Here is a 243,793-nt window from a genome sequence, read left to right as displayed (position 1 = left end):
ATTTCAGGCTCCTGCAAGGGGAGGAGAGACAGGAGAATTTATTTTTAGCTAAAAAAATTTTTTTTGGTGCTCACTTTGGCAGCACATATACTAAAAAAATTTTTTTGTATTCTAGATATCAAGTTTCAGAAAACCTTTCCAGGGTGTCTTCTCTAATTCTCTGGCTGGAGAGAGGGAGTGTGTCCTAGCCTGAGAAGGAGGGGAACATAAGCTGCTCTCACTGGGTGGATTACAGGCTGCTTCCAGGGCTAATCGGCTGTCTGCAGGACACCGGGGTGCCCGAGCTCTTCCGAGAAGGAGCAGGTAGATTGACGGCTCTTGGGGTTGCTGCTTCTTGGGGGGCAAGCTCTGTTCTTTCTGCACAACTGTCAAGAAAGAACTCCTGGGTCTGATCTAGCTCCTTTCTCTCGGATTCCCAAGCCAGCCTGCTCCCCCAAGGAATAGTGATGCAGAAGCCTTCAAGGAACTGGAGAAATGTAAATTACTACTCACATCAGACCATCCTGGGGGGGCCACACAAATTGAGGGTCGCCTGCTGCAAAAACGGCTTCAAAATACACAGCTGATCCAGGACAAACCAGGACAGAGCACCACTCAGGACCTGGCCGAAACTTCAGAGCTATCCTGATGTGCATATGGGTCGGGGAGGGTGGTGCCCCCTTTTGGGACACCTGTTGCCCCTCCAAGTCTAGGCTCCACCGCTCTGCCTGCTCCTTGGCTGTGGCTCAGTGCACAGGGGCTCCGAGGAGATGGGACGGAGGGAAGGATGAAGGGAGTACACCTCCTGTGGTTCACAGCAGGCTGGAGATGCCCCCTGCCCCCAGCCCTGGGTAAGGGTACCAGGGCCTTACTATTTCTGGGATATAAGGCACAACTCCATAGGATTCCTATACCCTGTCTTCAAATATCCTCACATCATCCAGTTGGAGGATGCCGTTTCTGGCCGCCACCCTGACTAATCCAGACACCAGTCAGGCTCTCATTAAATATCCAGGTATTCATTATGCCTTTGAACCAAGGTGCTTGACATCTTGTAAACATGGACGTGAAAAGACCCCTACCCTAGAGCAAGCCACAGACCACGTGGAGGATCCCTGTCAGAACTCCCAGGCCTGACCCCCTCAGTCTCTAGGATGGGGGAGCCTTCTAGAGCACAAGTTTAGGGAATGGAGGATTCCTAGAAGGCCTGTCTTTCTGGGCTCCCCTGTCCAGTGGGCGAGTACTCTCTTGCCCACAGAAAGCAGGGGTCTGCACAGCCTTGGGTCTTGGGCGCGAGAATTGGCTATTCCAGTGGACTTTTTTTTTTTTTTTTAAGTAGGCTCCACATGCCCAGTGTGGAGCCCAGCGCAGGGCCTGAACTCACTAGAGGACCCTGAGATCAAGACCTGAGCTGAAAATCAAGAGTCCGACACTTAACCCACTGAGCCGGTAGGTGTCCCTCCAGGGGATTTCCATTCTAGGGGAACCCCCTGGAGAGGGAGGGCTGGGAATTGCTACGTCCAGCTGTCCCCAGGAGGGAGCAAGACTGGGAGAGTCAAAGGGCCTGTGGTTGGGTTTTGGCACTGGCCTTGTAACAGTTTGGAGTCAACACTGGCGACGGAGTTCACAAGAGGCTGTAAAACGAGATGGAATGTAACCAGAAAGGCTATGGGCATGTCCACTGTCCTCTGAGTAACTGTGGTCATGGGGCCCCACTCACATGTCTTTTGGTCTCATTCAGAGGTCTCAGGAGAGCTCTTGAAAGTGTCTGGAATGTGTGCCTGGCACGGCTGCCAGCTCCCCAGGGAGACAGGAGGCCCAGGCATGCTCGGTTCTGCACCAGGCCCAGCTGCCGCTCTCTTCTGCACGCTGACCCAGCCCTCCCGACACTCGCTCGCCACCCACCGGGGCTCCTAAAAAGTGTCTGTTGCAGGGCTCCAAGGTTCCTGCCATCACGCCTCTTCTAGATGAGATGCACGAGCAGGGCGGAACAGGCTGAGCCCAGGACCAAGCCCAAGCACAAATAGAAGGACATCACCACCCCTGTGGCCTCGGCCAGCTCGCGAGGCACGATCTTTGGCCCGTACATGAGCGCCAGCGTGCTGAGGTAGCCGTTGCTGAGCCCGAGCAGGGAGGTGAAGAGCACCGGGTAGAGGTCGGACTGGAAGAGCACCGTGTGCAGGTGGATGCGGGGCTGATAGTTGCAGAACATGAAGAGGGGGAGGAGGCAGGTCCGGAGGAGCACCAGCCCGGGGAGCACCTTGCTCCTGGGCCCCGGCACCTGAATCCAGGCTGTGACCTGCCGGCCACACAGGTCGGCGAAGTTATACAGGAGGAAGGTGGTGAGGGGGACGAAGAACCTGGTGGTCCACGGCGAGCCCGAGCCCTTGTCGAGGGACTCGATGTTGGTGGAGATGGCAGGGAAGACGAGGCTGGTGATGAAGAAGAGGTAGACGACACAGAAGCCCAGGCCGGCGGTCTTCTTTAGGATGGGGCGAAGGGGTGGTATAGAGGAGTCACGGGATCTGAAGGCTGCCAAGGGGGCGCTGGGGGAGTCCTGGGGTGGCTGCTCTTCCCCAGAAAACACATGGGCTGGCCAAACAGGTCTCAGGTAGAACCTGCAGAGGGAGAGGGCTCATGGTCAGAGGGCCCCAGAAAGCAGGGTCACTTTGGAGTTCTGGGGACATGGGCAAGGGACCCATAGGCCTGGTGCATGAAGCCTCAGGAAGCCCTCAGACATACGTGTGCCCAGGCAGCCACAGGGAGACCCGCACAGTCCTTGGTCTGCCCATCCTGGTACTGCCTGAAAGGTTGGCCATGAGCAGGGACAGAGGGAAGCAGCACTAATGGCCACGTAGTTAGCCATTGTTTTCATTTTGCTTTGGGGAAGACATGGAGATAAAATAGCACTTTAAATATAATTTTTAAAATTATAAAAATAGCACAAGCTTGATGCAATGAACTCAAAATACAGAAAGAAAATGGTTGACTAGAATGAGGACGGCCACCTGTCTGGTCTCACTCCTTGGAGGTCCGGATGGTTAAAAATCTGGTGTGTATGGCTCCGTGGATGGGCAAACGTCCCCTCTCCCCCCACCACGTGTCCTTCCTAATTCTGTTTCTTAAGCAAAAGGGGTCAAACTTATACACATTGCAAAACTTCCCGCAACAGGGCAATTCCTAAATCAATTATATAAATAATGTATACAAATGTGTTACATAACAGCCCAAATAACATGCATAACTATGATATACACATGCATGCCCATAATTGCATCTAGAACAGTATCTCGTGGCCAACTGTTAATATGGAGACACGTGACTCAATGCCTCTCTGCTGGGTGGCATACTTCATTGTATGCATATGCAATGTAACCGCTCCCCCGCTGACGGACATTAAGGTTAGCTCCAATCTCTCTCTACTATGAATAATGGTGCAATGAAGAGTCCCACACAGCCTTGCGCCTGTATGCTAGGACTTCAGTAGACCAGATTTCTAGAGAAGGAACTTCTGGATCAAAACGTTTGTTTGTGTCTTTCAATGGAATATTATGCAGCCATCAAAGATCCAGAAGTCTTGCCATTTGCGATGACGTGGATGGAACTAGAGGGTATTATGCTGAGCGAAATAAGTCAATCAGAGAAAGACAATTATATCATCTCACTGATATGTGGAATTTGAGAAACAAGACAGAGGGTCACAGGGAAAGAGAGCAAAAAAATGAAAACAAAATGAAACCAGAGAGGGAGACAAACCATAAGAGACTCTTAATCTCGGGAAACAAGCTGAGGGCTGCTGGAGGGGAGGGGGTGGGAGGGATGGGGTGGCTTGGGGATGGACAACGGGGAGGGTATGTGCTATGGTGAGTGCCGTGAATTGTGTAAGACTGATGAATCACAGACCTGTACCCCTGAAACAAATAATACATTATATGTTTTTTTTTTTAAAAAAAGCTTTTCTTTAAAATTTTGGTAGCTGTCAGTAAATTACTCTCCAAATAGGTAAAACCAATCTGTCTCTGCTCTGTACCACTCCCCTGCCCCATCTCCAGTCACCAGCCCTGTTAATCTTTATGCGGTCATTGGTTTCTTCAAAAACACTGACCACAAATTATAACCATTGGGTTAGTTTATGTTTTATCATTTGGCTCCTTTGTTAAAAGACAGCTCCCTGGGGCAAGTACCATGTTTGCCTATTTCCAGCTAGATCACCACACACAGAGTAACTCTTTGAAATAGAATTATAACTAATAAGTCTATAAAGGTATCTTCCTTCCATATCCTCAACACTGATATAATCAATATTTTCAATTTCTGCTACTTTCACCAGAGTAGAAGACACTTAGGTGGCTGGGCCTTGCCATCTTGCTGTGTGACCTTGCCTGAGTCACTCAACCTCTCTGGGCCTCAGATGCTGAAAGCCAGGAGACATAGGCTGACCACAGGACCACATCCTAAACAGAAAGCTTGGTGTGGGGTTGGGAGAACAGTAGCTCAGTGATGGCTGGGTTCTGGTATCAGCCCCCCCCTGTTTCCCCATGTGACATTAGGCCAGGCATGCCCCTCTCTGAGCTCAGTTTCCTCCTCTGTAAGATAGAGGGGTCCTGCAGCCGTGAGCTTCTGAGGCCCCCACCAGACCGCCCATCCTAAGTGCTAACAGGTAATAATCGAGTCGGTAGGAGGGCTCCTCCTCCAAACCACTTTCACGTGTGATGCTGAGCCGGGGAATGCAGACTTGAACTCTGTCTTGTTCCACAACCGCTATTTAGGGGAAGGAGTAGTCTTACTTCCCCTTCTACTCAGCGGCAGATCCCGGCCTGAAGTCAGCTCTCAGAGGGCTCCACGCCAAGTTCCCCTGGTCAAACCTCTTCCTCATCAAGCTCTTCCACCTCTGTCTCCCATCACCCTCCCCGATCAGCAGCCCCTGGCACTGCCTGGGGGTCCGTTCCTCCTGGGGGCAGCACCCATGGGCTCCCTTTTAACTAGGATTTAGTCTGAGCAGCCCCAGGAGCATGGCTGCCTCCAAAGCTCCTTCCTCTGATGTGTTTCTGTAAACCAGGAGTCTTGACCAAAGTTTTAATCAGCAGAGAAGAAGCTTCCATGGGACAAGCATAGCCCATGGGTGTTCTCTGTCTCACAGGCTCAGCTAGAAAGGGTTTTGTGAGGATTTCAGCTGGAAAGTGAGATTAGAAACTAAGGTGACCAACTGTCCCATTTGCTGAGACTTTCCCGGGTTTAGCACTGAAAGCCCCTCATCCTCAGAATCCCTCAGTCCCAGGCGAATAGGGAAGGTTGGCCACCCCACTGGAGACACACCCGTGTGAAGCACCATGAAACAGGACACAGAGACACAGCAGGAGTGCTGGGACCCTCCTGCCTTCTGCCCATTCCGTGACTCAAAAATGGTGCAAAAATGGTGCACAGCTCTGGAAACAAATCCAGTTCAAACCCGGGTCTGCGACTTACTAGGTGAGCAACCTGGGCACGTCTATTAGCTGACAAAGCCTCGGTTTCCTCATCTGTAAAATGGGGAAGGGCGGTAACAACTGCACACAGAAAAAGTGAAGAAAAGACACACAGGCGTAAGGCTGAGCTCAGCACCTCCAGACAACATGGGTCCCCAAGGGAAAGGGCAGAGCTAGGACCTGGGCCTCCCCAGCTCTGCCAGCTTGCCCACTGTGCGGTCACAGGCTGGCCCCCTGGCCTTCTCAGGCTCTGTTTCTTCACCTGCAGAACAGGGCAAATGATTCCTGCCTCTCCTACATAAAATATGATAATGAATCAGGAAATGCCTTGACAAGAATAAAATGAGAGAAAAAGTTGAGGGCTGTTGTTAAAAGAGCAGCAAGAAACACGAAAGAAGTGCGAGAAGAGGTGGGGAGAGAGGCCTGGGAAGACAGTGGGTACAAAGAAGCAGAGCGGGGGGAACATCCCGACGGTGAGGGGGGCCTCACCTGGCGTACTCCAGCCTCGGCAGCAGCAGGTAGAGCACGACGCAGAGCCCGAGGAAGACGTCTGCCGTCAGGAAGAAGGCCAGGGTGCTGTCCGTGACGTCGCTGGATGCCGCCAGGTCTACCAGCAGGGCCACGGCACTGATGGTGCCCCCCATGGCTCCTCCTGCAGGGAGCACAGGAGGCCGTGGAGATGGAGGGGGGGGGGTGGGCCCACCTCCCTGCGACTCGGGCATGCCCCTGTCCGCTCAGCCTTACTCTCCCTGCTTGACAGAGATGCTGTAGTCCTTAGGGGGCCCTGACGCCCAGCAGACACAGGGGGCTGGGCAGCCGTGAGCTCTGAGTCTAAGAGGGTATCAGAGGTCATGTCCCCACCCCAGGTTCCCATTGATGGGCCTGTGGGAGCTGCAGCCTGAGGGGGCAAACACCCTCCAGAGTTTCACCTTCACCTCCATCTCATTTACCACCCTTCTTCTAGGGTCAGCAGTTTTCCACTGAGGGGTGGGACTTCTCAGAGAGCTCCTCTCTAGTGCCCTCAGCCCAAGCCACCACCAAGCAAACTAGGTCAGAGGTTCAGGGAATGTTCTGGCACAGGCCCACCTGTGGCTCTGAGCAACACCACCCCATCCCGGGAGTCCTCATCGGTTACAGAAACCCTGTGTCACCCGCCTGAGAGCTCACGGAGCTGACCTTGTACCCTGTGGGAAGTGTGGCACACATGCACGTGAATGTGGTTGCACATACAGCACACACACGTGCTCACACTTTCTCATACACACTCACACACACACACACTGCTGTGCTATAACACTCTTCCACACAAACAAACTCACAGTCACATGGAGTCACCCTCCCACATGGAATGTTCTCTCTGGCCAAGGGCTTTGCCATGTGACCCATGTGAAAACATGTCACCACCATTGACCACTACCAACAGAGGAGGTGACACAACTTAGTGGACCCACAGCTTCGGGAGCCAAACAGGTGTACCTCTCTCTGACCCTTGACCCTGCGGCTTGTTCACTGCGACTGCGGAGGCTAACATGACGCCCTGGAACCCTAGTTTGCTGGTCTGTAAATTGGGACTAACAAGCCCTGCCTTGAACAGCTGCTGTGAGGCCTGAGCTCATGTCTGAAAAGGGCCCATACATAGTCGGTTTTCGACAAGTGTCGGTCCCCTTCTTGGCTGCAATCACACTGTCACTTCTGGGAGGCGGGGTGGGGAGATGGGGGGATGGACCTTACTTCCCTGTTGAACCCTCACAACTGTGGGTAGTCAACCTGTGCTAGGCAAGACTCAGAGGTTAGACACGGCTGTGCGTGCCCCCAAGTCATTTACTCCTCTCTGCCTCTGTTTCATTGGCTGGAAAATGGAGCTAATACTCGTCCTCCATCCCCCGAGGTCTGGTGAGTACATTGCACTGCCTGGCTGAATGAATGAGTCTGCCTGCATTGACAGCCAGGAGGCCAGGATACCGATTCTCAGGGAGACAAGGAGGTGGGTGATTGCAGACAGCAACAACAAAGCTTTCTGTGCAGGCAGGGACAGCCCTGTCATTGTCACGCAGATGTGACCAGGTGGCACTCTCTGCTGGGTGCTGCCCAGAGCAGGAGCCAAGAGCAATGGTTGAGGGCCTCATCCACACTCTGCCTGACCCTTCTGTGGCTTTGCTGGGAACAGCCCACCGCCTCCCACCACAGATCCTTCCTCCCTAACCTCCCTGTGAGCTTTATTCGCCCAGGCAGGGCCAGAGATCGGGATCTGAAAGGACAGCAAAGAGATCAAGGTTAGCACAACGAAGACAAAGAGCAGACTCTGGAACACCTGAGTCCCATCCTGATTCTACCTCTTCTGGCTGTGTGGCCTTCAGCAAGTCACTGAACCTCTCTGTGCTTCCGTGTCCTCAGCTGTAAGATGGGGATGTTACTAATGCCCACATCAAAGGCCTCTTATGAAGATAAAAAGGATCCTGAGCCCGAAAGCCTTGAGAATGGTGCCCGGCACAGAGAAGTGCTTATGAACCTCTCAGATTCCTGATTAGGTGTTTGGCTATTTCTGTCCTTCCTACATCAAAGCAGCAACAACAGGGTAAACCCCTCGCCAAGAGGGTGCCAGCTTCAGAGAAGCTGTAATCCCCACCTGGATGTTTAGTAAGAACTGGAGCTCAATTTGAGTAAGACACTTGCCGGCTGCCTGAGGAAGAGATCTTAACATCACCGCCTATTGATTTCCCTCTCTCTCCCCAACTTGTAGGGAATTTACAATATTATCATCAACAACAAACCAGGCCTCCGGGAGCTCATCTTTCATGACTCCCTACTTTTATCTCATCAGTTATGGAAATACATGCAAATGAGGGGTTTAAAAAAACACCAGTACAAAACAAATGAATTGTTCCTCGGATGCCTACACACGCAGAATTCACAGATGGGTTCCTCTGGTCCAGAAATAACGAGGGCTGGGGAGATGGCGTTGGGGCCTCTGGGAGCTGGGGCCACCTTGGATTTTCCAGGGTGAGGGGTGCCTGCCTGATGGCTCCTCCCAACCCCCTGCAGAGTGATGACACTGGTTTAGGGCCTGGGGTAATCAGTACCGAAGTGTGAGAGCCGGACTTCTCCACTTTTTCAAACATGGAATTTCTGAAAAATTCACAAGAGAGTCCCCTTTTTGAGAAGATTCCCCAGGTGGCCCGATGAACCCAAAGGACCCCCTGCTAGCATAAATGGTGGGTTTGGTCACTGTAGACAGGTAGCCAGCAAGGTGGTTGTAAGGAAAAATACATCTGTCGGCAAGATGGAGGGAGATGAGGGGTTTCTCTCTGAGACTCAGGTGACAGATGAGATCACATCCAGTGCTTGGAGGCCATTTCCCTCAGGCTAGGCATGTCCTTCTCAAAGCTCTGCTACAGGCATATTGACTGTACTCAAGAAACTTAGCCACGGGCCCACTTTCATTTTACTTTAGACCCAAGGATTTCCCCGGACAGAGCCAAAAGCCTAAACTTCTGTCCAAAATGGCAAACTGACTTGAGCTTACAACTGAACTCTGATCTGCAGGTAGGAACACCTCCAGTGCTGAGCTGAGAAGGGATGGGAGGCTCGGGGGAGAGATATGGATCTACTAGTGATGTTCATGGACACAGAAGAGATTCTGTGTGAAATTCTTTTCAAGTGGGCAAATGCTTATAACCCTCCTTCACACAACAGGGACATGCTCGGACGCTGAACACAGCCGCTGAGTTCCCAGTCTCGCGTTAAGGGACGGTGGTCTTCTGTGAAAGCACAGATTCTTACTGACCCTCCTCCTTTTTTTCTTGTTGGGACATCTGAGCGAGGGAACAGAGCTGCTAAAGGCCTGGACCATGGGCTTAGGATCAGCATCAAACTTCAGCCAAAGGAGCTGACCCAAGTGGTGCATCTGTGTTTCCAGAGACGGCCAAAGTTCAGGGTCATGCAGGTGCTTATTTGCTAGGCTATCGGCTCCCAAGAGGCTGGGTCTGTTCATCTCTGAATCCCTGGCACATAGTAGGTCTTCTATAAAATGAGAAAGGAAGAAAAGGGGGAGAAGCTAAGAGGAAGGCAAAGGAAAGAGAAGGCAGGGGACAGGAGAAGGCGAGGGAACGAGGAGGAAGGGAAGAAAGGAATGCTGTTGCAGGAGATGCACTTGGTAGACGGATGTGTTTGCCGTAAGGGACTACAACTGGCTTCCCTCCCAGCTGCTCTTCTCACAGGATGATTTTCATGCTCTCCCGCTGATGCATGTGGGTCTGTGTTCTCTCCCCTGAAAGGCCCGTGGGCTTATGGCTAAGGTGGGCGTTGGCCATAAATGGCTTCCACATCTAAGCTATGAAAGGAAATAATGTTTCTGCCTGGGACTCCTGGGATGCTCACTCTGGTGACCCAGGCACCATGACCTGGGGAAGCCCAACAGGCCGTGCCAAGACCCCGGTAGAGAGGAGCCCCCAAGCCCCAGGCCCCAGTTCCTCAGAGTGGGCCCTCCAGCCGGGCTCTGCTCTATCGGCTAATGCCGTGCAGGGCAGAGGAGAGCTCAGCTGTCCCTGCCTACTCCTGCCCAGGTTGCAGATCTGTGAGCCAAAGACATGACTCCTATCGTTCGAAGCCACTAAGTTTTGGGGTGCTTTGTTACCCAATAATAGTGCAAATAGAGCTAACACTTATTGCCTTTTCTGGAAGGGTCACTGCATGTCCCTCTGCATGACCCCCCAGGTAGACTAACCTGGTCGGCTGTCTGGAGGCCGGCTCTTACCTGATATCAGTGCCTGGGAATTCCTCATGGGGAAGGAACCTGTCATGCCGAAGACACTGCTATTGAAGATGGTGGAGGTCCCGCTGAGGATCGCCATGCAGATGATGGTGACAGCAAAGAAGCCATAGGTCCAGGAGGAGGTGTCCACCTTCACTAGTGCAGTCATCACCAAGAAGATGGCCAGCATGATAGTCAGCGAGGCCAGCACACGGACTTGAATCGGAACCCTGGACGGGGTGGAGGGATGCCAGAAGCGGTCACAGATCCCCTTGGGCTGGTGGGGAAGGTTCTTAAGGGACACTCTGCAGCCGGGTGGCCTGGGCCTGAATCCTGCCTTCCTGGCTCACTAGCTGTGTGGCCTTGGGTCAGTGACTCAGTCTCTCTGGTTTTAGTTCCTGTGTCTGTACAGCAGGAAGGAGGATGGATCCACCTGTAGGGGTGGTGGTGAGGGTCTCTGGAAGGGAGCATGTGGAGTGCAGGGGACAGCATCAGCTCAGGGCAAATGCTCAGTGGATATTGCTTCTTTTCATCTTGCTGTGAGGTTCAAGGACAGGTCTCAAGGCAAGCCCGTGCTCTCAAGCTGAGCTCCCACTGGCTTTGGCTAGTGTTTCAACAAAGTCACCACCCTCTGGGCTTCCTTCTCCCAAAACTTAGCAGTGGCGGGAGGAGGGAGACGAGCAGTAAACCAACACCATCGTCATCACAGAGCAATCGCCCAGATAGTACTAAATTCGTGCCAAGTACCCTTCGGAAAGTTTCTACATGCTGACTTGTTGCCTTCTCACGCCAGCCCTGCAAGACAGGCCCTCTGACCGTCCTGCAGGTAACAAGGAAGGAAACTGAGGTCAGAGATGCTAAAGAAGTTGCTCAAGGTCACTCACTGTGACCCCGAGACGACTGGCTCCAGGTCTGTACTCTCAGAAGGACACTCTATGGCCTCCCTGGAAGGAAGGGAATCTGGGTGATCCAGAACAGGCAAGGGCAGAAGGATTCTCCTGCGACGGTTTCAGCTGTCACGGGCAGCCGCTGACGCCAAGCCAGAGCAGCCCTGGGCCAGCCCCACACCCACAATGCAAACCACACGCTCCTCTGGGCCCCCCACCGCCCAGATGCTTCCCTTAGGGGAGAAGCGGGGAAGGTTGGCTCTCCAGGAAACTGCACATTCTTATTCCAGGGAGAGAGAATATCATGGAAAGGGGCTGTTTAAATCATCAGATTAGACTAAGCTTTAAGCCGGATTGGATATTTGGTTAATTTTCCTGTGAGCCAGTGGGTGGGGGCTGGGAGAAAAGCCAGATTAGTTATACACACATAAAAAAAAATTTTTTTTATAAAAAAGAAAGACCTGAAAGGTTTAAAAAAAAAATGTATCTACCTATATATGTACATAAATAGGTGTGAAATGATGAGCATGAGAAGCAAGGATTTTTCAAAGTGTTTTTGCGGCTTCAGGGTAACTGGAGTTTTCTCTGATCTTAGTTCTGATCCTTGCTGGAGGGAGGGCAGGTGCCACCTCTGCTGCGTAAAGGGTAGAGGGAAGCCTGCGGGTGTAAAGGGGCAGTTCAAGGTCTCGGTGTGATTCCACGGGGAGCAGGGGAAGAGAACCCAGGTCGGCTGAGCCTCCGCCCAGAACCATCTGCCAACATGCATTCTCTCTGGTGCCTGTTACGCAAACATTTATCAGATAGTTCCGGTGTGTCAAGCCACCTGCTGTGTGACCCCGGCCCCGCACAGGCATTTTGCTTTAGTGTGCACAGTGCTCCATTGGGAGGGCCCCAGGGCATTCTGGGTGCATCCAAAGGGGTACAAAACCCAGCCTGAGGGTCACACAGTCTTTCTGGAGGAGGTACCCAAGCTGGAGTATAAGGAGTGTTGGGATGTGAGGGCATGTGTCTGGTGAGAAGGGACACGGCACATGCAGGGACCTGGCCTTGGACTGCAGGCGAGATCGAGAGCAGAGGCTGGAGGGAAGTGGAGCCCTATCCTGGAGGGCCAGGTCCAGCTTCTGAGTGCCAAGGCTTGACCCTCAGGGCAGGGTGTAGGATGCATGTGCAGGTTTCGTCTGCCAGCATTCTTTCCCTGAGGCACACTCTTTCTTCCACGCCAACTTGTTCTGGAGAGGTGGCTGGCCACCTTGTCCACCCTGGCCAAGCCACAGATGATGGACACATGATGACTTGGTCTGGGGTAACTGGAGTGTCTTATGCCACAGGGGCAGGTCACTGGTTTGGGTTTGGGATTAGCATGTGAGCCAGGCAGGGCCAGTGAGGGCCCTCCAGGACTGAAAGGTGGAGAGAAGTTCCTTCCCTGCCTGACCGTGTTGGGAGCTGCTGGTTGTCACCTGGCCAGCTGCATGGAGAGAGACCACATTTGGGATGAAGCCAGGCAGACATACACAGAGCCCAGGGACAGTGCAAGAGGACAGCCCTGGGCACATACACGATCTCCTAGATCCAGCAATGTGTGACTATGTGTGGCAGCAGCCCTGATTTTAATTTTCCAGGTCAAGAATGAGAAAACCCTTTTTGTGTCTCTGTTGTTTGTTACCAAGAATGTTAACTCACACAAAGAGGCACATCAAGGCTTCTAGCTGGTGGTTGACCTGCCCATGCACCACCCCTCTACCTCGCCTTCCACACTGGGTCCCAGAGTCCCCAGGCAAGTCAAGCTCGGTCTCTTCCTGTGGGAGCTGGTTTGGTAAGACATCCTTTATTGGCTGCCTTCCCCTCTCATCCCGCCCCTCCATTCTCCTACCTTCACCTCCCAAGTAAAGGGCTCACACTTCAAATCCCTGTTGCAGGGGCTGTTTCTGGGGAACTCCGCACCATGATGCATCTTCCCAGGGGCTGCAGGGGCCTCATCCTGGGCAGGAGCTGGGAGGCAACCAGGTAGAGTGCCTGGACCCCTGTGGGCCCAGAGTATCTAGTGTAAGTGCACACCAGCAGTCCTGGAGGCTGGTGGTTAGGCCTACCTCTGACGCTCGGGCTGGTTCTCCACACTCAGCCGGGTTGCACAGTGCCCTCCACTCTTTCCCAGCAGCTGAAGCTGCCCCATGCCCCAAAGATAAGAGCCAGCAAGAGCTCAGAACCTGGGTTAGCATAACGTTCCCATTTACAATTGTAAATATTAAGATAGTTACGGAGAGAGAGGGTGGCGACCGAGGCCGAAAAGCTTTACCAGATACCTGGGGCAAGAAGGAGGCCCAGGGCAAACTAGAGACAGGAGGAGTGCCACCAGGACAGTGCTCTGTCTTGTTTTCCCCTGCCCTTCCCAGGGTGGACAGAGGGCCTGGGAGGGACCTGGTGAGTCCCTGATAGACCACACAAACTGACAGGCAAGGCTTATTAACAGTGGAGGGAGACTTTCTGCTTCTTGACCTCCCAAGCATGGCAGGCAGACCACTGGAAATACTGAGTTTCCAGCCAGCCTCAGGTGTCGGCTCTGCCTCTAACCACCTCCTCCCAGTCCCGGTGAAGATGAATCCATGCCAGGAATGCTGATGGTGTCCCAGGAGCTCTCTGGCGCCTGTCCCAACAAGGTAATTAGTTGCCCCTACAGGAAGGTTGCTCTGGAGGGAGCTGGGGGACTGCTCGCCCAGCACCCCCAGGGCGGTGGGAGGTGAGGAGGTAAATGCCAAAGGCAGGCCAGGAGCAACAGAGTCCCTGCAGGTCCCTCCCCTGCATGGGCCTCCTCCTTGCCAGCAAATCACCTGCCACATGACCCATTCTGCCCCAAGTCCTCAGGGGTCCTCCATGGGGCTCTCTTCAATGCCCACGAAGCTTTATGAGATGTGCTACACCGAACCCACCCCACGTGCAATAACGGGGGCATGCTGGCCTCTCTCTGCTTCTTCCACCTGGGCCGAGAAAGTGGCCGGGGGGACAGGGACATCGTCAAGATGATAGAGACAGTCTAGACAAGGGCTGCCCTGGTGTCAAGGGTTTTGCTCTGGAACAGGGGATGGCCGAGATGACTGCTTCGGCCCCGGGACCCTGGGCAGGCCACAGGAATGTGAGATTCTGGGCAAGGGCCAGGGCTGCCAGCTCCCCTCCCCCTTGTTCAGGACCCCAGGGGACTGATTTCTTCATAAGTCTCTCAAATGTAAATTCTACTCATAAGTATTTATGATGCTACAGATTTAACATAATAAAACACTTGGAGATTATGGATGAGCCAGTCAGAGAAAGCCAGGGTTCTCCAGGAGGGGAGAAAAGGAGACGTTTCAATCTCGCACATTAAATAAAAAACAGCTTAGCCGCAAACCATCTTCCCACAGCCCAGAAACAGACGGAGGCCCGCAAGCGTTCCCCACATTGCCTTCATCCCTCTCTTACAGGGAGGAGGGCAAGGGCAGGCCCTGAGGTGGGCTGAAACTTCTGGAAGAAGCCCTATAGTGCTGAGCCTTCGCAGCCAGCTCCCTGCCTGACTTTGGGAGGGTGGCTACCTGGGCGGTCCCCTGTCCCCACTGCAGGCAGACCTAGACCTCCTTTACCACCTCCTTCCTTCCAGCTTCCTGAAGCCAGGGCAGAAGGCTCTGAGGTGTGGCTCTGGCCACAGGGAGGAGCTGGGGGACCCAGACGTTCCAAGTACAAGTGTGGGGCAAGGAGGGTCCCAGTTCCCACCTGGACTCACCCTGTGAATTTGACCTCTGTGTGCCTATCTTCCCATCTGTAAAGCAAGGTACTGAGTTTCCTGCTCTCCAGCTGTTGGGAGGGTTAAAGGAGACAAAGCTCTAAGGGGTAGGAGTGCTCTGAAGTGCTACCGAGTGTCCTGAGCGCCAACCTTCCCTATTGCTGACCACTGTCCCAGGCCGGCTTCTGGCCTGCTGGATCTCATGCCAGCCTGGGCCACCCCGCACTGGTCCTGTGGTCTTGGGTATAGCTCCTGACTCCTCCCTGGAAAGGCGCTCATGTTAGGGCCTCCCTCTCGGGTTATTGTGTGTCACCACGCATCACCCCTTGTTATAGTTCAGACACTGACACCCGATCTAGAAGGGGGTGGGGGCTCTCACTTACATGAGCCCGGGCTATCTCCGATGGACAAACCTGTGTCCCCAGGCTAGCCAGGCAAGTGGACAGAGAGGGTCATGAGAAAGTCTTAGAAAGGAGTGGGTGGTGAGAGACCAAGGGGCCCTCCACCACCTTGGCTGTCACTCCCTCTTCCTCATCCTTCTCCTTTCTGTTCCCTTCCCTTCTTCCTGCCTTCTCTCCTGCAGCTCTTCCCTCCAGGGACCAGGAGTGTGGAGGGAACACTGGGCCCTGCTCTGAGTTCCATTCTTCCACTCATTCCTCCTGGGGGATGGGTGCTCTGGAGATTGTGCCCCACCTTTGAGGACACGGAGGGTAGCCCCATGTGCCGGGGAAGGCAGGAGGAGGCAAGGTGAGGGTCAGCAGGCTTATCTCAAGGCCATCTGAGCCCCATTGTGCTCTTTGCCCTTACAGCCTGTACTTTGGTTTTAAAACGGGTGCAAATTCTTTGCCTCTCCTTCCATCGACAGGTGGGTCTACATCCCCTCGAAACCAAGAGACCTTGGGGAGTGCTTGCCCAGCCAAGTCCGGCTTAAGTGACACCGTGCGGCCACAGAGACTAGCTTACAGAAACCATGTAGCTTCTGCCTTGCTTGTTCAAGCACCTGCTCTTCAGCCACGAGACGGAAAGTCCTACTACCTGAGACCACCGTGCAAGAGACCATGGGGAGGGGAGACGAGAGAAGAAGGAGATGGGGGCCAGAGAAGGGCCAGCAGCTCCAGCCGCACTGTCTGCGACCACATGGGAGGCAGGAAGACAGAGCTGCCAACTAGTCCAATGACGCCCAGATCGTGAGACAGACTCATTACTGTTAGTGTTTAAACTGCGACCACGCTTGGGGATCACTTGAATGCCACGGCAGATAATTGCAATAGCCCCATTGCATAATATGTTTGGAAGGACCAGTCTATCCAGGCTTAGCCCACTTGCTGCTTCTCTCCTCCTGTGCTCAGAGCAGACCCCATCCATCAGTCCCAGCACACTGCCTGAGGCAAGACCTGCCTCGGAGACCTGTTCCACCAGACATCCAGGCCAGCACTGCAAAGTTAGCAGAGCTGGGTAAACCTGATTGGCCAGCAGGGATCTAAGGTTCCAGGCGGCTGGGCCCAGAGGAGCCCAGGTTCCTATTGGTAGCTTAGGGGAAATGTGGGCCAAGGAGCTAGGGCTAGTGCTCCTGCAAACCTCAATGGAGAAGAAGAGTCCCCCGGTGGAGTCTAAGGGCCATGCTAACTTGCCTGGCTGTCTCCTGCATCATTTCTTCTGCCACAGCGCAGCCATGGGGCTCTCTCCCAACCCCTACTCTAACACAGTGTCAGGAGGTCCCCACAGGGCCTCTATGAGTAGTCAGCACATTAGCTGGCAGCCCATTCCATGGAGCGAGAGCCAGAATCATGGGGAGCCAGGCTCTTGACACTCTCAGACTGCTTGCAGGTGGGTCCATCAGTTAAGTGTCTGACTGTTGATTTCAGCTCAGGTCATGATCTCAGGGTTGTGGGATCGAGTTCTGCGTTGGGCTCTATACTCAGTAGAGTCTGCTTGTCCGTCCCGCTCTGCTCCTCCCTGCCGGCTCTCCCCACCTCTATCTCTAAAATAAATACATTTTAAAAATCTTAAAAAAGATCAGCTTCCACAGGTCTTGCCCACCCCTCCCCCCGGGCCCACCCCCACCATCCATATGCTGGCCTCTGGCCACACTGTCTGCAACTCAGGCAGCTGGTAACAGACAGGCTCCCCAGATGGAAAAGGAGGAAGAGGAGGGTCCCCACATGCCTCCTGCTGGCTGCTGACACAGGGTCCTAGCATGTGGCTGGGAAGTGAAAGTCCAGCTTCCGGTCCTGGCTTCCCTCGACGGGGCCCTGGCTTGCCCATCTGACCTTTCGGTCTTTCCTGCCGGACTCCTGCTTGGGGACCTGCCCCTGCAGTGGCTGAAAACCAACAGCCCACACCAGCAACCATGAGCAAGAGGCACTGGGAGAGGGCTGGAGGCACAGGGCAGGGCTGGCAGAGGGAGGGACATGGCCTACCTGTTGACGAGCAGGAAGTTCGCCATGAGGCACAGCACATTGGAGACGGTGGAGGCAACGGTCAGGTAGCTCTCAAAGTAGTTCTGCAAGCACAGAAGTGAGGGGGCTGCTGATGTCACGGCGGATGGACGGGAGGGCTCCCTGAAGAGCAGAGACCACGCCCCTCCCCTCCCCACTGTCTTCAGAAACCAGCGCGTGATGGACAGGTCTGCTCCAAGATGGTGTGGCCCCGCCCCATGGTGACCTATGACCACTCACTAGGTCCCTAAACAGACACCAATACAAGCCATGCGAAGTGCTGAGGACGTAAGTCAGGATATGACATTGTCCCTGCCCTCAGAGAGGCTCCTAACGGTCTGCAGCCCATGCTCTCCCCTCCTTTACCTGTCCCACCCACGGACAGCCAGTGTGGAAAGGACCCAACTGTGAGCACGTGCACAAGGTCAGACTGCGTCCTGCCAGCCTGTTCTGCCTCTTGCCAGATTTCAGTGATCCAAATGCGCTTTGTTATGACCCAACCACATTCCAGTGTTCTTGCCACCAAGTGAGGCCTCTTAGAACTACACCAACCCTGAAGTCAGACACTTTGTTCTGACTCTGGATTTGCCCCCTGAGGAGAGATGCTCCCCTGAGGTCAAGTGGGAAATGGCTGCTAGACTGGCTGAGAGAAGAGAAAAGGGCATTTTTTTTCTGGAAGCAGGTGCCGAGTACTCCAGACGAAGCATGCAGGAGACCACACGATGAAGAGCTCCTGATCAGAACATGCGGGAATTTATGGCTAAAGAAACTATACGGCAATTGTGCCCGGTTCTCCAAACTCGGAACTGTCCACTCACTAGGACAGATGTTACTGCGTATCCATTATTCCTCAATATACCTGTCTTTAAAAAAAAAAAAAAAATCAGGAAGGGTTGACTTATCTTGGCTTGGGTCATTGTCAAGTCATGAACCCCAGGTTGGTACTGATTGCGGGTTCTAAGCCATGAGAACAGATCACACATATTAAGCATTTCCTGTGTGCCTTTTTATTAAATACACTGTTCACTCTGAAAAAGGCTTTTTATTAAATACACTGTTCACTCTGAAAAAGAAAAAAGCAGCTGTGAGCGTTCTCCTCTGGAAAGCTCACAAAATTGGACTTAACTGAGGCAGTGTTTTGAGTCACAAACGTGCCAAGTGCAAGAGACAGGCGTGCAAAAGCCTCACCAACGCACAGAGCACTGTGGCAGTTGTACGGATCACGACAAAGAATGAGACACGTCTCCCGGCCACTAAGAAGGAAGCATCCCACTGGGAGTGTAAGATAGAGTGTGAAGGTATTTTCATCTCAAAACACCACGGGGAGAGATGTCAGAATTTTGTGGGTTTTTTCTTTTGTTTGTTTGTTTGTTTTGTCAAATCAGAGGTAGGAGTGGTGAGTTTTAGAAGGGGTTCTGGGTCAGGGAGTGGGACCAGGATCACGTGAGAGAATGGGAAGGAGTACAGGTTTGGGGAAAAGTCCCAGAGGAGGTGGGATCTGAGTCAGACCTTGATACGGACAGTCAGATCTGTCCTTTCTGGGGGAGTCTGATTGCAATATGGAGCCCACAAGAGAAAGATATCATAATGAGCTCCTTCTGGTCTGAAACTGATTGTTCCAGGGTCCCTTTTTAAAGCCTGCAGAGTGCTTTGTGGTCTTTGAAATCTGCACCCTGAATATCAGGTAGTGGTGGCCGTGCAATTAAAATGGTAATCACAGCGACTGTGGGCCATCAACCATGAGCCTTGGAAATAGCCTCCCTCCTTTGAGGTGCCACCTCATTGTTCCCGCCCTGATGGGCTCAGTAGAGCCTGGACTGGCCCGAGGCACTCAGTCAATTACGTCTTGACACAGTGGCTGAGCCTACGTGAGGCCAGGCAGGCAGAAGCCATGGAGAAAGGCCCCCAGGAAGAAGCAGCCGCAGGTGGGGGCCAACCAAGACAGCCCCGAATCTGAGCCTCCCTCCCCACCCCGACGGGGGTCCCTTCAATTCAGTGGCTGCTCACTCGTTCCATGCAAGTCTACGAACAACCACTGCATGGGACGCAGAATCTCTGTCTTTGTTTTTTTTTGAGCAGGCTTGGGTTCCCTGAACATTTCAGGAATGGGGATTTTCTAGGTAATTGAATGTTCTGGTTTGTTGATATTTAAGCAGAGAATTGTCCTTTTAATGGTGGAAAGCTTTTTAAATATTGACAACGGAGTAAGGCTGGAGTAAGGCTCTGCCTCCCTTTCTGTTGACGGAGCCCATTTTCTTGGCTTTTCAAAGAACATGCAGGAGGGGCGGAATGGACTGGACCGTGGCCTGTTTCTCTGCTGGGGGCTGTAGACGGTTGCGTAGGCTGACTCAGCACACCCCATGGAGTTTTGGTTTTGTTTTTTTTTAAACTTAGTTCCTGATATAAACCTGTTGGGGGGCAGTGTGTAACTTATTTGATGTTTTTGCCTGTAAGCAGAGTTCTAACAAAATGTGGTGGGCAGACTCTCTAAGGGGCCCCCACAGTCCCAGCCTCCTGTGCTCACGCCCTTGTATGGGATGCCCTCTGCTAAGTGTGGGTGGGACCTGCGACTTGCTTCTAGCCAAGAGAATACGGCAAAGGGGCGGCCATACACAACGATGCATATGGGACAACGTTACCCGAGATGTAGCACCTGTCTTGTTGGACCCCCTTTTTTCCCTCCCTTAATGGCTCTGAGGATGCAAGTAGCCATCAGGGGAACCCCAAGTGGCAAGAACTACAGGTGACCCCTGGTTGCTCAGAGAGATTTCTGGCCAACATCCAGCAAGAAACCGAAGCTCTCAGTCCTACGACTGCAAGGAACTGGATTCTGCCGACAACTCAAGGAAGCCTGGACGTGGCCCTTCTCCAACTGAGCCTCCAGGGAGACTGCAGCCCCAGCTAAGCCCTTGATTGTGGCTGTGTACGACCCAGAGACGAGAACTCCATCCAGCCGTGCCTGGATTCCTGGCCCACAGACACTGTGAGATAGTAACTGTGTGTCATGTTAACCCTCTGGAGTGTGTAGCATTTTGTTACACGGCAATACATCCTTAATGAATGAGGGTTATGGGCAGCTGAGTTCCTATCTATCCTAAAAACTATCCAGAGTTTTTTTGCATGTTGCTGACTTCTTGTAGTTTACATTCAGTTTCTTGATGAAGACAGGGCTAGCTCACTGTGATCTTGCCAGATGTAAAGACCAATGTATCTGCCCATGAGGGAAACAAAGTTTATACCTGTGGACAGCAGTCCCCTTAGCCTTTCCTCATCGAATCCTTTGCTGAAATCAGGCTCATTTTGTGCCGATTCCAAGAAACAGGACTTAGCTTCTGTGCCACCCCAGATCTGCTCACTGCCTGTCCCTCGGGCCATGTGCCTTGCCACTCAGTCCCACGGTCATAAAGCCACTGCTGACCCTGCCCCCAGAAAAGGAGGTGACTCCTACGGAGAGACCCCTGTGCCGCGCACTGCCCGGGGTCAGGTGATACTCTCTGAAGTGGGGACAGGAAAAGCCCCAGGACATATGCTTTGACCAAAGAGAGGCAGGAAATGGGAAGGAGACAAGAGATAAACTTCTTGACTTTCTTCTCCCCCAGTCAACTGGTCTGTGATGCGGTGGCCCCATGTGGCTTCATGTGGCTTCTCCAGATGCATGCGGGGCACCCGAGCATCCAGCTGTGTTTTGTTGCAAAGCTGTGGCCAGCCTGCATCTGCTCTCTCCCATCCCTGCCTCACTTCTCTTTTCCCTCACTCTTGCTTCCCTAGGACGGTGCACATGAGATGGTATTCACAAATAATGGGTGGCCTTGGGCTCCTTTCTAAGAAGCATTCAGCAGTGAAGGCTCTAGTTTCCATCCTGGACTGTGCCCTTGGCAGACCAGTAGCTGGCCTTTCCTTCCTGGGTTTCTCATTTGCCTGCAAGGGATGTTGGGGCCCACTTCTCCCATTTTATTCCAGGCGATGCAAAAACATTTGAATATTGGTTCAAAGACATTGGTAACCATCCTGCCCCCTCCAAAGCAATCCGTCTTCACCATCCCATAGGGCGATCTCATGTCATGTAACGTGTGGGAAGGATTCATGCCACAATTTGCCTGCACTTGGGCCTGGTTCCTAGGAGCTCCCTTGAGAGGCTCTGTTGTTATTACCACACCATGTGCCCCACATGATTGATGAACATGGCCTCTACCTCCCGAGGGGGACCCAAAGACCCCAAAGGCCAGTGCCGGCCATGCAGGAGTGGAGGGACAAGGAGAGCCCCGGGGCAGGGGCACTGGGCCACCTCGCGTGAAGGTAGAGGCTACGCCTTGCACACCCACAGGGAGCGCCAATCCTGAAGCAATGAGATGAATGAAACCCCTCACGGCCGTGCCACAACGCAGCCCTGTTTCTTACAGTCCACGGAAAACCTACGTCCTGGGGGGTCCTTCCCACAGGTAGGAGACACTGTGATGCAACAAGCAGACAGGGCTGGAAGATGGGTGGGAGCTGCAGGGCAGGGCACGATGGGATGACGAGGCCTCTCGGAGTGGGGTTCTCTGCCTTGGCCGTCAGGAGCCTCAGAGGCTGGTCATCCTACGGCTGTCTGACTGGCCGGCAGCCGCTGCCCACCCAATCAGCAACCTGTCCCGTGGTTCCCTGAAGATGCGGCCACCCCCGTGTGCCCCGCACCATGCTGGTGGCTTGGTGTATGCTCTCTGGGAGCTCGTTGCCTGGCACCATCCTGCAGCTAGAGCGCAGGGGACACAAGGTATGGAGGAAGGAAGGAGGGGTCTGGGGGTGCTTCCCACAAGAGACCCTCTTGGACCGCTGCCTGAACAGTTGGGGGAAGTTTGCTAGATGGATATGGGGAGGCGGGGAGAAAGCCTGCACTCCGTTGGCGGGAGCAGCACATTCAAAGGCCCGGAGGGTTGCTTCCTTGCCAATTACGACTCAGACCCAAGCACCTTTGTTAGAACAGACTTCCCGAGGCCTTCCTTGGCATCGACAGGAATCAGATGTACTGTGCAGTGCATTCAACCCAGACATCCCAGGACAGGCGGCCACGGAGCCACGGCACTCACCCCTCCCTTTCAGGGTGCTGATGGGGAACAGCAGTCCCACCAGTCACTGTTCCGAATTCGCCAGCCTGATGGGAGGCGAGGCCCAGCTGAGGAAGAAAGAGGAAAACTTCTGCTCCTTGTGTGTCTCCTCCAAGCTCCCTGCCCTCCACCATCTCCCAGCAGGCTGCAATTCCCTGGGGCTTGGGCAGGGCTCAGCCCCCAGGTACCTGGTCATGCTGGTCCCACTAAAGTCATCCTTGGCATGGGGCAGGTAAGCCAAGTGGTGGCACAGAAGCCCCACAGAGTGCCAGGGAACTGCCACGGAACAAAATGGCCCCCAGAGACCCCAGTCCCTTTGCTCTTAACACAGCCTGTAAGGGAAGGCAGAGCTAGGTTTGCTCCCATTTTATAGATAAGAAGCCTGAGGCTAACAGGTGGATGAACCACACAGAAGTGCCTACCTGGCATGTGCTGGTGGCAGATCTTTTGATGCAGGGCAGGGTTGGGGGGACATTTAGCCACTCTAGCTGAGGGAGCCCACCCCACAGATGCACAGGCTCAAACACTGTCCCTGGGATTGCGCCATGACACTGAGGACCCAGTAGCCAGCACTGGCAGCCTACGGGCCTTCCCAGCTGTGAGTAGCTGTCAGCTGTAGACTCCAGGGTCCCATCAGGGCGGTGTCTTCCCTCTGCCCCAACCCTCATGCATGGGTGACCTGCCCACGCCAGCAAATGATGGGGTTTGATTTCTCTTCCCTCTGCAGTTCACTCTCTGCTCCTTAAACTCCACGGTCCATTCCCCAGGCCATTTCTACAGGGCGATGGTTCTGAGTAGAGTTAAAAGGAAAAAGATTTGGAGAAGAGCCCTTGCTTCTGTCAGCCACCCGAAATGGACAGACATGGTCCGCTGCGGAGCACAGAGCACGGTCCAGAGGACATGAGCATCGGGAAGATCCAGGCAGGCTTCCAGCTTACCCCTCACCCCTACCTGGGCTGACTCCCCACAGAGCCCTGCCCCACCCCCAGGCCCAGCGGAGGTGGGACTCAAAACCCAGACCCCCGGTAGGGCGGGGTGCCTGGCAGGTGTAGGGGAGCCCCACTCTGGCCTGGGTGCGGGACGCCTGATCCCCTGGTGATGGAGATGGGAAAGTCATGTTCATCTGTTCCACTCTGGCCTGGCTTAAGAACACAGCAAAGGGGAGAGCTGCTCTTCAAACACAATTTAAAAATCCACCAGAGCCAGCTGGCCAGATGTGAGGCCCATTTTATGAGAGGGGGAACATTTCCCCTCCTCCGCCACGCTGAGCGGCTTCATGCTAAGCATCTCTTCTGGAAGAATTTAATTCCGGGCTCAGCGTCCAGGTAAAGAGGTTTCTTCGGGCAGGGAGGCCCCGAAATGAGCCCGTTTATCTCTGGCAGGCCCCGGTTTAAGCTGCTTCTCCCCTGAATGCTATTTGGGCACTTTGAAATAAGTGCAGCAAATTAGTCACGAGCTGCGGCAGGCTAACCCGCAGCCCAGCGGCTCGGAGGCTGCCACGTACAGCCCCCACCTCGAGAGCTCGTGCGGCAGAGGCAGCTGGCTCCTGCGGGGCGAGAAAAAGCGATTCAGGCCCGGGGGTGGCAGCTCGAGGCAGCAAAGCGTTACCTGGATCACAGGGGCATGAAATTAGCAGCCGCGAGCAGGCTGGAGCCAAGAATAGTTTGCTGCTGCAAACTTGCTGCCTTCTGATCGCCGAGCTCTCTGGTCTGGGCTGTGGCAGGGAGGCGCCCTTCCCTGGCATTAGCCAGGAAGGGAGCAGAAGGCAGGTGTTCCCCAGGGGTGCAGCTGGAGCCCTGTCGTTAGGTTCCGAGGCCCTGTGTTCGGGGACACTGGCCCAGGAAAGCTAATTGGGTTGTTGATGAGCTGGAAGATGCCTGTTCCAGGGCCTGGACAGGTGAGGGACACGGGAGCCCCCATCTACCCAGGTATGATAGGTGGTGAGAAGCCCAAAGGCAGAGCAAAGCTGGGTCAGAATCAGACAGGTAAGGCCCTGAAAGATGCTAGCCAGACAGACCCAGCTATCAGACCTGTGCACACGGCTCCAGGCTCTAATAGCAGTCCACTAACTCTTGGCCTCGTGGACCATCTTCGGCCCCGGCTCCCTAGGGCCTCTATAAATCTTGGTCTTTAGTGGCCCGGAGGCCCTCATTAGCCTGCAATCCTTTTTTACACCTTCCTGGAATCCCTGCCAGAAGATACGCAGAGTTGCGAGATTGACTGGAATGAGCCTCCCTACGGGCCCTGCCTCTGTGTAGAACCCTGTGGAGGACACCTTTTCTCCCCCAGCCTTTGCTGACTTCCACGAGCACCATGAATGCTCACCCTCCATGCTTGCATTTTCTCTCTCTCCTTCACTGCTGAAGGAGCTATAATAGAGCCTGGTTGGGCGGGGGCGGGGGGGTGCTGATGTTGGTGACGGTGAAGGAGCTGATGTTTGGACCTGAGGATAGGCCAGGCGAGGGGCGAGGGGAAAAGCATTCTGGACAGAGGGAACAGCATGTGGTTGGCCCCAAAGCAGGAGTGAGTTTGGTGTGTTGGAGCACCGGGCAAACCAGGCTGATCCTGGAGTAAGGGGGAGAGTGGGGAGACTGGGCTGGAGGCAGGGGCAGGCTGGGGCGAACAGGCTGGGGTCGGAATTTGGATCTTATTCTAAGTGCGATGGGAAGCTACTGCTGGACCCTAAGCGGCTGGGAAACTTGGTACTGGTGCACAGTCACCGAGCCCTCCCCACGCTCTGCTGTTCTGAGGCCTGGTCATGTATTCACTCCCCTGATCCTTACAGCACCCTCCCAGGGACCAGTCCTGTTACAGATGAGGAAACTGAGGCTCAGAGAGGTCAGACACTTGCCCGAAGTTACACAGCTCAAACCCACCTGGCCCAGTAGACAGCCTTTCCATTTTATATCTTAGAGAGACCACCTCTGCAGCCTCTGTGGACCCTGGTTTGCAGGGGTGCCCTGGGAGCCAGTGGCCAGGAAGGCTAGGGCTGGGGAGCTGGCCATGGAGAAGGCAACCAGAGGTATCTGAGATGTTTGGGAAGGTGGAATCAACAAAACTTGCTGACAGACCGAGAGTGGGGGTGGAGGACTGAGGAACACAAAGGGGACCCCTGAAATTTCAAGCACGGCTGACCTGTTATCAGCAGCATGCACAACTAACTGGGCAGCAGAGGGCGTCTGCCCCAGTGTCACCTAGGTCTGCCCTAAAATAGTTCCATCACAATCCCGAACCCCTGAGTGTGAGACCCCGATGCCCAATCCCGGGAGCCCTGCTCCCGTTCCCCTCTCCTCGCTAGTCCAGTGCCAGAGAGGCCCTCCACAAACACAGATTAACTCACCAGTCTGCACGTTTTCGCTGAACTCAATAGATATTCTAGGCACATGGGATCCAGCCCAAGTTTCTGCTTCCAAGGAACGGATGGTCTGGTCAAGAGACGGTCGGTGAATGCATACACAAACACACAATGTCAGGCAGTGATCCACGTTCCAAATAGAAATTCAGCACAGTAGGTCCCTCTCTAACAGATCTTGGAACACTAGTCGGGAAAGACCTGCAAGGGAGTGTCTGGTCCAGGGGTGAGCAGTCAACTGCCCCCAGGGCCAAACCAGCCCACCTCCATTTTTATAAATACTAGAAACTGGTCAGGCCCATTTGCTTATGGATTATCCATGGTGCAGAGCAGAGTAGCTGCAACAGAGATCACATGCCATCTGGCCGTTTGCAGAGAAAGTTTGCCAACCTCCACCAAGTTTCTTAGTTAAGGAAATAGAGTCCTAAGTCACCCAGCAAATTTGAAACACGGTAAGAAACAGAACCAGCTCTCCCAAATCTCAGGTCTTTCCACTATGGGAGATGAATGTGGAAAACGGAAACAGGAATTCTGCCGACCCTCTGCCCCACCCCTCCACCAAACCCCACCCGAACAAGGCAAGCTGGTCTTTGATTTTCAGCCTTTCTATTCCCCTACCCAAACTTCAGGCTGTAACCTCAGCAGGCAGAGAAATGGCTCAGAACCAGTTCAAGGGAGGAGTCAGAGTCACAGGGAGCCTTGTCAGTCCACACGCAAGGGACACCAACCCCTGGGGGGTGGCCACTGATGCGGGACTCGGTCACTGCTGATGCTCGGGCCGGGCTGTCCTTCCTCTTCTGCAGCCTGACCACATGGCCAGGGCGAGGAGGAAGAGGAGGCCTTCCAAGAAGACTCCTCACTTACCCACACAGCCCTTGCCAGAAGGGGCGGCTTTTGCACCCCCCAGAGGGCCGACATGTTTTGGTGTCCCAGGGTGGAAAGCGGGAAACAGGGCCCAGGCAGACGACATGTGGGTAAAGAGGAGGTGGTCTGGGGGTGCGCCAGCTGCTCTCCATAGGAGGAAACCCAGGAAAACCACAGGAAGAGGGAGAAGAGGGAGTCCTGAGAAGACCCAACCAGCACTTGCTTACCCAACATACTTGCAGAGAGAGGCTGAAGCCCCAGGCTCCCAGGCTGCCGCAGGCCTCAAGTGAGTGCGGGTGTGCACACGCAGAGGACCCCCGAAAGGCCAGCTCGGACCCCTCCCCAGCCCTTGCCGCCACCGCATGATGACACCTGCAACGAAGGCACCTGGCGAAGACTGATCTGACTCTGCTCTCCGGATACACTCGATGATCAATCACGTTAAGGAGACACTCGAGCACTTAAGGCCCAGGCCATGTTCTAATTTGTCGAGGAAATCGCCTCTGGATTCCAAGGACGAGTGTGGAAGGAAGCAAAATCGAAGGGAGAGCGGGGTGGGGTGGGAGCGATCGATAGTCCGGGGGGCCAGCGAGCAAGGCACGGAGGGGCAGCGGAAGCCGTGAGCACACACAGAGAAAATAAAAAGAGAATTTGAGAAGTCGAGGGCACTGAAGGCATGACTGCAGCATTTCTAGTCGGGCTTTTTCTCTCCCTTTGCAAGACACAACAAGAGCTGAACACAGAAGAAAAAGCCATCACAGGTATATTTATTGGGAATGGCATGCTGGCTGGGTCTGCAGTTAGAATCAGAGGGTGGACAAGGGAATAAAAAAATGACTCACTTTTGGTTTTAATTTTTTAAAATGGTTTGAGAGCAGCCATCCCACTAGCCCAAACCACTGGGCAGCTGCAGGGTGGGACCAACCCTCTCTGCCCCTCGGCCACTCACCCATGCCCTGGGCAGGAAACCTGGAGACCCCTGGACTGCCTCTGCCATCTCCCCGTCCAGGAGGACAGGGCTCAGATCAAATCCTGCCTTGATTTGGGGTTAGCCCCAGGCTTTGGAATTCTGCTCTTAAAAAGTGGATTGCCAGATGAAGTGCACCGTGCATGTTTTCCATTTGGAGGAATCCGAGTGGCTCAAGGATTGGCCTGCAGGAGCACCATGATCCAGCCACACCCAGAATGGTGCAAGCTTCTCAAGTAACAGCAGGTGGCACGGGGGAGCGGTTCCCCAATTTATCAGGAGCACCTGTCAACAGCAGCAGAGGCCCATGGTGGGGAGACGGAGCCAGCGAGGCTGGATCTGGGAATCTGGGCATTTGCCAAGTGTGCCGAGAAACATGATGCAGACTCAGATACCCCTGGGTCACAGCCCCACTCTTGTCTTCACAGCTCTGTGCTGTCAGCAAAAGTTCCTTATTGTTTTCACTTTCCTCCCCTGTCGAATGAGGGCAGAAACACGTCCTTATGGCCAGCTGCCGGCAAACAGAGCGGGGGTTTTCAAATTACAGGTTGCAGCCTACTAAAGGATGTGAAATCTCCTGATGGGTCATGGCTACAATTTGTTTCCTTTCATCTCTGGCTGCCTTCTCTCCTATTCCTAAGGATGAATCACCTGCATTCTTTTTTTCTTTAAAGATTCTATTTATTTGAAACAGAGAGACAGAGAGAGAGGGAGAGTGCACACAAGCAGGGGGAAGGGGCAGAGGGAAAAGCAGGTTTCCTGCTGAGCAAGGAGCAGATCGGGGCTGGATCCCAAGGACCTGAGATTGCGACCTGAGCCGAAGCAGACGCCTAACCAACTGAGCCACGCACACGCCCCTCACTTGCATTCTTTTCTGGGCCCCCTCCACTGTGCCCCAGAGCCATGCCCTATGCTCATGGACCCCAGCACCTGCCTTCCCCTCTCTACTGGGCCACTCGCAGGAGCACACAAGCTGCCTCCTATTATTCCTGAAGAACAAAGAAAATCCATCCCCTTCTCAATCCCACTTCCCGGAACTCTTGCCTCACTCCTCTAGAATGAGTCTGAAAGCTGCCTCCAGCGTCCCTCCCCCGCACCCCATCCTCCAGCTGGGCTAGTAGCCTGTAGTCCAGCGTCTGTCCCTCCCCTTTGGCAGTGCTCCCCAGGGCCACCAAGGACCTACAGGAGGTGAAATCCAAAGGTAGCTCTCCATCCTCAGCCTCCCTAGCTTTTGCCACTTAAAAGGTCATCACGCATGATCACTGGTTCCTCCTTGAAAACTCTAACCAGAGACTGTTCCGGAGTGTGGACGCTGCTGTTTCTGTTACAGACATGGAAATCTTGCTGGGGAGACAGGCATGGGTCAGAAACAGTCTGGAAACACTCGGAAGCGCCGGCATGGGGCACAGGGTCTTGAGCACGGATGGCCTGGGTTCAGACTCTAGTAAGGAAATGGATAATGAAAAGAAAGCCTCTGGCACACAGCGGCTTGTTGAATAAATCCTGCCAGATTAAGGAATGAACCAGCACCCTTGGCACATGGTGAGAGAGCTGCCCTCCCAGTGATACCTGGGTCTGGAGTGGAGCTTTGACAACCTGTCTGGGGGAAGTTCTTCCAGAGAACTCTCACATGTAGCCCAAGTCCATAGGGTCGATGCTCTGGGGGTGGGGGGGGGCAGAAAACAACTCTGCATTACCCCCATGGGGTAACGTTTCACTTGGATCACGGACTGCATGTTGACCTCTCCTGGAGAACTTAAAAATGCTTGTGCCCAGGCCCCTCCTTCCACTGCGCCAGAATCAGCCTGGTGGTTGGGGGTGGGGGAGTGTGCTTTAAAATCTCCCCAGAGGATTCTAGTCTATTCTACAGGGTATCTCGAGAAGCCAAAGTGCATGCTGGCTAGCAGCACAGGCTCTGCTCACCTCCAGACTGCTCCCAGGCCTAGCTCTGTCACCCGCTAGCAAATGGCCATGGGTCAGTGAGCCTCGGTTTTTACATCAGGAAACTGGGGAGGACAATCCCTAATTCACCAGGCTATCCTGCTGATAAAGACGGTAGGTCTGAAGGTGTGTAGGCCTAGGCTTCATGGTAGGGGCTTTGTAAAGTCAGCAAGTCATTGCCAAGGCTTCTGAGAATCTGTCTTCCGGTTTTTTCTTCTCCAAAATAGTTCATCCTGGTTCCTTTTAACCCTACCTCTCTGAACTGGGATGTCTGCCCTTGTTCATAAGGATAGCTTCCAAGCCATGCTCTCCTGCTTTTTTGGGGGGTGCTGAGGAGTTGGGCCAGGACTAAGGTGCTATAATGAGGGGATGTCCTAGGACCCCCCTCCCTCATTCCACTGAACCAGGCCAGTCTGGGTCTATTTCCTAGAGAAGAAATATTACTTCGGGTGTGTGTGTGTGTGTGTAGGAATGGGGCAACTGGGGGATGGACATTAAGGAGGGCATGTGATATAATGAGCACTGGGTGTTATATAAAACTGATGAATCACAGACCTGTACCTCTGAAACCAGTAATATATGTTAATTAACTGAATTAAAATTTAAAAATATTTTTAAAAAGAAATCTCACTTCATGTCTGTGCCAATCCACATGAAAGAAATGCTTTGGTGGTGGCCACTATGACCCCAAGATCTTCTGCTTCTTTGCAGACCCATGCCATCCCTATCTTGGAGTGGGGTGATGGGGCTTTCCTCGCCAGCCATTCAGTAATTAATGAGACAGATTTCTCTTATTACTTTTATGTGCTGGGCACTGTGCAGGTTGTGCTAAGGACATTGGGACATATAGTAAGACAGCTCACAGTTTAGTGGGGGAAGCAGGCCCATCTGTGGACTGGGTCCTCTCATCACAGATAATAACACTCCTGCCTCAGAGAGGCTCTGTGCAGTGAAACAAGCTAGTGTCGGCAGAGTGTGGCACAGCAGCACCCCCCCCCCAATAGATACCCAATACCATGAATCGTGTGGCAAGCACCAGAGGAGGAAGTGGGTTCTGGGGACCCAGGATCCCCTACCCCAGATGGGTGGCAGCAGGAGAGGTTCCACTTCCTCAGACAGGGCCAGTGGGGCCCCCTCCAGTTGGGGGATGGACAGGGCAGCAGCAGACTGCCAGGCCTGGGTCCAGGTTTTACTGACACCAAGTCAGACTGTAGGTCCCACCCATGACCTGGTCATGTCCTGCAGTCCCCTCAGAGACAAGCCCTGGACAGGACAAGGCACATCAGAAGAATGTGTGAGGAGGAGGCTGTTGGGGGCTCATTGGCAGGGAATGACTAGGAGAAGGTGTGGTCCCCCTCCTCTCAGGGGGTAGAAAGAGGAGCAGGTCTGGCTTATACACCCTGGCCCAGGGGGAGCCCAGACAGGTTTGCAGGAGAGGCCAAGTGGAGGGTGAGGAGAGCCCCACAGGTTCAGGGACAGCATAGAGACCCCAGAGCCAAGGGGGCACCTGGGGGCAGGGGTAGGAAAGGGATCAGGGACGATGACAGTTGGAAGCTGGGTCCAGATCCAGGGGTAGAGCTGAGGCACTGTTCTCCCAGGGTGTAAAAGGAAGCCAGACCAAGGGCAGGCTCTGCATTTGGCAGAGTCAGGGGGATAGGGTGGGGTGGGGGCCCTCCCGTCTCCAGAACGGTCCCCTCTACACCACTCTCTGAGCTTGACCAACGTTGCAATCAGCTGTCCATCTGAATTCTCTGTGATATACTCTACCACCCTTGCCCACTATGTGACTTGAGGCAGACTACTGAACATTTCTGAGCGTTTTTTTTTCCTGAACAGTTGATGAGCGGCGAGTTTAACACCCCTGCCGGCACTGCAGGCCCAGCGCCGGGCTCAGAAGATGGCGGCCACCGTAGCACCCTGTGGCACCACCTCTTCAGAGAAATTCTTCCTTTTTTATGCTCTAATTTTCTGGGCTCTGGGCCCGAAGGCCTGTGGTGGGTTTATTCAAAGTTCTTATTCCTGGGACTACAGTCGAGGGGGCAGGTCAGCAGGACGCTTTCTAAACCATCCCCCAAACTGTCCACGGCAGAAGGAAATGAGCCTGGGATGGGAGGTGACCTTGAAAGTCACCTAAACTGGAGGGGAAGGGGATCTGTACCAACACACTTAACTCAGCCAACTCCCTAGCCCATGGTATCTGTCTCTGGGAAATATTAAAAGGAAAGTACAGGAAAAAACCAACACCCGGAGCTAACTGAGTTGCAGGTGGCCGTCTGGAGACAGACCTATCTGACTCCTCCCCTTCTTTCCCCAAAGTGGCCCTCAGGTGACAGGGCAGGCCCACCACCTCTTTCAGGGGAATCAGGAAGAGAGTGGGCACGAACTGGGGAGCTGGGTGGCAGGAATGAGGAATTAGGCAAAGAAAAATGACCTGCAAAATGCAGAAACGCCCCAGCATGCTTGCTTCCCAGACCCGGCCCATGAATCGAGGGGTGACAGGTCTCTCATCTCTGATGCCAAGAGCCAGGAGCTCCGCACAGCCCCAGGTACTACATCTGCACCTGCCAGCACTTGGAAAGAGGCAATAAAGCATCCTAGCAGGGCCTGGAATGCTAAGTGCCTGCAGCTGGGAAGGGACCGCCTTGCAGCTCAAGCAGCTCGCGGCAGACGTCCACTGCGCACGGCCACACTCCCAGGCACCGGCCTCGGCTTCCTTTCCTGCCCCACGGGGCTGAGGAGATGGACGGAGGAGAGGACAGGACAGGTGCATACTCAGTCCAGCCCCGAGGGCTGCCACGGCCGGGTGCTGGCCCAGACAGACAGGGATCTTCTGGAAGAAGCCCAAGTGGGCTGGGTAATTTACTGAGGCTGGCAGGAACTGGGATGCTTGAGTCACTGGTATAGAAAAGTGGATCATAAAGCACCCCGGCGAAGCCAGACGTCTGGAAATACACAGGGCCACATGCTGCTCGGCAGTGCCCCATCCCCCAAGTGGTCATAATGATAATAATGTTTGTACAGCATTTAGAGCTCAGTGCTGGTGCGCAGAATTCTTTACCGAATCCTCAAAACAACCCTAAGAAGTTGGTGGTAGTAGCAGCCTCCTGTTCCATGCCAGGAAGACAAGACTGCCCGGAGGCCAGAGAGCGAGGCACTGGCAAAGGCAGGTTGGAGCCCAAGCCGTAGGCTGGAAGCCACGCCCTGGCGAGTGTTTCTCAAACTCTAAAGGACCTGGCAGTCACCCGGGGGGGCTTGGTATCAGGCAGCTGCTGACTCAGCTGGTTTGCGGTGGGGCCCGTGTCATTAACAAGCTCCCAGGTGACGCTGGTCCAGGGAGCACACCTTGGGTAGGAGGCTCTGAAGTCCTGACCCCCTTTCCAGGACCCTTCTTTGGCCATGCACTGCTCTGGCCCTGGGAGGCGCCTGCGAATCCCTGAGTTGGCAGAAACAGGCCTTGGCAGGGTGTCAGAACAAAGGGCCTGAGGCCAAAGGAGGGAGTGCGAAGTCTTGGAATATCTCTGTCCCTCCACACCTCAGCCTAGTTCAATCACAAGCCCTGTGGTGGGGCTAAGACTGGGATTTTTTAAAACTCCCTGTGTGAGTGCAATGTGTGGCCGTGTATGGTCTCAGGGACCAGAAAAGGGGTGGTGGGCCACTGCCTGGGCCAGTCAAGGGGTATGGCTACGGTTGCTAGGGTTCCCTCTTCTTGTCCGGAGGAGAGGGCAGTTGGCAACACTCCAGCCTGGAGTGCCTTCAGAGATGCCCACGCTCTTCCCATCCATGAGCTTCCAAGAGAAAGGAGACACAGCCTGGATCAGCTGTGGACACTGAAGCTCCAGACAGAGATTACCCGAACCTCTGAGCCCTCTCCTGCACTAGGCCTTGACCACGGCCTCCATCCTGTCTTCTATCTGCCCAGCCCAGGCCTAGCAAGAATCCTGCTGAGTCCATTTATGGAGAAGCCCCCCGACCCTAGATATCCGACCACCCTCGGAATCGGGGCAAGATCCTCATCCCCTGCCCCTGGTGGGGATGCCCTTGATCTGCCTTTAGCAAGAAGCCCCCTGCTCTTGATGGCTCCTCTTTTTTCCATCCACTAATTCCTCTAATTCTCCATCCATGGAGCTCTCACTCTGCTCCACGGCTACAAACCCCCCATGTCCTTGTGGTATCTGGAGTTGAGCCGATCTCTCTTCCTTATTGCAACAGCCTCGAGTACAGCCTTCCTTATGTTTTAGCAAGCGGTAGAGTAATTTCTGTCTTTAACACTGCCCCCTCCCAAGGGAAAAGTCATGCCACAGAGGGAGCAGCTCTGGCGGCGGGAGCGGGGAGTGGTGCCACTGCCCACTGAACAGTTTCCATGCCTCACCTTGGCATTCAAGGCCCAAGCAATGACTTCAGCATCCAGGCAATGATCTCAAGCCTTATTTACATGCAGCCTTCATATAGGAAACCCAGTGCCTTATTGCCCCTCACACACCTGAGCGTCCCCCCATCCTGCCTCTGCTCAGGCTTTCCCTCCCACCTGGAAGATCCCCTCCTTTGTAGGCCACCTGCTCTGAGTCACAGTAATCTCTCCCCTGGTGACAAGACTACTTCTTTGTTCCCCCAGTCTCCCACAGCTTGTACAACCTCCCATTTTAGCTGGGCACACAGTTCTCTGGGATAATGACTACATCCAAAGGCTACATTCTGCCCCCTCTGCAGACCAGATGGTCACATGACCGAGTTCCGCCCAATGCCATGGAAGCAGAAGCAATCTGTGTTACTTCTCGGAATGTTCTCATGCCTCTCCTTCTCTTGCTGTGATGACTGGAGCACCAACAGCCATCTTGGACTGTGAAGTAACCTTGACCATGGAAGCCCTACATGGTGGAGCAATGAGGTTCCTGACCACATGGAACTTTATACCAGAGTTGGGCTGGCCCCTCCAGACTTGAACAGGAAAGAAAAATTAGCTTCCATCTCGTTTTACCACTGCTTTTGGGGGAGTTTTCCGGAAGAGCTGAACTTACTGCTATCAGAGCCACCTTTTCAAATCCCTGGAGTCATGAACTCTGGGTTCTTAGGTTCCCCACTTGCATCTGCTGCCCAAGTTAAACAGTAAGCAGGCCGCAGGCTGCACCGCATAAAACATGTGTCAGGACTGAGGTCTGTCTACTGCGCCCCACACAACGCACTGGTTTGCATCCACGTTCGCAGCAGGCTGCAAACCATCCTGGAACGGTACACCCAAGTTCAGTTGCCCCATCCAGCTGTTCCCCACTCTCAGGACACACGCACCCTTACCAGGATGTCCGAACCCGCAGGTTCCTCCCCCGAGGCTGGGCTGGAGCAGTTGCGTAGCTTGAATACCCAGTACTCCTTGGCAGTGATGAAGAAGTTCCACGGCAAGAGGCCGCCAATGCCCAAGCTGAAGAAGATGATGTAGGCCCCATGGAAGCGGTCCTTGGGCCTCTGCAGGCCGGGCGGGGGGCGGTCGAGCAGTTTCTCAAGCAGTGCTTCCTGGTCCGTGCGGAGGGAGCTGCTTGCTGTTCTGTAGGTGGAGTTCGAACTGTGATGGAAGTCATCCTCGGAGGCCATGGCCACGACTGGAGCAGAGAGACACAGAGACAGGGCAGGTGATCAGAAGCTTAGGCTGGGCCTAGCTAGGGACTCAGCTGGCCTCACAGAGCTGACTCTGCCCCCACCATGGGTCACCAAAGCAAGGTTAGAGGGCTTCAGGTTTAAGGATCGAGGAGAAAGACAGGATACCAGAACTGTAAGTGACCAGAGCAGCCCCCCCCCGTCCCTGGGCAGGGTGACATAAGTAGCAAACATGCTGTGGGGTGGCCGGCAGTTAGGCCACATGGCACAGTGGGACCTCTAGCTATCGATCCAGAGGGGTAAACCCGAGCTCAAGGCCTTCAAATGTCTATGGAGCCACAAAAAAAGGAATTAGGACCCTTGACAGGCAAAGCATGTTCTCCAAACTTTTCAAATTTATGTGAAAAAATTAAGGAGCAGGAAGGTGCGCAGAATATGTAATTATTTGCGCAAAAAAGCAGGCAGGGTTGGGGTGGATGGGGAGAAGAATATCCTCTGGAAGGACACACGGGGAAATTTCAGAGTTGTCGCCCCAGGGAGGGAGGATGGGGACAAGGAGAAAGGAGGCTGGGGATAACGGGGAGGGAGGAGTCTTCGCTGCCTCCTCTTCTGTGCCTTTTGAATTCTGAACTATATGAAGGTATTACGTGTTGAGAAATAAAATTATAAATAAAAATAAAGGCATTCAAATGAAATAACATTAAAAAAAAACCACTAAAACCATGGTGTCTAGAACTGCCTTCAGAAGCTGGTTTGAGAGATCCAAGAGTCCATTCCCCCATTTAATTTGTGGGAAGCAGAGGTCTGAAGAGCAGAAGGTCACAGACCAGGTCCATGGCCAAGCCTGGGTGTGTAGTTCCTGCCCAGGTCCCCACCTCTGTCCCTCACATCCCACCAGGAGACAGCCACTCCCAATCTGTGACAGCACCTTAAAACTAACTGAAATTTTAGGTTGCCAGGAACTATTGCCTACCTGACCTTGGGCAAGTCACCATGCTTCTGAGCCTCAATTTCCCCATCTGTAAACCTAGGGAGGCCTTTTTACGATGATTTCTAAGGAAACTGGCTGGCAGTGCTTGGCCCATGGTAGCAGCTGCTGCATGAACGTCAGCATCTTCCCTGCCATCCTGGGCTTGTCACCTGGCTGGCTGGCTGGCTGCTGAATTTGATTGCAAGTAGCATGTCTGTTTCCATGCTCTATATGGCACCTAGGACATGGCGACAGTGTGATAAATGGGCAGTACTTCCATAGAGCTGAGGAGGGGACATTGTAGTCTTTCCTACAACAGATATTCCCCAGTTCATCCAGAAATCAACATGGCTTCCATCGGAGGCTGACCCTTAACTCACAGTATCCAGCCAGGTAGAGCCGGGCCCTCCTTCCCTGCCTGGGGAGATGGGAACACCCCGTCACACAGGCACAGAGCCTTCTCTGTTATCTCGGGAGAGCCTCACAACATTCCCTGGAATTAAGCAGGACAGGAATTAGTGCCTCCTTTTTCAGAGGCAAAGAATGAAGCTTTGAAGGCAGTTGATTCACCCCACATTCAAACAGTTAAGAATTCCCAATAGCTAAAATGAAATCCGGTGTTCACGCAATGCCAAGGTCCGTGCCTCGCACTTGAGCCTGACAATAGCACAACATGATAGGTACTACTCTAAGACTCATTTCCTAGATGAAGAGTGAGGCTCCGAAGGGTTCAGTCATTGGGTCAAGGTCACACAGCAGCCAAATGGCAAGGACGAGGTTATACAGCCAAGCAGTCCAGGCCCACCCAGCAGAGGAGGCTGGCTGGCAATGGGAACCCATGTCTGCTGGCTCCAAGTATAGACCTCCTTCTAGAAGACCTCATGGACAGTGAGCTGTAAGCAGAGGTGAAGAGGATGCAGGGCACCCTCACCAGTATTTGCTGAATGAATGGACTCTGTCTGGGCGGTCAGCATATTCTCTCCCTCGGAGCATGTACCCCCGAGGGGGCAGGCAAGAGGCTGCTGGATGCCTAAACATCCCACCAGCAAGTCTATCTTCCAACTCCCCTGGCTGAGCAGCAGGCGGTCTTTCCTAGCCTTGCTGCACAGAAGTCCAGCTCTAACAAACTAACCAGTGTGGGCACACACACAGTGTGCCTGCCCAGGTGCAAACACACACACATTTCTCAATTAGTGTTTAGAAATGTAAAAACTACGACCCATGTAAGACAACAGACAGAGAACAAGTGGTTCTTTCCAGATGCTCCAGCCACAGGGGTGGGGGCAGGGGCCTGTAGCGGGGTCACTCCAGTCCACTCTCATCTCCAGGCATCTATTTGTCCAGGACCATTCAGCCTTGACTGAGCTTCAGAAGAAGGAGCCAGAAATTTTCTCTAACGTGGGTCACAGGCCAGGGCACTGAAGTGAGCAAAGTCTTATTACTCTTTATAAAAGCTAGCTGCTGGCTTTTGGATTAAAAAGAAAGAAAAGGAAAAAGAAAGCTAAGGAAGAGCCCTGGTGTCGCCAGCGTGGGCTGGCCACTGCCTGCTGTGTATCCCTCAGTCACCTGCAGGAGTTGGCCAGGCTTGGCGGAGCTCCCTTCCTGGGTGACTTGTGGGAAGGGGCAGCACCCCCACAAAGAAGCAGAAGTGTGTGGTGTCTCTGCTTCAGACCACCATCTGGAACTGGGGGCTGGTTCCCCGGAGGCTTCTGACTCTGGCTAAGTCGATCTCCCCACTGTGCCTCGATTTCCTCATCTGTGAAATGGGGACAGGGGAGCTGGTGATGCTAACCCACGGGAAAGCATTGCTGGAAAACACAGGGTGCCACCCAGACAGCATGGCAGTATGGCCTTTGGGGTTGGAGGTATACCCAGCCTCACACTCCCCCAATCTGAACTAGAAGTCAGCCACCTTCTGGACACTTTGGGCTAACTGGTCCATATCCAGGCCCCCACAACCAGGCAGTGAGGTCCCGTGTCAGGAAATCCATAAGGAGGAAGAGGATGGGAGAGAATCTGGAGGAGAAAGAGCATAGCGACCCAGAAAGGGAAAAATTAGCCAGGAGTGGTGAGGGGAGCCAGGAGTTGGGGGGGGGGCGATGGGGAGGGATACAGAGAGAGCTGAGAGGGGCCGCAGTGGGGGGGCTGAACTGCCCCCACCCCCGCCCGGACCCCCGCCCGGTTCCCGTGGAGCAGCCCTCAGAAGGGCTCTTCGGGGGAAGCCGCCAAAGTGCGAGACTAGGAGGCGGCCGGGAGCCTGAAGAGCCGGCCAGGCAGGGGTCAGGTCCGCGCCCGACCTCCGGCCCGCACTTACTGTCGCCGCCGCGCCGCCGCCGCCGCTGCCTCCCTGGCTGCCGCGGCCACTGCGAGTCCGGGCTCGGAGGGGCCGCAGGCCGAGCTCCGCCTCCCGGCCCGGCCCCGGCCCGGCCCCTCCCTGGCCCCGCCCCGCCCCGCCCCGCAGACGCTTCCGGGTTTGCAAACCCTTCCAGGCCGGCGTCCCCTCACTTACGCGGAGCACCTGCGGGCCCGCGTCCAATGCACAGGTAGATCGGGCGAGGCGTCCGCCGCCTGGTGCAACGTCCGCGCTGGCCTCCCGGCTGCTGCGCGCGTTCCTTCTCCCCCGGGGGGCCGGACCCTGTGGTCTCCAGTGCCTGCGCCCGGGGACCCAGAAGAGCTCCCCTCGCCCCTAGACCCCTGCAGAGTCCCCTCTAACTGCAGCCCACCACTCCTCCCCATCCTCCGGCCCAGCCACCAAGCTTTGGCGCTGGCCATGTGCCAGGCCAGCGCCATGACGCTTTTCCTTGCCAGTCCCTTCTGGAGGCACGTTGTCTGGCTGAGGCAGAGGGCCAGCCTGGCGGGCGGTGGTCGAGAGGGGAGCAGGTCCTCAGGACCATCCTGCCAGGTCCTCCCCCAGCCCCCAGACCTTCATGTCCCAGTGGTAGGCCAAGGCGGCCACCTTTACCCGACCCTCTTCCTTTCTCTGCCATGCGCTTTACCTCCCTCTGCCATGCTCTTTACCCTTCGCATGCCTGAGGCACAGGGGTGCAAGTCCGCCCCTTTCACAGAAGGGGGAAGACTGGGCTTACCCGAAACGACGATGGAGCTGGGGGTCTAAAACCCCTGCTCACGTGTGATGCCCACCTCCAAAGGGTGCTCAGTGCTAGGTGCCCTTGGGACAAGGTGAGGCAGGCTCAGAACACTGTGCTTTCTTCATTAAACAGACTTACTGCAATGAGGACCCGTGATATCGTGATATAAATATATATTTGGGGGGGGTGCCTGGGTGGCTCAGTTGGTTAATCTGGGACTCTTGGTTTCACCTCAGGTGTGATCTCAAGGTCCTGGGTTCCAGTCAGGCATCCACCTCTGCACTCAGCAGGAAGTCTGAGAGTCTTAACCCCTTCCTCCCCTCTGCTCCTCCCCCCTTCCCACATGCTCTCTCTTTAAAATAAATAAAAATCTTGAATACACACACATACACACGCATGCACACACACACACACACACACACACACACACACATATATATATATATATACACATATATACATTTGGTGTTAAAGAAAGAAAACTGCAGGCCCCAAATGAGTGAGTTCCCAAACAGGATTAATTCCCAAACTAAATGCAGTTTCAACCTCCCCCAGAAATGTGGCTTTAACTGATTGGTCAGGAAATATTTCTTTCCAGCAGCACCAATAAATCTGTCACCCGGGGTCCTGTCCCTCCCACCCTATGCCCAACGAAAAATAAGGCACTCCACATGATAAGATACCTTGTTTTTCCCCTAGCAAACAACCTTCATGGGAGAGATCCCTTTTTGTCCCCTAAAAATCTTCTTGCCCCCACCCTCCATCTATAAAAATCTCCTATTTTGTACAGTGCCTCGGAGTGCCGCTCTGCGGCTGTCCAGTCCGAAAATCATTTAATAAAGCCAATTAGATCCTCAAATTCACTTGGTTGAATTTTGTTATTAACATCGACCTGTGGCCAGTTCTGGACATGAGAGCTTCTGAAACTCTTGGAATTTTCTGGGTACTAGGGGTGATAGTGATGTGGTTTTGGAATATAGGTAAGGTTCGGTGGGGTGAAGTTCAGAGCCGATGACCAAGAAAGAATTCTTGAGACATCTTTGGTGCAAAATGGTTTATTAAAGCACCAGGACAGGACCCGTGGGCAGAAAGAGCTGCAGTGGGGTCATGAGGAGTGGCTGATTATAGACTCTGGGGTTGGGGGAAGTAAAGAAAATGTTTCAAAAGAACTTTCACATGCTAAAGAGGACCGACTTCAGGACACCAGATACCAGAAGTCATGCCTTTGTCAAGTTAATGTTGCCCCCCAACCCCAGCAAGGTATTAACATTAAGATAGTTGGGAAATCCCTGTACAAATGTCACACATGTCCCACCCAGGAGTGGAGGAAGGGGGGAGGTTAACAGAGTGTTGGTGTACACTTTGTCTTCAACTAGCCTTCTGCTCCCTCATCACTAGGAGCAGTTTGTTTGTTTGTTTGTTTGTTCATAACAAGCCCCTTTGGACCATGCCAGGGTTTATGCTAATCAGGTGACTCTTGCCAGGCCCCATGATAGCTTCTGGGTGGGGTCAGATTGTTCCAGAGGAAGCAACCATGGATCTAGAGGTTGGGATTTTTCAGCACCATGCCCCCGTCTAGGGAGAAGAGGACCTGAAGATTAATTTAATCACAATGACTACCGAGTTCATGAATCATGTCTCTGTGCCTCCATAGAAACCCCTAAATGATGGGGTTCAGAGAGCTTCTGAGTTGGGGAACACATCCACTTGTTTAGGGGATGGTGCACCCCAACTCCATGGGGACAGAAGCTCCTTTGCTGGGGACCTTGGACCCTGTTCATCTGTATCCTTTATAATAAACCAACTGTAGTACATTAGGTGTTTTTCTGAATTCTGTATGCCCTTCTAGAAAATTATTGAAACTGAAGATGGGGTGTCATAGTAGGAACCCCTGACTTTGTAGCCAAGTCAGACAGCAGTTTGGATACCCTGGGCAGCCCATGAGTGCAACTGGCGTCTGAAGTGGGGACAGTGTTATAGGACTAATGTCAGCTCCCTGTAGTTGTGTCAGAATTGAACTGAACTGCAGGACACCGGAGAGAGGGAGGATTGGTTGTTGGTGGGGAAAGACCCCACACGTTTGGTGTCAGAAGTGTTGAGAGTGAAGATTGTGCAGAGGTGCAAAGGTACGGAGGGCTGGGGTCTTGTTTTGGAGGAGTTTGGACCCTTCCTTGGGGAGGCAGGCCAGCGTGAGAATCCCAGCAGGGGTGTGCATGGTGCTGGGGCATCGGCGGGCAGGTGCTGGGAGTCAGCAGTGACTGGCCACCTGGCCACCCTCCCTGGGGCCTCACATCCTGGGTAGCCCTATTCCACAAGGTAGAAGTCCCAGGCTCATAAAGTGAAGTAGCTGGCCCAAGGTCATAGGATGATGGGGACTGTATTTGCCACCTCCCAACCCCAGTCTGTCTGACTCTGAAGGTAGTACCTGTTTCTTCCTCCTCCTCCTCCTCCCCCTCCTCCTCCTCCTCCTTCTCTTCCTCCTCCTTCTTCTTTTTTTTTAGATTTTAATCATTTATCTGACAGACAGAGATCATAAGTAGGCAGAGAGAAAGGCAGAGAGAGAGGTGGAGGCAGGCTCCCCGCTGAGCAGAGAGCCCGATGGATGTGGGGCTTGATCCCAGGACCCGATCCTAGGACCCTGAGACCATGACCTGAGCCCATTGAGCCACCCAGGGGCTCAGGCCCATTGAGCCACCCAGGCGACCCGGCGCCCATTTTCTGCTCCACCATCTGTGCCTCCTAAGGGCCTAGGACAGGGTAAGAAGTAGGATGAAAGGAAAAGGTTGTGAGGCATCCTGATCTGGTGGGGGCTGGTGGCATGGGTATTAAAGAACTCACCAAGGCAGGACGAAGGAGATAGAAGGTGACTGACTACCCTGCAAGGAAGCAGCAGGCAGGACAGTAGAGGAGAGACTGTCTGCTAGGGGGCAGTGGCAGTGGCAGTGGGAAGTGAGGAGGTGTGGGAACAATAGAATATCCCCCTTTATGGTACCTGTGCCTGGTTGTAAGTAGCCCGTCGGTCAGCTAGGGCCTCTGGCTTCTTTCAGGTGGGTCACGTTTGCAATCAACTGGGAGGTCACTGTAGGCCCTTCTACCCCACTCAGGTTTCCATTGCTCAAGTCTGTGGCCTAGGAGTGGCCTCTATAAAGGGTTTCTTGGGAGGGATGACCTTGGACCTGAATCTTCAGTATGCCTGTGGCCCCTGGAGGACAGCAGGGAGGACCTTCCAGAAGGAGCAGAAGGCTGAAGCGAAGGCAGAGGGGGAGAGCTGGTGCCATGTTGGTGGAGGGAGGGATGGGAGACTGTGAGAAAGGGCCAGGACTGGGATGGCCCTAAGAGCCCGGCTGGGGGTGTGGTCTTACCACCCTGCCGGCCAGGGCATTGTGTTCCATGGAACAGCATTCCACAAGGGTTTGCAGGAGAGGAGAACAGGCCCCACCGGGGGTAGAGAGGTGACCGCGGTGATCTCTGATCACAGGCAGGGCAATGGACTAGAGGCGGGGCCACCTGGCTTCAGTATCTGACTGGTTTGTCCAGCCTAAGAAAGAAAACAGATCCACATTTGCAAGGTTTGCATTTAGCCTCTTAACCTTTTAGGTTTTGAACCGTCCTGGCTCCCAGCCCTGCCTCCCTAACCCAGGTTCAGGCAGTTTGAAACACTCAGCCCAGGACACCTGGACTGTACCTGAAAGGTGGGGAACGGGTGGGTGGAAGGAGGGAGTTGTTGGGGGGCGGTGGCTGGAACACCATTTTGGAGGATTTGGAGCCCCTGTGTGGTTGCTGGGGGAAAGGCAGAAGACTTGTCTTGAATCTCCCTTTGCTGAGCAAGCTGGTGTGTGTGATGTGCAGATCGGGATGGGCAGCCAGATTTCCCTAGGATGCTCCGATCCTGTAGACTTTAAGTACAGCTGACAAAATAGGCACTGTCCATGGTGAAATGACAAAAAATAATGACAAAAAAGGCTGAAGACCTTCCCAGATGCTGTCCCTGATGGGGAGGGGAGTGGTTCAGTGTCCCTCTTGGAGCAATTCCAGCAAAGAGTGGGGTCCAATAAGCAGGACTGATGCCTGGCAAGGAAGGAGGGGCTCTTCACAGAGCTCTGCACTGGCTGCCCCACCGCCCCCTCTCTCCTGCAGGGACCACTTACTCTTACTCAAGTGTAATGTACAACTCCAGGGGGTAGGTACGCTAGTTAGCTTCATTTCGCCTAGGGGCTCAGAGAGGTTAGTATCTTGCCCAGAGTCACACAGCTACTAAGTGGCCAAGACTCAAATCGACACCTTACGGCCTCCAGAGCCCTGTCAGGGGACATCATCCAAGGGGGTGGTCACAGAAGCTCGTCGGCTTACCCAATGCCTGCTGACCTGTAGGCAGTCCAGCAGCAGAAGAACCTACCTATTCACATAGCTAGCTAGCTGCCAAGGAGGTCAGCCAGGCGGCTGCCAAGGCCTCCAGACACAGGGTTGGCAGGCCACCTTGCGACCACACTCTGTCACTGCAGTGCACACGGACTGGCTGGCTCAGTGAGGCTGCGCTTCCTGCCATCTGGGGCTTCCTGCGCCCCCAGAGCCCTCCAGCAGGGCACGTGGGTAGGGGAGGCAAGGACTCATCTGTAACAGCTGAGCTGAACCGTCTGCTCTCACCTCATCAGTTCAAATCCATCCTCCGACTCTAACCACCTCTCCTTCTGTGTCCCACAGTTGCCTTTGGGAAAGTTCCACACCTCCTGGAGATTCCTGCCCTTGACCCCTCCGTTTCCCCTCCATGCCTCAGGCATCTTGTCCTCCACCCTGACTCCGCTTAGCTCTCATGGCCCATTACTGCAGTAATGGGGTCTTAGCAGTGTCCCCAAACTCCCATGTCCCTCTCTCCTAGGGGCCCCGCTGGCTGACCCTGGAAGAACCCGCCTACATCTGAGCAGATGAGCCTCACCCGAGAAAGTCCCCAGCTGGCAAGCGAATTCATGGCTACCAGCCTGAGCTGGGCCTCCAGACTCCAGCAGGCCCACAGCACGTCTTAGCTCCTGCTCTCCCTAAGAACTATGGCCAGCTTCCTCCTCCGATCGCTTCAAACCCCTGGACACACCCCAACCCTAGACGGTCTTGCCTCCTGCCTCCTGGGAGGGACATCCTCACTTCTCAACACCAAATCTGCCTCCATGATTTTTTGGGGCTTTCTCTTTCCAGTTACAGCAGAGCAGGAGAGCAGGGCGATCCCCCTCCATCCTAGGGAGGGGATGGGATCTGGAGCCAGAAGGAGATCGGTCTCCCAATTATTCGCAGCTCTCTGCCTCCCCCAACCTGTGAGGTCAGTCCCCCATAATTCCCCCATGGGAGTCAAAGGGACAGAGGCAGGCCACCAGGACCTGGAAGGAGCACACAAGGGCTTGTGGGGGAAGCATGAGATCGGTTTCCCCAGTGATTGTGAGGGTAAAAATAGCCCCTACTGTGAAAATAAGTAAGCAGTTAATAAATTCCATTTATTATTATTCTCTTAGTAAGCAGTGTGTTCACCATCTATGGAGGTAGTCAAGGGCACCCAGAGGAGGGCTATTGTGGAGGGAAATCTGGCATCAGGTGAAACCCAGGAGATGGTGGCCGAGGACCCCCACCCTCTGATCCTAAGAGTCAGTGAAATAGATCCCAGTGAAGCCCTGCAGTTCTTGGGGACAGCCTCTGCCCACTGCAACCTCCTTGGTAATCCTGATATTTACTGGTCTGAACCCTGGGCATCTGTCCCCGGTGACCTGGGGGTAGGGGAATTGGGGGGACCCCAGGGCTCAGCTAAGCCCTGCCCTGGGATTCATCGGGCAGAGGGGAAGCTCCTGGGAAGAGGAGGGGCTGAGGCCACCACCCCGCCGAGGGACACAGGGGGGGTGCTGAGGCAGGCAACAGTGTCCCTCAGATGCTACCTGGCAAAGGGGCGTGCAGGCAGGGGTTTCTTGGTGGTTTTAGAGAGGGCCACAGACTCAGGACAATCCCACTGAGCAAACCCTGCACCCCCTGTGCTGTGCCCATCTGTGTATCAGATCAATAAATACTGATCGAATGTCCAGGTATCCCAGACCCTGTCCCTGAGGAAGCTTTCTAGACTGAGGAGCTGGGGTGGGCAAGTTCAAGCCACTTCAAGGAGGCTTGGGTGTGGTCAGGCCCTGACGGCTGCTGGAACAGGACAGACGCACCGGTGCCCCCTCCCCAGGATTACCCCCATCTCCTGGGTCAGGGTCGCTGGGACGTCACGAGCTCCCACTCCCACACGCACACACACACCCAGAGAGGGCCCTGAGACCATTTAGGCACCTGCAGCAGACAGCAGCCTTGACATCTGGCCCATTTCCTGCTAGCGGGACACCAGTGTCTTCTTAGCTAGAAGTTTCGTAAAAGAAAGTTGCTGCAAACTTTGGCCCAAAGCATCTCTCCCCCAAAATGCACAGCTGAGAAACTATGGCTCAGGGAAACCGACCCCTGTGTTTTAAAGTATCACTGTTCCAGGGGCGCTGCTGTGAAGCCTTTGCTTTGGCTCAGGTCATGATCCCGGTGTCCTGGGATCGAGTCCCGCATCGGGCTCCTTGCTCAGTGGGGAGTCTGCTTCTCCCTCTGCCTCTGCCCTCCACCCTGCTTGTGTTTTCTCTCTCTCTAATAAATAAATAAAATCTTTAAAATACCATTGTTCCAGAAAGTGTTTCTCAATGTCCAGTTCAGTCAGTGGCCTCTGTGAGCATCCACTGGTGGGCCAAGCCCCCTTGTCCACTGGTGTCTCTGTCTCCCAGTTAGGCCCCCAGCTCCGAGGGTAGTGTGTGCCACGTCGTCCCTGTGCCCAGGCAGTACTGACTGACAGACACAGCGTTTTGGGCGAGCCGTGGAACACCACCCTCTGCCCTGCCAGCTTGTGTCTAGAAAGATCAAGACTGGGGAACTCCTCATCTCGAGCTCCTCCTGTCCCTGGATTGCTTAATCCAGGGCAGGGATTGGGGTAGAAACGGCTTCCTGTTGAGGACAGTCACCCCGATTCTCCAGGACCAAGGGCTAGGAAGGCAGGGCTCTTGGTGTGGGATGCCTGTGCCCAGTGCTGAGTGACAGGTTGGATGGCAGCTTTTCCCATGTAGAGCTGAGGCAGGGGGCAGGGAGGGAAGAAGGTGCCTGGCTGCTGGCAGCAGAGAGAGGCGGGTGGAGGCTGTGAAGGGAAGGGGCAGGGAGAGCAGACAGCCGCAGCCCCCAGTGGCCTATACCAGTCCCACCAAAGGCTTTAGTTAAATGGGACGCTGGAGTTCCAAGAAGAATGGGTTGAGCCTTAGCAACCAAAATGAGAGAGAGAGAGACCATCTTAATGACAGCCAGGGAGGGAAAAGTTAGGGACCTCCACAGGGACATCATTAAGGGAGCCTGTTATCCTGTGGGAAACACAGTGTTGGCAAAATGAATTTCCAAACAGTTATTGGAAAAATAAAACTATTTCATGTTTATACCTCGAGGGGTTGAGACTCTTGGATCAGATCCATTATATTTAAATATTTACATGTACAAATATATGTTTGCATTTGCATAGATCTATCCTGAGAGGATATATGAAAAAAAATGAACTAATTGCGTCTGGGTTGGGGGGACTGGGGATAGGGAGGGAGCAGGGGAAGGGCATGAAGACAGGAGAAGGAGGAGCTTTGACTTCTCAACCTATTCTATTGTTCCTTAAACATTTTTTTTTTTTTTAAGCCATGGGCATGTATCCTATTTTGAATTAACAGGGGCAAGAGTTTTGACAAATTTGCTAAGTGGAACCGAATGAAGTCTTCCTGCATGTGATCTCCAACTGAGGCTGGGTTGGAAAGGGCATTTTTATGGGCCCCCCAGTGGTGGAGGGGGACAGCTGGTGGCCTGAAGCCCGTGGACTGTGCCAGCTTTGTCACATCACTGCCCTGCTCTAGGGCACCTCCTTGGGCCACCGCTTGGTTATAGGATGGGAACAAGCCCATCTTCAGCCAGCTTCTGGTTTTTCCTCAACCACCCCAGGTTCTGTGACAGAGGAGGGCGTACCAGGTAGAGCTCCCAGGCCCCTGCCTAGAAACAGGACCCCAAATTACAGAACTACAGCAGCCAGAGGGAACTCATAGACCAGCGGGTCTAAGGCCCATATTTCGTGGGTAGGGAAACTGAGGCCCAGAGAGGGACAGTGACCCGCATAGCTTCAGAACTAGAACCCAGGTCCCAGCTCCTCGGGCCAGAACACTTTACACCCAGCAAGGGGCAGGTGGCAAGAAGAGGCTCTTCTGCTCAGGCAGAGGGTGAGGGGTTTAAATAGGTACCCTTGTTTCCTGGGGGGAACCTAGAAGATCTGCCTGCTTGTGGGGGCTCCTTGTAGAAAATAACCATCCCCCACCTGACTCTGTCCACCCCTTCCCTGCACGGCTGCACCACCACAGGCTATACCTCCCCTCCCTTTCTACCCACATGCACCCCTGCAGACGAATGCAAATACTCCAGGTATACGGGGTTTCCCGGGAATGACAACGGTCTGAGCAGTAGGTCTGTGCGCATGCGTGTGTAAGTGCACGCCAACGATCCTGCCTGACCCGCTGCGCGGTATCTCCCAGAGGACCTAGCTTACATGAGCTCCCTACTCGTTGTGGGACAGCCAGGCGACACCTGGCATACACCCCAGAACCTCGGCCTCCTGAAAGAGCTTGCCGGCAAGCTCTGACTTTCAGGGCAAGGGAAGGTTAAAAAGGGGGCCCATGGCCAAATATACCAAGGGCACACTGTATTCATATGAAGAGACCCGCTTCTTCTTGTGGGACTTCTCAGGGCCATTCGTTTGCTGACCGACACTGTGAGCCTCCACTCATGAGACCAGAGGGTACTTCCATCCCAAACTTCAGAGATCCACCACGAAGCAAGCTTCTGCAAAGCTGGAAAATGTTGGGACTAGACTCAGCTCATAGGGAGGCCTGAAAACCAGTCATATGGTCCCTTTGTGCAAAGCAGGAAAAAAAAAAAATCCCTTCAAGATGCTTCCATCTGTGGGAAAATTAACAATATGTTGATTTTTATTAGAACAGGACCTTTACTGCCATCTGCTGGAAACATAGTATACACAGATCTACAGTCTGGGGATGGCATCATTCTCCCCTTTAGATATTTAGAAACTATATTCTTGTCCAGTGTGTCCCCTGCCCAACCATGCATAGCGGCCCTGGGTCCAAAGTCACGCGATCCCAGCCGACCTGTCAATTTCCTTCTGCATGCCCCCTCATGTTCCAGGCGAGTGTTCTAAACTGACTCTCAGCCTCCGCCCCTTCTGCATTTCTTGTAGACAAAAAGAGATGCTGGGGGCTTCATGGCCGTCTATCACCACCTATCACCTAGCCCACAGCAGGCTCAAATGACTGACCCCTGAACATATTCTGTAAGTGCTTATGCACTGAGGGTGCCAACCAGGGAGCAGGGATTGGGATCCAGATCCGGCACAGGCTCTACCTTGCTATGTGACCACAGGGAAGTCCTCATCTCTTTCTAGGCCTGTGTTACCTTCTGTAAAATGAAGTCATTGAGCTTGATTGCTTTAGGAGCTCAGAGAGCTCTGCAGTGATTCCCCGATCCCAAATCCACAGAAATTTGAGAAAAGCAGGAAGGTCATCCCAACTGCTAATAGAAAGACAGTCAAGAAGACAATAGAATACAACCGGATTTTTTTTTATTAGACTAGGAAATATAATTTATTTTGTAAAAATTAATTTTGTTACAATAGGAATGCTAAACGTTATGTACAGGTTGAAGTTTACAGAATAAACAGCGGTGGGATCGGGCCATCCCCTCGGCCCTACCTCCCCGGGACACAGAAACATGGCTGTGGCCCAGGCAGGGGGTCCAGCCCTTTTGCTCCCCCACAGGGCTGCTCCCTACACCCAAACCCTTGATCACCCTCCCTCAGAGGGCATACTAAGGGACCCGGCTCAGCTGCCTGGTTGCTGGGGAAAGGGGCCCAGAGGGTCCTGGGTTGTCCAGGAGACAGAGAGGTCCCCACACCCTCAGGAGGATCCCGGTCTCTGCGAGAGAAGGCAGAGGAGAGGCACGTAGAAGATACACCGACTGACCCTGTGGACTCAGAGAGGTCACACACGTGCACCCAGGCGGGGACACGTTCCTGGTGGGGGGGGGCACACACACACATACACGCATGCATGTGCAAGCATACCCCAGCGATGAGAGAGACACAAACACCCACTCGAGGCCCCTGCGAGCCCCTCGGGGGCTCCTGATCGGACACTTGTGGTGCACCGGGGTCATGTGGGGCAACCGCTTAGGCCTGAATAAGAGGAGAAAGCCTGATCCTTCCCTAAGGCGGGTCGTGTGGGGATGTGGCCACAGCAGCCTCAGCAGAGGACTGATGGATGGAACCCGCAAACCCTTTCCAGGCGTTTCTTATAAAGCTGGACAGTTTGAGCCCTCCCAGGAGGCTCCAGCTGATTGGTTCTGTGCTCCAGGCCCTGGTACACAGTTTCTGGAAATCAGTGGAGAAATGGCATGTGGGGGGCTGGCCTTGGCCTCCTCCACCGAGAGCTCCCACCCTGGGTGCTGAGCAGGCAGGGCGGGGAGGAGGGGCATTGCAGACCTTGGCCAACCTCCACCCACTAGGGTTCCCACTAGAACCCTAGAGCGACCATGTGTCAGAACCCAAAGAGAGTCAGACGGCAGCTGCAGGTATGAAAAGAGATGAGGCCCAGAGAGGGCAGTCCTATACTGAGGTCACACAGCAGTTTAATGGCACAGCTGGAGCTTCAGTGCTGGTCTTTGGACTCCAATCTGCCCAGGGGGGCATTTTAGAGCCGGACAGGGCACTGTGAAATCTCCTTGTGGCACCGGTCAGCTTGCTGTCAAGACCTCATGTCACACAGGCCTGAACAGCTCAGGCTAGGAGGCATCGGGGACAAGGAGCCCACAAGGGATGGTCACCCTTGGCAGGGGAGGCTCGCTGCCTTTGGGGCAACACCACACAGACACTGGGGTCAAGAGCTGTCAATGACCCACCCCGAATGCAGGCCTGGCCCCTTCAGCATCCCTGACACATGAAATTCTCTCTCAAACCAAGCAGCCATGTCTGCCCATGGCTCAGCTACCTCCCAAGGTGGTCCGTAGGTGCTGAAAGCCCCCATAAAGCCCAGAGCCCAAGGCAGGGAAGAGTAGACTGGGGACACCCACTAGGGCTGGAGCTCTCAAACCTGCTTTCCTCCTGGGAGACCAGGACTTCAAAGGCAGGGATATGCCCGGGCTGGTCCCAGCAGCTGCTCATGGACCTGCTCGGGCAAGCCCTGGGGTCGGCGCCCGCCCAGAGCGGTCGGGGCGGGGAGCTAGCACTGGCTTTGCCCTGGGGGCCGAGGAGGAGAGAGAGGCCCCTGATGAGGCCTCTGTGCCAGTTGTAAGAGCCTGGTCCTAGCCCTTGTCAGCCAGTCACAAAGGGACCTAGATTGGATGGCCCCTTGGAGCACCCCGGGACAGGCTGGCGAGGGACTGACAGCCTCCCCCACCAATCTGGCAACTCTGCCCGTTCAAAGCTCGCTTCAAGACGCCCCAGACTGCAGAGGGAGGCTGAGAATCGGGCTGAGCGAAGTGCCGGCAGAGGTCAGAGCTGGGAAAACAGCCCTCCCCAGGGCCTCCTCCACTGGGGTGGGGGTGGTGCGTAGAGCACCGCTGGGCGCCCACCTCCCTGCCTCCCGGCCTACGGGGCTGACAGCTGACAGGTTCTTCAAAGTCCCACTGCGGCCCAGAAGCTCAGGCTTCTGTGGCTACAAGCCCTCTGACCCATCCCTTCTGTTTTATAGATGAACTTCCTCAGCCAGCTGAGGCTGGGGAAGGACAATTTTTGGATTCCTGGGCATCAGAGGCATGCCAGTGTGCTCCCGCCCCCCCCCCCCACCGAGTCTAGAGCCTGTTGGGTGGAGGGGTGACCTGGCTGGTCCCACCCCAGGGTGAAGGACAGAAGTGTCCCTAGGAGACTACCTCCTGCTGGCCCCACCCCTTCTCCAGGAGCCAATAGACGGGGACACTGGAAACAGTGTCCCTGGCTCACAGCTGGCCCAGCCTGCCCACACTTTCCACCTCAGGCCCTCTTAATCCAGACTCCCCGAGAGCTCAGGGAGCCTGTGGGGCATCTGCCTGGGGAGGTGGGTGGGCAGGAGGACCCCCCCACATAGCATCTAAATGCTATAGATTTAGCATCTGCTTAAGATTTTAGAGGGAAATACGGTACCATGGCTAAAACCCCATTTGACCCTGTACAACTGGGGAAACGGAGGCCTTGTAGGAGTTAGTCTAAGACGGAATCTTTAGCAGCAAGGTGTGCCCTGTTCTGTCTCTCCCTGAAAATCTCTCTCACACACGCACACACACGCACACACGCTCACTCCTGGGCAGAACCACGAGCGAGCCCACACGCGTCCACACTCAAGAAAAGAATTTTCTATTTTTTTGTGTGTGTTGTTTTTCATTTTCTTTTTTTTTTTTCTTAAAAAGGACTTATCCAAATATCTGGATAATAAATCATGTGCGTTTCCTAAGAAACTGGGTTTTTCTTTTCCCTTGTGGTTTTGGTGTTGCTCTTTTTCTTCTTGGAGCCTGACTAGCGGTCTGAAGTTTCTTTCTTCCTTTCCTTTTCCTTTTTGCTTTGGACAGGAGAAAGCAGTTCGTGTGAATTGTACTTGACTCTTCAAAGAGGAAAATGGTATGAAAGGAGAAGAGGGCTCAGGGGGGGAGGGAGAAACCAGGAACCGAGGGAGAAACTGAAGGACGAAACGAAGACAAACGCGACCCAGAGCTCCCAGGGCGGCGGTGGCAGGTGGGGTGCAAGGATTGGGGAAGGCCACCTCCTGGCCACCCCCCAGCTGCCTCCAGAGGCCTCACGGTGGTTCCTGCACAGAGATCTGAGGGTAGGAGGGACAGCAGAGGGTGGAGAAGGAGGACTGGGGTCCTCAGGACAACGGAGTACATGGATTTGCTAAGGCTGGTCGTGGTCTGGAGTCGGGCAAGGGGAGGAGGAGGGGACGACTCTGGCTGTGAGCCAGGGGGCAGCAGAGGCCTCACCGCCTCTCAAGAGGCTGCCCCAGGTCTCCCTGTGCCCGCCTCCTGCCTGCCCTCCCAGCCCACAGTTCCGGAGCCGCTCAGCAGTCCCCATCAGTGGCCATGGCCACCAGCATCTCACTCTTGCCCATCTCCTCCAAGGCACTCGCCAGGCTGTTGAGGTCCCCGTCGTCCTGCTGCAGAGCTTCCCAGAGGTCCAGGATCACACCCGTAGGGCTCGCTTTGGTGGCAAAGTAGTTCAGGTACCTGGCGGAGGGAAGCAGAAGGCCATTGGGCTCCCCGGCACCTCCCCGACGCTTGGAAATGGAGAGAGCACCGGGAGGTGGGAAGACTCTGCCATCCCACAGTGCTGGGTCTGACCCCTAACCCCTCTGCTGGGGGTCTGTGTGGCCCTGGGCAAGCCACTGTTCCTCTCTGAGCCTCAGTCTCCTCCTCTCTAAAATGGAAACTGTCCTGCTCATCATGTCTCACTCCTGTGAGTACTACCACTGAAAGACACTGGCCCCAGGAGAGTCTGTCCAGACCTAGCCTTCCATTCTTTGCTCATCCCACACCTGTTCCTTGCTTGTCTTGTCCCCCACACTCTCCCAAGAACAGGAACAAAGCCTGAGATGCTCTGCAAAGCCCGTTTCCAGTAAGGTGTCTTGTACGCGGCATCTGCTCAGTGCAGGTGTATTAAAGGGTCTCTCAGTAAGTGTAATGCAATAATAAAGAGGATTGTTGCCGTTGTATTTATCCAGAAGAGCTCTTTAAGTTCTCCAGAAGGGCTTTGACACCAAAATATACTCTGTCACTGGGCAGATATTTCCAGAACACCTGCTCTGTCCTGGGCAGGGGGGTGCAGATGGTGATCACACCTGGTGTCCTGTCTTGCACGGATTCTCACAGGCCAGCACCCAGAGCAGGCGCTCTTCAAGGCTTTAGCACACCTGAGCTGAGCTCCTGATCTACCATGGATGGAAGGCTCTGGAGCCTGGCCCACCTACGCCTTGGGGACAAAGGGAGGCTGCGCTGGGGAGACCTGGCCCAACACCCACCGGTCCATGGAGAGCTTCTGCGCCAAGAGACGCCAGTCATTGCCCCGTGAGTTGGGGGCGTCCAGGCTGTTGCAGATCTTTTGGCGGATGGACAGTGGAATCTTGAAGGCGTATGGCCCCAGCTGGGTGGTGACAGTGCTGCCAGGGGCAGAGCAGAAGGTGTCCAGGGAGCCAGCAGGTGTCTGGAAGGTGGGGGGGCAAGGTGAGAGGGGCAGAGTCCCCCCGCCCCCATGCACACCACTGTCATCTGTCCTTCCAACCTTCCCTGCCTGGAGACTGGGAGCTCATAGAGCTTCCGGTCACTCCCAACGCTCTGGGCAGGCTCCAGCTGCTCGGTCGAAGTACCCCTCCCCTGGGAGTTTCCAAGGGACACAGCTGCATGGCCAGCACCCAGCCCTCGGGGCACACCATGCTCATGCACTGGGCCCCGGCTAACGCAGTGCATCATGATTACAAAGCCACAAGGAGCCTCAGCCACGGTCTAATCCATCCAGAGCCACTTTTATACGTGTGGAAATGAAGTCTAGAAAGGGGAAGGGACTTGCCCAGGGTCAAATGCCAAGTCAGGGGCAGAGCGGGGTCTCAGCCCGTAGCCAGTCTTGACAGTGAGCTGCAAGGAGGTTCTAGCATTATTGTCCCGGGTGGCCTGGGTTTTGTTAACCTCAGTCTGGATTCACAGTGGGGGAGGACCACAGGCCAGGGCCAAGTGGTGACTGGATCCGAGGTGGATGGTCTCTGTCCTCCCTGAGACCCGCTTTCTAATTTAGTGAGGTGTTTAGTGATTATCTCTAGTGAGGTAATCTGTGTTGCCAAGCACAGCACTGGCCGCTCAGTAAGTGGCAGCTCTGAGCAAAAGACTCCCAGGTCCCCGCTCAGTTTTGGGAGGTGAAAGGGACCCGTCTTTACAGGAGACAGCACTCCCGCCCCAGCTGAGTGGGGGGAGCACGGGAATCTGAACGCTGCACCCCCGGCCCCACAGGGTGTCTGGTCTCTGGCCTCACCTCGGCCAGCGTGGTGTGCAGCTGGAAGATCTGGCCTTCCCCTTCCACCTGCCGCACACAGATCTTGCAGCTGAGCTCAGTGGAGGCCAGGCTGTGCCTCTCCAGGGTGAAGGTGCAGTGCAGGGCCTTCTGGCTGCCGCTCCAGATGTGATAGAAGGGGATCTCCTGAGGAAGGGGCGGCAGGGTCAAGGATGGGAGGCTAGCCTGCCCTGCCTGCAGGGAACGGGAGGCAAAGGCCGGTAACGAGGCCAGCGTCGGGGAGCATGGGGACTTTTCAGGGGCCGTGCAGGGCTCTCCCTCCAGATGGGCAGGGGAAGAAGAGCTGGCCAAGGGCCCCTCAGCTGAGAAAGGGAGCATATGGGGGAGAAGGCCCTGGTGTGGATGCGTGAGTGTGTGTGTGGGTACGTGTGCACCTGCGCATGTATGTCTGGGCTGGAAGCCTTGCCCACTCGATGGTGTTGCATAGATGGGTACAGGCATGGGTAGGGGACTATTTGAGATTCCTCTGCACGGTCTGCCAGACAGGAGCACTCTTAGAGACGGTAGTGCGTGTGGGGCTGTGCCTCAGGATGACCGGGAGCGTGGAGGGGGGTGGGCGGGAGACAGAGACGGGGTAGGGGGAGGCACGGGGGGGCATTGGTCTTCCCTGGGCAGCCCCTCACATGCTCCCCCTCCCCAGCTTCATCCCCCACAGCCCTCTGGCCCAGCCCTCACCTGGTACTTGGCCAGCAGCTTGCTTCTCCAGTGGGCGTGGGGGATGTCATGCAGAGACAGGCGCAGGTTGTGGTAACTGTCTTTAAACAGCAGGGGTTTGGGCTCCTCCACCAGATAGCCACCCAGCGTCCGCTCCAGCTCCAGCACCTCCTGTGGGCCGGGAGGCAAGGGGAAGGGGGAGCCCATCACCCTTGGCTAATGGGTTCTTCCTGCTGCAAGCTGGGGGTCTGGGGACACAAGTGGGCTGTGGGAGCCAGGCTACAGGACCAAGGGTAGGGACCCATTGGAGCACGGGCCTGGGCATTTGATAAGCACTCAGAGAAGACACACTGTGTGAAAAGATGGATGAATGGACAGATAATGGGACAGATGGGTAAGTGACTGGACTTAGAGATGACTGGACAGATATATGGATAAATAGATGAATAAACGGACGCATAAGTACAGACAGACACATGGATGTGCAGACGGATATACAAACAGATGGGTATATGAACAGAAGGACAAATGGAAGGAAAGATGAATAGATGCTTGGTGATGGCTGGATAGACACACGGACTGCTGAGTGAATGAGTATACAGATAGACAGGAAGCAAGCTGGATGGATGACGGACGGATGGACGAATGGATGGACGGACAGATAGGGACCGAAGAGATAAGGAATGCCATCAAACAAAAATGCGGCAGCTTCCCTCCTGACCTTCCCTCCATTCTCCAACAAAAGCTGGACTCTGGCCAGTGCCCCCGTGCTGAGGGATGCAGGCCACAAGAGCATCTGCCAGAGCCTCCAACCCATTCTGGGCCTTCTGGAATTTCAGAACCGCCTGGTGTGGCAGAAGACACTCACTCTCCCATGAGGCCTTTCCACCTATGCTGCCTTAGTCCCTGACGTAAGTGACTGGGAGACAGGAGTTGGAGGAGACCACACGCCATGGGTAGGGGGAGGCCAACCCATGGAGCTATAGGAAAGGGACTAGAGGCTTTGCAGAGGGGTGGCGGGAAGGCAGAGGTTTACAGGGGGCCCAGGGGCTGTGTTCTTAGTGTATTAGGATGAGCCTGAGGTCCTAGGAACTCGGGGAGGACTGGGGAGTCAATGGGCAGGGACTTGGAGGCTGGGATGGGGGAAGGGTGCTCAAACACACCTGCCACCATCAGGCTCTATGTGCCCAAATCTGACCTTTTCACCTTTCTGCTCTCTCGGCCCAAACCACTCGCACCTGCCACAACCCCTCCCTAATTCAGGGGCACTGTCTGTCCTTTTGCATATACTTAGAACCTGGCTGTCAGCGCTGACCCCTCCCCTCTGCCCCTCCTCCCATCAGTCACTGGGTTCTATCTATTCCACTAGTACAGTAGCCAAACCTCTGTCCTCACTACTGTCCTTGCCTGGTGTCCAGGGCCCAAGTGAAGCTTTCAACTGGCCTCCCTGCCTCTTGGCCACCCATTCCTGCAGCATAGCTCAGGGGCTTTCAAAGGAGTGCCTGCGCACAGGTGTCCACGGCCTCTATGCCCCTGCCCACTGGATAGATCCCAAATTCCTGAACATAGATCCCAAGGCTATTGGGGAGCTGAGCCCAGCCCTCCTCTCCAGCCCCATCTCTCTCCCTCCATCACATACGCACAGCCCCTGCAGGCTTCTGTCACACAGAACGACACACTTGCCTTTGCGTTTGTGACTTTGCCTACTGGAAGGCACTTCAGCCTTCTCTGCCTGGCACCCCTACTTGGCTTTCAGAGCATAGGTCTAAGGCTAACTGTGCCAGGAAGCCCTCTCAGATGCTTCCCCTCCCAGGCAGATGCTCCCTTCGCCCTCCTTCAGGGAGCCTCGTCTCCCCCTCCTCTAGCCTGGAGCTTGGGGAGGGCAGAACTGTGCCTGACTCCTCTCTGTATCTCGGGGTGTGATGCCATTTCAATGTCTGAGTAATGAATGATGGGTTTATGAGGCTGATGGTGGAAGAGGGGTACCGCGATTCTGGGGCAGGGGATACAGGAAGGCACGAGGCAGCTGGCCCGACAGGGCTGATGCATGCCCAGTGTGCCAGTGCTGGGCCTTACCTTCAGGGCTACGGGTGTGTCCTCCAGGCAGTAGACCCTGAGGCTGTACTCCAGTGAGGTGCAGAGGGCAGGGGCAAAGATGGCCAGCTGGAGCCGCTTGACTGCCGAGCGGGAGTACGACTCGCCCGTGAAGACGTAGGTGCCCAGCTGGTCCAGCAGGATGTGGCAGGACCTGGCCTCCAGCTGGCAGTAGCAGGGGGTGTTCAGTGTCTCCTCGTCCAGAGTCACCACCTCCTACAGGGTGAGGCACACAGGTCATAGTCAAGGCCATAAAGAGGTCCACCAAGGCGGGGCCGGCAGCAAAGGGTCCTTTCAGCTTTGGAGGCCTCCCAGAGCAGGTTCAGAAGGCGGACCTGGCCTCCTAGCCTCGGCTCCTCACCTCCCAGTGGCCTTGGTGGGCCTGGGTCTTGAGCTGGAAGATCCAGTCACCGGCGCTGACTTCTGCACAGTGGGGTACGGTGAGGATGACGGGGCGGCACAGCAGGAGGCCCGTGGGCCCACAGGTCACCGAGGGGCTCAGTACTGTCTGGGTCCCTTCTGAAAGCGGGCTGGGGAGATGGCAGAGGGCAGGGCGGAGGCAGTGAGGGGAGGCCAGAAGGTCAGCAAGGGCTGGGACTGGTATGGGGCTCCTGCCTCTGCCCTGGCTCCTGGGAAGCTGAAGGCACATCTCCACCCCTCGGGGCTCCCGGAGGTCATGGGTCAAGGAGAGACAAAAGGATGGCATATGCCTTAAGATTGTTCTCAGATTTCTGTTGTTCAGGCAAAATTCTCACACTCATATCTCTGTTCTCATTTTCAAAGGCTCTGCACTCTTAGGATGTTTTGAACAAGTGTTGCTCAACTGCCCTCTGGAAAGGGGCTAGCAGTCTAGGCTGCTGCCAGCATGTCACGGGGTTGGGGGGAGTCCCCACACTTTTGTCAATATGAAGCTTTTATCGTATGAAAAAAAATCTGTAAATTCAAAAAGCAAAAATCTCCTAATATCCCATGGCCGAATCACAATTTCTCGGACTACAAATTATGCTGAATGTTTTTTCATAATCTACTGGAGTGTGTGTGTGTGTGTGTCTCTGTGTGTGTGTGTGTGTGTATGTGAGGGTGTGTGCATCAAAGAGACTATGTGTCAATCACTTTATATCCTCTGACCCTTCTTGCAGTGAATTGTTCAAAGCCTCTTTACATAGTAAGGATATTAACCTTTTGTCATAATGTAGCTACTCTCTCAATTGCCTTTCAGTTTTGTGATTTGTGGTGCTGATTTTTATGATATAAATGTAGAGATAATAAGGTCTGTCAATGTCTTCTTTGGAGGACTACCTCTGGCTTTAGGATCAGGCGCAGAATGGGGGGGGGTGGTATCTGAACCCAGGGTGGACAGGTAGGAGGGAGAGGAAGAGGAAGAAGAGGAGGGCAGCCCGGGCCAGAACTGAGGTCTCTCTACTCACAGGGTGTTCTCTGCCTTGTTGATAAGGAGATACATCTCATAGAACTTGCCCTGGGGGATGGCTCCATTGGGCACCAGCAGGCTGACTCCTAAGGGGAGAGGGGGGTCAGCAGGGAGGAGCTAGATGGAATCTAAGAGCTTAGAACAGGGATGGGAGAACAGGGGGAGTAGCTCCTTGCTTAGGTCAGGGGGAAAAAGCCATCTCCTGAAATCCAGGTGATCAACAAAGAGGTGGAGAGAACAGCTCTGGGGATTAGGTACAAGGACAGCCCAGGCCACTGACAGCAGGGGGTTTGTCTGATAACGCGGGGGCCCCTGGCATAATGACAGGGTACAAAGATGGCAAAGACTCAAAGTCAGAAGACCCCAATGACAGCTCCAGCCCCAGACCCATGTGACACTGGGAAACTATCAGCTGATGGCTTTGTAGCCTGAGGTGGGCAGTCCTGCCCTCCCAGCATTGCTCAGTAGGTCTGGGGAACTACGAAGAGCTATTCTCTCCCACTTAAAAGATGAGGTTTATAGAGCGGCTACTCCAAGGTTCCCTTGCGTTAGTGGGTCAGAGAAAGGTCTGGATCCCACGTCTTCTCTTTCATAGTCCCTTCTTCCCCCTGGGCCTCATGTTTCCAATCTGAGAAATGGGATCAGGGAAGTCCTATTTTCTATCGGTGGAAGGGACTGCTGGAGGGATGCCTAGAGGGGGCATGCTGAGCCTGGGCTGAAAGGCAAGCAGAGCAGGAGCCCACCTGTGCCGGGGATGCTGAGCCTCCCACCCAGGCAGCCAAAAGTGCCACTGACGCTGCTCCCTGGGTCACGGGGCAGGCTCAGGAACTGCTGGGAGCTGAGGCTGGCAGTGCGCAGGTGCAGCAAGTGGGCATCCCGGGTGAAATCGCCAGGGTATGTGCCCGGCGGCAGGACACCCAGCAAGTCGGCCCCATCCGGCAGGCCTGGCCCAGAGCTGGTGGTGCCAGAGTTGTAGACCTTGATCTTGAGATTGGGCAGGGGGTCCAGAAGGGGTGAGTTGGTCATGGGGATCTTGTCGGCTGAGTCCTGCAGCGCATACATGGGCCCGCGGTAGATGCCGGCACTAGCAGTGAGGTCCGGAGGTGCCGACGGGTGCAGGAGCTGTGGATTGTCTGCAAGGGTTGGGGCTATGATCAGACCCAGCTGTGCCTTACTAGCTTGCTCCCATCCTTTACCCCTGCTGGGGACCCTCCTGTTGCCAAATCCCACCCAAATGTCCAGCTGCCAAAGGCTCAATTGCCATCCGCTTGCAGGAAGCTTTGGGGACCCACCACCCAGGCTATTCCCTCCCTTCTCTGGGTCACTCTGATCTACGCTTGTCCAGTTATCTGTAGAGCAAAGTCTATAAAAACTCCAGGAGGGAGAAGGAGCCCCCACTGCGGTCTGGCTAGTCTGGCCGGTCTGGCTGGCTGTCGTGCTTCTCTGGGTGTCCCAGCGGGCATCTGCCCCCCCCCCCCGATCCCAGATATCCCCAGGTGCTCACTGGGCCTCGCGGTCTTGAAGTTGACGGGATGGAAGCCGCCAGTGAGGGCGGCGGACGAGTCCGTGATGTCAGTGTCGAAGTCCCGGCGGTTGCGGCGGTACACCACCCCCCCCACCACGATGAGGACACCCACAACAACGAAGGCGGACACCACAAGGCCCGCGTACAGCGCCACATCCCCCGAGGCTTCCAGCACTGCGGGCACAGGAGGATGGTGTGAGACCCAGGTCCTGGGGCAGAGACCAAGGTCCCAGAATAGATCTCCGCTGTATATGCTAGCTCCTACTCTCAGCCCTGCCACAACTGGCCGGGACCTCAGGCAAGGCTGAACTGCTCTGTGCATGGGTGTCTGCAAGTAAAATGGTCTCAGGGCCCCTGCCCTGCTTCCCTCCCCATGCAGAAACAGGCAAAATGACCCGTGGTCCGTCCCAACAGTGAACTTGTGGCTCACTGCTGAGAAGAGAATAGGGTTGTGGCTCAGTTTGTCCTGTGCCAGCCAGGAGGTTAACTGAGAGCCCTGCTGCAGCCTGCAGCCCACCCTCGGGCGGGAGGTCCCAGCGCCCAGAACTCTCTGCAAGCAGCCCTCCCTGAGCTCAACTTGCATCCTAAGCCGGGTGGGGCCTGGAGGCCCAGGGGAAGCAGGAGGAAGGAATGAGATGCAAGGCGATGGGGTGGAGAGGTGAGCAGGTGGAGGTGAAGGAAGGGGTTCAGGGAGGCCACCCATAGCCACACTTCCCTCCCCCAGGCAGGCTGCTACACAGCTGCAAATAATTCTATGTAGGCCAAGCAGGAAGGTGTCGGGGTCAAGAGGCAGGGTCTGCACAGCAGTGCCATCCGACCACGCTTTCCCCAACCGTGCGCGTTCTCTGTGTTGTCTCAGACGACAGCCACTAGCCACAGGGGGCTAATGAATGACTAAAATGTGGCCGGTGTCCCTGAGGAACAAAGTCTTAAGCAATGTATTTAATTTTAACTAAGTGCACAGGAAGTTGAAAGAGCCACACGTGGCCAGTGGCTACCACGCAGGACAGCACACAGGCAGAGCCAAAATGCCTGCTCTTCCCTTCCAAGAAGTACACGTCCCATCTCCCCTCCTGAGGGCGGGGGTGGGGGGCTCAGAAAAGTAGGCCCGCTTTCCCTGCCAGCTTTCCCTTCCAAGCCCCTCTTCCCCAGTGCAGACAGAGCTTTCTGGAGGTAGGAGTGGTTCAGTCCCAGTGTCCTCCCACTTCTGCCACCTTCTGGCCCCACCTCTCCTCAGTGGCCCTCATTCTTGGGCTCCCCAGAGGATCCTGGCCCCCTGGGAGAGCGGCTGGAGGAGGCCCTCAGAGCTTGTTTCTTTCTCCTGATGTTCTCCCTGACCACTGTGAGCCGGGCCCAGGGCCTCACTGTTGATTTTACGATTCTGGAATTGTTTGGGAGTGATGGTTTGTCACAGGCCAATCCATCAGAGCTGCTTTACTGCTCTGGGGCTGCCACAGCACAGCCTGGGGAAGAAGCCGACTAGCCCCTTGGTGTTGACGGCAGGCAGCAGGTTTCCTGGAGAATCTAGTCCTGCTTCTGGGGGTACAGTATGGGGCTCCGGGTGGACAGTGTGGGCCTGGGTGCTGGCTCTGTCACAGAGAGGAAGCTGAGGGCACAAGGCTAAAAGCACCAGCACTGGCCACATAACTAGTTAGGTTCAAATCCCACCTGGATCCCCAGGTAAGCCCCTTCCTCACTGAGACCCAACTCCCATCACAGGAGGGTTGGGGCAGTGTCCTTTCTGTCAGCTGTGGGTCTCCCTGTGTCTGCATGTGACAAAGGCCGTGACATGTGCAGAATCAGGGGTGGGGGAGGGGGCACCTTCCAGTCTCCCTGTCTCCCACACTGCCCTGCACCCCACACCCTGGAAAAGCCAGCTAAGGAGAGCCAGGGATCCCCCAGAACAAAGAGGACAGCCATGAAATGGGACTTACGGTGGCTTTTGGGGTCACTTAGAGTTTTCTTATCTGTCAAGGGAAATAAAGGGAAAGACAATGACGTAGGTGGTGGAGAAAGGATGGCAGAGGTGACAGAAAACGCGCAGATGAGATGATGCACGTGGGCAGGTGGGCAGAGGCCCCACGGGCTGCTCCACTGCAGCAGCACCTGAGACCTGGGGCGGCCTGGGGGGACCCCCTCCCATCCGGTTCAAGCCCACACCCGGGGGCCCTGGCGTCCTGAGGACTCACTCTGCACGCAGAGCCCATCTGTGCAGTTCTTGGAGTCGAGCAGGGTCCCGCTGCAGTCTCGGCCTCCGTTCTGGGGCGGGGGCGCCATGCACTCGCGACTGCGCCAGTGGGCACACTCGGTGCTGCAGGCTGACCACTTGCTCCATTCTGTCCACGCTCCGTCCACTGTGGGAGCGTGGGGCACGGCACATGCGGTTACGCACGCAGAATGCAGCAACGCACCCACACCCACGCATGCGCACTACGACAACACAGGGTCCCCGGACATGCAAGCCATAGGGCAACACCCACCCCCCAGACACAGGGCCGGAGCACCGATGGGGAGTGGGGGCGTGGCAGACAGAACACGAACACACACACGGACACACACACACTCTCTCTCTCCTCTCTCTCTCAGACACAGCCCGGAGCCCTCACGGGGACTCAAGCCCAAGGCAAACACACAGAAACCCAAGAGCCGGGACAAAACCAGGCATGCAGGGGACCCACAGATGGGGATGCACAGGGTGACGTGAAGAGCAGAGGAGAAGAGAGGGCCTTTGCAGGATTAGAGGTGGCAGTCAAGATGTGTCTAGGTCAAGGGCAGGGGCACAGGCTCCTCCCACCCCAGGCAGCCTGGGACCCCCGCCCTGGGGCTGACAACAGAGAACCCTCAGCCCGGAGGGTAGGAGAGCCCACCCCTCAGATGGCCGCTCAGAGCCTCTGTGTCTGTCTCTTTAGCAGCCTGCACAGAATGAGAGGGCAGAGGCCCTAGGACAAGCATCTTCAACTCCCCACAATAAAAGAGAGCGGCCAGCCCCAGTGCGGCAGCCCCATGGGCACAGAAAGGAGGGCTGGGAACCAGGGTGGGGCCGTGGAGGGGGAGGTAGGATGCTGGCCAGCCCCTGGCCTTACCTGGGCACACGGTGGTACAGGCGGTCTTTTGGAAGGCCTGACCCTCACAGAAGGCGCCTCCATTGAGTGGTGCCGGGTTGGTGCAGGTCCGAGTGCGCTTCTGCCAGCCACGGCCACAGCGGTTGGAGCAGGGTGACCACTCTGCCCAGCTGGACCAGCCGCCGTTCACTGCAAGGGCAGCGGTGTCACCTGCTTGGCCCTGCTCTGCCACCTGTGGGCCCCCTAACCCCATCTCCAGCCCCGATGAGGCCCTTCTGCTGAGGCCTGGCCTTTCCTAAGTGGACCCCTCCTGCTGTAGCACTGGGGACAGATCTGGGCTGCAGCCGTCAGCCCCAGGGGGGATCAGGGAGGTCAAGCTCTATCCCCAACCTCATTGTACAATGGCAAATGAAGGTCCAGAGAGCGCTGATGCTTACTCAAGGCCACCCGGTAATAAAACCAGAGGTAGGGTTCTTTCTAACACACTCAAAGCATCTCAGCTATGGCTCTGCCCCCCTATGCCCAAGGGAACAGCAAGGAATAGCCTACAGGCCAAGGTGGTGGTTTTTCATTCTGCTGGGACACCAGGCTCAGGAATGAGGATATTGACTGGGCCCTGTTCCAAGCCCAAGCCCAGAGTGCCTGACTTGACTGCTAGCTTTGCTGTGTGATCGTGGTAAAGGCACCTCCCCTTGCTGGGCCTCAGCCTCCCAGCTGTCCACTGGCACCCTGCTGGCCTCTTCGATAGGACTCGGTGAGGCGGGCAGATGGCCCAGGCTCTCCGGAGCCCCTGGCTAGGCTGCCCCAGCATGGGCCCATACCATAGACAGTGATAGCGGCGGTGGTGCTTCGGCGTTTGGCTACGATGTTCTTGGCCACACAGGTGTAGTTGGCTGTGTCTGACAGGCGGGCCTGGCGGATGATGAGGTTGTGGTCGATGGTGAGCAGGAAGTTGGTGTCCTGGGTGGGGTCAATGATGTCCTCATTCTTCAGCCACTCCACCTGGAGGAGGGTAGTTGGAGGGGGGGCGTGAGGGCCAGTGCCTACTCACCTGCATCCTGGGGAGTGGGCCCTCTGTGAAGGGGATAGGACACCTGGCCATAATCAGGACAGAAGTTCTATCCATGTTCCAACCACGGTGGTGACGTGGTGAGGCAGGCCTTCCATAGGACAGGCACTGTGCTGAGCAGTACAGAACCCAGGGATTGTGACAACCACCCACTAGCTGGACAGCCTCAATTTCATCAGTCAGAGGGCAGCATTTATTAGCATCTACCCGACAGAGCTGTCGCAAGGATTAAACACATTAGTGTGGAGAGCGGGAGAACTTAGCTCCCCGTAAGTACAAAATAAGCATTAGCTAGCAGAGCGTGCCTTCTGCCATTAAGGCAAAGGCCCCATGGAGTGTATCCATGCTCAGACCCATGCATTATGAGACCCTTTGGTGTCCATAAAGCGGGGCTTTGGCTTTTGGGTGGGGAAGGAGGATTCAGCCACAGGCACTTCCCTTGCAAGAGACTGAGCCTGGGATCAACACAAGTAGCCCTTGGGGATCTGGCCCCAACTCGGCCCCAGCTTCAGGGTTATGCCTAGCCAGGGTCTGGTGCATGCTGAATTCTTCAGAGGTGGTAGTTCCCTTCTGTCTCAAGCCTTGACATTCCCATCTATGAAATGGGGAGAGCTCTGGGAGCCTGAGGCACCATGGCTGGTAGTGAATACCACATCTGGCTGGTCCCTGCCATGCCTGGTATTCCTCTTGTCCCCACTCACCTCAGCCACAGGCACCCCCTCCGGTGGGCGGCACTGCAGAAGAACCTCCTGGTCCAGGGGCACTTCCTTGCCCAGAGGCTCCTGATCGAAATTCTTGCGCAGATCTGGGAGAAGCAAGAGGAGTAGGTCACCAGGCACAGTGAGGGGGAACTGAAGCCTGAGGTGCCCAATCCTAGCCACTAGGTGGCAGTGCACACCAAGGGAAGGGGCTTGACCTGGGGCATATCCTCTTCTCCAAATTGGGGGCCCTCCCAGGTGGAGTTGGTGGAATAGGTTTCCCTCCCTGACTCTGGGATCATAAGCACATAACAGTGCGGAGGCAGGTCCTTTCTAGAGAAGTAGGCGATAGGGGCCATTAGAAATTCCAAGGCCAGAGGTGGCCCCGTTTCTGGGTCTAAGAGGCTTCTGCTCAGCGGGCACCCATGGGCCCTGAGGTCTCTGCAGTGGGCATCTTCAGCCAGAGATGCCCCCACAGAGGAGGAACTTCCTCTCCAGGAGGCACAGGGAAGGGGCCCCGGAGGAGTGGGGTGGGGGTGTCAGACGGCGTACATGCGATGCGGACATAGGCCCGGCGACTCTTGGTGGTGCCGGCGGAGCTCCAGGCCACACACTGGCACCAGTAATCTTCCAACCCGAACAGCTCCTCCACCTGCTGCCGTGACACCTCGATCTGGACCTCCCGCACCCGCAGGCCTGAGAGGGGGAGACAGATGTCAGCAGGGGGCGGGTCTGAGCATGGGAAGCAGAGACATGGCACCGGGACATCTGTTTCTCTTCTGCCAAGTGCCTCCCATTTCCATCTATTTCCCTGGCCAGAGCCACCAATGCCACTCCCCTGGAGACTGCCCCGGATAATGCAAACCCTCTGTCCCGTGCCAGCCACGTCCTGCCCTAAAGCTAGGGTGTGCTCTGCAAAATGGACAAAGCCAGGTCACTCCCCTGGTTGTGCCTCCACACCTCACAACACAAAGACCTTGATCCCCCACGTGGCTGTGAGGCCCTACACTGTCTGTCTGCCTACAGCCTCACTGGGCATCTTCCCTCCACCAGCCACAGGGCCTTTGCACACCCAGTTCCCTGGCTGGAACTCCCTTCTGGCCCCCATGTGCCTAATGGACCCCCAATCACTATCATCTGGGCCTCACTTCTGGAGGGAAAGCCCCTCTGACCCTGGCCTACCTCCCACCCACTGTCAAAGTGCCACACGGAGCATGACTGGGCTGTGCAGGTCTCTTTCCCTGCCCAGCCTGGTTTTCCAACAGCACTGACCACTCTCTGGAACTGTATCATCTACTGATGTTAATTATTATTTCCTGCAGAGGAATAAAGCAGGGCTTTGCTCTGTTTACTGCTGGGGCCCACGACCTGGCACAGAAAAGGTTTTCCACAAATATGTGAAGACAACATGTGGCCTCTCTCTGCTTAGGAGCTGGAGATGGTGGGAGGCCCCTCTTCCTGGGAGCTCTCCGATCTCTCAACAGCTCCCTACTAGGGCCTGGAGGCCTCTCTGGATACTGGATCCAGCAGCCTACCCAGAGAGGATCCATCACTCTCCTACAAACCATTGACAAAGCTTCTTATGCTCAGAAAAGGAGTGAACCCTTCTGGATTCGGATGCCCATCTGAAGCTCTTCCCCCAAAGCCTGTGGGAGGACTGCAAGGCCTCCTCCTCCAGGAAGCCCTTCCTGACTACCCCTGTTTCAGAATCCCCAAAGCTGCTGCTCTTCCCTGCCACATGTCCCAGTTCTTCCTCTCATGCTTACACATGGGCTCTGATGAGCCCCTCGAGGGTAGGACTGTCTACTGTACTCTCCGTGGTACTGTGGCATGGTGGTCAAGTGTGGGTTTGGGTGGCTGGGTAGGTCTGAATCCTGGCCCCAACCTCAATCTTCTGTCTCCCCCTGTACATAATGCACCCCCAGTCACCATCAGCTTTGGGCCAGGCCTCACTTCTGGAGGAAAGGCCCCTCTGACCCTGGCCCACCCACCACCTGCTGTGAAAGTACCATACGGAGCATGACTGGGCTGTTCAATTCTCTTTCCCTGCCCAGCCTGGTTTTCCCACAGCGCTGGAAGGGGGCGTTCATGGGCTTGATAGCAGGGGGAGTAGGGGCCGTGCTGTTACAATCACTCCCAATTGCAGGGTTGGTGAGAGGTATACCATCCTTCTGCTTGGTTGGACCCCCTCCGCTGACCTCTGATCTGGGCCAGAGGGCCTCAGGGGGACACAGAAATAAGGGCAAGTTTCAAGAAGAAAGAGGCCAAGAAAAAGCCAGAAAGAAGATGGAAGAAATGGGGTCTACGCCTGCCGGGTCCTGGCACTACGCTCAACACTGAGCAGGCCCCACCGTGTTCCACCCCCATGGGGACCTTCATTAATGTCCCAGTTTACAAGGATAGGAAGTGGGGTTCATAGAGTGTGAGGAACTTCCCAGAGTCACGCAGCCACAGGGGTGGCTGGGGTACATTTCTTTTTTCTCTCTTTTAAATATTCCTTTTTTGGGAATCCTGGGTGGCTCAGTCAGTTAAGCCACTGCCTTCAGCTCAGGTCATGATCCCAGGGTCCTGGGATCAAGTCCCGCACCAGGCTCCCTGCTTAGCAGGGAGCCTGCTTCTCTCTCCGCCTCTGCCGGCCACTCTGCCTGCTTGTGCTCTCTTTCTTTCTCTTTCTCTGACAAATAAATAAATAAAATCTTTAAAAAAAATAAAAATTCCTTATTTTATTTTATTTTTTTAGATTTGGGGGGAGCATGAGACTCCAGATCTGTTTTCTAAAATTCTCTCAAAATGTTGGTAAAATATAGATCACCTAAAACTTAACCATTTTAATGTACACAGTTGAGTGGCATTAAAGTACATTCTGGGGTGTATTTTTAAGCCTGGGTGGTTCTGAAATCGGCAAGCTTTTCCCAGAAAAATAGAAGTTGGAAGGAGGGAGTAGGGAGAGAGAGTGAGAGAGAGCATGTTGTCGGGGGAGACAGACCGAGAAACATGGGGAAGAAACCAAAGCAGAGGCAGGCTGTGGGGCGAGAGGCCCCCCAGAACCTGGGCCTGGCTGGGGCTGCCTGGTACTGGCCACCTGTAGGGCACCAGCAGCAGCGGTCCCCTGGAGTCCTGGAAAGGACCCCCTCTGAGGGGCCTGGGGACACGGAAGCCCCCATCTGGCTTCGGGGGCACCTCTGGGGGTGCCCGGGACCCCGCGTACATCTTCCTGTTGGGATCTGGGCTCTGTCCCAGCACCACCTCCCTGGTGTTCTACTTAGTAAAACCAACCTCGTCTTCAAAGCCAACACAGCTGGAGGAGGAGACACAGCATCTTATGAACGGGAACAGAATCACTTCCCACGAACCCAGAGGCCCTCTGACAACAAGGACGGTCCCGGAATCTGGGTACGTGCTGGGGGGCCGGGGCTGCGGATGGGGCCGCTCCTCCTCGTTATGCAGGGTGCACAGCAGGTACTGGAGTGTGTAAGCGTGAGAGTGTGTGCGTGAAGAACGCTCGCCCCGTCGCCCCCAACTGCTCCCTTATGTAAGATGGGGACAGGGAGAAAAGGACTCCGTGCTCTTTCATTTGGTAGTGCAAAACCAGACAGGGACATGTGGCCAACGCTGGGGGAGATACAGATCCAGGATAAATCCCAGAGGGGAAACTGAGGCCCCGGGGGGGGGTGGGCGCCATGGCCATGTGAAGTCTCACACAGAGCCTAGGGTAGAGCCAGGCCCAGGACCCAGTGTCCCTGGCACCCCAGGGCCCTGGTGGTGACTGGACGAGTGGGGCAGGCTCACCCGTGGCCTCATCCAGGCCCTCCTGTGTGACGTGGTCATTCTGGCTGACCCACTCGCCGTTGCACTTGAAGTAGATCTGTGTGGCGGGGAAGGCGCGGCAGCGCAGCTCCACAGGCTTATTCTTCACAATGTAGGCGTCCTGGGGCTCCTGGAGGAAGTGGGGCAGGGGCTCAGCCGGTGCGGACGGGAAGGAGTCGGGGAGCACCTCGCTGCCGGAATCCGTGCCTGTGGAGGGAGGGCGGGCTTCATGAGGCTGAGGCTGGGGGGGGGTGCGGTGAGCAGCTGGAGACCAGCCGAGATGCCCTCTGTGACCCCGGCAAGGTCTGGCCCCTCCTGGGTCCTCAGTTTCCCCATCCCCCAGCTCTTACCAGGTTGTGCTTTGGAGCCAGTCCTAGCTCTCTGACCCTGGGTGATTCTCCTTCTTTCCAGACAGAGATGTCAGGGTGGCCCGGAGAGCTGAATGGATGGTCCGGGCCAGGACACCCCTCGAGCCCTCCCCAGTATCCCCTGAACTGGACCTACTAAGCCTCCCTCCGGTTTCCCATCGTGATGCCACAGGACGTGAAGGGCTGGCATGGATCACAAGCAGCCAGTTTCGCCCTAAAGCCACTGCTGCCCTTGGCAGCCCCAGCCTGCCAGGCTGGTGGAGGTGGGGAGACAACCCAGGACCCTCAGAGGCATGAGGTGGGGTCAGGTGGGGTGACTGCAGCAGGTCTGGTTCCTTGGTGCTTGGCCCCCCCACGGGGCCTCCTCCTCTGAATGCCTAAGGCAGGCAGCAGCATGGAGTGGGAGACCACATCCCCAGCAGCGTTTACACAGAGCCTCCCCTCCTCGGGGTGGTCTCTGCCCCACTCCTCAGCCCTTCCCACCTCAGCCAAATGCACACCCTCCACCCTAGGAGCAGACAAGAAAACTGCGCAGCCTGGGAACACAGATAGGCTGTGCCCACTACAACTCCTCCCCAACAAGGGGCCAAATGCGAACCCCGGCCCGCCGGCCTCTGTGGAAAGAACAGTGCCTCACGAGGTAAGACAAACAGGAAGGGAGAGGGTCCCACCACGACCAGCGCTGGGAGGGAGGGAAACTAGGCCAGGCCAGCCCATTGGTTCACTATCCACTTTAGGAAAATTGACTTTATGACACCAAGCGCCAAACAATCAGATGGCTGGGGCGAGCGATGGGGGTGCTAAGCTCCAGAGGGAACAATGAATTAAACCGCAGGGGTGTGCATCCGCCCAGCCCCTCACTGCCAGCCACGGCCTGTCACTGTCCCAGCACCCCAGTCCCTCCAGTGGGGTGGGGTCCCAGGAAGCACTTGCCTCCAGCCCATGTCACGATGGGACATGCATGGCCCTAGGGAGCCCCCTATGTCCAAAGGGGCCAAGGGGACACTCTGTTCTCTGCTCTCCAAGAGCAGAATGAACAAAACAAGCCATCTCTTTGTGGCCCAGGAGCTCCTGCTAAGACTTGGGGTGAGGGTGGGGGGGTTCCGGCGCTCTGAGAACATGCACAGGTTGTCACTGGCTCCAGACAGTCAGTCCCAGGGGGAGTGCGTGTGTGTGGCCCGCGGGAGCAAAGGGGAAGTCAGCAAGAAAGTGTGAAACCTGCTCCATCTAGCATGTTCCGTGGGACCCCAGGACAGCCCTTTAACTCCCAGCACCGTATTTCGTCTCTGAAGATGGCAGGGAGGTCAACACCCATTCCCTGGGCTGTTCTGAGGACCACAGGAGCGAGACAAGAGTGAGCACCCAGGAGGGGGCAAGCGCATAGTAGGTGCACATCGTCATATGAAAATGGCGACTAGCGCTCGCCTGGCATTAAGTAGGGGCTGTGTTTTTAGTACTTTACACAGTCAGCTTACCTCACTCTTGCAACAACTCTGTAAGGTATTTATGGGAGTCTTTGGTTTCTATGTGGGGAAACTGAGGCTGGGAGAGGTGAAACAGCTTGCTCTAGGGTACAGAGCTAGCAAGAGGCAGAGCCAAGTTCTGAACCCAATAAACAGACCCCCGGCATTTGGGATACTGCCCAGGACTCCACACGGCCTGCTGCTGGAGTAGCTCGGGGACAGGGTGAGCATCCCCGCATCGGAGAATCTGAATGGATCCTGTCCTGACACCAGCCAGGACCCCACAACTCTAAGAGCTGTCTCATTAAATGCTCATCGAGGCCACAGGAACTGAAGACTGTCCGCTTGGGGGAACGATGGACCGAAGCTCCCTGGCTGGTGGGCAGCTAAACTGGGAAGGGCACAGAGGATCCCAGGGCTTGTCCATGCCCACCTCCCTCTGCCGGGCAGATAGACCCCTTCCGTGTAGGTAGAAGACTGGCAGTCCCTGGGTTTGGGAGCTGGGGCAGTTGACAGCAAGGTGAAACCCTGCCCAGGGAGCGGGACGGTGTCTCCCAGGGGCCGGAGAGCAAGTGGAGCCAGGAGGGCGTGCGGGCAGCAGAGCACCGGCAAGTCTCCATGCCCCGCTTCCCCACCCCTGCCGCAAGTGCCTTGCTTCAGTCTCAGACCTGAGGGGGGTGAGGCAGGGCACAGACTTCAGATGGAGCCACCTCTGGGTCTGAAGTCGCCCTTCCTGACCTCGGGCACTGCCATCTGTGAAATGGGGGGACCAGGCCTCCCTCTGGGAGGGTGGAGGTCACCAGAGAAGGTACAGGGGAGCCCATGGGTCCAGTCACTTGCTAGCTCCCTCTTCTAACCATACGGCCCCCAGCCCCCCAGCCCCCCAACCCCCCAGGTGATGGCTGCTCTGATCTCTGCGGCACTACAGCCGGTATTTATGACTTGGTTTTATAACCCTAATGCGGCTCATTTATAAAGCAGGCGCAGACACGGCAGAGGAAACTGAATAGGAGACACGTCCATTAGTACAGCAGGGCCCTAGTCTGGCAGCCGCCCCCCCCCCCGATCCCCACCCCAGCCCTCCTCTCTACCCTGGCACAAAGCTTCCTCTCTGGCCTTGGTGGGATGCAGCCAGGGATCCTCATTGATGCCTCCCCAAGCCCGGCAGGGCGGGGGGGGGGGCTTGATGTAGCTGGTGCCCCCTTACAACGTCTCCATCCCCCTGGGGTCCTGAATTCAGATGCAGCCAGGAGACAAGCAGGGCCAGTTCTGACCAGAGAAATCCTCCCCAGACAGACCACCGGCAGACTCTATGTTTACCTGGCATGTGGTAGGTGGTCAGAGAATCCAAGTTCAATAGAAGTGGGGCTGGGGGGTGGGGAGTGCTACCAGGGTCTGGGGAACAGCTAAGCTACGTCCCCAGCCTCATCAGTGGGCACTTCCCCTCCTTGGCTTGTCCCCTGGCTTGGGCCGTCACAGTTGAGGGAGGCTCCACAGGCGTCCCGCCCGGCTGAGGGCCAGCCCAGAGGGAGAAGACTGATGGAGTTTCAGGGTCCCCAGGGGACTCCTCTGCCCGAAGCTTTCCTCTGAACTCACAGTCCTGCAACAACCCCCACAGAGCCTCCTACACTTCCTTGGTCTTTAGTATCTTGGTAACTTTTACCCCAAGGCCAAAAGAAATTCCTAGAGGTTAAATAGTTAGATCTAAACAGCTTGTGTGTGTGTGTGTGTGTGTGTGTGTGTGTGTGTCCCAACAACTTGGCAGCCTTTTGAAAAAACAAGACCCATAAATTGAAAGAAAAAGTAAGATCTGTAGTCCATTCCTAAAGAGCCACAGTGACGAGGCGTGTGGGGTGTGCACGCCGTTTGGGTACTACTGCTTCTCAGTCTCGGAATCAGACTGGCCCCACCACCCTCACTGTCTGTCTCAGGGTACTTCCGAAGGCCCAAACCCCACCTCTGCAAAGACAGGATGCTGCGAAAAGGACAAGTAGGATACGCGATGTTGACATCGACAGCTGTCTTGAGCCAACAGTTGTGGCAATGTCTGGCAGCTGTTCAGCACGGCTGTCTTTCCTTCAAGATGAACGATTTCCCATAGCACCCCTGGGAATGCGTGCAGCACCCTGGGGTGCTTTGGCACAGCTTTTGGGAACCACAGCCCTATGCATTAGGTACTATTGTTATGCCTTTACTACAGACAAGGAAACAGGGGCCGAGGGAGATGAAGTCACTGGCACAGGGCTATGCAGCCAGTGGGCTGCAGACCGAGGGAGATAACCCGGGCATTCAGGTACCTGAATCTGGCTTCTGGATTAGAACTGGGATTTGCTTCTACTACGTGGCAGGAACTTTAAATATTTTGCCCATTTTACTTCCCACAGCCCCCAAGCAGAGGCTTATCTTCCCATTTTCCAGATGAAGACACGGGGCACCCAGGGACTTGCCTCATGGCAAGGTCACCTGGTCAGTGGGAGAAAGGGCCATCTCTTCCCATCACCTTTGCCCTGGCTTTGCTACGGCTCTTTCCAGAGGAGACTCAGACCTGAGAAGAGCCCCCAGCGGAGGGGAGCCTGCTTGTGCTAGGCCAGATCCAGATCTGGAGTTCCTGCTGGCAGAAAGATGTCCCACCAAGTGTGTCTGTCTTTCTGTCTTTCTCTCTGAGAGAGAGAGACAGTGAGAGAGGGAACACAGGCAGGGGAGTGGGAGAGGGAGAAGCAGGCTTCCCAATGACCAGGAAGCCTGATTCGGGGCTTGATCCCAGGACTCTGGGATCATGACCTGGGCCAAAGGCAGACACTCAATGACAGAGCCACCCAGGCACCCCCTACTGGGTCCATTTTTAATTGCTGAAGAGAATTTCCTTTGGGCATGGTCACCTTTTTTGCCACTGTTACTGCTCGCTTAAAGGCCCCCTGCACAGACTGTGGTCCTATGGCACAGTGTGGGGGAGCCCAGGGAGGAAGGGGGAGGCACTATTTGCTGCTGGGCTTTCCCAATTAGGCCCAGGCCCTCCCACCCCAGGCTTCAGCTCATGAGGACCACCAGCGCCTCCAGGTGGGACCACTTGTGGGGGCCATTCAAACCCCCACTTCCAATTTACCTACAGCTGCCTGAGGGTTCTTGTCACGTGTGTCATGTGTGTCACATAGATGTAGAGTCACAGGGAGAGAGGTTACTGTGAGGGCCGTCTTGTACAACATCCCCCATCCATTCCATCCAACCTTGACTCGCATCCCTCCCCGGACAGGGAACTCACCACCGCTGTTCATCTCAGCCAGTTCTCCTTTGAACCGACCTATCGGAAAAGTCCTTCTTACTTTCAACTGAAATTTGCTGTCTGAGGTTCCAGCCATTGCTACAATTTTAACCTCTGAGTTTCCACAGAAGAGTGTTTCCTCTGAAGTGTGGGGCTGCCTCCCCTTGCCTTCTTGCCTTGCTTTCACATAGTCATGAGACACAGTTTTGCACACCCTCACCACCAACCTGGCTTCCTTGTGGACAAGTTCCATTTTGCTCCCAACCCACTTAAAGTATGGAGGGTAGGGGGTGGTCATGTTGGGGGTCTGGCAGGCACGTCCTGCTTCTGGCAGCTCCAAGTTTCCTTTAATAGCTTTGGTGGCCACACTGGAGAGCAGGGAGCCCTCCACACCTTCCTTGGTGTCCTCCCACGGTGTTAGGACCGAGTAACCAGCCTCTAGGGCCTCTACTAGGTGAGTGGAGCCTGTGGGATGGAGAAACAGAGCCGGGAGCCCGAGCCCCATCCCCACCTGCCAGGAGTTGTTGTGCTAGGTTCCACACTCCCTCCCAGGGGCTAGGCCTGGGCAGGGCCCAGTGTGGGGACACAGGGTCCCACTTGGCAGGGAGGAAGCCAAGGCCCTGGGCTTGCTTAAGTGGTGTCAGAATCTGAGCCATTAGAATAAGCAGGAGCCAGGCCTTGGAGGTGAAGAAAGTGGCTTCAGGACCAAAGTGAAGAAGCTGCATTTTCCAGAGCTACCCCTGAGGAGAGGGAGAAGCTAAAACTACAGTGTTCAGACATTCCTACAAGGGAGACTATCACCAGACACTCCTGCTTCCCTGACGGTGACCCTGCGAGGAACGGGTTCGAATCCCCACTCTGCCACCAAAACCTTGGGGAGGTTGTTTTACCTCTTGGGGCCATCTATAAGAAAGGGGAGAAAAGGCAGAAGCATAGAAAGTCATAGTCAGAGGGGCCTGGAGCCCTTCGTTCCACCAGCTCAGAGAGGGAATGTAACTATTTCAACATCACACAGCAAATCAATAGCCAAGCTGGACCAGAGTGCAGTTTCTGCTTCGGGGCTGAGAAGGGTAGACCGCACAGGCAGAGCAAGGCTGGAGGCAAATGTTTGGTCTCTGGATTCCCCCTGCCTGGGATGGAAAGTCATCACCACCCACATCAGCCAGGGCCGCCTCTGGTCTTGCCCAGGGCAGAGACCTGAGCATGAGGCCGCCGTGGTGGGTACGGAGAGCCTTGCCGTCCCCAACCACCGGTCTGGGGTCCCCAGGTGGGGGACAGGGCCAGTCCCGAGACCCTAGGCTCAGCAGCAGGAGGTGGGCATCTGTAGCTGAGCTGGACCGTGGGTCTCCAGGGCTGGCTGGCGTTGAGGCAGCGCCCACGCCGACGGGGCAGGGCTGGAAGGGGAGAGGGGAGCAGGCAGGAGGTGAGGGACAGAGAGACACCCCACGCTGGGCACATTCATCATCAGCAATTACAGTCTCTCCAGCCCCTGGACGCGGGCTGATTCTCGCCAGACTTGACCTCCCACTGCATGGAAAATCTCTTCCATTCACTGCGAGGCTGATGTGCTCAGTGGGGAATGCGGAGAGTGGGGGGGGGGGAGCCCACTTATTATTATGTTTTAAAAACACATAAGCCCCCCATGGAAGGACCCCTCCCTGGACACAAAGCCCTTCTTCCATCTGGCCCTGGCTTCTGGCGGCTGTGGGGTTCAGGCTGGGGCCCCCCTCAGAGGTGGTTACAATGGCCGTTACCGATGACAAATGGGGGCTGGCGGGCTTGGGGAACGCTGAGTTACTCTAACAAAAGAGGCCCCTTGCACAGCCCTTTTCCCACACCCTCTGTAGACACGCCTGGGCCCATGACATCACTTCCTGTGCTGGCCACAGGAAGCGGCCTCACCGTGATGGCCAGCTAAGGGCAGTGGGTTACATCCCGAAGTGGGGTGTCTGGCTGACCCTGAGAAATGGAAGGGCTCAAGGACAAGTGAGGGCAAGTGAAGAGCTGATGGGAGGCACTGAGTCCCAGAATGGAGCCCAGGCCCCACGTTACTGGGGGCCACACGACTTACCAAGTCAGGAGGGACCCTATGGTTACTGGGTCTACCCTCAGACTCTCAGTGGGGCCTGGGGAGGCTGCATTCCACACCGGAGTCCCTCCGCCCACACCTTTCCTTCAGCCATTGGACTCCCTCAGCCTGAGCCTTTCTAGGGCTAATTTCTGGCTCCCCTTCCAAGCCCTAGGTCCCAGGGTGTCACTACGCCTGGAGGCTTGGGCCCTAAGGAGGCTTGGGGTGCATTCCACCGCTTCTCCCAGACAAGGGGCTCGGAGCCCTCTTATGCATCACGTTCCAGAAAATAACCTTTTACCAACAGCAGTGCGATAACAAACACCACCAATACAGTAATCCTGTGAGCTAGGTGTCCATTTCACAGAGGAAGAGACTGAGGCTCAAGGAAATTAAAGAACATGCTCAGGCTCCCAGCTAATGAGAAACCCAAAGCTCTTCTTGTTAAACCACAGGCCTCCTTTGGTTCACAAGGTCCTAAGGGATGAGCAGGGGGCAGCTAGTTTCCTGCCCATTTTGCAGATGAGCAAATAGATTCTCTCCAGAGTTCACTAGCTTGCCGGAAGGGAAGAGGGTCTTGGCGTCCTCACCCCAGCACCTGGCCTCCCTACCTTTGGGGCCTGACAAGTCCCAGACTTGTTCTGGATAGCCCAGCCAAACAGAGATCTATCCTAGCCTGGAGGGACTTGTTGCTAGCCTGGTGTCACACCGAGACACACACACACTCCCAGAGCAGACGTCCGCAGACCACACCCATGGTCACAGGTCACCCTCTCCCTGGGATCCCCGCCACTGGGCTGGGACAGTGACTCCGTTCTTAGGGTTGTTTATGTCAGTGCTCTAAGACAATGACCGTGGCTCAGGCCCCCTCCTCTATTTCATTTGGTCATCTCTCCTCCATTCAGAGTTGGGATGGGGTGCACCTGAGTGGCTCCAGTCCTGGCTAGGGAGGGCTCCCTTTCCCTCCCTAAGCCCAGGTCCTCCTGCTGGAACCTCCTCACTGTGCTCCCTACCTTCCCCCTTCCCCTCCAATCCGAGATGCTCACAGCAGCCGGAGCCATCTTGTGAAACAGAGGTCAATCCCCCTCTCCTGCTTGCAGCCTCTGACGGCTGCCATTTGCACCTGGAATGAAGTCCCACCCGGCACCAAACCCTCTGACTTCAGAGGCTCACTCATCATCACGGCGCCCCAAGCCATTCGCCCCCGCCCGCAGGCGTGTTTCCTGCCCCTTGAATGTGCCTCCTTTATTGCCACCACAGGGCCTTTGCTCTTCTCTCCTGGAATGCATGCGCACCACGGGCCAATCTCTCTGTACTCTTGCAGCAACTCTCTGTCCCCGAGATCTCAGTGCCACCTGCCGCTCCCATGTGCGGCGCTCCCTGACTGGGCTGTGTACACCGATCCTCCTCTGCTCTCCCCTGTGCCATCCCCAGATTGTCCTGAATTTTGTTGTTGTTGTTGTTTTGCTTGTTGGTCTGTTTTTCTTGACAGTGTTCACCTCTGGAATCCCTTCTTCCTGTATTTGATTGTTCCCTGTCTGTGTCTGAACAAGTCTGCTCTCTGGAAGGCAAGCTCCTGGAGAACCTGGAAATCCTGTTTGCTTGTTTAGCTGGACCTACTAGGGTTGCAGGACTTCTCCCAACACCTGGGGTGGCAGGTGGAGGCAGGAGGAAGCAGCCAGAGGGGACGCACACACATTGGGCTCACCTGAGCCCTGGGACACTCGCAGTCCCTTTGGAAACCCGATCCTATAGGACACCACTAACCCAGGGAACCTCAGAGACCATCTAATCCTTGTCTTTCAAGATGGAGAGAAGAGAGGGTGTGGCCTGATCTAAAAATCACACAGCACCTGGGCCACAAAGCCAGTAGAGAAACTGAGCTCTAGAAACTCCCAGGGCAGGAGGAGGGACTTTATTTTAAAAATCCTCCTTGTCTTTCTAATGAAAACACTTTCTTTTCCCCTCTTGGCCTTTTCTGATGACAACTGAGGAAGAAATAAGAATGAAAATAAAAACCATCCATTCCCACCTCCTGTTTACCAGAATTAACACAGGACATCGGTCCTCTCGGACTACAGACAGGACGCTTATTTGTTACCGAGGTCCCACGATATACAGTTCCATATTCTGTTTCCCTTGCAAGGCCCTTAACTGAAGACTTTCCCACAAGCCAAATGCACAAAGCATCTTTGGTGCTCAGCACGGTCCCACACGGTACAGGCGCGGGCCAGTGTGGTTGACTGCCCCGCCCCCGCACCGCATCCTGGGTCACTGGAGAAGCAGCAGGATACAGAGCTGGTGCGGGAGGCCACAGGGCAATGACATCAGTGGCTTGGCACATTTGGGTGCTGAGCAGAAAGATGCCCAGGGTCCCATCCCTGTCCTGCGGAAGAGTGAAAAAGCCCATAGGTACAGCCTCTGGCTCAGGGACTGCCTGGTGGGGCAGCGATGAGGTCCCTGTTGCCCTTTGTTCCAGGTGAGCTGTCTGCATGCCCTCCTGGGAAGTCCAGGGTCAGGCCTGTTCTTGGAGAGCCCCAGGGCACAAATTTCCTCTCCTTCTCTGCCTCACACTCACGGGCTGAACAAACCCTCCTCGCAAAGGGGAGACAACCACCCACACACTGCAAAGCAGAAAACCGGCTATGATCCTTGTCGGCCGCCCTCAGCACCTTCACCACGCCTGGCCAGACCCTGCACCAGTGCGGGTTGTGGGCCACCCGGCAGGCACCCAGAGGCAGCTCAGACTCTGGGCTATGGGGCCCTCAGGCCTGAGTCCAAACTCTTCTTTCCGGAGAGGAGCAATGATTCGTCCAAGGGCAAACCGCCAGTGGGTGGCTACAGCAAGCGTAGTATCTGGGCATCACATTTGCACAAAGAGAACCACAGCAGGGCCAGAGAAAACGGGTAGCAGGCTCTGGCCTTTGCCAATCTCTGAAACGGGCCCTGGGACAAAGGAGGAGAGATGATGAGAGGTGGAGGTGGAGTCACAGGGAGAGGGACAGAGAAAAAGCTGAGAGCGCCAGCAGGGGAGGGCGAGGTGAGCAGCATGGGGCTCCTCCTTGTCCTTTTTCTGAGCCTGGAATCCACCTGAGTTTGCGCTCAGGCCAGGAAAGCTAGGGAAGGTGGCTTCCAGCCCTGGTCTCGATCCACACCGCTGCTCTGCTTCTTCCACAAGGCCAAGACTGGGCTAGGGTTCCATGGGTCCCGAGGGAGGCAGACTTTGGAGACTTGAGCTCCCAGGGGCTGGATTAACTGGTCTCAGGTCACAGAGCAAGTGGGAAGCAAAGGGGCTGGAACGTGGGCATCCTGGCTCTCAGCCCAGTGCTCTTGCCCTTTCCTCTCTGGCCCTGGTCTTGGGTGAACAGCTGAGTTCTCAGCGGTGGAGACGTGGGGAGACAGGTGCCCCAGGCCCAGGGGAAGACCCACATGGCCACTCAGGCACATCTCAAGGGAGATAGGGTGGTGAGCAGGGCCTCACCCCCACTCTTCCATTCATTCATCAGATGTCCTCATCTCCCTTTGATCACACCTGTGGTAGGGCCTTGGAGAGCTCTGGTCAAGCTTCAGTCACACCCATGGGAAGCTCCCAGCAAAAGTTCAAGGTTAGGGATCCCACATCTTGACTCTCAGATTCCTGCTCCGTCCGCTTCCAGCCTAGCCCCACAGTGATGTCCCTCTGCCTGCGGACCCACCATCCATGCAGAAATAAATCAATAGCTATGTCTGTAGCTCCCTCCTTCTCAGTCGGGGAGCCAGCCAGCCCGCCTCCTCCCGGAAGCATGCTTTGACTACTTCCACCTGGACGACCCCAGGGAGTGCACATTCTCCAGGCCCCTCTAATCCCTTACATTTTTCTTGGGCTGAAATCCATGGTACTGTCCCTGGCTCATGAAGCAACCTTGGGTAAGCCACTTCCCTCTGAGCCTCAATCTTGCCTTCTGGAAAATGGGGCCACTTTTACTTGCTTCAACTCCCTGGGGTTGTCAGGAATACCAAGGCCAGAAGTGTGAAACTGTTTTGCCGGGTGGGCAGTCCGGTGCTCTAAGTTTTATAATTGTTTGTTTGTTTGTTTATTCATTTTGCAGTAAGAAATGGTGGCTATGCCTTCCTGGGGCTGCCAGAGTCCTGGCTGACTTCTTGATCAATTAGCCCTAAGGCTTTCCTCTGGGTTCCAGGTGCGGGCCAGGTGCCCCGCTCCCCACCCTGCCCCCCATCCCCGCCCCGGCCCACTCGGTGATGACCCATTCCGTGATGACATGGAGCTTCAAAAGGCTGATGCAAGCTGGAAGGAGGGAAGGAAACAGACTCGCGTGGGGCAGGGGGAGCTCCACCTCCAGCCCCGTGGGACTCCCAGCCCGGCTGCTGCCACCTTGTTTGTACCTGCTGATGTAATCACTAGGCCTCCTTGGCTCAGGGATCGGCCTGCTCACCTTGACCTCTGAGCTGGAGCCAGAGGAAGTATAAGAGGGCAGGTGCCCGGCCCCTGTGCACCATGACAAGGCCTTTCTCCAGGGAGGGGTGTGGGGCGCCACTGGGCTCCAAGGAGAGCAGAGGGGAGGAAAGAGCCTGAAACATGGCATGGAGAAGGGCACGGGCCCTGGAGGAAGTGGGAGCGGGGTCAACCCCACTCTGCTAGGGGGATAAAGAAGTCAGGAGGAAAAGACGTGGGGTGGGGGGTAGTGTGGCTCTGTGGAAGGAAAACATGGAAAAGGTTCGTGCGTGAGGAGGCCGGCTGCCTCAGGTCCTGGGCCCTGGGCTTATCTGTAAAACGGACGCGAGATCATTAGCCCAACTGTACTCATTTCTCAGTGACGGCTGGGGCCAGAGGTGTGAAAGTACGACGTTGACACTAAGGCATGTGGGTGGCTCAGAGGACCTGGGGACAGCGGTGGGAGAGTTCTCTCCAGGAGCCTGGGAGTGCGTCTGTGTTCTCTGCCTGGCCTGGTCCCAGGAGCCTCCTCTTGGGGAGGAGGGCACGGATGAGGAGCGCAGGGTTCCCCGGAGGCCTCCAAGGAGCCTTCAAAAACACGCAGGTGGTGAGGTCAGGAGCCAAGACACACTCCTGGAAACTGCGTACAGCACAGGGCCCCGAGCCCAAGAGCTCAGGGTCTGGAGATAGCCCTGTCTCCAGACTCATTCTCAAACCTGGTTTCCCTGGAGACGCCTTTGCTCTTTCCCTGAGAAAGGGGTGGAGCAAAGAGCCTCATGTGGTTCATGAGTCTCTTTGGTTAACACTGAAGACTCCTGAAAGATGGGGAGCCAGCCTGGTAGCGGGGAGATGTCCATCTCAGCTGCCCTCGACCCTGCAGCCCCAGGAGTGGGGTCACCTTCGGTTCTGCTACGTTGCTCTGGAGGGAAGGCTGGGTGCGATTCATGGGCTTCCCTGGCCACACAGACCCACCTTCCCTTTCCCATGGCCTTGAGTCACAGCGGGTCACATGGGGAACCAGTAACAAGGACAGTTACAGGCCAGCCGGCTCTCAGACACTGCACAGAGCACTTGGCGTCCCAACTGAATATTCCCAACAACCTTTGAGCCCAGTACTCTTTGACCCCCAGCTTGTGGGCAAGGAGACTGAGAGGTACAGAGAGCCTAGGTAACTTGCCCAAGGTCAGAAGGCAGGGCCGTTGGCCCTTACATCTGGATCTCCCTGTCTCTAAGCCCCTACCTGTCAACCTCCACTATGGTAGTTCTCAAACAGCAGCATGAGCCAGGACCCCCGGAAGGCATGGAGAAACCCGGGGCGCCATGGCCTTCCTCCTCCATCCCTGGACCCCCACTCAGCAGGTCCGCGGTGGGGCTCGAGAGCCTGCATTTCTAGCATGTTCCCAGGTGCTGCTGCTGGCCCACAGCTCTACGCTCTCTTGCCTAACAGTAAACCACCCAACCCACAGGCAGTGCTTGAGTGGTCAGCAACCCTTCCCTGAGCTTCTGTGATTCAGCCGGAGACCTTTCAAAAAGAACAAAAGGAATCACATAGGAGCATGGGGCCAGCCACCTTAGCTTAAATTGGCTCTGGTGTGGGGCGCTAAGGTTAATGACAGTGCCCCCTGCACCTGCGTTCTGACACATTCCACCTGCGTTCTGACACATTCCTTAGCTTCTCGGGGCCTCAGTTTCCTTATCTGAAAAATGGGAGGGTTGAACACATTACACGCCCAAATCGCTCAGAGCAGTATGTGCCACATCAAAAGGGCTTACTGGGCATAAGCTGTGCTATTGTTTTTATTATCCTTGTCACTATCTACATCATCTCTATTGTCTTCCCAACAACCCCATGAGGTTGCGGTGATAGTTACCTCCATCGTCTGAAGTTGCTCAGCGGGGTAAGTAACTTACCCAAGTCACCAAGTGGTGGTGGAGGAAGGATCTGAAGCCAGGCTTGGCAGCCCAGTGGCAGGACCTGTCCCCCAAGAGCCAAGAGAGATGCCTACTTCCTCCAGGAAAGATGAGAGTTATTTTCAAATTTATTTTTATTTCTTATTTATCTTCTTGTTTATGTTTCCTGCACTTCCTTCTAGACGCCCTCCCTCTGCCCGGGGAATAACAGTGTCACTGCTGAAGGGAGAATGTTTCCAGTAGGAAACCAGAGCTGTGTCAACCTCCGGTGCTTGGTGACCCTGGCCAGACAGACCCTTGCGCCCCCTGCTCCCCCCATCTGTCTATCTGTCCCCTGGTCTGCTCCACCTTACTGGGCACCCTCAAGGAGCAGGGGATGGCTCAGCACCAGCCACTGGTCCAGCCCCTGAGAGGGGGACGGTCACACGCTTCTCCTGAGACCCTCCGGCCCCCATGTCCTCTGGGATGGCAAGTTCAAAACAATAGACGCTTCAGGTTGCCTTGATGTAAAGGTTTAGTAGGTGTCTAATTTTAGCTAGGGAATACTCGACATTTTCCCAGCCGCCGCCGCCGCTGCACTCCGTGCTGAACAAATGGCCTTGGTTTTCCTCCCCAATTGTTCTCAGCTGGGGGGCTAGGGGCTGACTCCAGCTCAGGACAATTGCCTTTGTGTCTACTTCCGGGTAGCTCTTAATAACTCAGCAGAGAGAATAGGACAGCCCGGAGTTCTCAGCCCCCAGCTTTCAGTCCGACCTCTTTGGCCCCTACCCCCATCCTGTCAGTGGGGTCCTTGCTTTACAGTTCAGGACGCCTCCAAAATGTAGTGTTTAAACAGGACTTGCTGGTCACAGGCTCCTCAAATACCCAGGGGTGGTGGCAGGGAAGGAGGGCTGTGGCCCACGGGGCCTCCCAGTGGACAGATGTGGATGCCAAGGCCCAGAGAGGGTGTGACCGGCCTAAGGTCACACAGCACTCTGGCAGAGGTAGGCCTGGACCGGAGGTCCACAGTCAAGGGTCCTGCACTCTTTGCACCATGTGCAAGAGAAATCCCACTGTTGTCCATGCTTCCAGCCAGCATGGGGACACCTCAGAGCATCAGACCCCAAGCTGCAAGCCCCCAGTGGAGACACCTGGAATGCTGAGTCATTGCCCCAATTCCCCTCACCTGGTTGAGCCCTTCTGCCTCCAAGTTCCCCCTGAAAGGTCATCTCCTCAGAGATCTCCTGCCTGCTCCTCCCAATGACACTGGGGCCCTGGCTCTTCTTCGGGTATTTCTTTTTCCTTATTGCCCTTGCCACCATTTTTAGTTACATACTCTGTGTATTACCTTGTTGAATGCCTGGGTGTCCACCAGATCTTTGTCTCACCCCAGGAGGCAGGTGCATGGTCGCAGTCACAACACTGAACCCCCTCTTTGGGCCCTGGGCCAGGGTCCCAGAGCCCCTGCCATGCCAAGTGAGGCTGGGGAGGGGTCCCAGGGGAATGAATGGGGCCCCTGGGGCCACTCAAGCCTTGGGATGGTGGCTCTTTGCCACCCAGCGTGGACATACTCAGATGTTCTCAGCAGTGTGATGTCCTCACTGACATTTGCTGCCTGAACACTGTCCCTGGTGGGATGGCACATGTGTGCCCACTGCCGACCCCCAGTGTCAGCATGGCACACAGTAGGTGCTTCATAAGTGCTCTTCGCATGAATGGATGGACTACCTGGGCTCCTGTGGATCCTCTTCTCCCTGAGGACAGGCCTCGATTCGACCTATGTCCCACCCTTCCCGTGAACAGCTCTGGAAGCAAGAGAAATGAGGAGCCTTGGGGAAGGCACCCAGGGCCCCAACCCAGAGGGCTGTCTGCTGGCCTTGAAGCCCCCCACTCTGCCTGGCCCCCCACCACTCCAGCCGGGACCCAGCATGCTATAATTACAGTCCTCCTTCCAGGCTCCGGTAATGAGGGGTGTCGGGTGCCAGCCGTAATTACAGCCTGGTTAAAACGAACAGGAGCCGCCTCCAAGCCAAATTACAAAGTCTGCAGCCGGACTCCCTCCTGCCCTGCTCCCTTTTTATGGGGCTTGTTAGAGGGAGGGATGGAGAGTTTAGGGAGAAGCCAGCCTGGGCTGGGGCTGCGGTTTCAGCATAGCAGAGAGCGGCGGAGAGCAGAAAGTCTGGGCCTGCGATGCTTTGAAAGTCTCCTTAAGTACCCCCCAACTCACCGCCCCATCAAAATTTCCAGGCAAAGCTGAGGTCAGGGGCAGACAAAGAAACCAGCTTTTCTGACACTTTGATCAGCATGGCACCTTGGGGCTGAGCACTCAGAGCACACAGGTGGCTTCCAAGGGCCCAGGCACTGTTGCCCCAACTTTGCAAACCACGGTTCAGGGCTTAACACACTTGCCCTAAATCACACAGCCAGTGAAAGGGAAAATCCAGGGCTCAGGTCCACACTGGGAGAAGGTTCTGGAGTACGGGCACACTCCACTTTGCACAGGGTGGCATAGGAAAGGGCTCAGGAACCCTGAAAATGATGAGTTTTGGGAGTCAAGGCCTCGGAGGTTCAATGAAGTCCTTCTCCCCCTTTTGAAGATGGAGAAATTGAGACTAATTTCCAGTGGCATCTCAGGACCCACAGGCAGAGCTAGGATGAGGGAGTCCTTGTCTGCCTCAGAGTCTTGGGATGGTAGAGAGTATCAAGGCTATAGAGAAAATCCAGTTCAGGTTCAAACACACAGCAGCAGGGCCCCTCCAGAGGCTGTAGCAGACATCACTAATCAATGCCTGAACAGGGCTTCAGACTCCTCAACACAGGACACACCCAGACACACCAATCAAGTGATGAAAAAAAAGATTCCATCATCCCTGACTTGAACTGTCTCCACTCACCCCCAACCTAACCCCAGGGGAAAACGGAGCCCAGAGAGCTGGGGTGACTTAGCCCAGTAACGGAGTGGCTCCTTCCTGACCAGCCTCCATGGGTGTGGATCGGCCACTCCCCCTGCACCCTCAGCACAGCCCCACGGACTCTGGGCCTCCAGTGTGGGAAAGACTCTGGAGACGCAAGAGCCCTCCCCAGCCCTGCCCCCACAGCACCGACCAGGCCGGAAGGCCACCTTCGTAAGGGACTGTGGAGGAACAGGATTGCTCACCGGTGAAGAGGTCCCCAGGCAGGAGTGACAACCTCTGCACAGAGCCCTGAGCTGCCAGCACAACCCTTTCCTGGGCCTCTTGGCAGGGCTCTCCTCCCAGCCCGAAAAGCTGGCTCCAGCCACCCACTGCCCACTCACCACAGTTGGCCCGCGGTGACTCAGTCTTCTGGGTTACCTCCCCCCAGCCGTTCCTCTGCCCCTGGCATCCCCCGCTCTAACAAGCCTCTTCAATAGAGCCTTTGATCCACGCTCTCCAGGCTCCTGGACCAGGACAGCCGGCTGCCTTCAGTGAGGGGTGTTGGATAGAGGTGGCTTGGAGAGGACAGGGACCAAGATGGGACGGACACAGCCCTGGGGTCCTCGCTTTAGTGTGTGTGACTCCCCCAGCCTCACCAGGATGACCAAAGGCCCTGAGCCTCAAGGCCCTCCAGGGGAGGTGAGAAAGCTGCCGAGATTTCTGGGAGATGCCTACCTCTTCCAACACTGCCGGGCCTGAACCGGAGGGCATTTTCAAAAGGACACTTTAATTAGGGAACAGGGCGGCCAGCCAGCGGGATTATAGGGCCACACCCGGTACCATCAGAGGCCTCTCAATGCCCAGGCCCAGCCTGCCTGTCTTGCCTCCACCTCCTCCCTGGAGTTGTGAGGAAAGTGAGGCGGGGTGGAGGGGTGGGGGTCGTCCCTGAGCACCTCTGCCTGTCGTCCCTACAGACGGGCCCCTGGAAAGAAACACTGGAAATCTCAGGTATGCTTTCTCGAGCTGAGTTTGGATCTCAGGCACAGAAACACAAGTGCTGGAGACAGCTGACTAAAGCAGAGAAGCCGTCCTCTGAGCAGGTGGCAGGAGGAGTTCTGAGCCACTTCCGCTGGGCCACCGAAGGAAGCGGGTCCTAGAGCCTCCACCCCGACCCTGGGTACCCCTCACTTCTCTCCACTGAAAGGGATGATGACAAAGGTTGGTTTGTCCCCTGGAGGCTCTGGCTCAAGCCCAAACCGTGCTGTTGCCGGCGTCTTTCCCGGCTCCGCGTTCCCACGTCCAAGATGGGCAGATGTGCGGCTGCCTGGGGCTGTCCACCCCTGAGCATCAGTAGTGGGGACACAGGGTCCAAGCCCACTGACCTGGCTGGACTGGGGCCAGGGCACCCCACTGCAGGTCATCTCCATGCCCCAAGTTCTTTCTCTATAAAATGGGGAGATCTGCAGGAATCTCCCAGGCCTGCTGTTCAGGTAAACCATCACCTACATGAAAGTAACCAGCACAGGGTCTGGCCGGTGTGCCCAGAAAACCTCATTTAGGTGCAAGTCCTGCTCATATGTTAATGGGCTATGTGACCCTGGGCCAACCACTTCCCCTCTGGGAGCCTCAGTTTCTTAATCTCCGGATGGGGTGAATAGTAGGTTCTGCTTATAGAAGGGAAAGTGCTTTATAACCTGTAAAGGGCTGTCCAAGGCTAAGGTCACACACAACTCTTTTCCTTATGAATAGCTACATGGACCCTCCCTCTACCCTGGCCAAGAGGTAAGGCTGGGACATTTCTATCCCAGCTTCCCACCCCGAGGCTCAGCCTATCCCTTGTCATCTGCCAGCTGGCTCTTGGACAGGTTGGTGACTGGCGGGTTCTTGGACGGGCAGGGGGAAGAGAGGCTTTGGATGTTTAGGTCTCTGGGGAAGAAGTCTTCACCCACTGGTGAATCCTCTCCTCGACTGGCCACCAACCTCAAGAGAAAAGACAATGCTGGGGTGGGTAGGGTGGGACAAGGATGGGGACCTGGGCGACCCTAGGAGCAGACGGCATGAGCCAGGTGGGCAAAACCCACCTTTAGCTCTTCCTCCTGCTTCTTTTGAGGGAACTCCAAAGATTCCTTGGGATGCCCCAAGTTGTGTGATCTTGGTTAAGTCCCTTTCTCTCTCTGGGGACACTTCTTCTTCCTCTAAAAGGACACTCTCCAAGAACATGGCTTGTCCTGTTGCTCTCTGATGCTTGGAGTAGAGGGCTCCGGGAAAGGCACAAGCGAAGCCAGCCCCTCCACACTTCACTCACTGGCTTCAGTGGGAAGCCAGGTGTCCTGGGGGCCATAGGGCTGGGTTTGGAGGAACACAGGTTGGCTTTTGGACACTCACGAAGCAAGAGGATTTGAAAGCGCCAGGTCTTCACTCCAGGCTCTCCTGATCTGCAAGCCCTGTGCTTGGCCAGCAGGCGTCAAGGACAAGCATGAGGGAACGCATAGAGCAGCCTAGACCTAGACATGGGAACCCCACCTGGAGCTGGGGTCTCACCAGGAGGGTGAGGGCCCTTGCTTTCAGTGGAAAGAGCTCCCACACGCACCCAGGGGAGAATAGTGGCGTCGATAGCTATGGGATCTTAGGCTTTTCCTTTTTTTCTATACCTGGAAAATGGAGCTGTGAGGAGTCCCTCACCTAGCGGATAACCGGGAGGAATGAGCGTGACTGTGTGTGGAGCACTTAGGCCAGCACCTGGCTCAGGTGAGTGCTCATCAACAGCGCCCAGTTAATGCAGCGCCAGCCTTGGAAACATCACTTCGGGTCCCCGGGCCTTTGTGCTGCATCTGGAAAGTGGATATCAGGACGTGCCTGGTGCGGATCACACATACTATGGGGTTCAGCACAGGCCCGGAGCACAGCAGGCACACGGGCTGTCTGTGGGAGCCGCTGAGGCCAGGTGAGCTGGCAGGGCTCCCCACACACCTGGCCACAGCCTGTCCCGGTTCCAGGGAGGGAATAGAGCCTCGTCTCTGCCCTGCAACAGACACAGGTTTCCTCACTCCTTCTGGCTGTCAAGCCCCAGATCGCTGCTGGATCCCCAGCCAGGGCCAACACCTTCCACACCCATGTGGCCCCTCTGCACAGCACCTGGTGTGCGGAGGCGGGAGCTCACCACCCAGTCCGGGATGCCTTCCAGCCTGGGGCTGGAGGGGAGACGGGAGCCCGGGGTGGCGGCCTTGATTCTGCCCATTTCACAGACTGAACACGTTACCGAGGTGCTAGCCACCTCATGTGACTGGTCTGGGTGGCCTGACGGGGAAGGGAGTCCCAGAGAGAAACGGGGGTCCTTAGACACCTGACTGGAGGCCAGCGGCAACTCTCAGCCCAAACTTCCCAGTTCACCATCTGTTTGGTAGTGAAAAGAATGGTCCCACTTAACAGGTAAGGAAATAGGCTCAGAGGTGAATGGCATGCCTGGCTCAGAAGCAGGGTTGGCGGTGAAGCTGGGGTTTGAGCCCAGGGCCCTTCTCTTCCTACTATAAGGCCAGACATGCTGGTTGGGAGATGCAGGTGGAGAGGAGCAAGGCAAGATCTAGGGGTACAGCTGACTCTCCTCCTGCTCGTCCCTTTGTGCCTAGCAAAGAACCTCAGGGAGCACTTGCTAATTGACAGAGGAGATCCAATGAGACGTAGCTTTCCAGGGTTCCCCCTTAACCTGCCCCTGCCAGGATGGTCTATGTTGGCTGCTGGACCCCTTCCCCTCTTGCTACTGGGGCTGTCCCAATTCTCCTTAATATACTTCCTTAATCCCGTGCCCCACCCTCTCCCTGGACCGGACTGGCCCCCCAGCTCCACACTCTCTGCTTTGCCTCACAATCTATGCCTTTTTTATGGCCTTCCTTTCCATTCCCCTGGGCTCAACTCTGGCTGGAATGTTCCTGTGACATCCCAGGGAGGCAGGGAAACTGGGCTCTTGTCTCAGCTCAGTAATCAACTGCTGTGTGACCTTGAACAAGTCCCTGACCCCCTCTGGGCCCCTGCTTGCTCATCTGTCATTGAGGAGTTAGGTGAGAAGTTCTGATGTTCTGTGAATACCAAAACCCACACCAAATGTTCAGGCTGGTATGCTGGTGGACATCTGGGACCTTGGACTCCTGGCTCACCTGTTGGCTCCACACTGCGGCCCTGGAGAAGCTGGTCCAGGGACTGGGCTGCCAGACGGGGCCATCCTCTGCACCTCTGAGTCCCTGTCTGGGCTCCATCTGCTTTCTCAGAGCTTCCTGTATGCCTCTGTCTCAGGCTTCTGCTCGACTTCCCTCTGTTCCCCATCCTGTGCTCACCCCCAGGCAGCGGAGGTTGCCCCTGTCACTGAAGCCAACTCCTGGCAGAATTATTTCCCTCTGTGCTGGGCTTCCATTAGTCAGTAAGTACAGCAGACCCAGGCAGGGCGCTAGGGAACGAGGCAGCCATAAATCACCGTGGCGCTCTCTCCGAGCCTGGCTGCTGACAGCCTAGGAGCTCTGCTGGCTCAGCGGAGTCTCCCTTCCTGGAGACGCCGGGCCAGGGCTGAAGAGGCTATGTGAGTGGCAGTAGTACAGGGTACGGTAGGCACACGACCACTTATCTAATCACCGTGACATTGTCACCGTAGCACCCCGCCCCAGGACATGGTAGGGAACTTGACAAGTCATTGAGACTCAAAGCCTCAGTTTCCCAGTCTGTAAAATGGGTTGATCATACACCAACCCCACAGAGTTCATGGGAGGACTACCTGAGGACCCTGCCCTGCCACGCCAGTCCAAACACACACACACACACACACACACACACACACACAATGCCAAGGAGCATAACTCTGTAAACTATCCCGTCTTCCCCTGTGGTAGGGGAAGATGCCCTGCTTGCCTCTGTCTTTTACATGATCCCCTTTTGCTTGGTCGGAGGCAGGCCTTTTGCTTGGGATCCAGACTGCCACAAGTGAAATCAACTGATGCCAGCAGAGCTCACCGTCGACCCCGTCTGGGGAGGGTGAGTACTCAGCCCGGCCGGGAGCCTCTGGCACCCTCAGTGAACAAAGTTTGGCTGAGAAAATTAAATGAGATCACAGGGGTGAGATTAAAAGAGCAAATTGCTTGAAAGGGCTTCCGCTCATTCCAGATCTCACTGCAGATGGATGGCGCTAATTACCGCTTAGTAAAGCAGGTCCCTAAGGGCCCCTGGTGTTTCTAAGTTAGGGACTCTGGAAGCCAAGGCCAGAGCTCCTTTTGTCTCCAATTCACATCCCCTTCCCCCACAGCAAGCGGTAGCTGGTGAAATGTGTGATATCTGGAAAACACCTTTTGCCATCTTCGGAGAATGATGACTTGGGGATAACTCTTGCTCCCAATCCACAAAGCTATGTGGCCACAAGGGTCAAGGACGGCATGTCTTCTCCCAAATTCCATTCTGGGAAGCTCTCCCGAAGTGCTCAGTCAAGCTGGGTTCATGGAGATGTTCACAGCAGTGCTATTTATGAGGGAGAAATACCCCCACAGCGGGAACTGGTGGAGTAAATTCAAGTATATCCCTTGCCCATATGTGGGTGATTCTGAGGTGGGAAGAGGGCTACGATGACATCTATGTAACCGCATGAGAAAGGCTTGGACAATCAGGTTAAGCGAGGAGACCTGAGTGCGACATGAAGCACTGACTTTAATTTTGCCATAAAACAAACCCAAGCCTGAGCCTGGAAGGAAATACAGAGAGAAAGACACTGATATAATAGGAAAGCAGTGGCTGGGTCTGGTGGGGGGGGAGATTATGGGGAGATTATGGGGGGCAATATGGCAACATTATCTGGATGATATGAGCAAGCAAGCAAACAAATGCATCTTGGATTCAGATGTACTGGGTCCAGATTGGGGAGAGGACAGGAGCCTGATCTCTCAAAGAGCCTCAGGGAGTCTAACAAGTGCCCCTCAGGCTGCTGTTCTGCGAGCCTGGCCAACATTCTAGGCTCATATAGTCTGTGACAGCCTGGGGGCGGGGAGCCTGTGGGGGCCAGAGGCCATCCACCCTGCTCTGTGCACCTGTTGCTCCAGGAAGGCCTCTCTGGGGATGTCCCATTGTTCTCTGGCCAGGAGGAAGGTGGGGGCAGGGAGAATGGCTGGTTCCAAAGCCAGGAAATAAATCTCCCCAACCCAGCCTCTCCATTCAGGCCTGCTTATTGATGGGGACCCAGGGGGCCTGGGGAGAGCTAGTCACCTTCCCAGAATGCGTGAGAAAACTTCTCTGTGCTGGGCCCATGGCGTCTTATAGACTCTGGGGGCCCATCCTGGAGGCTTCCTCTGGCTATTTCCTGGCGTTGTCGGCCCCACGCTGCCACTGCAGCAGGACGCCAGGCGCCCACAGTCCCAGAGCCAACTTGCACCCCTCCCCTTTAGCCACAACCCACTGGGACCCAAGCCTTCGGGCGGGCAGGATGATCTCCATGGGCCTTATCGGATCTGATAGTCTGTGAAGGGAAGAGATCACCACCAGCTCCCCTAGGACACACCCTGCCATGCTAGGTGCAGAGAGCCATGGACATTTGCATGTAATTTACATCAATTTGATAACCACCTGCTATCACAGAAAGAGCATTGAACCAAGAGTCAGAAACCCCGGAGTTCAGTCCTAACAATACCACTAACTGGATGTGACCTTGAGCAGATTTCTGTCCTCTCTAGACATCAGTCTCCCACCTGCTGAATGGGGGTCGTGCTGCTGGTCTGTAAGCTGACATGATATGGTAAATAGGGACACACATGGAGCAAGGAGGGGGTCCTTGAGATGCCCCTCTCAAGCTGTGACACCCCCCCCCCACCACCAGCCACAAGACCTGCCTGGATCTCTCCTGGCAGACATTCCTGAGGCAGCTACCCTAGCCTCTGGGCGCCCCCCACCCCACTGGTGCTCACCTCTCACCCCCAGGCTATGGGGGTCCCTGGGGAGGCAGAGTGCTCACTGCCTCACCCAGCATTCCTGCCCCTCCTCCCCTTGGCAGTCCTTGGGGAAGCCCTGTTTCTGACAGCCTGAAAATGCTGTGAACTGGGTGCTAGGGAGCTTGGCAGGGCCCCAGGGAAAGGGAGGCAAAGCCCAAGCTGTCCAGGGACTGAGTAAACTCAGCATACATGCCCGCATGAGCGGGCGGGCGTGCACACACACACCACTCCACCCCGTAGCCTGAACCAAAACAGCAAAACAGTGCCATTCCCGGCATGTGCCACTCGGGCTGGGCCGGCAAGCCTGCCCACCTGCTGCGGGCAAGGGCCTGGGTGACAGATAAGGGGCTGGTGGAGAGCAAGCCTCGTCTCTGGGAAGTGCCGTTGCGGCTCCTTGCATCAGGATCTCTGGGGCACGGTGCCAGGGGAAGGGCCGAAGCTCAGGCAACTGTCTACTTCGGCTCCCGGGCGTTGGCCCCCACACAGCGGGGTGGCTAAGATGGCCTCACTATGGGGTGTGGCATGTCTGATAGTGCTTTGTGGATCCCCCAAGCCCACAGCTGATGAGAGATAGGATGTGGACAGAGGAGTCAGGGTGTGAGCTGCAGAGGCAAAGAGCTAAGAGGGACAGGGTGGAAAAGCCCTTAGACCCTGGGACCCCACAGCCTGGGCTCTGCCCTAGCTCATCCCAGCCTGGAGCTCTCCAGGAAAAACCCCCTCTGTCCCCCAACCTCCAACCCTCTTCCCTGCCTGCCCTCTGCTCCTGTGGGAAGAACAGACTGCCAGGGTCTGACTGGTTGTCTCTGGAATGTACTATCATGCTTTCAATGCCTTCACTCTCCCCAGAGTTCACAGGTGCTGCCGTCTAGTGACGCCAGTCCCCAGGAAGGGCTCTGGCCTGGGGCTAGACACTCCGTCTCTCGGAACCTGCTTCCTCCACTCGGAATGGGAGAGAGGATGCCTATCTCTTGTGTTGCTCTGAGTGCTAAAGGGGGTGATCTAATACAAGTTCAGCACAGTGCCTGGCACACAATAAAAATCTTAAAATCTGCCAGCAGCTATTATCATCAGCAACCTCTTGGAGCCTTGATTTCCTCTTTTGTACAATGCAATGCAAGTCCTGCCTTCATGGGGTGAGTGAGATTAGAAGGAGGTGAGACATACAGATGCACACTGCCAATAGGAGTGGGCAGGGCGGAGGGCCAGAGGCTGTGGGCTCAGGACTGAAGCCAGGCCCTCGTGAGGTACAGGTCAAAGGTGTCTACACTAGAACGGAGCCACAGACGGGAGCCACGTACTGTGGACAGGGGCTCTGTGACGGTTTCTGCTGCCCCAGGCCCAACATCGTCCCATTTGACGGATGGAAACACAGAGGCCCAGAGAGCCTCTGGCAACAGACCAGCTCGCTACACAGCGAGGGAACAACTGAAGGAACTAGAGCCAGAAAGCTCAAACTCAAGATTCAGGGGGGCCTCTGAGAGAGCAGAAACTGCTTCCCCTTTCCTTTTTTTTTTAAAAAGTACGGACATTTAGAAATACATTGTAATCTATAGGATACTTATTTTAAGCCAGATCACAGCTCACTCTTCTGAGGAGGGGGAGAAAAGCACTCACTTCTTGTTGTTCTCAACTCACTACATGTCACTTTCCATACTTACAAACCCCGCATACCTAGTATACCTCAAGCAGCAGCCTTCTAGAAAAGTCTAGTCAATCTGACAACAAATGAAATGACAGACTGGAAATATACACCCCCAGCCTGTGGATTTTTTTTTCCCCCAGAGGAAAAAAAAGGCTTACAGAAAAATAAATAGCATCCTCACTTCTTCCCCGCCTGAGCTCCCGTGTAAGACTCGCATATGAGACTCCAACGGGATAGGAGTTCTCTTTTGGTTCATTCATCCCTTTGTCTGCCCAGGACAGCGTGGTGGGAGGCCGGAGGGAGACAGAGCTCACGGTCTTTGCAGGGACCCTCTGCAACTTACATCACCTTGTCTGTAGGCGCATGCAACACAAGTGAGAGCATTTAAAAGCAAACTTATTATGGTATAGGCTACCTTTGTGACACACCGGCCCACAATGGCTTCCATCGCCCATCATGGGGCAAATGGAAAATTGCTCTCGCAGATGGAGAGGTGGGTCCTGTGGCCTGTGAGTCTCAAGGCCAGGGCAGCTGCCAGAAGAAAATCCGATTTGCCTTTAAATACCATCTACAGAGTGTTTCTATCACACCAACCGCCTATGACATTAAAGGGTAAGAGGTAAGAGTTTAAAAGTTTAAAAACTGCATGAAAACATATGAAGACTGTGGCTACAGGGAGCAGACAGACAGACACATTGTCAATGTGTCTGCCAAGGCTCCCTTCAGCTGCCCCTAGGTCCCACTGATTGGTCAAGCAAGGATGAGGCTTGCCTGGGGAGAAAGCAAAGGAGTGTGTGTGTGTGTGTGTGTGTGTGTGTGTGTGTGTGTGTGTGTTTGCATATATTTGGGAACATGTGCATATGTGGTGTATGTGTTTCAGTGTGTTTGTATCATAAACACAAGTGAAAACTCATGAGAATGTGCTGGAAGAACTCCTGCCGTTTTACTTTGAATCTCTTAGCAGGAGCTAGCATTCTCTAATCATTCAACCAAGCAATGGGATGACATCTGGTTCCCTGACTCCATATCAGTCTGCTCAGAAGACTCACTAAAACCCAGACAGCCATACCTGGTAGGACGGCTGCCATGGCTGAGCCCGTGATAGACATCACTAGCTGCTCCCAGCACTCTCTCCAGCTGAGCCTGATCTCCACCTCGGGATCGGCACAGCTCCTGCAAGTCATTGCTGTCTGTTCAGGGTTGGCAGGCAAGAGGACGTCAATCTGCCATCCCTGAAATGGATGGTCTCTGGAGTTCCTTCCACCTTGAGCATATGCTAAGCATCCCTCTCCTCGGGTCTACTAGATCCAGACCTATGTTAGAATCCAGGGACGGGGTGGGGAGGCAGAGAAGTAGGCTCTGCTCAAGGGAGAAGTACAGCTTTTGCTGTTGTGCTGGGAGTCAGGAGGGGGAGAAGCCTTTGTGCAGCCATGAGAGCATGGTGACGAGGCTGCGACCAAAGCCCTGGAGCCAGGATGGCAAATACAGGCCTCAGTACCACTAGCTCCAATCCCATGCCCAGAGTAGACATTCCTAACTGACACCAGGTGTCAGTTTACAAAGGTGGCCAGCTGTGGCCCTACAATTCTTCTAAATGTAACCCATCAGGCAGTCACCCTCCGCTTGCAAACAGCCACCAGGGATGAACTGTTTTTGCCAATGCTGCCCTAGACTTAAGGTACGGGCCATAGGACTAGGGAGGTTGGGGTTATAAGGACAGGCTTCCTGGGAGAGGCAGGAATTAGGCTGGGACTTGGGAAGCACCAAGACCCCCAAGCCAGATCAGACAGATGAGGAAGAGCAAGAGGCCAAGCCCGGGAGAAAGGCGATGGTGGGTGTTCCCAGGAGGGCCTGGGGGAAGCACGCTGGCCAAAGCAGGGAGCATTGTGTTTGGATAGAGCAGAACGGCTAGAAGGTCAGGAGCATCCTGGGAGCCAGGTCAAAGGGAGTCTGGTGTCTGAGCCACTGGCATTAAAGGCCCTCTCATTAAAGGCATCCTGGGAGCGGGACTTGGGCCCCCACAAGATCCTTTGGCAACTGGGAGGTCCAGGCCCAATGTACCACGGGCTCCCAGTGCCCCTGCCCGCTCAGGAATGGGAGGTGCTTGGGCCATGGTAGTCTCTGAGGGGAGCAGGAGACAGGCACCTGTGGCCCACACATTTTCCACCTGGTTCCTTTGGACTGTTCTCCTGAGCCCAGATCTGTGCTCAGGCAAGAAAAGCACATCTCCAAGACCCCGTTCCAGGCCTCAGGGGAACAGTCCGAGTTCCAGAGTGGAAAGAGAGAAATCTGTGCCCTAAAAGGCCCCATGGGCCCTGGGACATGTAGCCAATACCCTATGAGGGACTTTAGTAGGGGACTTTCTAAGTACTCTCCCTTGACCCAAGATGTAGTCTTGGTTTTCCGTCTGTATAATGGGTGGGTTGTTCCCACCAACTGGAAGTCTGCACTGCTCACTGGGCCACTGCCTCCTGGCCACCTTGGGCTTTAGGGGTTATGGAGGACAAATGGGGAGTGATGGGAGGGAGGAACCATGCTGGGGGCTCTCCTAGAGTTAGGGATGACAGCTGGGAAGCCACATCCTCCTGGACAGCTCTGGCTTCAAAGAGCCTTGCCTGGAAAGCATGGTCTCAGCACAGAACTACAAGCTACATTCCTGCAGGGCTAGGGGCCTATCTCAGTGGACAAGCTCAGAAACCACACATAAGAACACTGTTCTCTCAGCCCTTAGCCCTTGACTAGAAGGGCAGCGGGAGCTGGCAATCCTGAATGGGCTCCCCTTGGCAGCCTGTGTCGAGCCAAGGGCTCAGGCTACTTGCTATGCCCAGGCTGGAAGGTTCTGGCGCCAAGACTGGGTGGACGGCCCATCAGGGATGCCTAAAAGGAGTCTGGAACTTGTGGCAACCCACGGTCTGTGAGCTGGGTGAAGAGGAGCCACGATCTTGCTCTGATGTGTGTGTTCAACCCTGGGCTCAGTCAGGCGCCTGTGTGGGGCTGCACAGGAGGGATGGAAAACTAGGGCACAGAAGGGTCCCCCAGAACGCCATCTGGATCCCATCCACCTCTTTACTAGAAGGAGCTATGGTTTTTGTTTGTTTTTTAAAGATTTTATTTATTTATTTGACAGAGAGAGATAGTGACCCGGGGAACGCAAGCAGGGAGACTGGGAGAGGGAGAAGCAGGCTTCTCACGGAGCAGGGAGTGGGACTCGATCCCAGGCCCTGGAATCATGACCTCAGCTGAAGGCAGATGCTTAACAACTGAGCCAGCCAGGTGCCCCTGGATGGAGCTGTTTGGGACCACCTGACCAACTGAGCAAATATGAGTGTATATATAGAAATAAGGAAGGATGGACCGGGGGGGAGTGGTGACTGCAGGCCAGTGGCGTGTGTGCTTTATGCCCTGCTCTGTGTGTGTGTGTGTGTGTCCATGCCCTCTGCCTTGGTGTACACACCTGAAAGCGGACGCCTGTCAGCAATCCCTTGAGTTCAGGGAGCCTCCCATTGCCCACAGGAACGTGGACACGGGGCTGTGTAAACGCGCATTAGAGCAGCTGCTTTTAAAACAAAGAGCTTGGGCTGCAAAGGAAAATGATGAGATTCTTGAGAACGTGAAGAGCAGCAGATACTCGCCGGTCTACTGGGGGTTGTTACACTAACCGCGTGTCCATTCTGCCTAATACATAAATTACTAATGTAAATTAAAGGATAATTGAAGCCCTTTAGGCCCAAATATTTAAATTATTTAACAGGCAGTAGGGAATGGGAGAAAAAAAGGAAGAGCTGAGTTTAACACCCGGAGAAAAAAAGTGCCAACTCAGGGGAAGAAGGGGAGGGTGGGCCCTCCCACTGGTTCAGCCCTTCTGGGTGGGGGGGTGAGGATGTGCAGGTCCCAAGAGGAACCCGGACAGGGGGAGGGCCTCCTCCCGCTCCAAGATGGCTCTCTGCACTGTCTGTATGGCCGCCCTCCTTCCCTTCCTTGTTCATCTCCAGCGGCAGCCTCCCTGGGCATTCCTGCTTGGGTAAGCACTGCCCAGACCAGAGGCAAGGCTGGGTGCCCAGCAGGGTGGGGAAGCCTGACTGCCTCCTGCTCAGAGGCTCTGCCACTAGGAGAGGAGAGCAGGTCCAGGGGCTCGGGGCCCTCGGACGGGTCCCCAGGGTGAACCTGGCATCTCCTCCCCTAAGATCTCACCCACCTGACAGGGCCATACTCACGGAGGGCCCGCAGGGGGTCACTGAATCTACCCATTGTTAGAGAACAAGGAGGACAGACACACAGGAGGGAATCAGCAGCTAGCTAAAGGCAGAGGGGGTGTTCCCCATCTTCTCTCTTATTCCCTGAGGCCTTGAAAGGATCTCCCAGACATAAGACCCCAAATCACTAGGGAGCCTTACTTCCCTGGCACCAGACCCCAGGGCAAACCAAAGGAAGCATGTCTTTCCTAAGGTCCTCTGTCTGATGTCTGGAACTTGCTGCCTTGTTTTCTCACCGACCTGAATGGGAAGAACTCCCAACCACGTGTAGGTTCTAATTTGGGGGGTATGGTCATGGTTCACAGCCTTGCCAGGACCTAGGGGGCTGGGGAGCAGAGATGGGGAAGACCCAGTCTTCTCAGGTCCCTGAAACATCTCAGCTGGGCTGGGGATGGGTATCAGATTAGAAGTATAGAGGGTCAGGTCTGGGGAGCTCAGAGGGCAAGGGCCTCGGCAGACAGCGCCCTGAGTGGGAGCTCATCCAAGAGCAAAGCCCTCCGTGGGTGGGACAGAAACAAGGCAGACCTGTTCATTCATCTCTCTTCTCTAGCATGGTCCTGGAGCAGGGTGGTGGGGACCTGCTAAGTGGTTGGCCAGAAGGAACAGTGCCTTCTCCACAGGCCCCAGCCCTCCCTTCAGGCCTAGCTCCAACAGCATCTCCTCCAGGAAGCCTGCCTGGTGTGCTGCGGATGTCTGTGCAACCTTTTTTGTTCTCAGACACCACGAGCACCTTTGCAGCAAAAACTGACCTTTACCATCCTTTTTTGTCCTGAGGAACCGTGGCCAAACAATTGGGGGCTCAGTAAATATTCAGAGACGAGCTTCCTGGACAACCCACCTGGGGCCTGGACCGCCTCTGGTGGACAATCAGGGCCATGGACTGTCTTATTTGGCTTGAGCTAGAATCCGGGGAAGGCTGGAGCTGGGCCACCCCTGGCGCGGGGGTCCTCCAAGCAGTGGAGGCATGGACAGATGGGTGTGGAGGGCCATAGGCCGGGTGTCCGGTCATGGAAAGAATGGGCCAGGGATGATGGATGACACAGGGTTCAGCCCTGCCGCTGCGGAGCACCAGGAAGCTGCGGTGCTCAAGAAACGCTCCTCATGGGAGACTGCTGGCCCGCAGGCTGTACCTCTCTGGGTCTGGGCCTTAGTCTCACTGATCCTACAGAGAAATACTCACAGCTTTTCTCCCTCTGAGGGCAAGCATGGGAGTGGAAGCATGATGGATGGGAAAGGGCTTTGACAAGTACAGAATCTGGGACAATTACATTCATCCCTCCCTTCTTCCTTCCCTCTCCTCTCCAGTCACTCAGTCACCTGGCCACTCACCCACTGATTATGATTACTAAGACCTAAAGGGCACATACTGTGACACACGATGGGGTCACCTTCTGTGGAAGGAGCCCAAAGTGCCCACAACGTGGTCCTTGTCTGGGCCCCAACTCCTCAGGGAGGTCTCCCCTACTGATCTGAGGACCATCCCACACTAGGGACTCAACTAGGCCTGGGAGCCATCCCTCTACAAGGAACCTGCGCGGGACTCTTGCCCTGGGGTCCTTGCTAGAACCTCCCCATGTCCCCTCACCCCTCTCAGAATCTCACACCTCCCAGCCTGCCTGCAACCCCTTCCCTGTAACCCGCCTTGGCCAGGAAGGGACTCCTGTCAGCTCTGTTCTGGCCTGAGGAGCAGCCTTTGCCAGCTGCTGGTCTCCTGCCCTGGGGTCAGATTTTTTTTTAACCATCCAACGGCGGAAGTCTCATCTCTCCAGTTAAGCCGCCGGCTGCCTGAAGTTAGCCCAAGCCTGGGTCTCAGGCCTCTCAGGGCACCCGCTGCCCCCGCCCCAAGCCAGGCATGCCATGCCTTCTGTAAGCCCTCGTTGAGAGGTGTTAACACTGGACCCAGGTAGGGCTGGAGAGTTTATGGAGTGATCACGTGTCCCCCGTGAGGCAAGCAGGGCTGACATTATTTGCTCTATTTTCATAGGAGGCAGGACCACAAGCTGGGCCATGTAGACACAGGAGAACACAAACTCTGCCCCCCCCCCCCCCCCCCCCGCAAGGGCCCTGATCACCTAGGAATGCAGACGCCCACGCCCGTCTCTAGAGGGCACAGGTTAGGACTAACAGGAACCAAGAAGCAGATGGCAGGGCTGGTCCAAGATCTCTCTACCATGCTGTGTGGCCAGGCTGGGAAGTCACCTCGCCTGCTGCCCTACTGGCTGCCAGGGATGGGATGACATTCTCAAGACCCATTTGCCTCCTCTGTTCCCCCACCAGGGGCTAGCTGGGCTGTCTCTTCCCCAAGCCCAGGAAGACGGGCAATTCAGGCTCCAGCACTGGGGGCTCTGGGTCTGTACCACTAGACCCTACCTGGGTTCTCCTGATGGCAGGACCTCCAACCCCCTCCTACTCAGCTCCTATACCCTCCCAACAAGAAGCCCAGCCTAGTGCTTCTCAGACTTGAAGCAGGTATGAATCACCTGGGATCTTGCTGGAATGCAGACTCAGATTCAGGAGGCCTGGGGCAGGCCGGGGACTTTACATCCTTAACAAGCCCTCGGGTGAGGCTGGTCTGAGGACCACACTAGGAGTGGTGAAGCTCTACGGGGCTCCCTGTGCTGAGCTCCCAGCTTCACGACACTAAAGAAATACCCAGCCTCAGCTTCCTGGAGGGCCAGCGTCACGGAGAGAGGACACGTCATGTAGAATAAAAAGAAATCTTTTCAAAAGTGGTCCCCGAGGGTGGGGAGAGCAGAGGTCAGAGAGAAGAGCGCCTGGGGACAATAGTGAATAGAGTTGGGATTATTTCCTGAACTCTGACTCCTCGTGGGAACAGGGTTATGAAAAGCTTTTCTTAAAATGGTTATTATTTAGTGGGCTGTCCAAAATAAACACACACACGCACTGCACGGAGCCAGGCAGGAAGTGAGAAACATCTGGGAGACATCTGGCTGCCGGAGAACTGGGAAGCGGGTTGGCGGGGGGCGGCGGGGCAGAGAGAGCTGGAGATGATCTTGTGTACCACGACTGCCCACAGATGAACACGGCCATGCTGGCGGGACTTGGGGCACGCGTGCACGCACACGCATACTCTCTGTCTCTTACTCTCTCTCTCTCTCTCTCTCTCTCTCAGCAGTCCCAATGACCCGCAGGATCCTTGCTCACAGCGGGGCCGAGAACATAGTTTCTCGGAAGCGGACATCCTTGCTCTCAGCATCCGCCCTCCCTCCTCCTTCTCCTCCTCCTCTTGGATGTTATTATATTTATGACTACCTCTGTACGCAAGCTGAGTGTTTTCCTTCCACCTGCTCCCTGGTTCTCCTAGAAAGGCAGCCGCAGGAGGTAGACAGAGCCCTGGAGGAGACATGAAGATTGCTGGGCGCCCTCCTGCCTTGCCCTGAGCAAGGGCATGACCTAGGGCAAGCCTGGAGGCTCCTTCGAGTCTCACGTTCCTCCCCTGAAAAATGAGATGTGCTTCTCCTGCCTGGAGAATATTCATCCAACTGAGTTTTGCTGCAAGCCTTCTGTAATGCCAGGAAACTGCTGGGTGCTGGGTGTCCTTTTCAGAGATGAGGATTCAAACCTCAGCATCCAGGTTTCGGGCGCAGCCATAATGCCTGAGCAGTCCCAGTGTAGGGAGCCACCCGCTCCCTGCAAGCTTTGGGCCAGGTGACAAGAAGACTTGCTGCAGCCGTGAGGGTTGGGCTCAGAGACTCCTAACTAGACACCGGGGCACCCCTACCCTTTTTGTACCGTGAGTGATGTGCGGAGGAGACCTGAAGGGCAGGCACCCTGCATTGTACAATTCTATGTCCCCAAAGCTGCCTGGCCCAGGACTGGCCGTTGTAGAATAGGTAGATGGTAAATAGAGCAACGGGAGGGCTGGGAGAAGGGCACGGCCTCTGGAGACAGACAAAATCCTGGGCACAGATCCTGGTGCTGGTGCACACTCGCTGTGTGCACCATGGCCACTGACTTCACCTCTCTGGGCCGCGCTGTCCTCAACTACACAATGGGGAGAACAATGCTCAGCTGACACAGCTGACAGGTCAGGCCCTTCACACGGTGCCTGCTGCTCGGTGAGCCCTCAGCCAATGTCGCTGCTACCAGGTGCCGATGAGATCTGGAAGATCTGAAGAGCAGTGGCCACCGTATGCTGTCCCCAGTGCCCCAGCAGGGACTCCCCTCTCTGCTGCAGAGGGCCTTCCTGAGACAAGCCGACAGACTTCCAGCTCGTCCTTGCCTCTCTGGTCCTCCTGCCCTGGCCATTTAGGCCCCCGGGGTGGGGAGGAGACCCCTCTGGTTAGCAGAGAGAGGACGGACTCCCCTGGAGGAACACTCATGCTGTAATAAACACACGATGGAGAGCGTCTTCCCAGAACTTCCAGAGCTGGGCCATCCAAAACGGCCACCGCCAGCTATTTAATCTTTAATTAATTAAAATGAAAAATTCAGTTCCTTAGTTGCGCAGCCATATTTCCAGAGCTCAACTGCCTTGTGCGGCTAAGGCTACCACGCAGGACAGTGCAGGGGGAGGACACGCCCGTCACTGCGGACAGTTGCTGCAGCGCCAGACGGCGTGTGAGTGCCTGCGGAGTAGCCAGGGACTCCGGGGAAAGTCTCGTCTCCCAATCCCGAGACTCCGGGCCAGCCCCACATCCGCTCTACTTTATAATCTCATCAGAGGTGAGGTGTGAGATAACAGAGCTGAGGCCAGGGCTGTTATTATCCCCATTGTTAGAGGTTTGTTATTAAGATTAACCTGGCCTCAACCCCCTCCAATGGCCCAGGAGCACCGTTAAGATCCCGTGTCCTTGGGCGGCACTTACAGGCTCAGGGCCTCAGCTCGGGCCATGGAAATGGGTGGCTCCTTCCAGTTCTGACAGCCTGTGATTTAAAGATAGAGATCTCCTGGGGCAGTGCCAGGTGCAGAAGAAGGCGAGCCTCGAATCTGGGTGCCTGTTACTACGCGGCTGTTCGAGTCCAGCCCCTGCTCCCAGGGACGGAGTGAGGTAGGCCTGCTACTGCGTTTCCCCTGCCTGCCTTCCCCCCACTCAGATAATACAGGGCTACCTGGGAAGCACTCCATAGGGGGTGCGGAGGGAGGACAGCAAGGCCATTCCCAAGGGCAGTTCTCGCCCCTAGGGCCTCTGGCCCATTCCCTGAGCAGACCAGGGCCACCAGAGCCAGCACTAACCTTGAACGTGGTCAGCCATGGTCATGGAATGTGGTCAGGTTCCATGACGCAAGGCTCTGACTCCAGAGGGCTGAGCTCTGGTACAAATGCAGTGTATTTGAGGAGGCCTTGGCAATAAGCCGAGGCAATGTCTAAGACATCTGTGGGGGGCTCCTGCTGCAGTGATGGTCTCTCTAGGCGGCCCCTTGGGCACTTGTGGCCCATCAGGCTTCTCAAGGAGGCTTGGGCAACCTCTCCTCTAGTCAAAGCCGACCACAGCTAATTGAATCTCAAGAAACAGGCTCAGAGGGCAGTAGAAGGCAGCCAGGCATCATGGAAGACCCGGCAGCAGAGCGATAATTATGGGGTAGGGTCCAGAGGCACGCTGCCAGAGTGGGACACGCTGGCTGGTCACTCAGCTTCTCTAGAGGATGGGGCCAGAATTCCTGCCTGAAGAGGCTTCCAGGATGAATGGGAATCAATGCACGTAGAGTGCGCGGAACAGTCCCTTGCCTACATGGGGCCCCTGTGGATGTTGGACTCAGAAATGTCCAGCCCCAAAGCCAGAAAATCAGAGACTCGTGGACTCCCAGGCTGTAAAAGAGAAAACAGTCTAGCCGGTCATCCAGAATCCCCCTCTCCAGGCAGGAATCCTCATAAAAGTTGTCTCTGGCTCTTGGGAACTTGTACCCAGGAGCCTGCCTCCTCTTACTTCTAAGGGCCATCAAAGGAACTTCCTTCTGATTTCTCAGGCACAGGTATTCTCAGGCTAGACAGGCTGGCCAGAAATATCAAATATGCCTTCAGCTTGCCCCAGCTCCCAGATTCCCCCTGGTCTCTTAAGAAAGGAGACCATGTAGTGGGAGGGGAGTGGGGGGAATATGGGAGGGCAGGTGGAGGGTGGGTATCTGCTTGGGTCAGAGAGAAGGCAGGCCTCTGCTGCGCAGGGAGGAAGTCGTTATTGCTGTCCTCTGCTTGCCATGACCCTCACAGGGAGCAATGCATGGGCCCTGTGGGAGGCTGGAGTCAGAGGGAGAAGGCAGGACGAGGGGTAAAGCTGGCCCTTCCAGGCCTCACCACCCACACCCACCCTGCTGGCCCTGTGCCCATGATGGAGCCTTCCAGAGGCAGGCTGCACACAGCACCTCTGTGGCTGGGACACCTGGTTTCTGGGGGCATGGGCCATGCTCCAAGGGCCTTCCTTTCTTACTGGGGATATTCAGGTCCTGGGCAAAGGAAATTTAAAGCTCAGCAGGTTATGTCAGCAGAGGAACTGTAGTGGCAAGTGGCTGGCCCAGGGCCAGGGGCTGGAAGCCAGAGGAGGCAGATTTAGGCCTGACCAACAGCTGTCCAAGTTGTCCCCAAAAGGAGCAAGCCCCATGGCAGGAGAGTGACAGTGCCACTCCGGGGTGTGGAGCAGAGGCTGGCACGTGAGAAGTGTGGCTCACAGTCTCTGGAATGCTACTGGAAGCAGAGCTTCTTGGCAGGGACTGAGAGAGCACAGTGCAGGAGCGGGGAGCGGAGGGGCGGCCGGCCTGGCTCGGCATCCAACGTGCCCCCTTGGGCCCCTGTCTGAAAGCTCCCAGAGACCAGCTGACCCCTCTTCTTAGGACCCACATAGAACATCTGCTTCTTCTTCCTCAAGCCCAAGGCCCATCTACCCTGCGGAGCAGGTGGCTCCCTGCGGGCAGGCCTGGAGGTTTACATGCACAAGGCACACACAGAGAAGCAGGATAGGAGCCTAGAACATGGAGCTAGCTGATAAATCTAGCCTTCAGCCTCACCCGGGAACCCTCTGGTACGGGTGATCAGTCACGACCTGGGAGCCAGCTGCCTACTGCCCACCTGGGGAACCCTCTGCTGAACAGAGAATGGGGCGGAGGAGTGGGGGGTAGGGTGGGTAAGAGGGGCGGAGTTGACAATCTTGGCTGGGCTCTGTCTAGCTTAGCACCAAATACTATTAGCATCGGGAGGGGCATGGCGTGTACTTCTGATGTAATAGCCCTGGGCTGAAATTCTCAGGGATCCTCCAACTGACCCCTCAGAGTCTCCCATCAGGTAGATGTTGCTGATAAGAGGGAAACAGGGCACAAGACGATGTGATCTACCCAGGGACACCTGTGGGGGGCTCCCAAATGCTTAGCACTATGGGGAACCATAGCCCGCCACCCAGCCGTTCCTTCTTCTGCCCACCCCGCATAGGAGATGGCTACTGCTGCTCAGGTCCCCCTTCCCCATTAGCAGGTTCTCCTGGGGGAGGTCTCTGTTGACCTCACATTCATGGAAGGTGTTGCCCAGGGCTGCTAAAACCCACCCCACGAACTATCAAGTTACCTGCTGCCTTACTGAGAAGTGATAAGCCAGCCTCTCCTGGGTCAGAGGCCCCGTGGGGACACGGCGTAGGTTGACAGTGGCCTGTGGACAGGCCACTCAAACCTGAACCTGCCCTCTCCTCTACCAGCCAGCATCTGCCACCATCCCCCAGCCACCAGCCTCCAGCCAGGACAGCTCAGCAGCAGGGAAGTTAGCAAGGCCTCGGTTTCTAAGTCTGAGCCCCACAGAGACTGTAGATGCTACAGATGGGGAAGAAGCACATGGAGCAAGGAAGTGGGGAGGATGGAGGGCCAGAGTGAGCGTGAGCAGCATAGCCTGCAGTTGGGCGGAAGCTTCTGGAAGACAAGAGCATTTGGGGCGGGGGTGGGGATGGAGTGGTCAGGAACAGGGTCTCCCTGGTCATAACCAAGGGTGCAGGGCCACTGTCCTGGCTTTCGTGTCACCTTTGGGAGCAGCAGGCGATCTGCAGAATGGCTGATCCCTGAGAGCTGTGAACAAGCCCTTCCTGGGGCTCCATTGCTGGGAGACTGGCCTTTCCACCCGGGGCAAGGCTTATTTTTAATGATTACACTCCTATTTATTTATTTTGTGTTGAATCTCCCCCTCCCCGCCGCCAATTTCTGCCTTGGGGCGTTACAGGCAGCTGGGCTATTTGTGGTGGAGTTTAATGAGGTGACACAGAAGCCGCCTTCTCTCCCACCAGAAGACAGAATCCCCTCCAGCCCCAATTACCTGCCTGGTGGGGCCCTTCCCACCTCACTCACCCTCCCCAGCTCAGGTTACCAACCCCACTCCCCCGACCCACCCAGCTCACCACAAATGAGGAAAACGCCCCACATTTATTGTTCTTAGGTGCCTTAACGTAAGCATTAAATGTTTCTCAAGACTGAAAAAAAAGAACTTAAAGACCACTCCTGTTCCCAATAAAGCCCCCGACCCTGGAGAGGCCACAGGCTGAGGATGGAGGGCCCTACCCTGAGACAGACACCAGACAGGCACACAGCTGGTGTGGAATCCCCATTTCACAGATGGGAGAGCTGGGGCCACCAGAAGTCAAGTCACCCCCCAAGGCCATATGGTCTGCAAGAGGTAGAACTGAGTTTTGAAGGCAGGCTACCAGACTCCAGAGACCCCCTAACCACTGAGTGATATCCCCTCACACAAAGTGTCATTTAAACTTTATGACAATGGACGTCATGGGGGGTAGACTGCTATTAATTGCCTGTTGAGGTTGACGTGGAGACGCAGCTTAGGTTAACTTGTCCAAGGACACAGGGCTAAGCAGTGGGAAAGGTGGCAACTGACCCCTTCTGTTGCCAGAGTTTGTCCCCATAAGCACGTGTCTTGGTAACCAAGAGAGAGGGGTCCTTGGGCAATGTGTTCACAAAGCCCTATGGCTCTCACAGACTGCCCCTCCCCCCGCTAACCCCAAGTTCGGGTCCTGGCTCTTTGCTCTCCACCACTGCACTGCACACCCACCCCAGGCTCCTAGGTGGCCACCCATCTCCATTTCCCACTCCTGTAGTCCCTGCATCCCATGCCTGCCTCCTCCAGGAAGCCTTCCCCCATCCCAGCCACGGAGACCCTCCATCTCTGAGCTAGAGAAAATGTGAGCTCTTTCTCCATAAGCATCCATCTTCTCTCCCTAACTGCAATTTTGTGCACTCCTTGGAGCAGGTTCTAGGTCTCCTTAGGCTAGGCACAGAGAAGGGAATTAGAAATAATGGGGGCTTCCCTGTTCTCAGGACACATCCAGGAACAGAGTCCCTCTGTGCTTTCTGAGGCCTCCACTGGCCTGCCAAGAGCTCCAGGGAGCCCCGAGCCTGACTCCCTATCCATCCGCCTGAGAGGAGAAGCACAGCAGGTTTCCCTTGCACAGAGGAGAAACTGAGGCGTGGCTAATGGTAGCACTAGGGAAGAAGTACAGGAGACTAGTGACTCAGATAGTGGCTCAGGCAGAGGGAGCCCCACACCCACAAGTGAGGAGCCCACTGCCCACCAGGGTGGGGTGGGAGAGCCCTGGGCCCAGCTCCGAGGAGCTCTGAGAACCACTTTACGACTTTCTAAGTGGGCGCTCTGCTGACAGCTTAACGGCCAGATCCTCCCAGCCTCGGGCTTCATATTTACGAGCTGGAGGCTCCGGACGGGGAGGCTCAGGAATTCAGCCCACACCACTCAGTCCCCAGCCCTCTGGCTCTGGGGCCAGGAAGCCATAAAAAATGATCTTGCCCTGCTTCCCTTCCCCCAAATGGTTTTAGGGGGCTGGGGGAAGGGACCTTGAGTGGAGGTTGGGAGCAGGGAAGATACAGGGCCTTTTCCAGAGCCTGCCCAAGTTAATACTCATGGAGAGAGATGGCTGACCCCTCAGCCTCCTGACACCCCCCAGCCCAGGCTCCTGAGGCAGGCCTTCACTGGTCCTGAGGTCCCTAGCCAGAGCTGCCGATGACTGGACATGATCGAATTTATGAAGCACCCACTCCAAGCCAGAGTCTTACCTCCAACCTGAGGCTGCATGTCCTCATCCCACCTAGGCTTCCCAGTGAAGAGCATGAGGCCCAGAAAGGTAAAGGAGCTCACCCAAGGTCACGCAGCGTGTTAGCGATAACATACTGACCTGACGCTAGGGATCCCGACTCCCAGGGCCCATGATGCAGACTCCTGACCCCTGGGAGGCATCCGACCTGCCAGTGGGTGAGAGGAGCATGATCCCTTCTTGTTCTGAACAGGTCTATCTGGACATTGCCTGAACATGACCAGATGCTCTCTAGGGGCGGGCCTGGCTCTCTAAGGCGGGGGTGCCCCCTGGAGCTAGGTCCTGGGCCCTGGTGATGGGGAGTCCCTCGTTTCTAGGCTGAGGCCAGAAGGCCATGCTAGCTCTGGCCATCTGAGTCCTGTCCCCAGAGCTGGGGGAGAAGCTCTAGGAACCCTCAAGCATTCTCCCTCCTCTGTCCCTAAGTGTCCTCAGTCCCTGTCTGGCCTGGGAAGGGCCAGCGTCTCCCACAGGATGTGGCCGTCTGGCTGGCTGTAGCCGCTACCACATCCCCTCTGGGCACCGTCCAGGCCCAGTGCTGAGGAACGCTGACCACGGAAGCGACCCCACCCTCTGGCCTGCTCTGGCCCGGCCCCCCCGGACACATACCCTTTCTTCCTACTAAAGTGGGTCAGTCTACCCAGGGAAGCCAGGCCTCAGCTCTCTGCCAAGCTGGGGGGCTCAGTCAATGGCTACCAAGCCCCCAGCTGGGTGCAGGAGGGGCGGTGAGCAGGGTCTGGCCGGTGGGGCCTGTTGGTGGCCACCCGCCTCCTGATCGCCACCCCCTCCTGTCTTTCTCTGTGGGCTGGGCCCTCTCCCTGGTGGCCCCCCAGTGAGGGCTGTCTGCAGATAATCAGCAAACAGATTCGGAAAGAAGGAGGAAAAAAGCACTCAGGCGCCAGACAGGATCCTTATCTTCTGGGGCGGAATGTCAGAGGCAGCAGCAGCAGGCCGGGAGGAGCCCTGCGATGGAGCCCTGCATTCACAGCCACAGGGGAGGAGGAAACCTGCCCTGGGTACTAGGAGGAAGGAGGACAGGACAGTCTGTTCTGGGCCTGCAGAACTTGAGGACCAATGGGAATCTGGTCCAGCCCAGGAGGGGCTTTAGATACCAAGTCTTCAGGCCAGCTCTCAGGCCCCGCAAGCTTCGACTCGCCCTGGGACCTCCATAAAAGGACAGGGGAGGAGGGGCTAAGTGAGTCCACCAAATTCCCAGCCAGGCAGCACAGGATCCAGACCCAGACCTGCACTGGCTGGGCCATGGCCTTAGCCACCATACTCTTGGCTACATTCCCTGATGAGCTGTGCCTTGGTGCTCTCACCTAGAATGGGGATTAAAAGCCCCATTGCCTCTTGCATGGAACTACTGGAACCCTCCATGGAGACACTGTCTGTGAAAACTAAGAAGGGCCAGGAAAGGGGTGTGTGTGTTCTGCCTGATGCTTAGAGCCTTCCACTCAAGAGGCTGCTGGCTGCTTCTCACACAGCTTGGGGGCCCACAGAAAAGCTCTATGTCTTGGGACTGACTGGCCCCCACACTTTCAGTGAAACCCTGTGGCATGACAGTGGTTCCTTTCACAAAGCAGAAAGCAGGCTTTCTGATGGGGCACTGTCTTCCTGGGGTGGTCCATAAACCTAGAATAGGACTGAGGAACCTGGGTCCCCCTGGCTTGGACTTCTCCTCTGGGGCTAGACTGGACCCCAAGCATGAGGAGTCATCTGTGGGGCTCCAACAAAGGCCTTGAGGGGAGGGCACCATCAGTGGGGTTTAAGGGCACAGGCCCTAGATTTTGGTTCAAATCCAGGCTCTGCCACTTCCTAGCTGTGTGTCCCTGGCAAGTGTCCTCACCGCCCCCCCTCACATGACCACCTGGGGCCTCAGTTTCCTTGTCTGTGAAGAGAGAGGTGCTTTTCAGCTCTAACATTCTGTGACTTTATGCTTGATCTGACACTTGGGTGTCTGCACTATAAACCTTGAACTGGAACACCAAGGAAACACACACTCCTGTCAAAGCAGTATCAGACTAAGAGTGACTAGGTATCCTAGAGCATCCTGAGGCCACCTACGCATCCCCTGGTCCTAATTTCCTGCTGGCCTCAGCCAGGGGCAGTCAGAGTAGAAGCCCTCTGCTGGAGTTGGCAAGCTGACCTCTCAGGGAGGAGGCCAGAAATGCTAGTGGGGGTCCCCCAAAGAAGGAAAGACTTCTGGTTGGCCCCCTCTCCAGCCCCATGAGCGTCTGGCTGGCCTGTCCTCCAGCTGTCATCTGCAGAGCCCTGAACTAAGGCCAGTCTGGGACAGTGCCTGCCTTTGGGGCCTGCGTGAGTGAAGAGTGGCAGACAGGAGGGGGATGGGACGCAGTGGGAGGAGGCAGCACGAAGGCCTGGCCAGCAGGAGGGGTGAAGGTGAGTGTTGGCTGGAGCCCGAGCATTTTCCGGGCTGTTATTCTGGGCAACTTTTTATTTATTCAAAGGCTGGGGATGCGGCTTAGCATTTGTCGGCTCAATATTTATTACATGCACATTGGCCTTGTACCACAGATCCCGGGACAGGGCCACCGCAAGAGCCTCTTCCCCCATGTCCTCAGTGAGAGAGCGCACTTGATGACCTGCAAGGAGGAGCTGAAGGGTAGTACCTTCTCCAAAACCACCTAATCCAACCCTTTTGATTTACCTTCAGGGAAACTGAGGCCCAGAGAAAGAAGCAGCCTGACTCAAGGTCACAGGCACTCTGATACCTGAGCCTTGATCTCTTGGCTTTCAGGCCAGTGGAAGAGACAAACAGCATTGGAGTAATGCTGCAGACCACACTGCGATGTGACAGCGACCTGCCCTCCCATCCCTCACTGGGCCCAGGCAGCACCCACAGAGATCTTGGTAGGAGCCCACAGCTCTGCCACGAGAGTCTTTACCCCTCAAGCCTCAGTTCCTCCCTCTGCTCAAGCAAGGTAATCATACCCACGTCAGGAGCGGTTGGGAGGGGCGTGTGACGACACCGTGGAAATTGTCACGTCCTGTACAAATGGAATTTATTTATTGATCTTGATGCTGCATAGGCTGGGGCGAGGGTGGGGGAAGAAGTGAGGCAGGACACTGTGGGGGGGGGGCATCTGTCCACGGCCACAGAATCCCTTCCTTATCCCAGCCTCCAAGGCAAGGCCGGAAGCACCTAGCAGGTCAATAGCAAGAGCCTGGGCTCCAGCCACTGAGGACATGTAAATGATGGAGAGAGCAGCACAGTGGGAATGGGGGCAGGGGAGGGCAGTTGGCAGAGCCGGTAGTGACATCACACTGGCTCCCAGCTCCAAGCCTTCCAGCAGCCGTGAGGTCAGCTGGCAGAGCAGGACACCTCCCCCACCCGCCACACGCTGAGCCAAGAGGAGCATGGCACTGCCAGGGCCGGGGCCGGGTGCCAGCTCGGATTCCCCAGGTTCCTTCTTCCTCCCACCCCCCTGCCCCCTGCGGCCGCTTCGCCTCCAGCCCCCCTGACTGCATCTCCATGCACTTTCTTTCCCGTGAGCACAAGATTGCCGCTTCTCATATAACACATAAGCTGTGGTGTGAACTTCTGGTAAATGAAGATCTTATTTAAAACTGTGTGCTATCAAGGGAGGGGAAGAGACAGGTTCCAACACAGCTCAGCTCTCTTGCCAGGAAAGGGAGGCACTGGGCTGTGCACAGAGCCACCAGCAATCCTGAGAAGTCGCTTGGAGAAGGGCCACAGGATCCCAGGCACACCCCTGATGGATTGCCCACAAGGGTCAAACAGAGTTACTCTTCCTTTAACTGCACAGGAAAGGAGGGCAAGGAGGTTCCCCCCGCTGGAGCCTTGGGGTTGCCATGTGGAACATGGGGCTTTCCAAGAATCGCAGAACTTGGGACCAGAAAGGCCTTGGAGAAGGTTGAATCCTGGGGCCCTCTACCTTAGTGGCAGAGCAGATGACCTGGTGTGCTTTCAAGGCTCCCAATGCCCAGGTCAGACCCCAAGACCAAGTAAGTCTGGGGGGGATCTCAGGCAGAGGTGATCCCATCATTCAGCCAAGGCTGACAACCACTGAGCTGATCTCTTTTTAACAAGCGCTGTGCATCTGAGAGGTCGAAATTCACAAGCACAGACTTCCTAAGCCGGAACTGCTAGGGATAAAGGCCAGGCATGTGAGTCTTGGAAAAACTCTAGGAGAGCCACATGTACAGCCCTGACCCACTCTGTGCCAGGCACTGTTCCACGCCTTGTGGGTTAGGGTTACTGGGTGAGTGAAATGGCCTGCCTGCATGGAGTTTATAGGCTTGAGTGTAACAAATGAGAAAACAGCCAGCAAGGAATTAATTGGTTGCACAAATAATCATCCCAGCTCATAGAAGGTGCTAGAAGAGAAATAAAAGGGGCAGGGGATCAGGAAAGGACTCTCTGAGGAAGGGACATCTACGCCAAGACCTGGATGGCAGAAAGGAGCATGGGGTGGGGGACTCGGCATGGAGGCATTGTCGGATGGTGTGTGCCTGCTGCTGTAGGGCCCACTCTCGTCAGCCCCTCTGTTGACAGGGTCCTGGCTAAACAGGAAGTGCTGGGAAAGAGTCAGTGTTGCAACGGCCCTCTTGGGACATCAGGAAATTCTACAGGATGATGGGCTAAGGGGGATTTTGGAAAACGTGCAGCTGAAAGCTGTAAGGGGGCTCAGAGGTCACTGGTTCAACCCCCGTCAGTTAACAGATGAGGCAACTGAGGCTTAGCATGAGGCTGTGATTTGCTTGGGGGTGGCATCTCCACTCTGAAAGGGTGACGTGAGACCCCACTATGGAGCTGGTCTGCTGCTGTCAAACCCACTGTCCGCCCCTCCCATCTTCCCTCCTCCCCAAATGCTATTCGTTGCTCCCCGTATAAGCGATCTGTGTGTTCCAGCCACGTTCTAAACCTGTGACACACACAGGGAGCTTGGGTGGTGGGAAAGTGTGGGCACCCCCCAGTAATTGCTCTGAGGTTGGGGAGGTCCTTCCACCCACTCCAGGAAGCCCATCGAAGGCCAGACAGAATGGTGCCAGATAAGGCTGTGGAATTTGGAATTTAGTGGGATCTGGAATTTCCCTTATAGGAAAGCTGGTCCCAGCTGTCCACCCGTGGTGAGTGTCTAAGGGAAGGGCATGACATATTCCAGGGAGGGGACGGGTGGCCCAGGTACACAGAGTCAGAGGCCTGATGTGGAAGGGAGAGCAGAGGGAAGGCAGCTGGCTCTCCTTCGAGCATTCTTGCCCAGAAGAAAGCTGGGTCCACCAGGTCACTCTATGTGTGAACAGATCACTGAAAGCGGCTGCTGGCCTTGCTCTTGCTCAAGACTGATTTCTGCCTTTGAATGTGGCATCACTAGGAGGGCTAGAGGCCAGGCTGTGGGGCCACCAGCATCCCCAGCCCCAGAACAGGCGCACACCCCTACCATTGAGAGCACTCAGAGCTAAAGGCCTGATAGCTCCTCTCCATCTCCAGTGGAGTTTCCTAGAGGTAAATCCTGGAGGAAAGACTGGGTGCCCTGGAAAGACAATCTAGAACAGTCTAAAATGCTTTTCTTAATCTTTCTCAACCGTGCCAGGATGGAGAGGGCCCGGCAACGGTGAAAACTCAGCCGGCCACAAGCAAATCCCGAGATAACTTGGATAAGTAAGTCATCCCTCTCTCTCCCTGGCTCAGTTCCCCCACCTGTAAGAGGGAAGTCCAGATACTCGCCCTGACGACCTCCAGGTCCGTTCCAAAGCTGAGATTCAGCTCTGCCAGGCTGCGGTTTCTGCAAGGCTCTGAAGACCAACCGTCCCCCATAAGCACTGGGATTCCCTACCAGGAGCCTTGGAAAAGAACTCCAGGGCAGTGAGGTGGAGATGTTCAAGCACCTGGGAACTTGTTCAGCTGGCTCTTTGCAGCGGTGGTCAGGCTCCCCGGGGGCTTCTGGGAGCACTTTGGTCCAGTGGGCTGCAGTGGGAAAGTGGGGAAGACAGCTGACTTCAGGCTTCCAGCAGCCCCTCTCCCTGGAGAGACCAGACCCTCAGCTGGCCCAGCCCTTCCCTCTGCAGACTGCATAAGACCCAGAGCGGAGGCAAAGAAGGATGCTGTCAAGGGTGTAATAAACGACTTATTGACCGGTAAGCAGAGTTCTCAGGGCTGGGAGGCCGACCTTCCGGCAATTATGCCCTTCGCTGCCTGCCCAAGGACCCCTCCCTCTCTGTGGAGGCTCAGGTCTGGCTGAGCCCCTTCCCCCCAGTCCCCGTCCTGACCTATAGGGGCCTGAGGCCTGCAGACAAGGTGCCCCCAGGGCTGCCAATGGTCCTCCCCATGCACCCACATGAAGGTGCACCCTCTCAGACCTACCCTTAAAATGGTACAGGCTGGTGAGAGAAGACTGATGAGCTGGCCGGGACTGGTCTATTGGGGGAAAGCCCAGTTCTACCCTTTGGCTCTTTACTGAGACCAGGCTGGGGCGGCTGCATTTGACAAGGGTGGTCCAGGGCTCACACGTGCTCACACGCAATCATTCCACAAGTCACCGCGGCGTGGCTGGCTCTCATGGGGATGTCCGGGAGGTGTATTGGGGCTGGGGGAGGAGACCTGGTCCCAGCCTAGGGCGCGGATGCAGAATGGGTTTCTGGAAGGAGCACTGAATTTGGAGTCCAGAGACCAGGTAACACCCTGACCAGGCCCTGACCTGAAGACTGAATTATTTCACTTCCCTAAGCCCCATAAGATGTTCTTCCCAGAGTCATTACAAGGGCTCCGTGAGACTCAATGTGGGCAAGAGAAGAGGCCAGAGTAGAAGGGCGGCCGGGACCTCAGAGGGCCTACAACACACCTGGCACACAGATGGAGTGCACATAGATGGGACCCTCGCTAATCAAGGAGAAAGCAAACAGAGCAGCCACCTCAAGGTGTTCGAAAGCTCTAAAAAGAATGGAGGGAGGTGTGTGTGTGTGTGTGTGTGTGTGTCCGTGTGTGCGCGTGTGCACATGAGCACACATGCATGCGTCTGTGTGGCAAGGGACTGGAAAAGGAGAATTCAAGGCTTACTGAGGCCCAAAGAGCAACCAGCAGACCCTGCAGGTAAATAATAAACAAAGCCCTTTGCACACACATGAAATGTGACATGATTTGCACACACATGAACTGTGATACTATCTCCTCTCTATGAGGCAAGGGGTATGGAATTCATTATTCCCCACCTTACAGAAGAAATCAAGTCCTAGGGCGCTGAAGGCAGTGCTCAGGACCACAGAGAGCCAGGAGTCACAACTGAAGCCTGAGCAGGGCCAGCACTTGTGCATCCTGCCCTCTCCATCTTCCCTGGGGGCAGCATGGGGAACCCGTCGTCCCGTGAACAGCCCACTGCTTGGACTGGTGAGCAGAGCAGGAGGTGCACACATGAGGAAGCAGAGAGCATTCCAGCAGCCATGGAAACAGAAAGAGAGGTCCGGATCTAGACTGGTCTCCCACCCACTCCTCTCTTAGGTGAGAGGTAGTGTCCTCTGGATACTATGTTTTGCTTCCTTCGTGTGCTGGAACATTCTGGGAGTCCCAGCCCTCGGGTCCCCAGCAATGCCATCATTTCTGATGTGTGCTTGTAGCTGATTAAACTCCTCCTGCAAGGCACAGGGGTGATTTCCAATATTTTGCAACTACAAAAAATGTGCACATGTATTTTTGTATTGATAAAGCTGTACCTGAAGGGAAGATCTCTAGAAGTACTGGTTTTGGACCAAAAAATAGAGTACATGACACGCTGCTATGAAATACTGGCCAACCATCTAGCTGAAGGATTGCACCAAGGAGTGCTTCCACTGGCGACATCTGCAAGTGTGCCTTGCAAGGCTTCCCAGCAGAAGGTGTAGTCCTAACTTTTCATTTTGCCCAGTCTCCTAAAGTGAGAAGTGGTATCTCAGGGTTTGTTTTCGTTTGCATTTTTCTAACTCTGAGTTGTAATATTTTTTCATGTGTTTGAAGGTGACCTACATCTTGTTTTGTGAATTGTCTGTCCATGTCTCCTTTCTTCCTTTTTCTTTTTACCAGGTTTTTGGTCCTTATTCCCCAATATTTTAGAGTGCTTTCTGTATTGGGATATTAGTTCTTTGTCTGGGGCATGTGTAACAAGTATCCCCTCCTGGCTTGTCAAATATTTTGTCTTTTGACTAGTCTGGGGTGCTTTATTGTCCAAAAGTTTTTAATATTTATGTAATAAATATCAATTTTTTTTATTTTATTGCCTCTGGATTCTGAGTCTTGTTGGAAAGCCTTTCCCACCCCAACATTAAGGAGGAATTCACCCACAGTTTCATCTACTACCTACATCTGGACCTCTAATCCATTTGGAGGTGTTTTCTTTTTTTTTTTTTTCCCTCTCTCTATGGTGTGAAACGTGAATCAAAGCTTACTTCTTTCCAAATGGCTACCCAGGTGTCCCAGCATTATTCACTTCAAAGTCTGTCTTTGTCCCCGTGGGCCAAGATAGCATCTTTGTCATATACTACATTTCTTTATGCACTTGGGTCTCGTTCTAGAATTTCTATTAGGTTTGACTGGTCTGTCCAACAATTCACGCACCCATGCTGCAGCCTTAATTATGGTAGTGCTACAGTATGTTTTAACATCTGGTAGGGATAGTTTTATCTCATCATTACCCATTTTTGTGCCTCTAAGTGATTTCTCGTTTAATCACATTGGCGAATGGTTCTAGCACCATGTTGAAGAGAAGGGATGGTGGGTATCCATGCTTCATTAGTGATTTTAATGGAAAGGCCATTAGTGTTTGTTTACCCATTAGACAAAATACTGGCTATAGGACTAGAGTATGTATGTATTTTATCAGGCTTAAAAAAAAATACCCTTAATTGCTATTTTTTTTTTGCACGTTGATACAACAAATGGGTGTTGAATTTTGACCAAGTCTTTTTCAGCATTTATAGAGATTATCACATGATTTTTTTTCCCTTAGATTCATTAATCTGGTGCATGATATTATTTTGGCATGTTATTAATGTGAATGGATTTTGAGCCAACCTTGCATTCCTAGAATGACCCAGAGTTAGTCATTCTGTGTCATTTTCTTAGGGGAAAAAAAAGAGAGAGAATGGAACTGGGTACCAAGGATGACAGCCAGCATTTATGGAACCCTTTCTCTGTCCTCTACATGCATTATTAACTGATTCAATCCTCAGGATTGAAGCTGTGGAAGTGGGCTTTATTATTCTCATTTTCCAGATGAGGAAACAGAGAGCAACAATGCGGAAGTGCCCACATCTCGCAGCTAGCAAAGAAAAAAGACAGGACTGGATCTCGGGTCTTGGCTGTAAGTGGGCAGTGTTATTTGGCTGTACTTAGATATACAAAAAATGCTCACAACCTGATAAAATGTGGGAAGGGACACGTCTCTGTAGGAAGTAGGGGGAGGTCTATCCTTACTTCCTGGAAGCTTGAGCTGCCCACCTTGCTCCATTCCATTGGAGCCCCGCAGAGAAATGGTGTGAGGCGGGGCTGGCGATCTTGCCGTAGGCCAGGTGCTGTCAGCAAGCGGCCTGCAGATGCCCCTGAAGTCTGTGAGGCCAGGCAGCAAGCAGCCCTGCAGGACTGCCATGTCCCCATCCAACCTCAGCCTTGCTCTGACTTCGCGTTCGTGGCTCGTGCTCTGGATGGTGTAGGAGCAGCTCAGAGAAGGAACACTAATCCGGGGAGGTGTGGGCTGCCAGAGAAGAAAGGGCAGAGAAGGAAACCCTACCCCTCCACTCCCTGCTGGTCCTGCCTGCCCCGTTTTCTAAGAACGGGCAGCCGGCCGAGGGATTATGTAAGTTCTGGTGGGCACGGCAGATGGTGTGCTAGCTGAGACACACCAAAGCCAGCACTGATACTAACCTTCCCTGACGTGGTACCCCGGCCTCCTCTGCTCTGGGGTGTGCAGCATGGAGAAGGGTGGGGAGAGACCCCAGACTCTGTCATCTAGCTCAACAGCCACGACCAGCCAGGCTAGGGGAGAAGCCAGGGCCCACCACCCAGCAGGAGGTTCCAGCCAGGGAAACAAATGGTGGGTCCTTCCTGGGTCCTTCCCATGCACCCCCACCCCCCAAAACAGCTTTCAGATGAACCACATAGTCCATAGGACAAGAGTCCCTGCTCTGCCCGCCTCCTTCCACCTCAGATCAGCTTCTCAGATTTGACAACGGTTTCCAAAGCATCTCTCTGGGTGTTCTCTGCTTTGGCCCTATCTGCCATGCAGCTTCATTTTTTCCTTTTACTGATGGGTAAACCAAGGCTCAAAGAGGGCGAGTGAGCTCTTGGTCATACAGAGTTGACCTTGGAGCTGAAGCTTCCAGATGTCTAGTCCAGTGCTCTTTCCAAATGCATAAGACCATGCAGGCTCCTCCCCTTGCTGTAAGCCCAGGTGGGTCACTAAGTCCCCAGCAGGCCACCCTGAATCTTATGTCTGATATTCCCCACATCAAACGGGGACTACTAGAAAGAAGTGACGACTTGCAGACTAGAAAGAAGCGACTTTGCAGGTGGATTTCTTCCTGGGTAGAAAGAAAAGGAAACCAGCTTTTACTGACCATGCCCCATCTCGTTCAATCTCCCTGACAACCAATTGGGGCTCATTTTTTTTTACAGTGAGGAGGTACAGTTACTGACCGAGACAGGACTTGAGCCCAGTTATTTCTAGGGCAGACCCTCTTCATTTGAACATATGAGGGTACCAAAGCCCAGAGAGGGAGAGGGAGTACCTTAAAGCCATACAGCAGATTAGCTGTGTAGACAGGATTAGAATCCAGGCTTCCCAATCCTTAGCTCAGGGTTCTTTCTGCTGTTGTCTCTTCTAAGTCCACCCGCGTGTGTACAGAAGTGGGGTGCGCCAGCACAAAAATATGGGGCCAGATCAGATTTGCAGCAGGGGTCACTGTGCCCAGCAGCCCTGGCTGTCTGGCTGACAGGCAGGAATTCCAGCTCAGCCTGTGACAGGGGCTCCTGGCAAGAACCAGTGGATGCCCAGCTGGGAGGGTGATACTGGCCAGGCCTACCGCTGCCTCTGCCAAGGGCCCGAGGGGGTTGAATATCCCAGGGAGGCTCCCTGAATGTAAGCATCAAACACAGTGCTAAGGAGAACCTGGCTTGGTCAGACCCTGCAGCCAAAACTGCTCCCCTGCACCAAACCCGGCTCCATCCAAGGAGCTGGTAGCATTTGCTCTGAAGGGCTGAGGGCTGCAGTCAGACCCGTGGGCCTTCGAGAAATACCCCCTCAGCCTACATGCAGTCCCAGACCCTAGAGCCCACGTGCATGCAATAGGCATTCTCTTGAATCACCACGAGAATCCAGGCTGGAACAGAATGATCAATGGGCTTGGGAAGGCAAGTAGAAAACAAACATTTTACAAGGGCCTGAGCAGACTTATGATACTTAGTTAATTCTTTGTGGCTCCCTTGGACTTAGCAAATAAACTCTCTCACACCTAGGGGCTCTGACCACTGAAGACTGGGCTCTTTTACCACGTCTGGTACATAGGAAGTGCTCAAAGACATAAGCAGAAGAGAATGCAGAGAGATAGGCAAAGACAGGGAGGCAAGCAAAGCGACCAGAATCTCCTGATTCTTCAGTTACATCCACAGTCACAAGCCCAAGACACAGTAGGGGCTGAATCGTAGCGAAGAGTGGGGTGAATAAAGCCTAAATGTGAGTTCTCATTTACCCATTCTATAAGTGTTTATCAAGCACCTCCTATGCACCGGGGACTGTGCTGGGAGCCAGGGACATGGGAGGGAGCGAAATCAGACCCAGTCCCCTAGCCACCTGGTGTCATAGTTGCTCTTTCATGACCTACTTGTTGAAGCCCATCCTGCCTCCACCCAGGTCCCCAGGGCCCTGGCTCAGTGACAAGGAAAGGGAAAGGTGGGAGGCTACCCCATGCAGTATTTGTCACCTGGTCCTGGGCCACTGCTTACTCTGTGAGTCTCGCTCTGCCTTGCTGCGTCACAGAATGCCTGAAGGTGGGATGGGGGAAGGAACTAGGAACAACTTTCCTGGAATTTCTGACTCAATTTCTTGTAAGCTCGGCATTCTCCTTGGGTGCTCAGGCCCCAGGCTGGGCAGGCGGGCGCCTCTGATCGCATTACAGAGCTGCTTGCCTTCAGCTCTGTCTCCTGACTCCGGTAATGCCTCTAGACGCCACTCGAAGCCTCTGGGGGTTGCAGGCTCCTGGGTGATCTGAGTAGCTGTTCTTCCCAGACCTTGGTGATGCCTCCTGGTACCCACCAGCCCTAGGTGAGCCCCAGGGACCAGAGCAGGCAGGCAGCCTCCCTCTTCCTGCCCGTCTCCCTGGCTCTCCAGTCAACCCGGAAGCTGCTCGTCTCTGTCTCCTTGTTCTCCTGCCCAGAGATGGCCACAGAGAAAAAGCAAGGCACAGCCCCAGCCAGGGGTCAGCCAGATCAGGGTGGGGGAGAGGTAGGAAGGAGGGAAGGCAATAGAAGTCAAGAGAACCTTCCCTGTGCCAGGATCACATATGGCATCTCACGGCAAAGCACTGCCCAGTGAAGGGGGCAGGTCACCTCCCAGGTTGGGATGTGTGGGGCACTCAATGAGTGAGTGCTTTTAATCCCAAATGGCTCTTTCCATTGTACCAAGGGACCCCCAGTGCCAGCATTCATCTTTTACCAGATGATCAGGTACAAGTCAGTTCTGAATTAGCAATTTGTCTCCTGAGTGGGTGAGCCAGATGCTCTCAGCCCCAGCCCCTCACAAACATAACCCCCATTAGGATGCCCTCTCTGCCTCCCCAAACTCTGCTCATCCTTTGAAGGCCAAGCAACATGCTGCCTTCTACAGGAAGCCCTCCCTGACCAGCCCCACAGGCCCACAAGAGGCTTCTCTCAACAGCCTCAGTGCTTCCTGCTATACCATGTAACACGTGGCATCAGTGATGCTGAGGACGGTGAATGCTACGAGCACCTGAGGACGTGCCACACTCTTGTGTGTATTACCTCATTCTTCCCTATAGCAATCGGATGCAAGCGGCATTATCAGCAGTCCCATGTTACAAATGAGAAAACAAAAGCTCAGAGAGGGTAGGCAACTAGGCCACGTAGCCAGATGGGGCCCCAGCCAGGATTTGGCCCACGTGGTCCGACAGCACCGCCTGCCCTCCGAGCAGCATACTGGATCCCTCCCGGGCCACCTGGGAGAAAGATCCTCCCCGCCACACAGTCTTCCTCACTCTCGCATCCCAGCAGCATGCACCAGGCACAGGGCTTGCCTGGGCCCCAAGAAGCAACCCGAGTCAGTTCAAGGGTTAGGCCTCTGCGCTGTCCCCCTTCGACTACAGAGTCCAGGGCTAGCTCAGATTGAAAGAACATATGCACGTGCACTGAGTTCCAGGGCTTGGGCTGGTGTCCCACCAGGATGTGGGGACAGGATCCTTCCTTCCCCACCCGTGAGATTAGCCACCTTCCACCCGTACAAAATGAAATGGTGAAGGTCTTGCTATCTCTGAAAGTGTATTCCCCCATCCCCTCCACAGCGCCCTCCCCCAGTCTTGGTGGGGGAGGGGAGTAAGTGCCTTGTCTTGAGAAGACCAGGCTGCCTATGCCAGTGGGGTCCTTCTCTGCCCCTGGGCCCTGCTTGGCATCTGGGGCTCTTGGCCTCTGAGGCAAAAGACGCTTATAGAGCAGGAAAATGGGACTGAAGTCCCAAGGGGTGATTTATGGCTTCAGAGAGACAGACCCCGGGCCACATAATGTTCACAAGGGCATTCCAGTCGATATATTGACTTTCTAGAGGGGCCTCTGTAAACACAAGTGGTTCTACTACCTTTCTCTCGCTGGCTGCGGGGGCCTCTGGAGAGGGAACTAGACAAAAACAAACAAGCAAACAAAAAATAACCCAAAACACCCAGAAATAAACCCCAAGGCCCCCAAAGGTCATCCTTCCACCTTTCCCCACCCCAAACTTCCAGAAGGGGAGACTAACCAGGACCCAGAGAGGAAAAGGCAGTTGTCAGCAAATACTAGAGTCTCCTAACTCCTGGGCCAGGAGCTGCTGGGCCTTCAGGCCCGGAGCCTCCCTCCTCTCTCCTCCCCTCCTGCCCCTCGAGGAAGCCAACTCTGGCATCACAGGGCCATCTACGTGCCAGGGCTTTATCATAATCAGGTCATGTGCTCCTTAGAACAACCCCATGAGGATGGCGTTACTACCCCCACTCTACAGATGAGGCAAGTGAGGCATGGCACAGTTAGGTGAGCGGTCAAGGCCACAGTTAGGAGGTGGTGATGCTGGAAGGCTATGTTAACCTGCTCGAAATCCCAGTTGGCCCTGCTGCACACCCTCCATGCCTGCAGCTGAGGCCTTGGAGAGGGGCCTCTGTGAGGAGGGGTGGTGGAGGAGGGCTGCGGGCTCCTATGGGGGTAATGACAAACAAACTGTCCCCCTCAGATTGGCTGGCAGAAGCTGCTGGGCCCAGCGTTCTGTCCTTCCCTCTGTGTCCACTCTGGTGGGAGCATGGCAGAAGACACAGGAGGACACCACTCTGTGCTTCCGCCCACAGCGTAATGCCTACTAGTGTGTGAAAAGTATTTTCTGGGCTCACTCCATCTTCAAGAGCCACAAGGAGAGAATCAGAGAATAAGATAGCTTTTCCTCTCCAGCTTCCACCCCAGGTCCCAGCCTGTAGTCAGAGGTAGTGGGGGGCCAGTTCCCCAAGATGCACCCCTCAAATGAGTCTGAGAGCCCCAGGAGTGGGAACGTGACCAAGGGCTGCCTCACCAAGGACTGGGCTTGCCCAGGTTGGTGGCTGAGCAGAGGCCAACAGGGACCATTTTCTGAGAATGGAGGAGGCCTGGGGCCGGGCATCCCTGCCCAGATACCCTCAGCTAGCTAACCCAGCCCTGTCTTTTCAGGGCAGGCTCTTAGAAACACCTGAAAAAGAGAAAGTCAAGGTCTGGCTCCCATCACCCCTTCCAGGAAGCCCCAAGGCTAAGAAAGCTCACTCTTGGCTGTGTTCCCCCACACATACAGACACTTCCCTCACTTGGCATCTGAGACTCTCCGAAGGTCATCCCGGTTTTAGAGTGGACATCAGCATCCAGCATAGTGACCACCTTGAGGGTTAGGGCCAAGTCTGCTCTGGCGCTGACTGGGTCCCAGGTCAGCTTCCTAAATGGGTGACCTCCTCTCTGGTGGGGTTCTTATAAGGACTAAGTGAGGTCCCATCTATCAGAGGGTTTTACAAACCAAGGCAGTATGCACCAGCAGCGGGGCTGGCACTTTCCTGTATCTCCCTGGTCCACAATGGCACATCTTTTATCCTAGTGCTAAGGATGGGAGACAGTGTAGGCAGAGGTGGGAAAGCAGAGGGATTCTTGGTGAGCAAGGAAGTGGTTATAAGCATAGTGGAGTAGGGCTCTTGTGTGTGTCCATGTGCACACATGTCCACTTTCAATTGCTTCCACTGAGAGTCCCAGCCCCACCCATGCCTGCTTACTTTGCTTTCCATGAGAGATGTCACTTGCTCAAGCTCCGCCTACCTCTTCTCTAGCAAATTCCAGAGGAGACCCCATTGCCTCTAGAGGGCTGCATCAAGAACCTGACCCAGGTCGGAGAGCTGATTTCCAAACCCTCAGTGCCGCTGCTGTTCTTGGTAAGCTGGAGGCCAGCTGCAGGTGACCCAAGGACCCAGACCCTTGTCCTGGGGAGCCATCAGTCGAGCTCCTGGATTGGCTTTAGGACCTATCTATGGCTGACCTTACTCCCTCTGGGGCAGCAGGACCTACCTGTCCTATCTGCCCTCGGGGGAGGTGGGGGCACGACCACAAGGACACCTGGCCTCTGCCCTCCCAACTTCAGAACCCAGCACCTGGACCAAATCCTGCCCACAACTCCCAGTGCAAAGCAAAGTAAGGTCTCCTTAGTGCTGAAGGGCAGATGGCCTGGGTCCCATCCGGAAGAGACAGCCCCAACAGAATACAATGGATGAAGCGTCTCATGCCTGGTGGTGACTCACTGTCCCCATGCCACACATACCTATTTATACACAAACACACCACAGCTGTGCCCATATGCACATGCACACACCCCCGCACACCCAAACACACGTAGCCACCTACCTCACACATAGCCATTATACAAAAGGCACAACCCTTGCGACATACCTATTCACTGTCCTGCACCTTCACCTCGTAGCCTAACACGCCAGTGCAACACCACACCTACCATCACTGCCCACCCCCTTAATACACATTCTCACCACCCACCCCTCCTGCCCAGCAACAGGCATACTCCTTAATACACACTTTCACACCCATAGCCTGCCTTCCCCAAGAACCCGGCCACGCGGTGCGGGGAAAGTTGTGAGGTGTGGGGGGGGGGCAGCCTGTTCTGGGAGGTGAGGACGGAGGCGCGGAGGCTGGGCGCCACGGGGCTGGCGCTCCCGGGGAACTCTGCAGAGGAAGGGAGGGGATGCAGGGAGAGAGGGAGGAGAAGAGCTGGGCGCCGAGGAGGGCAGTGGGGAGGAGAGAGGGGGTGCTGGGGGATGTAGGGAGGAGAGGGGGGTGCAGGGGGCCGCAGGGAGGAAGAGCGAGGGCACGCAGACGGCCGCCCCAGATAAGCGTTCATCACTGTGGGGCCACGAGGCTGGCGAGGGTCAGTTCGGGCGCTCCCCGCACCCGACAGCTTTCGGAGAGAAGGGACGGGGAACAAAAGGGGTGAGGGAGCGGGGACGCGGCCGATTTGTGCGCGCACTTCAGCCAGTGTTTTCGCGGCCATTAGCGAGAAAAAAAAGCCACCGCTGGGAAAGGAAGGGTCGCTGCGAGACCCGCCCGGTGGGGGCGCAGCGGCAGCGAAAGCGGAGGGGCCAAGTGCCAATGCCGCGCGCCCGCCTGCCCAGCTAACAGCTGGGACCCCAGGCCAGCTGCGGGACGCCCAGCTCCCCAAAGTGAATGTCTGGATCCGGACACATCCCCCCCCAGGCGGCCGGGCCCATGGGGGGGGCGGGAGGGGCGCACCAGCTCCAACTCAGGAAGCAAATCAAAGGGGGCCTTGCACAGATTCCCTCCACCTTCTCGTATTATTCTAGTTACGGTATTTTAAATTTCCCTTAAAAAAAATAAAGACAAGAAACAGAAAAGCCCAGAAGGCACTTGTTTGGTTTCATTTTGCCTTCACAGCTTTAATGACTCCATTTGTGGAAGCTGTTGAGGAAACTGGTGAGGAGGAGAAGGGAGAGGAGGCCAGGAGAGGCACCGGCTGTGGCCTAGGATGCCCTGCTCCCCTCCCTTCTCCCCAGGGGAGCCACCCAACCAAGGGGACAGGGTCTCTCTGCTCCGCAGTCCCAATCCCAACTGGTGACCCTGTGTCTATCCCTTCCCTGCAGGCATCAGGTGGGCTCCAAAGTGTCTCCTTGGCACTCTAAGCCCAGGGTTCAGGATCAAAAGAACATGCTTTGTGTGTGGGGGGGTGCTCCAGGAATCACCAATCTTACTCTCTTGGAAGGAGGGGGTCCTTCTCTACCCTCATCCTCAAAATCCTAGGCAGTCCACACCCTCCTTAGAAGACAGTGGTGAGGAGGGGAAGGGGAGAGAGGAAGATCTCATCTTAGGCCTGACAGCCAGAAACTCAAAAACAACACAGGTGAGGAGATGGGCTACCAAAGCTTCAAAATAAAAAGTAAAAATACATTCTGCTCCATCTACACATATGAAGGCAGACCTTTAAAGTGTAGAACCAGGTAGTTCTGCAGCCCAAGGGAGCTTGGCTTGTGGTTTATCTCACCTGGGGCAGATCAGGACCAGGCGTGGAGCCAACATTTGGGCAGTTGGCTAGTCCCGGGCCTGACCTCTGACCTCTGTGGCTGGGCCCTGTTCCACCTGTCTGGGGTCCTGGTTCCTGACTCCACCTCTTCCCCCCATCCTGCTACAAGTCCCAGTCTGACCTAACTACCAAACAAACCTTATCTTTAGCTGCCTGCTTTCCCTCAGGGCCTTGTTGGGCAGCTCAGTACCAGACCCCCGCTGGCCAGTCAGCAGCCCAGCAGTATTGAAAGGAGTTAGAAGCAGCCTGAGGTTTGCAAGGCCTGGGTTCAGATCCCAGATCTATCCCTGAGTCCCCATGTAACCCCCATGCTTGTCAGGGCCTGTCCCAAAGCTTCAGCAGTTAAATAAAGGGGTTGGAAAAGGGGAATTGTTTTGTCCTCTGGAATTCCCAGTTGGGGGTGGGGTGGGAGTGGAGGAAGGAGAGAAATTACCTCTGAAATTTCTCCCCTGTAGTGATACTTTCACTTTAATGAGAAAGCACATTAAGACACTCTTGATTTTCCATTTGTTTGAGATGGGTGTTTACTCTAGTCTCCCTCTGGAGACTCTGATGGGCCACCATCTGACACCAACACCCACACACATGCATACCCACACACCTGCACACACCTGCACACACAGCAGAGACACCGGGAAAACTCTGGTTTTAATTACATCTTAAAAAGAAGTGTTATCACGATCCCTTCTCAACCATCCCAGTCAGAGGCCAAGGCAAGACTCTTTAAAAACTCCAGGAAAGGCTAAGGGGTGGGGTGAGAGGAGATCCTCAGGGCTGACCCAGGCTTTTGAAGTGGCCTCTGCTGGCCAGTCACTTGCTGACACCTCCTTCTAAGGGTCTGGGGTTTTATGGTTCCAGATTTGATTTTTCCACCATCAAACTTTAGGGGGCTTAAAAATCCTCAAGGCTGTAAAGGGGGCTCACCCTCATATCTACCAGGGAAGAGGCTGAGATAAAAGAGACAGAAGTGCCTGCCACCTGACCTGAGGAGAGCCTGCACAGCCCCCAGAAGAGGTCCCCCTCTGTGGAGACAGCCTTGTCTCCCTCAGCTTTAACAGAAGCCTCAAGGCGGAGGTGGATGGGGTCACGAGCAGGAATCCAGGGTGATCTGAACTAGCCTGGCTGTTAGAGAGGAGCAGTCCCGCGTGCAAGTCCGCATCTGTAGTCAAGTGAAGGTGAGATTTGAGGAAAGTCAATACCCTGGTCTTGGTTTTCCCCATCCGTGAAATGGGGAAAAGACCAAGAACCAAATTACCAGACCCAAAGAACGTTCTGAAAGATATTCTGCGCCTGTGGCATTCGAGAGGCGGACTGCGTTGGAGGAAAGGGCATGCTTTCCCTCCTGAAGGCACATTTCTAAGGGCTTCACATTCTGGGCAGAGGGAAGACTGCACAGCGACCCCACCACTTGGTCCCTCTCTACGCTGGTGGGCAGGCAGCCCCTGCCGTGCTAAGTAATGAGCACAGTTCCAACACTGGTTCTGCTCACTAGTGAGAAATCAAAGCCCAGTATTAGAGGCCATTTCTGGCTGGGCTCCGTTTGTGCCCAAATCCATCAAAGCCCTGGGCCTGGGGTTTCCTCTGGGGAAGGTGGGGGCTGGAAGCTTTGTTAAGCAGGAAAGGCAGGCCACTCCCCAGCTGAACCCGGCTCTGGGAGAACTCTAGGCCAACCAGTCTTGTCTTTTTCCTGCCCAGCAGAGGCCCAGCCCCTACCCTCAGTAACCTCAGTATTTATTCCTGATCCCATTGCCAGGCTGGTTCTAAAACAGTTTCCCCAAGTTTCCCTTTACAGAGACTTCACCCTACCCTTCAATCACCAACCCCCCCCAAACACCCTCAAACCAGAAACCAACCCACCCCAGCCCAGCAACTCCCACATTCAACTGCACTCTTTAAAACAGGTTGGTCATTCAGCAGCTTGCCCCCTCCCCCATCATTACCTTCCAACTTCAAAACGCTGCTTTAAATACCAGAGTCTGCCCAAATCGTAATTAACTTGGATCAAATGATTGTGTCGTAACTTTACAACAGAGGGCTGGAAAAAAAAAAAAAAAAGTGGAGGCTGTGCAAAAACCAAGCCCTCGCTCCTAGGCCGTGGGAATCACTAATTCCAGAATGAGGAATCTTGGGCTATTGGGGTGTAAGTGGGGCGGGGGGGGGGCGGGGGCTGATGCCAACATCCCTGCGGAAGGTGGCGGGGGAGGGCTGCGTCACCTCGTCCATACTTTCTGCGCCAGCTTTCCTGCCCCATTCTCAGCCTCAACTCCGAGGACTCCGTGCAGGACGCCCCCCTCCGCACCCCACTTTGCCCCGTCCCGGGAGCCCAGGTGTCCAGCGGCCGCAGCCAGCCCGACTACTTGGGTTCCGGTACCAAAGAGATGCTGGCTCGCCTAGAAACGCAGTCCAGTCAGCGGCGCGGGGCCCAGCAACAGACAAGAGAGAGGTGTACACAACCAGGGCGAGGGGGTGGTGGTGGTGGTGGTGATGGGGACTTTATTTTAGGAGCCCACCAATCCCCTTAAGGCATCTTGCAGGCCCACAGTAGGCAAGTGCATCTTGTCCGCTCCCCGGACGGGGGAGAATGTCAGTGACCCATTTAAAAGGAAATTTGGAAGGATCACTATGTACTTCCCCCCCCAACACACACACACACACACACACACACACACACACCAAACCCCAGAAAAAATCCTTCTAGACCTGCGGATCCTGTGGTCGCGGGGAAGGCTGTATGAGCAGTATTTAGCCCTTCCCCCTTCTATAGCCAAAGCCCTTCAAGCCGGCCTCCCTGGCTAGCGGAGCGGACCCGCGCTTCCCCTGCTCCGCAGGTCTCTTGGTCCTTCCCGTCTGCGGATTCCGGGGGGTGCAGCGCGTAGGAGCTTGGAAGAGCCGGGAACCAGGACTAGGAAGTTGCCGGCGAAAGGCAAGCAAGCGCACACCTGGCCCGAGCAGCAATAGTCTTTTCCTTTTTTTTTGCTGCCAAGGTGCGCCGGGAGCCCGGGGTCCCTGGAGCCAGTCCTCCGGGAGGAGCAGACCCAGACTCGGACACCCATTCCAAGGAAAAGAAGCGATCCCTTCTAGGAGAGGGGCAGGGGCAAGGGCGGAGCAAGAAGCTTACTCTGAACCACCTGGACTGCGCCCCCCCGCCGCCCCGAGGTGGCTACGCCTTCTCCCACTTTGGTGGGGCGGAGAAATCTACCTTTTAACTTGGGTGCCCTAGCGCTTTCCAAGTACACACCGACGCGGTGATGGACCACTTCAACTTCGGAAAGATTGGGGCGCAAAGGTCCCCTAAACACCCGCCCCCATGCCCGATCGTTCCCTACCTGCTTGGCTCAGCCTCGCGTCCCAGCAGAGCAGCAGCGCCAGCAGCAGCGCACCCCGCGCTCCGCTCCGGGCCCACATGCTCCCGCGGCCAGGCTCGGGCGCCTCTCCCCCAGGGCTCTCTCCCTGGCCCCAGCCTCGCCGCCGCCGTCTCCTCCGCCGCCGCCTCCTCCTCGCCGTCCTCCCCGGCGCCCGGCCGCGCCAGCCCGTGCCCTCCGTGGGGGCAGCGGCAGCCAACACTGCGCAGAGGGCTGCCCGGCGCTAGGAGCGCAGTGGGTGCCCAGAGCCCGCTCTCCAGCCAGCTCCGGCGCGCCCCTCTCTGCGCTCCTCAGGTTCTGGGGCTCCGAGCGCTCCCCGGGTTCCCGCGCCCTGGCTTCGAAGTTTCGCGATGGAAGGTTAGTGCACTCAGCGGCCCTCGCAGCGACCGGCACCGCGCCGTCACAACCCCCGTGCGCGCCTCTCTGCGCCCGGTCGCTGCCCGGGGCCCAAGCGCCCTCTCCGGCCCCCGCCGCCTGCCACAATGCCGAGCGCTGTAGCTCGCTAGCCCTAGTCAGTCCGCGAACGGAGGGGGACGGCGCGCGGCCGGGGCGGGGCCTGGGCGGGCAAGGGCGGGGCCGGCACGGGGGCCCCCGGAGGGGGAAACCGACGGCCACCTGGGCTCCGCCTCAGCTTGAGCGTGTAGGGGGGGCCTTTCAGGGGGGGTCTTCGCCAGACGCTGGGCCTGGCGTCTTGGAAAACCCGGCCACTGGAGCAAAGCTGGAAGCGGAGTCTGCCCAGTTTTCTTTTCCAAAAATTAAGGAAATATATCTACGCTCTCCTTTGGCTTGGCGGTGTCAGCTTTCTCATCCGATTAAGTTGTGGACCCTCACTTTTGGCTCCCTTGGTCTGTACTGCGTCCTATGCCTTCAACCTGTGGAGGTGTTTCCAAAAAAGACTCCCTGAATGGGAAAAATCTCAAACACTCAAGTCCTTTTAGGCTGGGGCTTACAGCTATGTGAAGGTGAGCACAGATTGGGATCGTCCTGGGTGGCTCTACTTGTCTGTATGACCTTAGGCAGAACTCTTTTCCAGACCCCTCTAAACCTCCTGTAACACTTTCAATACTAGTGTTAAAAACGTGCCCCCCAAGGGACAGGAGGTCAGAGGGGAGAGGTACAGCCATTGGGCTCTGCTCCTCACCTTCTGTGTGACCTTGAGCAAGTTACTTAACCATTCTGACGCTCTCTTCTTCATCGTCTAAAATAGAGAAAAATTATAATTATCTCATAAGGGGGTGTAGAGTTGAATGAAAAAAGTATGTATGGAAACTGCATAAACGTCAGTAATGTCTCTTTCCAAGATCTCGCCTCCCTGCCAGTCTGATTTGGGGGGTAAAGTCCCGGCCACCCAAGGGTGGGCCAAAAGACATCTGGAAAGTTTGAGGGATGGTAGTGTCTTGAGATTGAAACACAGAGGTGTCAGGAGGGGTCAGCCTGCTACACTGGCAAAGCCCTGTGCTCCAGGAAAGGGGTTAAGTACTTTGTAAGGATTATCTGAGTTAGTCCTCACAACAACTCTGAGTTACACCAATTGTATCCCCATTTTATAGATGATGGAATGGAAGCACAGAGATGTAAAGTCATTTGCTCAAGATAACCCGGCTTTGCAAGAATGGGTGATTGAAGGGGGAAGGGGAGATGGCACTGGAAAGAAAGTCTCTGAGCTGGGGCACATCCACCCCAGCCCTCCTCTGGGACTGGACTTGGCAGCTGGCAGTTCCGCCTCTTCCCTATTGCTCTGATCTGTTCTCTACTTGGGATTTTTCTGGAGCTGAGATCTAGAATCGATCCTCAAATACAGGTGCAGTGGGGGTGAAAGCAGTCAGAGGTTATTCCGGCCAGGCCTGTGGAGATGGGCTGGAATAGGGTGGGGTGTCCCCAGGGATGCTTCCTAGATTGGAGGAGAAGGACTTGTGGACCAGACCCTGCAGGCTGGAAGGGGACCTGGTGGGGACAGAGAAGCAGTAAGTACCGCCCAGTATCCTCTGCCCCACACACTCCTGCACTGATTGGGGTCTGGAGCATCTGGGCCCGTGGTGCCTGTCCTCAGCCACCTGCCCACCCCCACTCCGGGTATTCCCAGATCAGGAGGCTGGATGTGGGTGGAGCAGGACTCCCTGCAAAGAACTTTGGCCAACTGAGAAAGGTCCCTATGGACAAAGGTAGTTGGGTTATTTTTAGCTTGGCCCAGGACAGCCCCAGCAAGGGCAATGGATAAGTGTCAACAGCTCATCACACCAAGCCAACCCCACGCACCCACACAACTACAAGCATACATACATACACAAACCCCTAGACACAGTCACAAGCACGCCTTGCCGATAGACACCTACAAAAGCACGCACAAGTAAACAGGCAGCCCAGACCCACTGGTGCAAAATGGCCCTCCTAGAAACCCTTACAAATAGGCCTCCAGCTGCAGAGAAAACCATATACCTAAGAAAAGAGACCAAAAAAAAAAAAAAAAAAAAAAGCAGCACACACATAACCTGTGTCACAGACACAAACACATACAACACCACACACCTGTGCAAATGCAAATACACTCTTAAGAAGGTGACAAATTGATACTTAGATACCTAACTTCCCCAAGGAAACACATACAGGGACACAGGTACCAAGACCCACAGCTGACGGCCAACCCCGGACGGACGCAGACTCATGGTCAAGGACACTATACTGAAGGACTCATCAGGGACCTCAGCAGAAACATGGCATGCCTGTGGGGAACCTCAGGACTGGGGCAGGTTCCCCCCTCCCCCCACCCCTACCTTCATCAGAGGTCAGTGGGAATTAGAGATTTTTCCAAAAACGACAGTCCTCTGGGCTTGCTGTTCAGGCAGTCGTTGTACCAGGTAGGCTCTTCTAGTCCAATGTCAGGTTTCATGACTTTGTTTAATTCCTGGCAGCAGGGAAGGGGGGATGGAAGGACAAGCCATAGAAGAGTGGTTCTTTATTTCCCCCTCTCCTGCAGGTGTCTGTCCCACTTTCCTCCCAAGCCTACAAACTCTTTCAACTATTAAAATATGCCAATAGGGGTGTGGGGGGAGCATCCTGGGCTGTTTTCCCTCCAGGGCTCCAGCCTCAGGGTGAGGAACTTACCACATTGGGTTCCCTCTGTAATTCCCCCCCACCCCCGCCCCTCACCATGCTGTAACAGTGTGAGTGCTGGTCCTCAGTCAGGGCCAGGGAAAGGACTCCGGGGGAAGTCATAATACCCTAAGCCTGCACTTTTTCCTGGAATGGGTGAAGAATGGGCAAGGCCTAGGCACTGGGATGACTCATTGGAGTAACTGGATTAAGAATTATCAAGGTGTTCCCAAAACCAGTGCCACCAGACTCACAGCAAAGGTGTCCTGCTTTGAGTTAAGAAGGAGGAGGAGGTGGTGAGCTGCTTGGAGGCAGGCCCCTCCTTTCCCATTTACTATTATATATCCCGCTTGGAAGACAGCATCGGACACACAGGAGGCCTATGATCAGTACTGGTTGAGTGGAAAGATCAACGAGGCTGGAAAAAGAGGGGTTAATGAGCAGAGGGCCCATAACCTTGTCAAAGGGGCCCTAGAAGGAGCCTCCCGCCTCCCCCTCCGTTTCCTGGGGGCCTGGGGTCTGGGGCAAGGTGGTGGGGCTGCCTTCCTACAGCTTAGCTGCTTTGAAACAGTCCCAGAGCCAGTTCTGACCCTTAGTGGTGGCTGCAGATGCTTCCACGGGCTATCCTCATTTCTTCCAAACCAGAAGCCACGTGAGGAAGACAAGAGTTCTGGAATCTGGAGTTGAGCTAATGTTCATTTGATGGGTCAGGGACAGCTCTTAGGGGCTGGGAGAAGGCCTGGCTGCTGAGCACTTCCTAGCCTCGGTTTCCTCAATTGTGAACTGGAAACACTAACCACCTCCTCGAATTGAAAAGAATATACAGAAGGCCCCTTCTCTGGTTGAATACTAGCTGCTTCTTTAATAACAATGCTGATGTAAAAGCAGCTAGGAGGTTCCCGTCCGACGGGGCGGGCCGCTCTGGGTTGGCACCTCCCTCGGCAGCCCGGACCCGTGTCTCACAAGTGCCACTAGGCGGCGCGCTGCAGCTCCACACCTCCCCGGCCGGCTCTGCGACCTCCATTCTAAGGCGGTGGGTCTGCAAGCGAGGAGCACCCCCCTCCACACCGCGGGGGACCTCCAGGGGAGTGGACCCCTGGCTTGTTTGTGGAGGGGGTTTCTCAGATGATCCCGTTTGGAGGATCTTGGGAGGGAAGGTTTGAGAATAAACTCACACTCCCTCCCCTGACCATCCAGTCCATTGCGGACCCCAAACACCTGGATCCTGGGGAGGGAGACACGTAGGGTTGAAGCCCCTTGAAGCTGCACGACATTATTGTTACAGCCAATGTGGGTGCTTTCTATGTGCCAGGTGCTGTCCCCAGTCCTTTATCTTCTGACAAATGACCTTCTGAGATAGGTACTGTAATTACAAGCCCTCTTTGCCAGATAGAGAAAATGAGGCACAGAGAGATGACTTGGCCAGGGTCACATACAGCTAGTCAATGGTGCAAGGAGATGCAAATCCAGACAGACTGGGTCTCAAATTGGTACTCTTCTTTTTCAATCGAGAGTCAATTCACCGAACATAAAACTTACCATCTCAGAGTGCACGATTCAGGGTGCCTGGCTGGCTCAGCCCAGCAGAGCGAGCAACTCTCGATCTTGGGGTTGTGAGTTCAAGCCCCACAATGGGCATCGAGATTACTAAAAAATAGACAAATAAGTAATTTTTATTTTATTTTTTTTAAGATTTTTTATTTATTTATTTGACAGAGAGAGATCACAAGTAGGCAGAGAGGGAGGCAGAGAGAGAGAGGAGGAAGCAGGCTCCCCGCTGAGCAGAGAGCCTGATGCGGGACTCGATCCCAGGACCCTGAGATCATGACCTTAGCCGAAGGCAGCGGCTTAACCCACTGAGCCACCCAGGCGCCCCGACAAATAAGTAAATAAAAGCATATGATTCGGTGTTTTCTAGTATATTTGTGATGTTATGCGGTCCTCACAGCTATCTAATTTAAGAGCAGTATCTCCATCGTCCCAGAAAGAAATCCCACACCATGAAACAGTTCTCCCCCCCGCCCCCCGCTTCCCCTGTACATTCTTTCTTTCCTCTGCCAGCCCCTGGCAACCATGAATCTACTTTCCTGTTTCTGTGCATTTGCCTATTCTGGGAATTTCATATAAATGGAATCATAACACTATGTGACCGTCAAGCTTGGGCTCTTAACCTCAGCGAAATCCTGTGACAGCCCTCCTCCTACTCCCCACCCCACCCACATCTTTTCTCCTGTCCCCAAGGGAGGGCCTTCTCCCTGGGGTTCAGGCAACAGAAGCAGTTAGTCACAAAAGCCTTGGGGTCAGGCAGATCCGGGTTTAAATCCTGGCTCTGACTGGGACAATTTACTCATTTTCTCTGCTGTTGCCTTCTCAAAATTCCTTCTTGTTGCTACTGTTAATTTAAAAAAAAAAACAAACCACTTTGAATTTTAAAACAGAAAGCAGGAAAGTTGCAGATACAATATAGAAAGTTCCTATTTCCCCTACTATTAATATCTTACATCTGTATGTAGTATATTTGCTACAATTAATAAACTGATACTGATATATTATTATGAACTAAAACCTCATTCATATTTTCTTAGTTTTCACCTAATGTCCTTTTCTGTTCCAGGATCCCATCCAGCATGCCCCGTTATACACAGTGATCATGACCTCAAAGGCTTCTTGGGCTGTGATTGTTTCTCATGCTTTGTTTTTGATGATCTTGATGGTTTTGAGAATTATTGATCAGGTATTTTGTAGAATGTCCCTCAGTTGGGACTTCTCCATCTTAGAATTCTTAATAATTTTTTTAAGGGCTTTGCTTATTTATTTGAGAGAGAGTGCAAGAGAGCCTGAGCAGGGGGAGGGCCAGAGGAAGAAGGAGAGGCAGACTCTGGGCTGAGCAGGGAGCCCAAGGAGAGGTTCAATCCCAGGACCCCTGGATCATGACCTGAGCTGAAGACAGGTGCTTAACCAACTGAGCCACCCAGCTCCCCCAAAATTCTTAATCATTTTTGAAAAAGGAGCCCTGTTCAAAATAATTTTGCACTGGGTCCTGCAAATTATGTAAACTGTCCTGCTTACAGAACAGGGAAAAGGCCGTGAAGCAGGGCGTGGGATATGCCGCCAGTCTGGCTGGCCAGTCTCAGTACTGCCCAGAGGGGCTTTATCAGCTCTGAAGGGGGAATGGTGGACTCCAGACCCAGGGTGGGAAGGAAACCGTACACTGGGAAGAGGCTTGCATTCCAAGGTTATGTGTGAGAAAGATGTCGGGCCAGGAATGGGGATGGTGTGGTCAGGGTGTGGCCAGGCCCCTATCTTTCCATCAGGGGACAAAAGGGCAGAGAAGACAGGAGGGGAAACCTCCCAGCAAAGGTAGGGCCTGCTATGTTAGAGATAGATTCTGTAGGAAACAGGGAGTCATGGGTGCTGACTGAGCTGTAGAAAGGCCTGATGAGAGCCCAGCTGTGGGAGCAAGGGCACACTGAGGGGGACAGCCCAGGGCAGGGAAGCCAGGGGAGTCTGTGCCTGGGGCTGCAGGGGGTGAAGACTCAGAGAGAGAAAAGAAGACTCTGGAATCTGGTCCTCTAAAAGTGTGGGAATTTGGGGGTATGGGAAAGAATGGGGGCTGGGGGAACCCAACAGGGGAAGGCAGGGTTACAATGGGAGGAATAGTGGAAAGACGAGATGGAGTGGGCTGGGGAGACTGGGGAGAATCTGGGTTTGGATGCGGTGAGTTGGGGGTGTCTGTGGGCTTCTCAATACACCTGTGTGAATGCAGGACTGATCAGTGCTTAGAGGAGTGTCTTAAAAATGAACAAAGCCAGCCAACGTATACTAAGCAACGAGAGCGAGCCAGACATCGTGCCAAGAGCTCTACACGAATCAGTTCCTTCCATCTCCATGATAACCCGTGAAGATGTTACGCTTATCTCCATTTTAAAAATGAGAAAACTGTGACTCAGATTTCCCTGCTCAGTGGGAGATAGAGGCCAGACTGAAACCAGGGCCAGGCTGTCTGGTTTCAGAGCCCGCAGGGCTGACATACACAAGGGACCCCCTCAGTTCCCCCGGGTAGATCTTATAACAATGTGAATTCCTGTTGTTCCTCTCTCGTTCCTCTCCATTGTTCTTGGAGCTCAGTGTTGATTCCGGACTCACTGAAATGGAAACTGAGGCTGGGAGAGACGGGGACAGCTGGTCAGGACTGACTTTGAGCTTTGCAACCATATTCTATGACTGGTCCACACTACCAGCCTCTTCTGATGTTGTCTGGGGTTCTGGGGAGTAATCTCTGTAGAGGGAGGAGTAAGAGGAGAGGATACTGTCTAAGGAGATGATTAAAATAGCAAGATAGGGGCGCCTGGGTGGCTCAGTGGGTTAAAGACTATGCCTTCGGCAGCTCAGGTCATGATTCCAGGGTCGTGGGATCGAGCCCCGCATTGGGCTCTCTGCTCAGCAGGGAGCCTTCTTCCTCCTCTCTCTCTCTGCCTGCCTCTCTGCCTACTTGTGATCTCTGTCTGTCAAATAAATAAATAAAATCTTTTAAAAAATAGCAAGATAAACCTTTTAAACTTTCTTGTACTCTTGTTTAAATATTCCAGTTTAAATGTATTCAGGTAACACCAAGTTACATTGTCTAATGAAAACATCAAGGCACTTGACGTTTGTCTTAAAGCTATAACAATACAGCGCTTGCTGTATAGAAATGCCTTTGGCCATTGCAAATATGTCCAATTTCAGAACGGCTCATGTGATGCTTCCAGTATTGTTCATGTAATAATGGGCTGCTAATCGAATTGAATACTATATTTATGCTACCCAGAGAGTACAAGATAATTCACTCGCTGAGATTAATATTTAAATCAACTTTATTTACAAATCACTATCTTGGTAATTATAACTCTGTAAAGTTTTCACTTGGGCAAAAGTAGAATTGCTTAAAGTCTAGCAGTTCCTCAAACCAAAAATGAGAGCTAATTCAAAATTAATTTGTAAGAGAGACAACACTCCCATGTTTCTGGGATTCTGTGCTTCTGGTTTCAGTAGCTGGTAACTTTTGAAGGTAACTCACTATGATTTTCAGGATAAATGCCAAAGACAATCTTCAGTGGAAAGTTTACTTGAGGAGGTCCTCCTGCGAACTGGATGGATGCACCACAAAGATATTAATTGGGGGAAGAGGGAAAGGAGAGAATCTGGGAGCAGAGTGGGGTAGACTGAAAGAGAGAGAGAGAGAGAGAGAGTGTGTGTGTGTGTGTGTGTGTGTGTGTGTGTTTGGAGAGGATAGTATAAACCTTTCCTTTCTGTTGAATGCTGACTCTACCATAAAGGACCATATGGGGAGCAGTCCTCATCACGTCCTCTGCTCTATCTTTTTTTGTAGTATCAGCAGTCAGCTCATCTGGCTCTGGATATTTAAATTTCTCTTTGTTCCACTCTTTTGCTGTAAATCGATTTCAGCATGAACTATGAATTTGGACCTATTTAGCTTTTCATTGGTTGCTTCTAGATCTGCTGTTCCTGATGACTCTTTATCACCACCAGCATCTTTTTTTTTTTTTATTGAAGATTTTTATTTATTTATTTGACACAGAGAGAGAGATCACAAGCAGGCAGAGAGGCAGGTGGGGGGTAGGGAGAAACAGGTTCCCCACTGAGCAGAAAGCCCGATACGGGGCTAGATCCCAAGGCCCTGATATCATGACCTGAGCCGAAGGCAGTGGCCTAACCCACTGAGCCACCACCAGCATCTTTTAAAGCAGACTGTGTTGGTGTGCACGTGTGTACATATTCTTTCTTAAAATGGCTATACTTTTCAAGTAGTTAGGTTGTGGGATGAGAGACTTTAAACAAGTTAAAACTTCTGCTCCCAGTTAAGAGAGCTGTAAAACATTCCAATGATTGCTGTCCAGATACCATTACTCAAGGACCTGTGCAGAAGTCGGGAACTAGACCAGTGTTGCCTAACTGGGGTGACCTTTGGACTTCCCAATATACCTGTGTGAATGCAGGACTGACCAGCGCTTAGAGGAACGACCACTGCCTTAAAAATGAACAGAGCCAGCTCACAAGATTCCAAATGGTAAGCAACTTCAAGGTCGAGGAAAGGAAGGTTCAAGAACTAGCAGCTCACCCACGTTCCCGCCCCCTACTTCCTCTTCTGTCTTTTAAAGAATTTGGTGGAGGTGTAATTTACATACAATGAAACACACAGATCTGGAGTGTAAAGTTCTATGATATTTGACAAGTGAACACACCTAGTAACCACAATCCCAATCAAGATATGAACATTTCCAGCATCTCAAAATGCCCTTACCTCTTTCCCAGTCAGTCCTCCCCCTGATTTCGAACAGCCTAGATGAAGTTTGCTTATTCCCGAATGCCTCATGCATGGACTCAGATAATACGTAGCCTTCTGTGACTGGTTCCTTTTGCTCACCACAATGACTGCGATCCATTCCAGGTTGTTGTGGTAACGGAAGTGTGTTTCTGGTTGTTATGAAATAGTCTTAATTATTTGAACACACCGTAATGTGTTTATTTATTCTCTTGTAATGGACATTTGGATTATTTCCCATTTTAGTCTAGTATGAATAAGGCTTCTATGAAGATTCTTGAACAAATTTTCGCTTTTTTAGAAACCTGTTTCCATTTTCCTGCAGTAAAATGGAGTGAAATTGCTGGGTCCTCAGGTAATTTATATATTTAATTTTATAGAAAACTGCCCAAACTGTTTTTCCAAAGTGATTGTTTCACTTTGTACCCCCACCTTCCGTGTAGGAGAGCTCCAGGTTCACAGTCCTCACCAGCATTTGATATTGTCGGTGTTTTTAATGAAGCCGGTGGGTGGGAAATGGTATCTCAATGTAGTTTTAATTGGTGCTTCTCTGATGACTCTTGATGCTGGTCACCTTTTCATGTGCTTATTAGCCACTTGTATGTCTTCTTTTATGAAAGAGCCATTCAAACCTATTGCCCAATCTTTATTGGGATGTTTCTCATGTTTTACTGTTGATTTGTAGGACTTCCTTGAACGTTCTGAATACACATCCTTTGTCAGGTGGATGTGTTGTGAATATTTCCTCCCAGTGAATATTTCCTCCCAGTCGCCTGTTGTTTGGGTTTTCATTCTGTTAACAGTGTGTTTTAAAGAGCCAAAATTTTCCCTTTTGATAAAGATCCATGTTTTACATTTCTTCTTTTATGATGACTGTGTGTTATGTCAAAGAGATAGTCTCCTGTTTCCTTCCAGAAGGTTTATTGTAATTAGCATTTATGTTTAAGTCTATTATCTGTCCTTAATTATTTTTAGTGTATAGTGTGAGGTGGAGGTCGAGGGTCATTTTCTTCCCCATCTCATTATCCACTTGTTTCAACACCACATTTTTGGTTTTTTTCTTTTTCAACACCATGTTTCTGAAAAGAATTTCCTCTCCCCATTGAATTGCTTTGACTCCCTTTGCCAAAAATCAATGAACTGTGCAGGTATGAATCTATTTCTGGACCCTCTGTTCTGTTTCATTAATCCATTTGTCTGTCCTTACCCCAAAACCACACCATTTTCATCACCAGGGGTTTATAGTTAATATGTTAGCTCTCTAACCTCTGCTTCTCCCGACCCCCCCCCCAATATTATTTTGGATCTTCTAGATCATTACCATTTCCATTACCTTTAGAATCAACTTGTTAATTTCCATTAAAATATTTAGGATTTTTATAAGATGTCATCAAATGTATAGATCAATTTGGGGAGAACTGACATTTTAACACGAAGTTTTCCAATCTGCAAAAGGCATATCTTTTCACAGTCTTAGTTTCTCTGAACATTAGTCTGTCATTTTTGATATAATGACTTTGTACATACATTATTCCTATATAACTTATGGGTTTTTGCTAACTGTATAAAAATACAATTGATTTTGTATAACGACCTTGTATACTGTGAGTTACTAAATTCAGTAAATAATACTAGTCGTTTTATTGTCAATCCTTCTGGATTCTGTTCATATGAGATGAGAACAGGCCTTCTTCAACATGTTCTGAATTACGGCAGAAAAGCATTCATATTTCATCATATAAGTAGGATGTTAACTGTCAGCTTTCCATTGCTAGCTGTTACCATCTTGAGGAAATGCGCTTCTATTTTATTCCTACTTTGCTAAGTTTTTTAAGTATCATGAATGGGTATTGGATTTTGTCAAATACTTTTTCTGCATCAATTGAGATGATCATAATTTTTTCCTCTTTCTTCTGTTAATGTGGTGAATTACAGTGACTTCTTTTCAAGTGAGAAACTAGCCTTTCATTGCTGGGATAAACCACGTTTTGTCATCATATATTATTCTTTTGATATCTTTCTGAATTCAACTTGCCAATATTTTGTTAAGGAATCTTTACACTGATGTTCATGAGGAATGTTGGTCTATACTTTTATTTTGTGTAATACTTCTGTGAGGTTTCAGTAGAAGGTCATGTGGTATTATAAAATGATTAAGGAAGCATTTCTTCCTTTTCTAGTTTTGGAAAAAGTTTGTGTGAGATTGATATCATTTCTTCCTTACATTCTCACAACTGTGAGAATAGTGTTTTCTTTGTTGAAGGTTCTGCTTGTTAATCTAATTTTTTAAACAGACTTAGGCCCATTAGTATTTGCTGTTTCTTCTTGGGTCACTTTTGGTAAGCTGTACTCTGATGGAATTTTTTCATTTCATCTAAATTATCATATTTATTTGTGTGGGGTTTTAGGATGGAACTTATAATGATATGCCCTCCTTGGTTTTTGGTATTGGTAATTTGAGTGTCCTCTGGCTCTCTCTTTTTCTTTCTTTTTCAGTCCAGCTAAGGGGGTGTCAATCTTTTGATAATAACTTTTTCAATCTTTCAAGTGATCAAATTTGTCTTTGATGAATTTTTCTCTTATCTATTTTTCAGTGATTGCTTTTCATTCTATTAATACTTTCCTTCTACTTACTGTGGAATTTGCTCTTCTTTTCTCACTTCTTAACATGGATGCTTGGATCATTGGTATTTAGGTTTATTCCCAACTAACATAAGCAGTTAAAGCTATATTTTCTTTTTAGCAGAACTTTATTTGCATTCCATTAATTTGGATATGTTTTCTTTTCAATATCATTTAGTTTGTTCAGATAGCCTACAAGGAGGAAGAAAAGAGAGAGGGGACAACAGAATAAGAAACAGAATAAACAAACAAAACAAAAAATAAAGTGGTAGATGTAAGCCATACCGATAATTACATTAAATGTAAGTCATCTAAATACATCAATTAAAAGAGATTCGCCCAGTGGACAAAAAAATTACCTAATTATCTGTTGTCTGCAAGAAACCCACTTCACATGTAGGTATATAGGTAAGTTGAAAGTAAAAAGGAGGGAAAATGTATTGTGCAAACACTAATTTAAAAAAAAGAAGAGGGGTGCCTGGGTGGCTCAGTGGGTTAAGCCTCTGCCTTTGGCTCAGGTCATGATCCCAGGGTTCTGGGATCCAGCCCTGCATCAGGCTCTCTGCTCAGCAGGGAGCCTGCTTCCCTTCCTCTCTCTCTGCCTACTTGTGATTTCTCCCTCTCTCTCTGTCAAATGAATAAAATCTTAAAAAAAAAGAAAAATAATAATAAAAATAAAAAAAGAAGAGTAGAGGGGGCACCTGGGTAGCTTAGTTGGTTAAGTGTCCAACTCTTGATTTTGGTTCAGGTAGTGACCTCAGGGTCTTGGTTTTGAGCCCCACATTGTGCCCTGTGCTTAGTGTGGAGTCTGGTTAAGATTCTGTCTCTCCCTCTGCCTCTGCCCCTTCACTCTGCTTGTGCTCTCTCTTTCTCTCTCAATAAATAAATAAAATCTTAAAAAAAAAAAGGCAAAGTGGGTATGTTTATATCAAGTGGACTTCAGAGCAAAAGAAATTACCAGGGATAAAGAAGGACATTAAATATTGATAAAAGGGACAACACACCAAGGGTATATAGAAATCCTTAATATATATGCACCAAACAGCAGAGCTGTAATATATATGAAGTAAAAACTGACAAAACTGGAAGGTCAATTGGAAATAGACCTACCTGCAGTTACAGTCAGGGACTTTAACATCCCTTTCTCTCTACCAGACAAAAATCAAGAGGGATATAGAAAAACTGAGAGATAGCATCAGCCAACAGATGTAATAGGTATTTACAAAACACTCCACCCAAAGAGTAGACTATGCATTCTTTTCAGGGGCTCATGGAAAATTCACAAAAGTATTCCATATCCTGGACTTTAAAACAAATCCCAACCAATTAAAAGAATTGAAATCATGTCGTCTGACCACAAGGGAACTCAAACTGGAAACCAATAACAGAAAGAGAACAGGAAAATCTCTTTAAAAAACTTAGAATTGAACTATAATGAAAGTACAACTAATTGTGAGATGCAGCTAAAGCAGGGCTGAGAGGGAAATTTATAACACTGAATGCTTATGTTAGAAAAGAGAAATAGATCTCGAATCAATTTCAGTTAGTTCAAAATATTATCTAATTTCCCGGGACATTATTCTTTGACCGATGATTTATTTAGGAATGTGCTGTTTAATTTCCAAATATGTGCTATTTTCCAGATACCTTTATGTTATTGATATGTAATTTATCCAAGTGTGGTCACAGAACAAACTTCTCATAACTTCAGTACTTTAAAATTTATTACACTTTTTCTTTATGAATATGACTATCTATAATAATAATATATCATACATAATATCTTAAATATTCTGTGTACACATATAAATAATGTATATTCTGTAATTGTTAAATGTAATATTCTACATATATCAGGTAGATATATGTATATTTAAAGCAACCAATAGATTGACAGTTGTGCTCAAATCCATTTCCTTTGATCAAATCCTTTTTAATCTACTTATTCACATGTTGAAGGAATGTTAAAATATTCAAATATAATTCTTCTACTTCTTTCTTTAATTTTCGGAGTAGTCTCTTCATGTACTTTGAAGCTCCATTACTGAGAACATAGACATTTAGGAAGGTCAAGTCTTTGTGATAAATTGACCATTTATCATGGTGTAATGTCTCTTTAATGCTGTTAACACTTTGTTTTGAAGGCTATTTTGTCTGGTATTACCATAGCAACAACTTTTTCTTACATGATAAGAAAAACTTGTTTTATAAGTTACAGCACACTATTGTAAATAGAAAATAGAGTTGCCTTGAGCGATAAGAGAAAAAGCAAACAAATCTATCCAATTAATCGATATAAACTTTACATATTTGTTAAACCTATGGACCATAGCATATACTCTAAACAATTTCAATGGTTTTATTGAAATCTAAATATATGTCAATGTATAATAAACTGCCCACATTTGATATGTAAATCTTATAAATTAAGACCCTTATACACCCATGGAACCATGACCTTGTCAAGAATGTGACTGTTGCATTCACTTCTGCAAGTTTCCTTATGCTCCTTTATAATCTGTCCCCTCCTGCCCCACTGTCTTCCCCAGCCTCCCAAGCACACACTGACTTGTTTTCTTTCACAGTCTGTTAGTTCTCATTTTCTAAAACACAAAATCACACAAGATGTACTCTTCTTTGGTTTGGTTTCTTTCTCTCATATACTAATTTTGAGAGTCATCTATGTTGTTAAGTGTATCAGTAGTCTATTTCCTTTTGTAACTGAATAGTAACATATTATATGGACATAATATAGTTTGTTTATTCAACCACCTGTTGCCAGATGTATGAGTTGTTTCTAGTTATCATTAAAATAATTACCATAAGAATTTGTGTGCAAGTCTTTTTTTTTTTTTTAAGTAATCTCTACACCTAATGTAGGTCTCAAACTCATGACCCCAAGATTAAGAGTTGCATGCTCTAATTGAGCCAGCCAGGTTCCCCCCGTGTGCAAGTCTTTATATGGCTATGTGCTTTCATTTCTCTCGGGTAAGTATATAGGGATGGAATATCTGAATTATACACTAGGTGTATATTTAAAGATACTGATAAACTGTTTTCCAAAGTGGTTGTACCATGTTCCATTCCCACCAGCAGAGCATGAAAGTTCCAGTTTTTCCACATTCTTGCCAATGTTCGGGAAGGTCTATCTCTTTAATTGTATCCATTCTACTAGACACGTATAACGAAGCATCTGTTTAAGCTTTTCATTCCTCCTTCTATTGTCTATTTTCTTACTGTTAAGATGTGAAAGAAATACATTTATATAATTGAAATATGTATAAACTTTTGAGAGATATATATGATATATGCATCTGGCTAAGAAAAAAGGATATCCTGCTATTTGCAACAACATGAATGAATCTTAAGGCCGTTATGCTAAGTGAAATAAGTCAGACGAGGAAAGACAAATACTGGATGATCTTACTTACAAGGAGAATCTAAACAAAGCCAAACTCATAGAAACAGAGAGTAGAGTGGAGGTTGCCAAGGGGCTGGGGGGGGCAGGGAAATGGTGGTCAAAGTGTACAAACTTCCGGTTATAAGATGAACAAATTCTGGGGATGTAATGTACCCCATGGTGATTATAGCTAATATTACTATATTATATACTTGAAAGTTATTATGAGTGTAGGTCTTAAATGTTCATAAAAAAATGAAATGTTAATTATATGACATAGTGGAGGTGGTAATCATTTTGCGATATAAGAGTGTATCAAATCAACAGTTTGTATACCTTCAACTTTCACAATGTTGTAGGTCAATTAGATCTCAATAAAGCTGAAAAAATTATATAGGTTCTAGCCAGTACAACTAGGCAAGGAAAGGAAATAAAAGACAAGCAAATCATAAGAAATAAATACAACTGTCTTTATTTGTAAGCAACATGATATGGTCTCTGCAAAAAATCTGATGGAATCTATTAAAAAAAGCTACAAGAATGGGGGCACCTGGATGGCTCAGTCAGTGAAGAATCTGACTTGAATTTGGCTCAGGTCATGATCTCAGGGTTGTGAGATCGAGCCCCATGTCAGCCTCCACACTGGGTGTGGAGCCTTCTTAAGGTTCTCTCTCTCCTTCTCCCTCTTCCCTTCCCCCATTCAACTCCTCCTCATCCCCAAAAATAAAAAAGTAAAGAAAGCTACAAGAATTAAGGAGTAAACTTAGCAGGTTGCCAGATATAAGATCAATATATTTAGAAATCAATTGCATTTCTGTCCACTGGCAATGAACGATTATAAATCAAAACCTTTAAAAATATAATTTACAATAGCCTAAAGCCAGACCTTAGGGGAGAAGAAAAAGAAAAAGAACAAACAGTCCCAGCAGCCCTGATTGGCAGTGTTTGCCAATGTCGGTTGTGTAAATATTCCCCCCACAGCTGAGTTCAAGTTATCAGCATCACATAGTAACAAAACTGAGCAGAGCACAGCTGGTCCCAACACACTGCTGCAGGTTTTCCTACTTCTCCCCGTGTGTTTAAGTATTTTTATTTTTCATGAATACTATCTGGAAAAAATCTGAGGACTGAGATATACTTTTGTTTTGTGTGCTTGTATCTTTCATAGAGCAGATCAACACTTTCCTCTTGGGGTGAGGACCAGATTCTTCCTGGGTTGAATAGACAGGTGCTGGGCTTCAGTGGTAATTAGAATGAGTTCACCTGTGATTAGCGCTCTCCCCAACCTTGCAGGTGTGACCAAGTTAAGGTGAGGTCATTTGGGTGGGTCCTAATGCAGCATGATCAATGTCCTTACAAGAAGGAGGAATCCGGACATAGATGCACACGAGGCAGAGGCTGTGAGTCCGCCCTGTAAAGATGGAGGATGGGAGGACACAGCCACAAGCCAGGAAGGTCCAAGGACTGCTGGCCGCCCCCAGAAGCAAAGAAGAGCCCACAAGGGTTTCTACCTAGTCTTCCAGGGACCACCGCCCTGCCTACACCTTGATCTCAGACTTCTGTTCCAGAACTGTGGGACAATAAGTGTCATTTTAAGCTCCCCTGTTTGGGACACTTTGTTATGGTGCCTCCCCCACCCCCGGAAGCTAATCCATGCACCTTGAGAAAGTGCTATTTTATTAACTTGGACGTACAACCAAGCACACATCCCTTTCTCTCCTCTCTGTTCTCTCTCAATATCCGAGCTTCCTCTCCAGGGTCCCTTCTAGGTAAGGGCTCAGCAGCTGACCCATCCCCTGGCCCACCCAGAGAAGCAGATAACAGTCCTCCTGCCCCTTCTGCTCCCACTCCCTGGTCCCACCTTCCAGGAACCACGTCTCCCCTCACTCTCCAGAGAGGGGTGCCCTCCACAGGGGGGCAAACAAGGCTTGAGTCCTTCCTGGGCACCTCAGTACATGGTCCCAGGGGATCCTGCAGCCTCATTGCACTGAAGGGTGCTGCCGGCCCAGTGGTTATGGCTCGAGACCCTGAGGCTCACAGCAGTTGGGGAACAGGCTAGAGACAGAAGGCTCATGAGGGGAGTGTCGGGAGCCAGGCTCCGACCGAGGTCACTCAACACTGTCCTCTCCGCAGCGCCCCAGGCAGGTGCCAGTGGCGCAAGTTGGCCCCTCACTGGACCTCCGTCCTCCCTGAGGCTGTCCCAGCAGGCCTGCCGGTCTGGCTGGCCTCTCCTGCTGACTTCAGGCATTCTGGCTAGAGAAGCGAGCTCCCTTCCTGGTAGTTCTGCTCAGGGAGGATGGCTCCCCTGGCTGGGATGGTCTTTTCCTGTTGAACAGTAATTTACTGTGTTTCCCACTGGGCTGACCTCAGGGAAAAACACACTAGGAAACAGAGAGCCGTACCTCCTAAAGAGAGCGTGTCCTCTGAGGCACTTTCCTCCCCACCCCCTTCTAAAAAATCGCTTATCCTGATGTTAGTCAATTGCATAACATCCTATTCATTTTTTCCACCCTCCATCATCTGCCCTGGAAACTCCACTGATAGCTGGTTGGATCTCGCTGGGGGGGCGGGGGAGTGGGGGGACGGGGCACTGGGAGGTCAGGAGTCCCGTTCTGGCTTGTCTGCTCCCTCCCATGTGACCTTGGGCAGGTCACTCCGATGCCGATGGCAATGCTAACAGTCCTGTTTACTGAACACCTGCTACGCTCTGGGCTCTCCACATGTGTCACCTCTCCATGCTCATGGGGCCCTACCAAAGGGGGAGTGGGAGCCCCATGAGCACATGTGGAAGGTAAGGCTTGGGGAGGCTGGAGAACTCCAATGAGGCCACCCCATGAATAACACCTAAGCTGGGGTTAAGATGAGGCAAATTGGCCCAGACTGCTTTCACTAGACTAAGCTGCTGCCACTTCCCTTTCTGGGTCCGTCTCCTCAGTTGTGAAATGGGGGATCAGACTTAGCAGCTATCAGCCCCTTCTCCAGCTTTCCAGACAAATGGCTCTTCTTTTGTCACCTGGGTGGCTCAGTGGGTTAAGCTGCTGCCTTCGGCTCAGGTCATGATCTCAGGGTCCTGGGATCGAGGCCCACATCGGGCTCTCTGCTCAGCGGGGAACCTGCTTCCTCCTCTCTCTCTCTCTGCCTGCCTCTCTGCCTGCTTGTGATCTCTCTCTGTCAAATAAATAAATAAAATCTTTTTCTCCCTACAAATCCCTTGTTCAGCCATCGACCGGTGGCCCTTGAAAGTGTAAACCTGAACATACCACTTGCCCGGAAAGCAACCTTATTTATTTGCTAATTTGTTTATCGTAGGGCGGAGGGTGGAGGGCAGGGGCCCGGTTGTGCTTTCAGGGACCCGTCCCCTGCACAGAGAATGGTGCCTGGTGAGCCCTCCGTTCTGGAGCCATGGCTGCTGTGGTGGCCCCGCAGAGAGGCAGGAACAGGCCTGCGGTGGGAGGAAAGTTTGCAGGGCAAGCTCGGCTGCACTGCGTGGGTCTCGAAGTAGGTCACGGCCAAGCTGGTCTGCCCAATGGTCATGATGAAGTTGGCAAACTTGGTCTTTTGGTTCTTGGGCTGACCCCCTCGAGGGCCAAACCAAGCCCATCTCTGCCGGCTTATGTGCACCAAGGTCTTATCTGATGAGCTATTTCTGTTTCTTATATATAGCGATCCATATTTTCCTGAGATCTGAGTGGAACATAAAGTACCAGGGATCCAAAGGGCTGCGGTGCTAATGGTGGAATTTCAGACGTTGTGAAAGACTAGAGGAGACATATTTTGGGGCAGTTAGCGTCGAGGCAGGACCTCAAAGTCTTCCTGGTGTGCAGTGACTCACTCCAGAGGAAGACTCACTCCGGATGGGGCAGAGAGGAGGCTGCTCCCTGGTCACCTGTTTCAGGAAGGGTGGGGGCGGCTGTCTCACCCCTGCTCGTGCTCTCTCCCCATTGTAGGATCATGGCCATCTCATCTGACTCATCCACCCCAACCTCCTCGCTGAACCAAAATGGACCAGAAGCTCAGAGAGGGTAGTAACTTGCATGAAGTTGCACAGCATGATGATGGTCTGTGCCATGTAGCCCTGTCTTTCTGACTCCCAGTTTTTTCTCACTGTAGGAACTTTCGAACTGTGTTCTCGAAAGTCCCAGAGTCCTGTCTGCAGTGGTACCCAAGAAGCTGCCACAGGACAGGATGGGAGCAGGTGTTGAGTAGGAAGAGTCCAGAACCCCAACTTGTCACCGGCAGCTGGCTCACACATTAGGTCGTCTGTTTAAAGAGAAGGTCCCACTTCTAGAGAGAGAAGTTTGGAGACCACAGTGATCCTGTAAGGGGGCATGCATGGGGGTAAGCTTTGCAAAGATGGAGGAGGCAGGAGGGGCCCCTCTGCAAGCCTGTGCAGGCATCATCCTCATCACCCCTGGGATGATTCGGTCCAGGGAGGATATTTAGTAGGGAGAGCCCTCAGGGAAGTGCTTGGTTTACAGGGGAAGAGTGTGCTCGGCACCTGACATGGAAGAAGATGATTATAATAATTATAAAATCTAGTGTGTTCTGAATGCTGTACCAGGCAATTTTCATAATAATAAATACTAGATGGATGTTTGTTGACCGAATAAATGAAAAGATGAGTCTATTCCTGCACAGAGAGGCAGGTAAGTGCCCAAAGTGGGGAGACAGGGAGAGAAGGGGAGTGAGAGAGAGAGGAGAAAGGAATCTTTGAAGAAAAGTGGGAAGCAGGTTGCTTGTAGCTTTCACGTAACACCTTGCTTTGCGAAACCCACTCTTGGAGTATCTGTTTCCTTTGCCTAATGGCTCTGGGACTGGGTCATCCGCCACAGGCTCAGGTCTCTTCTCTCTATGTGCTTGTATGTGCAGAACTTCCTCCCCAGCATTTCTTCCCTCCACAGAGGTCTGCTCCACCTCAGGTGTGGGGCCAGAGAGGGAATTCCAGGCTTGTCTTCCACCTGGGAAACACGCACAGAGAAGCAAAGTGACTCTCCCAAGGCCACACAGTGATTCCTGTCTCGCCCTGCAGTCCCAAGAAACTGCCTTGCCTGGAATTGTGGCCTTTATTTTCTGTCTCTGTGACAAAGACCAGGTTAAAGGTGGTTTCAAGGACCGTGTGAAAACCTGCCCCATGAAAAGGATCAGGAAAAACTAGGGATAGGAGAGAAATGTATCAAGTCCAGCAAGTTGATCTGGCTCTTCCCTGGACTTGGGCAGACATGGGCCCAGCTTCCTCATCCTCAGGGTCCTCTTCCCTCAGGCAAATCTGTGAGGAGCTAGGGAGTTTCTGGTAGGCCTGGAAGCCTGACTGGGCCCGGCACACTGGTGACCCATGCCCTGATTCCAAGGCAGGAATTGGGGTCATATTTCACTAGCCTGTATGTCCCTCTACAGCATCAGAACTGACAGGTCTGACGTGTGTCATGAGGTGCTCCCTAGGGTCGCTTCCCCCCAAGGCCCCCCACCCCTGCCAGCACCCAGCCACTGGAATTGTGCAGAGACCCAGGCTGATGTCTCTGGCCCAGCCTTGTCTGTGCGGGGAGGCGGATGATGATGCCTGCTTTCCACGCCTGGCTGGATTTAGGACACTCTGGGCATGGGGACTGCTGACAGCTCAGGGTGGTGGTGCGGGGCACCAGAGCCTAGAAGCAGAACCCCAACTCTCACACAGACTCTGTGCATCCTGAATAAAATACATGTATAAAGCCTTAAAGTCATGGTGCCTCCCCCCCCCCAAGTTTAGATACATACAGGTACTCCAGAAGCACACAGAGGGGCCCTACTGAGTCTTAAGGAACAAGGACAATGTCCCAGGGGGTCCTCACAGGAGAGCCACATAATGGTTAATGCATATTCTCCTGCTGAATTTAGGCCAACATTCCCGACTTTTAGCTCTGTCCAGCTAAAATGTAACGCAAGTCACATACGTAATTTAAAATTTTCCAGCAGCTACATTTTCAAAAGTAGAAAGAAACAAGTGGCATTAATTTGAGATATTTTATTTAACTCAATATGCCCAACACGATTTTGTTTCAACATGTAAGCAATATAAAAATTGGTAATAGTTATCTAATTCTTTTTTTTAACACTAACTCTTCAAAATCCGGCATGTATTTTATACTAAAAGTATGTCTCTGTTTGAACTCTACATTTTCAACAGAAATAATTGATCAGTGTTTATAGTTCATACAAGTGACTGTGGCAGGGGCCCCATGTTGTTCTAAACATGCTAAAAAGTTTTCCAATAAGTGGATTAAGTATGTTTTACAATTTAAATTCAGTTTTAAATTGAGATGAATTAAAATTAAATTTTAAAAAATGAATTAAATTGAAATCTGAAGTTTCAGTACTGAAGTCACTGTGGCCATGTTTCCAGTGCTCCGTGGCCAGTGGCTGCCATATGGGATGACACAGATACAGTGTGCCTCCCACCCAGGGCTCACGCTCCCCTTCCCTTAAGCCCTGAACGTGCCCAGGTATCAGCCCTCCTGTGGGTTCACACAGGTGCTTCCTCTCCCCCTTCCACAGGGGTAGGCCTGGCTCCCTTCCCAATCCCCACCTTGGCCGCCCCCACCAGCAGGAGGCATGGCACGCACACCCACCCCAGGCTGACCAGTCCCTGCCTCCCACTGTGGCCTGTCATTTCCTGTCCCAATGTGGCCCTCTGTCACCCCACGGAAAGCTGGCAGCAGAGCTGGGACCAAGAGTTCCCTTCCCTTTTCCCGGATCTCATCCCACACACCCTGTCTCCTGCAACCTCCTGGAGCTGGGTCAGATGAGGGGGGCTGGTACAGCCATGATGCTCTAAGACCTAGCACTGGGCACTCTTCTGGAGTCCCTTCTCTAGGGCTTTCCAGCTTTGCCTGCAGAGGGGAGTGGCCCACACACCTTGCTCCCCTCCTCCAGAAGACTGAACTCAGGAGCAGAGAGGGGAGCAGTGGGGGGACGGTCGGGGATCACAGGAAGCACGAGGCTCACCCAGAGAGGTGTGGTAGTTGCCCCAGGACAGTCTTTCCAGGCCTCCATCTTTCCATCTGCCCGGTGGGATCTTCTCATTCTTTGCAGATGGTGATCTGCATTATGTGGGGACAGCAGGGTAGGCGTGCCAATTCCAGCACACACCTGTGGCTGCCATCAGCCACACCTCAGCCCTGCCCTAGGCCGTTGCTACAGATGTCCCATTCAACCCGGAGGGAAGCTCAGGCCCTTTTGGAATGTATATTCCAAGCCTTACCAGCTCCTCCTCTGTCAATTCCCCATCCAAAAAGGACCAACACTCTCCTTAAGTTTCTTCCCCTTGGAGGACTTTGTGCCCCATTGTGGCCTATGAGCTCATAGGGTGTCCTACCAGCTCCAAACATTGAACGGATGGATCGCTGTCTCCAAGACTTTCAAGGAAATATTCACTCTCTCTCTGTCTTCTATGGGAAAACAGACATATGTTTAACAATAGATATGTTTCCTGTGCATTTCCAAACCGGACAGGTTGACCTCATTCCTGGCTGTGCCTCTCTATCTGTCTCATCCTTCCCCCCGGAGAAAAGTGACTTAAGCATGTTTAGATGGGGCAATGGATGCACCCAACATAACGTCTGGCACACACTGGGGGCTTGATGAGTGGGAGGAAGGCAGAGACTTGGTCTCCTAGGAGCAGAGGTCCCCGTCCTCAGCACGGATCCTTGAGGCACTGGGTGGCAATGCCACAGAAGGATCCAGGGAGGGAGGCGGGGATCTAGGGGGTGTCTCTGAGGTCACTGTTGAACCAGTCTTCCCAGAGCCAAGGCTGGTCCTGTCCAGGAGCCCCGAGCCACCTGGCCACTGTGACCTCTGGCTAGCCGTCGCTGGAGAGGGACACAGCTTCCAGGCGGGAGCAGCAGAGCACGCCTTCTCCAGACACGAGGACAGCTAGTAGTTGCCCAAGTCTGGAGGCAGAAGCGTGCCCACCATGTTTAGTTCTTTTTAAAGTTTTATTTATTCTGGGTGGGAAAAAATAACCCATAATGTCATCACTTCTTTTTTTGGCTTATGTAAAACAAGATGTGTTCATTCTCTCTTACTGTTGTCCTCACCCAGCCCGCCACTGCAGACAACCGCCCTCCTAACCTCTGTGAGCGGTTTCGGGGGGTGTGTCTCGAAGCTGAAGATGACACAGACATGTCATTGCTATCAACCTGGACAAAATACCTATTTGTAAAAACAAAACAGGTATACGCTTTACGTGGGGATGCAGTCTGTTTTTCCACTTACCATTACCACACTGATATTATCTGAGGTCAGTGCACGAAGATCTATGCCCTCTCTGACATGCCCACGGAGAAGCCTGGATGAGGGTGTGCATGATGCCCAGCCTCGTGCCTGCTGCTGAGAAGGTGCACGCTGCAGGCAGCAGCCTCCGCCCCCAGGCTCTCACTCCCTCCTGGACGCCTGCCGTCTTTCCAGGGAGAGCCAGGAGTAGTGAGGCGTAGGAGATTCTCTTTCCTGGAACTGTGTGCATGGGAATCAAGTCCCTGCACTTCCAGGCTGGGAACACTCATTAATCTGGGGAACTCAGTACGGGGAGAACAGAGTGGTGATCTCGGGGCACAGTTTGGGGCTGGGAACGGTTTATAGGGTTCCTTCTGCAGTACTGGCCTGGCCCTGGGCCCAGCTGCCAGTCCAGCTGCTGTGGGCAGATAGAGCTGAGGTTAGGGCTACCCTCAGTCTTTGAGTGAGCCAAAGGAGAAGCTGCCAGGCCTGGCAGGGAGGCCGGAGGTGCCCCGTGACCAATACCTATGCTCCTGGCCCTGAACTTGGATGAGGTAGTCTGAGGTGGCAACACTGTGTTTACCTCCCCCTCCAGCCTACAGGAGGGGGTCCGAGTGGGGTCAGCTTCCTCCTTCCTCCTCCTCCTGCCTGCTTGGAGAATGCCCCTGGGGCAACCAAGGGGTTGGGGAGGGGATAGGTTGGCATCAAGGGACTTGGGAGGAGGGGGGACGCTATTAAAAAAGTAATTTGTTGTGTGTGTTTTTTCTGATTACAAACCAATACATATTCATTGTAGAAAATTTGGAAAATAGAGATAAGCACAAAAAGCAAATAAAAAACCCCCTCTTGAGCTCCTCATTCAGGGACAGTCACTCACATACCCCATGGGATATGTTAAGAGCCCAGGCTTGGGGCCTAACTACCTGGGCTGCACTGCCGGTTCTGCTCCTCACTAGCTGTGTGACCTTGGACCAGTGCCTTGACCCCTCTGTAGTATCCTCCCATCATCGCTGTGGGATGAAAGGAGCATCCCTGAAGCTCTTACCCCTCCCCCCAGGTGATCGCCATTGTCCTAGTAATGAAGCCCCTCTCCACCTCCACCTGGATGGCTGACTCAAGAACTGGACCCCGGGTCCCACCCCACCCAAATGTCCGTTCCTTACTTTTCCCCATCTTGTGCCACTGTGCCCCCGACACTTGGGGGACCAGCACCTGGAATTGTCCTTGAGGCCTCTTTTAGATGCTAACGGTCTATCAGAGAGAGCAGGCTGGAGAGCAGGAAGAGGAAGGGACAGGAGGGAAGAAGTGAAGGCGCCTAGGAAGGGGAAATCAAGGAAATATGGGTGAAGAGTGAAGGAAAAAGAGAGACACATTATTACTTTCCTGCCTGGGGCTGCGCATAGGTGTATTTCTCCCCTTTGGCGAAGCCACCACACCTCACTGTGGCAGGCATTGTGCACGTGCTACCCCCCCACCCACTGCTGTCCCTCGGCCCTGGCCGCAGCCCCCACCTCGCCATTCTCTCAGTCCTGTCAATAATTTATGGCGTGTAGGGTACAATAACTATCAATAATGCACAGGCAATAATGTCCTACACTCTCACACAATTGTGTTACTCCTAATGTATACGGGGCTGGGTCCTGGCCTGAGCTGCCCGCCCTTCCTCCCCCAGCAGGACGCTCCGTGGCTCAAGAGAAGAGCTGGGCTGGCCAGGGTGGGAAGGGGTAGTGTCAGGCTGGAAGGCCACCTCTGCCTGCCTCATAGATCTGCCTCTTCCAGATCCTATGGCCAGACCAGGCCTCGCTTCCAGCGCTCCAGGCAGAGCCTGCCTCTCAGTTCTAATATTCCAACAGGTAGGGAGCAGTCCCAGAGCCCATCCCAGCAGGCGTCTGCCAGTTTTTTCAGCTCTGATCCTACACCCACTTGCCAATCAGTTTCTTCCCCTGTGAAATGGGGCTGCCACTGGTCCCCTTGCCACCACACTTCACGTGCTATTGCCTTGGAAAGCTGGGGAAGGGCTTTGCAAGCATTCTTGCGGACAAGAATGTTATGACTGAGTGTGGGCCAGACACTTTAAAGGCTGGTTAGAGAGGGAGAGAAAACACAGGAACACATAGATCCTGTCCTCAAAAGCCCTCTTCTGAGGGTCAGGCAGGTAATGTCCAGTGAAGGAAACTGGCTGGGTGTGAGACTACAGGGAGTAGTGGGGATTGTGGAGACATGGAGATGCACATCCCATCTTGAATAGGTGGCTACCACTCGAACACCACAAAAGATGCCGCGTGGAGACATGGGTCTAGTGCCACTGTGTTCACTTAGCTACCAAGGAGATGTGCAACTGTGGCTTTCTATGAAACATCTCTGACTTCTAAATATGGGGTAAAAATTTAAAACATCGGAAGGACGGGTGCTGGCAAAGCAAATCTATCAGTGGGACAAATCCGGCCCCAGCTATTAGTCTGGCCTACAAAGTTGTTGCTTTCTTTGTGTTTTTCCAAGAAAAGAACAGTTCGAACCAGCACAGAGCAACCAAAGGAGCTTTGGCATGGGAGTCGGGGACCCTGCTCTGGTCCCGGCCCACCTGGTTGTTTGAATTGTGCTTTCTCTTCTCTAGACTCTCCTGCTCCCTCTGTACAATAGGAGTCCGGGATGCATGTTTGTTGAGGCTCCTGCCGGCTCTATGGCCCGTGTGGAATTATTCTAAAATTCCAGACAGGGAGGGTGGCAGAGTCTGGGGCTTGGCTTTCAGCGGGTGTCAAGCCAGACAGCTTGGGGTTGGGGATGAAAGAGCTCAGATGTGCCTCCTGGGAGTAGAGGAAGGGATGGCAACACACATACACACGCAGACACACAAGCACACACATGCATGCACACGCGCACACACACACACTCGCGTGCCGGTCTTCCAGTGTCTGTAGGTCACTCTTCAGGTGGGGTTACTCTTTGGAAGCCCTTCACAAGTGGGGGCCCCCTGAGCCAACTTGGCCTTTGATAATGAGGCTCCGCAGACAGCATATAGGCACTGCTCTAGGGCCGCTTTCTGTCTGGAAATGGACACTGCTAACACAAACATTAGCGGTGTCCTTTCCACCTGCTGAGCTTCTTTTCAAGGTCATGTTGAAGCCTTCCTGCAATCCCGTGAGGAAGCGAAGAGATCCCCCACGTGTGTAAGAGAGATTCCCACTGAAGAGGGAAACAACAACAACAACAAAAAAACACCTCAGGCTCAGAGAAGTTGAGCAACTTACCCAAGGTCACACAGTGAGATGGTGAATGTGAGAGCCATCAGTCAAACCTAAGTGTCCCAAGTTTCAAATTTCTATCCTTTACTGCATTCTTCCTCCCCAAGATAGGTTTTAGATTTCTGGTTTCTGGCTTCTTATCCTGTCTGGAGTGGGACTGGCTTCCCATGGGCTGGAGAGGAACAGCATTATTTTCACGGAGAGAAGCCTGCAAAGCTGGGAAGAAGCCACATGGAGGTCTGTGGGGCTCTCAAGGTCACTGCCTCCCAAGTTCCTCAAGACCATCTGGATGGGGGCAGGGCAGAGCAAACTGAAACCATTGCTCAGATGGGAAGAGTGAGGCCACAGTGGAGGTTTGTCCTCATAACCGTGGAGCCACTGGGGAAGGGCACAGCTCTGGTTGCCATCAGCCTAGATTGAGGCTCTGGCTCTGCCAGCATCGTGACCCTCAGAGACAGGGCTCCTTCTCCTGGGAGGGCTATTGGGCTACTGGGCTATCGGGACCATCCCGGCGGATGGCATACCAAGAGGAGCCCGGCTCCTATTAGGTTCTCAGGAACCGTTTGTGCAAAGGAGAAAGAGTAGAAAGACCAGACAAGTGTCTGGATGACCATTCCATTTCCCTGCTGTCTTTGCTGGGGACAGAAACATGGCAGGTGTTAAGAGAAGGTGACCTGCTAGGCTGCTTTATGTGACACACTGGTTTGAAAAACAAAAACAAAAACAAAAAAAAAGTGTTAGAAAAGGCAGACAGAAAAAACAAGCAAGCCAAAGTGAGGCGCTAGCTCCCAGACTCTCAATGAGGGAACGGAGGGTGGGGGTTGGGTGGGGCAGGGAGGGTGGGAGGGGACTGAGTTTTCCTGGAGGGTCACCCCAGACTGTACCATCACCAGTGAGCCCCTCCTGGGAACAAGACTTTTATCTGGGGATGGCCAGTTTCCAGAGCCAGGCCTCAAAAGAGTCATCCCAGGCCAGGAGCAAGACTCTGGTGGGGCAGGCAGGATGGGAAGCAGGGCTGCCCTGGGGCTGGCAGTTTGGGGAGTACCCTGGCTGGCTGAAGTGGGGGCGGGGAGCCTGGGGACTCCCTTGGAAGGCTTCTGGTTATATAAATGGCTTTGTTATTTCTCATCCTTCATTTTAGACTCTTCTTACCACTTCATACCACGTGGTCCTTTATCGATGCCAACGTGATCAGAGCAATATGTTAACAAACCAAGTGAAGGTTCAAGGTCTAGCCTAATTAGGCAGAGCTGGTGAAGTAGCATTAACCAGGCCCAGAGAGGTGACGCTGCGTGTTCAGGTCACACAGCAAAACGGAGGCTTGAATTCTGAAGAGTACCCGCTTATCGCACACCCTGCCCGGCCCCAGGCCGGTGGTCCTCAGGTAGCGCACCCCCTCCCCCGCTTCCCCATCCCCCACCCCTCGCCCCTCCAGAGCCAGCCACGTGTGAACAATTGTATTCTTTCAGGTCAGCCTCTCGTGGGAGGGGCACCCTGGGGTCCTGCCTCCACACCTGCAGACCGCCCCTCCTGCAATATTAATTTGGCTCTTATCAATGTTTCATCTGCTTTCTATCCCACGACACTCCTGCTACCGCTGCTACCGTCTTCTCACATTTGAGCTCGGGATCATGAAAAATAGATATGTTTATTCCACCCGCCCTGATGCTTTTCCCCAGGTTTGAGACTTAACAGGGTGTGTGTGTGGGGGGATCTTGTTCAAATGTCCTCCCAGCCATCCCTTTCCTCAGTCCCTGTGCACCTCCTGCAAAGGATACTGACTGCATCTTGTTCTGGGCCCTGCTTCCACTTTTTCAAAGCCTGCCCCAGTGCACTGGAGTGGAGGCCCGGGCAGGCGGGAGGAGCTGTCTTTGATCTGTGGGCTCAGAGACGCTAACCCACCAACCCAAAGCCACACCGGAGATTTTAAATGATTCCGAGGGGGCAGGAGTCAGCACGGACAGTTGTCATCCTCCTATCTTCCTGTCCTCCCAAAGCGGCATCACCTGACAGGTTGGGCTCCTGAGACCAAGTCCTTCTTGTGTGTGTGTGTGTGTGTGTTTTTAAATCACATGATACAAACAATGAAATCTAGGAGAGCAGAGGCAGGAGGAAGCTGAGGCTGCTGCAGCTGGTACTCAGCTTTGACATGGAGTGCTCCTCCTCAGAGATCTCCCATGGCTCCCACTGGCCATGAGGATAAAGCCAAGTTCCTTAGCTTGGCGAAGAAGGCCCTTGACAAAACTGGGCCCCATCCACATTTCTACTCTCTGTCACTCCTGCCTGGCCAGAAGTCACGTGGGGTGGGGCGTTGGGAATCTCACCTTTCCTGGTCCTGTCTGCCCTTGCCTCTCCCCTGCCCGGGAACGGCCCATCTCTGCAAGTCTCTTTAGAGATCTTTTCCCTCCTAATCTAGACCAGTGCTTCTCCAGTCAACCAAGGATTCTGCCCAGAGGGCTTCCTGATGCCTGGATCCTGCCTCCAGAGATGCACAGATCTGGGATGGGACCGGGGCATCAGGCTCTTTGCCTATGTGACACTTGGTCAACTGTAAGCTCAATATAAATAATAAAACTTACAGCCTGCCACTTGCCGCACCTGCCACTTGCTGGCTGGGGTAGGGAAAATATGTTTCCAAAGCTGGGTTTTGCATCAAAGTGTCACCCTTCCCCCTGACAAGCTACCGTGCCTGTTTTCCAGAGCTGGGGGGATGGCTTGCCTCACAAGGACTGGGCTGGCCTGCCCCTCTGACTGCCTTTCCTTCTCTTCAGGTCCTGGGGTGGAAGGACCCACAGGAGGGGCTCCCCACTGCTGCCTGCCTTTGCTCGTTTTCCCCTCACTCCCCCCAGGCAGCAAAGGGCTGCCTCTTTTCCTGACACCTCCCAGCACCCAGTCCAGAGCACACCACTCGACAGGCACTTACTCAACAAATGTTAGCCCAACCAATGGCAGATGTGATCCAACAATGCAAGTGAGTTACCCACATCCCGGGGAGCTGGTAGCACCCCTCTGCTCTAATTTTCCGAGTGTGCTCCCCATATCCCCCACACCCTCTTCTGCTTGTCTTCTCCCTTCTGCCAGAACTCTACACCAGGAGGCCCAGTACTGCCTCTCTGTTCCCAAGCAACCTCAGTAGCCCCTGGGGGTTTGTGGAATAGGGAAAACCCCCAAGCCCTCAAACCCAAGGCAAGCCACTCTCCTGATCCAACCGTGAGACATTAACTCCAAAGCATTAAAACTCTTCCTATAAATCCAGCTCCCCACCGTGTCTTCATGAAATGGGAAGGCACAGGCCCTTCCCATCTCCGGAAACTCTAGAACAGCAGTTTTCAATGTGTGCGCCTCACACTTGCAATTGGGACCACCTGGAAACATGTTTGAAATACAAGTTCTGGAGTCTTCTCCCAGACCTGCTAACTCAGAAACTCTGGAGATGGGGCCCCACAATCTTGCTCCAACATGTCTTCCAGGTGATTCTAATATATGTGAAAAGGCATGAGAACCACTGTTCTAGAAGAGGCAGGGTCAGAGCCCTATATAAACCATCAGGCATTGCCTCATTTGGGCTGATAGATGAGCTCGCTGTGTGCTACGTCAAGCAGGACCTTCAGGGGACATATCTCTCTCCCTTAAAGGGCTAGGCTGAAGCAGGTCTCCAGTGAGGGGTTGAAGGACTCTGTGTGAAGGTGCTAGTCCCCTTGAGCCATGGCCAGTGGTTGAGGAACAAGACCAGCTGGGGCTGAAGAGAACTCCTGGCTCTAGGATGGCCGTGACCTAGGAAGTACACATACACCGAAGATAACGACGTGACCGAAGCTGCAGACCGTGGGTATCCTGACAGCAGAGCCTGAAGCCTGCTTCTCCAGGTGCTGTGCTTGCTCTGGGCCAGGTGAAGATCGTGGGCCTGGTGCCTGGCTGTGCTTCTCTGAACTGAGCTAGAGATAAGGACTCTGTGTTACCTACCTGCCATCCTTGGGGTGGGAGGCTGCCAGCCCAGACACAGCAGGTGGAGGGGTGTGGGTCCTGCCTCTCTCTGTACACTGCCCCCCGCCCACCACCCTCCTCCCCTAACACATTGTTCTGGTTGAATGGGACCCAGAAGCCTCTCTCAGGGGAGGGTGTTCTGAGGCCACTGTGCTCAGAGGAGAGAAGGTGGACATGCTCAGCCCCACAGCCGTCTTGGAAGAAAATACCACAAAGTTGCAAAAGCCCTGGGGCACAGTTGTGCAGGGTTCCCACCTGATGAAGGTGGAGGTAGGAAGGAGAAAGACTGGAGCTCGGGCTGGAAGAGAGCCTGCTGCTGGCTAAGGTATGTGGCTGAAAGAGATGCCCAGAAGTGGAGGGGGTTGCTGGGTACAGTCTCTGGCCAGCCCTGTCCTCCAGGTGTGTGGGGAAGACTGACCTTCTAAAGAGGGCTGGGCCAGTCTGAGCTCCTGAGGCGGGCAGATCTTGGATGGCTGGCCAGGGAAGAGAGGCAGTCTTGACATCGGCTGTGGCAATGAGATTGGTGCCAAGACCTGCATTCCCGTTCTTTAAAGGGCTGTCATTTACTGTTGCCTCAGGGGTCTGAGGCCTTAGCCTCTCTGAGCAGCTGCTTGGTTTGTTAAGGCAGACGATGGTTAGGTGGTCCTGGAATTTTCCAGCAGCCTCAAGTTCACCTGAATCCCTTGAGTCTGTCCTGAAGACTTCCACCTGGCATTGGTCTGGTGTGGTCTGTGGTTCAGGTGGGAGCTGATAAGCTAAGGCTCAGCACCCCTGTGTGGTGGGCACTAGGAGCCTTGGCACTTGAAATGAGGGGCTATGTGCGTGGGAACCCCAGTCCTCGACTACCTGCTGCCCCAACATCCAGGCTCAGCTGCATGGACGCGGTACCTTGGCGTGGGCCAAGTGCCCCAATCTGTTCTCCAGTGTTACCCAAGGAAGACAAGCTCATGACCAGGGAAGCCTGAGTCTTAGAAGTCTAGACTGGTGGCCTGAGGATTTCTTAGTCCAAGACTGAGGCCAGGAAATGTCCCCTCAGGTGGATCTATGGAGGCCCTCCTTAGGCTGTGGCTTCAACCAAAGGAATGCCTTCAATCTAAAACCAGAGGGCATGACCGAGGAGGCTAGGCCGCAGGATCCCCAGCTCTATGTTCTATCTGCCCCCCCTCCACACTCCTCCAGGTTTCTGATGTGCAGCCCAGGGCAGGCCATCTGACTGCTGGGAAGGAGAAAAGGGCTCTGGGGGCCCTGCCCATGCCATGGGCTACAGGGGTGTTTCTGGGGACTGTGACGTTGGAAGACTCACAAGTCAGGCTCTGGATCCAGGCCCCAGCTCCTGAGATGACCACCTGGCAGTGGCAATACCCCCTCAAATACCTGCCCGGGGCCACGCCCAGTGAGGGTCACGTGATAGGAACACCCTCCAGCCATCCCACCCGGCCTCAGAGGCTGCCTCCTCCAGGAAGAGTGATCCCGGCCCTGAGAGGTAGGCCTGCCAAAGACGAACAGGGCCGGCCTGCTCTGCTGTGAGGCCTCTGGGCTAGCCGGGGAAGCACGGGTGAGTGGAGAGGCTGGATACTAGCTGACTGTCGGGGGCAGCAAGGCCGGAGTGGACTCCACTTGGAGTAGAGAGGAGGCGGGTAGCAGCAGGAACACGGGCTGCAGGCGGGAGTGGCCAGTCCTCTTCCTGGTAGCCGTAGGGGTGTCCGGTCCCTCCCCTTGCTGTGAAAAGCGGCGGGGCTGTGGTGGGCGCAGGACCCAGCTGAGGCCCCGCCAAGAAGCCTGGGGTCTGTTTAGATGAAGAACTAAAGGCTAGGAGAATGAGTAGACCGTGCATGAAGGGACCTGTGAGGACGAGGGGCACGGGGAGGCTGGCTCAGTGGCCTCCAGCGTCTTGAGGGCCCCCCGCCCCCCTGAGCTGGCTAAGCAGACCCTTGAGCCAGGATGCCCAGCCTTCCCAAGTTCGGGCCGGCAGCGTGGCCTCCGTGACCCGGGATGTTCTCCTCACACCACCCCTGGCGGTCTCTGCTTTGGCTATTGGGAGTCGGGGCGCTCCTGCACTGGCCTGGGGCGAGCCTCTCTCACCACAGCACTGTAGTGATGAGCCCTCACTCAGGTGTCTGGATGTGGTCTCCACCATTCCCTGGACTTCCCTCGGGAGGCACAGGCCGCAGCCAGGTGTAGCTCTGTATGGACCCAGGGAGTTGCTCCCAGCTCTGTTTTCTAGAAGATCGCCTCCTCCAGACCCCTTGGTCTCGTCCTTCCACCCAAAGCCTGGACGGTGGGAGTCTGACTTTGTGTCTCTGTGTGATCTGCTTTCCTCCAGCTTCTGGCTTCTTAGGAAAGTAAAAGGGGATCCCAGCTCACTTCTCTCAGGCTCGGCTTTTCCTTCTCTCTCCTCTCATGTGGCCAGGGTCGTGGTCTTCAACATCTCTGCCTCTGGATGTTGCCCTCCAGATACTTCCATTTTCGGTGAGGGCTCCTCCCTGGATCTTGGCCTGTCTTCCAGGTCTTAGCTTCTCTCTGGACCCTTGCCCTTCTGGGAGGTTCTTCAACCTGGACTTCAAGTGACTGTAGTGTGTTTCTTAGTGGAGTCTGTTCTGTGATCTATTGTGGTCTAGTAACTATTTTCATCCCTAATTTAATACAACTCCTACTGTGAAAAACCCTTGCTCTCTGGAATCGGATTTAATTAACCATTTTGACCTAGCTGAACTCCTTGTCCCTGGTGGTGGTGGCTACTTCCAGCAAGGTCTGTGGTGGGCGGGACAGGCCAGATGCTCAAAGGGCTCGATGAGCTGGGGTGGGGGGCAAGGAAAAGTGCCCCAGGATGGAGCATCCAGGTGCTAGGAACACAGTGAATCCTTCACCCCACCCAGGCCTTCTTAGGGCAGGGCCTGCCAGGCAGAAGGATGTTAGGCCACAGGGAGAAAGTGACAGAAGGGGGCAAAGGCATGGGCAGCCATGGTGGGGGGAAGGTTCCCTTCCCAAGCAATTTCCCATCTGTTCTTAGCTCAGGGATTCTGCCAAGTTTTGACTTCCTTTCTGGAGACCCCTGGCCCAGAGAAGGAAACTGCTGTGGCCGGAGGCAGGCCCTGTCCCAAGGTAATAAGGGAGAAGGGGGAGCAAAACTGGAATGACCTTGGGTCCTAACTTAGACTGTCAGTAGGCTGCCTCCTGCCCTGGAGAAGAGCCACCCCCTCATAGGTCCAAACAGCCCTCATCCTAAGGGTCTTCCTCTTCATTCTTTCCTTGTTCATCTTTGTGGGCCTGGTCCTGGTATGATGAGCTAGCAGCTGTGATCTATGTTCTTAGGGCAGGAACGAGACCCAACTCCTTCTTTCTTCCTAAAGGAGTTCAGTGAACTCTTGACTGCTGGTTGTGGCCTTCCTAGCAAGTGGAAACTAACCAGATACTTAATAAGAATGTATTACAAGGTCCTAAGTCCTTGCTGTTTTGCTATACTATCTTTTCAACTGTTTACAGAAGGTTTTGTCTCTGCCTGCTTCACTGGTAAGGCTGTCTACCTTTGATCATAAAGTCTATCTTTTCCTTGCTTTATTCCCATGTTCTAATCTTTGCTCACTAGAGTGTTGAGTTGTGAGGACATCCAGACCCACTCCTGGTATCCTCACTGCCAAATGCAAAGACTGGCCAACGGCTAATGTTGAGGGGCCTGTGGAAAAGCCCAGAAAGAAGACCATGTAAGTCTTGTCTGTACAATAAGGTCCAGTTCTTCTTTGGGAGATGCAAAGTCTTTTGCAAGATCCAAAGGAAATTAAAAACAGCCTTTACTGTTGGAAGCCTACTAATACAGTCTCTTATAGCAGCAGTTCTGTTGAGGTCCACCAGGGTCTTCAATCCTGGAGGGAGAAGCCATTCTAGTAAATGGCTCTTTGAATATGCAACTTAGCCTAACTCAGGGATTTCTGAGTTCATGCTAGCTCTTTTTTTGGTCCTCTTTGGTTACACAGTCCTACTACTTTCTCTGAATCGTGACCCTTCTGACTGCAGACTTTGCCTGTGAACTTCATTCCTTCTATATGCTTGGGATTCCATCTGAAATCCTTGCCTCTTGGCTTAATTTCCCGCAGTATTCAGTGCTGCTCAGCTGGTTCCTTCCTTCACTTTTGTCTGTCCTCATTCCATGTTAAGTATTGAAGGATCTTTGTCAGCTAGAGTTCTGGGTTGATGTTTTCCCTCCAAACAGTGAAGATGTTTTGCCAGCCTTCATGGCTTTTCTTGTACCAAGAAATCAGCTGTGAACCTTCATGGTCTTTTCCTTGACTGCTTCTGGGGTTTATCTCCATCCACGATGATCAAAACTGATGTGCCTGTACTTTTAATCTACGTGAAGTTTGAACTTCTTAGATCTCTGGGCTTGTGTCCTATTTGGAAAGTTCTTGACACTTTCAAACTTGTCCTATTCTCTTGAGTCTGACTAATCTTGGTAAGCTTCCACAAATCCCTGCTCTAGGCAACAGGCAACTGGAGTCTTGAAGGCAATTTCAACTCTAGGTTTTGCTGAACCTCTCACCCTGAGCCAGACGCAGTGAAGTTTTTAATACTAGGGACAACAGTTGGGAAGCTTTGCCCTGAGCTGGGGCAGCTGCTTAGGAATCTGAAGGGTACAATTAACTAGCTGGTGTCTCCCACTGCGAGGGGGCATGAAGGAATACCACACAGGCTCTAGGCTGGGTGCCAGTACCTGTAGAAAGTAGAACGTTTCATCCCTTATCTGCCCATTTCTGCTTCACAGAACTTTGAGGGAACAGGTGGGACAAACACTATATTCTTTGTGGGACTTGGAATCTTGACATGGAGGGAAAAACCAAGGTCCTTCATCCAGACCTTGTGGCTGCTTTCATGGGGAAGGGGCCAGAGGATAGTTATTAAGACCACAAAGGTGTTCTAGATCAAGTCAGGGTGGACTGCTAGCCAGCAAAATATAAGTCACCTGAACCTCCTGGTCCCTCTGTGGGTGTCTGTACTGGTCACATGTTCCTGCTTATGTGTCTCTTCTTAGGTTCTGGTTATGTTAGGGACTAACCCACATGCTCTCAAACATCCGGGCACACCCTGGAGCTCCTAAGTCTGTTCCCCCTAACCCCTAGTCACAGCCCCCGATGCCTATTCAGGAGGCCCTAATCCCTTATCCTCGGTCAGCGGTCTCTTTCAATACCTGAAGGAAGAAAGTTGGCTTCTTCTGTTTGTTCTTGGTGAAAAGGCTGTTCTATAACCTCCAGTGCTCTGGGAACTTTCAATCCTTGCCTGGTTTCTCTTTAATTTCCATCTTAAGAATTCCTAGCTTTTTAAAAGTTGGATCTTATGTGAAGATGCTGCCTTCTTGATAAGAAAGGTGAATCCCTGTGGCAAAGTATAGGTATTTGGCAAGAGAATCCAGGTGAAACAAATAGCTAAGACTTTGGTTCTCTTTGCGATTCTGGACTCTCTAGCCCTGCCTTGCTTTGACTGGGGGCTAAGGGGAGAAGTAGGCCTACCTGGGGCCATCTTGAGCAGGCAAAGTACCTGCTTTACCTGCTGATAACTCGACTGGCCTTGGAGAGAGCATCTAGGCCTCCCCAGCCTCCCCTTGCTGGGGAGGAAGCTTCAGGAAGGGGCTAAGAAGGCTAGGACAGCTGGCCACTTAGAATAATCCTCTGCGTAAGAGTCCTTGGGAAGAAGAGTGGCAGATCTGTGCTTCTAATAGCTCCTTGCCTTGAGATCAGGGGATTGGGACACACGGCAACTGGGCAGTAGCCCTAAGGCTCTGAGAGCTCATTGAGAACTTCGTGCAGCTATGGGGAAAGCAACAAGTACAGGGACCCAGGGCCTAACGTGCTCCCTATTCCTTCTGACAGAGCAGGCTCGAAGAAGACGGGCCAGTGCCCATGCAAACAAGGAGCTATGGCTTGGCAGGGAAGGCAGGCTGTTCCCATGTGCAGCCGGAGAAGCGGTGATGTGTAGAGAATGGAGAAGCCTCGAGAGGTCTGCCTATTGGTTGTGGATAGACAGGACCTGAGGAGGGAGTACCTGATGGGTGGTTCATCCAGGAGCCCCTTCATTCTGGGATGCTTAGCCCTGAAATTTGGGGAAGAAAAATCTGAACACCAGCTAGTCAGAAATTTGGGTCTTTTTTTTTTTTTTTTTTTTTAAATACAAAGCTTTCTACTTCTGCCTAACTTCAAGTTCTCCACTTCCCTCCTTGCTGTCTGCTCTACGGATGAGCCCAGCAAAGGCATTCTTCTGTTCTTACTGATCATTATTCTTAATCCGTGGAGTTTCATTTTGGTCCATCATTCCTCTGTTCTGGCCTGTTGCCTTTTTCCTTTTGACCCCTTACCCTATTAACCCGTGATCTTGAACTCTGTCTGATAACCCAAAACCTGTCCAGATTGTGTGGTATGCCTTTTTGGCATGTTGTGTGAGGGGCGTGGTGGATGGCGAAAGTAGGAGTGGATATAATTCAGCTGAGGTGGGGGTATCTGTGGGGGCCAGAAGTCTTGATTTCCTCTAATCCTTCTTTACTGTTCTTCAGTTTCCCTATGAACTCCTTCTTAGCTAGGGTCTAGGTCTTGTGGCTCTTCATTGTCAGCCACTCGACACTAGAGCCCTGAGGGTATAGGGGTGGGGAGCATTGTGTAGTCCCAGGATGAAGTTTCAGAGCTTCTAGTGGGCCTGAGTGCCTAGGCTGAACTTCAGAAATAGTGTGGCCTGCCTTCTCCTAGGAGAAGGCTGAAAGGGCTGGAGTTGGCCAACTAGCCTTGTCTTGGGTCAGGCAAGACTCTGATAATGCAGCTGTCCTCAGAAGCCTGGCCTCTGTCATAGAGGATGCTTTGGGCATATCTCACAATGGTTATTCTTCCTTTCCCTTGAACTGACCTGTAACGAGGGGACTTTTTTTTTTTTTTTTGGTCTGACCTTCACCATGAGAACATGGTGGTATTTCTGGAGGTACAACTCCTCAGAACAGTACAGGGCCCCTTACTACCACAGACCCTAGAATTTCTAGCTTCAAGCTAGTCCAGCAAATTGACCAGCAAGCGACCAAAGTGTTTCTACCAGTTCTGGTGGCTTCTTCAGGGAAGCTGCTCTTGGCAGTGATTCTGTATATCTGTCTCCATCTCTTGGGGTGGTGGTTTGCCTTCTGACCCTAATTTCCTAATAGACCTAAGGAGTTGTTGACTTTGCTCAGCGATCTTTTTGTGCAGAGAACCATGACCTCCAAGCTCTTCACATGCTGGGACTGGCTTTCATCAGAACAGCTTTCTCCGCCTGAGAAATGAGCACTGAGCATGGCACACAGGAATTCTTGCCCTTGATTGCTGGGGGGGCTCAGGCAGCAAAACTGTCCTGGCTATGTCTGGCCTCTTGGGGTGGAGCTGGTGGCTGTCTAGGTCTGAGATGAAGCCATAACCGTGTAACAGGACCTGTGGCTAAGGCGAAGAGAAGCCAGGAGGTAGGTTTCTTGTCTTCCCTTGCCCCCAGTGTGGGTTGGGGCTCTGCCTCACATACAGCATACTGTGAGCCCTGGAAACCGCACCCCCACCCCGGCCCGGGCCAGCACTGGCCTGGTTTGTTCCTAAGTGGAGGAGGCAAGCTGTCCCCTTCTCACTCTGGCTCTGCTCCATGACCACTTTTTTTTTTTTTTAAAGAGGACTTTGAGTATGTTCGCTATGACCTTGTGATTGGAATTCTAACCTCTCAGGACTGTGTGGGGAAGAATGGTCTCTGGTGTGGATGGAGTTGGTTGCTTTGGTTTGGTTTCTTCAGAAGACCTGCTGTTCCCTGCTGACTTTGTGTTTTTCTGAAATCTGGTTGAGTCCCTGGACACAGAGGACAAACTAGTAACCCCAGGCGCTCAGTGACTTGAGCTGATAAATAGGTAGAAGGCTTTCTTGCCCATGGTGCATGTGAATTTGGTTTGGGTCTTGTTCCTTGGAACAGACAAGGATTGTCTAGATTACTTCAGCTGTGTCAAAACTTAAAATATCTAGCTCTTTCCAGATGCCTGTGGAAGCTTCAGGAATGTACAGCCATCAGGAACACCTCCGATACGAAATAGGCAATCTGATGACTCGTGGCTCTGGAAAGCTGGGCCTGGTCTCTAGAGACTGGATACATGTCTCTAGTTCAGAAGTCAGTAGGTGAACATGGCTATCTCTTGGCCTGTGTTTTGGTCATGGGCAATGCCAGCAGCATCTGGGGCTGCTGTGTCCTTGACACCTTGGAACAGCAGGGATGCTCACCTCCCTCTGCTGGGGTGGGAAATAATTAGAAACCCATGTCTGGATAGGGGAATCCCTATGCTGCGGGGAGTGAGCTTATCCTGGAGAGTGGTTAGAATATGTGTCTACATAAATGATACCGTGCATCAGTCTCCTCTGGTTACTTCTGTGACTTTCTCATGCTATGCTGAAGTCCAAGTGGTAAGCGCTAAGAGTATAGCCTGCCTTTCCGTGCAGATCACCTGTGCATGCTTGATTTCCTCTGCTGTGAGGAATGGAGGGCCTATAAATGTCTTAGGTGTTTGAGATCTGAGGTATGCGCCTAAACTTGGAATGCTGGGGCACAGGCATATTCCCGTGTCACTAAGGTCTACCACTAATCAGAGCAGAAAGATTCCTGCCTCCATATTTCCACAGCACACTCTTGGTGATCAGTGGAAGATGACCGCTAGAAACTTATTTCTGACTAATGTAACAGGCTACTATATCTGTAAGTCCTTTTCTGAACTTCCTGTTGCTGTATTTAATCTCTCCCATTAGCATTCTCCCCTCATTTGGTAGGAGGAGTTCCCTGAATCTTCTAGATCTCCCTTGTCCCTTCTTTAAATGCTGCTAATCTCTTTCCAGTCACCAGTCTAATCTTTATGGCCAATAAAGAATAAGACCTAAATATTCTTGTTTCATCCTCTCATGACTTGTGATTTGGGTGTTAATGGGGATTTCTTACCCTCAAGGTCAAACTAGCTTTAACACTTAGTACAGAACTTCAAATGCCTACAAAAGTAGGGTATACCAGTAGCTCAAGTTCTTGTGGAACTAACTGCTAGTGCTTACTACCATCCTTGGGCCATAACCATCACTATGGTCAATGCCAGTCTTCTCCCCTGGCCTTGATCAAGTCTGGGGTAAAAGCTAACAATCTCACTCTTCCCAGAGTTCTGTCTCAAGCACACTAAATCTATGCTCCTATGACTTTCCTGAAATGCCATGTTTGAGCTACAGATTTGCTTCTGTTTCTGAACACTGAGAACTTGGTACCCTAGGGCTTAAGACTTAGGAGCTTTTCTAAAACGTATTATGTCAAGTAGTAGTTCAATTAGACACGTATCCCACTTGTAGGGAGGGATACATAAATCAGACTTCTCAAAATACTGTTAGATTCTACTTCACTGTGTCCAAAGACCTAAAAATGTATGCTTGTCTTGTCTGTTTTTTTATGCCATCTTAACCAATCTCTGAAAGTGGTGGGCTGTAAATCTCTTGAGTTGGTAGAGTAATCAGGATTGGGGTAGAAAGTGGCAAGGAATTGAATCTACTTTTTCAAGCCATCAAGACAAAACCTCCAGTCTTCTGGAGAAAGCCTGATCTAGAGTTGTCAAGATCTACTTAGTGACTATAAATGAATGTAACAAGTCTATTTATGCAACACTTAATTCCTACCACTTGACCTGCCAGCTCTTAAGTGAGCTAATCTTGTGAATCCCTAGCCAGTAGTTAACTTTTAGAATTAACCCCTAAGTTTAAAACCCTTCTAGTGAATAAGGCGGCAGGGACTGTGACAACAGTCCCTCCTATGCCTAAGTGTTCATTTGTGGTATCTTCACAGCCTTCTCATAACTGAATCTTCACTTTGGAAATACTTAGTGATGAAAGGCTTAGGGAAACAGCAAGAGACTGCTTAACAGCAAATGTAGGCAATGAATTTCGCTAAGGATGTTAACGTTTGGGGTCACCATTCTTTCCAGGCTGAATTAGCTGTCTAGTTTCTGTTCCTCATCTGTTAAATGCAAAGATAACTTGGACTTGCATGTGGTCACCTTTCAAATGCAATATCCTACCTGTCTGGAGTCAGGTGAGATCTATTCACTTTCTAGAAGAGAAAAACTTAAATAATTATGTTGCTGGAAGTTTTATGGTTTCTTTTCCCTTAGAACATAGGTTGGCAAACTTTTTATAAAGGTCTGGATAGCCAGCATCTTAGGTTTTATGGACTAAGGGGGCAATGACTGAAGATATTATGGTGGTACTAATGAAAACTTCACAGGACTTAAAATCAACCTCTGCAAAAACCTGTAAAAGTTTCTTAAAGAAAACGGAACTTGTCTCTGGAGATCAGGGTTTCAAAGTCAATGGTCCCCACCAGATCAATTGCACTAGTTGACTCATCAATGCCGATCTATAACAATTATGTTTTTTCACTTCCAAAAATCTCTGGTAGGTACTGCCAAACACTGCTATCTTGTTAGTAGATTTGTTATTACAAGATTGTAATCAGCTTTGCTTTATACCAATAAAAACGTCAGCTGAATTATCTTAGGAATAAGAGAAATAGGGCTCAGGGGCAGCCTTGACATGGGCAGTAAAGACAGGGATAAAATCAGAAATAAAAGGGTGCTTACACCCCACTTAAGGAACCAAGTGGATCACCTGTGTCAATACCACTTCACTCATTAGGTTGACAATAAAGACCGAAAATGAAACAGGGAGGGGGAACCACGTACCCTCATACATCACTATTAAAACTATAGGATACTTTAGCTGTTGAACAATTGTCCTGTGACCAGAAAGCATCTGTGTGTCTCTAAGGATGAGGGTGAGGTATCTGGATATCTCCTCTACCTAAAGGAGTAACAGAGCCACAACTACTCTGGGTCATAGAACAAATAATAGTATTGTTAAAATCTTGTAGACTACCAGTCTAGGTAGACTAAGACCTTCTGTTATTTGACCTAGCCTCTCAACTGGGTCCTGAAGGCTATCGGGCAAAACTTGGATACACCTACCTCCAGTCTTCCAGGCCAGTCCACTCAGTTCAAAAGCTGATCTAATTCCAGTTGGTCTTTGAGATGGGAGGGTGGAAAGGTGGGTGGTGGTATTAGGTGGTATCACCCATCTTAGAGGACAAAGCATAAAATAAGGTTAAAAGCCATTAGGGACAAGGTCCACATACACAGTGGTCTACATGGTAGATCCACCTTCCTTACTGACCATTCCACTACCCTATACTACAGAAGGTGGCAAACCTATTCTTCAGATTGCTTGACTTTCTCATAATCCTAGAGCAAAGACTAGATGCAATCAGATCCTGCCAACTAGATGCACTTGAGTCCCTCTGCTCTTGACAAGCCAAGATCTGGGACTACTCTCGTTCGAGCATCAGCACTAGCATTGTAGTGTCAAGGAATTTGGGTAGTTTTAGTTCCTCCCCTTCTAGGTTGTGGCAAAAGTATGGGCTCTCCTCATGGGCAGGTTCCAGGGTATGGTCTTGACCATTCTCAGAAGCCTAAAGTCTGTTGGTCTTCAAAGACCTTGTATGTAAACTTATTTTTGCTTAAGGAGGCTAGGATGGCTTGGTTCTTAAGTCTTGACTCCCACCTAGGACTTAAGCCCATATTAGGAATGCCTAGCCATTGAAGTACGTAAGTGTCCTCTGTGACATTAAAGGACCTTCTGGTGGCAAGATAAAGCCCTGTAGGGTCTGAGCAGATCAGGACTGGCTTCCTCGCTCATATGAGCTAGAAATAATGGGAACAAGGAAAAAATGGAAAGGGTTTAAGATTTGAATGGTAGTAAGGACAGGACTTGATAGTAAACTTAGAAGCAAAGGAACAATTAAGTGTCCAATAGTGGGCAATCAAAATTAAGCACATGGATATGCTCAGTTAATGAGTTAGAGAATATCCGTCTGGTTAGAGGATTCCTGGAGAAGGTTATTCTGTCTTTGGGCAAGCTTAGTTTGCATTGCCCGTGAGACAGAGTCTAACTTCAAATAGACAGTTGGACAGCTGAACTTGGTGCTCTTTCTGCTCACTTTGGCAGCACTTTTACTAAAACTGGAACTCCCCAAAGCAAGAGCAGTTCCCTGAAGGTAAATCTAGAATTCGCCATCTAGGGAGCATGTAACTACCCAATGCTCATGGTCCAAACTGGGTATCCAGAGGAGTCTCAGGACCTAATGGCTGGGTGGGTACATGGGCAAAGGGGGACTGGGAGGTAGGTGATCACTGAAGAGCAAAAACGGTCTGTGGGAACAAGGTGATCCCAGGCAAAGCAAGACAAGTCAAATGTGGGTGTTTAGCAAGTGGAACCGGGATCATGTCTTGTGCTTATCAAAATGGGTAAATTAGTGCCCACAGAAGCTGTTGAAACAATGGAAAGAGAAGTTTGGACCACATAAAGCAGCAGAAATGGAATAGGGACGACTTACACAGTAGAGGGGAACAGAGGCAGGGGAAAGAATAAGGCTCCATAAAACCTCCCTCCTTAAGATGAGAGCTACCTCCTAATCTACTGGATCATCTTCCCCATTCTCCTTAAGACAGATGGAGTTCTTAAGGCATGAGAGTCTAGAGAAAAGCACAGGGTTTGACATAGATGGACAACTAGCCTTTACAGGAGAACCTCATGTAAGAAGGTCTAGATTATAGGTCTACCTGTAGGCTATGAGCAAGTCCTTCCTGCTGTCTTAATGAGTGTGCTGTTGTCTGAGAATGGAGGCCAGCATGCACACATGCTGTGTGCTCTCCCACCTGCCTTCATGGGTATTCGTTGGTCTCAAACGTGAGGTGGGTGCCAGGGATGGGAGAAGATGGTTGAGCTGTACTAGCCTTTAGTCGTGTAAGATGCAGGGGGCTGTTTGTTATTCTCTTCTCAGGGGGCTTTAGGCTTTTACGTGTTCCATTGGGTGGTCCTTGTTTTGTTCGTGGTGTTGGGGGGGGGAGCAGGATCTTCTTATTGGAGCAGACAGAGCAATAGGGTGCTTTGTTGAGCTAGCCTCACTTGGAACCAGCCCCTTTGATCTTACCTTGGCTTAAGGGTGTTAAGGATTTCTCTGAAGGTCCAGGATAGGCTCTGACATTCTAGATTTTGTTTTGGGCAGTCCCTCCTATGAAGATGTGGGAACCTATAGAATTGGTTATCTCCTCTCCTAATGTCCTACAAACAGAAAGATGAGTAGACCTATCTCTAAAAATAGCTCTTCCTTAAACTTTCCATAAATAAATAAACTTTCCATAAATAAATTCCCAGACAGGAGCTTGAGCAGGAAACCCTAACAATACAACCCAAACCAAGTAATCCCGGACCATATTCAGAGTTCACATTTTACCAGTTACACTAGTTCCTTCTACTCCTTGTGGGAACTAGGATCCAGGTAGGGTCTGTATGTTATCCTGCGTGGGGTCTCCTATCTCAGTGTATAGGTTTCTCCATCTTTCCTTGTAATTCTTTGAAGCAGGGTCTCTTGTCCTACAGAATCCTCCGCATTTGGGACTGCTAATTGCATCTCTGCAGTGTGCTTTAATACATTCCCTCTCCCCTGTGTTTCCTATGAGTCTGTGTTTGGCTCTAAGAGATTCAAGTTTACTTGGCGAGACTACCTCTTATAGAGCCATGTACTACCGTCAGGAGCTGTGTACGGTTGTATGTTGAGCTTCATGGCCATGGACTAGGATCTGGGTCTACTTAGGAGGGGTTGCAATGATGCAGCTGATCCATCTGGCCATCTGAAGAGATAGGCCACTAAAAACAGCCTAAAAGCTGATTCTTTCCCTTCACCTACCAGTTCTTGTATCTTAAAAAATGGTCTCCGTAAATAACTATCTGGTGGAACTAGACAGAAACATCCTCGTGGTGGTCAGATAAGCCTAGAGCATGTTCTCCCAGAGACGCCTGGCTTGCAGCAATAACACATGACCTTCCAGGTGCTCAGAGCATAGAGTGCTCCTCTAGGAACCTGTAAAGTGGTGTTTGTGTAGGTCAAAGCTGCCTGGGAGTAGAGTCGTTGGCCTTGGAGAAAAGAATAGGTAGGTGACTGAAACCTACCTTAAAGTATGTGGTCAAGTTAAACATTTATACATGCACCTATAAGAGCATCTTTCAGTAGGAACCTTCTGAAATGCCAATGTCAAGATGATAATGATAGGGAAAAACAACTCCGAAGCACTGGCGGGTGGGCAGGGAGGGACCTATTGGTCCTGGCTTCTAAAGTGCTTTAATTTCATACTTGTAGTGATCCAATCAGACAAGCAATTCATTTAAAAAGATCCTACTGATCCTATCAGTAAAATTCCAGTTTCTTCTAAATATCCTAGAGCTGATGACTCTTAAAACCTGTTCTGTTAGGGGCGCCTGGGTGGCTCAGTGGGTTAAGCCGCTGCCTTCGGCTCAGGTCATGATCTCAGGGTCCTGGGATGGAGTCCCGCATCGGGCTCTCTGCTCAGCAGGGAGCCTGCTTCTCTCTCTCTCTCTGCCTGCCTCTCCATCTACTTGTGATTTCTCTCTGTCAAATAAATAAATAAAATCTTAAAAAAAAAAAAAAAACACCTGTTCTGTTAAATAGGACTTAGTGTGGTATACTAAACATGGTCGGCTTTCGGAGATCTCAGACTTGATTCTTGTAAATGCATACCTTCTGGGTGTATACTTATGGTGGAGACTGCTAGTACTCCCAGGATGTGGGTTTCCTCCTGGGCCCCCGGCTTGACCAGCTTCTAGCCTTCCTTCCATCTAGCTATGGTCCTGTGCTGAGCTCTGGCCAGTAGAGCAGGACCAGAAATGTTGACTATGTGTGGGATCCTAGCCTATACTTCTTTCATGATTCTTCCCTTATCTGCTGGTTTAATGGTAAACCCTAAGGAGGGTCAGCCACAAGGTGAAGGGAGCCCCAGTCCCTAGACTGGTACAAAGGGACAAGGAGTATCTAGTCAGTGACATGAATGAGTCTCTTGTCAGCCGCAGAGGCTAAAGCCCCTTAAAAAGGCTGGTGTTAATTACTAACACAACCTACCATACTGTTCACCATGAAATGCTTATTTTCCTCTTAACTTTTCTAATTGCCACTCCTAAGCTGATCACCTCCATGTATTAAGCATTAGCCATTAAAAGTAAACTAGATCTCTTAAGGCCTTAAACTGGCTGAGGGACTTCTTAAAGGGGGAGTGTTAGCTCAATCCCTTCAGAAGGGTCTGAGTGGGTCCAGCAAGCTTCCTGCAGGAGAACAGTCCATAAGAAAGGGAAGCAGTTCTTAGCTTGCTTAGCACCATCTCAAGTGGGAAGGAAAATCAGCCCCTGATGTTCATTTTCTACCCATCGGCCATTTCAAGTCCCAGTGCACCTGGGTGCAAAGCAGTCCAGGAACTGTGGGTAACCTAAGTTAGAATACTTTTCTGCTTACTAAGGAGCTATAACTTAATGCATGAATACCATTGACAGTAAATAGAGGTGTCTGTTAGACCACTACCAGAGGAAGAACTGTCAGGACCCCTTACTACTACATCCTGACTGCCTTTAGTGGTCACACAGCTGGACTCCTAAAGAGAGGGTTTCTCCCTTTTATAATACCAGTAGATGCAAGGAACTGTATGTTCATTTTGGAGGGGACTGCCATGAACCTCGTGCATATGAATTTTGCATGTGTCTACGTGCCTCTTAAGCACACAGCTGGATGAATCTCTAAAGAAAATATTCCTGTAACTGACCTTCAGGGCAAAAAATAAATAATAAATAAATAAATCCTTGCTGGCATCCCCAGAAGCTCCCCTAAATTTTCTTCCTGAGGGAGAGTCACTACCCCAAGGTAACAGTATCTGGGTGACTCCTATGGGTACAGATTAATGTTTCTCACTGCCTTTTCTATCTTATGCCCTGGTATTTTAGGGGAATATTCCTATTTCCTTAGAACTGGCACTTAAGATCTCTCACTTGCCAAGTGTTAACTAGTATCTGAATGCAGATTCTATGCTAGAGAATACTAAGCAATTCACATGTCTAACTGCTTCTTCTCAAGCCCTCGAAGGTAGATACTGTAACTACTTCAAACGTGAGAACAAACTACTTCAAACCTGAGAACAGAGACAGAAGTGTCTCAGGCATGTTTTAAAGATTAACTGAACTAACACATCCCAGGGATATGGAATGTATGCATATGTAGCTTTTTTTTTTTTTTACAGTTAAAGAACTGAAATACAAAGGTTACTAAAGATTATTCTCTTCTCCCCCCATCAAGGGCCCAATCTTGTGGTTACCCTGGGACCATCTTTGTGCTGTTACTTCTAACCTGGAAATCTGAACCCTCGATTTTTCCCATAGAGCTGTGCTGTTCTTGCTCTGTGGAAGGAAATGCCTAACTGAAATTAACCAAGAACCTGCAATGAAACCTGGAGATGTCTTCCTGGCTACCAGAAGTGGGTATAAAACCATGGGATGTTGCTCATTGGCTTAGTCCTGTGGATGGAGAACCCCTATGTAGTCAGTAGGATACCCGAACTATCCTAGTTTAGATAAAAATAGTAATCAAGTCCTCTGGAATAAACCAAAGACTTAACTTTAGGCACTGAAAATATACTTGCTCTATTCTGGTTTGCTTCATGAAAGGGAGTCCTGTCTTGACCCTGGAGCCAATTTTGCAGAATTTAGTTTGTTCAGGAAACTAGAAAAGGCTGCTTTAGATATGAAGGGCCATGATTAGCATGTATATACGTAGTTGCCCTTCTTTTTTCTTCTAATCCAACAGTTTAGCGATGCCAACTATGTGTCAGTTGAGAAGGAACAGCTTTTGAAGTACGGTGCTTTCTGAACAGGGAAACTAAAGGAAGCTTCTTTCCTTTTGGAAATCCCTGATGATGCTCAGCTAATGATCCTACTGAAGAGCCACTGAACTGGTCTCTTCAGAGGAACAGTGAAGACCTTGGCTGTGCAACAAGCCTGCACTGGGATAAATGATACGTGCAGTTTAATAAACCTTTCTCCAGTGGTTCCTGTGTTTCAGCTCACACAGTGCTCACCACCGGGGAACTCGAAGTCAAGAGTCTGAGAATGTGCCTTCTATCCATGGCTGACAGAGTAGAAGCCCATGGTGAAGGGGTGAGCCCAGAGGCCACAGGCCCTAGAGTTCCTTGGGGTTCTTTATGGTCTTGAGCCAAGAAAGTGTCCTGGTCATCCTCTTGTATAGGGTCCTGTGTTTATTGGAAGTTTGTCATCCAGCGTATTCCAAATGTGTTTGAGAAATCCCTTGCCTTCCACAAAAGGGTGTGGCAGACTACAGGCAGGTTATAGGTATCTTTCTGTACACGATATCTTGGGTTTGTCCAATAAAAACCACACGTGACCACCAACTTTGTCCTCAGGGGACAGGGTTAGCAGACACAATACAGGAGGTCTGTATGGGACACAGTCATCCTAAAACCTCATCTGTGGCTCATGTGAAACTCCACCTTCAGCCATTTTCCCCCCATTCCACGAAGTCTGGCAGTCCTAACAGGGAGACTTTCCCCACACTACTGCTCACCACCTGACACCGAGGCTCCTGTGTGGCATTCAGGAGAGATCAAGGGCTGCTGCCCTGGGTTCCCTCACTCCCTATCATGCCTGAGGGGGAAGTGGCGTTTTTAGGCTGAAGCAGGTACTATAATTGTATCCACTTCCTTAGTGGAAATCTCTCCCTCCACTTGATTCTTGAACTTCATAGAAATGTGCTGTTTAAATTTTATCTAGATCTTGGCAAAAACCCCTGGGCTGGGGAAATCACACTTGTAGAGTGTGCTGATAGTTAGCTTCACACCACGGATGTTCAGTTTGAACTATGTCCAGCCTGGGTGGAATCTGGAGATAGAAATGGCTGGAGGCAAAAGATGGACTCGCATCTAGGTTTTTGGCACCCTTTGAACTGTACCCTCTTAGGATGCGGTGCTCTATCTTCTTGTCTGACTTGCCCCAGGCTGAGATCCTTGATGAAACTGACGTACAGGCATAACTTGGAGATACTGGGGTTTTGGTTGCAGACCAATGCAATGAAGCAAATCAAAGGAGTATTTCCTAGTGCATACAAGAGTTCTGGTCACACTAGTCTAGAGTCTGTGATACCACGATGTCAAACCATGTTTACACTTTGCCTAAAAATACTTTATTATTTAAAAGCAAACCACTGGAGCTTTCTTGCTGGTAGAGGTTCATGTTTCCATGGTGATGGCTGCTGACTGATCCGAGTGGAGGTTGCTGCAATTGCTTAAAAATATGGCAGACTCTACTGTGGTCTTATCGATGGACCCCTCCTTCCATGAATGACTTCTCTGTAGTGTGTGATGCTGTTTGGTAGCATTCTGCCCACAGAAGAACTTCTTCCAAATTGGAGTCTGTCCTCTTGAGCCCTGGGTTGCTCTAGCAACTAAGAGGATGGTATCTTCTAAGCCTCTTGTCACTTCAGTGGTCTTCACAGCATCTTCACCAGGAGTAGATTCTGTGTCCAGAAAGCATTCTTTGCTTCCTCCTCTTCCTTCCAAGTCTTGGCAAGAGGTTGCAGCCATGCAGTCCCATCTCTGGCTCCACTTCCAGTTCTCTTGCTGTTTCTACCATGTCAGCAGATACTTCCTTTGCCAAAGTCTCCTGCCCCACAAAGTCCTCCATAAGGGTCAGAATCCACTCCTCCCAGCACCTGTTAACATAGACATGGATGTGTGACTCATGCGAAGGGGTCAACATATATTAATGGCCTCTAGAATGGTGAATCCTTTCCAGGAAGTTCTTAATTTACTTTGCCCAGTTACTTTGGTCCATCAGAAGAATCCCTGTCTATGGAAGCTGTAGTCTTAGAAAGTACCTTTCTAAAAAGACTGGGCTGCGGAATGGATGTTGTGTCAGTAGGCATGAAAACACTAACTACCTCGTACATCCCCCATTGGAGCTCTTGGGTAACCAGGTGTGTTGTCGAGGAGCAATAGTATTTTGAAAGGAACTTTCTTCTGCTGAGCAGTAGGTCTCCACAGTGGGCTTAAAATATTCAGCAAATCCTGTTATAAACAGATGTGCTGTCATCCAGGCTTTGTTCCATTTATAGAGCACAGGCAGAGTAGATTTAGCATAATTCTTAAGGGCCCTAGGATTTTCAGAACAACAAAGGAACATTGGCTTCAACTTAGCCACCAGCTGCATTAGCCCCTGACAAGAGTCAGCCTGGCCTTTGAAGCTTTGACGCCAGGCATTGACTTCTCTCTGGCTAGGGAGGTCCTAGATGGCACCTTCCAACAGATGGCTTCTCTTTCCTACATTGAAAATCCTGCTCAGTGTATCCCCCTTCATGAATTATCTTAGCTAGATCTTCTGGATAACCTGCTGCTTTACTTTGTGCTTCTAAGTTACAGAGATGGATTCAAGAACCAGCCTCTGGTAGCTTCAGAAGAAAACTTCTGCAGCTTCTTCCCCTCTCTCAGCTCCTCATGGAATTGAAGAGCATTAGGCCTTCTTCAGGATTGGGTTTTATTTGAAGGGAATGTTGTACCTGGTTTCATCTTCTATCCAGATCATGCAGACTTTATATCAGCAACAAGGGTATTCTTGCTTTAGCAGTCTTGTGTTTACTGGAGTAGGACTTCTAACTTCAAGAACTTTTCCTTTGCCTTCACAACTTGGCTGACTGTTGGGCCAAAAGCGAGGCCTCTTATATTCATCTTGCCTTTTGACATGCTGTCCTCCCTAACCTTCATCTGTAGCTCTTGATCTAATGGGAGACCTGTGGCTCTTCCTTTCCTAGGAGCACTTAGGCCAATTAATGACCGTCCAGTGGCCTCTAACTTCAGTTTTGTCTTGGAATAAGGAGGCTTGAGGAGAGGGAGTGAGGAAACAGCCAGCAGGCAGAGCAGTCAGAACACCTACAATTATTGACAAGGGTCATGGTCTTAAATGGACGTGGTTCATAGCACACCAAGACAATTTCAGTAACCTCAAAGATCCCTGATCACAGATCACTGTACTAAACATAGCAATAAATTTTGAAATATCATAAAAATTACCAAAATATGACAGGAAATAAAGGTTCCTGGGAAAATGGCACCAACAGACTTGCTTGATGCAGGGTCACCACAATCTTCCAACTTGTGTGTCAAAAAGAAAATGCTGTATCTACAAAATACAACCAAATGTATGCCTGCACTTGGTCAGCTCTGTATTCATTGACCTTCAGGTTCTGTGACCGATTGGAGTCTGGTGGAAAAGCTTTCCTGATGCTTCTGGAGCTTTGCTCCTTTATCTGAGTCCCTGATGCTCAGGAAAGCCGCTCAGTTGCAACAAAAAACCCTAGCTTGAGTCTTGCCCCTCTGAGCATACGAAAGCCTCTGTGCTTCTCTTTTCATTCTCAAGGCTTTAGCTATGGTACGAAGGGCTATAATCATCAGCCCCTGTTGCTAGAGAGGACTCCACTGCTCTACAGACTGTTGACTGCCCAACTTCTTGGACTCTTGAATTTCCTATCTGGGGACTCTATAGGAAATAGTGGGAACTGACTGGAAGTTGGGTGGGGGTTGTGGAGATGTTCTGGCAGCCTAAGGAAGAACAGGTATGAGGCAGGATCTTAGTCAGAGGGCAGGGGTGAGCTGTCTGGGTCCTGTGTGTGTGCTGCAAACAGACTGGTCTCTAATGGCTGGGCAGGTGGCTTCCTTGCCCCAGATATCCTGCCGCCTTCAGAACTTTTGTTTCTATGGCTTGGTACAGCCTGTCTTGGGGGGCCCTCAATGCTTGCCCCTAGCTTCTTCATGGCTGGGAGTCCTTGTCTGGTGGGTAACTCTGTTCCTTCATTCCTAGTCTCCTTTTCTAGTTGGACTGTCTGACCTCCTCAGCTCCAAAGTAGCTGGAGTGACAGCCACATCCCATAGAACTAGGTTGGTCTGTGGGCTGGTGACAGGCCAGAGCCCATGGATCAGTTCTTCAGTGAAGGGTCCTGCTGGGTTGGGATAGATCAAACTCCTTTGTTTCCTTTGTCTTTGGAGAAGATCCATTCTTGGCCACCTATCTCTACTAGCATTATTCCGCAGACCCTGAGGATCCACGGTCTGGTAGTAAAATATTCTTGGTACCTATTTTTCTATGTGGGCTGGTGTTCCTGCTGGTGGATTTGGACCTAGAGAATCTAAGCCACTTTCTTGGCTCTGAGGCAACTGGGGTCCTTCCCTCCTGGCACTTCTCTCTGGACCTTGGTGTAACCTAATTCTCAGTTGCATCTGGTTAAGAAGACCATGTCCTTCAGGCTTTCCTCTGAAGAGAACTTGGTAGGAACCCCTTCCTATGTGCTGGCCTCTAGGACTACTTGGGTAGTCATGGTTCTCCCTGATTTCTGTCTTGTTCCCTTCTTCCGGGGTCCATGTGGCAAGGGCCCTCGTGCACATCAGTAAAGTGTTTGGATACCCTGGCTGGGCCCACCTTCTGACCCCAGGAGAGACCTGTGGTTTTGCCATTTTCTGTGTGTGACAGTATTTGCTCTACAGGGAATGACGTGGCCTACAGTTTTTCCCCTTGCCTCCGGGCCACTTGTGTCCTTCCCTGTTCTTAGCCATTCAGTATCTTCATCCTCCCTCTGGTAGGGGTATCCCTGTGCAGGTGTGGGCCTCAGGAACCCAGGCCACCTGTCCACCTTTATCTGGGAGTGCTCACCCCATGAGAAGGACGGCTTCTAGCCTGTGTTCCAGTGCCTCTCATCCTAGGATTGTTCCCACTGTATCTCTCAGGTCATCTTCATTCAATAGGTCTTCTCATTCTTTGGGTCTGACTCTAGGGCTCTCAACTTGGTTTGGGTTCAGTCTGTCTTGGGCCCAACCTCTGCCTTGCTCCAGGGTCCCATTGGTTACCTTCAGTCTCCACTTGTTTCCCTCCACCCACCTGCTGCCTTCCTTTGTCAGCAGGGTGCCCTCAAGTGGCCCTTCCTCTAACCACTAGGTCTCTATTTTTAGGATCTAGTTTTAGGATCTTATTCCCCCATATCTTTTCTGTCCTAGGGTTGTATCCTTCTCTGCAGCTGGTTGTCTGTCTTCCCTTGTCATAGTCATGATTTTATTCTGAAATAAAACGATCTCAATGTCCCTGATCTCTAGCCTCATTATGCCATTATTTCTAGACTTTATTCTTGGCTGTGAAGTCTGAACCTGGCCTTAAGAATGAAACAACAAGGAGCCACCCCCTCTCACCCCTAAGGTCATATAGTCCTAGGCCCATGGGAATGGCACCAGTTAACTTCCAGTCACCAGGCATGGCTTTTGTTGCTGAGTGTTGAACAAGTGCTAATGAGGGTATGTGGCATGATATGGGTGGACTTCAGTTCTTTGCTACTGGAATGACTTTTTTGTTTTGAGTTGGCATCTGGGAATTATGGGGAGGTTGGTGGGAGAAGACCAGATCCTTCCCTCCAGATACCTACATTGAATCTTGAATTGAGGGGACACAAGGACCCATCAACTCAAAGAATACCCTATTTTTGCAAGGCAAGATAGAAACCACATTTGGATGTGACCAAGGGCTGTGCTGGTATCGTGGGGCGTGATGTCTGAGGATTTCCACAGGTCCAACATACCTATTCCTGAGGTACACTTCTCTCTTTTGGGTGATCTTCAGCGCTGGCATTCTCAGGAGCAGGAAGGAAGTTCCCAGTTTGGGGCTATACTAGAAATATCTTGTAGAGGCATCCTTTTTCCATTCAGAGGAGCTTGAATTTGAGGTTGCTTTCCTGGGCCTGGATGGAGTTGAAGGCCCTACATCCTCAGGTATGGGAGGATCCCATAAGGATTCTATACTGCTTTGGGTGCCAACTTGTGTAGAGAAGGAAACTACTTTTCTGTTAGAGAACCCTAGGTCTTCCCCACAATCTTCCTGTGGCATTTTGAGACTGAAGACTTAATGTCTTACATAAGTTTGTATATTATCCTAAGAATCAAGGTCTTTCCTACATATAAATGTCACCCTTCACATGAAAGCACTAAATGATGCTGGTTCTGTTTTTAACTTCAAAAGTTTTAGAAAGGCCTATAAAAGAAAGACAGGTGTAAATACTTTGAGTGTTCTATAGTTTTGAATACAGATACTTTGCCTCTTTGGTTAGATTTAAGCCTAGGTATCTTATGGTTTTTTGTGCAATTATAAATGGGATTGACTCCTTTCTCCTCTGTCTCGTTGTTGATGTATACAAATGCAATGGAATTCTGCGTTTTTTGTTGTTGTTGTTTGTTTTTTAAGTATCCCACTGCTTTACTGAACTCATGTATGAGTTCTAGCACTTTTGTGGTAGTCTTCTGGGTTTTCCACATAAAGTATCACATCCGCAAAGAGTGAACTTGACTACTTCTTTATGGTTCAGATACCTTTTATTTCTTTTTGTTGTCTGATTGCTGAGGCTAGGACTTCTAGTACTATTTTGAACAGCAGTGATGATAATGGACATCCCTGCCATGTTCCCGATCTTAGGGGAAAAGTTATTTTTCCCCAATGAGAATATTTGCTGTGGGCTTTTCATAGGTGGCTTTTATGATATTGAGGTATGTACCCTCTATCCCTACACTGAAGAATGTTTTTTAAGTTAACATATAATGTATTATTTGCTTCAGGGGTACAGGTCTGTGAATCATCAGTCTTACACAATTCACAGCACTCACCCTAGCACATACCCTCCCCAATGTCCATCACCCAGCCACCCTATCCCTCCCCCACCCTGCCCAGCAACCCTCAGTTAGTTTCCTGAGATTAAAAGTCTCTTATGATTTGTCTTCCTCCCTGGTCCCATCTTGTTTCATTTTTTCCCCTCCTTACCCCTCACGAACTCCCGCCTGCCTCTCAAAGTCCTCATACCAGAGATCATAGGAAAATTGTCTTTCTCTGACATATTTCGCTTAACATAATATCCTCTAGTTCCATCCATGTCATTGCAAATGGCAAGATTTCATCTCTTTTGATGGCTGCATAGTATTCCATTGTGTATATATACCACATCTTTATCGATTCATCTGTGATGGACATCCAGGTTCTTTGCATAGTTTGGCTATTGTGGACATTGCTGCTGTAAACATTTGGATACATGTGCTCCTTTCAGATCACTACATTTGTATCTTTAGGGTAAATACCCAGTAGTGTGATTGCTGGGTCATAGAGTAGCTCTATTTTCAACTTTTTGAGGAACCTCCATGCTGTTTTCCAGAGTGACTGCACCAGCTTGCATTCCCACTAACAGTGTAGGAGGGTTCCCCTTTCTCTGCATCCTTGCCAACATCTGTCATTTCCTGACTTATTAATTTTAGCTATTCTGACTAGTGTGAGGTGGCATCTCACTGTGGTTTTGATTTGTATTTTCCTGATGCTGAGTGATGTGGAGCACTTTTTCACATGTCTGTGGGCCATTTGGGTGTCTTCTTTGCAGAAATGTCTGTTCATGTTTTCTGACTGTTTCTTGATTGGATTATTTATTCTTTTGGGTGTTGAGTTTGATAAGTTCTTTATAGATTTTGGATATTAGCCCCTTATCTGATAAGTCATTTGCAAATATCTTCTCCCATTTGGTCGGTTGTCTTTTGGTTTTGTTGACTGTTTCCTTTGCTGTGTAAAAGCTCTTGATCTTGATGAAGTCCCAATAGTTCATTTTTGCCCTTGCTTCCCTTTTCTTTGGAGGTGTTTCTAGGAAGAAGTTGCTGTGGCTGAGGTCAAAGAGGTTACTGCCTGTGTTCTCAAGGATTTTGGTGGATTCCTGTCTCAGTTAGGTCTTTCATCCATTTTGAGTCTATTTTTGTGTGTGGTGTAAGGAAATGGTCCAGTTTCACTCTTCTACCTATGGTTGTCCAATTTTGCCAACACCATAAGTTGAAGAGATTGTCGATTTTCCATTGGACATTCTTCCCTGCTTTGTTGAAGATTAGTTGACCATAGAGTTGAAGATCCATTTCAGGGTGCTCTCTTCTGTTTCATTGATCTATGTGTCTTACTGTGGCAGTACCAAACTGTCTTGATGATTACTGCTTTGTAATAGAGCTTGAAGTCTGGAATTGTGATGCTACCAACTTTGGTTTTCTTTTTCAACATTCCTCTGGCTATTCGGAGATTATTCCATTTCTTTGAGAAAAGTTGATGGTATTTTGATAGGGATTGCATTAAATGTGTAGATTGCTCTAGGTAACATAAATGTTTTCACCACATTGTTCTTCGAGGGGCACCTGGGTGGCTCAGTGGGTTAAAGCCTCTGCCTTTGGCTCAGGTCATGATCCTAGTGTCCTGGGATCTAGCCCTGCATCAGTCTCTCTGCTTGGTGGGGAGCCTGCTTCCCCCTCTCTCTGCCTGCCTCTCTGCCTACTTGTGCTCTGTCTGTCAAGTTAAAAAAAATATATTCTTCCAATCCATGGGCATGGAACGTTTTTCCATTTCTTTGGGTTTTCCTCAGTTTCTTTCATGAGTGCTTAGTTTTCTGAGTAAGATTCTTTGTTTCTTCGGTTAGGTTATTTCTAGGTATCATATGGTTTGGGGTGCAATTGTAAATGGAATCAACTCCTTAATTTCTCTTTCTTTGGTTTTGCTGTTGGTTTATAGAAATGCAACTGATTTCTGTGGTTTGATTTTATATCCTGACACTTTACTGAATTCCTGTATGAGTTCTAGCAGTTTTGGAGTGGAGTTTGAGTTTTCCACGTGAAGTATCATATCTGCAAAGAATGAGAGTTTGACTTCTTCGCTGATTTGGATGGGTTCTATTTCTTTTTGTTGTCTGATTGCTGAGGCTAGAACTTTTAGTACTATATTTAAATAGCAGTGGTGACAGTGGGCATCCCTGCTGTGTTCCTGACCTTAGGGGAAAAGCTGTTTTCTTTTACCCATTGAGAATGATACTCACTGTGGGTTTTTCATAGATGGCTTTTATGATGTTGAGGTATGCACCCTCTATGCCTACACTGTGAAGAGTTTTAATAAAGAAAGGATGTTGTATTTTGTCAAATGCTTTTTCAGCATCTATTGAAAGTATCATATGGTTCTTGTTCTTTCTTTTACTAATGTATTGTATCACATTGAATTTGAGGATGTTGAACCAACCTTGCAGCCTGGGAATAAATCCCACTTGATCGTGGTGAATAATCCTTTTAATGTACTGTTGGATTCTATTGGCTAATATTTTGGTGAGAATTTTTGCATCTATGTTCATCAATGTTATTGGTCTGTAATTCTCCTTTTTGATAGGGTATTTGTCTGGTTTTGGGATCAGATAATGCTGGCCTCATAAAATGAGTTTGGAAGTTTTCCTTCTATCCCTATTTTTTGGGGAACAGTTTTAGGAGAATAGGTATTAATTCTTTAAATGTTTGGTAGAATTCCCCTGGGAAGCTGTCTGGCCCTGGGCTCTTGGTTGTTGGGAGATTTTTGATGACTCCTTCAATCTCCTTACTGGTTATGGGTCTGTTCAGGTTTTCTATTTCTTTCTGGTTCAGTTTTGGTAGTTTATATCTCTTTAGGCATGCATCCATTTCTTCCAGATTGTCAAATTTGCTGGTGTATAGTTGCTCATAATGTTCTCATAATTGCTTGTATTTTTCTGGTGTTGGTTATGATCTCTCCTCTTTCATTCATGATTTTATTAATTTGGGTCTTTTTTCTTTTAATTAAGTCAATCTTATTCTTTCAAAGAACAAGCTCCTTGTTGTATTGATCTGTTCTACTGTTCTTTTGGTTTCTATTTCGTTGATCTCTGCTCTGATCTTATTTCTCTTCTACTGGGTTTAGGGTTTCTTTGCTGTTTTTTCTCTAACTCCTTTAGGTGTAGCATTAGGTTGTGTACTTGAGACCTTTTGTTTATTGAGAAAGGCTTGTATTAGTATATACTTTCCTCTCAGGACCACCTTTGCTGGGTCCCAAAGATTTTGAACAGTTGCATTTTCATTTTCATTTTTATTTTTTTCCATGAATTTTTAAAATTTAATTTCCTGGTTGATCCATTCATTCTTCAGTAGGATGCTCTTTAGCCTCCATGTATTTGAGTTCTTTCCAACTTTCCTCTTGTGGTTGAGTTCTAGTTTCAAAGCATTGTGGTCTAAAAATATGCAGGGAATGATCCCAATCTTTTGGTACCTATTGAGACCTGATTTGTGACCCAGGATGTGATCTGTTCTGGAGAATGTTTCATGTACACTAGAAAAGAATGTATATTCTGTTGCTTTGGGATGGAATGTTTTGAATATGCCTGATATCCATCTGGTCCAATGTGTCATTTAAAGCCTTTATTTCCTTGTTGATCTTTTGTTTAGATCTGTCCATTTCAGTGAGGGAGGTGTTATAGTCCCCTACTATTATTGTATTATTGTTGATGTGTTTGATGCCCATTAACATGGTAAATGGTTTTCTACCCCCTCACTTTAAATCTGGAGGTATCTCTGGGTCTAATATGAGTTTTTGCAGATAGCATATTGATGGGTCTTGTTTCATCTGTTCTGATACCCTGTATCTTTTGATCGGGGTATTTAGTCTATTTACATTCAGGGTAACTATTGAAAGACATGAGTTTCGTGCCATTGTATTGCCTATAAGGTGATTGTTACTGTATATTGTCTCTGTTACTTTCTGGTCTGTTACTTTTAGGCTCTCTCTTTGCTTAGAGGACCCCTTTCAATATTTTCTGTAGGGCTGGTTTGGTGTTTGCAAATTATTTTAGTTTTTGTTTGTCCTGGAAGCTTTTTATCTCTTCTATTTTCAATGACAGCATAGCTGGATATAGTATTCTTGGCTGCATATTTTTCTTGTTTAGTGCTCTGAATATATCATGCCAGTCCTTTCTGGCCTGCCAGGTCTCTGGATAGTTCTGCTGCCAGTTCAATATTTCTATCATTTTAGGTTATAGACCTCTTGTCCTGAGCTGCTTTCAGGATTTTCTCTTCGTCATTGAGACTTGTAAGTTTTACTAGTAGATGACGAGGTGGTGACCTATTTTTATTTTTTGAGGGGGGTTCTCTCTGCCTCCTGGATTTTGATGCTTGTTCTCTTCACCAAATTAGGGAAATTCTCTGCTATTATTTGCTCCAATATACCTTCTGCCCCTACTCTCTCTTCTTCTGGGATCCCAATTATTCTAATACTGTTTTGTCTTATGGTATCACTTATCTCTCGAAATCTCCCCTTGTGGTCCAGTAGTTGTTTGTCTCTCTTTTGCTCAGCTTTTTAAATTCTGTCATTTGGTTTTCTATGTCACTAATTCTCTCTTCTGCTTCATTTATCCTAGCAGTAAGAGCCTCCTTATTTGATTGCACCTCATTAATAGCTTTCTTTATTTCAACTTGGTTAGATTTTAGTTCTTTTATTTCTCCAGAAAGGGATATTGTTTCTCCAGAAAGGAATTCTCTGGTATCTTCCATCCTTTTTTTGAGCCCAGCTAGCACCTTCATAATCCTCATTCTGAACTCTAGTTCTGACATCTTACTAATGTCCATATTGATTAGGTCCCTAGCCATCAGTACTGCCTCTTGTTTCTTTTTCTTTTTCTTTTTTTTTTTTTGAGGTGAATTTTTCTGCCTTGTCATTTTATCCAGAGCAGAATAGATGAATGGGAGAATGAAATACCAAAAGGGTAGTAATGACCCCCAGAAAAATATTCACTAATCTAATCAGAAGAGACCTGAAACTTGGGAACTTGGGCGGTGGGGGAGAGGAAAGTATAAAAGTAGAAAGGAAAAAAGAAAAATAGAAAAAACCCATATATATATGTGTATATATTCTTACATATATATACAGTATATATTTATACGTGTGTGTGTGTGTGTGTGTGTGTGTGTGTGTGTATGAGAGAGAGAGATGGTGAATAGAACCTAGATTAGAGGCCACACATTTTGGGTGTATTGATTTTGGGTATATCTTGATCTGTTAGAAGATCTATTAGAAGAAACTGCCTCCCAAAATTTTAAAGAAAACTTAAGGGTATACACGATGAATGAATGGAATAGGATTAGAAAGGTGAAATTTAAAATGATTCTAAGAAGGGAATCAAGATAAGAATAGGAAAAAAGCGTTGGGGGGAAGGAAAGAATGTGAGGGCCGGGCCAAGAAATCTGCTTGGGTTTGCTCTCCAGAGCTTTTGTTCCCTGAATGCTTTCCGTAGCGCTCTGGAGGATGGGAATTGAAGATGGCAGCCTCCCTATCTCCCGCCCAGAGGAGCCAAGAGCTTAGGGCCCCACTCCTCAGTGTGCTTTCAGAGAAAAGGGGTCAGTCACTCCTGTCTCCCTGGTCTCTGGCTGTGCTCACCTGGCCTGTGACCACACATTTCTATTTCTGGCACACAGCCCCACTTGGAGTCTCCAAACCCAGCAGATTCCAGCCGTGCACTCCCACATCTCTTCTCCCAGAGGAGGAAGGGGAGTCTCTCTGAATCCCCTTGTGGGGTCCCTGCTTGAAGAGCAGTGGTCTGACTGTGTCTCTGATCATGGTTTTAGGTAACCCCGAGCTGAGAGCCTACTCCTTGGTTCTGCCTGTGCAGCTGGCTTCCCCACTCAGATACCTGGGACTCTGCCACACTCGGGCACCCCTGGTCTTTTTGTGTCCCTATGGGTCCCTGAGACCACACTGCTCCCACGAGGCCTCCCCTCTCCCGCCCCACTTAGCCTCTGGAACAACATCCCTCAGTGGAGCAGACTTCTTAAAGTTCTGATTTTGTGCTCCACCGCTTGCCAGGAGCCAGGCCATACCCCCCCAAGTGGTCTCTCTTCCCATATATCACCTTGGATTCACTTCTCCACATGTCCTGCCTTCCAGAAAGTGGTCATTTTTCTGTTCCTAGATTTGCTGCTCTTCTCTTTGATCTCCTGTTGAATTTTGTAGGTGTTCAGAATGGTTTGATAACTAGCTGAACTCCTGGGACCTGATAATATTTAGGTCTCCTAATTCTCTACCCTCTTGCTCCTCCTCCTGTACTGAAGAGTTTTGATCAAGAAAGGATGCCATACCTTGTGATGTTTGTTTCTGCATCTACTGAGAGGATCCTATGGTTGTTGTCTTCCTTTACTAATGTATTATATCACATTGGTGTTGAACCAACTTTGCAGACCAGAAATAAATCCCACTTGGCTGTGGTGAATAATCCTTCTAATATACTGTTGGCTCCTGGAATTAGCTAGTATTGGGTGAGAATTTTTGCATCCATATTCATCAGGGATATTGGTCTGTAATTTCCCTTTTTGGTGGAGCCTTTGTCTGATTTTGGGATCAAAGTAATGCTGTATGTACTTTGAGACTTAATCCAAGGCCCACCCAGGTACATGCCTTCTCTTAAATTGGAACTGATCATCTGATGGCTTGTCTATTGGCCAGGTGAATCTCAAGGTTCCAGCTGCTACTCCTTCATTACATTGGTCTTTGGAATTGTTGGAATGTTACCTGTGATGTCATCCTTCACTACCTATGACTGGGGAGTTGCCTGGTAGTCAGCTGGCTGTGCGTCTCCCTTGTGCTGAGTGATGCTGGGATTTGGTTCTTAATGCTGGTATGAAGCTGGCTGTTCAGGAAGCTCAGTGCAGTGAGCCTTGAGAGGAGCAGGTAGCTGGAGCTTGGAATCTATATTGGGGGCCTCTAACTTGGGCACCAGTGGTGCTTAGGAGGCAGGCACCTGTATGCCCCACTGGGCTCTTACCATAGACCATTGTTGACTTTGCTAGCACTTGTCCTCCATTTTCCAAGGCCTGATGTGACTGCTTCTCTTCCTTCTACCCGGTTACTACAGAAGACAGATGGATAGTCCTAATGATCTCATTCTGGTTCCTTGTCCTGATTGAAGCTTATCTTCAGGTCTGTCTTGGTCTAAGAACTACTATTCTTTCCTCCTACTTGCTGGTTATTCCTGTTCGAGAACATCATGGGTTGTAACTGTCCATATTCAAGGCAGCTTGTAGCTGTCTGTTATATTCAGGGTTGGGTTTTCCAATGAAGTCTCATTTCTGATCTGTTTTCAGCCTTTTGGACATGAGGTTCTGTGAGGGGCAGTTGTGTTTTACCATACATATGAAATGGGCAAGGACACCTGGGTTGGAATAGCACCAGCCACGAGGCATAGTGCCCAGTTCTTTTCACTTCCAGGCATATGGCCAATGTTCTTGGCTGAGAATAAGGTCTGGACTATGTTAGAGGCTGAAATCCCAGTGTAAAGATCCTTGATGACTTCTAGTCCCATACTTGAGCCTGGTGCCCCACTCTGTGGCCCTATAAGTAACATGGGTTCTCTTCTAGACTCCATCCTTTCTCTTTTTGGCTTGTTTTTTGAGGTTGCCCAGAGCTCAATGGGAATCCTTGGATGTTGTTGAGGGTTTCCCTCACCCTGGAGGTATACAGAGACCCAACAGCTAGAGAATCTTGAAGCCAGCCACCATCTTGAAAGCTCTAAGCAGAGAAATTCTGAGAAGAGTACAAATCTCTGGTCTGAGGTTCATGCTGGGGCTTCATGTGCATGGAGCCAGTGGTCCTTGGTATGAGGGCACGAGTTACAGTAGGACCTTCCCCTAGCGTGTCTTGGGGTCTAAAATTTCATGTGAAGTTTGGTTAAGTCTAAGTCCTAATACAGATTCTCTTTTCCTACTGGGACTTCACTTATGAATTGCTGGCTGTTACTGTGGGTGGTCTTGGTCTCTGTGGCTCATGCTGTCTCTTGCCCTGTTTTGCACTGTCTGAGGTTATATGTAGAAGTTCTTTACTGTCCTCCCTGAGACCTCGATCTAAGCTGTTCAGAGAAAAGACCAATGGCATTTGTAGTCAGAGGCACCCTACACTCTTCCAACTCTAAGGAACAGACCTAGAACCCATTTATTCTGATAGGAAAGTCTCTTAGGGTCCTGATAAGACTTTCTTTTGAACATGGAGTTTTTCTTGGGATCCAGGTCCATTCAAACATGCCATAAAACTTCTAGAATTAGCTCTTGACATCTGTGGTCTTTCAGAAAAACTCTGGGGCCCTGGGTTCTCCTATTCCATATCCAGAAGGCTGGCCAGTGCCCTGGCTGAAAGGAATTGGTATCAGATCTTACTTGCTGTCCAGTTTGTCTTCCTGGATGAACAGGATAAACTTGTTGGGTTATTTTCTTCCTGTGTTTTTTTTACCTTGCTCAGGCTCCCATAATAAAGTAACAGAAACTGGGTGACTCAGTGAACAGAAGACTCTTGCCACCATTCTGGAGGCTAGAAGTCAAAGATCAAATTAGTAGCCTCTGAGGGTGTTAAGAGACCATTCCATATTTCTCTCCCAGCTTCAGCTGGGTTGCTGGCAATTTGGTGTTCCTTAGCTTGTATCACCTGGTTCTCCCATAATCTTCACATGGCATTTTCCTTGCTTGTCCAAGACTTTGTTTTATAAGGACATTAGTTCTATTGCATTATTTAGTGCCTATATTTAGGAAACTGCCCCCCACACTGGCCCCATCTCCAAAATAGTCCTGTTCTGAGGTAATAGGAATGTAGAACTCCATGATTTTTTGAAGGACACAATCCAACCCCTAACATTGCAATAGCCTTCAGTCCAAGGCTGAAGGATCTACTAAGTAACTTGACCCCACATTTGAACACAGGTCCAGCAGTGGGCCCTCAGCTTCCCCTCATTCAGGAAATGTTACATTAAGGCAGTGCCCATGTCAGCTGATCAGTCAGATTAATTGGTCTGTGGTAGTTCTCTGAGCTGTTTGACTTTAACTTCCTGGAAGAAGTGGCATATAATCCTAGGAAAGGGTATGTGGTGTGTGCAAACCGCCCCCCCCCCACCACAGGAGTGTCAAAGGTGGTTTGTTGCAGAACCTGGTGGCCTGGGCAGGGCTCAGATGTTCTCAAGGAAGGTGGCTCAACCTGTCAGGATGTGCTATGTGGAAAGAACCTGAGTTTGAACTTCAAAGGTGCCAAGAAGATAACTAAGTTATGGTGGCTGGTCTCTATCAGGATTCCCACAGGGATTTAAGAACTTCTCAAATGGCCAGCTAGACCTAAACTACTTTCCTCTAGCTCTTAACAGAGAGGCAGGCTGGTAGAATATACTAGAAGAGAGGCAGAACTAGGATTCCGGGGGAGTAAGTCACTTCCTGTTGGAAAGAGGAAACTCAAGGATTCTGCTCTAAGAAATGTCCTTCCCAGGAGACAGCATTGGAGGGCTGTGGGAGAGGAGCTGCAGCTGGTCCTTGGAGGGAGCCTCAAACTGAAGAAACCAAGAGTAGTTGTACTTGTCTCAAATGAGTCAGTTATGCATAGAGACTGGGGCAAGACTGAGGGCTCCTGCCAAGCCTGCTTGCTTCATAGAACAGAACAGCACTTGGGTCTCTCCTGAGTCAGAATCCCCTCCCCCATCTTAGCTCCATAGCAACCAGATAACTAAAAAAGCTTAATTCTATATACCTTCCCATGTTGGAGGCTGGATTGTTCATCCTGGTCATCAGTAACTCTTAGAGGAAGTGGCATATGGGAAGAAGTCTGTCTGGTTCGGATGTTAGGGTAATGGTGGCCTTACAGGGGTTTGGGAGTATTCTGACTCTATCCTCTGAAAGACTGTAGAGAATTGATATCATTTCCTTTAATGTTTAGCCTCTATGTGGTGTCTCCTCTTTCATTTCCGATATAAATTTGTGCCTTCTCCTAGTTAGCCTGGCTTAGAAGCTTTATCAATTTTATTGATTTTTTTCAAAGAACCACCTTTTTTGGGGGATTTTTAATACCTTTGCCCCATTGACTTAATGCTTTCAATTTCATTGATCTCTAATTTTCTTTGAATTTAATTTGCTCTTTCTGGTTTCCAGAGGTGGAAACTTAAATGACTTTAGAGCTTTCTCTAATATGTACCTTCAATGTTCTAAAGTTTCCTCTAAATCCTGCTTTCATTATATCACACTCTAATTTTTCATTTTCTTCTAGTTCAGAATAACACTCTTCTTTGACCCATGTTCAAAGTACGTTTTAATCTTCAAGTATTTTTGGAATCTTGCAGCTAAATATCTGGTACTGACTTCTAATTTAAACCCATTGTGGTCTGAGAGTAGACACTACATAATTTAAAAGAAATCTGTGACATTGTGTCTTATGGCCAAGAATGTGGTCTATCTTGATTAAGGCTCCCTGCAAGCTTGAGGAAAAACCTATTCTGGTGTCAAATGCAGTCTATAGGTGTCCTTAGCATCCAGCTGAGGAGTGCTTGAGTTCAACTATCCTATCTGCTGGATTTCTCCACTTCTGAGCAGGGTGTTCAAGCCTCCAGCTATACTAGTGTATTCATCTGTTTCTCCCTGCCACTCCACCAGGTTTTTGCCTTGTATAATTTGACACTCCTAAGTGCATATATAAGTAGTATTATCTTGGAGAACTGACCCTGTTAGCATTCTGCAATGCCTTTCTTTATCCTTAATACCTTTCCTTTGAAGTCTCTTTGTGGCTGAAACTAATACATCTACTCCTGCTCTTTTCTGACTAGTGTTAGCATGGTATATCTTTCAATCTATTTCTAATGTCACAAAGTGGGTTTCTTGTAGGTAACATAGTTGGGTCATGTGTTTTGATCCACTTTGTAAATTTGCCTCTCATATGGTGCCTTTGAACCATTGATAGTCAGTGTAATGATGACTGGATTAATATATACCGTATCTGCTGCCCTCATTCTTCGTGTTTATTCTTGCCTTCCAACTTGTGTGTCTTCTGTCTTAACTGAGCATTTGGATTCTGTTCCCCCCTTTCTTAGGGCATCAATCAGTCACACTTTAGTAGTTGCCCTATACAGTTTTTTTCCCCTTGGTTCTCTTTTGCAATATATGTCTACAAGTACTAAGTCCATTTTCAAATAACACTACAGCATTTTCAAAGGTAGTATGAGAACCTTGTAACAGAACAACCCTAACTTCTCCCTCCTATCCCTTGTACCATTGCTATCTCTTCTTAAGCACGTATCCATAGCATGCACAATTGAATGCACTATTATTCTGAGCACAGTCTTCTGTTTGAACAATTAAGAATGAGAATTTTTTACCTTATTGCTTTGGTGTTCTTCTTTTGGTGTTTTGGGTTATTGACTCTGTAGCTTTTGAAAGAACATTTCTTGAAAGGAAGGTCTACTGGCAACGAATCTGAGTATTTCTCCATTTTTAAAAGGTAACTGTTAGGTATGGAATTTTAGGTTGGCTTTTTTCCCCCTCCTCAGTATTTCAAATATTTCCCTCTATTTTCTTGCATGGTTTCTAAGAAGTAGGATGTAATTCTCATTTGTTTGTCTATAACATGCTCTTCCCCGCACCCCTGACCCCATCCCTAACAAACTTCCAGGAATCTTGATTTTTTTTTCCCCCTATAACTTGAAACTGATGAAATACATTTCTTTGAGCATTTCTTCTGCTTGGTGTTCTGAGCTTCCTAGATCTCTGGTTTGGTTTCTGACTTGAGTTTGGGGATATTTTCTGTCTTCTGTTTAAATCTTTTCCTTCTAGTAACCACATCATGTATGTTATCTCTTGCTCCTGGTCCTCAGATATTATATCCCCCCTTAGGGTACTATTGATCCATCCTGAAATTTTTTCCCTATTTTCCAGCCTAATAAGCACATAAAAGTCATTACCCATTTGTTAGTGTGGCTTTATCTCTGACACTCTTTTGGTTCTTCTGTAGGATTTCCGTCTTTGACTACACTGCCCGTCAGTCCTCACATGTTGCCTACCTTGTCCGTTAGAGTCAGCATATTAATCAGTCTAGTAATTCCAAGATTCCTGCCAGGTCTAGTTCTAATGTCTGCTTTGTCTCTTTAAAATGTGTGGTTTTCTTGTATGACTTGCAACTTTTCTTTGGTAGCTAGACTTGATGTACTAAGTACAAAGGAACTGCTGTAAATAGGCTTTTAATAATGTGGTAATGAGGAGTGTAGGCAAACTTTCTACATTTCTGTGATTAGGTCTCAGTCCCTTAGTGAACCTGTGTCTATGGACTGAACTTCACAACTGTTTCTCAGTCTCCTCACCCCCACACTCCAACCCCTTTAAATGGCACAGTATTTCCTCAGGCCAGTTAGGCTCTGATACCCAGGTAGGCAAGTTAGGGCCTACATCATCCTGCTCCCCCAAGGGCAGATAAGTACTCTGGCATACTTCAGAATGGGTCCTTTTCCCTTCTTGTTGGAGCCAGTTTTTCTGATGTGTACTGTGGAAACTTAGACAAGCTCCTATAGGTCTTACAGTGTTGTGCACAGCTCCTCTGTAAGTGGGTCCCTCTGGAGATTTTAAGACTCCAAGTTGTCCACACTGAACCTGCAACAACTTACCAATTCCAGCTGTGGTTTTCCTACCCCAGTTTCCTTTTGCTCCTGAGTCTCTGCTTTGGTAAATGGCAACTGATTGTGTTTGCCTATCTCCCCAGTCTTTGGGACTGTGCTTTAATCTGTGTCCTCCCCTTTTGGGGAAACTCTTTTGGAGGGGGCATATTCTAGTTTTTAAAACTTAATTGAAAAATTAAAAAGTGAGGGCGCCTGGGTGGCTCAGTGGGTTAAGCCGCTGCCTTCGGCTCAGGTCATGATCTCAGAGTCCTGGGATCGAGTCCCGCATCGGGCTCTCTGCTCAGCAGGGAGCCTGCTTTCCCCTTCTCTCTCTGCCTGCCTCTCTGCCTACTTGTGATTTCTCTCTGTCAAATAAATAAATAAAATCTTTAAAAAAAAAAAAAAAGAAAAATTAAAAAGTGAACATCAAGCTCGATATATGTAGAACCAAAAACTAGAAGCTGAATATATCCTTCTAACCTAGTTTGTGGGGGATCAAGCATTTTGGAGGTCTATTCCTCATCCATCACCTGCATAGAAAGGCCTGTTTCACAAGACCTACATTATAGTTTTCAGAGCCTCTATTTTTTTTTAAGCACTGTCTTTGTTAAAATCATACCTATTGGGTGCCTGGGTGGTTCAGTGGGTTAAGCCTCTGCCTTCGGCTCAGGTCATGATCTCAGGGTCCTGGGATCGAGTCCCACATTGGGCTCTCTGCTTGGCAGGGAGCCTGCTTCCTCCTCTCTCTCTTTCTGCCTGCCTCTCTGCCTACTTGTGATATCTCTCTGTCAAATAAATAAATAAAATCTTTTTTAAAAATCAGAATTAAAAAAAAAGCAGACTTATTATTTTAATGGCAGTGGGAGGCCAGGCATGTGGCTCATGGTGCCAAGTTCTATGTTCAACTTTAGAAAGCATCACATGGCCTAAAATCTCCCTTTCCTCTTGAGGAATTACTTACCCTTTTTTGTCATGACAACTTCCTATAAATTTGCTTTTATGTAACATCTTCTTAACATCCTTTAAGAGAGCTTCTAGAAATTGACAAAATTGAATATTTAAAGCATATGACATGATTTTATATACCTAGAAATAATCAGCACAATCAACTTACCACCTCCAGGCTCTCACATAGCTGCCTTTTGGTGGGGGGGAGGGACAATGAAATTCTGTATTGCACACTGAACATTTGCAAAAAGCCCATCTCAAGACCTAATACTTCAGCAGCACTTCTCCCTGATCTTCCTCCCTTGACTTAAAGGTCCATCCTTTCACTCTTCTCCTTGGCCTGTGCCATCTTTGGGCAGTGTGAACTTCTGTTTGTAGTCCACTTTCTATGCCAAAGTGGCCCAGATATGTAAGGCTTCTTAGTACTTCCTTTAGTTGGGCTGGCCTCTAGGCTGACCCACCTTCAGGCTGCTGCCTCCAAAGCCTCTAATCCTGTCTCTACTTGGCTCTTCCAGGATCAATCCACCCATGGCCCTTCTTTGCTCTGTTGACATATTCCCCAAGCTGTGTTTCCCTACCCTAGCCATGGGATCTGCATTCTTGCTATCTACTTGGAGGTCCTTCATTGTTTTTTTCTAGAGTGGTGTTCTCCACAACTGCTCACTCATTTTCTGTTGTAACCATGACCTTCTTCCAGAACTAGACCATGGCCACTGAAGGCTATTTGTCGTCTTCCATGTGACCTCAGAAGGATGCGAGGGAGAGGAACTTGATGGCTAGGGGAAACAAGGAGCCTATCTTCTTGCCATCTTTCCCTCTTACCCCTAGAATCAGAGGACCATGGGAACAAGACTGGTTCTAAAGTTGGGCTGGAGAGCTAAGATGCTGCTTTCACAGATCTGGAATGGCATGCTGGAGGTAGGGTGAGGGACATTCCTTTAACAAGGCATGGAGTATACTGGCTGAGGGGAGGAGGACTTCAGGAGCTCCATCTGTCCTCCAGTGCAACTTGCTAAGGTAAAATGTGGAAGTCAGCTGGCTCTGCTCATGTGGACTCTGGTGGAGTATCACTGGAGGCCTAGGCTTAAGATGCCAGTACCTGTGGGACCCCTGACTTCAATGAACCCCTGTCCCTGAGTCTTGTGGTAATAGGATGGTGTGTAGCTTGTATTGCTTATCTCTGGCCTATTGATCTTTCAGTGTGAACTTGAGTTCTATAGATGGTGTTCTCTGTGATTCTAAATAGGGGATTTTGCTTTTTTATAGGGTCTACCTTTCCATATAGATTATTACACAATATGTATAAAATAGGCACTTGGCATAAATTCTGTCAGGATAGACTGCTGGTAAAGGTGCTTAGTTTCTCTGCTGTTTCACACCTAGGTAGGTAGCCAGGCTCTGGGCTGACAGATTTGAGCATGAGTAGTGTTCACAATTTCCATCAACTTCCTCCAGAATGTGCATGACCAAGACTTATTCATGAGCTCTATCTTTACCTTCCTTTCTCTAACCTGAGAATAAGAGATTAAAACTCAGGATATAGGTACATCTCTGGGCCACTTTTTCCTAAAGCCCATCTCAGACACAACAGGGACATTAGATCATAACTTGTTCAGAAGGGGCTGGTGTTACCAGGTCAGAGGTCTGGGTGTGCCAACATGTACTTTCCTAGGCATTGCTAGTCCTTGAGCACTGACTTGACCTCATAGTCCCTGGGGTAAGTGGGAAGGAGTCCTGGGAACAGTGCAAGTATCCTTCCTGACCTATCCCTCTCTGGCAGGACTGTTGGAGGGGGCGGCAAACAGGACAGCCTCTGGCAGCCCCGAGTATGGCTCAGATGGTTCATGGAAAGGCGTCTTGGATTGCAGTGGCAGTTCTGGGGTCTTTTAGACTTGATGCTGAAGAACTGACTCTGCTGGGTGGCTGGTTTCCTTGGGCTCCCCTTGAAAGCTCTATACTTACCACCCATTAGAGGCAAGCTTCACCTCTATGGATACTGTCTGAAAGGTAAGATAGAAGACCTAGCAGGCAACAGCACTGGGATTCTGGTGGGGGTAAGGGGTAGCCATCTTGGTCAATCAGTAACTAGGAAAAATCTAGACTTTTGCTCTAGCCTTTCAGGAGGACTAACAGGACAAAGGCTGCCAATAGTCACCAGAGGGGACTGAAGCTAAATGGGGTAAGAATCCCATGTTCTCAGAGGGGTCTGCTATGTAGAGAGACCACAGAAATGAGTTGCTCATTGGGCAAGGCTTGGCTTATGGCCAGAAATGGGACCTGGAACTGTCCCATTGACAGGAAGATAATTGACAGATACATGTAAGACATGGGTCTATAAGGTTGAAACTCTATTTCTAGAATCCTTTAAAGCTTGGCTATTGGATTTATCAACTGGCTAAAGAGGATATCATGGATATCATGGGAGTTTCCTCTGTAACACCTGAAAGACTATTTCTAGGAACAACATCTGGGGAGGCTATAAAAGTGTCTTTTGAGATCCTTAAAGTCCAATGCTAAGTTTTGTCTTGGAAAGACTCTTCCCTGCTCTTGAGGTGGGACAGTATACTTGGATACATGACTATGTGGGGCAAAGCAACTGGCTCATGATGGCCAGTAGTAGGCCATCTCTGGGGGTCATGAGGTCTACAGTATCCCTTCTATGCTCTTGCTTTCCTTTGTCATAGTTGCTATCACTAGTCTCTTGGTAGATGTCGGCTGTGTTCTTGCTGGGAGCTCTCTTCCTTTTCTAGGTCTCAGGGTTTTTTTCATTCCAGAGTCTCTCCTCTTCCTATTCTCTGCCATCCTGTGAAATAGGCCCATTTGGAGTACTTCTGTCCTGGTTTTCTCACAATGATTCTCTAGGATTTCTGCCTATCAGGCTGCTTTAGGGTGGTTCTATCTTGGCACTACCCATTATTAATGTGTGTATGTTGTTTCAATTAAGCAGCCTTGTCACTGCTTTCTGTAAACTAGCTGCAGCCTCTTGGTCAGGTTCATGTGGCTGTCCTTCGTCCTGCTAACCCTCCCTTCCCCAGTAGCACCCTGGCAGGGGCTCCACAGCAGGGTCAAATGGGAGTCCCTTTCTTGTTCTCCCCTGGCTTGGACCTTTAGGCTGGTAGATTCTTACTGAGTTCAAGACCCTGTTTTCTTAGCTTCCACCTTTTGCTCCTTAGGACCATTTTTTTCTGCTGCATCTGCACATATGGTAAGGCTGAGCTCTTTCTTCCAAAAGAGATGTATGTTGTGCTCTTCTACTTATGGAGAGCTTGCTTTTGGCGGTTGCTTATGGTGTAATCCAGGGGTCTAACTTCTCCAGGGATTTTGACCACTATCTCAAGAACATAGTAAATGACTTTTCCATGATAGAAGCCTCTTACCACATGATGAACATCAATGGTTCTTTAACTTCAAGAATGTATTGGTTGCTATGGGCTTTCAATAATATGCTATTACACTGAAAGAAAATAGGACCTAACTACTTCTCTGTAGAACAGATCCTTCCAGATCTAATCCTAAGCTTTTAGTTCATACACTTACTATCTTTAGTTGGGATTCTATTCAGGTAGAATAGAATCTATAGATCTACAGATACAGAGAGAATATCTAGAATACATAGAATCTAATGGATTCTATTATGGTAGAATATTCACATGTTAACCATGTGAATTCCTCTTGAGTTGCCAGTTGACATATTGTCCATTGGCTTTGGTCCCAATGATTGGATAGACATGCCTATTAAAAAGCTATGGCTTAGATGGCCAACAGACACATGAAAAAGTGCTCCATATCACTTGGCATCAGGGAAATACAAATCAAAACCACAATGAGATATCACCTCACACCAGTCATAATGGCTAAAATCAACAAGTCAGGAAATGACAGATGCTGGTGAGGATGCGGAGAAAGGGGAACCCTCCTACACTGTTGGTGGGAATGCAAGCTGGTGCAACCACTCTGGAAAACAGCATGGAGGTTCCTCAAAATGTTGAAAATAGAACTGCCCTATGACCCAGCAACTGCACTACTGGGTATTTACCCTAAAGATACAAACGTGGTGATCCAAAGGGGCACGTGCACCTGTATGTTTATAGCAGCAATGTCCACAATAGCCAAACTATGGAAAGAACCTAGATGTCCATCAACAGATGAATGGATCAAGAAGATGTGGTATATATACACAATGGAATACTATGCAGCCATCAAAAGAAATGAAATCTTACCATTTGCGACATCATGGATGGAACTAGAGTGTATCATGCTTAGCGAAATAAGTCAAGCGGGGAAAGACAACTATCATATGATCTCCCTGATATGAGGAAGTGGTGATGCAACATGGGGGCTTAAGTGGGTAGGAGAAGAATAAATGAAACAAGATGGGATTGGGAGGGAGACAAACCATAAGTGACTCTTAATCTCACAAAACAAACTGAGGGTTGCTGGGGGGAGGGGGGTTGGGAGAAGGGGGGTGGGGTTATGGACATTGGGGAGGGTATGTGCTTTGGTGAGTGCTGTGAAGCGTGTAAACCTGGCGATTCACAGACCTGTACCCCTGGGGATAAAAATATATGTTTATAAAAAATTAAAAATAAAAAAAAAGCTATGGCTTGGCTTTATCTGCTTTAATCAATGTCCTTGACTAGAGGGATCACCTGGAAGCCAGCCATAGGCCTCCCTTAGGCTAGAAGCTCCTGGGATTTAGTTGAGTACCTAAAAGGCTTTGTTGATTGCTTTTCATAAGACACAACATATAAAGTATACTTGGATATGTGGATTTTCACTTCCTTTGAGGGGCTTCAGCTCTTTTTCTAAGAGGAACTATTTTCTGCAAGAATATCTACCAATGCAGAAGCCTGAATCTGGGCATCCTTGCTGCTTATTATGTTCTGGTGCCCTGCTCTTTTCCATTGTTTTTGCGGGGTCTTCTTTCCTGACCTCCTTTGCTATCTGAGCCCTTAATTGCCAACAGAATAGAAATGGTAGTTGCAAGCATTCATGTTAAGACTGGCAGCTAGATTATTATGTTCAGCAGGGCATGGGGCCTTGCTCTTCCCTTGGTCCTGATGGATCTCTAGACCTTTTGAACATGACATTTTCTATACCCTATTCTTAGGTTCCAGGACTCCATCTAATGCTTGTCCTATGTGTAAAGAATAGACCCTTGGCCAGAAAGGCTGTTGCATATGGCATCTTGATTCGCCAGCCATTTCTGGCTGACAGGTGACATGAATAAACCTTTATCACTTGCTGCCATGGTCATTTTCTCTTGCTTGACTGGGTCTTGTCAGCCATTTAGCTGTCCTTACTCCCAGTCCAAGCACTTTTGCAGGCCCCCATCCCTTTCCACTGAATTGAAACACGGTCTGATTCATGGGACCCCTAGACCTGGCCAGTGGCCGAAGGTCAGAAACACCTGCCCTTGGGTGTTCTGGTTAACTCTGATCTCTCTTGGTTCTCATTCAGCTTTTGTTTTTCTGGGCTCATAGAGTGAGAAAACCATAAAAATACTGGTCTCTGACAGAGTTTGAGATCTGCCTAGCAAAGTCTGGGTGGCTCATGGCCTGACCTAGATTTTCTATAGCAGATGGTCAGGGCTCTAGGCTGTATGGATATGCAAAGGGTTTGTACTATCACCTAAGTCATGGTGTCTGGTCACTTAATGCAGCGGAAGTGAACTTCGCTGTAAGTGAATCATACTTAGACTTGCTTACCACAAATACCGCTGCATGGAAATGGAAGTAGAGGCAGCACTGGAATTCTGGGCATAGTCTGGATCAGGCTATATCTGTGAGAACATGACCAAGATCTTGCTTTGATTCCTCCTGGGAGCAAAGCATAAAGCCTGCTAGGAGAAGCTGGCATTGGCCCTCAGAGGGGACTCCTTACTAACTGAACTCCTGCATCAAAGCCAAGTTCACGACAAAGAACAGGGGTTCTTGAACTTAATCTCATGGATGGGAGCTTAAGTGTATAGATGTATACAAAACCCCTTCCCATCGAGGACTGTCTCTGCTCTGAATTTATGGGATTCCTGATTCTGGATCCCTTCCTATCGTGGGCACTGTCTGCTGGTCGGGAGAGCCTGAGACAGCATGGCGCATGGAAGTATGTGTGTGCTGTAACACATCTGAACCAGCATTGGGGGAAGATAATACAGAAGGGACTAGAAACATCTGCTTCTAGATAAGCTAGGGATTATCTGGGTTAAGATGGTACATGAAAGGGGCGTCTTAGTGGTCCTGGAAGTACTGCCTGTTTTCAGGGAGATTCGGAGTTCAATTCCACATGGCAGCGTGAGTAGGTACACAGTAATGGTGATTACAGGTCAACACAAAAGAGCATGAATCCAGCCAGGGTACTCTGTAGACATTCATAGTGATGTTAACGGCTTTCTTGCTGACTTGAGTTCATTGAGAGATAACTTAAGAGCAGGATGAGGCTGGAACCTTCAGCAATGTAGATTGGCATCAGTACCAGGCTCCTAAAAGCCTTCTCTTCAGACTACCCCTAAGGGACAATACAATTTGTAAGTTCTTGTACCTGTCTTCTAAACCTTCCCCCTTCCTGCTTGTAGCCTCTCATGTCCTCAGGTTAAGGTATGTTCCTTCACTTCTCATCAGGTGTGTTCCCTCTGAACTCCCAGAGGTACCAGAAGCTTATTCAAGAGCCAGTGGGGAGAACAGGCTCTAGTTAAGTTGACATAAAGGAGCCAGAGGAGACCCATGGTTTAAGGGAGGATTCTTCTTATGACCTGTGCTACTTAGAGCTAGAAATGTAGAGGAATGTGTTCCCAGAAAACGGTGTGCTTGCTCGAATCAGGCACAATAGGAAACATGCTCAAAGTGTCCATACTGAGAGTCCTTGTTCAGGCAGAAGAAACTGGACCAATTACAAAGTGAGGCAAGTGCTCTTAGGATCCTTGTTTTTTGTACTAAAGATGCCCAAGCCTACAGGTCTAGCCTCCTACCTGCCATGGCCCTTTATATGTCCAACATTCCTCCAAGATGATATCTTTTAGTTGCTAAATCCTCGGGGCTGGGGGGAGACAGTTGAGTTACACCCACTAGTTTGTGGTCCACAAGCATCATTGGCCTACATAAGGATCCTTCTTTTTCTCTAGACCTGTTCTTCTCTTACTCGGGGCAACCAATCCAAGGTGCAAGGCATTTGAATGATTCTCCTCCAGGATTTATATAAGGCCTCTGTATATTAATGGGTCACCTGTCTCTTCCCCACTAGGTCTGATACTCCTGTTCTAGGTATATCCAGTCTGTTTTTAATCTGTTAACTGATACTACACGGCATGTGGCTACCACACCTTTTCTTGCTGCTCTCCCAGGAATGGACACCCAATTGTCTCCATCTGTCACCACAGCTCTGAAAAGAACATCCTTCTACCTGTGCCCCTATCTACCTGTAGGACAAACATCTTGGGTTTTACTCCCAGGAATAGAACTGCTTAATTTGACTAAGTGATACCAGATTGTTCTCCAGAATGGCTGTCCCAGTACATGGTCCCAGGGCAATGCACAAGTATTCCTGTGTCCCTATCAATATTTCATATCCCAGCTTTCTAGCACTTGCCAGTTTAATGGGCGTGAAGGCAGCTGTCATTTGCATTTGAGTTTAGACATTTGTGATTGCTGTTAGGGTACCCTTGACTTTGCCTTTCCTTTTGGGGTTCCCATCTGTCTTATTTAAGGAATTCTTGTTCAAGTAGTCCCTCATTGGTTTTATACTGCACTCAATCTGTTGTCTGACATAAATTCGTTCACAGTATCTTTCTTGAATGGAAACTGATCAAACTAAAACTTTGCCCTAATGATTTGTGCTAGTAGGGTCTTTCAAAGCCCTTTTCTATCACCAGGTCATAATCTGTATTTTCCTTCTAGTAGGTCTCTGATAAATCTAGACTTCAATGAAAACCATGGCTAAAGACTCCTTCTAGAAGAATAGAAACAGTGGTATGGTCTTCAGCTGTTACTGAACGTAAACTGCTGTTCCCCATATTAGCACAGGTTTCTCCTTTACCACTGGTCTCTGGTGGCCCCTTTTTCATAGTTCCTATGCTTGGGCCTTGCTGCTTGGTCTGCTTTTGTGCAAATACCATGCATACTGCCTCACTACAGCAATCTATGGCTTGAACAAGTCCTTTATACTTGGCAGTTGACTTAGCTATTTTAGGACATTTTATAGGTTTTAAAGTAAATTTGAGTTCAAATTAAGCAAGGATTTGGGGATTACTTTGAATTTATGAACTAATTTAGAGAGAACAAAAGTCTTTAATTCTTGGACTATTCACTTATTCAGAATCTTATTAGAACCTTCTTGAGTTAATTCCTAGACACTTAAGGACCTTCTTTTTTTCCTTAGTAAATTATTAAATTCTAAACAGGTAAACTATTCACTTGATGTTTATTATGTTAATACACAGGGGGAAAAAAAAACCCTTTAGATTCTTAATTCAAACTTTCCTTTTCTCCGGATAAAACCTCCTTGATCATATAGTAAACTTAAATACACTATTGGATTCCATTAGCTATATTCTTCGTCTATTGCATCCATATTTGTAAACAGAATGGACCTAGGACCTCTCCTGGCTGGTAACTAAACCTGACCTTCCATAGAATTGAAGAGATCCTGACTACAAAGCTCTCTGATACAGCTTACACCTTCTAGAATGCCCTAGAACATACTCAAGCTTGGGAAGAAAGTGGTTTTCAAAGTCCTTCTACAGCATCAGAGGTATTTGTGGGTCATGGTGGGCTTTCTGTGAGTAAAGTGGAGATGCCCATATCACTCTGACTGGAGCCACTTTGGAAATTGTCTTGCCAGTGAACATCTAATATTATTACCTCCAGAGAGCCGAATAAGTTCTTGTGTTCATACAGATACAGGAAGAGTTTGAGCTTGTGGGAACTTTATCAAGTCAAATAAGGTATAACAAACTCTTCCAGATTCTTACAGTAAGCTTTAACTTTGTTGTAGAAATAGCACACTTTTACTATAGAAAGTAGATAAGCAAAAACATCACTCTGATCACCAGAAATTGCTACTGCAATGGTCTAGCACTGTCCTTTCCAGATCTTTCTCTACATATGAAATGGCCTTATCTCCTAATTAGTCTTAGTCATTTATCAGTAAGATCTCATTTAATTCATAGTTCAGTCTTTTCTATTAACGCCAATAGGTCCTCTATAGTCTGTCTAAATAAACACTTCTCAATCTAACACCAAGCCTTGTCTGGTTATATCCAGTATAGTCCTTTCTGACTGAGAGACCAGGTAAGTCCTCCTGCAAAGTCCCCCACCTTCTAGATGGGTTTGGTTGGTGCTTCTTAGTGTTGTCTAGCTTGTCCCTGTATCCTTTGTATATCCTGGTATCTAGGGTTTGCATCTAAAGGTTTATGGTCCATGGGGCGCCTGGGTGGCTCAGTGGGTTAAAGCCTCTGCCTTTGGCTCAGGTCATGATCCCGGCATCCTGGGATCGAGCCCCGCATCAGGCTCTCTGCTCAGTGGTGAGCCTGCTTCCCCCTCTCTCTCTGCCTGCCTCTTTGCCTACTTGTGATCTCTGTCTGTCAAATAAAATCTTATTTATTTATTTGACAGAGAGAGATCACAAGTAGATGGAGAGGCAGGCAGAGAGAGAGAGAGAGAGAGAGAGAGAGAGGGAAGCAGGCTCCCTGCTGAGCAGAGAGCCTGATGCAGGACTCAATCCCAGGACCCTGAGATCATGACCTGAGTCGAAGGCAGTGGCTTACCCCACTGATCCACCCAGGCGCCCCTAAATAAATAAAATTTAAAAAAAAAAGGTTTATGGTCCAGCTGAATATTGAACTTGAGTCTATCTAGGTAATGCTAATATTCATCACATCAGAAGATCTCATCAAATGTTATACTTCCCCCAGGGTTAAGGTGGCATTCTCCCTGATCATAGGTTCCCTGTGATTAGAAAGAAATTCAGGGTACTCATTTTAGCATGATACAAATATCCAGTGTCCTATCCCCATTTTCTAGCTATCTTTACACAGACGACTCTTGCCTGGATTTATGGTGCTATACTTAGGGGAAACACTAGCTCCCAGCATACTTTGCAGGGGATTTGCCCTACCTGCAGGAGGAGTTACATCCTGGTTTTTGGAGGGGGGGGGTAATGGAGAAGGAGGATGCTATCTACCCTTCCATCTTTGCTAAGTGATCGGCTATTTCACATGGGGGTCCTTTTATTCCAACAGGGAATTTGCTCAGATTTACTATTCACTAGCACCTAGGTGATGTCCAGGAGTTTGTTTCTATTAAAGACTTCAGTAATTTTTACATTTATAATCTGAGGTTCCCAAGGGTGCTATCCTGGGCAAAGCCACCACTTTGAACTATGAGTGAGCTTACACTTGACTGTGCTAATGACTGCTCTCTAAACAGGCATGGGCATCCATGCGGTGGCACGACCTCGGCCAGTGCTTGTGACAGGAAATGGTCAGAGGGCCTCTGCCTCCGGGTGGAGGAGACTATGGGCTTGCAGTCTTCCTAGGACAACTGTACCACCAAGACTAGAGTCAGGCCAGGGCCTGAAGGTGGTCTCACAGAATATTCGGCCCTACTGTGGCTTATGTGGGGCCAATGCTAACTGCAAGCCATGGAACATTGGAGGCTGGCACTTCTGACCCCAAGTGCTGTTGTATGGGTAAATTCAGTCAGATTGTGGAGAAGCAAACACTCAGAGGACTGGTAGGCTTTGGCACAGCCTGACATGCTCGGATAGGCTTTCCCCTGACATGACTTATCTTTGTGTCCAAGGGAGAGATTTGCTCTTCGGTCCATCTGTATTCCAGGCCACTTCTGAATATCACTGCCACCAGCAGGTCTTTCTGTGCCAGGATCTCTAGGATTAAGGGTGACAGGTGAAACGTGACATGTGTGAGGCCAGCTCAGGCATCCTTCATGGTCCCTGGAATGCCAGGAACTATTTTTTCCCCTCAAATCCTTAATTAGTGTGGAACAACAATGCTGCTTCTCCTAGAAGCCTACCCTTTAGTGCCTGTGACAGGAATTTGGTCATCTTGCCATCCGTTAATGCTCCGTGTCCATCTACAGGTTCTTTATTTCCCAGTCACCATGCATCATGGGTCCTTTAACTAAACTTTCACTGGTATAAGTGGAAATGACTTCACTTTTGGTCCCAAACCATGCAGGGTAGGTGTGCTTTCCCCGTGTGTCTCCTGCATGTGGAGATGGCCCTTAAGTTTCTGTGTTTGAGGTGGTATAGCCTGAGATGGAACAAAGCCTGAGTCTATACTAGGAAGAGAGCAATGTACAAACCACCTTACCCGCAAGACTTGCACCAGAAGTGAACCTTCATGTTAAGCCATCTAGAACAGGTTTGTTATGAGACCATAGCATAGCATTCTTTGGACTGACCCGTGTTTCCTGTGGACTGGACAGTGTTGTCCCTACCAACTCCACTGCTCCCAGCAGCTTCCACTGTGACCACCATTGCTGCTTCTGTGACAAAGGGGTCCAGGCCAAGCTCAGGGGTTGGGGCATCTGTTTCTTCTGAGCCCCACTCCCAGAAGGGATCTTCTTGGCTGCTGTGAGGACACACACACTCTGCTGGGCACTTGGTCTAAGGGGGCAAAACCCATGGGTTCTGTTCTCAGGGTTTTAGTCTCCTGGCTGACAAACACCGAGTAGAGGGCCTCTGTTAAAATGAGGTGGATGCCTGGGACTGGGAGCAGTTCTGTGGGATACCCCTCTCCCTTCCCTGCCACATGTCTGTTGCCCTTGGCCCTCCTTCCAGAAAGGTGTTGCCATCCTAGGAAAAGCATCTTCTACAGAGGATCCTTGTACCAGGGCTAATCGGAGTGTGGAACAGCTGTGGGCTGGAGGCTGGGGGATGTCAGAGTCACTTCGTGGGAGTTACCTGAGCCTGCTCTGTGGCCTCCTGGGAGGGGTGGGGTGCTGGCCATCTTCCTAGACTGCCCTATTAGAAGCCACCCGAGCCAAGCCAGTATGGCAGCTCCATGGCAATGGGAGTCCTCAGACACTGTTCTCCGTGAGAACCGCAGGACTGTGCTGTTCTCTTCTTTCATTCTTGCCCCTGCGTATTTGCAGGCCTCAGGCCTTCGCCAGGCTTGAGCCCTGAGAACCCAGGCTGCCCGGCTCCCCTGGCTGGGGAGAGCTCTAGCCCATAAAAAGCAGGGTCTCCCCTGAGACCCACTCCAACCAGAATCCTTACTGTTCTGGGGTGTGGACCCCCTTGGGTTTCCTTTACTTTATTTCCTGCTCCTTATTGTAGCTGTAGGAACTTTGGGGCCAAGAGCTTCACTAGGAGTTCATTTTTTTTTTAAGTTTTTTTTTTCTTCTTTTTAAGATTCCATTCATTTACTTGACAGACAGAGATCACAGTAGGCAGAGAGGCAGGCAGAGAGAGAGAGGGAGAAGCAGGCTCTCCGCTGAGCAGAGAGCCCGACGCGGGGCTCGATCCCAGGATCCTGGGACCATGACCCGAGCTGAAGGCAGAGGCCTTAACCCACTGAGCCACCCAGGCGCCCCCTAGGAGTTCATTTTAACTTGGGGTCTGCTGCGGCCATCTGAGCTCCACTCCTTCACTGTTCTGTCCATCGCAGCATGGCCCTGCCTCTTGCCTATGGTATGACCTTCTCAAAGTCCTCTGATCAAAGTCAGTCCTTGAACTCAGGCCTGGTCTTTGTTCCCTCACAAAAAGTACTCCTTGCTATTTAATTCCAGGCATGCATGGCTACTGTGTACCTGTTTCAGGTGGCTGTGAGCCCAGGACAGGGATGGTCATGTAAGGAATCCTACAAGCCCTTCAGATGAGTTTACTCCCTATACATGGCTTCCAAGAATCTTCCACGAGTTCTACACCTAACAAGCTCTCCCGACATAGAATATGTGCTCAAAGAATGGCTTTCCTGTGACCTGGTCCTTTAGACATGGGCTTTGGTAGATCAGACTTCATGTTTTCTATATACCCAGATTAAGTCCATGAATGTATCAGTTTGACCATCACCACCCCCCTTCCATCAAGACCAGGAATGGCTTCCTGACCAAAGTGGGTTGGAGCGTTCTCATCCAGGGAGGATCTAGCTGCCCAGTGGACTTTGAGGTTGTTAGCAGGCGCCGAGGGCCCAAGTACGATAAGGCCTAGGTTGCCTGGCAGGTGCCTCTTCATCACAGGCCTGTCTCTGGATGTATTAGCAAGAAGACCATTTATGAAGTTATCACTTCTTTCATAGCACTGGGGGGTTGGTAATGATTCAGGTCAGCAAAGATCAGAGAGATCCATCTGGAAGTCAGATGGCAACTCAGGACTCTGGGATGTGACTTCTTTAACAGATGTTTCTGGCTAAAATAATGGGATCCTGCCCCAGGGTTGCTAGGTGAACAGAAGAGCAGGTGGGGCTGATATTAGCCAAAACTTAAGTCTGTGGCATGCAGAGGTCTGAGGGGAAAGGTGCTGTAATTATCATAGCAAAAGGTGGTATGGGGGTATAAGTATTCTAGGCTGACCCAGGATAGGGATTCAATATTAAGATGCAGAGACATCAACACCTACTTCCCTTACCACTTTTATACACACCTGACATTTTAGACGTCATGTCTGTGGGAACAAGTCTTGGTCTGGTGGGTGAGCTGGTCTGACTACTCAGGGACTCGACACTGTATATACAGGGAACGAGTATCTGCTAATCTTGAATGACTGCATTTGCAGTTGGCTTGTTGAGGGTAGGGAGGTAGGGTGGTGGTCAGGAAAAGATGAACTTGGGGATACTTAGCATTTCCATCAGTCCTAAGGATGGCTCCAAAACAGCTAAGCAGGCTGTATGTGCTAATAACTCACATGGGCCACATCCTGGTACCTCCAGGTTCTGCCCATAAGACTCTCGTAGCTCTGAGGCCCCAGCTCACCCAAGTGGTAGACCAGCTCCATAGTCTAGGCATAGCACCACTGGACACTAGATGCTGAGACCAGAGGTGTGGTACTAGAGAAGGAATAAGTCTCCTTCCCAAACCACATGACTCTCCAGAAGCTAGGTCTAGATGCTGGAGCATCTGGGTTAATCTCGTTAAAGAATTCGAGATCTGGAATTGCTACAAAATAACCTAGTTCCCAGGGTGTTCCTTGCTCAGTGACTTATTGGAATTATGTTGCTGACAGTTCTCCATTTCCCTGAAGGTCAAAGGTATCTAGGCATGTGGATGCCAGATAAGAGGCCAGTATGACTCAAACATAGAAAGTGGCCCCACTTGACCCTGGAGACCTAGGCCCATGGTCAGGCTGTATTAGACCTTTGAGGCCAAGTTGAAGATCTGGTTGTACACCCTTAGAATTCTAGGAAGTCCTAGAACAGATTTACAAGGGGGAGAATAGGTGATCTGGTGAGTTTCAAGATAATCATTCAGGTCTACACACTGGAGACTACCCAGAAAGCAGCATGAAGGTTTGTTGAATGACTGGTTAGAAGGAAACTTACAGGGCCTTTTAGGCAAGAGGTCAGAACCTGGGGTAGGGGAGTTGAGGTAGAGTGAAGCAGAGGGGTTCAAGATATGTTTAGGAGGTGGAATTGAACCACACTAAGGGAGAAAAGCAGGAAAAAGGTTCTGGTTACCAGGTGTTCTTTCAGTCTACAGCATGACCTTGGCAAAGATGTTGCTCTCCTAAGTCTGTTAGAGGACGTAAACATTCAGTGTAGGACCATCTTAGTTTAGGTTGACTGATTCTCCAAACGAAGACATCCAGCAGGCATGCAGAGCTCAGTGGTTGATGCAGTGATAACTAAAGATCCAGAAGGCTGAACTTGGCCCATAAACCCTGTACATGGATATCTCTTCTGCCCAGAGTTTACAGCTAAATGTTGAACAGCAAAGACAAGTACAAGAATATCTTAGGGGACTTGTTACTTCTGGGCTTCCTGGGGACCTCAGGAAGAATATCAAGCTGGGGCTAGATCAGAGTAGGGCAGGTAAAATGTTGAGCTGGAGCAATGTGAGTGGTTTAGCTATGAAGTCTCTACTGGAAAAGATTATAGGGTATAGAGAGAGTCTGATTCTAGAGAAACCAGGCTCTTCTAGAACTATAGATGGGAAGTGTCCAGTGGTGGGCAAATTGAAGGGAGGGGAGAAGGCTAGTGGGTAGCATGGTTTTCCCAAGAGTAGGAAGGGATGGCTTTAGCAGATCAGAGGTCTGTTGTCTGATACCTGTCTCTGCCTTAAAGCTAGAGGCAGTGGTTAGAAGCTGGCTGCTGGCCTTGCTCTGTGGAGACCACCTAGCATTCTGCCTCAGTGAATGTTCAGCCAGGGACTCATGTGGGTATCTGGGAAGGGCACCTCAGGCATCCTCCAGAATGCCCCGGAGCGACCTTGGATGGCCCTTCAGCCTACCTCTTGGGTGGATGGGGATTTCCTAAGAGCCAAGGTGTGAAGATAATTTGATCTAAAATCTGGTTGGAGGGGCACCTGGGTGGCTCAATGGGCTAAAGCCTCTGCCTTCGGCTCAGGTCATGATCCCAGGATCCTGGGATCGAGCCCCGCACCCGGCTCTCTGCTCAGCAGGGAGCCTGCTTCCTCCTCTCTCTCTCTGCCTGCCTCTCTGCCTACTTGTGATCTCTGTCTGTCAAATAAATAAATAAAATCTTTTAAAAAAAATAAAATCTGGTTGGACACCAGGGCTTCATTCCAGCTGTGGGTCTCAGAAGTTAATCTAAAGGCTTCTGTCACTTCCTTCCTCTTAGCATTAACCACAGCAGGTGGTGGCATCTGGGGACCCCAGCTGTGAGCATCCTGGCTCCTGGCCTGCTCAGTGCTGTATTTGGAACTTCTTCTTCAGGACCTTTTCCCTGATCCTCTCAAACCTGTTCACCTTCCCTTCTACCCAGGATCTCTGTTCTGCCAGCTGTGGAGACCAGGGTGATGGTGGCTTTGGGCCTTGGCATCAGGACACTGACTGCTAGTATGTGGTCTCCTCCTATAAAAGATCCTGAGTGGGACCTTTCCTCTGTGAGGTCCACTCAAATCTCACCTGGCGGTGGGCTTTCTCTCTTCAGAGCTCTTTTTCCTGTTCTTCCTCTGAGCCCAGAGGAACTGGGCTGATTCCCACCAGTTGTGGTTTGCTCCTAACCTACAGGATAAAGTCACCCAAGCCAAATCTGTCTAGATTTCCCTCCCCATCCCCTAGTCCTGTAGGCCAGGTTATGAAGAGCAGAAATCAATGTGGCTAGGACTTGTCATGCCTACCTCCTGGCTGGACTCCTCTATCCAAGCATCCTTTCCTCCCTGCCTTTCCTCCCAGACTGTCTTTCCTGAGAATTCTTGACCCTAGGAGCTGCTTTGGCATTTCTACCCGTGGAGACCCTCACATATGGGTCATGCAGCTGTGTACATGTCTACTTATTATACAGCCGAAACAGTAGACGGTCACCTTAGCATGCTTAGATTTTCACCTTAATGAAAACCATGAAGCCAAAGTCTCCTTAATACTGCTGTTGGTACCTGGTCCTATCGGAGCAGATAGGCCTCAAGGATTCCCCTTGATTGGGGAGCTCCTACAGGGTCCCAAGCCGGTAAGCATTTGGTGTTCACTTGGACAGAAGCCAGAAGCAGCCCTTGGCCTTAGTCCATGCCACTTCGTTCCAGCCTTCCTAGGAGCTGTTCTGTCCGGCCTCACTCTTAGAATCAAGAGCCATGGTCACTTATGGCCCCTTAAGCCATCCCATGGACTTTCTAAGTCTGTCACCATAGAACATGTCACTTAGGGTCTTGCTCTTCTCTGCCACTGGAGACCTTCCGGGCAATCTACTTTCTGTAGTATCTCTGTATAACTGCACTGGCTGTCACAACCTGCGGTATAGACAGCCCAGTCTGTCCCTGCAGGGAGGCTGGTATAAGGAGGGGAAAGTTCAGAGGGAGCATATGATGGCTCTGGGCTATAATCAACTTGGCATGGGAGTTTGAAGTTCTGAATCAGGGCTCAGACTTGCATTCTTTTCAGGCAAGAACAGCTTAGTGGAAACCTCATGCAGAAGGGGGGTGCTGCCGGTACCCTGCATGGCTTCCTTCAGGGCTCTGCGAGTGCTTCTCAATGCCAGGTGTCCCCAGCTGAGGTTTTGATTTGAAGTGGTAATACTTAGGCTGTCACTGGTTTGCAGGGCCATGTGTTCCTAACAAATGCATATTGTATATGGCAGTGTTCCTCTGGAAATGTGTGGCTGAGGCTTCCATCCTCTGTTCAGCTTCCCTGGTTCCTCTCCATTGTCTATCATCCGTGCCTCCCCCTTGAATTTGCCCTCAGGTTGCTTAAGTTCCATGCCCGTCTTGCCTCTAAGTTCCTGGCTGCCCTGCGTGTTTCAGCTAGGGGCCGTGGTCCTGGGATCAAGCATCTGGCTGTCCTCTTACACCTGAGCATTCTCTCTATTCCATGATCCATCCAGATTCCTTGCTGCACCTGTACAGTATTTTCTAGGGCCCTAGCATTTCCTTTGCTTTCCTTTGCTCTGAGGTCCTTGGACTTTGATGTTCTCTCTCTGGCCTGGGATCTGAACTCTTGACTACACATTACCTGTGGCCTCTGAGGTCTCTCACTTGCTGGGTCTTGCTGCTACAGCCCTCTCAGGCTTTTTTGGCCCCATGCTGGCCACTTACTCCTCTGACTTTGCTCCTGGGACCTGTCCTAGGATGATCAAGGTCTCATCAGGTCTTCCCAGAGAACCAGGCTCTTCTCACAGGCATCAAGTCAAATATACCTGCTCCACACCTTGGATAGTCTTCCCTTCCATCAAGGAGCTAAAACTGAAGTTCCCTACATTTACAGCCTTTCTGGGATCACTGGCTTTCCCAAGGGTCACAGGACTCTCTTCAAGGACACTAGGTTAGGCAGTGCCCGGGCCCACAGCAGCTGGGTCTTTTGGTCTGCGATGGCCAGGAAGGACATAGATCAGATGCAGAAGGTGCAGGGTGGGTGTGACTAGCTGATCTTAGCCAGAACTGGGAGGTATCTTTACATCTTCTGCAGGGAGAAGGTGGAGACAGATTGGCACTGGTATCCCTTTGAGCCTTGTGTCCTCCCTACCCTCTCTATACCTTCAATGAATGGTCTTGAGTATGTTAGAAAGCACAGAGGCCGAGAAGACAGGGAGAGTGGAATAGCTGTGTATTTCCAGGTAGAAGGTGGTTTTTCTATGGGCTTCTAGCCTGACCTCTGCAGGCAGCCAGCTTTACAGGCCTGGGGAGTTCTGGGGAGATAAGACCTCTACAAATTACTTCTGATCCCTGTATTAGGATGTGTTGAGGTAGGAACAATGACTCAAGAAGAGGGCATCAGTGCAGTGTAGGTGCCAAGAAGGAAGGGGATGACATCTCCTGGGCTCTGACTGGTTGGACCCAGGCATTGTTTTTGGGGAGGCTGGCATTTATTCATGGAGGGCAGAAATTGGGGAAGTAGAGGGGATGAACCAGTAGGAGGCCAACACGTTAGAAGTCCTAAGTTCATAGACCTCCGGCCTGACCTGCAACAGGATGGAGTGTAGAACTGTGACACAAACCATAGTTACTAAAATGAAACTAGTCTCAGAGGGCTTGTGGACGCAAGACCAGGACAACTGAGTCCATCTAAGCATCTCATGATCCCTAACCCTGAGATATGTTGAAAGGTTAGTGTCCCAGTCCTGCTTCCAAGCCCTGCAATGTAATCGCCTGAGGGGCGAGGACTCCCACTGCCAGACCCCTCTCTGTAAAGATGAGCTTTAGGGCCATTCTCCTGGGTACTGTCACCTTCCAACCTTTCCACTTCTCAGGGAGATCAGTGAAGCAGAGACCACTCTATCCCATGACATCCTAGCAGCATGGGTCAGAGCAGGGCCTATGTCTCTAGCAGAAGGCAGCTCTGAGTGAGATCCATCCCAAGGCCTCCTGTCTCTGGGCCTCTGCTCCACCTGTGATCGGACTGAGGCTACAGGTGCAATACCCCTCCAACATGGGGGGTACCTTTCCTCCCCAACCTGACCATTTCAGAGAGATGGGGGTCATATAAGGAAGGTAGGCAGGAAGGAGAACCAACCCTCTACAAGAGTCAGAGCTGAGGGTGGGAACCCAGATGGTGGAGGGAAGTGCTGTCATCTTGGGTTGTCTAGCCCTGCCCCTCCAACTCATGGACCTTGCTTAGAGCCAAGCAAAGATCACTGGGGGAACCAGTCTGGCCTGAGGCAATGACAGCTATGAGAATCCACTAGAACTTTTCTGAAGCATTGTAGAAGTCTTTTCAAGGCAATAGTCTGTCCCTTTTTGAACCAGAACTTGTCTGGGGTTGCTGAGCTAGAGACAACTGGACTTGGATAGAGGCCCCTAGTCCATATGTAGGCAAAGCAGCATATCCCTTTGGTCTATGGTGGCCCTGCTGCTGGCTGTCACCTTGGGACACTGAGCAGAATAAACAGTACATTCCACAACAGCCATGGCTATGCAGCAGCAAAAAGATGTTCCCAGCAGGCATGAAGCATGCACAGAGGGCAAGATCCCTAGTTCTCATCTTTTCCTGGGAGTCGTGACGGACTCGTCCTTCTGGAAGAACCCAGCACAAGTTGGTGACTGAGCAAACCACGTACCCATCTGACCAGGCTGGCCCACGTGATACTGAGGCCTTCTGGCCCCGGAAAGACGTGCCAAGAAGATTAAGTCACCCAGCTCCCAGGCCCTGGCACAGCCCTGGACCAGTTCTACACACTGGACTCCTGATCGCTCTGAGGACCTGGGGTCACTTCAGAGACTGAACAGCGTGCCAGAACAGAACTTCAGCCTGGAGGCCTGATTCTTGCTATCAGAAGTGCCTTTCCGACTCTGGCCTGAGACTTTCCCTGCATGCTGTCACAGCACGTGGATGACTATTCAGGTAAAAACTCCCCTGTATCTGTGTGGGATCTGGGTTTCTGCAGTGTCCCTAGGTGCTGGATCCTTGGTCTGAAAGTATCCTCCTACACGGAGGATACAGGTTTGGGACCCCGGGCCTCTGCTCTTCCTCTGTAGGCTCCTGAACTCCTGGGGAAACATGGGAGGGAAGACTTGGGCCAGAACAAAGGTGAAGGACAAAAAAGGCAGCAAGTGCCCGTTAGAGGCCAAGGGTAAAGAATAGACCAGACCCAGGACTGCATGGTCTGCCCACTCCCCAGCTGTGAAGGTGTGCCTGGAGAGTGTGAGCCCCCTTGCCCCCATAGTCTCCAGCTGAAGGGCTCTATGAGTGAGACCATCCTCCGGAGGAGGGCAGTGGCAGATAACATATCCCATCCCCCCCCTTCTGGGCTAGCACAGGAGTCCCAGGCAGGAGGGTTGCAGATGGAATGGAAGACCTAGGTCATAAAGGGCAGGCGTGGAAGGGGGCTGAAGGTGGCCGTGTGGGCCCCTGGGTGTCCTCCTGCCAGGGCTGTGAAAAGCCTTCCCTTCTCTTTCCCCTTGTCCTGTTCTCTGCTCAAGGATGCCCTGGGATCCTGGTGGCCAGCCTTGCAGCTTTGGCCTCACGTGGAAGCTGGCCTTCTCCTGGTAGTCATGATGCAGCCTTAGGGATGTTCTCTCTGTGGTTCTGAGCAAAGGCTTTCCCACGGACCACAAGCCAGAAAGCCTCTGCTGGAACCCTTGGCATGTGGCCTTCCCTTAGACATCGTGGCAGAGCTGGCGAGGGGCTTCTGTGAACTGGGACAGCCTAGTGTCCGGGTCCCTCTGCCAGTGGCTAGGGAAATCTCCACCCCTTAGTCCCAGTGGGGAGCAGCACACACTAATGACCCTTTCCTGATCTTTCTTGCAAGTAGGCTATAGGCGTGGGACGCAGCTCTGTTAATTGGAGTTGCCCTCCCTGGATTTGGTGGACTAGAAGCAACGAGACAAAGCTGCCAGGACTGTAGAGGACTGACCTTCTCTCTAACTGACTGTCGCCAGGGGTTCATCTGCATCTCGTCCGTCGTCCTGGCTGTAGCCTCTGGTGTTCAGGGCTGGGGGCCGAGGGGTCCTTACGAGGCAGGTCTGCTGTGGGACCTGGGAGCCCCACCCTCCAGCCCTCCTGAGGATTCTACACCCTACCTCCAGTCTTCCTCAGGAGTCCAGTCTCCTGCTCTTTAATGGCCAGAATTGGCTTCATCGCCATGACTGAGAACACTGAGAACCTCACCAGCCGGGCTCACTGCAAGAACGAGACCTTGAGGGCAGCACACGGGCATGCTGGTTCCTTTGGGATGGAAGGCAGCGATAGCCCAGCTGGGATGAAAGGTGGGTCTCAGCCAGTGGCACGTGGGAACAGAACCACTAACAAGAATGAGATGTCCTAAAAGCTCCCGAGCAACCCCTCCAGCTCTGTCTGGACTTGTTGCACCTTCCAAGCTGTTAAAGGAGGCAGTCAGCCACCGGAAGCTGGGCTTGCATGGAAGCTGTGGGCCCTACTTTGATCTGCTGGTCCGTAAGAAGCACAGTACTTGGTAGGCTGCTTGGATTCTCGAAGGGGGCAGGCACTAGGTTTGCCCCGGCTTCAGTGGGGACGGGAAAAGCTCATTTTTGAGTGGCACCCAGGACATGAGTTGCCAAAAAGGATGTGGTCGGCAGCTCTTCCCCTTGGCTCCCAATGTAGCAGGATCTTGGTGTCCCAGTGCCTGTAGTGAATTGGGAGGCTCGATGGAACTCTTGGCGAGCCCTAACCAGAAACTCTCTATGGAGGCCCCTAGGGTTTGAGAGCAAATCCAGACTGCCTTCTGCAAGGAACTACTTTCTAAAGGGTGCTTGACCTGCTCTTGGGACCCTCGTGGAAAGCAAATACTCCTCCATGACCTGGGGTAGCTAACGAAGCCAGCCATCCCTGATCATGTCCAGCGGTACACCAGAGAAATCTTAAGTCCTAGGGCCCAAGTAGATCCTACGAAAACTTGTGAATTCCATGAACAGTTGGCTAACCTAGCAGGACCAACCTTTCCCTGCTTACCTAATCCCTCAGTCCTTGCCTGTGATACCGTAAGAGCCAGACAATATGCTGGGATCAGCCGGGTATGGACTACTCTGGCATTCTAGCCCCATTCAAGGTGACCATGAAGGACCACAGGGGAGGCATCTTAACAAGTAGGACTTTGGTCAAGCTTTTTTTTTTTTTCTTTGCCTGGATAGAAAGGCACATGGTCTAAAAGATCTATAAGATCTGTGGTCAGATGCTAAGGCTGTGCCTGGCTGGTCATGGATCTAGAGGGAGCCAGACTATAGGACAAGTAACAAGGAGGCTCAGGGAAGAAGTACACTGGGTCCATCCCAAGGGTTTTCAGTGTGGAGTTACCCCTGAAAATGCTCACAAGTCCCCCCCAGGATGAGGCTCTCCATCAGACGAGCTAGGTGGTCTGCCCTGAGACAGGTCAACCTCCCTCCCCAGGCACCCCAGTGCTTGCTTATTGGACTCATGAATGGAGTGCTATGGGGGCAAGATTAAGGCCACATAGAGGATCCCCTTGAACTTCCCACACAGGCTGCATGGACAGTAGCTCAGAGACGAGCTTGCCAGCGACCTCACTGTGGGCTCTGGTCCCTGGACTCTGATCATGGAGGGGGCGGCTGTTTGCTCTCACCAAAACCCATACTTACCCCCCTTTATACCTTACCCTGCCCAGCAAGTACATTAAAACAATTCATGAATTCTGACGCAACCTTCAGCCTTGTCCCCATGCTGCATTGCACTTGCTGAAGGAACTTGCTTCTCAGCCAAAATTAACAGGCTGAAGCTCTTGGAATCTTCCGGTGTTAGCGTGAACTGGCTCCCAGCCCCAGCTGCGGCCTTCCCAGATGTTGGACTAGCCTACTGAGACATCTGTCCTGGTACCACGTGGGATTCACTGCCTCGGGAGGTTGGAATACTGTCCTAGAGTGTGTACCATGAGTTCTCAACCCGAGATGAAGGGGATGGGGTTTCCCACATTGCCAGACTGCTTGGGTCCAGACACGATGTGACAAATGATCGTGGGCCCTCTCACTGTACCATCTAAGGTGCCACTCCCAAAACTTGATGGATTTTCTGAGCCCTTCCTGGGTTTCTGGGCTCAGCAGGTTTAGACGCCCGAGTAACTAGAGAAGGAAAGACTATCAGAATAATGTCCTTTGCCGTGGAAGTGGAAATGGCCCCTGGTCCTTTCTTTGCTCCTTGGAGCAGACAAATACAGGGGAGGTTGTGGTTTGTTTCTAATGTCGGCTGAGGTAACTGTCAAAACAAGATTCCCACCCCCTGCCAGTGCAGGAGAGGCTGGGGAAGCTTGGATCTAGCCCAGGGAACCTCCTGACAGAACTCCAGATGCCAAGTGTGTATGTGTCTCGGTAATGACCATTTGGGTCGTTCCACCATCTGAAATCCAGTCAGCTGGGGTTCTAGAATAAGGGAAACAAAGGAGTTGGTTTTGGAAGATGGATCTTATTAACCTTGGCCTTGTAACCTTTCTAATAAAGGTCCTGAACAATGATCTGCATTTATCCCCACCCTGGAGGGACAAATGTCTACCCCTCTGAGGTATGATAGAGACAGACTGTATTCTAGTCCCCCAGTTACAACATCATGACTGGCTATCCTCTTATACTGGGTTGTAGTGGAATGCAGCCCACATGGCTGTCCTTGGACGTGAGGGGTGGGCATCTGAGTAATAATGGCATCGTACTTGAAGTATAAGGGATAGACTTGGTGAACACTTAATATCTCTTTGCTGTGAATTTAAACATCGGTGTGGGCATCTCCTAGATGCATCTGTGTCTTCCCACCATAGAAATGAAAGTACCTTGAACTTGCTTTCTCAGCTAATCTGTAGTTTGTGCTCAGGGATAGTGGTAGCATCTTGAAGCAGTTCTAGGCTATGAATTTTTGGGGAGATGTTTCTGACTGAGCTTTGTTCTGCCCCCAAGTGATTATTTGGGCTATGTATTCCCTAATAAATTCCTCTGTGATGAAATCCACTGGTCTCTGGTTGATATGGCTAATGTGGAACAACACTTAAGATGGTCTGGTTATGTGTTCTCCGGCCTGGATGAAGCCCTGGCTTTGTTCTTTAGTTGGCTAGAGGCCAGCCTGCCCCTTTAGGCCAGTGTGTCCTCAGCTCTTAGCTCAAAAGCTGGGCTCCTCCTGCTGTCTAACCTGGCTACCTATACATCGGTCACCTCTGTATGGTCCTGGCTGTACCTTCTCATGAACCTTCCATGGGTATAGGACCTTACTTCACCTTAAAATGGAAAAGCTGTGTATTCAGTACACAGTACTCCCTCCCAGGAGACTGGGACCCTGACAGACTTGCCCTTCTCCCTCTAACTAGGTCTGCTTATTCTCTCCAACTTCCTAAACTCCTACTTAGGTCTGTGGCTGGATTTGATCACTCCTGTGTTTGAGGACTTCCATGCTAGGTGGGGTGAAAGATCACAGAGCGAATTTAATAGCTGGTGTGAACTTGATGGGCCAGACTTGGAATAAAGCCTCCAGTGAGAGCACTGAATGAGCTCCTTTTTGTAGACCCAGAGGCAGGGGGAAGTCCTGCACAAATTCCACCATGGCTTGCCTTCTGTCTGCTCTGGTTACTGCAAGGGCTCCCTAACCTGTCTCTGGGTTTCCTCTCTTGATCCCTGCTGTTTGCCATATTTCTGGTATAGTCGACTTAAGTGCTCACCAGTGTGTTTCCTCCCAATGGAGTTCCCTAGTGGGAACACAGCCGTTCTGTTCAGGAGCACCCTGGTATCCAATAACTGGTCCTTTCAGGAATGACTCTCCTGCCCCTCTGCCTTCTTTGGCTGTTCCCTTGGCCTCAAAGCCAGGGCAGCCTTGATGCCAAGGAGACAGGAACAGTGATGCTTACCCTTAGCTGGGGGTGTAGTTTGGGAAGATGGAATTCCCTCCTCCAGATGGAGGAAAACAGACTGGCAAATTCTCTCATGTCCCCAGCCCCGGAAGAGCCTCTCCCCCCAGGCTGCCATGCTCCCAAGTGACTGCTGGGCTTCAGCTCAGGGAGACTCGAGAGGGGGAGGGGAATGAAATGGTCTTATCGAGAGGAGGGCCCCAAGATGACTAAAATGGACCTGACTCTTAGGAACACCCTAAGAGCTTCGTATGAATGATCCTGATAACCCCACGGAAGGTGCTGTGGTCTCATAAACGAGGAGATCGAGTCCCAGCGAGGTTAAGCCGTTTACATCTCTGCTGCTGAAAAGTGGTAGAGCCGGGATTTGATTTCAGAAGGTTTAGTCCTAGGTATTCATGCTCCTTGGAGACACAGAACCAATACGATAGAGAGCGTTGTTTTGAGGGACTGGTGCACACAATCGTGGAGACGGAAAAGTCCCATGGTCTGCCCAATGGCGACTCAGTATAGTGAGTGCAGTTCCGGTCCCCAGCGGAGGGCCTGGGGCCCAGGGGAAGGCGTGGGGGCTAGTCCTGGTCAGAGTCCAGAGGCCTGGGAACAAGGAGTGCTGCTGTCCAAGGCCAGGAGATGGACATTGTAGCTCAAGCTGATGGCACGTTTGCCCTTTCTCTGCCTTCTTCAGGCCCAAGAGGGGTTGGATGGTGCCCCGTGGCATCAGTGAGGGTGACTGTCTTTGCTCAGTCTACAGATTCAAAGGCTGAGCCCTTCTGGAAACAGTCTCACAGACACACCCAGGAATGTTTTACCAGCTATCTGGGCATCCCTTAGCCCAGGCAAGCTGGCATAAAATCAGCTGTCACAGGTGTTCACTTCCCCCGTATTATGAATTCAAACCTATAGCCCTGTTGATAGAATTTTACAGTGAATGCCCATATATTAACATCTCAAGCTTGTTGGATCATGTAGCTGTGTCCCCCCACCACCCTCAGCGTTGTTTTTGATGCATTTTTTTAAAAAAAGATTTTATTTATTTGACAGAGATCGCAAGCAGGCAGAGAGGCAGGCAGAGAGAGAGGGGGGAAGGCAGGCTCCCTGCTGAGCAGAGAGCCCGATGCGGGGATGGATCCCAAGACCCTGGGACCATGACCTGAGCCGAAGGCAGAGGCCTTAAACCCCTGAGCCACCCAGGCGCCCCTGTTTTTGATGTATTTAGAAACAAGTTGTAGACATTTGTATACGTCCCCTGAATCAAGAATATTAGTGAGAATTTAATATTTATTTTGTTCTTTTGATGTAAAAGTGACATGAGCAGGGCTCTTTCTGTATACAGGTAGCACAAAACAGACTAGGTGGCCCTTTTGCAAATGTTTGCTGAACAGGAAGATTGGGGGCTATGCAGGTGGATGACCCACCCGCCCCCTGCCCCCCCCCATGAAAGGGGCTCATGCTGAGTGCAAAACTGAGCAACATTCAGGAACATGTGAGTGAAGGGGAAGCATGAGGGTGAGGCTGCTCACAGAGGGGGAAATCAGGGAAGGCTTCACAGAGGAGGTGTTGGGTAGTTTAAAAGTAAGACGTGGGCAACTAGTGAGGAACAGCCCTTCAGGTAACTAGTGAGGAACTAGGGCAACTAGTGAGGAACAGTCCTTCAATCCTTCAGTCCTGCTGGCCCAGCCTGTGCCCTAAGGTCCCCAGTCAGCCTTGTTCTTGGTGGCCCCTCCGTCAGGGGCTCCAGGCCTCCCAGCCTGCGCAAAAGCAGAGAGATGTGAATGGGAGTGCCTTATGTAGCTGCAGGTGGCCTGGTGTGGTATGAGACTTTTTATGGCTGTAACAAATCGCAAACTTTGTGGCTTAAAACACTATTTTCTTAACAGCGCTGGAGGGCAGAATTCTGTCATGGGTGTGACTGGGCCAAAATGTAGCATTGGTGGGGCTGTGTCTCTAGGGGACACTCTCTTTCCTTGCCTTTCTCAGCATCTGCAGGCTTCCAGCATTTGGGGGCACGTGGCCTTCCTCGGTCTTTCTCACGTGCCTGTTTCTGATACAGCCTCTGTTGTCGCTTCTGCCTTCTCTCCCTCCTTCACTTTTAAGGACGCTTGCCATGACATCAGACCTACATAGGTAATCCCAATAATTTCTCCATCTCAAGATCCTCAATCATGTCTGCAAAGTGCCTTTTGCCAAATGAGGGGACACCGACATGGTCCCCGGGATCGGGATGAGGACCTCTTCAGAGAGGCACTGGGTGGCAGGGACCATCAGGGCCGTGGAGCTGGGCTTGGCCTGAGGCTTTGGGGAGGGGTCAGCCTTGGGTGGTCTTGGCAGAGGGAGGAAGGGCTGGGGCGAGCAGGAAGAAGCCCTCGGCCCAGGTCTTCTGTGCCTGGGCCTGGAGGAGAACCCAGGAAGAATGTGCCAAGTGAACAAAGGGTGAGGTGAGCCTGGCTGGTGGCCAAGTTCAGGGGCCCTCGGGGAACAGCCTCTCCGCTGAGCCAGCTTTACCTGGGAGGGGGCCTGGGACTGCAGGGGGCTGGGAGGGGGGAGGGTTCTCCTGGGAGACCCTAGCGCAGCGCCCTTCTCCACGCAGCGTGAGGGTTAAGACAAGTCTATTACTGTTTCCTTGTCACTCTGTCACCCATCCAATGGCCGTCGATAGTAGTTGAATGAGAATTGATGGGGAGATAGATTTAATTAACCCCAGTGTCAGCAGCTGCTGGGCTACCCGTTTGCGTGTTAATAGAGCGGCTGCTGGCCCTCTCCCGCGCTTTGCTGGGAGCCCAAGGCCAGCGGAGCCATTGGTCTTGTCAGCGGAGTGGCCCGGCAGAGGGAAGCAGGGGCCCAAAGTGGGCCAGCCTGCCCCCAACCCTCCTTCTCTGAGAGCAGGCAGTCACCTTGTCAGCCTGCCTGCCCCTGGCTCTGCTCCCGTGTCTAGAGCTCCAGGAAGGTGAGGGTGAGAGCCCAGAGCCCCCTGTAACTCCCCTAAATTTGCTCTGTTCTTTTTCATGTTAATTCCAGTTAACCCAGTGTCCTACTAGTTTCAGGTGCCCTGGCCCGTTCTTGGCAGCCCCCCAGTTGCTGGCCTGTGCCTTCTGTGTGCTGTCCTTCCTTCGGGCTTCACTCTACCCTCTCCCTCTGTTTCCCTGGACTGTGTGTGTCCCTCTCACTCTCCTCTGGCCCTTGCTCAAAGCCTGCCCCCCCACAGCGCCTCCAGCCTCCCATCCCCCATTCCCAACCCACTACTGGCTTTCTCCTCCTTCCCTGCGGGGCTGTGTCCCAGGACTGGCCTTAACCTCAGTCACCAGTCAACTGGGAGCATGGCCAAGGAGGGCCTGTGGGATGTGGTCCCGGGAGGTTCAGGAGCCCCTGCGCAGCCACGCAGCTTTGAGTGACAGTGGACCCCATCTTCCCGTTCTGGAAGACACAGGCTTGGACGAGTAGTGATCCTGGTGGGCAGCTAGTACCTGGGGCCTAGGGTCTGGACTCTTCTCACTCTGTCTCCTGCCACAGGATCCCACCATGGGTGATCGGTAATGAGGTGACACTAGGGGAAGCCCTCTGTCCTTTGTACTCTTTTGGGTGTAAACTCCATAAGGACAGGAAACTTGCTGGTTTCACCATGCCCAGCACACAGTAGGTGCTCCATAATTATCAGATAAATAGACACCCTGGTAAGGCCTGCCTCAGGGCCTGAACACAGAGGGCCGTGGACCTCTCAGGAAGACCTGGGTGATGGTCACAACACAGAGGGGACTGGCTGCCTTGGAAGGGAGAGTCCAGTCTTAGCAAACACCAGCTGTCTGCTCAGTCTGCACTCCATGGCTCTGTGACCTTGGGCAAGTCACTTTAGTACCCAGAGTTTGTGGGTATAAAAATAGTCTCCTCACAGGTGTAGCCCAGGATTCAGTAAAATGCCAAGTGAGCCAGACCCCAGACATGTGCCTGGTCAGTAACAGCCCCATGTCCCCGGGACCTGGTACCCTCACGATAGCTTTGACAGGGAGAAGGCTTTAGAGCCTGGAATCTGGGGGCCACCCAGGCTCTGAGGACCCCAGGCCACTCCTCCTGAGGGAGGTTCTACTCCTCCTGCCTGTCACCGTAGGACGTGCCTCTGCACGGGCTCTGAGAGGTGTTTGAGGATTGACAGGCTACTAAATACAGAACACCCCCCACATCCTGTGACTTCGGCCCTAAGCCCGGGCCCAGCTCTTAAGGTTCAGGGAGCAGGCCCGCGGTTCCCACTGGCCGCTGCTTCCTGGGGTGGCCGGGCCCCCGGGAGGGTCCACATGGACTGCGGGCAGGCGTGCGGGCCTGGGCCACGTGGGCGGCCAGCCACCCAGCGTCCCGTCTGGCGGTCTCCGTCCTCGCTTCACACCTCCACTGCCTTTCATTTTCAGCTCTGATTGGTTTTCTTGTTTTAACACATACCCCAGGCCCTGTCTTTGACCCCGGTGATGGATTCAGCCGCTCTCTGGGACTCCAGCTGCCAAGCGCGTCTGGAGCTGCTGGGGGTGGGGGAGGGAGACACGGTGGTGGAAATTATCCTCCGTGTTCTGGGCTCAGCAGGGTGGGGGGGGCACCCTCCCCAGAGCCAGGAGGCAGCCCATGACAGAGCAGGAAGGGAGGCGGGAGCTGTCAGGCTCTGTCATAAGCGATGGATTTTCCCTCTGTGGGCCTCCAGGTTCCCTCCCATGCAGGGAAGTACAGCGGTTAGGGACCACTCATCTCTAAGACACAGAGAGTCCGAGTCCTCGGATAAATGGGACAATGATTTTCCTTCATGCCTCTGGATGGGCCTCCAGAGAACATGCCAAGAGCTAGCACTAAATTGTTGGTGCCCTGCTGGGCCTGGAGGGAGCCACACAGAGGCCTCTACCCAGGTTCTTGTACGGAAGATGGTAGATGACAGGTTGAGGACGGCTGTACCCCAGCCACGGGGACGGGGTCTTTTGGCCCATCAGATGTTTGGTATGCCCAGTGCCCTGTTTTATTTGGGCCCATCCAGATGTTTACTTTTTAAGCAGGGGTCTACAATTGCTGTCTGTGAGCCTGGAGAGGAGGGGGCTGGTAAGATGGGGCTGGGGAGGAGGGGATGGGGGAGAGGGGCTTTAAGGTTGCATGTTCTCTCTCTCCTCCCCGTTCCATCCTGCCAGCTTTGTGCTCAATATGTTCTTAAGTTTTAAAGTTTTAATATGTTGTCACAGATGACCCAGTGCAGTGATAAAGGGAGGCGTTGGCACAACACACAGACACACATTCATTAGACATTTGTTATGGACTCATTGTCTGTGATCCCATCCTTCCCAGTTCTAACTGCTGACGGGACTGCATTTGGAATTAGGGCTTCTAAGGAAGTACTTAAGGGGAAATGAGCTTGTGAGGCTGGGGCCCTGATCCTAGAGGACTCGTGTTACGAGTCTTCTTATAAGAAAAGACACCAGAGAACTTGTGTCCTGCCCCCGCACCCCTTTGCACACAGTGAGGAAAGGCCATGGGGAGAACATACCCAGAAAGGGGACATCTGCAAGCCAGGAGGAGCTCTCCCCAGGAACCCACTCGGCAGCGCTTGATCTCAGACTTTCAGCCTCCAGAACTGGGAGAAAATCAAGGTCTGTTGTTTCGGCCACCTGGCCTACGGTGTGTTGTTTCAGCAGCCTGATCCAAGTGTGTGTGTATCTAATTAGGATCAGGCGCTCCCCTGTATCTTGCTGCTCTAGGAGACTTGCGGGCATCATTCATTCTACTGGTTGTCTTCTAGTGAAGAGAAACCCACGTACCGATATACCTGTCCTGCTCTGGGCAACATGTCTCACAGCACCCAGGAGCTCACGCTGTACTTTCTCCCCCTCCATCGGGCATGACCCCCTCCCCCACCCCATCAATTCAGGCTCTGCACGGGAGCCTGAGTAACCCCTCAGTGGGGAGTCAGGAGCCCAAGTTCTTCTTACTCTGCCACCAGCCGGCCGTTTGGCATTGGGCGAGCTGCTCCCCCATTCTAGCCTCCGTTTCCCCATCTGTGAGGACCTTCTGTGCTGGCAGATTGCAGTGTGATGTTCACAGGTGTGACCCTGGGAACTAGGGGCCTGTGAGGCCTGTTTCCGGCAAGTGAGCTGGGCCCAGCGGGGTCTCAGGGATGAGGGCCTGGCTGTGCAAGCTGTGTGATGAGGTGGTGGGGAGCACTGACCCAGCTCCCAGTGCTCAAGGAGGAAGCAGCTGGCCCCCTGCCTCCCATCAGCCTGGAGGGGATGACCCCCTCCCCTCCATAATCTGGCAGCTGTCCTGGGCAGCCCTCCATCCTGTGTTGGGTCAGAGGAATGAGTCTGATGACGGGGCCTTCTAGGCCAGTTCCCCCTCTAACTGTGGGACTTCTGGAAAGCCCCTCTGATGGCCACTGCATCATCCTTCAAGCTGGGATGGTATGATGTACGGCGTGCAGGGTGGTTATGAAAGCGGTTTATAAACCATACAGCGAGATGTGGGCGTTTTCTTCTTTGCGGAACCCGAGGCAGTGGGGCCTGGACCTCACCCGGAATCTGTTCGGCTCCTCCCCTCCTTACGGCAGGGCCTCTGGCAGATCCTGAGGTAATCACTGTGGCCCTGGGGCCCAGCCCTCATCCAGAGGCTAAGCTCTGGACTGGGGATGCCCGTGAGCCATCACACGTTCCTCCTTCCTGGGGTCCTGGGGTCTGGCCGGAGAGGCCAGCTATGTGCCCCTGAGTTGGCAGAGAACCCAGAAGGGAGTGCCGGGCTGTTCTGAGGTCCTGGCCTCTAGAGACTGGGGGAATGGGAAGGACGGGGCGGCCGAGAAAACTTCCTGAAGGAGGGAACACAAAGCTAGGGTTCGAGGGGCAAAGAGGGGGGCTCCAGGTGGAAATGGAGGAAACAAGTGCCTTGTGCCAGCTTGCCTGGAGATGAAAGTATATGTGTCTGCTCTCAGAGCTGAGCAGGGAGAGGCTGCTCTTCAAGCCCTGGGGCCTTGGGTGGAGGGTGGAGTCTCAGGCCTGGAGGGTTGGGCCAGCAGCTGCCCCTCAGCAGGGCTGTCCTTCTATCACTTGTGCAAATGGGCTAGTCCCTGTCTCTACACCCTGGCTCTTCAACTGCCCTCTTCCAGGAAAAGGCTGCCTTCCTCCCCTGCCCTTCTTGGGTCACCTGTACAAATCTTGCCAGAAACCTGCAGTCCACGTCCATAGAAATTGGCTAACACATCAGTGAGTAAGAACTAGTCGCAAAAGCAAATCATTTAGGAAGATGAGCTACTGAAAGGAACAGCTAAAGGCATTGCCCGTGGCAGCATCCGGGCAGCCAAACCGAGGGTGGGCTCAAGGAAGGAGGACATTCTCATTAAAGCCCATCGGCACCGTCTGACTATTGACTTCGACAAAAATGAAAAATCATTTTTAACAAACCTTCTTGCCTAACCCAAATCCTTCCTATTGCACTGGAAGGCTGTCTCCTGTTATCCTGTTCCTGGGACCAAGTTGGGGGGGGGGTGTGGTCCATGATTCTGGGGGTTTCTCTGAGACTCCCAGGGCTGACAGTGGGGGTGTCGTCCCTCCCCTAAGCTCGCGGCTAACATGGCAGAAGATTGTCCTTTGGTCTCCAGTCCCTCAACCCTGAGGAGCCCCAAGGGAGAGCCCAGAGCTCCGACCCTGCAAGGAGCACGGGCCATGCTGGGACAGTGAGGGTCCAGTGTGCACTCCGGGCCATACCACCCCGCTTCAGTCCTGGTTCTCCAAAGGCAAGTTCTGAAACCCCTCATGGCTGCCTCACCCCGGGGCAAAACGGGACTGTGAACCCTGAAGCTTCTCAGCTTTCCCAGAGGCACGCACGACAGGGCACCTGCTTATACACAGAGCCTGGTGTGTGAGAAGTGCTTTATCCATGCAAGCCGTTTATCTGCATTTTGGTGTTGCAGAAGTTTATAAAATGGTAGTGTATTAACTGGATACAGAAGGAATCTAAAAGAGCCCCTTCATTTCGTACAGAGAAAGGGGGTTCTGAAAACCCGGGACAAAGGAGTCTGAGAAGAGCCCACAAAGTGTTCCTCAGTCCTCCTCCCCCAGCAAACAGAAGGAGCAGGGACACTGGGGGGCGACTTCAGCGCCAGAGCAGGCCTGGGCCCTGGGGAGAGCAGCAGAAGGGAGGAGGGAAGGAAGCAGGAAGCAGATGCCAGGGGCCGGTGGAAAGAGAGGAGGGAGCTGGGCTGCCCCCCTCCCTATTTCAGAGGGCGCTCTGGGCTTCAAAGGGTCAGGGCAGGAAGTGCCTGTGAGGCAGGAAGTGGCTGGTGATGTCATGTGTTGTCATCCTAGCTGTAGGCCTGGAAGTCTGGAAGCCAGCTGGGCGAACAGACCTTCCTGGGGACCATACCTTCATATATATTCTGGAAGGCCTTGGGTGTCTGGAGCCCCAAGGCTGCAGGGTGACTGAGCCGCGGCTAGGCCTGGCGGGGGGGGGGGTTGGTGGTGGGGTGGGGGGTGGTTCCTGTGACAAGCTAATGCTGGAGTCCCACCATGTATCCCGGACACCAATGTGCTCTGGTTTTCTGGGGGTGTCACATGATGTGAGTGAGGCCCAAAGGGACCAGAAGATCAAGGTGGTTTTTTGTTTTGTTTTGTTTTCCCAGAAATCACCACCTCTCCCAACCTGCCTTACCCTAAACTCATCCCCAGTCCTGGCTCTGCTGCAGGGAGCTCTGGGCCCTGCTCCATCTACGGAGATCAGAAGGCCCCTGATGCTGGGCACCTCGTCTCTGTGACCGTGCTAGCACTGGGCCCAGAAATGAATTTGGGCCTCCCAGACAGTGGGTAAGGAGGAGAGAGCTTGTGTCTGAGAAGCACAATGGGAGACCCAGGATTTCTACTTAGTAGGGATTTAGGGGCAGCAAGGTGTCAGAGGGGGAGGCCAGGCCTTGTCTTCAGGCTGTGTTTGCATTTGAAGGTGACCTTGAACTTTCATAGACTCCAAGGCTACAGCCAAGTGATCTGTTCCAGCCTTGTTCCTGGGCCAGCAGTGGCCAGGTAGCTCCCAGCCTGGGCATGGATCTTTGTGTCCTGGGCAATCTGCTGTCTAGAAATTCTCTGCGAGCTCAGTTTTCCTCCTTGTAGTTGTCCCAGCTGGATCTCATTTGGCCAACTGGAACCAAAAGGCCTCCATGCTCTCTTTCTCAGGACAGCCCCGCCACCATTAGTCTGCAGTCTGTCCCCTCAGGTTGGCTCCAGGTGAACCATTCCTTGGAACAATTCCTCGCCAGGAGAACAGCATGGAGCAGAGCAGAAACAGTTCCTGGGTGTTGGCGGAGGGGTACCCTAAGAAGTTTCTCCCACAGCCGGGCACATTTGGAATTTGCATGATTTTTTTCCTGTTAGACGACTGCTTTTAACTAACCTCTCCCCAAGCTCTGCGTATTTATACCCCTCCCCGCTGTGCAGGGTTTTCCATGTATCCTCTTAACCCTGTTTTAAGCTACTGATATCTTTTTGCATCTTGATTCCAACATCCCATTGTATTAGCTTTCTTTTCTAGCCTGTGTCTTCTCTAAATCTGATAAGTAGCCTTCTGTGCCTTTATCCAAGCCACTGATAAGAGCATTAAACAAGACGTGGTCAAGTTCAGAGAAAGCCCTGTAGCCTCTAGAGAACCCTCCAATTTGATATCGATTCACTAATTAGTCTCCTTGGACATCGTTGTTCAAGCAGCTATGGATCTGGCTAGCATCCTGTGCACAGGGAAGTCTAAGAGTCTATACCAACTGTCCTCCTCAAACCCAGGAGGGCTAGTCTACAGCAGTCTTCTGACTCATCCGTCCAGGACCAGCAAAGGTGGAGACTGAGAAGGTTTGGCATGACCTTCTCCTGGCGAATCCAGGCTGGTTCCTATTGCCCATGCACCTTTGAATACACAAACTGTATTGTGTATCTACATACACAATATTTGAATAATTGTTTCCAAATGACCTGCTTAGCAATCAGTACTGGGATGAAACTAGCATAAAATTAATTTGTCTAACATTTCTAGAATTTGTCTTTCTCTTCTTGGGAAAACTGGGATGTTTATTGACCTCTTTTTGCCTGTCTTTTGTTTCCTGTGATTTGTCAAGGATTGCTGTTTCAGGTTCTGAAAACATGTCCATTAGTTCTTCTAGAAGCTTCGAAGATAACGTTCTTGTGCTAATAGACAAACTTGTTTAAAGTTCACTGCCTGAACACCATAAAGGAAAACTGTCCTTGTGTTCGACTATGTAAACATCCTATCTAGGAAAATAATAGCTCTCCAAAACAAGCCAATTACAAATATGTTTGCCACAAATAGCACACGAGACTAATTTTTCTATCATACAAGCAGCTCTTAGAAATCGATTTTAAAAAAGTAGAAAATGAGAGGCCATGAATAAGCATTCTATAGAAAAAAACACAAAAAGCCAAATAACATACGAAAATAGAATTACTCTCACATAATGTGAAAAGACAAGGATAAATCTGTATGTTTACAGATTAGCAAAAGTTAAAATTTGACAAAGCCTAGTGCCAGTAAGGACTCAGAGAAATGGGCACCTGCACACATGCTTAACGAACGTGTAAATCGCGGCAATATATTTAAAGGATAGTCTGATAAGACCTATCAAAAATGTAAATGTGTTGGTTTTGTCTTCAGGGTTTTGATCACATATCTCAAACACATATGTACGAGGATATTTATTGCAAGATTGTAAAGTCTTTAGAAACAGAGATTGTCACCAGGCAGCTGGTCACATTGACACGGCCAGAAAATAAGCTATTCAGCCATTGGACAGGAGAAAGCAGACCCACCTCCGCTGATCCGGAAAGAGCTTTGACACAATAGGTAGAGTAAAGGGTGCAGAACCGTCTGGAGGCACGATTCTATTTGTGTTAAAAATGTCTATGTGTTTGGGTATCTATATATCTATATATTCACAGAAATATCTTGAAATATCTTGAAGCTACAAATATCTCTGGAGAGGATGACTGGGATTTAGAGAAGGGGAGAGAAATTTTATCTTTGTATTGGATCTCTGTATATGGTTTTCATTTCTTTATCCATACCAACTGTATGCATTTGTTTTTATAGTCTTTTAAAAATTGCTGCTTTGTCTCTGGCTGTCCCTACCATCCAGGTGTTCACCAAGAGCATGTGTATTGGGCTCCTTGTCACTCTCCCTGGTGGAGAAGAACTCTAGACGGGGCTCAAAGCTCTTCCCTTCTCTGTCCTGGTTGAACTCGGCACCACCTGGACCTTCTAGTGACTGACCCCAGGCTCTGAATGTGGTTAAAAGTCCTGTTGTTGCCTTTATTTGTTTTTCTATTATTTCGGTGAAGTTTTTTCACCTCAATTTCTCCCCATTCTGGGCACGATTGTTCAAATTCTAGGTTTATTTCAAACCTTTTGTTTCCCGTTGTTAGCTGTATCTCTCCTTCTATCCTCTGCCTAAGTCCCTGGTAAGCCTTAATTGATATTTTAGAAGTCTCCCCATTTCTTCTTTGATATCTTCTTTGTTTTCCTAGGTTAGAATCAGGGCACGGGATGTGGGACCACATCCATCTCTGCTCAGAAAGTTTTCATCTCTGCTTTCTTGAAGTGAAGGATATCTTTATTCAACACAAATCCATCGGGCACCAGGGGACTAGGGAGCCACAGTGGGTATTAGAGGGAAGCCAGCCCTCAAAGGACTCCACCGGAAGCAAAGTGCATGCTGATGAATCATAATGCAGATTATTTAAAATTTCATTGTCCACAGTAACGCTCCAACACACCCTTGACTTCCCTTGCAGACTCTGAAATCTCCTGGGGGTTGGGGGCAAGGAAAATGGGCCATCTGGCCTGCTTCCCCCATCCCACTCTCAATCTGATTGTGATGCTATGGAGATCGTTTGAAAGGAAAGGGGGTTCCCATTCTGGTTCTTAGGAAACCTCAGGGCACAAAGAGTGGGTAATTGGTAAGGACATGACTGTTCCTTTTCATTTGGGGGTTAGAAAACAGAGTGATTAAAAGCTCTCTGAGCTTGGGAGAAAGTGTGCTTGTGTGCGTGTGTGTGTGTGTGTGCGTGGCCCCCACGTGGGGAACCTGAGTGTGAGCACAAGGGAAAGTATGTACGCTCTCATGAAGCTGCAGGTAGAGAAGGTGCTGTAGGAATGTGGGGAGAGTCCAGGGTCCCTTCCCCCACTAACATCAGAATTGCAGTAATCGAAGATTAAGTGCTGCTGACCCCAGGAGACAAGCAGCTCTGTTTCCAAGGGAACCGCATGGCTCAATCAAGTCCCCTGAAAGGGAGGGTGAGCCAGATGAAGCAGCCCTTCCACCCCTTAGAGCAGCAGTTTGCACAGCAGAACCCTGAGCCCCACTTGATTCAGCCTGCTGAGGGACCCTGGGCAGGTCACTTACCTCCAGGCTGAATTTTCACTGCAAGGATGCCAGGGGAGGGGCCGGCGTGGTTGCTGCAGGCCCTTAGCAAGCGCCTTGTCCTAGGAGGAATGGGGCTGGTGGCTAGGGAACTTGGCTCTCTCCCACCACGCCACGCCCTGCCCAGGTCTCTGAATGACGTTGAGATCCTACCTTTGCCTCTATGGGTGCTGCTTCCCCATTTGTACAATGAAAGCTCTGGACCAAGCCTCTCTAAGGAGCACAGCCATCCTAGGACTCTCTCCTGAGAAAATTCCCCTTTCCTGTCACATCCAGACCCCCTGCCCAAAAGTGTGAGTGGAATGAAGGACCTCAGACTGCCATTCTGCTGGCAAATCTGGCCCTACCCGATCGTTCCAGCTGGGCCACCTTCATAGTGGCCAAGTCTTCCCCATCTTTAGGGACTAAGGAGTCCTAAAGGCCAACTGCGATTTTTCTCAGCAGCTTCAAGTGAGAGCAAAGATGCAAGTTGTAGTACCAGGAAGGGTTCGGAGCTGAGAGGAAGGTAAGAAGGGTCCCCTCACTTCACAGCCCTTTAGTAGGGCCACTGGAAAGTCAAGAGGAGAACCCACCTTCTGTCCAGGGAACCCTGACCCATGGATCTGTCCAACCTGCACAGAACCCCCAGAGGGCAGTTCGGAATCCAGTGGTCCAGAGACATGAGGCAGTGCCATGGAGCGGGAAGAGCCTGTGCAATCTGCCCAGCTGGTTTCCCTCTCCAACTCTTCTGCTTCCAGGTGGTGTGACAAGGCGCAGGTCCCTGAGCCTTAGCCCCCTCACGTGTAAACCAACAATAATAAAACCCATATCACAGGGTGATTGGGAGGACAAGAGAAGATAGATAAGGAAGTGCCCAGAAGAATGCCTGATGCATGATAAGTACTCACCAAATGGTGAGTACTTTCTATTAAAAAGTGTTTTTATAGATCATACAGGTCAATGGTTCTTAACCCTGGTTGCACATTAGAACCACTAAAGGAGCTTCTAAAAAATGCCCAGGTCTGCCCCTAGGACATCCTGAGATGGGGTCCATTCTTCAATATTTAAAATGCTCCCCCAGAGACTTCTGTTTTGACCCTAAGGGAATAATAGGAACTGAATTTACCTCTCCATCTTAAACAACTAGAAATCTGGGCAAAATACAGGATACTATGATTTTCAGACACTGAACAACAGGCATGACATGATCGTAATTGCTTAGAGAAAGGAAACGAAGGTGAGCCCTATAATTTCATCAACTTACCACTCCGACTTAAGGAAACAAAGTTCAGAGAGACTAAGGTGACTAGAATTTGAGTATTTGAGAGGAGAGAGCTGCAAATAGACTGCCAGACATTGCAAGGGTGTCCTCAGGTCTTTGGTTAAGACTCATCAGAGCGCATGTAAAAGAAAGTTGCCAGGAAAGGAACACTAGAATGCAATGGACCAAACAAGTTCCAGAGCTGAGACAGAGCTGGGAATTGCTCATCAACCAAGCCAGAGTGGGAAAACCTTATAATACAGAAGATATCAGCTAGAGACTCCAGAAAGGTATCATCTTAGTTGTAGCGCTAGATTAGTCTTAGAATAAAGGGTGCTCTGAAATCACCCTGAAAGAAATAAAATAACACTTGAAAGGATGCAGCCATTTTTGTTTTTAAAGATTTTATTTATTTATCTGACACAGAGAGAGACAGCTCAAGTAGGCAGAGCAGCAGGAAGAGGGAGAAGCAGGGTCTCCACTGAGCAGGGAGCCCAATACAGAACTCGATCCCAGGACCCTGGGATCAGGACCTAGCCTAAGCCAGCCACTTAACCGACTGAACCACCCAGGTGCCCAGGATTCAACAATTTTCAAGTAACTTACTTATGTTCCAGAGCCCAATTTAGGTATATTTATGGGAATACATAAATACCAGCACCCAGCAAGTTTAATTCACAATACCTGCACCCAACTGAAAATTACCAGATGCATTAGTTTTCTTTGGCTGCCGTAACAAATTACCATGAACTCAGTGACTTCAAATAGTGTTCATTTACTTTCTCACACTATCTGTGGATCAGAAGTCTGGACACAGTATAGCTCAGCTGGGTGCCCTGCTGATGGCTTCACATGACTGAAATAATAATGTCAGTTGGCTTAGTTCTCCTCTGGAGGTTGGGAATGTCTTTCAGCTTAACCTTAGTTCCTATGGTTGTAAGACTGAGGTCCCTGTTTCCATGTCAGCTAGGGGCTGCCCTCAGCTCCTTGAGGCTTCCCACATTTCTTCTTATGAGGCCCTCTCTGTCTTCAAACCGGCAATGGTGCATCAAGTTCTGCTTATGCTCCAAATCTCCCTGACGTCCTCTTCTGCTTTTAAGGACTCATGTAATTATGTTGAGGTCACCTGGATAACCCAATATAATCTTCCTATTTTAAGGCCAAATAATGAGTAAGCTTAATTACATCAGCAAGACACCTTTTCCCATATAAGTTAATATATCCACAGCTCCCTGGATTCGAGCATAGAATCTTCTTGGAGGCCATAATTCTGCCAGGTATGCAATAAAACAAGAAAATATGACCCATTCCAGGTGAAAATTCAAACATTAGAAATAGACCAGAAATGAAAAAACCAATTAGTGGACAAGGATATTAAAACAGCTATTGTGAATATATTGCATACATTTAAGAAGATAGAGGAAAATATGGCCACGATGAAGAGAAAAGTAGGGGCTCCTGGGTGGCATAGTTGGTTAAGCATCAGACTTGGTTTTGACTCAGGTTGTGATCTAAGAGATGTGAGATTGAGTCCCATATCAGGCTCCATGCTCAGCGTGGAATCTGCTTGGGTTTCTCTCTTCCTCTCCTGTTGCCCCTCCCCCAACCTTGTGCTTGCACTCTCTCTAAAATAAATCTTGAAATTGTGTATATATTTATATTTATAAATACACCCAAATGGAACTTTTAGAAATGAAAACTCAATATCTGAAATTTCATTGTATTTTTAATATCTGAAAATACAGTGGTATAATTAACCACAGAGTAGATGTTACTAAAGAAAGAGAGTAAACTTGAAGACATAGCAATAAAACAATACAAAATGAAGCACACAGGGAGGAAAAACAGAAAAATTACAAAAGCCGTGGAACATTTTCAATCAATCTGAGTCAGAAAAAGAGGAAACAAAGATTTTTTTTTTTAAAATAATGTCCAGAAACTTTTCAAATTTTTAAAAAAGATTTTATTTATTTATTTATTTGACAGACAGAGATCACAAGTAGGCAGAGGCAAGGGGTGGGGCGGGCGTGGTAAGCAGGCTCCCTGCTAAGCAGAGGATCCCAGGAAGCTGGGATCATGACCTGAACCAAAGGCAGAGGCTTTAACCCACTGAACAACCCAGGCACCCCGAAATTTTCCAAATTTGATGAAAACTATAAACCCCAGAATCATGATGCTTAAGGTTTGAACCCGAGTTCATATCTGCTGTATTCATGTGTAAGTCTTTGTATGGACATATGCAATGTCTTGGATAAATACTCAATAGTGGGATGGCTGGATTATATTTTCTCCAAGACTGTACCTTGTATATTCACCTCTTAAGAGTAGTTTTTTTTTTAAGAACAACCATTTTAAATTTTTAATGAAGTCCAACGTATCAATTTTTTTCTCTCATGGGTTATGGTTTTGGTGTCATGTCTAGTGAATCTTTGCCTAACTAAAGTGTATGTTTAACTGTCAAAAGTCTGCCGAAGTCTTTTCCAAATGGTTGTACATTTTATATTACCTCCCATAATGTATGAGAGTCCCACTTCCTCCACATCCTCAAGTCAGTCTTAAATTTTGGCCATTCTAATAGGTATGTAGTGGTACTTAATTGTGTTTTAATTTGCATTTCTCTAAGAACAAATGATATTGGTCATTTTTTTTCATGTGTTTATCTGATATCCACACATCTTCTTTAATGAAATAGTGATTTCACAAATATCTTTTCCAAATTATTTATTGTATTGTTTTCATATTCTTGAGTTTCAAGATCTTTAACTATCCTAGATATAAGTCCTTTATTAGATAAATGCTTTGGAAAGATTTTCCTTAAGTCTGTGTCTTGTCTCTTTATTCTCTTTATTCTCTTGTCTCTTTTTTTCTGAAGAAGAGACATTTTTAATTTTGGTGAAGTCAGATTTATCAATTTATTCTTTTAGGATCATGCTTTTCATATTATGTTTAGAACTCTTTGCCTAACTGAAGATAACAAAGATTTTCTAAGTTTTCTTCTAGAAGTTCTATAGTTTTAGGTTTTACATTCAGGTAAATGATTCATTTTGAATTAAGTTTTGTATATATTTGTATGTGATGTGGTTCAAAGGTTTTTTTAAATGTTGCATATGAATATCCAATTGTTCCAGTCCAATATGTGAAAGAATATCCTTCATCTACTAAATTGCCTTTTTGCCTTTGTTTTGGAAAAATAAGTTTCCCATATGTGTGGTTCTTCTTCTGGACTCTCTGTTCTATTGAAGTATTATCTGTCTTTAAGACAATTCCATAATGTTTTTATTACTGTAGGTTTTTTTTAAAAAATAGATGTTATTTATTTATTTGACAGAGCACAAGCAGCAGGAGCTGCAGAGGGAGAAGGAGAAGCAGGTTCCCCAACTAAGCAGAGAGTCCCATGTGGAGCTCCATCCCAGGACCCTGAGATCATGACCGGAGCCAAAGGCAGCCATTTACTTGACTGAGTCACCCAGGTGCCCCGATTACTATAGTTTTATAATAAATCCTGAAATCAGGTAGTTTTAGCTCTCCAATTTTGTTCTTTTTTTCAAACTTTTTGGCTTTTTAAGATCCATTACACTTCTATGTAAAATTTGGAATGGAATTGTAAATGTCTACTAAAAAACCTGATGAGAACTTGATTGGGATTTCAGGCAACATATGGAACAATTTAGGGAGAATTAGTGTCTTAATGAGACCAAGTCTTCTGATTCATGAACATGGTATGTCTCTTCATTATTTAAGTCTTCTTTAATTTCTCTGGGCAATATGTCATAGTTTCTAATGTACAGAAACTGGAATATATTATTAAATCTGTTTGAAAGTACTTAGTATTTTTCTTACTATTGTAAGTGGCTATTAAAAATTTGGATTTCCCCCTCTCTTTCAGTGATATATTGTGTATCAACTGTGCCATTTTATTTTATTCTTTTTTCCTTTTTCACAGAGAAATAAAAGACTAGAAATAAAAATAAAATAAAAATTTTGAATTTCCAATTTTTCATTTCTAGTACACAGAAATATCATAGTTTTTATAACTTGTTACCATGTTATTTGTCAATTCTAGTAGGCCTTTTTTTAATCTTTTAAAATTTTCTACTTAGACGTGAACATATTATCTCTGAAGAAGATAGTTTTAATTTTTCCTTGCCAATCTGTATGTTTTCCCCCCTTGCCTGCTTTCACTGGCTAGGACTTTCATTACAGTGTTCAATAGAAGTGGCAAGACTAAAAATTCTTGCCTTGTTTCCAATATTAGGGGAAAACATTCAGTTTTTCACCATTAAATGTGATATTAGCTTTCAGTTTTTTATAGATGCCTTTTCAGGTTGAAGAAGTTCCCTTTTATTCCTAGTTTGCTGAGAGATTTCTTTTTGAAATCATGAATGAGTATTCAATTTTCTTAAATGTTTTTTCTTTATCAATTAAGATGATTAAATAATTTTTCTCTGTTAGTCTATTAAGTTGGTGAAATACAATGAGTTTTGAGTATTAAGAGGACCTTATATTTTGGGATGAACTCCACTAGTCATGGTGTACCACCTTTCTTTTATATTTCTAGATTCATTTCAATATTTTAAGGTATTTTGATATTATGGATGTGGGGATATTGGACTGTAGGTTTTCTTTATTATAATGTCTTTTATTTTGGTATCAGGGTAATGCTTGCCTTATAAAAGGAACTGAGAAGTGTTCCCTCTTCTACTTTGTGGAAGGGTTTCTGTAGAATTAATATTATTTTGTCCATAAATGCCTTATAGAATTTACCAGTGAAGCCATCTGGGCCTGTGGTTATCTTTTGTTTTTTGTTTTTTTTTTCATCTGATGTTATTTATTTGTTACTCTTAGAAAATCTCAATTTTTACTAGATTCAGACTTAGAGGTAAAAGCTGAAAGGGAGGACAGCCCCTTCTCTTGGCAATCTATCCCTGGTGTTTTTCTTTGTCCTCCTTTATTCTCTTGGCCCTACGTGTCACATATTTTGCAGCCTCTTCATGATTTTTTTTAGTACACTGGTTCTCCAAAACAATCCCAATGTTTGTGTTGGGTACTCCGTTACATGTAGTAACAAGATGCTGAATCTTGGGCACTTTGGCTCTAGGTTTCTTTCTTTGTTTAGGGACTTTCTTAAAACATACTGGCAGATATCTTCTCTCTGGAGAGATTGAAATATTTGCAGATTCTGCTAGCTCTTTTGGGTCCCAGGTGACAAGGTACAGTAGTATCAGTGAGTCCAGGAATATCCTTCCCCTTTTATAACAATGATTAAGTTGAGAACACTGATATTGGCATGCACAATGAAACCCTGAACAGATTTCCACTTTCTTTCTCCAGTCCTCCCTGATCTGTAGCAAGAATGCCCCTTCCTCAGCAGCAGGTGGCCATGGCCATGGGTCAAGACTCTCTGCTTCACGGGAAGGCCTTTTTTGTCATCACTGCCACTAATTTGGACTATGTAATTCTTCCATCTTCACCCAGACCATTAGCAGCAACTTCTGTGGCCATCTGCTTTCATAAAAGGTATGAAGTTTACATTCACTGTCCACTTCAATACATTTCTGTTAGCCAGTACTGGGAGAGGATACTTTTCTACACTTCTGAGGTGCCACTAAAAAGAGCTGGGCCTGGAGTTACCTTTATGGGACAAAAAAAATTCAATTTCTTTCATATATAGAAGGTAATTCAGGATATCAACTTCTTCTTGAGTGAGCTTTGCTGATTTGTATCTCTGAAGGAATTTATCCATTTCACCTAAGTTACTGAATTTATTGTCATACAGTTGTTTTTAAAAATAGCATTCCTGGGGCACCTGGGTGGCTCAGTGGGTTAAAGCCTCTGCCTTTGGCTCAGGTCATGATCCTAGGGTCCTGGAATCGAGCCTCACATCAGGCTCTCTGCTCCATAGGGAGCCTGCTTTCTCCTCTCTCTCTGCCTGCCTCTCTGCTTACTTGTGATCTCTGTCAAGTGAATAAATAAACTCTTAAAAAAAAATAGCATTCCTTGGGGTGCCTGGGTAGTTCAGTGGGTTAAGCGTCTACCTTTGGCTCAGGTCATGATCCTGAGGTCCTAAGATGGAGACCTGGGTTTTAGCATTAGGCTCCCCTCTCAGCCGGGAGCCTGCTTCTCCCTCTGCTGCTCCCACTACTTGTTCTCTCTCGCTCTATTTCAAACAAATAAATAAAATCCTTTAAAAAATAACATTCCTTTAGTATTCTTTTCATGCCTTATAATTTATAGTGATATCACTTCCCTGGTTCCTGATATTGGTCACTTATGTATTATCTTTTTTTTTCCAATTAGTCTGGCTAGAATCTAGCTATTTCATTGATCCAAAAGAACTACTTTGGGCTTCATCAGATTTTTCTATTCTTTTTCTGTTCTCTGTTTCATTAATTTACACTTTGATCTTTATTATTTTCCTTTTTTCTCCCTACTTTGGGGTTTATTTGCTCCTCTTTTTCTAGTTTTCTTTTTTAATTTTTAAATCAAAAATTTTAAAGATTTTATTTATTTATTTGACAGAGTGAGAGAGCCCAAGCAGGCAGAGCAGCAGAGTGAGAGGGAGAAGCAGGTTCCCCACTGAGCAGGGAGCCTGATGCGGGGCTTGATCCCAGGACGCTGGCTGGGATCATGACCTGAGCTGAAGGCAGCTGCTTAACCAACTGAGCCACCCCGGCACCCCTAATTGTTGTTGTTGTTTTTTGTTTTTTTGTTTGTTTGTTTGTTTGTTTTGTTTTGTTTTAAGGGAGAAGCTGAATTTATTAACTTGAGAACTTTATCCTTTTCAACATGGGCATTTATTGTTATAAACTTCCCAAGTACTGCTTTAGCAACATCCCACAAATTCCGATATGCTACCAAATACTGTCCCTTTTTTTTCATTTACCTTTATGGAAAAACTGAGAAGGGAGTACAGAGAGGGTTTTCTTTTTGCTCCGAAATTTTCTTTGTCTTATATTAAAATAGCCATTCAACTTTCTTTTGTTTCATGTTAGCATATTATATCTTTTGCCATCCTTTTACTTCTAAGGTAATTATGTCTTTATAATTAAGGTGCGTTTCTTATAGGCAGCATATAACTGGGTTTTGCTTTTTTATTCAGATTGATGATTTCTGCCATCCAATTATGGTGTTTAGACCATTTCAGAAGTCTGTAAACATCTTGATTTTGTTTTCATTTTTAAAAGATATTTTCATTGGGCACCAAATTCTACATTGACAATTTTTTTTCAGCAATTTGAAAGTTACATTCCAGTGTCTTTTTGCTCTTAGTATTCTGGTGAGAGATCTACAATATTACCTTTGTCTTTTTTCCTCTGTATGTAAAGTGTCTTTTTCCCTCTGGCCACTTTTTAAATGTCCTCTTTATTATAAGTTTTGAGGAATTTGATGAAGATATGCCTTATTTTCATTTTCTTTATGTTTCTTATTCTTGGAATTCACTTGGATTCTTGGATTTGTGGCTTAATATTTTTCATCATGTTTGATATTATTTGGCTATTATAGCCAAATATTTTTCTGTTCCCTCTATCCCATTTTTCCTCTCCTTTGAGTTTTCCAGTTACTTATATATTAGGCTGCTTGGGGTCCCACAGTTCAGTGATACTCTTGCCATTTTTTAATAGTTTTCATATTGGATAATTTCTATTTCTATGCTTTCAAATTCACAATTATTTCTTCTGCTGTGCCTAATCTGTCATTAATCTCATTTCAGACACTGAAATTTTTCATCTCAGACACTATAGTTGTCAATTCTAGATGTTTAATTTTTTTTTAGAAACAATCATTCATGCATCACTTAACTTCTTGAACATCTGGGATATAATTATAATAGCTGTTTTAATGTCCTTGTCTGCTAATCCTAACATCTGTTGTCAGTTCTAGGTCTTTTTCAGTTAATTGATTACTCTCTTCAATATGGATGTTGTTTTTTTGTTTTTGTATATGCCTAGTAATCTTTTTTTTCCTACCTAGTAATGTTTGATGAAATCCCAGACATTACAAATTTTTTTTAAAAGATTTTATTTATTGGGGCGCCTGGGTGGCTCGGTGGGTTAAGCCGCTGCCTTCGGCTCAGGTCATGGTCTCAGGGTCCTGGGATCGAGTCCCACATCGGGCTCTCTGCTCGGCGGGGAGCCTGCTTCCTCCTCTCTCTCTCTGCCCGCCTCTCTGCCTGCTTGTGATCTCTC

At 51.3% G+C, this 243,793-nt stretch overlaps 2 protein-coding genes across 4 annotated transcripts; both read right to left on the bottom strand.

The window, feature by feature from the left end:
• Positions 1 to 1,357: 1,357 nt before the first annotated feature.
• SLC29A3 (solute carrier family 29 member 3) lies at positions 1,358 to 38,367 on the bottom strand. Of its 2 annotated transcripts, XM_044239710.1 has the most exons (6): positions 38,346 to 38,367; positions 34,765 to 35,066; positions 17,250 to 17,332; positions 10,198 to 10,424; positions 5,934 to 6,096; positions 1,358 to 2,597 (listed from the first exon to the last, which is right to left on the bottom strand). In XM_044239710.1, exons 2-6 carry the CDS (start codon positions 35,056 to 35,058, stop codon positions 1,943 to 1,945), a joined length of 1,422 nt encoding a protein of 473 aa, XP_044095645.1. In that variant the 5' UTR covers positions 35,059 to 35,066; positions 38,346 to 38,367; the 3' UTR covers positions 1,358 to 1,942. The 2 variants fall into 2 exon arrangements, with proteins under 2 accessions (XP_044095645.1, XP_044095646.1); XM_044239711.1 differs by lacking the exons at positions 34,765 to 35,066; positions 38,346 to 38,367 and adding an exon at positions 25,692 to 25,769.
• Positions 38,368 to 48,791: 10,424 nt separating this feature from the next.
• Positions 48,792 to 129,128, bottom strand: UNC5B (unc-5 netrin receptor B). 2 transcript variants are annotated; one of them, XM_044239709.1, is made up of 17 exons: positions 128,993 to 129,128; positions 68,586 to 68,810; positions 65,349 to 65,492; positions 64,800 to 64,903; positions 63,851 to 64,031; positions 63,051 to 63,218; positions 62,157 to 62,321; positions 61,902 to 61,934; positions 59,947 to 60,141; positions 59,186 to 59,575; positions 58,441 to 58,528; positions 57,375 to 57,543; positions 56,996 to 57,229; positions 54,941 to 55,090; positions 54,227 to 54,391; positions 53,226 to 53,407; positions 48,792 to 52,434 (listed from the first exon to the last, which is right to left on the bottom strand). In XM_044239709.1, the coding sequence occupies exons 1-17, from the start codon at positions 129,069 to 129,071 to the stop codon at positions 52,269 to 52,271; spliced, it is 2,838 nt and encodes a 945-aa protein (XP_044095644.1). In that variant the 5' UTR covers positions 129,072 to 129,128; the 3' UTR covers positions 48,792 to 52,268. The 2 variants fall into 2 exon arrangements, with proteins under 2 accessions (XP_044095644.1, XP_044095643.1); XM_044239708.1 differs by lacking the exon at positions 61,902 to 61,934 and having other exon boundaries at positions 128,993 to 129,111.
• Between the last annotated feature and the right edge of the window lie 114,665 nt (positions 129,129 to 243,793).

Source organism: Neovison vison, chromosome 2 (assembly GCF_020171115.1).
Source record: "Neovison vison isolate M4711 chromosome 2, ASM_NN_V1, whole genome shotgun sequence".
Classification (NCBI taxonomy): domain Eukaryota; kingdom Metazoa; phylum Chordata; class Mammalia; order Carnivora; family Mustelidae; genus Neogale; species Neogale vison.
This window is presented reverse-complemented; position numbering and strand designations above follow the sequence as displayed.

Excerpts from the sequence above, each read along its gene's own strand:
- SLC29A3 (XM_044239710.1), bottom strand. The coding sequence starts at position 35,058 with ATGGCCTCCGAGGATGACTTCCATCACAGTTCGAACTCCACCTACAGA. Across the intron at positions 17,333-34,764 it reads CTGCGGGTTCGGACATCCTG|AACTACTTTGAGAGCTACCT; the intron begins GTAAGGGTGCGT and ends CTGTGCTTGCAG. Across the intron at positions 10,425-17,249 it reads AACTTCCTGCTCGTCAACAG|GGTTCCGATTCAAGTCCGTG; the intron begins GTAGGCCATGTC and ends CACCCCGTCCAG.
- UNC5B (XM_044239709.1), bottom strand. The coding sequence starts at position 129,071 with ATGTGGGCCCGGAGCGGAGCGCGGGGTGCGCTGCTGCTGGCGCTGCTG. Across the intron at positions 58,529-59,185 it reads GCTCAGCATCCCCGGCACAG|GAGTCAGCCTGCTGGTGCCC; the intron begins GTGGGCTCCTGC and ends CTCTCCCCTTAG. Across the intron at positions 57,544-58,440 it reads AACAAGGCAGAGAACACCCT|CCCGCTTTCAGAAGGGACCC; the intron begins GTGAGTAGAGAG and ends CCATCTCCCCAG.